Below are 288358 nucleotides of genomic sequence, written 5' to 3' on the forward strand. Positions count from 1 at the left end.
TGCTCAATACTTTGTTGATGCACCTTTGGCAGCAATTACAGCCTCAAGTCTTTTTGAATATGGTGTCACAAGCTTGGTGCACCTATCTTTGGGCAGTTTTGCCCATTACTCTTTGCAGCACCTCTCAAGCTCCATCAGGTTGGATAGGGAGCGTCGGTCCATACCCATTTTCAGATCTCTCCAGAGATGTTCAATCGGATTCAGGTCTGGGCTCTGGCTGGGACACTCAAGGACATTCACAGAGTTGTCCTGAAGCCACGCCTTTGATATTTTGGCTGTGTGCTTAGGGTCATTGTCCTGCTGAAAGATGAATCATCAATTCAGTCTGAAGTCAAGAGCGCTCTGGAGCAGGTTTTCATCCAGGATGTCTCTGTACATTGCTGCATTCATCTTTCCCTCAATCTTGACTAGTCTCCCAGTTCCTGCCGCTAAAAATCCCACAGCATGATGCTGCCACCACCATACTTTACTGTAGGGATGGTGTCTGGTTTTCCTCCAAACATGATGCCTGGTATTCACACCAAAGAGTTCAATCTTTGTCTCATCAGACCACAGAATTTTGTTTCTCATGGTCTGAGAGTCCTTCAGGTGCCTTTTGACAAGCTCCAGGCAGGCTGCCATGTGCCTTTGACTAAGGAGTGGCTTCCATCTGGCCACTCTACCATGTCATTGGCCTGATTGGTGGTTTGCTGCAGAGTTGGTTGTCCTTCTGGAAGGTACTGTCAACTGTGGGACCTTGTACACAGGTGTGCGCCTTTCCAAATCATGTTCAGTCAACTGAATTTACCCCAGGTGGACTTCAGTTAAGCTGTAGAAACATCTCAAGGATGGTCAGTGGAAACAGGATGCACCGGAGCTCAATCTTTTGATGTAATGTATGTAATGTAATGTCATTTACAAAATGTAAATGAGTCCACCCACCACTTTAATCATATCTTAGATCTTGTTCTGACTTATGGTATGGAAATTGAAGACTTAACAGTATTCCCTGAAAACTCCCTTCTGTCTGATCATTTCTTAATAACATTTACATTTACAACCCCTGGCAAAAATTATGGAATCACTGGCCTCAGAGGATGTTCATTCAGTTGTTTAATTTTGTAGAAAAAAAGCAGATCACAGACATGACACAAAACTAAAGTCATTTCAAATGGCAACTTTCTGGCTTTAAGAAACACTATAAGAAATCAAGAAAAAAAAGATTGTGGCAGTCAGTAACGGTTACTTTTTTAGACCAAGCAGAGGAAAAAATATGGAATCACTCAATTCTGAGGAAAAAATTATGGAATCACCCTGTAAATTTTCATCCCCCAAATTAACACCTGCATCATATCAGATCTGCTCATTGACATTGACCCTATGCCATGACATTGACCCTATGTGTCTTTTTGCAAGGAATGTTTTTGCAGTTTTTGCTCTATGGCAAGATGCATTATCATCTTGAAAAATGATTTCATCATCCCCAAACATCCTTTCAATTGTCCAAAATATCAACATAAACTTGTGCATTTATTGATGATGTAATGACAGCCATCTCCCCAGTGCCTTTACCTGACATGCAGCCCCATATCATCAATGACTGTGGAAATTTACATGTTCTCTTCAGGCAGTCATCTTTATAAATCTCATTGGAAAGGCACCAAACAAAAGTTCCAGCATCATCACCTTGCCCAATGCAGATTTGAGATTTATCACTGAATATGACTTTCATCCAGTCATCCGCAGTCCACAATTGCTTTTCCTTAGCCCATTGTAACCTTGTTTTTTTCTGTTTAGGTGTTAATGATGCCTTTCGTTTAGCTTTTCTGTATGTAAATCCCATTTCCTTTAGGCGGTTTCTTACAGTTCAGTCACAGACGTTGACTCCAGTTTCCTCCCATTCGTTCCTCATTTGTTTTGTTGTACATTTTTAGATTTTTGAGACATATTGCTTTAAGTTTTCTGTCTTGACGCTTTGATGTCTTCCTTGGTCTACCAGTATGTTTGCCTTTAACAACCTTCCCATGTTGTTTGTTTTTGGTCCAGAGTTTAGACACAGCTGACTGTGAACAACCATCATCTTTTGCAACATTGTGTGATGATTTACTCTCTTTTAAGAGTTTGATAATCCTCTCCTTTGTTTCAATTGACATCTCTCGTGTTGGAGCCATGATTCATGTCAGTCCACTTGGTGCAACAGCTCTCCAAGGTGTGTTCACTCCTTTTTAGATGCAGACTAACGAGCAGATCTGATATGATGCAGGTGTTAGTTTTGGGGATGAAAATTTACAGGGTGATTCCATAATTTTTTCCTCAGAATTGAGTGATTCCATATTTTTTTTTCCTCTGCTTGGTCTAAAAAAGTAACCGTTACTGACTGCCACAATCTTTTTTTCTTGATTTCTTATAGTGTTTCTTAAAGCCAGAAAGTTGCCATTTGAAATGACTTTAGTTTTGTGTCATGTCTGTGATCTGCTTTTTTTCTACAAAATTAAACAACTGAATGAACATCCTCCGAGGCCGGTGATTCCATAATTTTTGCCAGGGGTTGTACTCTGATGGACTACCCAGCAGTGGGGAATAAGTTTCATTACACTAGAAGTCTTTCAGAAAGCGCTGTAACTAGGTTTAAGGATATGATTCCTTCTTTATGTTCTCTAATGCCATATACCAACACAGTGCAGAGTAGCTACCTAAACTCTGTAAGTGAGATAGAGTATCTAGTCAATAGTTTTACATCCTCATTGAAGACAACTTTGGATGCTGTAGCTCCTCTGAAAAAGAGAGCTTTAAATCAGAAGTGCCTGACTCCATGGTATAACTCACAAACTCGCAGCTTAAAGCAGACAAAGAGTCATAGCTCTATTGAGCCGAGTATTCCTTTAACTTTAACTAGTAATGACTTCATGACTTTCTTTGCTAATAAAATTTTAAGTATTAGAGAAAAAATTACTCATAACCATCCCAAAGACGTATCGTTATCTTTGGCTGCTTTCAGTGATGCTGGTATTTGGTTAGACTCTTTCTCTCCGATTGTTCTGAGTTATTTTCATTAGTTACCTCCTCCAAACCATCAACATGTCTATTAGTCCCCATTCCTACCAGGCTGCTCAAGGAAGCCCTACCATTAATTAATGCTTCGATCTTAAATATGATCAATCTATCTTTATTAGTTGGCTGTGTACCACAGGTTTTTAAGGTGGCAGTAATTAAACCATTACTTAAAAAGCCATCACTTGACCCAGCTATCTTAGCTAATTATAGGCCAATCTCCAACCTTCCTTTTCTCTCAAAAATTCTTGAAAGGGTAGTTGTAAAACAGCTAACTGATCATCTGCAGAGGAATGGTCTATTTGAAGAGTTTCAGTCAGGGTTTAGAATTCATCATAGTACAGAAACAGCATTAATGAAGGTTACAAATGATCTTCTTATGGCCTCAGACAGTGGACTCATCTCTGTGCTTGTTCTGTTAGACCTCAGTGCTGCTTTTGATACTGTTGACCATAAAATTTTATTACAGAGATTAGAGCATGCCATAGGTATTAAAGGCACTGCGCTGCGGTGGTTTGAATCATATTTATCTAATAGATTACAGTTTGTTCATGTAAATGGGGAATCTTCTTCACAGACTAAAGTTAATTATGGAGTTCCACAAGGTTCTGTGCTAGGACCAATTTTATTCACTTTATACATGTTTCCCTTAGGCAGTATTGTTAGACGGCATTGCTTAAATTTTCATTGTTACGCAGATGATACCCAGCTTTATCTATCCATGAAGCCAGAGGACACACACCAAATAGTTAAACTGCAGGAATGTCTTACAGACATAAAGACATGGATGACCTCTAATTTCCTGCTTTTAAACTCAGTTAAAACTGAAGTTATTGTACTTGGCCCCACAAATCTTAGAAACATGGTGTCTAACCAGATCCTTACTCTGGATGGCATTACCCTGACCTCTAGTAATATTGTGAGAAATCTTGGAGCCATTTTTGATCAGGATATGTCATTCAATGCGCATATTAAACAAATATGTAGGACTGCTTTTTTGCATTTACGCAATATCTCTAAAATTAGAAAGGTCTTGTCTCAGAGTGATGCTGAAAAACTAATTCATGCATTTATATCCTCTAGGCTGGACTATTGTAATTCATTATTATCAGGTTGTCCTAAAAGTTCCCTGAAAAGCCTTCAGTTAATTCAAAATGCTGCAGCTAGAGTACTGACAGGGACTAGAAGGAGAGAGCATATCTCACCCATATTGGCCTCTCTTCATTGGCTTCCTGTTAATTCTAGAATAGAATTTAAAATTCTTCTTCTTACTTATAAGGTTTTGAATAATCAGGTCCCATCTTATCTTAGGGATCTCTTAGTACCATATCACCCCAATAGAGCACTTCGCTCTCAAACTGCAGGCTTACTTGTAGTTCCTAGGGTTTGTAAAAGTAGAATGGGAGGCAGAGCCTTCAGCTTTCAGGCTCCTCTCCTCTGGAACCAGCTCCCAGTTCAGATCAGGGAGACAGACAACCTCTCTACTTTTAAGATTAGGCTTAAAACTTTCCTTATTGCTGAATCTTATAGTTAGGGCTGGATCAGGTGACCCTGAACCATCCCTTAGTTATGCTGCTATAGACTTAGACTGCTGGGGGGTTCCCATGATACACTGAGTGTTTCTTTCTCTTTTTGCTCTGTATGCACCACTCTGCATTTAATCATTAGTGATTGATCTCTGCTGTCTTCCACAGCATGTCTTTTTCCTGATTCTCTCCCATCAGCCCCAACCAGTCCCAGCAGAAGACTGCCCCTCCCTGAGCCTGGTTCTGCTGGAGGTTTCTTCCTGTTAAAAGGGAGTTTTTCCTTCCCCCTGTTGCCAAGTGCTTGCTCACAGGGGGTCGTTTTGACCGTTGTGGTTTTTCCGTAATTATTGTATGGCCTTGCCTTACAATATAAAGCGCCTTGGGGCAACTGTTTGTTGTGATTTGGCGCTGTATAAATAAAATTGATTTGATTTGAATCTTGAGCTTCATGGCTAAGAGTGTGCTTATGTACACGTGATTTTTTTTTTTTTTTTTTATTAATACATTTGCAAATGTCAACAACAACAAAAACTTTTTTCACATTGTTATTTTGGGGTATTGTGTGTGGAATTTTGAGGAAAAAAGTTGTCATCCATTGTGGAGTAGGGCTATAGGCAACAAAAGGGCTATAACAACAAAATGTGGAAAAAGTGAAGTGTTGTGAATACTTTTCAGATGCACCGTTGGTGATTTTGCAAATCACAGAATTCTAACAAAACGTAGTACCTGAACACAGTGAATCTGGCTACCTCCTAACCATGTACAATCCACAAGTCACATACAGCTCGCATTTAAACGAACTGGGACAGATAATGTGGTGCTTTTGATTGCGTTCCCTCATCATATTTTTAAAGATGTACTTTAACTACCACACATTCAGGGGGCAGGCAAGCAAAGCTGGATCCCAAAGAGGAATTGTTTAATACCCATTCAGCTGTTGGTTAAAAAGAGCTCCTCTGGGTTCTAGGTAAACAGAATTGTAGGCAGAAAGTTGAGATGAAATATCTCTGAAGGGCACCTACTACCTGGATATTGTCATCTCATGACTTGTGTCCAATAATCGGTCCTAATGAGATTCAGCTGTCAAGTCAGTATGCTGGAAAGCAGTTCTTCTTTGTACTTGGAATTGTAGAAATTTAAGGTACTGTCTTGCATCAGCCAATAATACTGCTTTTAATCCTCACCGCCACTTTATTAGGTACACCTTGCCAGTACTGAGTTGGAGCCCCTTTTGCCTTCAGAATTACCTCAGTTTTTCATGGTGTAAATTCAACAAGGTGCTGTAAACGTTCCTCAGATGTTGGTCCATATTGACATGATAGCATCACACAGTCGCCCGTTCAGTCAGTCTGCCCATTTTCCTCTGACCTCAGAAAGGCATTTTTGTGCACACAACTGCTGCTTACTGGATATCTTCTCTTTTATTTTTGGACCATTCTCTGTAAATCCTAGAGACAGTTGTACGTGTAAACCCCAGTAAATCAGCAGTTTCTGAAATACTCAGACCATTCAGTCTGGCACCATCAACCATGCTACATTCAAAATCACTTAAATCCCATTTGTCCCCCATTCTGACTTGCTACCATGTGATTGGTTGATTAGCTATTTGTGTTAACAAGCATTTGAACAGGTGTACCTAATAAAGTGGCCGGTGTGTGTGTGTGTGTGTGTGTGTATGTACACATACACACACACACATATATATATATATATATATATATATATATATATATATATATATATATATATATATATATATATATATATATATATATATATATATATATATATATATACACACACACACACACAGTGGCTTGCAAAAGTATTCAGCCCCTTGATATTTCATGCATTTTAATTTGTTTATGACATTTCAAATACAAAACGTAGATCAGGCTTCTCAATATAAAAATTTATAAAATGGTCTTCCTTAGACTCAAACTGAAAGTAAATCTCTACAACTTGATGTAAATTAATTAAAACTATAAAAGCCAAGGTGATGGGTTGCATAAGTAATCAGCCCCTTTGGTATAATACCTGTAAATAATCAGTTTAATTGCCAGTTTTCTTCAGACAAGTCAGGGGATGGATACATGAACATTTCCAAGACACTGAATGTCTTGAACTTTATTTACATCAGTTATGAAGAAATACGAACAGTATGGCACTCTATGGTAAATCTGTGTGGAGTAGACCGTTGTCAAAAAGTGAGTGACTCTGCAAGAAGAAGAGTGAGGAAAGCCACCAAGACACCCAGACAACCCAGAAGAAGTTTCAGGCTCTGTGGCTGTGATTGGAGAAATTGTACATGGTGCATGTTTTGCATTTTGTATCACCGGTTTTACAGGTTCATGATGAAGTGGTACAGAGGAGGGATTTCTTTCACCAAAACATTAAATCTAGACTTGCATCTCAGATGTACCTTCTGGCAGATTGTAGCTGAACTTTCAGGTCTTCTTTTTAGTAAAACCCTCTATACCCCTTCATTATGAAGCTGTGAAACTGGGGATACAAAGTACAAAACTTGCACTATGTACAATTTCTCCAATCACAGCCACAGAAGCCTGTAACTTTTTCTGGGTTGTCTGGGTGTCTTGGTGGCTTTCCTCACTGTTCTCCTTCTTGCACAGTCACTCAGTTTTTGAGAACTGTCTGCTCCACACAGATTTACCATAGAGTGCCATACTGTTTGTATTTCTGCAAAACTGATGTAAATAAAGTTCAAGACATATTCAGTAACTTGGAAATGTTCATGTATCCATTCTCTGACTTGTCTGAGGAAAACTGGAAATTACACTGGTTATTTACAAGTATTATACCAAAGGGGCTATTACTTATGCAACCCATCATCTAGATTTTTATATTTGTAATTAATTTATGTACAGATTTACTTTCAGTTTGAGTCTAGGGAAGATAATTTTAGAAACATTTATATTGAGAAGCCTGATCTACCGACATCTTGGTGTTTAACTTTGAAGCTGACACTTTTCTTTGTTACGAAGTCAAAAATGGCTTTACTTCCTTCTCCAACAGTACTGCACATATTTATGACATCCACAGTACTTGAATACACTCAGGTTACGAATAGCTAGAAAATATTCACTAAAGTGACTGTGGTGTAACTAGAATAACAGCAGGATTCTGTGCATGTTTTTTTTTTATTATTATTATTTATTAATATGGTATTAATGTTCTTAGCCAATTAGCGTTTGGTCACTAGTTATTTCAAATATGATCAGAATGCAACAGCATTTATGTTACGAGACAAAAAAGTTGAACTTGACTAAAAAGATTTGTGAAAACTTAAGTTGTGTTGCTGCCTTCAACACGAACGCACAAGTGTAGTGTACGGACGCTCCCAACGACAGGCACGGACAACAGAAAACATAAACAGTAATTAAGTTGAGATTCTGCTTGTTCTAATTTTATTATAATTTGTTGAACTGCACAGTTATTTAGTCACTTTGTTGTTGTGTATGTTTGGTAACTGGAGTGAGTGTGTTAAGGTTGCCAACTGGTCATCATTGTGTCTTTGTTTTTTGAGCACCTAAGTTTCATAATGTCTAGTAGGTCATCATTCTTTAAAACTATGGTGTACTGTGATTTTTTTTTTTTGTGTGTTTTTTTTATTTAACCTGTGGTCAATTCTTTGTCCTTTATATACCTTCTGCTTTCTTTCTTTTTTGCTCTTATGTATCCCGGTTTAAAATCACTTTGTGGCATTTTAAAAAGAATTTAAAGCCACCTTACCAATTTGTCTCCTTAAAAATAAAGTGGTGACAGGTACAGTTTAGAAGTGTTTCATTTCACAGAAACATGATTATATTCCTGATGTGAAAAATGCTATTCCTTTAATGTTTTTTTTTTTTTTTTCCCCCTGAGCTGGCGTAAACCGCTGTTACGCTGCACATTTTTGTTGCCAAGTGCTTGCTCACAGGGGGTCGTTTTGACCGTTGGGGTTTTTCTTTAATTATTGTATGGCTTTTGCCTTACAATATGAAGCGCCTTGGGGCAACTGTTTGTTGTGATTTGCCGCTATATAAATAAAATTGATTTTGACTTGATTTATTTAACCAGGTTAGTCCCATTGAGATCGAGATCTCTTTTACAAGGGAGACCTGGACAATGATAAAGTTTCCAATTCACCTAACCTGCATGTCTTTAAATGTGGGAGGAAACCCACACAAACACGGAGAGAACATGCAAACTCCACACAGAAAGGTGGGAATCAAACCCATGACCTTCTTGCTGTGAGGCAACAGTGCTAACCACTAAGCCACCGTGCTGCCCATTTGCTCATTCCTGGTTTAGTGGGACAGCGGGTGGATGTTTGTGCTCATATTAATTACTTTGCCTTTATAAGCTCCCTGACATTTTCTCTGTGAATCATTAATTAAACAAATTGGAAAGTCTGCCGAAGAACATCTCAAAGCATTAAAATTAGCAATCTTTATTAGCCTCCATTAGAAAAACAAAGATCATGTTATATATGATTGTGTGTCTAACTATAAAGAAAGGAAATTACAGTTGTGGTCAGAATTCCTGGTACCCCTATATTTTATGTACACCTTTTAAAATATGGTCAGAAATAAATGCAAACAAAGCATTATCTATCTATCTATCTATCTATCTATCTATCTATCTATCTATCTATCTATCTATCTATCTATCTATCTATCTATCTATCTATCTATCTATCTATCTATCTATCTATCTATCTATCTATCTATCTATCTATCTTTTTTTTTTTAAATCAAGTTATTTGGCAACAAGATTAAAGCAAAATACTTTCATAAAGTGAAACAAAAAATCCTGACACAAAATGTATGCTGGACACAGTTATGAGCACCCTTTGGTGAATTTGCAGAAAATCACTTTTAAAGCCAGTTTTCTTTAGAAAAGTCAGGGGATGGATACATGAACATTTCCAAGTCACTGAGTATGTCTTAGATGTCATTTCCATCAATCCTTAAGAAACACAAACAGTATGGTGCTGTGTGGAAAATTTGTCTGAAGAAGGCAGTTCTTTAAAAAAATGAATGACCGTGCAAGAAGGATACTAGTGAGGGAAGCCACCAAGATGCCCAAGAGAACTGTGAAAAAATGATAGCCCTCTGTGGCTGTGATTGGAGAAACTATGAATAGTGCAACTTTTGTGAATGAATTGTGCAACTTTTTTGCACCACAACTCTGCCTCATGGTGAAGTGGAGCAGAGAAGGATTTTCATACAACAAAACATTAAATCTAGTCTTGCATCTCTCATGTACCGTCTGGCAAACTAGCTGAAATTTCACGTTTTTAAGAAATTCGTCTGTGCCAGTCCACCCTGAAGCTGTATAACTGGTGATGCAACAGTTAAAAATTACGCTGCGGAATTTCTGCAATCACAGCCACAGGCATCTGTAACTTCTTAAGAGTTTTCTGGGTCTTGGTGGTTTTCCTCAGTCATCTCCATCTTGTAGGACCTCCTCCAGACAGATTTACCACACAGCACCATACTGTTTGTATTTCTTAAAAATGTAAGAAAATTGTGTCTAAGACATATTCAGTGACTTAGAAATGTACATGTATCCATCCCCTGACTTGGCTAAAGAAAACGCTGTAAAAGTGATTTACTGTAAATTCATCAACAGTGCCAATAACTGTCCTGCATACATTTTATATCAGGATGTTTTGCTTCACATTACAAAAGCATTTTGTTTTGTTCTTATTGCCAAATGACTTTGGACATTTAAATAAATGTTTTGATTGAACAAAATTGCTTTATTTGCATTTATTTCTGACCATATTTAAAAGGTGTACATAAACTATATCTAAATTGACCTAACTTTGAATAAAGACACGCCCCTTTAGCCTTAAAATATTCATAGAAGAAGAGTTGAGAGAAATGTAAATACAATCAGGTCATTTGGCTGGAAAGTGTAAAGTTATCTCGTATAATGAACAGATTATGATTGTAAGATGAGCAGGTGGTAATGTGGCTTGGAGGTGAAGCCTTGATTTCTGGATGAGTTTCCAGCATTCTGAATAAGAAAAGAAAATGACAGTTGGTTAAACAGTTCAGACTTGGCAGCAGTTCACAAAAAAAAGGGTCAGTAAAAATATGTAACAAAATAATATATAAATGCAGCACTTTTGCACTAGTTTTATTGCATGTTACATCGAGCAATCCACAAAAAAGGTCGGATGAAGTGTGTTTTATTTATTAATAATCTCTTGCGCAAATAATCCATTTCAGGGGGATGTTTGAGGAGCACGATCACTACACAGGAGTTCCTTATTAACGGAGACAATGAATTGAGTGAAATTTACATATTTTTTTGAGAATCCAAAGTCACACTTTTTTTGTCAGTCCATTTGCTTCTTAATTACAGAGATGTTCTGCTCAAGCTACCACGCGATTCATGAATACCTCATGACTACAGGATCATCTGAGTACAGCCACGCAGACTCCAGCAAATTTCTTGAAATTTGTTCCGAATCGTTTTCCCAAACATGTCTTGGTCAACCAAGGAAAAGACATTTTGCCTGGAGGCCTATTTAGTCCACAACTCATACCATTTGGAGCATAATTTCTAAAGAACATGACTTTTATGTAAAGCGACCAAGATAACTGAAACTTTGGGGAATGATTGTACACAGACTGAAGTTTTTCAGCCAATTTCAAGAAATTTGTAGGATTTTGACCTTTGTAGGATTCATTATGAGTTTTATGGGTTCTGTTTTGTTTTGTTTTGTTTTTTTTTGTCTTGGGGGGGGGGGTCACTCTACTGTTGTTGCACAATCAAGAATTTATTGTTGGACACCGAAAGTGTCGGGTTTCTTTGCACGCTTCACATCCTCCTCGGGCAGATGGGCTGTTTGTGAGCTGAGCAGCCTGTCGTGGATTTGGTTTGGGCAGGCGTTACTACAGACAACAAACCGAAAATATGGGAAATAAGCCTTTTCAAAGCCTTCCTCGCTTCCGGGTCTGATGCGCGAGGTCAAAGAGCAAGAGATGTAAAAAGTAGTCCTGAGGCATCATGACTGACTGTGTGGGCAGCGAGAATGACAGAGACTTTAATTGTTTTTCCCGTTGGAATGTTGATTCCTTGAAAGATTTTTGTGAAAATGTGGTATGGGTGTCCAAGGAAGAAAAACTGAAGCTTATGCTGCACACAAACTGAAAATTCAGGTTTTGTCCGACTCAACCCACTGCCGACCCAGACAGTGCCTATTCGTAAACATAGAATCAGCTGATCACTGTTTCTCTTTGCGGACCTCTATAAATCTTGTGCGCTACGTTTGTATTTGAGAGTGTGAAATAAATTATTTGTGAAGAATAAAATAAAATTAATCATGCATCTGGTTGGTGAATGGCAGTTGAATGGTATCTCTAGTAAATAATCATGAAGTAACTGCCTGGCCTATTTGAGATGAGATGAGATATACTTTATTGATCTCACAGTGGAGAAATGATGTATTATGTAAATTATTTCCCTGTTCTGTGTCATTTATTGGGCTTATAGGCACATGCGCCTGTGATTTGGATCAATGAATAATGAACACAGGTGGGATAAAACACACTGATTTGTATCACAACAGAGTGGCGACAGATTACACTACCCATTTAAAAGATGACGACGGCAAATCATTCCCTGACCCGATATCCGAACTCAAGTCCGGCTGGCTGGATGATAAGAGATGGCATGACTCGATGGCACTGTGGCGCATTTAACTCGGGCACTGCTGCACAATTCTTCGGGCCAAGGCAACCCGCTGTGTGCCGCTGAACGCTGCATAATATAAAATAATTATTTTGTAGTGGATTAATTATTTGCTGTCAGAGATCGCTCAGGAAGCACAGAGGAATTTTCTCCAGCAGCTTGTCTTCTGCACTTCTTGGGGTGGAGAATGCATTTGGGATAATCTCAAAGGTAATTATTTAGAATATATTGTAATGGCTTGGTAAACAGTTGCATTTTCACTCCTTCTTATAAGCATCTGTAAAATTATGTCTTATGGATTTAGGCAGTTGTTTGACTGACATTGTTACTGAATGACCGAGCGGCTGTTTAAGCCACCATCACACAAGAATGTGCCGGAGCCATGCCAGACGCAGCAAATATTGCCATAATCTGACACAGTCGGGAGGAAAAGAGGCGTGGCCAGCTCTGTCAGAACGCAGACAGACTGCCTCATCCACACCTGTGAGATTGTATTCAAAAACTTATGTAGATGACACAGACTGCTGTCAGACGACCATAAAAGGCGCTGCAGAATGCCCGATCTCCAAATGTCTGGATGGCAAACACAGACCGGAGTGCTGTGTTCCTCCCTTTGCACAGGACCTGTACTGGACATCAAAGAACAAACAACGTATGGACCGGACTCACGCCATATGTGTTCATCCGTGCGGTCACTCACTCCCATTCAATTACGCCTTCGCTTGTCCTCTTTTCCCCAGGCTCACTGACCTCAAGTGCGTGCGTGTGTGTGTGTGTGTGTGTGTGTGTGCGTAAAAGTGCTGACATGAGGAAATGACCGCTCAGTGTGTGTGTGTGTGTGTTTTCATAATAAGCCACTACGTGTGCGTGGCGCAGTTGCGCGCATGTGCTCAGCTGTCAGTGGAGTTCAGAATCAGAATCGCCTTTATTGTCACTGTAATTTGCATTGCAACGAGATCTGAGTGCAACTCCAAAAAGGTGCTTTCCGTGGTGCGAGTAATTTTTAGCCAAATAAAAGATAATAAAATTTAATAATAAATTATTCAGAGTATATGTACAACTAAATAAACATAAGACAAAATAAAATAAAATGTGGACCAAGTAAACTGTAAAACGAGAATTATATACAACTGTGGAATCATATTGCATGGGAATATTGCACATGGTTTACGGATATTGCACAAGAAACTTGAAAAGTGCAGATTAGAGTGGTTTGTTATTGTTCAGTACAGTGATCGCTCTGGGGAGAAAGCTGTCCCTGAGTCTATTTGTCCTAGTTTTGACTGACCCATAACCGTCGGCCGGTGGGTAGTAGGTCAAACAGGTGGTTGCTGGGGTGGGATGCGTCTTTGCTGATGCTGGCAGCTCTGCTGAGATAGCGAGAACTGGCAATGTCAGCTAAACTTTGCTGCGTGTGCGCACACATGCATGTGCACACACATGCAGCAAACCTTTGCTGACAGTCAAAGGGCACCTTTGCTTAAAAAGTTTGCAGTGAGCTTTCCCACTATATTCGTAGCAGCAAACTTTTTCTCCCCCCCACAACGCAACTGTACATCGAGATTTCTGGTTGGATTAAAACAATGGGATTTATATTTGGCGTCGTTGTTTCCAGCATTCCACCACAGGCTGTGTGGTGGCTACTGACGCACTGCACTGTGAAATGCTCCTGAAGGTGACATTCATGTTTCCTATGTTGTCATGGCGAAACAGTTCCACATCATATGTCAGACAGAATTAAATTTGATCAAGCAATAAATTGTTTATTACAGCGGTGAGATCTGTTCAGCTCTGAGCCTCTGACCTGAGGTGTGACAGCGTGTGCACCTGCCCACCAGCCGCTGTGGTGTCACAGATCTGATGAGCACAATATTTCACATTATTATGTCGCCCATGGAGAGGAATATTATCTGTACTGCAAGGTCTATTATAGATATAACAGCCTGTCCAGATCTGCAGCACCGTGCGCTGTGCCACACATTAACCTGCAGTGGACACGGTGCTTTTGGTTTGTTCGCGCTGTGTTCACATAGCCTGCACATAGATGGCTGCGTGCCACAAACATATCAATGACCAACGGTTCCTTTGTGTCCCGGGGCGGGGAAGCAGTGGAGGTAGACATTTTAAGTGGATAAGTGGCACGTGCAGGTCATACTGCAGGCGTTGCCATGCCCGATCCATCTTGAGGTTCCCTCATACGTGCTCACATTGTTTTGGATACTGTTTATGCTGCCTTCGGAATATGTAAATTGCGGTCAGATGATGTTCAGACCGCCGTCGGATAGGTGTCCCATCTGGACCATGCCTGAAGAGTTTTGAAAGTGCGTCACACTTGGGGCCGCCGGCCGACTGGGACCATCTGTGTCGACATCCGCAGATGGCTGTGAGAACATTTTGGAACTAAAATCTGACACCTTTCGGATGTGCACCAATTCATAAGTCCGACGCCACTCTGCGTGATTACGGCTATGTGTGACGGGGGTATTACGTTTTTCTACCTCTCGACCTTTGAACCATTGTGGTCGCGCATGCGCATTCCCAGACTTTGAAAAGGCTTATTTGAACATACGGATAGGTTTTGATGAGGTTAAGTGGTGTAATGCACTTTATGTGGTCGATAAAAATTAGCAGGAGAGCTAGCACCACCCCTTTGCACCCCAGTACTAAAACAACTTTTTTTTTAGATTCCTTAAATGACCCCAAAAAACACAGGATTTTTCCAAAAATAAAAATGTCCTCAAAGCTATTTAAGATGATGTCCAAAACATCCACCAAAATAGGTTATTTTTATTCAAATGCATTCAAATGACATATACAAACTTAATTTTCAAAAATACTCCATAAGAAGGTTTTACTTAATAATAGTTTTGGGTGAACAAACGTACGTGTGTGTAGGTGCTCATCATCACACAATCAGGCACCGATATAATCAGTCAGAACCGCTGGAAAAACACCTGCAAACACAAAAGTTTAAGATGTGAACCAGTTTGGTCCAAATAATATATATATAGATAGATAGATAGAGGAGTCCCCCCCCCCCGATTTGTTGACACAATAATTCAAAAATAATGAATGTGTATACTGTGAGATGAACCAAATGTCCACAATATCTAAGTTTCAGCAAGGGGCGTGGTTGCCATTTTGAATCAGGGCAACTCTGTGGGCAAAGAATCTCCTCAAGAAACAGATGCAAAATGTTGGAAAGCTATGCATGTTGGCAATGCCACAAACAGAGGAAGAACGGAGACATAAGTCATTTGTCATAAGCAAGGCTTATGACAAATGTGGGTGTGGAATCCATTGGCTTAGCGGGGAATGTAGTGCAGAAAATCCACTATGGTGATAGTGCAGTTTATTTGCCAGGGAGGGAATTTCAGCAAGTTGAGACTGTGGTCTGCTTCCGTAGTTGTGTCCATAAAAATCATAGAGGGATATGCTTTCCAAACTTAATACCCATTACTATATTGGATGATGATGAAATTGAGGATGGCCCAGTGGTTGTTCCAGCAATAGCAAAGATTTCGTGTCTGCTACCTACAACGCGCGTGGAATGTCTTAAACCTAAACCTACTTCTAGGCATCTTATATATGCTACTCTGGAACCACCCCTAAACCCAAACAGTTCAACTGTCAACCCCACTGAGGTCCTTAGACTGGGTCTCATTAACATAAGATCACTGTCCTCAAAATCATTGTTGATCAATGATCTAATTATTGATCATCACTTAGATATGATTCGGCTATGTGAAACCTGGCTTAAACCTACAGCTGTCCTCCCCTTAAATGAGGCCTGCCCACCAGCATATACATTTAGTCACATCCCTCATGATGCGAAGCAAGGCGGGGGTGTTGCTCTTATTTATAAATCTAGGTTTAGCTTATTAGCTGTTGGGGGTTACAAATATCACTTGTTTGAGCATCTGATTCTCCACTCTGCTCAGGATATTACACATTGCCAAAGTCAGAAGAATAAAAATCAGTCGTATTACTTTGTCACTGTATATAGGCCTACTGGCCCATATTCTGAATTCTTAGATGAATTTGGTGTGTTCATCTCTAACTTGTCAACTAGTGTAGATAACATTTTGATCATTGGTGACTTTAACATTCATATAAATAAGCCTTCTGATCCTCTCTGCAAATCATTTATGGAAATTGTGGATGCATTAGGATTTCGGCAATGCATTCGGGATTCGACACACATTAGTAGAAATACCCTGGATCTGGTTCTCGCATGTGGTATTGCTGTCATGAATATTGACATCATGCCTCTTACATCAGTGGTGTCTGATCACTCACTTATTAAGTTTACAGTTTTGCTGCCGTGTTTAGTGGAACAGCAACCTTATATATCATTGCGGCGATGCATCAACTCCTCAACTAAGACTGAACTCGAAGCTAGACTACCTGATGTCTTAGCTTCACTTTTGACAAATACCCAGTCAGTAGACAGACTTGTGGATAGTTTAAACTCAGTGCTCAAAACTACACTCAACATGATTGCACTACCTGTGTTAAAACCGTGCTCTCCCAAATCACAGTCACCTTGGTTCAATGATTATCTGTGTGACCTCAAGCATAAAACAAGAGGTCTACAACGGAAATGGCGTCGTTCAAAATTATAAGTATTTCACCTTGCATGGCGTGATGCTATCTTAGACTATAAGCATGCATTATTGGCTACAAAGCGGACTTACTACTCTGATTTGATCAACAAAAACAAGCATAACTCAAAGTTCTTGTTCGACACGGTGGCAACACTTATGCATGGACAACCACCTGTAGTTCGCTCTCTTTTTACAGCGCAAGATTTCCTGGATTACTTTGGGAAGAAAATAGAAGACATCAGGTTAAACATATCCCGGCATGCCTTAACCCAGCCACTACACCCTGCTATTGAGGTTGGCGCCACTACTGAGGTATTACCTAGATTTACAGAATTTGATAGTGTCTCACTAGGCATGCTGACAAAACTCGTAATGTCAACAAAAAGCACAACCTGTTTATTTGATCCTATACCAACAAAACTGTTTAAGGACCTGTGGCCCACTCTTGGGCCGACTGTGCTGGAAATTATTAATCTTTCTTTAACTTCTGGATCTCTTCCTAAAGGTTTCAAATCTGCAGTGATTAAACCATTACTTAAGAAACCTAATCTTGACCCTAGTGTATTGACAAACTATCGGCCGATATCAAATCTATCATTTTTCTCTAAAATTCTGGAAAAAGTGGTGTCAAGGCAGCTCATAGACTATCTTACTGAGAATAATCTCTTTGAGCCACTGCAATCTGCTTTTAGAAAATATCATTCCACAGAGACGGCTCTCACTAAAGTAGTGAATGATCTTCTGCTTACAATGGATTCGGACACCACTACGGTTCTGTTGCTGTTAGATCTCAGTGCTGCATTTGATACAGTGGATCATCATATTCTACTTGATAGGCTGGAAAATCATTTTGGGATTACTGGGAGTGCCCTTGCATGGCTGACGTCATACTTGACCAGTCGTTCGCACTGTGTTTTGTACAGTAACACTACCTCTAACCTTAGTGACATGAAATTTGAGGTTCCTCAGGGGTCTGTCTTAGGCCCCCTGCTTTTCTCCCTTTATATAGCACCCCTTGGGCACATATTGTGGCGTTTTGGGATTACCTTTCACTGCTATGCAGATGATACTCAGTTATACATGCCGATAAGTGCTGGTAATCTCGTTCACATAAAATCCTTAGAAGATTGCCTTGTAGCAGTGAGAAGTTGGATGTCTAGAAACTTCCTACTTTTAAACTCTGATAAGACTGAAATGATGGTTCTTGGTCCAGTGAGACATCGGCATCAATTTGACCAGTTAACGTTCAGCCTTGGCTCGTGTGTCATACATCACACTGACAAAGTGAGGAACCTTGGGGTAATTTTTGATCCTTCGTTGTCCTTTGGCCTCCACATTAGAAATATTACTAGGACTGCTTTCTTCCACCTGCGAAATATACCGAAGATTCGTCCCATCCTGTCTATGGCTGATGCTGAGACCCTGATCCATGCATTTATCTTTTCTAGACTGGACTACTGCAATCTTCTATTTTCTGGTTTACCACAGTCTAGCATTAGGGCTCTCCAGTTGGTTCAAAATGCTGCAGCCAGACTTTTGACACCAAGCAGAAAGTTTGACCACATTACAACCATTTTGGCATCCCTTCACTGGCTTCCTGTCCCAGTGAGATCAGATTTTAAAGTTCTGCTACTAACCTATAAAATTATTCATGGACTGGCACCTCCCTACCTAGCTGACCTAATTAAACCTTACATACCAGCCCGGGCTTTACGTTCTCAGGGTGCAGGACTACTTTGTGTCCCTAAGGTGAATAAGAAGTCTTGCGGGTCACAGAACTTTCTCTTATCGTGCCCCTGTTCTGTGGAATGATCTCCCTGCGTCAATAAAACAGTCAGATTCTGTGGAGATTTTCAAGTCCAGACTTAAGACGCACTTATTTTCCCTTTCATATGGCTAGCATACTGGTACAGTTTTGTTTTACGCTTTTTACTCTTTTAATTCATTTGTTAGTAATTGGAGCGGGCTGCGGCCTCAACTTTACCTAAATTCTGGGTCTTTTAGTGAAGTTTAGGGCTCGTGGCCGGCGATCACCTTAGTATTTCTCTGTTTTTCTTGTTGTTTAATGCTGGCAAATTATACAGTATTTTTTTTTTTTTGTCTTTCTGATGCCTGATTCTGTTTTTTCTCTCTGTTTTAGGTGCAGCTCCATCCAGAGATGGGAGTTGTATTTGTGTTGGTGATCCTCCTGTCCTGTGCGCCAATAGCATTTCTTGTATATTCGTCCGTGAATTGTTCTGGGCAGCATTGGGAGTGCGGACTCTAGTTCTTAAATAGGGCTCTGTGGTTTCAACTGAACTTTACTGATGGCTTGAGCGTGGCATGTTACACACACCTGACTGCACCACCTGCCCAGCACAACGGGGGCAAGACCGCCATCTTCTTGTGTGCCCTTCTGACAGCACGGCATGATCACCACCTACTGGACCCGCGAGAGTAGCTCATCGCATAAATCTATATCACAGCTAACAACGGTAATTATCAGGTATTTATTGATAATTAGGAAATATGAATAAATGTTAGGATGTCACAGCATGCTTCCTCCAAAGGTGATGTACTGTACAGCACTGTGCTTCTTCCACATTTTTTAAAATGTTACAGCATTATTCCAAAATAGATGAAAGTCCTTAAAACTTTAAACACAATACCCCATAATGACGATGTGATAAAATGTTTTATGAGATTTTTGCTCATTTAAAAAATAAAAAACAACTAAGAAATTACATGTACATAAGTATTCACGGCCTTTGGCGTGAAGGTCAAAATTGAGCTCAGGTGCATCCTGTTCCCACTGATCATCCTTGAGATGTTTCTAAAGTTTAAGTTTTGTCCACCTGGGGTAAATTCAGTTGATTGGACATGATTTCAAAAAGCACACACCTGTCTACATATAAGGTCCCACAGTTGATAGTGCAACCAAGCATGAAGTCAAAAGAATTGTCTGTAGACCTCTGAGACAGGATTGTCTACAGGCACAAATCTGGGGAAGGGTACAGAAACATTTCTGCTGTTTTGAAGGTCCCAATGAGCACAGTGGCCTCCACTATTTGTAAATGGAAAAACTTCAGCTCCACCAGGACTCTTCCTAGAGCTGGCCGCCCGTCTAAACTAAGCGATCGAAGGAGAAGTGCCTTAGTCAGAGAGGTGACCAAGAACCTGATGGTCACTCTGTCAGAGCTCCAGGATTCCTCTGTGGAGAGAAGAGAACCTCCCAGGAGGGCAACCATCTCTGCAGCACACCACCAATCAGGCCAGCATGGAGGGTTGCCAACTGTCACGCATCTGGCGTGACACTCACGCTTTCAGCATTAGTTTCACGCTCTCACATACAAGCAAGAAATGCCACGCCAAAATAAAATATCTCCCGTTAATTTTCTGTTGATGACTACTAGATTAGAGTAGACCAAACCACAGCGCATAGTTTCTTAATGAAAGGAGAGGAGTTTAAAGCTCACACCTGAAACAGCTGTTAACATTTGCTTACAACGTTTTGACTGCAGTATTCTCTGATCATTGATTCCCTAAAAAACCTTGCACCTGATATGTCAGCTGCATGTGTTGAGTTCAGAGAGATTCCAGCATAGCTTCGGAGCTTGTTTCTGAGTCGGCCACTGATGTGTGATAGAAAGTCTTGGAAGACAAGGTAAGCTGATAAATAGCCTAACAAATCGAATAATCTATTGTCTAATAAAATTGTGCCCTTATCACTAGACGGAGCCTAATCAGTCTATTTGTGTGTTGAAACATTAGGCTACAGACGTCAACTAGTTGTAAACTAGGTAAATTAAAGGACATGTCCTCCATTATTTAATGTCCAGGGGCCTCATGTGGAAAGACGTGTTGACTTTCTACTAAAAGTTGGCATATGCCAAAACACTGAATTAAGTGTAAGCACAAGTATATTCAGATGTATCAAAGTGTGCGTAGGTGTACTGGCTGCACTCTGCGTTGTGTTGTTATGGCTCCGCCCATTCACTCCCCTCGGGACGCGGACTCACGATCCTCGGCATGGGAGTCGGACTCTCTAACCAGAAGGCTAAAACCCAGGGCCTTGTGACCAGAGAATCCTTTTGAGCTGTTGGGAGTGAGATTTACTAACCATCTACACAGCGACACCTGCTGGCCTCCGTTACATAGGCATGATTCTACACACTGAACTCCTCCCTGGTTATGCCACCATCTGAATATGCAAATGTATTCAAATAGTCTGGTTGTGTTGTGCTGACGGCACCATAAGTGTGAGGTGCTGTGTGTTTGATGACGCCCACCATCATCTTTGTGTTGTTGTGTGTAAAAATGAAAGAACTTTCAGAGACAATGTGCAAAAATAAGGAAAGCTGTGGTTAGATCGCCGTTGTCTCAGCTTGCTATAATGTAAAATGGAAATTAAATATGTACATTTGTGTGTGTAAATGCTGAACTGAGCTGTGCGCACACACTGAAGTAAAAAGATATTAGGTACATGGTGGCTGACAGTGTGACATTAACATTACACACTCTTTTATTGACAAATACTGAACACAGTCAGGGGCTTGTTAAAAAGCTCTGTAGTTCCACTATCAAGGAAAAGAAAACATATTAATAATAATAAAAAAACAAAAAACACTGGAATGCGCACATGCCCAAATGTGTCTGCGCTGGTTTTCGTTAGGAACAATTACACGGATAAATTATTTAACCACAAAGCACCCCCCCACCCCCACCATCGCGCACCGTGCAGCCTCCAGTCTGACATCCATTTACGCACCACACATGCTTTCAACATTGATGGAATGAAAATGGTTCCTCTTAACAAAAACAAACTCATCGTGTGAAGCCACCTTCATAGCAATATGTGTGCAGATAAGAGCTCCGATTACATCGCTCACTGCAAATTGCACTTTAATGTTGGAATGTGATGTATCTGGATGAGATTCGGATGACTGCGTCCTACACAGCTGGCATGGCTTGGCACAAGGTTGACTGGCACACACCTAACTGATCAGCCAGCTCACGCTGGAATGCCCCTGATGCCAGGATGCCCAGAGTGGTTAGCACCTGTGTGGGCACAGACAACCGCCTGGCTCATCGTCGTATTGTGCTCTGGGCCGACTGCAGTTCTGTGCACAACTGGCTGGAGGTCAAGAGGGCCCTGGTTGACGGGTCTGTGGGGCTTTCCCCCCCAGAAGCTGAAAGGTTTTAGCCATGCTAATGCTCCCCAGGACCATTTTCTGCAGATAATTTGCAAGGCGAGATAGGGAGCCAGCTGTTTATTCAACTCTTTACAAGCTGGACAAAATTTGTCTTCATATGCCAGCAGCTTCTGTTCCCATGTGAGTCTTCTCCAAAACTGGAGAGCAGGAACAGATTCGAGCCTAACACCATTGCAATGGTCTTGTTTTTACATAAAAACCTTTAAAGCCCACAAATCCTCTTCATTTTGTACAACTATGGTCATAACGGTTCCTAGTTACACAAACATTTCACAATTTATAGCTCTATTACATACAGTATTTTATGATGGCACAAACACATTAACACAACTAGATTATTAATGTCTTTAAAGACCTGACTGTTTCTTTGTTCCATGCAAGTGCTATGTTAAAGACTGGACAGCAGATGTCGCCATAGTTAATTGTATCAAATGCTTCAAACACTGAACAATTTCAACACAATTGCTTCATATCGAGTCAGTGGTTCAAAACGCTTCAGTTTTTCCATCACTAATTATCAATAAAATGCATCAGTGACCACACATTTTCAGCACATGTGCACAGATAAACAATCATGAATATTTGCTAACCAGGACATTAAATAACGTATGATATGTCCTTTAAATTTGCAACTAATTGAAGTCTGCAGCCTACTGTCTCAACACACAATTAGACTGATTAAGCTCCGTCTGTAGTGACAAGGGACCCGATTTTATTAGACAATAGATTATTCAATTTGTTAACCTATTTATCGGCTTACGTTGTCATCCAAAACTTTCTATCACGCATAAGTGGCCGACTGAGAAACAAGCTCCGAAGCTATGCTCAAACTCTCTGAACTCTTCATGTGCAGCTGACGTATCAAGTGCAATTTTTTTAGGGAATCATGATCACAGAATACTGCAGTCAAAAACCTTGTAAGCAGATGTTAACAGCTGTTTTGGGTGTCAGCCTTAAACTCCTTTCCTTTCATTAAGAAACTATGTGGAGTGGTCTGGTCTGGTCTAATCTTGTCATCAACCAAAAATTAACAGGAGATATTTTTATTTTGGCGTGATATTTCCTGCTTGTGCATAAGCGCGCGAGATTGATGCTGAAAGCGTGTCACGCCAGATGCGTGAGAGTTGGCAACCCTGCGTAAGACCAAGATATTCGAGTTCAAGACCAAGACCAAAGCATCCAAGACCAAGGGCAAAGTGGCAAAAACCAATGCTAAGGCATCCAAGACCAAGGAAACTAAGGTCAACACATCTCAGACCAAGGCAGAGACATTAAAGACAAAGGCCAAGACTAAGGCCTGGAGAAAATAGGCCTTAATGTGCCTTTAGTCCAAGGCCAAGCATCAAGGCACTACAACATTGTTGCAAAGAAAATAACGCTTTTAGCCAAGGTATTATAAAAGATAGAAAAGGTATGAAATATACAACTCCAATGAAGTTGGGATGTAAAATGCAATACGTTTCAAAAAAGTTTGGACGGGGCAACAAAAGACTGGGAAAGTTGATGAATGCTCAAAGAACACCTAATTGGAAACAGGTGAGTGTCATGACTGGGTATAAAAGGAGAATCCCCAAAAGACTCAGCCATTCACAAGCAAAGATGGGGCGAGGATCACCACTTTGTGAACAACTGCATGAAAAATAGTCCAACAGTTTAAGAACAGTTTCTCAACATTCAATTGCAAGGAATTGAGGGATTCCATCATCTACAGTCCATAATATAATCAGAAGATTCAGAGAATCTGGAGAACTTTCTACACATAAGCGGCAAGGCCGAAAACCAACATTGAATGCCCGCGACCTTTGATCCCTCAGGCAGCACTGCATTAAAAACTGACATTATTGTGTAAAGGATCTTACCGCGTGGGCTCAGGAACACTTCATAAAACCATTGTCAGTTAACACAGTTCGTCGCTACATCTACAAGTGCAAGTTAAAACTGTACCATGCAAAGCGAAAGCCATACATCAACAACATCCAGAAACACTGCCGCCTTTTCTGGGCCCAAGCTCATTTGAAATGGGCAGATGCAAAGTGGAAAAGTGTGCTGTGGTCTGCTGAGTCCACATTTCAAATTGTTTTTGGAAATGATGGATGTTGTGTCCTCCGGACAAAAGAGGAAAAAGGCCATCCAGATTATTACCAGCGCAAAGTTCAAAAGCCAGTATCTGTGATGGTATGGGGGTGTGTTAGTGCCCATGGCATGGGGAACTTACACATCTGTGATGGCACCAACAATTCTGAAAGGTACATCCAGGTTTTGGAGCAACACATGCTGCCATCCAAGCAATGTCTTTTTCAGGGACGTCCCTGCTTATTTCAGCAAGACAATGCCAAGCCACATTGTGCACATGTTACAACAGCGTGGCTTCATAGTAAAAGTGTGGGTACTAGACTGGCCTGCCTGCAGTCCAGACCTGTCGCCCATTGAAAATGTGTGGTGCATTATGAAGCACAAAATACAACAACAGAGACCCCGGACTGAACAGCTGAAGTCGTACATCAAGCAAGAATGGGAAAGAATTCCACCTACAAAGCTTCAACAATTACTGTCTTCGGTTCCCAAACGCTTACTGAGTGTTGTTAGAAGGAAAGGTGATGTAACACAATGGTAAACATACCACTGTCTCAGCTTTTTGAAATGTGTTGCAGGCATCCATTTCAAAATGAGCAAATATTTGCACAAAAACAATATAGTTTATCAGTTTGAACATTAAATATCTTGTCTTTGTGGTTCATTCAATTGAATATAGGTTGAAGAGGATTTGCAAATCATTGTATTCTGTTTTTATTTATATTTTACACAATGTCCCAACTTCATTGGAATTGGGGTTGTATAAAAGAAAAGATTCAATTGTTTGATATATTTATCAATAAATGTGACATATTTAGCAGATTTTCAGTTGATTTAAAGGTTTACTTTGCATGTACAGTCATGTTTCACCCTTAAAAAAATATAGTTTCTTTGAGATATTCACCAATAATTTATAATAAAATCATATTGTACTTAATCAGATTTTTGCACTCATTTTATTATTGAGTGATTATCACTGACTGTCGAGCAGTGCTTCAACAAAGGAATTAAATTTGGTTCTTAGTTAAAAATATAGTAACATTATAAATGTAATTTCTTTCATGAAATAGAACAAAACAAAACTTCACATTTATTTATTTATTTTAGAATGTGAATTTTAAAATATTTGAAAACGGATTTTGTGTGACAACTGTTGCTACATTTTTCCATCAAAATTCTAGTTTGCCTAAAACTTTTGCACACTACAGTATATATGCCAGATAGTTTGTACCTGCTCGTCTTTTTGCTGGTCCAGTGGTAGACTCCTGTAACACAACGAAACAAAATATATAAAAACAAAACAAAAAAATATGAACATCACATTTTGAACTTGTTTTACAAGATTATGTTGTTATTATTATTTGTGAATGATCAATAACAGAGGATAAAGACGTGTATGTGACTGCAGGCTGGAACTGAAAGTTAAAAAGGGAAAAACCCTGATTTTATAAAACTATAAATGTGGTTTATTTTAAAGTAAATATAAGGCTATTGTATTTCAATTCACATTTAGTTTCATACCTAATTTAATAATGAAAAATTAGGTTTTCAGCTAGTTAAATATGCTGTGGTATACTGTATATTTCATAGTAAATAGTGCAATAATACATTAGTAATTTTGCTAGTTGTGTTTTTTGTTCTTTTTCTTAAATTCTACCTGATCTGAAGTATCGTCTTTGAATGCAGATAAGGAGTTCATGGGGACCTGGATCTTCATGGGGGTGTCGACTTCAGACACAGACAGTATGTATGAAAGACACACACATACACACACACACACACACACGTAAAATAAATAAATCAGTCAAGTGAGACCAGAGAGAAATGGAGATAACACATTGGAATTGTGAAAGAATTCTGCCTCCTCACCATATGTACCCGTCTTCATTTTGACTTCCAGGTTCTTGTTCTGCTCCTCCAGGGATTTGATGTCATTCCTCTGGCTTAACAGGAAGTATGCGATCATTGCTTGGCCTACAATCAGCACACAGACCAGCAGGGTGATACCAGCCACCTTATAGGCCCGGGCCGAAGACCTGCTGGAGACCAAGGAGACAACAGAGCAAATCAGTTGTTTTTGTTTGTGGACTCAAAGTCAAATTTTCTAAGGGCTGCCAGCTAGGTTCCAAAATCTCTTTATTAGGGATAATCCAGGTATTTTACATTGGTGTAGTGACCTCATAAAGTCCAACACACTTCAAAGGTGGAACCTCCCTTTTCCACAGTTGCTTTGTTCTTACTTTTCAAACTCCATTTCTTTCCAGTCCCCTATTTATAATAAAAAGCTCTTTATGCTGTCTGCACCCCCTCCACCCCACCCCCACGAAAATATCTGACCCAAATTCAGCTATGGGGACAAATGTTTACAATAATATTTTGTATATAATCGCACACCATTTGTAGGTTTACATGCAGAACTAATATTATCACATGAACTATGATTAATCAGCCACAGTGCAGGCTGGAAACCATGAGATTTGGGGTCTTATCTGAACCCCTGGTTCATAAGTTTGACACCCTGTTTAAAAATAATGGTGCAAAGATGGCTTCAAATAAGTCATTGCCAGCTGTTTGTTGTGTGGTAAGATTTCAGTGGTTGAAGCTTGGCTGAAAGTCAAAAAGAAATTCTTTGAAACAGGATGTGAAACAGTGTACGTCACAGCTTTCTTTTATTTATTTATAGTTCTATTCAGAGTGAAGGAAAGCATTATTAGTCGAAAATCTAGCCAAGATATCAAAGACTAAAATGAGGTTTATAGGCCTAACATTAATGTTCATATTCAGATATTTTATAATTATTAAAATAATTTTTATTGATCAAAATAAATGAGATAAAAAGATCATTCAAATTATTTTCCACTTTTAAGCTTTATTTTCAATTTACAGTCAGCTTTGGCTTCCATTCTGTGAGACTCAAAAAAAAAAAAAAAGTTTATCCTATTTATATGACCTTTGGAAGTATTTATTGTTTTTTTGTTTACGTGTTTTCAGTCAAATGTCAGTTATTACATAATAGTAAAGTAAATGCAGATTTATTACAAAGTGCTACACTGTTTTTAGAATTGTAATGCAGCTATGACGAAATGTACGTATTGGGTCACGTAAACATCAATTGATTTACATTTTTTTTTAGCTCTTTATTGGACAAAAAATAAATCAATCAATCAATCAATTTTTTTTATATAGCGCCAAATCACAACAAACAGTTGCCCCAAGACGCTTTATATTGTAAGGCAAGGCCATACAATAATTATGTAAAACCCCAACGGTCAAAACGACCCCCTGTGAGCAAGCACTTGGCTACAGTGGGAAGGAAAAACTCCCTTTTAACAGGAAGAAACCTCCAGCAGAACCAGGCTCAGGGAGGGGCAGTCTTCTGCTGGGACTGGTTGGGGCTGAGGGAGAGAACCAGGAAAAAGACATGCTGTGGAGGGGAGCAGAGATCGATCACTAATGATTAAATGCAGAGTGGTGCATACAGAGCAAAAAGAGAAAGAAACAGTGCATCATGGGAACCCCCCAGCAGTCTACGTCTATAGCAGCATAACTAAGGGATGGTTCAGGGTCACCTGATCCAGCCCTAACTATAAGCTTTAGCAAAAGAAAGTTTTAAGCCTAATCTTAAAAGTAGAGAGGGTGTCTGTCTCCCTGATCTGAATTGGGAGCTGGTTCCACAGGAGAGGAGCCTGAAAGCTGAAGGCTCTGCCTCCCATTCTACTCTTACAAACCCTAGGAACTACAAGTAAGCCTGCAGTCTGAGAGCGAAGCGCTCTATTGGGGTGATATGGTACTACGAGGTCCCTAAGATAAGATGGGACCTGATTATTCAAAACCTTATAAGTAAGAAGAAGAATTTTAAATTCTATTCTAGAATTAACAGGAAGCCAATGAAGAGAGGCCAATATGGGTGAGATATGCTCTCTCCTTCTAGTCCCCGTCAGTACTCTAGCTGCAGCATTTTGAATTAACTGAAGGCTTTTTAGGGAACTTTTAGGACAACCTGATAATAATGAATTACAATAGTCCAGCCTAGAGGAAATAAATGCATGAATTAGTTTTTCAGCATCACTCTGAGACAAGACCTTTATGATTTTAGAGATATTGCGTAAATGCAAAAAAGCAGTCCTACATATTTGTTTAATATGCGCTTTGAATGACATATCCTGATCAAAAATGACTCCAAGATTTCTCACAGTATTACTAGAGGTCAGGGTAATGCCATCCAGAGTAAGGATCTGGTTAGACACCATGTTTCTAAGATTTGTGGGGCCAAGTACAGTAACTTCAATTTTATCTGAGTTTAAAAGCAGGAAATTAGAGGTCATCCATGTCTTTATGTCTGTAAGACAATCCTGCAGTTTAGCTAATTGGTGTGTGTCCTCTGGCTTCATGGATAGATAAAGCTGGGTATCATCTGCATAACAATGAAAATTTAAGCAATACCGTCTAATAATACTGCCTAAGGGAAGTATGTATAAAGTGAATAAAATTGGTCCTAGCACAGAACCTTGAGGAACTCCATAATTAACTTTAGTCTGTGAAGAAGATTCCCCATTTACATGAACAAATTGTAATCTATTAGACAAATATGATTCAAACCACCGCAGCGCAGTGCCTTTAATACCTATGGCATGCTCTAATCTCTGTAATAAAATTTTATGGTCAACAGTATCAAAAGCAGCACTGAGGTCTAACAGAACAAGCACAGAGATGAGTCCACTGTCCGAGGCCATAAGAAGATCATTTGTAACCTTCACTAATGCTGTTTCTGTACTATGATGAATTCTAAAACCTGACTGAAACATGAACATTTACAAAAAAAAAACATCTCAGAAGATGAAACAGCCATATAATCTGTATTATAACAGCCAAGGGATCTGTGTGCATGTATGTATGTGTGTGTGTGTGTATGGCTTCAGTCACGGGGGAGAGTTGACATTTGCCATTTGGTATGCTTATGTATTTTGAGTAAAAACAAAGTTGATAGGAGTAATATTTTGGAGAAATTAATATTAGCCAAGAACAGTGAACAATGGATGTTGTGCTGTGGTGCAGCATGGGAGTTCAGGGTTTTGTGGTCTTAAATGTTGCAATTGTGGTTCATGTTAGTTTAACAGTGCTGTTATTGACTTATTGTAAGTTTGTAGTTCAACTGGTTTAGTCAGTTAAGTCATGCTGTCATTACCATGACTGAGTTAAATGTCATGTTGCCGTTACCATGAGTGAGAAGTGTAGTGCATTTCATGTCTTCCTCCACCATCTTCATTTGTTAGTGTGTAAAATGCTTGCGGCAGAATGCAGAAAAGACAAAAAGCTCTGCCTGAGTGCGTGTGCGTGCGTGTGTGTAACTTCGATCATGGACAAACTAGGGATAGCTGACATTTGCTGTTTTTAGTATGCTTATGTATTTTGGGTCAATTGGCTGAACGCCACTAAAATGGAACATTGATGGAACTAATATTTTTGGAGAAACTATGGAAATTAGCTATCAACACTTTGTGGTCCATTTAAAATCAAATGACAAAACAGAAGCAATAATAAAATAAAAAAATAATAATAATACTGGTAATAATAATAGTGTGTATATGATAACAAGAACCTAAACAATTTATAATAAAATAAAATAATAATAATAGTGTGTATATGCTAACAAGAACCTAAACAATTTCTAAATACATTAAGACAGTAAATTAACATTAAAAAATTATGCAATTAACAGGAAATAAAAGAGTTGAGTTCTTCTAAAAATTGTTCTCACATTCCATTCCAACTCATTATGGAAACTTTCCATAATTTATTACCACCCTTGAAAAATGTAGTCTACCAATTTTATAAACACTACCCAGTCCCCACGGGCAATGCGCTAGTTTAACATTAACTGTGTACATGCAAATCAAAAATTAAATAAAATTCACTGTGAATTATATTCAAATAAACAGAAGAAACATAAAACCCTTCATGGTAATAAAACAATCGTCACAGCTTTTTGATTTTGGTATATATATATATATAAAAGGTATAAATCAGTCACATATAACGACTTTAAAAGCTTGTTTCTTGTTATGTTTGCATTTGTGGAGACTAAAAGATTTACAGGCTGAAATTAACTAGAAGCCAACAGACGTGAAGTACAGTACAAGTCATAACACTGGATTCCACAGTGTGTTGCAGAATAAATGGAATGTAATGTTCTACATCACAAGCACAAACACAGTTTAGATATTATAATTCAGAATCTTGTCCTCACCGCTGTGGCGGGCCCGTGGCCTGCTGGCTGGGAGCTGTGATTAGAGGCTGTGTTGGGGTCTCGGGGTCAGTCATCTTTTGCCTGAGGTACAAACACAGACACACATCCTTAGACATCTTAAAACTAATATATGTACATACATCCATCGAAAAGTCTGATACCTTCTTTCAGGGAAGCCTGTTTCTTTAATATTGAGACGGACGATCTGTGAAGTTTTTACCTTTATGGCGAAGAGAGAAGGAACTGAAACAAACACAAGTCTGTCTGGATTCTTTCCAAGATGAATTTCTGATTGGCTGCGCATACAAACGCATCATCTGTTACTAGGGGAAGAGTGTATCAGTGTGCAGCACTCAAATGGCTGTTTTTCATTTCCACCAAAAGTCAGCTGACCCCAGACCCTGCTTTATTTTCTACATGCTGGAAATTACAATATCTTTTTCATATCTTTATAAATAAATAGGAAACTTTATGTTAATTACTTTTGATCAGAAATATTTAATAGAAGGATTTAACACTTATCAATATCCTATTAACAGAGAGCTCCAGAGTGTGACCCAGAGTCAGGAGTAACGGATTACATTTAATTTGGGTTACATAATCAGATTACACTGGAGAAATGTAATTATCAAGGATTACTTGATTACATTTTAATTCTTAAAATATGGCAATTGTAAAAATGTCTATTATGAAATCTTTATGGATCAGTCAAGCTTTTGATTCCACACAGTGTTGCCATCATGTCAAGTTTAAAAATGTGCACCACAACATGAACACTAAGTGCAGCTTGAATAATTTATTGAGAGAATAAAGACATTATTTTCAGATAACTGATAGAGATGTTTTGAGATATTTTGTCGTAATTTAAAATTTAATATATAATTTGTTATGAGACAAAAAGAAACAAAAACAAATATATGTGGGTGTGCCCATTTTTTAATATGCTCTGCATCATTTTCAGTAAGTAATTATAAAGAAATCCAAAAGTATTTAGATTAGGTTACTCTTTTGTAATCCGATGGATTATGTTACTAAATACAAAAATGGGCGTGCATATTCAGCAAATGATCACATTTCAGAGCAATCTGCCCAAAGACTGGTGACTCATCAGTGATGACCACATCTTTGCTGTAGCTTCCCCAACCTGGTGGCATTTCCCTCATGATGTCAGACAAAAATATTCTGACATTTATGAAAATTTGACTAGACTACTCTGACATTTCACAGAGGGGTGATTCTCAGACTGTGAACAGAGACAATGCACATTGGTAACTACAGAAAGCAAATCATTTGGATTTGAGAAATTGTAAATTGAATGGTCCTCTGATGAAAAATGGGTGGATTGTCCACTCTTGGTCAGGGGCGAATGATTACTCCAAGTGGAGGACTTCAAGTATCTCAGGGTCTTGTTGGCGAGTAGGGGTAAGACGGAGCGTGAGCTCGATAGTTGGACTGGTGGACTATCATGGTGAAGAAAGAGCTAAGCAAGAAGGGGAGACTTTCAAATGACCAGTCGATTTATGCACCTATCCTCGTCTGTGGTCATGAACTTTGGGTAATGACTGAAAGAACAAGGCTGTGGATACAAGCAGGAAATGAGGTTCTTCCATTGGCTGAACTTACACTCAGGGACAGGGTGAGATGCTTGAATATCTGAGAGGAACTCAGAGTAGAGCTGATGCTTCTTTGCATTGAACGGAGCCAGCATTTTTGGGCATTTGTTAAAGATGGCTCCTGGTCACCTCCCAAGGGAGGTCTTCCAGGCATGTCCAACTGGGAAGAGGCTCCGGGAAGACCCAGGACACAGTGGAGGGATTATACACTGTTCTCCCATTAGAGAGCCCAGGGCTTTCCACATAAAATTCTGCCTGAAGAAGTCGGTGGGCTGATGCACAAGCATGGCTAATATGTACATCGGAATGTCAATTTCAATCAAATGTGTAATTTCGTCAAGAATAAAAAATATATCACAAATAACTCACCTGACTGTGTCCATTTTTTGTTCTTCTCTCATTAAATGTATTCCATGTAATTTAATTTAATTTCAGGTGGGTATTTAACCAACTTTCTTCAAAAAAGGGGGTGGGCAGATGCTTGGCCCTGGGCCCTCCCATGGGCAAATGGGGATTTCCCAACGGGTTTGGGGACGTTTCCTCTGGAAGTGTTAGAGGACAGGGAAGTGTGGGAGGAGATTCTTGGTCTGCTGCCAATATCATCTCCGCTTCCTTTTTCTTTTGTGGCTAATTCTTTCTACAACTGTGTTTGACAGTATGACCATGTTACTTGAGTTTTAGAACATCACAGAAAACAATAGTTTATTTCTCTGATTTAGGACATTTCTCGTCAGAAACAGTCTGTATATCTTTCTGACTGACAGCCACATCGTAGTTCACCATATCTGGAAGGGTTTGTCCTCCCTATATGCCCTTTACAGGGATGTAAAGATGCATCATAAATCATAATAATAGTGTGGTGAAGCCTGTATTCAATCACATTTTTATTTGTATCATGATACTGTGAAAAGTCAACTTAATGCACAGGAGAAATAATAGCCTAATAGGAAATAGGGGGCACTAAGGGTGACAATTTATACTTTACAATAATTTGTTATTTAATTTTAATTCTGTGAGAGATAGACTGAAAAAGCATAATTTATGTAATAATAATAATGTATATTCATGTACTGCGCTATGGGGAATTGACTGCATTTTGTTATATCATTATATCTACTTTGAAATTTTTCTGTCTATCTATCTATCTATCTATCTATCTATCTATCTATCTATCTATCTATCTATCTATCTATCTATCTATCTATCTATCTATCTATCTATCTATCTATCTATCCGAATCTAATATGCAGCTCTGATCGCCCTTCCAGTAAAAAGTAAGTCCCTTTGGCTGCTCCCTTGTTTGCACTCGGGGTCGCCACAGCAAATCCAAGTTGGATCTGCATGTTGAATTGCCACAGGTTTTACGCCGGATGCCCTTCCTGACGCAACAACACATTACATGGAGAAATGTGGCAGGGGTGGGATTTGAACCCGGAGCCTTCTGAACTGAAACCAAGCGCATTAACCACTTGGCCACCACCCCTGCTATCGCCCTTCCGGTAGATGGCGTGAATACACCTGAGCGATAAAAGAAGAAGACAGGCTTGTTGTCATTGGCTGAGACCACAGTGTTTCAGGAAGTAGCCTGTTCATGGACTTCTTGCCGGTTATTATTTTTCACAAATAAAGGCGATATTTTAAACAGGAGACGAAAGGTGTGGTACTGTTCTTTGATTTTGTTCGTGAAATGCTGTTACAAATAAATGTGGCACGACGTGGTCACAATTAGATTGCTCTTTTAGCGTTAACGTGAAGCGCCAAATTTGAAATACTAGCTAGCTCACGTTTAATGATAATAACGTACTATTTTCATCAGAATTAAACATTGCTGTGGTTAATAGTGCAGATAAAAACAACCTCATCTGCATCCTGTGGTTATTTTCTGTGTAGCTTTGTGCAGTTGTGTTAGACGTTCCGCTTAAACAACTAACGCTAAAGACGGTGACTTAGCTGGCTAACTGACAACTTCAACATTTTATTGTTGTGATGATCTGTGTTAACTAACGCTATCTACTGATAGATGATGCGAAGACCCCGAGCGACAACCTCTAAACCTGTGAATTACACAGATGAGGAATCAGACCTGTAAGTGAAATTCATTCATTCACTGCACTCCTTCAGTCATTCACGTATTAACGTTCTGCGTCTGATTTGTGTTCTTGTGAACTCCAGAGTTATTGTAGAGCTAAAACAAATTGGGTCTATAGTCAACTCGTCTCGTGCTACGAGTTGCTGGGTGATATGAGTTGATCTGATGCTAACAAATTATGTTCTATGTTGTTTGACATATATGTGTAAATACCATGGCAGTCTATACCAGGGGTCACTACCCCAATCCTGGATATCACCTGTCCTGCATGTTTTCCATGTCTGCCTGCTGTAACCACAGCTGATTAGTCAAGCCTGGGGTTTCTGGGAGTGTCCAACAAAGCCACCTTGACAATTTGTACAAATTTGAACTCCGCACTGGCACACAATTTTGCATGTCAATGGATAAACTCTGCGTGAACTGTGTGTGACTGCGTGCCAGTGCGCATAGAAAATTTTGGAATGTTTAAAATTTCTGGCACGCATAAATTCGGCCCACTTGCGTGAACTAGTCATGAACATTGCGCAACCTATTTGCAAACATTGCATGTCACTGCATGTCATTGCGCCCAGGGCATCTGAAAATGAAATTACATTATGAAGAGATGTTACATCTATAATAATCATAACTTTACAGATAGCTACCTACATTATCTAACTCATAAGAAGGAATGAAAATGCAATTGTTTTGCCAATCCATTACTATATATATATATATATATATATATATATATATATATACAGTAGTAGTAGAATAATAGTAGTAGAATAATAGTAGTAGAATAATAGTAGTGCTATGTGACTAAAAAGATTAATCCAGGTTTTGAGTATATTTCTTATTGTTACATGGGAAACAAGGTACCAGTAGATTCAGTAGAGTCTGACAAATCCAACAAGACCAAGCATTCACGACATGCACACTCTTAAGGCTATGAATTTGGGCTATTAGCAAAAAAAAGTAGAAAAGGGGGTGTTCACAATAATAGTAGCATCTGCTGTTGATGCTACAAACTCAAAACTATTATGTTCAAACTGCTTTTTTAGCAATCCTGTGAATCACTAAACTAGTATTTAGTCATATAACCACAGTTTTTCATGATTTCTTCACATCTGCGAGGCATTAATTTTGTTGGTTTGGAACCAAGATTTTGCTCGTTTACTAGTGTGCTTGGGGTCATTGTCTTGTTGAACCACCCATTTCAAGGGCATGTCCTCTTCAGCATAAGGCAACATGACCTCTTCAAGTATTTTGACATATCCAAACTGATCCATGATACCTGATATGCGATATATAGGCCCAACACCATAGTTGGAGAAACATGCCCATATCATGATGCTTGCACCACCATGCTTCACAGTCTTCACTGTGAACTGTGGCTTGAATTCAGAGTTTGGGGTTGTCTCACAAACTGTCTGCGGCTCTTGGACCCAAAAAGAACAATTTTACTCTCATCAGTCCACAAAATATTCCTCCATTTCTCTTTAGGCCAGTTGAAGTGTTCTTTGGCAAATTGTAACCTCTTCTGCACATGTCTTTTATTTAACAGAGGGACATTACGGGGGATCCTTGCAAATATATTAGCTTCACACAGGCGTCTTCTAACTGTCACAGCACTTACAGGTAACTCCAGACTGTCTTTGATTCCTGTAGCTGATCAATGGGTGAGCCTTTGCCATTCTGGTTATTCTTCTATCCATTTTGATGGTTGTTTTCCATTTTCTTCCACGCGTCTCTGTTTTTTTTTTTGTCCATTTTAAAGCATTGGAGATCATTGTAGATGAACAGCCTATAATTTTTTGCACCTGCGTGTAAGTTTTCCTCTCTCCAATCAACTTTTTAATCAAACTACGGTGTTCTTCTGAACAGTGTCTTGAATGTCCCATTTTCCTTAGGCTTCCAAAGAGAAAAGCATGTTCTACAGGTGCTGGCTTCATCCTTACATAGGGGACACCTGATTCACACCTGTTTGTTCTGTTGAACCTGTTGAACTCACTGACTGAATATCACACTACTATTATTGTGAACACTCCCTTTTCTACTTTTTTTTTTTACTAATAGCCCAGTTTCATAGCCTTAAGAGTGTGCATATCATGAATGCTTGGTGTTGTTGGATTTGTGAGAATCTACTGGTACCTTGTTCCCATGTAACAATAAGAAATATACTCAAAACCAGGATTAATCTTTTTAGTCACATAGCACTACTATTATTCTGAACACTACTGTGTGTGTGTGTATGTATGTATGTATGTATATATATATATATATATATATATATATATATATATATATATATAAAATTACCTTTGAGACAAGATTCTGAATGCATTCTCCACTGCACGACGAGCACAAGACAACCTGTAGGTGTAGATAATTTCTCTGTAATTCTCGAAGCGATGAGAGAATGGTGTCATCAGTCAGGTTCTGAGAGTTAATGCATCATCGGCTACAAAATGATATGACATGGGCTTTATTTTATATAGCATGGCGTCAAGCAGGACGCATTGACACGATGAATTGCGCAGCAGTGTGGGGATCAGATTTTTGTGTGAAGTCTCAAGGTGCCTTTAAATTAGCAGTAGATGAAGTTGGGATATTTGGGAAAAAGTGCTCCTGTTGATCTCCAGAAGCAGGGTTGGTGACCCCTGTTCTAAACTGTCTTCTAAGATTTAGCTTTTGGTCTTGAACCCCCAGTACATTTGGAGGAGACAGTATATGACCTTTTCACTTGTGCTATCTGTCTTTAAAGGTTTGAAGCTCTTTGTGTGCTTGCAGTGGCAGACGGATCAGTTCATAAATGTTACCACGTGTTTCGATTTGAATTAAAACATGATAACATGGGTATTAAGTTAAAGCCATCAACCTCAGGACCTTGATAGGCTGTGCTGTTGCAAAATTATATAATAAACCTTTTCCTCCTCTTTTGTTAGGTCATTTTCACAGACAGTGAGTGATCAAGAGGATGGTGACGAGTGGAGACCGCAAGAACCAAAGCCAAAGGTCCCCAGCAAGACTACCAGAACCTCTGCAGAAGGGGCAAAGAAGAGAGCTGCCACACAAACTGCTAATCCAAAGGAACCAAAACCACCTAAAGTGCCCAGAGTGCCAAAACAACCTAAAGCGCCCAGAGTGCCAAAACAACCTAAAGCGCCCAGAGTGCCAAAAGAACCTAAAGCACGGACATCACGGAAACCAGCAGGGAAGTTGGATTTCCCAAAGGTTTCCAATAATCCTGTAGCTTCTGTGTTGGCTGGAACAAAGATTACACAAATGGATGACTGTAAAGCAGGAGAACTCCCAGAGAGAGTAAAGATAGAAGAGGGTGAGCCAAGTTTCAGAATGAAGGAGGAGGTAAGACTGACTTATTTCTGTCTTAAATGCTTAGATGATGACCCCCAAATACCTCATTCAAGTATCACACCTTTACTCAGTTAGCTATATTGTCAGCAGATAAAGGGGAAAACATTTAAGGCAGCTCACAAATTAACAATGTAGAAAAAACACTGTAAATAATAAATGGGTTGAATATTAAATAACAGTATACTCATAGCAATAATAAGTGGCCAACAACATAAATAACGCAAAAGAAAAACAGGTAATCAGAATTTAGAGCAATAAAATACTGAAATAATATTTATTGTCATAAGGTTCATAAAACAATTGACAGTAAAATAAAAAAAAATCACCATAATGGAGACTGGGGGGGATCTCTGTGATTGTTTTTTTTTTTTAAATACTAATTACCAAACTCACATTGCTTAGTTATGTTTCTAAATGTCTGTTTTGTCCTTCCTTTCCTCCCCCCATTGTAGAGAATCTCATTCATTGTCCCAGAAGCCTATGACAGTGAAGAAAAGCCATCAGTAGCTGAGTTTACCTCAAAGAAGGAGGAAGTAAAGGAAGATTTCACATTTGATGAGCCCTGTCTAAAGAAGCAGAAGACCAGTGGATCCTGCCAGGGACAATCAACTGTCTTCCCATCATCATATCCACAAGCTCTAAGGAATGAACTTAATATGAACTGGGACCTGACAGAGGTATGGCAGTATGTAGGATTGTTATATGTTATATGTTAATCACAACAAACAGTTGCCCCAAGGCGCTTTATATTGTAAGGCAAGGCCATACAATAATTATGTAAAAACCCCAACGTTCAAAACGACCCCCTGTGAGCAAGCACTTGGCGACAGTGGGAAGGAAAAACTCCCTTTTAACAGGAAGAAACCTCCAGCAGAACCAGGCTCAGGGAGGGGCAGACCTCTGCTGGGACTGGTTGGGGCTGAGGGAGAGAACCAGGAAAAAGACATGCTGTGGAGGGGAGCAGAGATCAATCACTAATGATTAAATGCAGAGTGGTGCATACAGAGCAAAAAGAGAAAGAAACACTCAGTGCATCATGGGAACCCCCCAGCAGTCTAAGTCTATAGCAGCATAACTAAGGGATGGTTCAGGGTCACCTGATCCAGCCCTAACTATAAGCTTTAGCAAAAAGGAAAGTTTTAAGCCTAATCTTAAAAGTAGAGAGGGTGTCTGTCTCCCTGATCTGAATTGGGAGCTGGTTCCACAGGAGAGGAGCCTGAAAGCTGAAGGCTCTGCCTCCCATTCTACTCTTACAAACCCTAGGAACTACAAGTAAGCCTGCAGTCTGAGAGCGAAGCGCTCTATTGGGGTAATATGGTACTATGAGGTCCCTAAGATAAGATGGGACCTGATTATTCAAAACCTTATAAGTAAGAAGAAGAATTTTAAATTCATACATGTTTGTGTACATGTATGAATGTGTACATGTTTAAATAAAGCATACTTTATTTAAACATGTACACATGACATTTCAACATTTCCTACACGGCTGATCCGTGTACAGTGAAGCTCTGAATGGCTGATTAGGTGTGGGCTAACATTGGATGCAAAAACATGAGGCCTGTGATAACACTTGATCTGACAGGGTAATAGTACCCGTGGGGATGCAGACAGTAATGGCTGCTGAAATCTGACGTTTGACCCCGGTGACCTCCACCTAAATGATTGATATCTGACTGACCTTGCCAGGGCAGTTATAGAATCCATTCTATAATCCATTATGGAAGTGTGTGCTACATTTGATAGAAATTGAGTGAAAAACAAATTCCCTGACCTTGATCTTTGCTGCAATAATTTTTAACTACAGTAGTGTTCAGAATAATAGTAGTGCTATGTGACTAAAAAGATTAATCCAGGTTTTGAGTATATTTCTTATTGTTACATGGGAAACATGGTCCCAGTAGATTCAGTAGATTCTCACAAATCCAACAAGACCAAGCATTCATGATATGCACACTCTTAAGGCTATGAATTTGGGCTATTAGTAAAAAAAGTAGAAAAGGGGGTGTTCACAATAATAGTAGCATCTGCTGTTGACGCTACAAACTCAAAACTGTTATGTTCAAACTGCTTTTTTAGCAATCCTGTGAATCACTAAACTAGTATTTAGTTGTATAATCACAGTTTTTCATGATTTCTTCATATCTGCAAGGCATTAATTTTGTTGGTTTGGAACCAAGATTTTGCTCGTTTACTAGTGTGCTTGGGGTCATTGTCTTGTTGAAACACCCATTTCAAGGGCATGTCCTCTTCAGCATAAGGCAACATGACCTCTTCAAGTATTTTGACATATCCATTCTTGCAAATAAATTAGCTTCACACAGGCGTCTTCTAACTGTCACAGCACTTAGAGGTAACTCCAGACTGTCTTTGATCATCCTGGAGCTGATCAGTGGGCGAGCCTTTGCCATTCTGGTTATTCTTCTATCCATTTTGATGGTTGTTTTCTGTTTTCTTCCATGCGTCTCTGGTTTTTTGTCCATTTTAAAGCATTGGAGATCATTGTAGATGAACAGCCTATAATTTTTTGCACCTGCGTATAAGTTTTCCCCTCTCCAATCAACTTTTTAATCAAACTAAGCTGTTCTTCTGAACAGTGTCTTGAACGTCCCATTTTCCTCAGGCTTCCAAAGAGAAAAGCATGTTCAACAGGTGCTGGCTTCATCCTTACATAGGGGACGCCTGATTCACACCTGTTTGTTCCACAAAATTGACGAACTCACTGACTGAATGCCACACTACTATTATTATGAACACCCCCTTTTCTACTTTTTTTACTAATAGTCCAATTTCATAGCCTTAAGAGTGTGCATATCATGAATGCTTGGTCTTGTTGGATTTGTGAGAATCTACTGAATCTACTGGTACCTTGTTTCCCATGTAACAATAAGAAATATACTCAAAATCTGGATTAATCTTTTTAGTCACATAGCACTACTATTATTCTGAACACTACTGTATGACTTCAGAACCGCATTCATTGACATACCAAGTTTGGGAGGAATCTGCAAAAGAGCCTGCGAGGAGTAGGCCAACAAGCAGACAGGCAGACATGACCATGACCCCAAATTTGACCTTGCTGGGAAATTCTGGAACACATTTCTGTATGTATACCGATTTCACTCCATATTGCAGTGAAAAACTTAAATTTTACCCTTAGACCCCCAGTAACAACGTTAATACCAGTTCTGTGGTCCATCTCTGTGCACACAGCAAGTTTGGAGGATATTAAACCAAGCACCTTGGAGGAGTGGAACAAACAAACTTTCTCAAATTACAGCATGACCTGTCAGAACGTAATCATACCAGCATGGATTCTTGTTGTTTTAGTGTGACATTTCTGTTGCTACACGTATGTGAGTTTTTTTGGTAGTGAAGAGCAGTTTGTGAGACCAGTGAATAGTCAAAGGGTGTTTTCTGGTGCTCTGTTGTTTCAGTTCAGTCTGTCAAAGTCCCAAATCTGTTCATGTCACTCCTTTAAAATGTGCCAGAAGATGAACCAATACCCCAGAACGAATTAATCCGAAAGCTCCGCTTTGAAGATGGAGGATTCTGGTAGCATTGCACGATGTATACGGACCAATCTGATTTGTTAACAACAACAAAACAAACAAACAAAAAAGACAACAACAAAAAAACACTTGATACTGAATGGGGCAGCTCTCATTTGCTGAGGTGCACAGAATTAGCACAGAAGCATACAAGTATTTGACATAAATAACAAAATGTATGTGCTCTGAGTAAAAGCACCTTCAACTTAGTAAAAAAAAAAAGAAGTTTCTGGCGACTGCTATCCATGTTTATTTACCTCTCCCCTCAGGTGTTGTCCTCCCTGACATGTGTCGAGCGCTGGGTGTGTGGAAATATTGTTGGGCTGCTGCGTGAAGAGAACACAATCCCTTTTATCGTGCGCTACCGCAAAGAAATGATCAACCACATGGACGCAGATGCTGTTCGTGATGTCCAGTTGGTATATGAAGAATTATGGTAGGCCACATGACGTCTATGACCATTTTTAAGGTTTGCCAATGAATTGTCCAATTAATAACATTAATAATGATGATGATGATGATATTAAGACTCATACATTGTGTCACCTACTCACTGGCCATCATTCAGCTCAAGACAGTCAAGTTTTAATGATAGACTAGAGATCATAATGCTGAGCTGGACTTGTTCTGGTTCATCTGCAGATAGAATTAATATGGTTGGTCAGTAGATGGTGCTAGTAGTTCAGACACATAATGGCGAAATATGCATGTGCTGTTTGTTTACATGTCAGTTTATGTAGCGTGTATGTGCTGTAAATGGTAAACTTTATCTTATATATTTGTGTTTGCATGTATCTGCAGCTCTCTGGCAAAGAAGACAGAGTCTGCAATTAAGACCCTGACGAAGGATGGGGTTTTAACAACTGAACTGGAGCAAAATTTGAGGAGCTGCAGATCGGCTGATGAACTGGATCATGTGGTCAGTAACACTTGCTATTTAAATGGGATTTACAGCTTGAAGTCTGTTTGCACTTAGCTGGAAAATGACTGTAAGACAAAGACTGTACATTAGTTGTAAAAACAGCTAAATATTTCTCCTCCCCTCTTCTGCACCATGTTGTCACCCACTGTGGATTCACGAAAACCTAAGGTTTTGTTGTTTTAAGGCTTTTTAGTCTTAATAAATCCTAATTTTTCCCATACATATTTCAATGCTGTACTCATGTGGTACTTACATCAGTTAAATTTTAATGTTTTATGATATAGAGCCAGTGATGAGCCGTAGTGAGTCAGGATTATTGTGAAATTACCTTTATTTTCTATTTTCAACAAGTAACTCATCTTTTTGTTCTCTCTCTCTCTCTCTCTCTCTCTCTCTCTCTCTCTCTCTCTCTCTCTCTCTCTCTCTCTCTCTCTCTCTCTCTCTCTCTATCTCTCTCTCTCTCTATCTATATATATATATATATATATATATTTCCAAATGCATGTTTATAATATATACAGTATGTTATGATTAGACAATGCTGATTTTGTTTGCGATGCCCCTCTTAATTTCTTATGATTAATCTTTACCAGTCATCACAGTGCTGGTTCTGTCTGTTTTTTGATAGTATTCTCCCTATAAGAAAGGAAGTAAGCTGACAAAGGCACGTAAGGCCAAAGCACTTGGTCTAGAGACCGCCACGCTTGCATTGCTGGAGTCGCCACACACCCTGGATTTAAAGGAGTGGGTTAAACCTGGAACTGATGGTAAGATCTACATGTTAAAAGAACACAAAGGTTTGGACAGATGCTGGGGAAAATAAAACTTAGAAACATAGCCCCGTACCTTAATCTTTATGCCTGTGGATCACTTTATTATTATAATAGCAATCATAATAATGGTAAGACATTGCTGTGTTTGTGTTTGTCAGGTCTGTCCTTATTGAAGGACGTTGTGACGGGTGTGGAGAACATCTTGGCTGATATGATCGCCAAAGACCCCGACACACTAAACCACATAAAAACATTGTGAGCAAACATCCATATGCACAAAACCTGATTTTCCTTTATCTGTGAGAATTTTTAACTGATTATTTCAACAATGACATCACTTCTGTGTTTGCCTGCATCTTTGGCCTTTAAGTTGTACTCTGTCTCGCTTGAGTAGTTATGATGCACAGCCTTAAGTTTTCTTTACTTTTGTATTTGTTTTATTTTTAGGTGTGAAAAAAGCCACGTGACCATTCAGTCGTCTGTGTCGAAAACAGCGCTGAAAGAAAAGGAGCAAGAAAAGCCAGCACAAGCCCAGAAAAAGCCAGGGGACAAACAAAACAGAAACAAAGACATAGACAAGTTCAGCCTCTACTTTGACTTCACCAGCAATGTCCAACGGATCCAGTCACATCAGGTAGGAAGACCGCTGAGTTTGAGTTCGTTTTGCTGTACCTCCATGAACCAGTCACCTGACTCTATGACTTTACAAGGCAGAGAAAGATGAATGCTTCACATTTGAGCAGCAGATTGCAGGATAGGTTGGAGATTCATGGAGATACTAAGCCATTACCATGACTTTCCTACGATGAGAATGGAAAATGTAGTCCAGTGAAGGTGCCATCAGGTCAGTGCACCACATTGTTGTGTAAACTGAAATCGCGAATTGGCTAAATTTATGACACTAGCTGTGTATTTGAGACAGCACTGGGCTAAAAAAAAAAAACAACACACACCTATTTTGCATCATAAATGTATGGTTCCCACAGATCTGAGTTGATTAGGAAGTAGGATGCAGGGAGATATAAGCTGTTGCTCCATGTCAAATTCCATATTTCTGATTTAAACACATACACTACAAAAACAGTATATTGACAAAGCTACATTTCTAAAAGTTATTGTATAAATGGTCAAGACCATTTCCCAGGAACTGTGTGTGCCTAGTATTTTTTTTTTTTTTCGTGGTCCTCTACTGTAAACATTGTTCACCACTCAAACTTTCCCATATACTCCCAATATTCTACAACACTACTTTTACCATCAGTTACACAAGATTTCAGGTCCTGGTTGGGTATACAGGTTTTTTTTTTTTTTTTTTTTTGCTTTTATGCATTTCTAACAAACAAGCAAAAAACTCAAACAAACCTCTTGGGCTTTCTAATCTTCTTCATACGTAATGTTCTTCATGCCCTTTAGAGATACACACACATGCACACCATCTGTTTGTGTTTGTGTTGTTTCTGTCTGTATCACACGTGCTGCTTCTGAATGCTAGCCATGTCATTTGCAGTTAGTCTTGTTTTCACCTTTGTATTTACCCCTCCTGCGTCCCGCTCTGCATCCTCTGCTCCCCCTCTGTCCCTCTAGTGACTGGTGTGTTACTCAGAGTTGGTCCCGGGCCTCATGTGTCACCACGGCTTCCGTCACTGCCTCCCTGCCATGCCGCCACACTCTCTGGCAAAGAGTCTCTGCCCTACAGTCACACATGCACATGCACGCACACACCCTGCAAGAAGCCTCATACTCTCCTCTTAACATATGTGACATGTCCCCTGCTGACATGCCATTGGATTAGGAAGCTTTGATTGACAGGTGGTGTCCTGTAGTGGCAGCTAATGCTGCTGGGTGCACAGGCGGCTGGGAAGGATGGAGAGCGGGAGTGGGTGACAGAGGGATGGAGAGAATAAATGAGTGGCTTGAGGACAGAAAACACAGAGTTGCATACATCACTTATCTCCCTTTCTCCACACTGATCTTCCTCTCTCTCACTCTCTCCCTCTGCGAAGAAACCGCAGCGCTCCAAACCCGTCCACACCTCCCTGTCCCCCCCTCTCCTGTGTGTGTGAGGCCTTTAATTCGATGACTCAGAGGCTGCTCTGACCCTGTTAGCTGTCGGATTCCGGCTAAAGTGAACCTTTTCTAGCTGTCAAGTTGGAGGGAGGGGGGAGCAGGTGGGAAATGTGTTTTGACAGGTGGCATGTGTGGTAGCATACATTTGCCTTGTTGTTGTTTGCTTTGGCACATTTGATTGAAGACTCGCACTGGTGGTTTGTCAAAAGAAAAGGGTCTTTAAAGAAAAGTGGACAATAATGCATATATGCAGCTGGATTGGTAAAAATGTAAATAAAGGTGTTATCCTTCATGTACAAATGGGAAGAGCATGAACTAAAATATGACTTCAGGTGTTGCAAATGTAAAGCCAACAGTAAGATTATGTACTTAAGAGGGATGGTTAGCACGGTTGCCTCAGCGCAAGAAGGTTCCTGGGATAGTTGATTTCAGAATGCAGACACCAACTCATGAAACTGACAGTGTCTAAGTTTGTTCATCAAGGGCCATAACTCTGGTAAAATGAGCCCAACGTGAACCATATCGGTGCGTCCGGAAAGTATTCACAGCGCTTCACTTTTCCCCCATTTTGTTATGTTACAGCTTTATTCCAAAATTGAGTAAATAAAATTTTTCCTGAAAATTCTACTCACAACACCCCATAATGACATGAAAAAAGTTTTTTTTTTAATTTTTGCAAATTTATTAAAAATAAAAAAACTAATAAATCACATGTACGTAAGTATTCACACCCTTTGCTTAATACTTTGTTCATTATAAAATTGAATAGCAGCAGAAAATCCTTCATTCCTGCTGCTATTTGATTTTATAATGAACATTGTTGATTTAAATGTGTGGGGGGTTTAAGCCTTGGGCTTTTAGTTTTTTCATATATATTTATTGTCCCTTGTCTGTTAATCCGTGCTTGCTACTGAATGACAACTGAATTTCTCCATGAGGGGATGAATAAAGTATTTATCTGTCTGTCTGTCTGTTTGTTGTACCTTTGGCAGCAATTACAACCTCAGGTCTTCTTGGATATGATGCCACCAGCTTGGCACCCATATCTTTGGACAGTTTTGCCCATTCGTCTTTGCAGCACCTCTCGACTCCATCAAATTGGAAGGGGAGTGCTGGTGCACAACCATTTTCATATCTCGCTGAGGAAAAAAAAATTTAATCCATTTTGGGATAAGGATGTAACATAAAATGTGGAAAAAGTGAAGCTGTGAATACTTTCTGGAAGCACTGTAATATGCGTATTACCAACCTATAACAAGGACTTGTACAAAGTTTCACAAAATTCTTCCTAAAACTGTAAGAAGACTTGATTTCAGAATGGAGGCACCCACACATGAAACTGGTGGTGTCTATGCTTGTTAATCAAGAGCCAGAACTCTGGTAAAATGGGCCTAACTTGAACAGTATAATCATATCTGTATTTCCAATCTGTGTACTAAGTTTGACGAAAGTCCTCCTAATGTGAGAAGAGTTGATTTCAGAACACTAATACCCTTTTTGGGATGGATGGACGGACAGGCAGACAGACAGACAGAGACAGAAATCGCCATGACATACAGTGGGGCAAAAAAGTATTTAGTCAGCCCCTGATTGTGCAAGTTCTCTGACTTAGAAAGATGAGAGAGGTCTGTAATTTTCAACATAGGTACACTTCAACTGTGAGAGACAAAATGAAAAAGAAAAAAAAAAAATCCAGGAAATCACATTGTAGGATTTTTAAAGAATTTATTTGTAAATTATGGTGGAAAATAAGTATTTGGTCATCCACAAACAAGCAAGATTTCTGGTTCTCACAGACCTGTAACTTCTTCTTTAAGAAGCTCTTTTGTCCTCCACCTGTTACCTGTATTAATAGCATCTGTTGGAACTCATTATCTGTATAAAAGGCACCTATCCACAGCCTCAAACAGTCAGACTCCAAACTCAACTATGACCAAGACCAAAGAGCTGTCTAAGGACACGAGGAAGACAATTGTAGACCCGCACCAGGCTGGGAAGAGTGAATCTACAATGGCAAGCAGGTTGGTGTGAATAAATCAACTGTGGGAGCAATTGTAAGAAAATGGAAGACATGGAAGACCATTGATAATCTCCCTTGATCAGGGCCTCCACACAAGATCTCATCCCGTGGGGTCAAATGATCACGGTGAACAAAAATCCCAGAACTACATGGAGAGACCTGATGAATGACCTGCAGAGAGCTGGAACCAAAGTAACAAAGGCTACACACTACGCAGAGAGGGACTCATGTGCCAGGCGTATCCCCCTGCTTAAGCCAGTACTTGTCCAGGCCCGTCTGAAGTTTCCCAGAGAGCATATGGATGATCCAGAAGAGGATTGGGAGAATATCATGTGGTCAGATGAAACCAAAATAGAACATTTTGGTAAAAACTCAACTTGTTGTGTTTGGAGGAAGAAGACTGCTGAGTTGCATTCCAAGAACACCATACCTACTGTGAAGCATGGGGGTGGAAACATCATGCTTTGGGGCTGTTTTCTGCAAAGGGGACAGGACGACTGATCTGTGTTAAGGGAAGAATGAACATGGCCATGTATCATGAGATTTTAAGCCAAAACCTCCTTCCTTCAGTGAGAGCATTGAAGATGCAATGTGGCTGGGTCTTCCAGCATGACAATGATCCCAAACACACCCCTCAGGCAACAAAGGACTGGCTCCATAAAAAGAATTTCAAGGTCCTGGAGTGGCCTAGCCAGTCTCCAGACCTCAACCCCATAGACGATTTGTTGAGGGAGTTGAAAGTCCGTGTTGCCCAGCGACAGCCCCAAAACATCACTGCTCTAGAGGAGAGCTGCATGGAGGAATGGGCCAAAATACCAGCAACAGTATGTGCAAACCTGGTGAAGACTTACAGGAAACGTTTGACCTCTGTCATTACCGACAAAGATTATGTTACAAAGTGCTGAGCTGAACTTTTATTATTGACCAAATACTTATTTTCCACCATAATTTACAAATAAATTCTTTAAAAACCCTACAATGTTATTTCCTGGATTTTTTTTTCTCATTTTGTCTCTCACAGTTGAAGTGTACCTATGTTGAAAATTACAGACCTCTCTCATCTTTGTAAATAGGAGAACTTGCACAATCAGGGACTGACTAAATACTTTTTTTACTTCACTGTAATCCCCCTTCCAGCCTTCGGCCAGCGGGGGATAAACACGCACAAAAACAAAAAGGCTGAGGCATAAACATTTTGTCATAATAATAATTGAGTTTAGAGCTGTTAGTCAGTCATAAAAATAATTCTAAACTCACCAAAGAAAAATTTAGTATTTTTAAATATCAAAAGTTGACACATGATTTATAGATTTACAGTACTCTCGGCTCTGTACCAGCTTCCATTATTAAGTTTTAGGCTCACTGCTGTTTGTGTATCATTGATAGGAAAGATGGATGTTTGATGAGAGTATTCATTGAAGGAGGGGGTGAGAGAGTCAGAGATGGAAGGAGAGGATGGTTGCTGGCTGACTGCCCTTCCTCAAGGGCTGGTAAATATTCTCAGGCATCTGTTTAAAATCTGTTTCATTTCATCAGGTCTGGACAGTACTTAACTACTTGTCATCCTGACCTCTCACACATCCGCCTCCCTTTCTGGACCCTTGCTGTCTCCCACCCTTGAGCAAAGTCAAGTGAGAAATGCACAATTTTTTTTCTTAAAATAATTACTCCTTATTCAGAGTATATATTGCTCCAAAGTATAAGTCACAGCTCTTAAAAAAAATGCCCCTTGAAGAGGAAAACTCCATATACAAGTCGCACCTTTTTCTATGTTATGAGTTTTTGAATGTGGAAATTTTGTGCATTATTGCGTATTTTTACAACCTCAATTCCAATGAAGTTGGGATGTTGTGTGAAAGGTAAATAAAAACAGAATACAATGATTTGCAAATCCTCTTCAACCTATATTCAATTGAATACACCACAAAGACAAGATATTTAATGTTCAAACTGATAGACCTTTTTGTTTTTGTGCAAATATTTGCTCATTTTGAAATGGATGCCTGCAACACGTTTCAAAAAAGTTGGGACAGGGCAACAAAAGACTGGGAAAGTTGATGAATGCTCAAAGAACACCTAATTGGAAACAGGTGAGTGTCATGATTGGGTATAAAAGGAGCATCCCCAAAAGGCTCAGCCATTCACAAGCAAAGATGGGACGTGGATCATCACTTTGTGAACAGCTGCAAGAAAAAAATAGTCCAACGGTTTAAGAACAATGTTTCTCAATGTTCAGTTGCAAGGAATTTAGGGATTCCATCATCTACAGTCCATAATATAATCAGAAGACTCAGAGAATCTGGAGAACTTTGTACACATACAACCCCTGGCAAAAATTATGGAATCACCGGCCTCAGGGAATGTTCATTCTGTTGTTTAATTTTGTAGAAAAAAAAGCAGATCACAGACATGACACAAAACTAAAGTCATTTCAAATGGCAACTTTCTGGCTTTAAGAAAACTATAAGAAATCAAGAAAAAAAGATTGTGGCAGTCAGTAACGGTTACTTTTTTAGACCAGGCAGAGGAAAAAAATATGGACTCACTCAATTCTGAGGAATAAATTATGGAATCACCCTGTAAATTTTCATCCCCAAAACTAACACCTGCATCAAATCACATCTGCTGGTTGACATTGACCCTATGTCATGACTTTGACCCTATGTGTCTTTTTGCAAGGAATGTTTTCACAGTTTTTGCTCTATGGCAAGATGCATTATCATCTTGAAAAATGATTCCATCATCCCCAAACATCAGAAAAGTGTCCAAAATATCAACGTAGACTTGTGCATTTATTGATGATGTAATGACAGCCATCTCCCCAGTGCCTTTACCTGACATGCAGCCCCATATCATCAATGACTGTGGAAATTTACATGTTCTCTTCAGGTAGTCATCTTTATAAATCTCATTGGAACGGCACCAAACAAAAGTTCCAGCATCATCACCTTGCCCAATGCAGAGTCGAGATTCATCACTGAATATGACTTTCATCCAGTCATCCACAGTCCACGATTGCTTTTCCTTAGCCCATTGTAACCTTGTTTTTTTCTGTTTAGGTGTTAATGATGGCTTTCGTTTAGCTTTTCTGTATGTAAATCCCATTTCCTTTAGGCGGTTTCGTACAGTTCGGTCACAGACGTTGACTCCAGTTTCCTCTCATTCTTTCCTCATTTGTTTTGTTGTGCATTTTCATATTTTGAGACATATTGCTTTAAGTTTTCTGTCTTGACGCTTTGATGTCTTCCTTGGTCTACCAGTATGTTTGCCTTTAACAACCTTCCCATGTTGTTTGTATTTGGTCCAGAGTTTAGACACAGCTGACTGTGAACAACCAACATCTTTTGCAACATTGCGTGATGATTTACCCTCTTTTAAGAGTTTGATAATCCTCTCCTTTGTTTCAATTGACTTCTCTCGCGTTGGATCCATGATTCATGTCAGTCCACTTGGTGCAACAGCTCTCCAAGGTGTGATCACTCCTCTTTAGATGCAAACTAACAAGCAGATGTGATTTGATGCAGGTGTTAGTTTGGGGGATGAAGATGTACAGGGTGATTCCATAATTTATTCCTCAGAATTGAGTGAGTCCATATTTTTTCCCTCTGCTTGGTCTAAAAAAGTAACCGTTACTGACTGCCACAGTCTTTTTTTCTTGATTTCTTATAGTGTTTCTTAAAGCCAGAAAGTTGCCATTTGAAATGACTTTAGTTTTGTGTCATGTCTGTGATCTGCTTTTTTTTCAACAAAATTAAACAACTGAATGAACATCCTCCGAGGCCGGTGATTCCATAATTTTTGCCAGGGGTTGTAAGCAGCAGAGCCAAAAACTAACATTGGATGCCCGTGAACTTCGATCCCTCAGGCGGCGCTACATTAAAAACCGACATCATCGTGTAAAGGATCCTACTGCATGGGCTCAGGAACACTTCAGAAAACCATTGTAAGTTAACACAGTTTGTCGCTACATCTACAAGGGCAAGTTAAAATTCTACCATGCAAAGCGAAAGCCATACATCAACAAAATCCAGAAACACTGCCGCCTTCTCAGGGCCCGAGCTCATTTGAAATGGACAGATGCAAAGTGGAAAAGTGTGCTGTAGTCTGATGAGTCCACGTTTCAAATTGTTTTTGGAAATCATGGATGTCGTGTCCTCCACACAAAAGAGGAGAAAGACCATCCAGATTCTTATAGCGCAAAGATCAAAAACCAGCATCTGTGATGATATGGGGGTGTGTTAGTGCCCATGGCATGGGCAACTTACACATCTGTGATGGCACATCAATGCTGAAAGGTACATCCAGGTTTTGGACCATACATGTTGCAATCCAAGCAACGTCTTTTTCAGGGACGTCCCTGCTTACTTCAGCAAGACAATGCCAAGCCACATTCTGCACATGTTACAACAGCGTGGCTTTGTAGTAAAAGAGTGCGTGTACTTGACTGGCCTGCCTGCAGTCCAGACCTGTTGCCCATTGAAAATGTGTGGCGCATTATGAAATGCAAATACGACAACGGAGACCCCGGACTGTTGAACAACTGAAGTCGTACATCAAGCAAGAATGGGAAAGAATTCCACCTACAAAGCTTCAACAATTAGTGTCCTCAGTTCCCAAACACTTATTGAGTGTTGTTAGAAGGAAAGGTGATGTAACACAGTGGTAAACATACCATTGTCCCAACTTTTTTGAAACATGTTACAGGCATCCATTTTAAAATGAGCAAATATTTGCACAAAAACAATAGAGTTTATAAGTTTGAAGATTAAATATCTTGTCTTTGTGGTGTATTCAATTGAATACAGGTTGGAGAGGATTTGCAAAACGTATTCTGTTTATTATTTAGATTTTACATAACGACCCAACTTCACTGGAATTGGGGTTGTACATATTATTGGCAAATTTGGTATTTTTTCATTATTAGACTTTATTTTGTTTAGTGCTTTGATTCTGGTGAAAGGCCTATATAATTTTCATACTTATTATTATTAATAATAACTTATTATTATTATTATTATTATTAACTTTTTTCAGTATGAGTTGCACCTGTGTATAATTTGCAAGGCCTCCCAAACTAGTAAAAAAAAAAAAAAGTGACCTGTACTCCAGAAAATATGGTTCTTAATTTTATTTTGAGCTGTAGAGGAACACACAGCAAGGCCACAGATGATTCATCCATCCATCCATTTTCTTCCGCTTTATCCGGAGTCGGGTCGCAGGGGCAGCAGCTCAAGCAAAGCCGCCCAGACCTCCCGATCCACACACACCTCCCCCAGTTCCTCCGGGGGAACCCCAAGGCATTCCCAAGCTAGCCGAGAGATGTAGTCCCTCCAGCATGTCCTGGGTCTTCCCCGGGGCCTCCTCCCAATGGGACGTGCCCGGAACACCTCTCCAGCGAGGCGTCCAGGGGGCATCCGGAAAAGATGCCCGAGCCACCTCAACTGACTCCTTTCGATGTGGGGAAGCAGCGGGTCGACTCCGAGCTCCTCCCGAGTAACCGAGCTCCTCACCCTATCTCTAAGTGAGCGCCCAGCCACCCTGCGGAGGAAACTCATCTCGGCCGCTTGTACTCGCGATCTCATTCTTTCGGTCATGAGCCAAATCTCATGACCATAGGTGAGGATCGGAACATAGATCGATCGGTAAATCGAGAGCTTTGCCCCCCTACTCAGCTCTCTCTTCACCTTTTCGGTCCGATACAGCGACCGCATCACTGCAGATGCTGCACCGATCCATCTATCGATCTCACGCTCCATCCGTCCCTCACTCATGAATAAGACCCCAAGATACTTAAACTCCTCCACTTGAGGCAAGGACACTCCACCGACCTGAAGAGGGCAAAGCACCTTTTTCCGTTCGAGAACCATGGCCTCGGATTTGGAGGTGCTGATTTTCATCCCGGACGCTTCACACTCGGCTGCAAACCGCCCCAATGCACGCTGAAGGTCCTGATTTCACGAAGCCAACAGAACCACATCGTCCGCAAACAGCAAAGACGAGATTCTGTGGTTCCCACACCAGACCCCCTCTACACCCAGGCTGCGCCTAGAAATTCTGTCCATAAAAATAATGAACAGAACCAGTGACAAAGGGCAGCCCTGGCGGAGGCCAACATGCACTGGAAACAGGTTTGACTTACTACCGGCAATGCGAACCAAGCTCCTGCTGGGGTCGTACAGGGACCGAATAGCCCTTAGCAAAGGACCCTGGACCCCGTACTCCAGGACCCTGGACCCCGTACTCCAGGCGCACTCCCCACAGGGTGCCCCGAGGGACACGGTCGAATGCCTTCTCCAAATCCACAAAACACATGTGGACTGGTTGGATGAACTCCCATGAACCCTCGAGCACCCAATGGAGCGTGTAGAGCTGGTCCAGTGTGCCGCGACCATGACGAAAACCACACTGCTCCTCCTGAATCCGAGGTTCGACCATTGGTCTAATTCTCCTCTCCAGTACTCTGGAATAGACCTTACCGGGGAGGCTGAGGAGTGTGATCCCCCTATAGTTGGAACACACCCTCCGGTCCCCCTTCTTAAACAGAGGGACCACCACCCCGGTCTGCCAATCCAGAGGCACTGTCCCCGATCGCCACTCAATGTTGCAGAGGCGTGTCAGCCAAGACAGTCCTACAACATCCAGAGACTTAAGGTACTCATGACGGATTTCATCCACCCCAGGAGCCTTGCCACCGAGGAGCTTTCTAACCACCTCGGTGACTACGGCCTGGGTAATGGATGAGTCTGCCTCTGAGTCCCCAGTCTCTGCTTCCTCTTCGGAAGATATGACGATGGGATTGAGGAGATCCTCGAAGTACTCCTTCCACCGCCCAACAACATCCCCAGTCAGGGACAACAGCTCCCCACCCGCACCGTAAACAGTGCTGGTGGAGAGCTGCTTCCGCCTCCTGAGGCGTCGGACGGTTTGCCAGAATCTCTTCGAGGCCGACCGATAGTCCTCCTCCATGGCCTCCCCGAACTCCTCCCAGACCCGAGTTTTTGCCTCTGCGACCGCACAGGCTGCAGCACGCTTGGTCTGCCGGTCGGTACCTGTCAGTTGCCACAGATGATTATTATTTTTATTTATTTATTTATTTTTTGCACATATTTGCATTTCTGTGGTCCACACAGCATATTGTTTGAGAAGGAAACTGTGAGATTACCAGTTTTTGCAGCAGTATTCAGGTGACAAGAACAGGTGTATAAAACCAGTATTTCTTAAAAAGAAAGAAATGTAAAGAAGGGAAATACATGAGCATTTCCTGGTGGATGATTTCAGAATAGGCAGTTGAGCTTAAATCTTCTAAAGCATACAACTTTGGTTGATCATTTCTTATTTTTGCTTTCTGATTCAGATATAATGTCTTCGAAATGCATAATAATCTCACTCATAAACAGTGTGTTGGAGAATTGGAAATGAAGTAGCCCTTATTCAGTTTTCAGCATTGCCGATATATTTGCCAGTGGATAATCATAATTGTGATTTTTTTTAAATTTATTTTGTGAGTAAAATTGCTTTGATTGTAAATAGTTTTTCTTTCTTGAAAATCATTTCAGTTTGAGATCTAGAGCTCTGGTTTTGTAAAATTTGCCTTTTTGTATGGTGAAGCACAAAGAAGGAATTGTTTAACCATTTTTCTTCAGGAAAAAAAAAATGCCATAAGATTTAAAAAAATGTATACAGTACCAGTCCAAAGTCTGGACACACTTTCCCAGTGCGAAAGTGTGTCCAGACTTTGGACTGAACACATTTTAAATATGTGTTGATGAAAGTGTGAAGAAAGGTTTCGGTGGCCCCCAATGATTTTCAGGTTATTACATTTAGGATTGGCTGCCTTATGGAATCAGTATGTGTGGGTATGAAGCATATAGTCTATAATACATGCAACATTAAGTTCATGATGCATCTTCATCCTTTATAGGAGTTTATTGAGAGCTGGTTCTTAGCTCTAGTTTTCTTATATGGACTTTCTCCATTTTTTACAAAAGATGTCCTCCTCTATTCAACAGCATCTTAAACTTTGATGAAGATTTCATGAGAAATCTTCTCCCAGTCAGTTTGTCCGCCTGTAGCAAAAACATGCCAGAAGAACAGAAACCCACCTTTCATCATGATTCGAGCAGGTCGGCTGCATTAATTCTCGTCTCCGCCTTGCCATTAGCTGTGTTTTATGCTTGCGTTTTAGCGCATTGTGGCACATGTGAGGGTGCTGCTGAGTAGTAATAGTTGTGGCACCACGTGTGTGGGTGGGGGCGCGCCTCACGGTCTCAGTGCTGATGGTGGCCTGGTGGTGGCATTTGTCATCTTGCTTCTTCCGCATGGGCTCCAGATTGACGTTTTGTGTCTTGGCCCTGTTCTGTGGCGGGCTAACGGCTCCGCACTGAAAAGGTCAGACACTTACTACTGTTTGCTGAACAGCATGAAACAGTTTCTCTAAGGGGAAACCAGCACATTGCACAACAAGCCTGGCCACAGGATATTCTCTTGGGCTCATCACTTTAGTAAGTGTGTGCTCGTGTTTGGGTGCACAGGTCTGCAGATGCGTCTTACAATCCAAACTTTTTTCTTTATGCACAAGAGTGTAAATGATTTTTATTTTGTGAGTGAGATATTTGCTGCCAAAAAGCAATCTACAATCTTTGCTATGGTAACTTACTATGTGTTAAGTTGCTATATGAATGCATTTTACTGCCACAGATACAGCACAAAAGTGTGTGTGTTTCTTTTTTTTTGGATGAAATAAAATCTGCCCACAGTTTGCAAATGTAGAACCATAAATAATTGAGTATGAATATAGCATTTGCCTAGAAATGAAGAATACAATTTCATTCTTTGCACTATAGCTGCAGCATTAAGGTATGAAAACACTTTACAAACACATTATCATTTGTAATCGCACCAATTACCTGGATAGGCCCTAAACAATACAATTTTGCATCATTTGATCACATTATAAGTTAATTGATGCTTAGAAGAAAACTGTTTGCAATAAAGTAAATATAACGCAATGCTAAAATACCCTCGGCTGTATGAGCATGTAATCAATGAAAGAGTGTATAGAAAGAATGTGAGCTTTTGACCCCTTAGAATAGGTCAAGGTTACCCATCTTTGAACTTGTCCAAAATCTGTCTCAAGAATGTTCCCTGTGAATTTGAAGACCCTGGCTTTAATAGGACTGGACTTATGCTGAGCACAGACAGATGGACGGATGGGGGGGGGGGGGAATAGCATAAAGTTAAAAATGAATCTCTATCCTGTCTGCCCGAGTCGGTGTGTGTGTGTGTTTTTTTTTTCCTGACATTTCTACTTCTAGTACACAGGAAACTATGGAAACATTACCACATGGGTCTGGAGTTTTCCTCTTTTCTTTGCAAGATGTACTATTTTAATGCATGAGTTGATAATTGGATTGGCAGGGGTGGTGGCCAAGTGGTTAGTTCGCTTGGTTCAAGTGTGGAAGGTTCCTGATTCAATCCTCACTCCTGCCACATTTCTCCATGTAATGTGGAGTTGCATCAGGAAGGGCATCCAGCATAAAGCGTGCCAATTCAACATGCAGATCCACCTCGGATTTGCTGTGGTGACCCTGAGTGCAAACAAGGGAGCAGCCGAAGGAACTTGCTTACTTTTTAATTGATAGTTTGATTATGAGTATACTGGAGGGAAGAGTGTCTTTCTTCAGTTGTTTGTGCTGCTGTCGGAGTTGTAGGCTTTTACGATTGCTTTGGTTTCTATCTAAGTATGTTTGTATATGAATGTGAGCAGGAAATGTTGAGAAAGAATAATCAGATTTTTTTTCTCGTGTATTTTATTATTAAAGCCTATTTATTTTTTTGTAATTCAGGTGGGTTTCAGAGATCATACCAATGACCTTTTTTTAAAAAATTCAAGTCAGCATTACTTAAATGGTGTGATTTTGTTGAGCTGGGAATCTTGTTGATAATGTATAGAACAAGACAGGCAACACTGCCCAGAAGTGTACAGAAATGGTTTGATATAAGATTATAAAATGTGGAACATAGATGAAAAGGTGTCTATAAACCTCAATACACCTGAACAACAATGAAACAGATATTTATCAGTACATGGGATGAAAGTGTGGAATAATTTAGCTAAAGATTAAATGTGTTGTGTGAATATTTTTCAGTGCAAGAATTGTTTTTTGTCAGAGGATTGAAGAATGTAAAAAAACAGGAAAGGAGATTTTGTTTAACAGTTTGGGGAAATTGTGTATGGGTTTTCTTCTCTTTTTGTCACTGTCTGAGCACCTGTAAGAAAAATATGGTGCAACGGTGGGGATTTAAGTGTTGTTATTAATGATGTACATAGGACAGGTGGTAATGCGCCTTGGTTTCAGATTCTGAAAAATGTCCTGTTTAGTAATTCTTCAGAAAAACAAAGACAAACAAGACAAAGCAGAACCCATTATCCCATTATCTATGCAATTGCACTGAGTTAACAAGAAAAATTGTTTATCTGCTGTTTTTGCACAGACCCTGGCTATTAATCGAGGTGAAAGTTTGAAGATTTTGACAGTAAAGGTGAACATTCCTGATGGAGTGAAGCGTGACTTCACCTTGTGGTGCATCAATAGGAGGTCAGGAACACACACACACAAAAAACGCTATTATGCACAATGAGAAAGAAACAGGATCTGTATCTGTATCAAAAAATTACATTTTATTGTTGCAGAATTGAAATATACAAATAAATACACGTATGCCTCGTAATTCTTTCATTTAGACCTTTTCTGCAGAATTTGGAGTAAGTTGGCAACGCAAATATGTTTGCAAATAAAACTTAATATTTTGCATTGACAATATTCAGATTCTCTGTAAATTGGCATATAATTTGCAGAAAAAGACTTACATTTATATTGTTAGTGTAGGATCTCTACTTGAAAGGGCTTCACACTAAAATGAAACATTAGATTTGCTTATAGTTATGTCAACTGGACTGCAATTTTTTTTTTTTATTTGGAGAAGCACATTGCAGCAAATTGTTACACTTAATTACATATTATGTTTCCCTTTTAAACAACCAGATTTTGTGGGACTGGTTGACTTTTTTAATGAGTAGCTGAATGATACAGAAAGCAGAAACTGTCACCCCCCACCAACAATCTCGAGGATGTTATTTTAAAGAAAATAACATATTACCTTGTACTTTTACAAGTAATTTAGATAATAACTTTAAGCTTTACTTTGAATTCAAAATAAGAAAATATTAAATTAAATATTTTTGCTTTGTAATTTAACCTACGAAATTAATATTATAACAAACTGAAGCAGTGTCTTCCTGCTAAATGATATATTTGTTTAATCACTTATTCTGCATAAAATAGTGAAATGGATACTTTATTATACAAAGTTTAATGTTTAGATGGTGTGTTTTATTTCTTTTTAATGTGCATGTGTGCCACTGACAGTTTCATACTACAGTGAGGTAGTCAGCACGTAAATGAGGGGAAATTTAAAAATCTTGGCATGTATTATGTTTACATACTGTTCATCACACTGTGTGCCCTGCAGGTGGAGGACGAAGACATTTGCAAGGGAGGAGCTCCGTGCAATCATTAAAAATGCAGTCGAGGATTCTTATAAAAGGCTTATTCTGCCTTTCCTCACCAGGAGTTACAGGTATATGCTCTTTTAGGAGTTGTCTGCAAGCTTTTTAAAATTATTATTATTATTTTTAGTATTTTACACATACTGTATCAGCTGTGCTGTATCTGATGAATTCCTTATTTTGTGTGTGTTTCTCTTCAGGAGTAAGCTGACAGTTGCAGCAGAGAAGGACTCAATAGCCATGTTTGTGCGAAACCTCCGTCAACGCCTGTTGGTGTGTCCGGTCAGGGGCTGCGTCATCATGGGGGTGGACCCAGGCTACAGGCATGGCTGTAAACTGGCTATTCTTTCCCCCACTAGTAAGTGAAAACACTCTTTCTGTACCAGTGGTGTCCAACGTATTCCAGAAAGGGTCGAGAGGGTGCAGGTTTTCTTTGCAGCCACTGACTCCTGCAGGTGATTTCACTGAACTTTGAGCAGGTGGGATGAGTTCATTAGTGAAATCCCCTACTGGAGTCAGTGGCAGCAAAGAAAACCTGCACCTTCTTGGCCCTTTCTGGAATAGTTTGGACACCATACAATCTTACTGCTCTATAACTGGTGTGTACAGGTCAAAGTGTCAGCAAAATGACAGCCTGTATGACAAGGATGCATTATCCACCTGGGAAAGAAGATGAAAAGCCAAACTCCACAAAACTTTCATGTTAGGTCAGGCAGAATGCATTGGTACTGCATACTGCATGAGGCCACATCCACCAGACAATGGAACCCAAGTTTCTGGATGGCAACCACATAGGCAGACAACCTGGGTGGTTCCCCAAACATAGAACTGTGATGTATCACAGTTCTGTAATACACTGTGTTCACAAAGTGGTTTTTTCCCCCTTTCCAAAGAGCATCCATGAGCACAAACCAATTTTAGCAAGGAGACAGATGACAAATTACACATGGCACAAGGGGTCACTCAATGGTGTGATGAGTATGAAAATGATGTAAATCACATGATATAGCTTTCACAGTCACCTGACCCACCAAAATCATCAAAACTCCCAGTGAGGGAATATCTCTTGGAATAATGGCATTTCATCCAATCAGTAGAGTTCCAGAGAACTTGTGGAAAGTATAATGAAACTGTTCGGTTGGCAGGTGGTGACCCAACACCATTCTAAGATACTTTATTTTAGGGTTTCCTTTTAATGTCTGTATTTAACCAAAATGCTATTGTGGCTAACTCCCTCTCTTAAAAAAAAAAAAACAGGTGTTGACTTTAACCTGTTTTTACATTTAATATTTGCGTCTAATTTTGTGTAACTGGGCGACACCAAATGTGGTGCGTGTGTGTGTACGTGCATGCGTGTGTGTGACAGAGAGAGAGATGTCATTGATGAGATGCCACTTGGTGTAATCCTGGTGAGAGGATTGCGTGCCTGTTGTACTTGATGCATCAACATATCGCTCAGTGGGTGTGGCTTCACGCTGAGTAACATGGGTCCCCCCCTCTGTCTGGCTCCCACCCTCTGTGTGACAGAATATGTGCCCACAGTGCACAAATTAAGCAGATACATGCACACGCAGGCATCGGGTTTGGTTTTTCCACACTCATGTTTCCCTTTCAGAACCGCACTCTCTTTCCGAGGATGAGCAAAAATGCAGGAACTGGACTTTTAGTGTGAAGTTGCACAACACCATATATTGACATGAACTGATGTTATTTATATATATCTCATAATCAACATTCAACTGTATTCTTCAGCAGTGACACTTCTCTGGCTCTCCTTTTGTCTCATTGTTCAATCAGGTCAGATTCTCCACACCGATGTTGTCTACCTGCATAATTCAGGCCAACGGAAAGAAGCAGAGAAACTACGCCACCTAATGACCAAATATAGGTACTGTTGTATGGTTGTAAAAAGTGTGTTCAAATATAAAAATTCAGTTAGCTAAGAAAATTATAATATACAACAGAAAAAAGAGCATAGCAACACAGCCTGTTTGTGGTGTGACAATAAAGGTTTTTTATGCAACCTTTTTAATTTGTAGCAACAAATTGGGCACAGTGGTTAGGTTAGCACTGCTGCCTGACAGCAAGAAGGTCATGGGATCGATTCACACCTGTGGCCTTTCTGTGTGGAGTCTGCATGTTCTCCCCATGTTTGCGTGGGTTCCCTCCGTGTGCTCTGGCTTCCTCCCACATGCAAAGACATGCAGGTTAGGCGGATTGGAAACTTTAAATTGTCCGTAGGTGTGCGTGTGGGTGTGAATATGTTTATTTATCTATAGGTGACCTTGTGACAGACTGGTGTCCTGTCCAGAATGTACCCCGCCTCACCCCCCATGACTGCTGGGATCCTTAATTGGAGTAAGCAGGTATAGAAGATGGATGGATGAATGGAATATAAGTGGTTAGTTTGCTTGGTTTTAGTGCAGAAGGTTCCTGGTTCAAACCCCACCCCTGCCACTTTTCTCCATGTAATGTGGACTTGTGTCAGGAAGGGCAGCCGGCATAAAACTTGTGCCAATTCACCATGCAGATCCACCTCGCATCTGATTTGGCAACCCCGACTGAAAAATAAGGGAGCAGCCAAAGGGGCTTTATTAATATGAGTGTTTTAAAAATTGTGTGTGTCTGTTTGCGTGTCTGTCCTCCTGAGACCCAGAACAATCACATTTTTTTTGCATTAAATAATTGTCTTGGGTGAAAATGACAAACTATCAGAAACTTTTTTTTTTATATGTTTTGTTTTTTGTGACATTAAACTTCTTTGCAAAGAGGGAAACTAAAGTTTGTCTCTTCTTCCTCTTCTTCTGTCCACATTAGTTGCAACAAGGTTGTCATTGGGAACGGGACAGCATGTCGTGAGACGGAGTCTTTCTTTGCTGATCTAATATCCAAGCGCTATTTCCAACCTCTGGATGTGTCCTACTGGTAAGACTTTTCATCCAGTGGCCTGTTAAGACAATAGTAACTGTGTCTGAACACTAAAAATTGCATGTAGGAAACAAATGATTCAGTGGTATGTTCTGATATTTAGTATTCCAACTAATTCAAACATTATGTGGCGCAAGGCTCATTACTCAGTGTTTCTCTGCTGGCTGTTCTTTGCATTCCAAAAAAGCAAACACAGTTATGTCCATGTGTACTTGCATACTTGCACACTTCTATACTTACAGCATATTGGAGTTTGAATTTGAGGTCTTGGTGCAGACTGTCAGAGAGCAACTGCATCCAGATTGTGCAGGATTTACAACACGTTTTGTTTCTGGTAGCCCAATTTCAAGGGACCAAATGTAATTGGACAGGTAGCAGTTGACCTGCTTTCCAGCCTTGTGTGTACTATTCCCTAATTTTTCTTCCACTGACAAGTCAACAGTTAAAGGTGCTAGAAGTTGAAGTACCCTTTGGAGTTCAGTTGAATCACTCATTCATTGTCTATATCCGTTTACTCCAGTCAGGGGTGTGTGTGTGTGTGTGTTGGGGGTCGGGTGGCTGGAACCTATCCCAGCAGTCATAGGGTGTGAGGCACGGAACACCCTGGACAGGATGCTAGTCTATCGCAGGGCCACATATAGACAAACAAACATATTCACACCTACGGACAATTTAGAATCACCAGATCACCTAACCTGCTTGTCTTTGGAAGTGTGAGGAAGCCAGAGGACCCGGAGGGAACCCAACATGCAGACTCACACCAGAAAGGACCAGCTGGGAAGTGATCCCAGGACCTTCTTGTTGTAAGGCAACCGTACTAACCACCAAGCCACTGTGCAGCCCAGTTCAACATAGACATTTCTCCTTTGGATAAGCATTGAGCTAAAGGTTTAACCTTGGCTTTTTATTTAATTTTCTCAAGATTGCATCACTTTGTCCTTAGCTGATCCTTAAGCGCCCCTCACACATAGGAAGAATGTGGAAGAACCATATCCGATACGGCAAATATTGCCGTCTGGCCAGCCCTGTGGGAACGCATCCGGATTACCTCGTCCACACCTGCACGATGGCATCTAAAGCATATGTAGACAACAGCTAGATGACACAGACTGCCATCAGATGGCCATAAAAGGCACTGCAGACTGTCTGATGTCCAAACATCTGGATGGCAAACACGGGACCAGAGCGCTGTGTTCCTCACGTGTGCACGAGTGGGCCTGGTGCATGTGCGTTCTCTGCACACGCATGGGGCTGCAATTATCACTCAGCCGTGTGTGTGTGTGTGTGTGTGTGTGTGTATGCATGGATAATGCTGCATGGGCCACTAAGTGTGCGTACAGGGTGCACATGCGTGCTACTGGACAGCTTCCCTCAAAGTTTGCTGGCAGTTGGCCATGCAGTCCCATGCATTAGAGGAGCCTTTCCAGGGAACTTTCTTTTTTCTTGTTTGCTCACTTCAGGAGCACAGCGCAACTCTCGATACCGTGATGGTTGGTATTATCACATGGGATTAAATTTTTATTTTGGGTGAGAGGATTTTAACTGCAGGCTGTTGTCCCGGCTTCACGTCCGCACTGTGAAACACTCCTGGACCGCAGTTGGAGGTGAGATTCATGTTTATTAATGGTGTAACTGCCTGGCACAAGTTCCATGTCATATTGCCTACAGTGTTAGAAGGTGATCATTTATTACAGCGTGAAATCCATTTAGCTCCGAGCCTGATTGGTGCAATGACGTGTTACTGTGCACCATGGAGAGAGGCAGCTGCCCGTGTTATGATGGAGACAATAGTTCACATTTTTAGAGTCGCCCATGGGAAGGAATGGACAAATATCTGTACTGTATGGTCTGTTGTGGATATAACAGCCTGTTCAGCTTTGCAGCTGCATACGCGCAGTAGCGCATGGAGCTTTTGGTTTGATAGCCGCTGTTCACATTCACTACATGATAATAATTCATAATTATTATCATGATGAAGCGTGCCACATAGATTTTAACAGTGCCTTTGTGCTCCAGGTGGGTTGGGTTGGGGGGGCAGGCATTATTATGCATGGCACAGGTCATACCAGCAGACTTTGCGGTGCCAGATCCATCTCGAGGTTCCCTCGTATGTGCTCAAATCATTTCAAATCTTGTTTTGCTGCCATCTGAATATGTAAATTACGGTCAGATGGTCAGCAGATTACACATGGAATGCTGTTGGATAGGTGTCCTATCTCGATGGTGCCAGGAGGGTTTTGAACATGTGCATCACACTCGGGCACACTGTGACAGGGGTATTAGTCATTCTCAAAGTTCAGTCCAAATCAGATCTAAACTCTTAGAGCTGTTCCTACATGTATAGACACACAGGCTGTGTGCTGTTGAAAAAGAAAATATGTGAAGGCTAGTCTAGATTTCATATTTACTATGGTGTGATAGATGGCAATAAATAAAATATAACGCAATGCTAAAATGTGCTTGGCTGTATGAGCATAGAAATAGGAAACAATGTGACCTTTTGACATCTTAAAATAGGTCAAGGTTAGCCATCGTTGAACCTGTCCAAGGTCTGTGTCCCAAGAATGCTCCCTGTGAATTTGAAGATCCTGGCATTAATAGGACTGGACTTATGCTGAGCATAGACAGATGGGCGCAAAGCCTTTGCAATACCCAATGGCCATATTTTGGCCTTGAGTAATGAATAAATAAGATAAATTTATCAATGTCAAATGTATATGTACCGATCTTGAGCTTTATCTTTACGTATGTTTAGGTCTTCGTAATTTAAACATTTGACACTTTCCCAGGATGATTCAGATAATCGAAAACCTTTTCAAGCACAGTTTTACTTTAATGCCATTACTAATATTTGTCTAGTTGTATCGGATCATTAGAGATGTGTTCATGAGGCGGAGGGTAGTTTATCTGTGGAAATGTTAGATTGGGAATGATGCTTTAGTTTGGATGTCGCAACACTGAGTCCTTATGTGAAGATGAGCTGGTGGGTGAACAGAGGGATAATGACTTTAGAGGAGAAAAATGTGTGGTGCAGAGAAAGAGATACAGATGGAGAGGGAGACAAACGGCATTGAGTCCCTCAAGCACTTTTTTTATTATTAAAGCCATCTGGACTTTGTTTCACTTCACTCCCATTAATGAGACATTTTGTGGTCTACATTGTGTCTGCAACTAGTCCTAGTCTGCAGTTCAGAACCTCAGTCCAAACATAATAAGCAGCGGCCTCTTCTTGCTTCTTCTCTTTCTTTCTCAGCCGAGTTCCATGTGTGTTTGTTGGCTTGAGGTTAACATTGAGAGCACAGCTGAGAAGGATTCTGAACTGTGCTTGTGTGTATAAGAATGGATGTGAGGCTATTCTTTGTATCTTGTTTGATGATCTGGGCCCATTGATACCCACGCTCACATGCACACACTTCAAAGGTACAGATGAAGGTGGGGGAAAATAAGTATTTAATCCCCTGTCAATTTTGCAAGTTTTCCCACCTACAAAGAATGGAGAGGTCTGTAATTTTTATCATGGGTACACTTCAACTGTGAGACAGAATAAAAAAAAAAAATCCAGAAAATCACATTGTATGATTTTTAAATAATTTGCATTTTATTGCATGAAATAAGTATTTGACCCCCTAGAAAAACAGACCTTAACAATTGGTACTAGGGGTGGTCATAGATTATTTTTTTTAATCTAGATTAATCTCACTGAAATCTTGAAATTAATCTAGATTAAAATGGCTCATTCAGAATATGCGTGCTACCTAAGTAATGACTGTCACCCAGAAGAAAGAGTGGACTTCTTCCAGAAACTGTCTGGCCGGGACGAAGCTGGCAGTGCTGAGCCGCTCACACCGGGCAGAGAGAGGCAGCAGCCGGCCGCTGCGCGTTGTGTGTTCAGCGGACGAAATTGTGTTTAAAAAAAACAAAACACAAAACAAACACACTGCTTTCCTTTAAATGGACAGTAAGATATTTTGGATGATCAGCGTGGACCGCCTTTTTCCTAAAAGGCTTTATTTCCCTGTTTGTTGCGTTGGAAAGCTGTAGCTTTTATGCTAATTTGATTAGCGCTTGCGCTACTTCTTCTTCTGTTTGTTTTTCTGGGGACATTACAGCGCCACACACAGGCCTGGCATATGTACTACAACGTTAAACGAAGCTTCGAGGCACAGACCCAGCTCCCAGCCCACCTTTGAGAATAGATTAACGGCGATATTTTTTATACCGCCCGATAAGAGTCTCACATTATCGCAGCACGTTAACGCCGATAACGGCCCACCACCAATTGGTACAGAAACATTTGTCTGCCATTACAGAGGTTAGACGTTTTTTGTAGTTCTTGACCAAGTTTTAACACTGTAACAGGGATTTTGGTCCACTCCTCCATACAGATCTTCTCCAGATCTTTCAGGTTCGGAGTTTCAGCTCCCTCCAAAGATTTCCTATTGAGTTCAGGTCTGGAGACTGGCCAGGCCACTCCAGGACCTTGAAATGCTTCTTACGGAACCCCTCCTTAGTTGCCCTGGCTGTGTGTTTGGGGCCATTGTCATGCTGGAAGACCCAACCACTACCCATCTTTAGTGCTCTTACTGAGGGAAGGAGGTTTTTTTGCCAAAATTTCGCAATACATGACCCCATCCATTAGGGATGTGAGTGGTACAACAACTCACGATTCAATTCGATTCTGATTCTTGGGGTGACGATTCGATTCAGAATCGATTTTCGATTCAAAGAGCTCTGAGAAATAGTTATTACTTAAAAAATGTTTATGTTTAAGAAAATGCAGCTTTACAAGGTTAATAAAGTGATTCTAGATGTAAATTTACTTATCTGCTTTGCTCGTTCGGAGTTGGCTGGCAGTTTAGCGAAGTGCTGGTCAGTAGTCGGCAGAGACCGCTGCTCCCCTCTTTTAGCTCCGGGTGATAGCGTAGCATGTGGACTTGCGGATTTGAAATGTTTCCGAAGTACTTGACTTTCATTTTGCAGATTCTGCACACTGCATAAGTCATGTCAAGCTCCTTCTTACGCAGCAAATAATAAAATCCAAAATGCGCCCAAACATTTGCCTTCAGCAAAGACGGTGCTGGCTGAATTAGCTCTTCGTCCGCCATGCTAAGCTACAGCCACTGAACTCTGCAGGGCACGAGTGTTTGAAGCACGCCGGACCACCCCCCCCTCGCGGGGACGCTGTAGTATGGAAGCCATTGCCTGACAAACAGTACACGCAGCGAGTAAGCAAGATTATGTTTAAAAATGCTTTTAAAAAATAGATTCTTGGACATTTTGGATCGATTCAGAATCGTAATAAATAAGAATCGCGATTCAGACGTGAATCGATTTTTTTCCGACACCCCTACCATCCATCCTCCCTTCAATACAGTGCAGTTGTCCTGTCCCCTATGCAGAAGAGCACCCCCAGAGTATGATGTTTCCACCCCCATGCTTCACGGTTGGGACAGTGTTCTTGGGGTTGTTCTCATCCTCTAAACACAGCAAGTGCAGTTGATTCCAAAAAGCTCTATTCTGGTCTCATCTGACCACATGACCTTCTCCCTTGCCTCTTCTGGATCATCCAGATAGTCACTGGTGAACTTCAAACAGTTAAACACCCTCTTTTCTACTTTTTTTTTTTTTACTAATAGCCCAATTTCATAGCCTTAAGAGTGTGCATATCATGAATGCTTGGTCTTGTTGGATTTGTGAGAATCTACTGGTACCTTGTTTCCCATGTAACAATAAGAAATATACTCAAAACCTGGATTAATCTTTTTACTCACATAGCACTACTCTTATTCTGAACACTACTGTACCTGCAATAAAAAATACAGACCTCTCCATTCTTTGTAGGTGGGAAAACCTGCAAAATTGACAGGGGATCAAATACTTATTTCCCCCACTGTATACCTTTGTAGTAGCCCAACAGGACATTTTATGTCAGTTTATACTTAGCAGAAGAAATTCCACTTTATTATTTTTCTGAGTATAGCTGGTGAAGTAACCTGCGATAGACTGGTGTCCCCTACAGGGAGGGTGGTTGACTGTCATCCACGTCCACAAAAACGAGTTGAACACAGTTGGCCTGGAAATGATTTTCGTACGGTTTTCAACAAGACTCTAAATCTTGGTGGAAGTCACTTTGTCACTCCTCTGCTACTAAATAAATATGTTTTACTGTAATTCTCTTAGATGTGAGAAAGTCATTTGCAATGTGCACCAGAATGTTCTGACTGGCTTCAAGTAGTGACCGTCGCTGAGTTGCTAATTACGAAGGGTCTTGGTCCCCTGCAGCTTGTCCCACTGCAGAGCCTGACCTGCCATCAGGAAAATCACATTGCAGCAACAATGATGATGGCAGTGACAGAGAATGCCTTTGAATGCATTAGAAACAGCTTGGGGTCAAAGTGCTCGCTCTGATTGTCCAGTGTTTAATTCATTGACACAGTTTCTTGTATACTTTGTGGCTGTTACCAATCTGTATTTAAGAGCATCGGTTGGGTGAATTTGTACTCAGTTACAGTTTATCTTAAACTGTTTTGAGTGATTTGCAAAAAGTTAATCAGTTAATCATCATGTGCTGCTGGCACAATGATGAGTATGATTGAAGCTTTCTGATGACAGGAACTCGTGCACACATACAGCATTGAATTTGCATTGTACTAACACTGTTCCTGGGCTGATCCACTTTATGTTCTTTAATTAAATGTCTTGTTCTGTATTTATCATCTTTATTCAATGACACCCCCCACATCCAGTACACACGCGCACGCACACAGACACATAGGACCCCCCCCCCCCTTTTTTTTTTTTTGGTTATCTTCAACATTTGGAAGTAAGTATTTAATCCTCCATTTTAGCTCAAAATGAAATAATACTGTATGTCTTTAGAATTTTATACATGAAAATATTTAATAAAAAAAACTACATCACAAACGGGAAGAAGTCAAGGTTGCAGAACTTATTTTTATCTTTGTGTTTAACCAGAATCAAAGGTGTGTTTTAATTTTGAATTAACATCGTTTTCCGTTTCACTGGGCTCAGGTATGGTGTGAAATTATAAAAATTAAAGCTACAGTGTGTAGGATTCAGGGTCATGTAGTGGTCATGTTGCATATTGTATCATGCTGTCGCCAGTCATTTTACAAAAATGGGCGTTCTCAAACTTGTTAGCCTGCACTAGCAACCAGTAGATACTGTGTAGACAAGCAACCACTGGTTCTTCTTCTTCTTTTTTATTCAGTCTCTTTGCATTTGAGCCAAAGGTGGCGTAAGTATGTCCTTTTTGGGTTACTGTATTAACATGGTGGCCTCCACGAGGGGGTCTGCTTCCATGTAGAATCATTGTGTTTTCATGAGCTTAGAATGAACCAGTCAATTTGTTGTTGAAGGTAATTGTACATGAATGAACAGATGGTTATGAATGCTATATTCCCTTTCTTCTAATAATCACCCCTAAATGCTCCACACTGTAGCTTGAATGCTTCTTGCATTTTATCCCTGTAAGATGCTTGCGGTGTCTGTGTGCATGTACATGTGCACAAACACATTTAAGTCATAGTTCAAGTAACAGTAGGTCAGGCTTTGCCTCATTTATTTTGTTTGTCTTTCCTCATCTGGTGTAGTAGTTCATTAAAGACCACAGCCCCATTTGTGCCGTCTGCTTTCTGTCTCCCTGTGAGCCTTCACACCACCCCCACCTTCATTTTCTTTTGCTCTGTCCTTCCGCACCACTGCTCATCCAGAATGACAGAAATGGCAGCCGGCGGGGCATCTTTACTTGAATTGTGTGTGTGTGTGTGTGTGTGATTATAATTTTGCCTTAGCATTGTTGGAGTAGTCCCGTCTTTTGGACTAAGTCATTCTTCTGTCCTTTCTTGGGAGCAGAGGTTTTCCTGAAGACAGTCAATAAATGTATACATTAATCTTGTATAGTTATGTGGCCTATCCCAGCAGCCATTAGGTGAGAAGCGGGGGACACGCTGGACAGGCAGCCAGTCTATCTCAGGGCTGACACACAGACAGATGAACTCATTCACACTCTCACTCGTGCCTACACTCAATTCAGAGTCACCAGCTCAACTAACCTGTATGTTGTTGGACGTGTGAGGAGAAAGCTGGAGTACCTGGAGGGAACCCACGCAAACGGGGGGAGAACACGCACACTTCACACAGAAAGTACCAGGTCGGATTCAAACCTAGTACCTTCTCGCTGTGAGGGAATAGTGGTAACTGCTAATCCACTGTGCTGCCCTTAAGAAAATAGTATAAATGAAAACTTTCTGTATTCAGGTGAAATAATCACAACAAAAACTGTGCTTTCTGTTCCTGTAGTTTGCCTCTCATGTGCCCCTGATTGTTCAGTGTTGCCACAGCTGATCCAGTACAGATCCACTTTATGATTTGACACTGGTTGTCCTTCCTGACAAAGCTCCACTTCTGCATGGAAAAACACACACACACACAGTTTCTGATGTTCCCAAGCAGTCTCCAAGCCACAATCCAAGTTACAATTTTCCTGAGTATGTCTTTTTTTTTTTTTTTTTTGCTAGTTTGGGAGGTCCTGCAACTTATACTGTGGTGTACTTATATACTGAAAAATCGCATTTGTTACTCATAATAATAATGATGATAATAATTACAATTTATATAGGACTTTCCCAGGAATCAAAGCACTAAAAAACCCTCCAATAATAAAAGGATAAATGCCAAAAGTAAGAAGTATCCTTCAATAATGCAAAAAAAAAAAAAAAAAAAATCAGCTGATAATACAGAAAAGGTACAACTTGTACTCCAGTGTGACTTACTATGTGTGTGTATGTTTTTCCTCTTCTAGAGGCATTTTTAAAATGTGTGACTTATACTCTGGAAGATACTGTAACTACTCTGCTTCAGTTCTAACATATAAGAGGATCGAGTGCAGACAAAGCAGAATGGCTGCAAACTGTGCTTGCTGTTCAAATTAATTAATTACTGTCTATGTTATAATTGCTTAAGTATGTTATTCATTAGGTTATCCTTCCAGCGTGCACATGAGCTATAATTGGCTGTCTCAGCTGCAGCTTTTAATTTTTTGGTCAACTTTGTTTTGTGGTTTCTTTTCCATCTTGATAAAATGGCCATAGCAGATGGTCACCCCACTGGCACTGGTCTGCTTGGGGTTTCATCCAGTGAATTTAAAAAAAAGAAAAAGGATTTTCCTTGCTGAATGGACTGCATTTTTGTAGCACCTTTCCATCTGAAGTAGATGCTTAGAACGCTTTACAGTGATGCCTCATAAGGTAGTAGGCAGCCTTTGGGTATGTTGATTTGTTAATGTGAAAATATGTGGCTGTTGTCATTGTCGAGAACATCTGTTGGTAGTGAGTGTGCTGCTGACTGTTTTATGTGTGTATGTGATTTTTCTTTCTGCCTCCTTGACAGGTCAGCGCAGCATGACCTTGTCTGTCATTGTGCTTTTAATACCAACTGGTGGAGCGTGCAGGATTTGTCAAAGCTCATAAGACAGCTCTTGCAGTGTTTTGCACTCACCAGACAGATGTCGATGCGTGAGTGAGTGTGAGTGTGAGTGTGTGTGTGTGTGTGTGTGTGTGTGGGTGTGTGTGGGTGGGTGAGGTTGGGGGGGGTGTTTCAGTGGAATGTTTTACTTGGTTGTGCACAGCGGTGTCTGTCACCTGCATCCTGTGGTATTTCCACATTTTTGTAAGAAGAGCTGATACGGCCTCACATGTAGGAACACCACTGTGCGCAGTAAAGCACATAAAGCTCAAGTTATCAGCTACCTTTGTGTACTACTGTATTCATATTGACTTGGGACTAATAGCACATGAAAGTCATTTATTTCAAGATGTAAGTCTCAGAAATTTGACAGCACTCAATGATTTCCTGAAGCCAACATACTTTAATCTATATTTGTATCTTATACTTATACATATACTTATTGTATGTTTAATGCAAGCCCCATCATCCAGCTGTCAAAAATGAAACCAATCTGAAGAAGAAAAAGTTGCAGTCCCTTGAATGGCCACTTGAAACTGTCTCTAAAAGTGAGCAGGTTCCCATAGGAGCTCATGTTAAAATGTCCAAATTTAGATTTAATTGTACTAGTGATCATCTAAGAGTATTTCCATTGAGTGAAATCATAATTTTAAATTTTTGCATTGAATATTATATGGTACCTGCATGAGCACTTTTTGCAGCTATCGGTAAATTGTTGATTTTTTTATACAGTAATCCGCGATTACTGAGGAAATAAAGTGGTCATAATTCTTAAACCCACAGCCAAGCTACCAGTCATAAAAAGCATCACCAGTCCTCAAAACTATGTTTTAATAAAACACCCGAAACAAGGCTAGCCTGATAGGTGTTTATTCAGTAACTGAGATTAGGGTGTGTCTAGGCTTCATTCAACTCCCCTACCCCTAGGTGCCTCCCTTTGGATGTTTTCTGGGAATGCCTACTGGCAAAACATCTTGGGGTCAAATCAGAACACATTACAACCACTAATTCCTGTCTGCTCTGGTGATGTTGTGGCTTATTAAGGAGATACTGGAACTACCTTGGTAGAAGGATGACTGAGGTACCATACCACTATTTTTCATGATTTGCTTTTAAACTGGGAAAGTCATATCCTATCCGAATTAGCTGACTAGTCGTCAAAAAGAAGATTAGTCGACTAATTGGATATGAGCTAGTCATAGTCAACTGTTCTGATTTGTCCTCCCAGCCCTGTATTTTTTTCCTTCTCTTTGTCAATATTTTCCCATATTTAAAAGTTGTTCAGAGCAACTTATGCAGTAGCAGTAAGATGCACACTCGAGGAGTTTCACACTCATTTAGGCCTCCATCAGCACATACACATACTTATTATAAGTCCTTGAATGTCTTTCCCTCGAGCTTACTCCTGGTGGGATGAGATCATTTTTACTGGCTAGTTGATGGACCTGAGGGACAGTGGTGTAGACTGTATTTATGACTCTGGGTGTGTATATCCCCTGTCATGTCCTCTGTCCAGGCATGCTCCCAGGGCCAAGCTGAGTGAGTGATGAACACACAGTGGCAGGACCAGTGATGACTGAGTGAAATTCAGGCACTTGAACCTCATTGAAGGTTTCATATGTGGATAGGAAGAGGGACAGACAAATTAGGCTCATTCTCTAAGGAACGAGGTACAAAATAACTAACCTCTTACTGGAAGGTGGGGTCAACACTTAAAGTTGTATGCAAAAGTTTAGGCACCCCTGATAATTTTCATGATTTTCCTTTATAAATCATTGGTTGTCTGGATCAGAAATTTCAGTTAAATATATCATATAGAAGACGAACACACTGATATTTGAGAAGTGAAATGAAGTTTCTAGTATTTACAGAAAGTGTGCAATAATTATTTAAACAAAATTAGGCAGGTGCATAAATTTGGGCACCCTTGTCATTTTATTGATTTGAATACATTTAGCACTAATTATTGAAACACAAAATTGGTTTGGTAAGCTCATTGTCCCTTGACCTCCTTACCCAGGTGAATCCAAACATGAGAAAGGGTATTTAAGGTGGCCATTTGCAAATGTTTCCCCTCTTTGTATCTCTTCTAATGAGTGGCAACATGGGAGTCTTTAACAACTCTCAAATGACTTGAAAACAAAGATTGTTCAACATCATGGTTTAGGGAAAGGATGCAAAAAGCTATCTCAGATTTCATTTGTCAGTTTCCACTGTGAGGAACATAGTGAGCAGGCACAGTACTAGTTAAGGCCTGAAGTGGCAGGCCAAGAAAAATCTCAGATAAGCTGAAGCGAAGGATGGTGAGAACAGTCATAGTCAACCCACAGACCTGTGCCAAAGACCGACAACATGATCTTACTGCAGATAGTGTCTTTGTGCATTGTTCAACTATATAGCGCTCTTTGCACAAAGAGATGCTGTATGATGCTGTAATGCAGAGGAAGCCTTTTCTGTACACACACCACAAACAGAGTCACTTGAGGTATGCTAAAACACATTTGGACAAGCCAGCTTCATTTTGGAATAAGGTGCTGTGGACTGATGAAACTAAAATTGAGTTATTTGGACATAACAAGGGGCGGTGTGCATGGCTGAAAAAGAACACAGCATTCCAAGAAAAATGCTTGCTACCTACAGTAAAATCTGTTTTACAGTAATTACAGTAATCTGTTTTGTCCTTGTTGTAATGGCAAGGAGAAAGAATTTAATTTTTTTTTTTGCTTTGCACAGCCTACCACTCTCACTGCCAGGATGGTGGAATTTCACTTTGTCTCAGTGTATCAGAATTCATTTTTGTGGATACTCTGTGTCATATTTAGGGATAGTAGACAACATGAATCAGATACTGTGCCATAACAATGACTTTGAGCAGGATGAAAGTGCAGCCAGAAGATTATGTTGCTCAAGATGGATGACGTGTGCCATCTTTTTACACAAGGGGAGGGAGGTGGGGGACATCACTGGGAAGTGATGGTCTAGTGGTTAAATGTTGGGTTTCAGACCAGAGGATCCTCCGTTCAAAACCAAGCCACACCGGAAAATCACTTAGGGCCCTTGGGCAAGGTCCTTAATCCCTAAATTGCTCCTAATGTGTAGTGAGCACCTTGCATGGCAGCACCCTGACATTGGTGTGTCTCTGTGAGTGGGTGAATGTGAGGCATCATTGTAAAGCACTTTGAGCTTCTGATGCAGATGGAAAACCCCTATATAAATACAGTCCATTTACCATTTACAATTCTATTTAAACCCACTGGTGCAGTCTGAGAAGATCCTAACTGGGGGTCATATTCTTCAGCTTGAGTATGGGCTTTGTTTTAAAATTAGATATATAACATAAATCCACAGGTACATGGGAAAGTTGCGCTGGAAAAAAAATTGGCACCTTTCATCATGTTGTTATTTATGTTAAAATTGTTGGAAAAATTGGAGGAAGTTCTGTTCTTTAAAATAGTAAATAATACTTTGTAGGCTAATAAATGTAACCATGGGATTTATACTATGGTTACATGGTATACCATTAAAAGTGCTTAGCTGTACATCTGGAGCAAATTGGTGATTAAGGACCTTGGTAGAGGGTGCCTTACTGTGTGATGGGGAACTGAACTAAGGGTCCGCTGGTCAATGAGGAATTAAGTTTAACAACCTTTTAAAATTCCCAGATTACTCTTCCATCTCTTGCCTTTAGTCAGTAGGTGGTGAAATGTCTTCACAGCTGTGCTCTTCTAGTCCTGCATTATGTCTGTAGTTTTTTACACTGTTTGTTGAATGAATACCGAAACTTTCCATGGGAACAGAGTTGTCAGTGAAAACAACACCTACAAAGTTACAAGTGGATGACTGGAATCATTTGAGTATTTTTTAAAGTTATCTTACACACACACACACACACACCCAACTAATCAACCAACCAAAAAAAAAAAAAAAAAAATACCCTGCTATCACAGCTTTACCAATGCACAGGGTAATACGTACTTCAAAAGCAGATGGTAGGACCATGGCTAATTGAAGGCTTCTGAATCACCTTTATCATTTGTAAGATGCAGATGGTAAGCATGAAATTATGTGATTACTGTAGATTCCATTATTTATCATTTCAACCAACCCTGTTTTGCTGTGCCTCATTGGTGTTCAGCTGCTGTCCCTTCATCCCTCGCTTCTGTGTCGTCCTCCAAGCCAACCTCCCCGAGGGTGCCGCTGTTCCTTGTGATGGTCCTGCATGTGACAAATGTGTGTGATGAGTCTTTGTGGCATATCGTGCTTGTTTGCATGCTGGTGTTGTGAGACACAAGTGCAGCCCTTCCCTGCTACCAGATTGACATGAGTGTCTGTGAGGCTTTGCTCTTTTCAAACATGCCTTAGACTGGCAGTTGGAGTTTATGTGTGTGTGTGCCTGCGTGCCTTCTAGCGCCTTGCTGGAGACTGACGGTCCCTGACACCTGCCATTTGGACGCTTTTCTCTGTGAAAAATGTCGTCTTCAAATCCGACGTTTGTGTGTGCATGTGTGTCAGAGAGCGATGGATAGAGATGGTGCTTCCCTCAGTTTGTCTCCCTAAGGTCAAGATTTGCAGCTGACTGAACAATGGACCAAAGCTGTTTGAGTAGCCAGGACAGAACAACTTATTTGTGTTTGTTTGCATGAGTATATCACAATTCCTGTTACACCAGTAAACTGAGGCCAGGCAGGGTGTCTGATATGTATATTTACTTGTACATTTATATTGTAGTGTGTACAGTACATGGAGTATGCATCAGCCCTGTGGTGCTTTCCATTATTTATGTTACTGAGTGTACACTTTGTGGCGTGAAAGTGAGAATTATGTGGGTAGCTTATTCATTTATTAAACTGATGAATTTCTTTTGCACACTGTATCCTGAGATGTTTACCTCTACACGGTATTGTGCATCATGCATGTAACACCGGCATGTTTACAGAAGGACCACGCATTATTAAAGAACTCGTACCAAGCCTGCTAAATGTCCAAATACATATGTCAACATGCGCTCACAGATGAACACATCATGCACACATTTTTTTGAAGGCCACACAAGCATACCTTGCCCTAATTTGCATCAAGAATGTACTTGTTTGTCAATATTTTTTCTGTAAATATCCCTTGACTGTGGTGTTGCTGTGATCACTGTTGCTGTGATGGTATTAATGCCATAGGTATTAAAGGCACTGCGCTGCGGTGGTTTGAATCATATTTATCTAATAGATTACAATTTGTTCATGTAAATGGGGAGTCTTCTTCACAGACTAAGGTTAATTATGGAGTTCCACAAGGTTCTGTGCAAGGACCAATTTTATTCACTTTATTCATGCTTCCCTTAGGCAGTATTATTAGAAAGCATTGCTTAAATTTTCATTGTTACGCAGATGATACCCAGCTTTATCTATCCATGAAGCCAGAGGACACACACCAATTAGTTAAACTGCAGGAATGTCTTACAGACATAAAGACATGGATGACCTCTAATTTCCTGCTTTTAAATTCAGATAAAACTGAAGTTATTGTACTTGGCCCCACAAATCCCAGCAACATGGTGTCTAACCAGCTCCTTACTCTGGATGGCATTACCCTGACCTCTAGTAATACTGTGAGAAATCTTGGAGCCATTTTTGATCAGGATATGTCCTTCAATGCACATATTAAGTAAATATGTAGGACTGCTTTTTTACATTTGCGCAATATCTCTAAAATTAGAACGGTCTTGTCTCAGAGTCATGCTGAAAAACTAATTCATGCATTTATTTCCTCTAGGCTGGACTATTGTAATTCATTAATATCAGGTTGTCCTAAAAGTTCCCTGAAAAGCCTTCAGTTAATTCAAAATGCTGCAGCTAGAGTACTGACGGGGACTAGAAGGAGAGAGCTCTTAGTACCATATCACCCCAATAGAGCGCTTCGCTCTCAGACTGCAGACTTACTTGTAGTTCCTAGGGTTTTTAAGTGTAGAATGGGAGGCAGAGCCATCAGCTTTCAGGCTCCTCTCCTGTGGAACCAGCTCCCAATTCGGATCAGGGAGACAGACACCCTCTCTACTTTTAAGATTAGGCTTAAAACTTTCCTTTTTGCTAAAGCTTATAGTTAGGGCTGGATCAGGTAACCCTGAACCATCCCTTAGTTATGCTGCTATAGACTTAGACTGCTGGGGGGTTCCCATGATGCACTGAGTGTTTCTTTCTCTTTTTGCTCTGTATGCACCACTCTGCATTTAATCATTAGTGATTGATCTCTGCTGTCTTCCACAGCATGTCTTTTTCCTGATTCTCTCCCCTCAGCCCCAACCAGTCCCAGCAGAAGACTGCCCCTCCCTGAGCCTGGTTCTGCTGGAGGTTTCTTCCTGTTAAAAGGGAGTTTTTCCTTCCCACTGTCGCCAAGTGCTTGCTCATAGGGGGTTGTTTTGATCGTTGGGGTTTTTCTGTAATTATTGTATGGCTTTTGCCTTGCAATATAAAGTGCTTTGGGGCAACTGTTGAAGTGATTTGGCGCTATATAAATAAAATTGATTTGATTTGATTTGATCACTCTGACAAAGTTTCCAAGTACGTTTTGTTTTTTAATGTACTAGATGTTTTACACCATTTACAAACTACTTGAACAGTATTTATCATTTTCAGCTTCTGAATATTACTGATGATAAAATTAAAGAGCAAAGAGCTTTATTTTTCCAGCTGTATACAGGTAAAAAAAAAAAACCCTAAAACCTTTAATATGGTAAAATCTCTTAACTATAATAACGCTGAATTACAAATTAAGGTGTTATTTTTAAAAGCATAGGTCTCATCTTTACAAACCACTTAAGTTGAGTGCCACAACTGGTAGATTGGTCATTTTCAATTTCTGGGTCAGATATTTAAAAGTATGTTATAGGCAGATATGCACAAAATGTCATTAACTGAAATTTGTCAGTCAACGTAGTTAAACAATCACACTAAATGATAGATGAGAAACGTACATGCTATTGCACGTAGAGACTCTACGTTGACTGGAATTTCTGATTTGATATGAATGAACACTTGTAACCCGTCTAGCTGGTACCAGTGCTCTGTGCGGCTTTGTTTTGCTACAGCTGTAGGAGCAATGTTCTGACACAAGGGTGTTGCAAATGTTTGGAAATATTGCAAAACAGTGTTTTGAGTTTGCCATTATTTTGAATTTTTGAATTCTTTTTGAATTTTGAAGTTTTGAATTCATCCGGATCAGATGCCATATAACAGCTTTTCATTCACAGATGATTGTAAATGGTTTGCTAATTAAACCATAATACAAAGATTCCATGCTATCAAAAGTCACACATGCAGAAACTGAAACAAAGCTGTTAATATTAATCAAGAGAAAATGTTGGCATCTAATCATCACTTGATAATTGTAAGAAAAAGAAAGTTTTTTTCACACTTTTACACCGTATTTGTCTGCAGATACACTGCAAACATGGTTGGTGCCTTAGCTGATAATAGGTTTGTTACAATTTTAAAGTAATCATTTATCCTACAGTGTGGTGTGTTGTATCTTGTGCCCCCTTTTATGTTTTCTCCAGCTTATAAGTGTGAATCTTAAGGGGCATGGTGCCGAAGGGGATCCGTTGAGAAGTAAAGAGTTATGAATTCAGTTTATTTTCTAGTAGACAAACGTTCTGCAGCAGGTTGTGGAAGTTGGCAGCCAGGTGGCTCCCTCTCGTGGTACCTTTGAGAACTTTAGCAGGTGGCTTTCTATTAATTGGTCCCTGCTGAGGTCCCCATTTCTCCAGAAAAAGGAGGTAGAAATTGAGAATTCTTACCAAACCTTCGGTCTAACATATTAACAGTGCGCCACATCTCCTTCCCAGCATACAAGAAAGGAACGAACCTAATGAAGTTATACTTTTGCATGAATGGCTGTTTTCCAACTGAGGTTCTTGAGTCTGTATTGCAACCTGGCATCTAGCAATAATATGCTTGAGTAGTCCATAAAGCTGACTCTCATCATAATTACTTTTTTGGATTGTCTATGTCATATTTGTGGAGATGAGAACTACTTGAATCATCTATCTTGACCAGACACTGAAGCACAACAATGGTATTGAGCAGGGCAAAAGTGGAGCTTTTTGATAGTGGACATCATGCGCCACTTATTACAGGCTCTTTTTTTCTTTTAAATGTCTATTTGAACCCAACGAAGAGCCTTTTTGGATGAATGATGAACAGTTGCCCCAGTCTGAGATCAAGAGCACTCTGGAGCAGGTTTTCATCCAGGATGTCTCTGTACGTTGCTGCATTCATCTTTCCCTCAATCCTGACTAGTCTCCCAGTTCCTGATACTGAAAAACATCCCCACAGCATGACGCTGCCACCACCATGCTTCACTGTAGGGATGGTGCCTGGTTTTCACCAAGTATGACGTCTGGCATTCACGCTAAAGAGTTCAGTCTGTGTCTCAGCAGACCAAAAGATTTGTTTCTCATGGTCTGAGAGTCCTTCAGGTGCCTTTGGCAAACCCCAGGCAGGCTGCCATGTGCTTTTCACTATGGAGTGGCTTCCGTCTGGCCACTCTACCTTACAGGCCTAATTGGTGGATTACTGCAGAGATAATTATCCTTCTGGAAGGTTCTCCTCTCCCCACAGAGAAATCCTGGAGCTCTGACAGAGTGACCATTGGGTTCTTGGTCACCTCCATGATTAAGGCACTTCTCCCCCGATCACTCCGTTTAGACAGGCGGGCAGCTCTAGGAAGAGCCTTGCTGGATCTGAACTTCCTCCATTTACAGATGATGGAGGCCACTGTGCTCATTGGGACCTTCAAAGCAGCAAAAATGTTTCTGTATCCTTCGCCAGATTTGTGCATAGAGACAGTCCTGTCTTGGAGGTCTACACACGGTTTCTTTGACTTTATGCTTGGTTTGTGCTCTGACATGCACTGTCAACTGTGAGACCTTATATGTAGACAGGTGTGTGTTTTTCCAAATCATGTCTAATCAACTGAATTTACCCCAGGTGGACTCCAATTAAGATCTCAAGGATGAACAGTGGAAACAGGATGCACCTGAGCTCAATTTTGAGCTTCACAACAAAGGCTGTGAATACTTATGTATGTGTGATTTCTTAGTTTTTTTTATTTTTAATACATTTGTAAAAATCTAAAAAAAATAAAATAAACAAAACAAACCTTTTTCACATTGTCATTATGGGGTATTGTGTGTAGAGTTTTGAGGGAAAAAAAATATTTTTTCCATTTTGAAATAAGGCTGTAACAACAAAATGTGGAAAAAATGAAGTGCTGTGAATACTTTCTGGATGCACTGTACATGTTCAGGTTTTGGAATTTTTTCCCTTCCCTTTTTTGGGCCTTTTTAGCACATACAGTGTTCAGTTTGACCCTTTTGACTGTTAATAGTGGTGATAAGTCGGATTAAATTCAGGGTCTTTATAAACTTGGAGCATACACAAAGCAGTCGCCATTTCCTGCAGGTACACAACACTTCTGAATAACATAATAAATTAAAAGGAAATCCTGATAACATTGTCCATGTAAAAATGCTAACTGAAAATAAGGAAAATAATTGAACATATACAAGTCGTGTAGTCGTTTGTGTGGATTTGTCTCGCTCAGTCATTCCAGACATGTGGGCCGGTCTTTGTGTCATATGTTGTTCAACTGTAATTAAAGGTTTGGATGCACGATACAATATGATAGACTTTATTGTCCCTACAGGGAAATTCGTCTTGGACTCAATGACATGCACAGAAATAAGACAATTTTCAGATTTAACAAACTGAAGGACACTTCAGTTTGCTAAAGGCTGGTCAAAACACATTTGTTTAATTAGTTTAATGAAGGTCTTTGCATTTTGCTTTTCAAATTCTCTTTCATTAAACCAAGCTTTTTCCTTCCCCTGACTTTTTAGTTCTGTGTTGGTGATATTATTGCCATGTTCATTTATGATGGATCTGATGAGATGTTTTTAATTCAGATTAAAGCAAAGCATGTGCCAGAAGCCTATGCCGAGGTATCAAACGGTGTATCCATTTCAGTGCTTGTTTTATTGAAGGGGTTTTTTGTGTGTGTGTGTGTGTGTGTGTGTGTGTGTGCGTGCGTGCAGTAGATGGGAAAAGGGAATAAATTACAACCCCAAAACTCCACTGAGTGATCCCTTATATGAAAAGGCGACCACTGACTTTCAGGGAGCGTCTGTGTCTGAGCGTCAACAAACCACGATTTGATGGAGAGAGCTTGAGAGGAGACAGCCTTCTGCTGGCTGCCAGGCTGATGCTGTTGCTAGTGTGAAAGCTATGAATCCTTTGGCAAAGAGGGACTGTGACCTCTGTCTGGGACAGGACTGTTACCCAGCTACCCCAGCGGCGGGTTTAATTAAATTAGACATGATAGGGACTAGTGGTCTCGCTCTCTTTTTCTCCTGCACCTTCTTGCACACATTTCCTGATCCTATCTCGTTTTTAACTCTTCTGCTTCTCTCTTATTCTTCCTCTGTTTTGTCTTTTTTTTTTCTCTCTTTCTTGAGCAAAAGCAGCCAAAATACTTCCCCTGTTTCAATTGATCTCTGCAAGACAGTGTTGAAGAACAGACAGAAGTAAAGAATACTACAATCTCTGCATTAGGGAAACACTTATTATTGTCTATATCAGGGGTGGCCAAGTTCGGTCCTCGAGAGCCACATTCCTGACACTCTTAGTTGTCTCCCAGCTCCAGCACACCTGAATCCAATGAAAGACTCGTTAGCAGACTTTTAATGAGCCTTTCATTGGATTCAGGTGTGTTGGAGCAGGGAGACAACTAAGAGTGTCAGGAATGTGGCTCTCGAGGATCGAACTTGGCCACCCCTGGTCTATATGAATATATCTAATGCCATGCTTAAATATACTACTGTGCACAAGTCTTAGGTATGAGTCACACACACTTTTTAATTTATTATTTTATATATATATATATATATATATATATATATATATATATATATATATATATATATATATATAATATAATACAGTGAGGAAAATAAGTATTTGAACACCCTGTGGTTTTGCAAGTTCTCCCACTTAGAAATCATGGAGGGGTCTGAAATGTTCATTTTAGGTGCATGTCCACTGTGAGAGACATAATCTAAAAAAAAAAACATCCAGAAATCACAATGTATGATTTTTTTTTTAATAATTTATTTGTATGTTACTGCTGCAAGTAAGTATTTGAACACCTACCAACCAGCAAGAATTCTGGCTCACACAGACCTGTTAATTTTTCTTTAAGAAGCTCTCTTATTCTGCACTCTTTACCTGTATTAATTGCACCTGTTTGAACTTGTTACCTGTATAAAAGACACCTGATCACACACTCAATCAATCACACGCCAGCCTGTCCACCATAGCCAAGACCAAAGAGCTGTCTAAGGACACCAGGGACAAAGCTGTGGGTCATGTATTGCGAGATTTTGGCAAACAACCTCCTTCTCTCAGTAAGATCATTGAAGATGGGTCATGACTGGGTCTTCCAGCATGACAATGACCCCAAACACACAGCCAGGGCAACTAAGGGGGGGCTCCGTAAGAAGCATTTCAATGTCCTGGAGTGGCCTGGCCAGTCTCCAGACCTGGACTCAATAAAAAATCTTTGGAGGGAGCTGAAACTCCAAACCTGAAAGATTTGGAGAAGATCTGTGTGGAGGAGTGGGCCAAAATCCCTGCTGCAGTGTGTGCAAACTTTGTCAAGAACTACAGGAAACATTTGACCTCTGTAATTGCAAACAAAGGCTACTGTACCAGATATTAACATTTATTTTCACAGGTGTTCAAATACTTTTTTGCAGCAGTAACATAAAAATAAATTATTAAAAAATCATACATTGTGATTTCCGAAAAGAAAAAAAAAATAGATTGTCTCTCACAGTGGATGTGCACCTAAGATCAAAATTTCAGACCCCTCCAAGATTTATATAGTGGGATAGGAATTTGCTTACCAATATGTAGACCTGGGTTCAATTCCTGCTCATGCTGCCTGTCTATATATACTTAGACAACACACTTCATTTCCATTGTCCCAGTCCACTCAGCTATGAGTGGGTACTAGCCCTCATAGTCTTCTTCACAGACTAGGGTTAATTATGGAGTTCCACAAGGTTCTGTGCTAGGACCAATTTTATTCACTTTATACATGCTTCCCTTAGGTAGTATTATTAGACGGTATTGCTTAAATTTTCATTGTTACGCAGATGATACCCAGCTTTATCTATCCATGAAGCCAGAGGACACACACCAATTAGCTAAACTGCAGGATTGTCTTACAGACATAAAGACATGGATGACCTCTAATTTCCTGCTTTTAAACTCAGATAAAACTGAAGTTATTGTACTTGGCCCCACAAATCTTAGAAACATGGTGTCTAACCAGATCCTTACTCTGGATGGCATTGCCCTGGCCTCTAGTAATACTGTGAGAAATCTTGGAGTCATTTTTGATCAGGATATGTCATTCAAAGCGCATATTAAACAAATATGTAGGACTGCTTTTTTGCATTTACGCAATAACTCTAAAATCAGAAAGGTCTTGTCTCAGAGTGATGCTGAAAAACTAATTCATGCATTTATTTCCTCTAGGCTGGACTATTGTAATTCATTATTATCAGGTTGTCCTAAAAGTTCCCTAAAAAGCCTTCAGTTAATTCAAAATGCTGCAGCTAGAGTACTGACGGGGACTAGAAGGAGAGAGCATATCTCACCCATATTGGCCTCTCTTCATTGGCTTCCTGTTAATTCTAGAATATAATTTAAAATTCTTCTTCTTACTTATAAGGTTTTGAATAATCAGGTCCCATCTTATCTTAGGGACCTCGTAGTACCATATCACCCCAATAGAGCGCTTCGCTCTCAGACTGCAGGCTTACTTGTAGTTCCTAGGGTTTGTAAGAGTAGAATGGGAGGCAGAGCCTTCAGCTTTCAGGCTCCACGCCTGTAGAACCAGCTCCCAATTCAGATCAGGGAGACAGACACCCTCTCTACTTTTAAGATTAGGCTTAAAACTTTCCTTTTTGCTAAAGCTTATAGTTAGGGCTGGATCAGGTGACCCTGAACCATCCCTTAGTTATGCTGCTATAGACGTAGACTGCTGGGGGGTTCCCATGATGCACTGTTTCTTTCTCTTTTTGCTCTGTATGCACCACTCTGCAATCATTAGTGATCGATCTCTGCTCCCCTCCACAGCATGTCTTTTTCCTGGTTCTCTCCCTCAGCCCCAACCAGTCCCAGCAGAAGACTGCCCCTCCCTGAGCCTGGTTCTGCTGGAGGTTTCTTCCTGTTAAAAGGGAGTTTTTCCTTCCCACTTTAGCCAAGTGCTTGCTCACAGGGGGTCGTTTTGACCGTTGGGGTTTTACATAATTATTGTATGGCCTTGCCTTTCAATATAAAGCGCCTTGGGGCAACTGTTTGTTGTGATTTGGCGCTATATAAAAAAAAATTGATTGATTGATTGATTGATTGATTGACTTTTAGAGCTCTTTACAGTCAAATGCCTCCCTGCATCAGTGAACTCTAGCACCCTTATGTAACAAGCAGGTCTCTGAAATCCTCAGACCAGAACCTGTTGGTTGTCCCAAGGTCAAGACTGAAGACCAAAGGAAACTGAGCATTTGAGGTTTTGGCTCCCAAACTGTGGACTGCACTGCCACTGCATCTATGTTCTGTGGACTCTGTTGAAACTTTTAAAGAGAATATCAAGATCCACGTGTACAAGCCTGCTTTTAACTAGTTTTATGTTACTGCTGTTTTAATTTCTGTTTCTTTTTTATTTTGTTTTGCTGTAAAGCACTTTGTGATTTTATCTTGAAAGGTGCTATATAAATAAACTTTACTTATTTACTTAAGTTTCAGGTAATGGATTTCCATGTAGTTTTCTGGAAAAGTTAGCTAATTCAGGATAAGAGTGTGGAAGTCAATGTCCAGACAGATGCTGCTCCTCCTGTATAAGTTTTTCACTTTGGGCTCAGAGTCTCCACGCTGTAATGGTTATGGCAAGTGACGTTAGTTCTTCTGGTCACTGCTTGTTCTGTACTGTGTGTGTATGTGCTTGAGTGTCAGGTTAATGACCAGCTCCACTTTGACCTCTTTGAAGGTCATGTGCCAGTGCTCATTAGTAGCGTCACAGTGGCGATATGTCAGCTGTCAGTACGATAGACAGGGAGCGGACTAAAAGAACAGTGGGGTGGAGGAAGGGGTGAGTAGAAAGGATGCAAAAGAGGGAGGGAGGATGAGTTCATTTTAATTGTGTTTCTTGTCAGAAGGCCTCTGCCAGTCTTCATTAAGAAGATATTTATAATTGGCAAGGTTGGCGTGACACGGTCCAGGCCCCTGGGACAGCATGTCTCTGTGAGTGTGTGCGTGCACAGACATGCACGTACAGAAGCATTAACTGTGTGGCTGTGCTGACCCTTGTGCTATAATGATCAGCCCTGAGGATAAAGCACCCCTCCACCCGTATTTTTTTTTTCTCTTTTATTGCTCTTGATCCACCCACCCTCGAGAACAGGAGCACTAAACAGTATGCCAGCTTCACTTGCATGTCAGCTACATGGACACGGGGTATCAGTGGTTTGGTTGTACCGCCATCCTGATAGTGAGATAATCAAAAATAAACATCCTTCTTCAGAATGCACAAATAACATCATTAACTTTTGTCAGCTTTCAGTCTTATGTAGTCTTACCTTCCTCCCACCACCACCAACACCAATATGTTCTGAGGAATGCATTCTCGTTGTACTTATGACTTATATATTTGTTAGTTTGTCCATCCAGTTCACATAGTATAAACCAAAATTTTCCAGGTGTCCAGTATGAGTTCAGAGACATCTGTGCTCACATTTCTGAGAGTGTTGCAGTCAGCGTTTCCTCGCAGGGCAGCCAACAGCTCTGCCAGCTACTGCTGCTTACTCAAATTCTCCTCTGTGTGTCAAAATAAAAGCATTTTAATGTCACACAAACAGCAGCTGCACACAGATCTGTGAAGAGCTTTATTGTGAAAGGGTAGCACCAACTAATGTTGGAGAGCTAAAAGATTTAACAGGCATAAACCAGATAATGTCACATAACTAAAATTTGCCATGTAATGTGGAGTTGCGTCAGGAAGGGCATCTGGCATAAAACTAAAAGGGAGAAGCTGAAGGGACTTACTTACAATGGTTCATTTTCAATGTTTCCTAGCTTATAAGACCGCAGTCCTATGGTTCAAAGTATTCAGTACAATGTTTCTTTGTTATACCCTTGTCAATAAAAGTTAAGAGGAGTATATAGTGTCTGTCTGTTTGTCTGCCTGCTCATGAGTCTTGTGAGTGCAACTCCTCCTAAACTACTAACATTATTCCTGTCCAATGTCTTCAGATTGGACAGGAATTAGACGTTTGTGTTTAAGAGATGCATCATATGATATTGCCTTAGTAAGCACGAGTCATCCTAAAACTGTTGGACACAATATGATGACATGGATGAAGGAAAGTAATTCCTGTCTGAACTCTTTACTCTTGAAGGAGAGATAATTATACTTTTAGAAGAACTCTCCAGTTTCAGTGAAATCAGATTTTAAAAAACCTTAGCTTTGCTTATTCAATTATTTAATTATTTTGCTTATTTAATGAATTTGTGCCCTAAAATCAGATAAATAAACTTGTGGTCTGAGGGTCATAGGTTCAATTGCATTATAAATATCTGAACCATTTATTGAGAAATAATGTTTGTAGAATAAATGTAGTTGTTGAAGTATTATTATTATTAGTTTTCTTTTTACACAGTGTATCGAATAAAACTTTATATCAAAGAATTACTGAATCTGTCACAGCCTGCTTCCACCAATGGCCCCATGGAGACTTATACAGCAAGTACATCCAATGTACCACTAGGTGACAGTAGTGTTACACGAATTGGGATGTATGTTTGGTTACTAAGAGGTGACTTACACACACACACACACACACAGAGTGAGTGAGTGAGTGAGTGAGTGAGTGAGTGAGTGAGTGAGTGAGTGAGTGAGTGAGTGAGTGAGTGAGTGAGTGAGTGAGTGAGTGAGTGAGTGAGTGTGTGTGTGTGTGTGTGTGTGTGTGTGTGTGTGTGTGTGTGTGTGTGTGTATCACCACTGGTAAACCATAGGTGGTGACAACCAGAAACAACATAAGTGGGTGAAATTTTCAACCGCTGACTTTCCAAATCACTGTTTCTTAATTGTGAGTCTCACATTTTACATTTCATCCAATTTTAGCCAGAAGCCGGTGTGAAAAAAAAAATCACCTGTTCGTTCTTTTTCTTTCTTTCTTTCTTTCTTTCTTTCTTTCTTTCTTTCTTTCTTTCTTTCTTTCTTTCTTTCTTTCTGTCTTTCTTTCTGTCTTTCTTTCTCTCTCTCACCTTTTCACTGTCATTCCTTCCACTTATTTTTCTCACTTCTCTGTCACCCTACTGACATATTGTCTTTCTTTTCCCAGTATAACAAATGAGGCAGGAGCATCCATCTATAGTGTGAGTCCTGAGGCGGTCAAAGAGATGCCAGACCTGGACCCAAACATGAGGAGCGCAGGTATGCCAGCTAGCTGTGATCAACAACTGGTATCATATTTAATGGGTCCTTTTCTTTGGCCGTGGTATCAGTGTCATGGAAGACATGGTGCATGGCAAGTGGTGCCAACAAGAGTACACTTTTTTTTTTTTTGGAAGCTTTTAATCTTCCGAAACTGATTTTACAGTTGCATTGGTGTATCTGAGTTTGTGATTGTGTAGGATCAATACTAAGATCAAGACTTTCAATGACTTTGTGGTCCTGACCATCAGATGTCTGTCTGTATGCAGCGAACGTGTTAAACTTGTAGAGAGATTTACTCATCTCAGCAGTGATATTCATCTTTCCAAGTCCTTGGGCTTTGAGATTACGAGATGGTTAGGAAGCATTTTGGAGTCATAAGGTCGCTGGACAGAAGTGTTTGGAGATGCAGATACTTTTGCATGATAACAAAGATCCAAGTCTTTTGGGCTCTGGTACTTCCTGTCTTTTTATTTATCTTTTATACAGATAGTCTCATTCTCAAGAGAGAGCTGTCTTACTATATGGTTGTGAGACTTTGTTGGCAACCAGTAACCTAAGGCCAAATGTCTTTGGTACTAGGTGTCTTCAGGAGATCTTTGGGTACTGCCAGAATGACGTTTTGTCAAATGAAGGGTTACTAAGGTAGACTCAGATGAGGTACATCAGCTACGACATTTTGGCCACACTGCACATTTCTTTAAGCATGATCCAGTGTTGCAGATCCCAGAAACCCGAAAAGGGCAAGGGAATGCTTACATATCACCTGGCTGTAGCATATTGCTTTCAGAATGTGAGGATTGCCCGGGTGTCTACCTGGGTGGTTGCCATACAGAGCCCAAAGCGGTTCTGTGGTGTGGTGTATGTGGTGATGCCATACACCAGAATGCCAACAGCCAATGTCACAGGGACCAATAATACAGTGCCATCTTCCTCTGGAATGCAGAATGAAATAATAATAAAAAAAATGACAGTTTTGCTGGTAAGTTAATCCAAAATGTATCAAGTATAAAACCATCTGAGAAATTTAATAGCAAATGAATCAAACAGCCACATTTAATTTTAATGTCCCTGTGTTACATACATCATGAGTCAATATAACGGAAGCAGGCATTTATCTGACAGTATTCACAAGTATTTTAGTTTTACAGTGTACTCCCACTCTTTCCTGAAGCATGTGTTGTCACGTTACCTGATATCTAATTCGCTCTTCTTTCTTTCTCACTCTGTTCTTCGGTGTGTGACTTCTCCCTCACTCACACCCCACGCTGCAGCACCTCATTGGAAAAGTAGCAGAGTAAAAATGAATCACACCCCATTTTGTAGAACAAATGTTTTCACCAGACTTCCTCTATAAAATTCATAACTGAGGAGAGGCTGGATTATTCCCCACCAGTTTCCTGTGGTCAGCAGTGCGGAGAGCCACAGAGGGTCATGGTTCTATCCCGAATGTAAGCCATAAGAAATCTACATTTCCCTTTGCATGGGGGTATAAATGAGGCATTCCAGTATGACACAGCGGTTAACAAGTAACAGAGTGTCATTTGTCTGTAATTGTGTTTGTGTGTACGGTAAGTAAGCAATTGTATGTTACTTATGCCCACCATCTGTTCCATCTCTTGTAAAGTAGAGAGTTAGTGGTAATAGACAATATTTCATTGATTATAGTTGTATTCTGGCATGATGGATACAAAGGGAAAAAAAAACCCACGATATCGACAGTGTTAACATTTGTGTGTTCCTGGTCTCAGTCTCTCTCATTTTGTAAGTACAATAAATCAATGCCAGAAGACCATCAAATCTGGAGGAGCTTGAGAGATTCGCCAAAGAAGAATAGACTGGGATTCCTCAGGAGAAATGTCTGAGACTTGTTCAAACTATAGCAAACAACTGCAAGCTGTTATCCAGCAAAAAGGACACACAGTTGACTATTAGCATCCGGAAGTTAATAATTTTGTTCTCATCTGTATGTGTGTAGTGCTCATGGGTTTGACTGCGGTCTGTTTGACAACCGCAAAACTAACGAGTAAAGTAATGACTTACTTTCCACACACAATAAAGTAAGGCTTACTTTTTTTAAATAGTAAGTAATGTAATACATTACTTTTTTTGAGCAATGACCCAACACTAATTTTGAGTCAAATATACAGTAGTGTTAGAAGAATTCTGGTTATTCTTCTATCCATTTTGATGGTTGTTTTTCATTTTCTTCCACGCCTCACTGGTTTTTTTGTCCATTTTAAAGCATTGGAGATCATTGTAGATGAACAGCCTATAATTCTTTGCACCTGCATATAAGTTTTCCCCTCTCCAATCAACTTTTTAATCGAACTAAGCTGTTTTTCTGAACAATGTCTTGAATGTCCCATTTTCGTCAGGCTTTCAAAGAGAAAAGCATGTTCAACAGGTGCTGGCTTCATCCTTACATAGGGGACACCTGATTCACACCTGTTTGTTCCACAAAATTGACGAACTCACTGACTGAATGCCACACTACTATTATTGTGAACACCCCCTTTTCTACTTTTTTTTTTTTTTACTAATAGCCCAATTTCATAGCCTTAAGAGTGTGCATATCAAGAATGCTTGGTCTTGTTGGATTTTTGAGAATCTACTGAATCTACTGGTACCTTGTTTCCCATGTAACAATAAGAAATATACTCAAAACCTGGATTAATCTTTTTAGTCACATAGCACTACTATTATTCTGAACACTACTGTATGTTGGATCTTTTTTCAGTACGATCAGCTCTTTAATTTTGTATTTTTGTGCATTGTTATAGTGTACCGTATTTCTTTATTTTTGGGACTGGTTCTTTCATTATTGGAATTCATTTTGTTTAGTGCTTTGATTTCTGGGAAACCCTAGTTTAAGTACTACTACTACTGTTAATATTCTGGGGGTAGCCCTACAGTGAGTTCCCCCCAGGAGATCCCGGTGGGGGGGAGGATGAGATCTCCAATCAGACGGACCACACGGTGATGACCCAGGCAGACGGACAAACGACGAATGTAACATGCATTTGCGGAAAGCTGTGCAAGAACCATCGTGGCCTGAAAATCCATCAGGCTAGAATGAAATGCTTGGAGAAAGACAATGAGGTACAACGCTCAGGTCTTGTACCTGGTGAGACGCAGGAGGAGCCTGGCCAGGAGGCAACCCACAGAGCCCAGTCCCTCCACATACCTCAGACTCTAAATCCTAGCAGAGTAAGTCCACAGCAGTGGATTAAGTGGCCCCCAGCCAGCAAAAGGAGCGAGTGACAGCAGTTTGACAAGGATGTGTCAGACATTATCCAAGCCACAGCCAAAGGAGACGCGGACAGCCAACTCACATCGATGACCACCATCATCATCAGCTATGCCTCAGAAAGATTTGGGCAGGTGGACAAAGGAAAATCAAAACCCACTTCCTACACAATGAGCCGAAGGGCCATCCGGATACATCATCTGCGCCAGGAGCTTCGTACCCTCAAGAAGCAGTACAAGGCTGCAACTGAGGAGGAGAAGCAACCCTTAGCGGAACTGAAAAACATCCTGTGCAAGAAGCTGATGACTCTTCGCAGAGCAGAGTGGCACCGGAGATGGGGGAGGGAGAGGGCAAGGAAGCGAGCGGCTTTCATCGCCAACCCCTTTGGCCTTACCAAACAACTGCTAGGGGACAACCGCAGTGGCCAGCTTGAGTGCTCTATAGACCAAGTAAACCGCTTCCTCCAGGACACTGTGAGCGACCCTCTGACAGATCTGGAACTGGAGGCCAACAAAGCTCTCATCAGCCCAGATCCCCCAACAATGGAGTTCAACCTGAAGGAGCCAAGCCTGAAGGAGGTTGAGGGGGTCATCAAGGCGGCCTGCTCTGCGTCAGCACCAGGCCCCAGTGGAATTCCTTATCTGGTCTACAAGCGCTGCCCGGAGCTTCTACGGCACCTGTGGAGGATCCTGAAGGTAATTTGGAGAAGGGGAAAAGTGGCCGACTAGTGGAGGCATGCTGAGGGAGTTTGGATCCCCAAAGAGGAGAACTCACGAGACATCAGTCAGTTTCGAAACATCTCACTGCTGAGCGTGGAAGGGAAGGTGTTTTTTAGCATCGTCTCATGAAGACTGACCGAGTTCCTCCTCAAGAACAGCTATATTGACTCATCAGTACAGAAGGGAGGGATCTCTGCTCCTGGCTGCTTGGAACATACTGGGGTCATCACGCAACTCGTCAGAGAGGCCCATGAGAACAAAGGCGACCTAGCTGTGTTGTGGTTGGACCTGACCAATGCCTACAGGTCCATACCACACAAGCTGGTTGAGCTCGCTCTCCACCTCCACCATGTACCCAGTAAGATCAAGGACCTCATCCTGGATTATTACAATAACTTCAGGATGAGAGTTACTTCTGGGTCATAGACATCGGACTGGCATCGCATTGGGAAAGGGATAATTACAGGCTGCACCATCTCTCTTGTCCTCTTCTCCCTAGCCATGAACATGGTGGTCAAGTCAGCTGAGGTGGAATGCAGAGGGCCCCTGACCAAGTCAGGTGTACGACAGTCCCCCATCAGAGCCTATATGGATGACCTCACCGTAACAACCATGTCGGTCTCAGGGTGCAGGTGGATCCTGCAAGGGCTCGAAAAGCTCATCATCTGGGCAAGGATGAGCTTTAAGCCCTCCAAATCACGATCCATGGTGCTGAAGAAGGGGAAGGTGAGTGACAAGTTCTGCTTTTCCATCTCAGGAACTGTCATCCCAACCATCATGGAGCAACCCGTGAAGAGCTTGGGGAAACTCTTCGACTCCACCCTGAAGGACTCAGCAGCCATCCAGAAGGCCAGCTTAGAACTTAGAACTTGGCTCACCAAGGTAGACAAGTCTGGCCTGCCTGGTAGGTTTAAAGCCTGGATCTAACAGCATTCAATCCTGCCCCGCATCCTGTGGCCCCTGTTGATTTATGCAGTCCCAATAACAGCAGTTGAGTCCCTAGAGAGGAAGATCAGTGGCTTTCTTCGAAAGTGGCTGGGACTTCCTTGCAGCCTTACCAGCGCTGCCCTGTACGGAACGAGTAACATCCTGCAGCTTCCTCTCAGTGGTCTCACAGAAGAGTTCATGGTGGTACGCACCAGAGAAGTTCTACAGTACAGGGACTCAAAGGACTGCAAAGTGTCAGCAGCCGGCATCGAGGTGAGGACAGGAAGGAAGTGGAAGTCATGGGAAGCAGTGGAGCTGGCAGAGTCACGCCTAAGACAGAAGGCATTGGTGGGCACTGTGGCAACAGGCAGAGCAGGCTTGGGTTACTTTCCAAAGATCCTCATCAGCCAGGCCCCTGGGAAGAAAAGGCACCACCTGATCCAGGAGGAAGTCAGAGCGGGTGTGGAGGAAGAGCGGGTGAGCAGGGCAGTAGGACTACGGCAACAGGGAGCATGGACAAGGTGGGAGAGCGCACTATAGCGCAGGATCACCTGGACAAACATCTTGCAGCCAGATTTTCAGCGAGTCCGCTTCCTGGTGCAAGCTGTCTATGATGCTGCGCCAAGTCCAACGAACCTCCATGTGTGGGGGAAAAGTGAGAAACCTTCCTGCCCGCTGTGCTGTGGTAGAGGCTTTTTGGAACACCTCCTCAGCGGCTGCCCAAAGGCTCTGGCAGATGGTCGCTATCGCTGGCGCCATGACCAGGTGCTTAAGGCAGTCGCTGAGAGCGTAGCCTCAGCCATCAGCTCCAGCAAGAACCATCATGCTCCAAAGAAGGCAATCTCCTTTGTTAAAGCTGGAGAAAAACCCAGAGCAAACCAACATGCGACATCAGGACTACTCCACACAGCATCTGACTGGCAGCTGCAGGTCGACCTGGGTAGGCAGCTGAGGTTCCCCCAGCACATCGCAACAACATTCCTTCACCCAGATATGATCATGACCTCTCAGTCTTCGAAACAGCTGATCATACTGGAGTTGACAGTGCCCTGGGAAGAAAACATCGAGGAAGCCAATGAGAGGAAGAGGGCTAAGTACCAGGAACTGGTGGAGGAGTGCAGGGAGGGAGGCTGGAAGACAGTCTACAAGCCCATAGAGGTAGGCTGCAGGGGATTTGCAGGGCAGTCTCTGTGCAAGGTCCTCAGCCGCCTGGGCATCGTAGGAGCGGCAAAGAAGAGGGCCATCAAGTCCGCAAGCGAAGCCGCCGAAAAGGCCACCAGGTGGCTTTGGATGAAGAGGGCAGATCCGTGGGCTGCTACTGGGACGCAAGTCGGGGCTTGATCACCCCCGGCTGGGTCGCCTGGGAGAGGGTGTATGATGTTACAAGACTCGAAACACCCCATGACCCCAGGATATATCACTGATGATGCGTCCCAGTGCATCCATGAGGTGTATTTTGAATATGACTTATTATTATTATTAAAAATGAACATGAGTTTTGGTAATTAAGTTACACCAGTGTGGGTTATTTTTTTCTTGTTTTGGAGGTCCTGTGGTTTTTATGCCATAAACTATGATAAATACATTTAAAAGTCTACTTTTTTAAATTAGAAAATGCTTCCCATCCTTCCAGTACTGTTTTTGCTCACATCATTTCAATTATTATTTGAGTGTTATGCCGGATTCCATTTACAAATCAGTGAGAGTCTGACAATAAGGAATAGACTAGAAGAGTGTAGAAGAGGTTTGGAGGTGCTCTGAGCAAGGCCAGGGCTGAAACTCCATCCCTGTCTAAATATTATCTCAGGCAGCAGCCTTCCACCGCAGCCAGAGGAGAAGAAAGCCATTGATTCGAGACGTACTTCCACCGTTGCATCCCTTTTCTTCTCTCTTACGTTGTCCCTCTATTCTGCCTCAAAGATCAAAAGTTGAGGTATCTCATACAACATAACACCGGACACCTGCACCATCAGAAGGCCAGTCATGGAGCTGGTAAGACTCCCTAATACCTCAGGCTTCCAGTGCATCTAAACAACCTGAAAATATGGAATCCAAATTTTGATGTATTAAAAAAAAGTCACAGGTGCAAAGTTCAGTTGTGACAGAATTAAAAAGGAGCCATCACATTGTTTGTTTTTCCATAGAGACGCATTTCAAAGTGTGAATGTGATTCCTTGTTTAATTCTCTTCCTCCGTTTTGGGGCTATATCCTTTATTATGGTTTTAATATAAAGCTGTTCAGTTTTTTTTTCCTGTTCACTGTGTGCTGGTGGCATATTCATGCAAAAGAAATGAGACTTCACTTGTAGCAGGGTGAAATCTTAAAGCTATCACTTAAAAAGCCATCACTTGACCCAGCTATCTTAGCTAATTATAGGCCAATCTCCAACCTTCCTTTTCTCTCAAAAATTCTTGAAAGGGTAGTTGTAAAACAGCTAACTGATCATCTGCAGAGGAATGGTCTATTTGAAGAGTTTCAGTCAGGTTTTAGAATTCATCATAGTACAGAAACAGCATTAGTGAAGGTTACAAATGATCTTCTTATGGCCTCGGACAGTGGACTCATCTCTGTGCTTGTTCTGTTAGACCTCAGTGCTGCTTTTGATACTGTTGACCATAAAATTTTATTACAGAGATTAGAGCATGCCATAGGTATTAAAGGCACTGCGCTGCGGTGGTTTGAATCATATTTGTCTAATAGATTACAATTTGTTCATGTAAATGGGGAATCTTCTTCACAGACTAAAGTTAATTATGGAGTTCCACAAGGTTCTGTGCTAGGACCAATTTTATTCACTTTATATATGCTTCCCTTAGGCAGTATTATTAGACGGTATTGCTTAAATTTTCATTGTTACGCAGATGATACCCAGCTTTATCTATCCATGAAGCCAGAGGACACACACCAATTAGCTAAACTGCAGGATTGTCTTACAGACATAAAGACATGGATGACCTCTAATTTCCTGCTTTTAAACTCAGATAAAACTGAAGTTATTGTACTTGGCCCCACAAATCTTAGAAACATGGTGTCTAACCAGATCCTTACTCTGGATGGCATTACCCTGACCTCTAGTAATACTGTGAGAAATCTTGGAGTCATTTTTGATCAGGATATGTCATTCAAAGCGCATATTAAACAAATATGTAGGACTGCTTTTTTGCATTTACGCAATATCTCTAAAATCAGAAAGGTCTTGTCTCAGAGTGATGCTGAAAAACTAATTCATGCATTTATTTCCTCTAGGCTGGACTATTGTAATTCATTATTATCAGGTTGTCCTAAAAGTTCCCTAAAAAGCCTTCAGTTAATTCAAAATGCTGCAGCTAGAGTACTGACGGGGACTAGAAGGAGAGAGCATATCTCACCCATATTGGCCTCTCTTCATTGGCTTCCTGTTAATTCTAGAATAGAATTTAAAATTCTTCTTCTTACTTATAAGGTTTTGAATAATCAGGTCCCATCTTATCTTAGGGACCTCGTAGTACCATATCACCCCAATAGAGCGCTTCGCTCTCAGACTGCAGGCTTACTTGTAGTTCCTAGGGTTTGTAAGAGTAGAATGGGAGGCAGAGCCTTCAGCTTTCAGGCTCCTCTCCTGTGGAACCAGCTCCCAATTCAGATCAGGGAGACAGACACCCTCTCTACTTTTAAGATTAGGCTTAAAACTTTCCTTTTTGCTAAAGCTTATAGTTAGGGCTGGATCAGGTGACCCTGAACCATCCCTTAGTTATGCTGCTATAGACGTAGACTGCTGGGGGGTTCCCATGATGCACTGTTTCTTTCTCTTTTTGCTCTGTATGCACCACTCTGCATTTAATCATTAGTGATCGATCTCTGCTCCCCTCCACAGCATGTCTTTTTCCTGGTTCTCTCCCTCAGCCCCAACCAGTCCCAGCAGAAGACTGCCCCTCCCTGAGCCTGGTTCTGCTGGAGGTTTCTTCCTGTTAAAAGGGAGTTTTTCCTTCCCACTGTAGCCAAGTGCTTGCTCACAGGGGGTCGTTTTGACCGTTGGGGTTTTACATAATTATTGTATGGCCTTGCCTTACAATATAAAGCGCCTTGGGGCAACTGTTTGTTGTGATTTGGCGCTATATAAAAAAATTGATTGATTGATTGATTGATTGATTGAAGGAGTTACGCATGTTTCTGAGCAAGAATGGAATATGGCTTTCATAACCATCTGTTCATTAGTGTTAATTTATATTTACCTGCAACAACTACTCAATGTGTTTTCACAAGCTTATACTGAGCCCTTCACATCAACATGGGAGTGGGCCCCATTGTGGAGGTCACCATGTTGACACAGTAGCCCAAAAGGGACATATTTACATCATCTTTAGGATTTTGTAGCATGACTGGGAGACTAAAGAAAAAAAGAAGAGGACACAGTGGTTGCTGTACAATACATTGTTGACTAGTAACTAACACATTTGAGACCACTTGTTTTTGTGAAATGGACAGTCATGGATGTTGTTTATCATAAGGGAAGGCAAGGTGGCTTGAACCCCTGTCACCAAAAAAGCAAAAACCTAAAGGGAAACTATATCAAGACTGGCGATGACATACGGTGACACTGTAGTTTGTAGATGTATTATAAAAGAATGATGGATCAGGCTGGTGTACATGCATGTGCACTGTAGTTCTAGCAGGAGACGCACTCCGGGTGTAGGGTCAAGGTGACTGTGACTGTAAAACACAGAGCCCCTAATAGCAAAAATAGAGGAAAAACTCGTAGTTGGCAGAAAGAGAGAGGAGTGAATTGAATGTGAATTGATTGATGTGTGTATGTGTGTGTGTGTGTGTGTGTGTGTGTGTGTGTGTGTGTGTGTGTGTGTGTGTGAGAGAGAGAGAGAGTGACACCTTGAGTAATATAAATTAAATGATGTTCTAGTTAAAATACATTATTGTACAAAACGTCTTGAAACGTAGACCTTTACTCTAAGGTGTGTGTGTGTGGTGGTGGGGGGAGATTGGTTGTCCCCTTGCTCCTTTGGCTATGCACCTGTACTGTGTCCATTACTAGGAGGAAAGCAGACTGGACAAGAAAAAATTAACTTGTTTTTTTTATGTACAACTCTCTGCCTATGTAATTGGCTGGTAAGAAGGGTATATCACATGCTCCATGCATCAGAAACAGGCAGTGCATATTTGAAACGAAGGAGAGCAAAATGTTTTTAAAGCTTCCTCGGCTGCAGCCCTGACTGACATTGAGTGATAGCCGACGTTGGCTGTTTTCGCAGCGTTGGCACTGAGCTTATTAAACAAAGCAAAACTAATCTGCCATGCCACGGGCTGGTCAATGAGAGCGGGCTATTGAACACCGTCCTGGCAGAAAGTTGCCTGTCGACTTTGAGTTTTGTCAATCGTAAAGACTGAGCGTTGGTCCTCTAACCCGTAGTACCAGCAGAAGACCTGAATGAGCTCTGAGAAATGCCAAGTCATGCACACTGTCCTGTTGAAAATAAAACCATCCATGTGGCCAATTACGGCTGTGGGAGAGCTCAGTCAGAAGTAGAAAGGACAAACAGTTTATTTGAAGGCTGTTTACAAAGAACGTGATTCACTAGTATGATGCTTTGACAGATGTTTGTGTGTATCTGTCTTTTGTACTACAGCTTAGTAGTGTATGCACTGTTTGTGTGCATCACATTCAGAGGCATTCTAGGTTTATGTACACATCTGGTTAAATTAGTATATTTTTGGGCTGTTTGCTCCAACATTTATCAAGAAGCTATGTGAGAAATGCAGGGGCTGAAACTGAAAGCGGCTTTAATTATTATTAGTGGGGGTAGGGGAATGACAATTAGGTTTGGCCTGCCCTCAGGCCAGCACTGTAATATTCATCTAATTTACATATTGTGTAATTATAAATCATATGGATTTGCATATTCAATAACTGCGAGAAAGAATGGAATTTCAAAAGCGTATCCCGTGTGGACTCTAGAGGAAGTGTAATTCACATTGTTTACATCCATATCTGTGTGTGTTGTGCACAGTGTCCATTGGAAGGCGTGTCCAGGATCCTTTGGCCGAGCTAGTGAAAATTGATCCTAAACACATAGGCATTGGAACATACCAGGTAAGTGTGTGTTTATCTGGAATGGGATGGGGAGTGAGATGTTCCTTGTGAGTGAGAGCAAGAACTACAAGTATGAACTGAGACTCTGAACATGTCCACTGATAAAATACTGCTTGCTGTAGTTACCTACAGTTGCGTTAATAAATATTTGATCTCTGGCAAAGTTTTTTTGGGGGCGGTATGGCCTAAAATTACTATCACTTTTTACACAGCCTTGATATTACCTGACGATATTACTGGTTATGCTCAGTATAACCTTTTTATATAATTATCTTATTTGAGGAAGAGTTTAATTTTCCAATCTGCTCCTTCAAGGCTAAAACCTAAATGAAACGCTTCATGAGTCAGAGATCTTTTTGCAGTTTTACATTTAACAAACATGTGACTATGAATAATTAACGATAGTTAAGGCTTAAATAAGCCTGCAGTGCAAAAGTCCACTGGTTCACACAACGTGCTCACGGTTTAACAATATTTTTATTATGTTAAGTCTCCTTCTGAAAATGATTTTATGGCCAGTTACCTCTATAAGAAAAGGATGCGTTTTTGCGTTTTTTCACATATGGAGGTCAGCAGAACAGGAAAAAAGGGATTTTTTTTTTTTGGTTTGTCACAGTCTTACTGCTGCTGTGCTGAACCAAGCTGCGCATGCACCAAAATGATTATTGATTTCCAGATGAATAGATATTTAGCGTTATTTTTTGCTATTTTGTCATCATTTTTTGGGGGCCTGACAGGGTTCTTGTTGGCCTCTGTTCTCATAGTGTTGACTGTTTTGCACTATATTCATGTCATGGTGCTTTATTACACTAGTGATGAACACAAGTGTACTGTTTAACCTTAGCCATGGGTGTACTGTAGTCCAAACACAATGCCACCCAATCAGAGTGGCACCTGTAGTTCTCTTTAAACTGGACTATGGCCCTCATCAGATATCAACTTGTATGGAAGGCTAAGGCAAGTCTAGGTAAGGTAAGTGTGCTGCTTAGTGTATTTGGTCCCTCTTAAAATGGATTTGATTTAACACTACAAAATTTCCTGTGTACATGCCCAGATTATAACACTACCGTCAACATGTTTCACAGATGAAATGCGTGGTTCATATCAAGAACAATTCCTCTATTTCTTCACACTGTTCTCTTTCCATCACGCCACCCACAGGATTTAGTTTCAGAACTGTGCAGAGTTTTAAAGATATTTGGCAAACTGTAATCTGGAATTTCTGGTTTTTAGATTTACCAGTTATTTACATTTTGTGGTTAACCCTCTGAATTTACTCTGGTGGAGCATTTTCTTGATTGTTGACTTTGCCATAGATACACCTGCCTCCTAGAGTGTGTTCTTGATCTGGCCAGCTGTTGTGAATGCACAACATAAGGTCTTTGGGTTCAGAAAATTCATTCTTCAGTGGGTGTTAATCTTAAATGTGCTTTTTCATGTGTTTAGTTTCTTGTAGTATCAATGCTATGAGGATTTTCTGGTTATTATTCTTTTTTATCTGTATTGCTGAAGGTTGTGCAGGCATACAGTGGCTTGCAAAAGTATTCAGCCCCTTGGTATTTCACGCATTTAAATTTGTTTATGGCGTGTCAAATACAAAAAGTAAATCAGGCTTCTCAATATAAAATTTCTAAAATTATCTTCCTTAGACTCAAACTGAAAACAAATCTCTTCAACTTGATATAAATTATTTAAAAATGTAAAAGCCAAGATGATGGGTTGCATAAGTAATAAGCCCCTTTGGTATAATACCTGTAAATAATCAGTTTAATTGCCAGTTTTCTTCAGACAAGTTAGGGGATGGATACATGAACATTTCCAAGTTACTGAATATGTCTTGAACTTTATTTACATCAGTTATGAAGAAATATAAACAGTATGGCAAGCTATGGTAAATCTGTGTGGAATAGACAGTTCTCAAAAACTGAGTGACTGTACAAGAAGGAGAAGAGTGAGGAAAGCCACCAAGACACCCAGACAACCCAGGAAAGGTTTTAGGCTTCTGTGGCTGTGATTGAAGAAATTGTGCACAGTGCAAATTCTGCATTTTGTATTTCCAGTTATACAGCTTCATGATGAAGTGGTATAGAGGAGGGTCTTCTTTCACTAAAACATCATATCTAGGCTTGCATCTCAGATGCACATTCTGGCAAATTGTAGATGAACTTTCAGGTCTTCTTTTTAAGAAAATCCTCCTCTGCTCCACTTCATCATGAAGCTGTATACGTAACTGGTGATATATCATCCAGAACTTGCAGTGCACAACTTCTCCAATCACAGCCACAGAAGCCTATAATTTCTTCTGGGTTGTCTAGGTGTCTTGGTGGCTTTCCTCACTCTTCTCCTTCTTGCACAGTCACTCAGTTTTTGAGAACTGTCTCCACACAGATTTACCATAGCTTGCCATATTGTTTATATTTCTTCATAACTCATGTAAATAAAGTTCAAGACATATTCAGTGACTTGGAAATGTTCATGTATCCATCCCCTGACTTGTCTGAAGAAAACTGCAATAAAATTGATTATTTACAGGTATTATACCAAAGGGGCCCATTATTTACGCAACCCATCATCTTGGCTTTTATATTTTGAATTAATTTATGTCAGGTTGTAGAGATTTACTTTCAGTTTGAGTTTAAGAAAGATAATTTTAGAATTTTTTATATTGAGAAGTCTGGTTTACTTTTTGTATTTGAAATGTCATAAACAAATTAAAATGTGTGAAATACCAAGGGGCTGAATACTTTTGCAAGCCACTGCAGGAAAAGATTGACTTCTTGTGTCTGTCTGATTGTCCATCTGTCTGTCTTTGTGTCAGTGTGGTTGATGTGTATACGATATGTTAAACACTTTGGTGTATCCATAGGAAACTTAAGGCCACTTCACTATGACTTTAAAGAAGTTTGATGTTGGGCACATTATGAATTTAATTGTACCCACCAGGGGGCACAGTCTCAGAAACCTTGTGTATAAGATTACTTGACAAAGACTTTGTGGGTCAAACTGTATCTCGCGACACAAGGTCATCTCACTAGCACCTCAGAGTAGTTCAGTGTTGGGCACATTTTGCTTCCAATTGTGGCTACCAGTAGGCTGTGTCCTTAAAGCATTGTGTATGTAGTGTCTTGGCAGTAACTTTGTACACAAGGTCACCTCATTAAAACCTCATCAGACATGTTCATTATTAGGAGCATGGCAGTTTTCATTTTAGCCTCCAGGGGTAGAGACCTTGAGACTTACCCTATGGTCACATTTGCTGCATGTGACAGAGGCAAAGTGATGACTTGCCATTTGTTTTCAGTCAGAGTGAACATTTTGCAGCACCAAGAGACAGCGGTCACTCTGCTGCCTGCTAGGAGGGGTCAGAATAGACCAGAAGTCTATTTTATGCAAATGATGAGCGATGCAGCACGGCGACTGTCAATCTCAGTGAATAGGCAGCGTCACGTCATGTGGTTGTTCACTAGCTCAAACAAAAGATTCTAAGATGGCAGAAAACGTGCTGAAACATCATTTGTAGTTTATGCGACTGCAGGTTATTCATCCATCCATCCATCCATTTTCTTCTGCTTTATCCGGAGTAGGGTCGCGGGGGCAGCAGCTCAAGCAAAGCCGCCCAGACCTCCCGATCCACACACACCTCCCCCAGCTCCTCCGGGGGAACCCCAAGGCATTCCCAAGCCAGCCGAGAGATGTAGTCCCTCCAGCTTGTCCTGGGTCTTCCCCGGGGCCTCCTCCCAATGGGACGTGCCCTGAACACCTCTCCAGCGAGGTGTCCAGGGGGCATCCAGAAAAGATGCCCGAGCCACCTCAACTGACTCCTTTCGACGTGGAGGAGCAGCTCCTCCCGAGTGACCGAGCTCCTCACCCTATCTCTAAGGGAGCGCCCAGCCACCCTGTGGAGGAAACTCATCTCGGCCGCTTGTACTCGCGATCTCGTTCTTTCGGTCATGAGCCAAATCTCATGACCTAGGTGAGGATCAGAACATAGATCAATCGGTAAATCAAGAGATTTGCCCCCCTACTCAGCCTCTCTTCACCACGACGGTCCGATACAGCGACCGCATCACTGCAGATGCTGCACCGATCCGTCCATCCGTCCCTCACTCGTGAACAAGACCCCAAGATACTTAAACTCCTCCACTTGAGGCAAGGACACTCCACCGACCTGAAGAGGGCAAAGCACATTTTTCCGGTCGAGAACCATGGCCTTGGATTTGGAGGTGCTGATTTTCATCCCGGACACTTCACAGTCGGCTGCAAACCGCCCCAGTGCACACTGAAGGTCCTGATTTTGACAAAGCCAACAGAACCACATCGTCCGCAAACAGCAGAGACGAGATTCTGTGGTTTCCAAACCAGACCCCCTCTACACCCTGGCTGCACATAGAAATTCTGTCCATAAAAATAATGAACAGAACCGGTGACAAAGGGCAGCCCTGGCGGAGGCCAGCATGCACTGGAAACAGGTTTGACTTACTACCGGCAATGCGAACCAAGCTCCTGCTGCGGTTGTACAGGGACCGGATAGCCCTTAGCAATGGACTCCGGACCCCGTACTTCCGGAACACCCCCCACAGGGTGCTCTGAGGGACACGGTCGAACATCTTCTCCACATCCACAAAACACATGTGGACTGGTTGGGCAAACTCCCATGAACCCTCGAGCACCCAATGGAGCGTGTAGAGCTGGTCCAGGGTGCCGCGACCAGGACGAAAACCACACTGCTCCTCCTGAATCCGAGGTTTGACCATCGGTCGAATTCTCCTCTCCAGTACTCTGGAATAGACCTTGCCGGGGGGGAGGCTGAGGAGTGTGATCCCCCTATAGTTGGAACACACCCTCCGGTCCCCTTTCTTAAACAGAGGGACCACCACCCCGGTCTGCCAATCCAGAGGCACTGTCCCCGATCGCCACGCGTGTCAGCCAAGACAGTCCCACAACATCCAGAGACTTAAGGTACTCATGACGGATTTCATCCACTCCAGGAGCCTTGCCACCAAGGAGCTTTCTAACCACCTCAGTGACTTCGGCCTGGGTATTGTATGAGTCCGCCTCTGAGTCCCCAGTCTCTGCTTCCTCTTCGGAAGACGTGACGACGGGATTGAGGAGATCCTCAAAGTACTCCTTCCACCGCCCAACAACATCCCCAGTCAGGGTCAACAGCTCCCCACCCGCACCGTAAACAGTGGTGGTGGAGAGCTGCTTCCGCCTCCTGAGGCGTCGGACGGTTTGCTAGAATCTCTTCGAGGCCGACCAATAGTCCTCCTCCATGGCCTCCCCGAACTCCTCCCAGACCCGAGTTTTTGCCTCTGCGACCGCACAGGCTGCAGCATGCTTGGCCTGCCGGTACCTGTCAGCTGCCTTTGGGGTCCCACCTACCAACAAAGATAAGTAGGACTCCTTCTTCAGCTTGACGGCATCCCTTACTTCCGGTGTCCACCACCGGGTTCGGGGATTGCCGCCGCGACAGGCACCAGAGACCTTGCGACCACAGCTACGAGCGGCCGCATCGACAGTGGAGGTGGAGAACATAGTCCACTCGGACTCCATGTCTCCAACCTCCCCTGGGATCTGGGAGAAGCTCTCCCGGAGGTGGGAGTTGAAGACCTCGCTGCCCGTCTCTTCACTCGAGTGTCCGAGACATGTCGCCGAAGGTCAGATGATACGACTACAAAGTCGATCATCGACCTCCGGCTCAGGGTGTCCTGGTGCCACGTGCACTTATGGACACCCTTGTGCCCGAACATGGTGTTCGTGATGGACAAACTGTGACTAGCACAGAAGTCCAACAACTGAACACCACTCGGGTTCAGATCGGGGAGGCCGTGCTTCCCGATCACCCCCTCCAGGTCTCACTGTCGCCGCCCACGTGGGCGTTGAAATCTCCCAGGAGAACAATGGAGTCCCCAGTCGGAGCGCTATCTAGAACCCCTTCCAGGGACTCCAGGAAGGTCGGGTACTCTGCACTACTGCTCGGCCCGTAGGCCGAGACAACGGTGAGAGACCTGTCCCTGACCCGAAGGCATAGGGACGCGACCCTCTTGTTCACCGGAGTGAACTCCAACACATGGCGACTGAGCTGGGGAGCAATAAGCAATGCGACCCCAGCTCTCCGCCTCTCCCCGTGGGCAACGCCAGAAAAATGAAGCGCCCAGCCCCTCTCCAGGAGTTGGGTACCAGAGCCCAAGCTGTGCGTGGAGGTGAGCCCGACTATCTCTAGTCGGTATCTCTCAACCTCCCGCACAAGCTCAGGCTCCTTCCCCCCCAGCGAGGTGACATTCCACGTCCCAACAGCCAGGGGCTGTGAGCATGGACCGGGCCGCCGGGCCACCCGCCCTCGACCGCCACGCAATCCTCTCTGCACCCGACCCCCATGGCCCCCTCTGCAGGTGGTGAACCCACAGGATGACTGCAGGGTTAGTGTATGTGAAATTTCTACAAGGTCTTCATGGATTGGTATTGGATTTGCAGCTGTAGGTTATATCTTGCACAGGTTTGAGCTTAGTGCAGGTTAGAGTCAGTATTACCTTTGTTTTTAACAGTGGAATGCTTAAATGCATTATAAGATACCGGTGTTGTTGAATGAGCTTCTGTTATGGTACTGATTTAAAAGCAAAGAAAGAAAGGGGGGGAAAAATCCAAGAGTGTAGAGACCAGAAAGTGAACAACCTGTAAGGGTGAGAAATAGAGGAGAATAAAAAGACAGTAGAGACCAACATATGTCAGTGGAAAAGGAATCACTGGTCTGGATTTATCATGCATGTGTTTGTACATATATGTGTGGCATTGTGTGTGCGTCTTGAGTGTTAGGTCACACACCCATGTCTCTCATCACGTTCTGACGAGGCTCTCTGGGACGTCTGGGATTCTGCACCTCCCGCTTTCAGATCATGTGACTAGGTCAACAGATGATAATATAACCGGGTAAATAAACTCTGGGTGCTGATAGATATGAGATGGGGCATCACTTTGACCTCTGTTCATGCTTGTCTACACAAACAAACACAAAATCCACCCCATCCTGTTTCCAAGTCGGAGGATATCTATGCGCTTATACATGTGAATTCATACTATATAATGGAGGAGAGTGTGTGAGTTATGTGCATCCACACGAATGTGTTTCTGTGCAAGGACATCTGTGCGATTTGTGACCCCCTGAGCTTTCTGAAAGTTTATTACCATTAGACACAAAAAGCATAAGGGTAGATGTAACTCTAGACAGCTGGCACAGCATGTTTTCTCCGTCGCTCTCCCTCTGCTGACCCACTGAGTGACAGCTCTGAGAAAGAGGAGGAAATGAGCTGAACACTGAAAAAGTGAGGCCTATTAAAATCAGATTGGATCTAACTGTTGGTGTGGGAACACCGTTCTACTACTGGCAGACTGACCATTGGGTTTTTACTGTCATTTCATATTTTTATAACAAGAAATATATATATTTTTAATGGGTGTAAAGGAGATATTGGCGTTTGGAATATTTGTGCGTATAGTTTTTAATATGTGCGTCATTTCTTTTCCTGGGTGTGGCATTTTGACAACTCCTTCGTCTGTCAATCTCAGCTGCTATGGCGCCTGTTGTCAGTTGAATAATTCCCAAGGCCGTAAAACCGACTGCTGCTGGAAGAAAACACACACTGCTGTGTAAAAAAACAGCTCGCAGCAGCCGGATATTAAAGAAACTGTCACTCTTCTTCTCACCTATTTTAACCACTCTTCTTCCTCTCCTTTCTCCTCCTCCTTACTATGTCCACTTGTTCAGCTGGTCCTTTCCTTTGCCTTTTTTCCTGCGCTGGGTTTGTAGTTTTAAATATTGCAACTTGTGCACTGTAAAGAACCTTTCAGATGTGCAGCTAATGATTTATATTTTCACCAGTTTTAGTCAACCTTTGAGTAACTTTTCTGTAAAGTTTTTTTTCTCCCATTTCTGTGTAGTTTCTTTCACAGCTCAAGTCTGCATTAAATGCAGTGACACTGCTGTTAAAGATGTGTACAATATCTAATATCTAATAGAATATCTAATTTCCCATAATATAAGACAAAATCACTTAACAAGTAACATTTCAGTCAGATAAAACTGCTTTTGAATAAAACATTTCTTAGAATTCTGAAGTGAAAGATTTTGCCTTACATGAAGTGCAAATTGATGTTTTGACTTGAAATTAGACAAATAAACTTGGTAATATTTTGAGTTTTTGCAGTGTATGTGTCCTTTGAGTTTGCCTCTATAATAATAGTAGACAGAACAATAAAACAAAATTTTGCATCCATAACCTCACCTGAGCCAGGTGCAAATAATTAATGCAATCCAGCAGATATACATAGCTTCAGATGCAGCTGAAGGTCATCATGTTAGGGTGTTTGACTTGGAGAATCCCAAATCTTGTTTTGAAATCTGAGCTAGTTGTGGCCATCACAGTTTATTATTTTTTTATTTTTATGGTTGGTGTATCTGTCAGTCAAGTAGACCTGTCATTGAAAGATGTATATTTAAATACCGAGTCACTGTGGCAAAAACATACTATTGTATTTCTCAGTGTAATCTAATGGGGTTTGTTAAAGACTTGCAGGCCATTAAAAGAACATAATCTTTGGCATGTATACAGTACATATTACTCAAAGTAAATCAATAACAATCTTTTGTGACTTTGCTATAATGCTTTAATTAGGTGTTTTCACTGCAGGTCAGGTTCACTTTCACACCAAGGCCTCGGTGGCTGTGCATGAAAAAACACATTTTCTCTTTCTCCTTGCCAACACAGCTGACAGGAGCAAAATGAGCTAAGAGAAGGAATAAGTGATTGATTGCTGATAGTGATTGTTCCTGCAAATGCACAGAAAATGCAGACACTTCAAGACTTACTTAGTGGTAGATGCTGCCAAAAAAAAGTATCTACTGTTTATCAGTTAACTATTTCATTATTCCTTGAGGTATGTCACAGTTTGTAGATGAGTGATTGGTGGAGATTAAGCTTGTCGTTTATCTTGCATCTCCGATTTACACAGATTTATGCAAACTGCTTACTAGATTATTTGCATGCTTGCCGAGTTCTGTCGTTTTATTCCTTAATTTGGCATGATACAGTTTGTGTGGATATCCTGTCAGATCTCAGAAGTTATCTGGGCCCAGTTTTATAAAGAAGTCTAATAACAGAGACAGTTAAAGTTTGAAGCAATTATAACAATAAATATTCAGTTTTTTTATGCACAAGAACAATTACCTAAATCACTGGCCTAATTTCAAGTCATTTAAAGAGAAATAAATGGTAAATAGGCTGTATTTATGTAGCGCTTTTCCATCTGCATTAAATGCTTAAAACGCTTTACAATGACACCTCACATTAACCTATTCACACAAACACACTCCCACACCGATGTCAGGGTGCTGCCATGCAAGGTGCTCACGACACAATGGGAGGAACTAAGTCTAATCTTGTTTAGTCAACTAAACACACTTACTTGACTAATTTTTTGATGTTAGTCGTTGCACAAAGCGCTTAATCTGAGAAAGTTTTGCATTAGCCAACTGATGTTTTTAGCCTGGTACAGAGGAAGCTAATCTTATTTTAGTTGATAAAACTTCAGTGTCTTACCTGAAAAAAGGCTGCTATCATGTACCACAACTTGATGGAGGAGGAAGGAAGGAGAGACTTGCGGTGGGAGCAGGTGTTCTGGGACCGGAATAATCCATTGGAGATGTTTATGGACGCGGAGGCCGGAAGCGCTTCTCCTCTGGTGCGGTGGACGGCCATGTTTGTAGCAGATGGACCAACCCAGAAGTAAACAAAACTGCTGTGCATTGGAGACCTTTCTCAGCAATGGCACTTGCGAGGCCACTATGACCATGAAAATCGTTGACTAACAAAAGACGGCTAATGTACAAATTTAGCCGTCAATGTGAAAGGGAGATTAGACGGATAACGTTAGTCGACTACTAACCGTAGTCGACTAAATAAGCTTAGCCGAATAAAAGATGAGACTGTTTTATGAAACCGGGCCCACGAGTTGCATGCGTTTCCATGCTTAACTGAGTCGGGAATCGTGAAGTGCATGCAGCGTTAAACTTGTACTCAATGTGGCTGAAAGCATTTAAAAACAACAACAAGCAGTTAAATGTGATAATCTGGCTTTGTGTTGAAGGAAAAAATTTTTATTTTAAAATCCAATTGTAATATTATTATTACATGATTTCTAAGCAGTGATAATTCAAAATGTAAAAATCTGACATTGTTGAAAAGATCACACAGTGAATCAAAAGCACAAAAGTGAGAAGTGATGTGAAAAATAAGAATACGAACAAAATTCTTTCTGGAAAAAAACCTTCAGACCACAATAAGAAATATATATACTTTTTAAATTTAGTTTTATGTATTTATTATTTATGTTTCTTTTTTCTTTTTTTGGACAGCACAGCATGAGCTAAAGATGTAGTTTCTCGACAAATGTTGAAATTGTTTTGTTGTACAAGTCCAAACTGCTGGTCAGATCAATGTCGTTTCTGAGTCTTGTTACTGTGATTAATTTGTAAAGAAATCTTGTTGCTGTTTGTTGTTATGCTCTGTTTTTTGCAACCCCTCAGATATCGCTCTGTGTGAATGCTGACGTATGTGTACACACATTTATTGGTGGGTGATTACATCGCAGGAAGTTGAGAAATAGCCAGTAGCCATTCATGAAAGGTGTTGGGGAAGAAAACCATAAAACCATCTCCTTGCTGTCATACCACTTCACTGGTTAATGAGTGGTTATTAAATCCACACATACAAACATGTAAACGGCCCCAAGCCTACATGACTACAGTATATAATATGTTGAAGAGTGAGTTCTCAAAGGCCTTATAGAAGCTGCCAATCAAGGTGGCCTTCAGATAACCTCAGGTTCTCAGTTTGTCAACTCCCAGCAATTACCTGACAGTGAAAGATGCCCTGCTGCAGTTTCACTCTGCTGTCACACACGTGCACAAGGCAGAGCACTTAAACAAGAAACTACAGTCTTGTATTGTTTTGTTTAAAATTACAATTTTCAATTCACTGTAGACCTGCATCAATGTAATAGTACAGTACTGTCTAAGATCAGTCAGGCTATGTCCTGGGTTAATCATAAACATTGATTTTAAATGTAAATATGAAAATTAGATATATTTACTGAGAATATCAGATTTGCGTTGCTGGGAACGAAAGCCAGGTCTACATATAGGTTACCCAGCTTCTATTCATTGATCTACCAGTGTAGCTGTTAGTACGGCTAGTACTCTGTCTCTTGTCTGTGTTGTGTTTGACTCCTCCCATTTGCTTCCTTCGGGATGCGAACTTGTGATCTCCAGCACGGGAGGCGAATGCTGTAACAAGTCGGCTAAATCCCAGCCTCTGGCCTGAATGACCAGAGTATCCTTTTGGTGTCGGGGGAGCGAGGCCTATTAACTGCCATATGTACAGCGACCCCTGCTGGTCTCTGTCATATGAGCAGATCTGCTACAAATATGAACGTGCCAGCTCTTCACCCACCTATACCTCATTTTTAGACAAACATACTTGAGTGCAGTTGGTATCTTAATTAGATGACATGAGAACTGGGCATTAGACGTGACAACTGGGTCTGGTGGAAAATAGTAGTGGCACCTGTGCTGCCCTTTCTGCTGCTTTGTACTGGGTGTACATTAGATACCCAAGCCTGTATGTATTTTTCTTATTTTATCTTCGAAAACTAAGACTTTAAGAAGCATCTCTTCAGTGAAATGGTTCATAATGAAACCTGTCTTTGTTTTTCCACCTCATTTTGCAGCAATTTTTTTTTCTATCTCCCACTTTCACTCGGATTGACACATGGTAATTCAGCAGTGCTTAAGTGCTCTCTGTGCAACAGAAGCACTTTGTTTATGCGTATTGGTTGCATTGGTTGGCTGCCTTTAGCTGGTTTACAGCCAAACTAAACTTGACCTTCACACGTATGGATCCAGTCCATTGGCTCTGGAGGATTTTTGTTTGGGATTTTGGCTTTTTGGGCCAGGGAATTTGGGAGCAAGTGAAGGTGGTTTTGAAAATGACGTGTATCACTTATAGGAGAGTTGTAGAGTTAAGAGTTTGAAATGATCTGGCTGTTGTCTATACCAAAGTTTGTGTGTTTACATGGGGAGGTGATGGTCTAGTGGTTAAGCGTTGGGCTTGAGGCCAGAAGATCCTCAGTTCAACCCCAGCCTGACTGGAAAATCGCTAAGGGCCCTTGGGCAAGGTTTTTAATCCCCAAGTTGTTCCCGGTGTGTAGTGAGCGCCTTGCATGGCAGCACCCTGACATCGGTGTGTGAGTGTGTCTGTGTGAATGTGAAGCATAATTGTAAAGTGCTTTGAGCGTCTGATGCAGATGGAAAAGCGCTGTATAAATGAGTCCATTTACCATTTACATCAGGAATATTTCACATCATCTCAATAAGCTTTTACCCAGCAGCGCACAACATAGCGCAAGTGTCATTAATAGTTTCCAAATGACGCTGTTATTTTCACACCTAGCATGGTAAGGGTGAGGATGGAGTAGCACCAAAAGGTGCTCCCGGTGTATAGTTGAGTGCCTTGCATCGCAGCACACTGACATCGGTGTACAAAATTGGGTGAATGTGAGCTGTCATTGTAAAGTGCTTTGAGCAGCATGCAGATCCACCTCTGATCTGCATGATGAATTGGCACAAGTTTTATGCTGGATGCCCTTATATATGGAGAAATGTGGCAGGGGTGGAATTTTAACTAGGAACCTTCCTCAGTGAAACCAAACACACTAACCACTTGGCCACCACCCCTGCTCATGCTTTGACTTGTTAACTTACAAGAAAACCTCTAATTTGAGCCTGCTCGAATATCAAAAAGGAATTACATGATATTGACTGTTTTAATTCAGTCAATAAATACCTCCTCTGTGCACCCTCTGCTGTACTTTGGACACAGATGAGTGAGAATGCCTTCTTTGTAGTAAAGTCGAGCTGGACACGCCCCAGATGTGTTTTAGTCTGTGCACAATGGACCGCCAAGATGGGACCTTAAGTCGCTCAGTAAAGTCATTGTTATAATGTGAAATGCTGACCTGGTATACCCCAGTGACAAAATACTAAGACCTCGTTCAGGCTGGGTTTGTTTTTCTGATTCTGAACCGTGTTATTTGGATTTAAGATAGATGAGGTCTGAACACAAATGTGGCTTCTATCCTGCCAGCTCAGGGATCATGATTTCAAGCTTCCTTACTCAGTTTGTGGGCCCTCAGCATCCTCTCCACTGTACCAGCGTTCAGTGCAGCTGCAACAGCAACAACGGCTAACAAAATTCTTTCTTTGCAGCACCTACTTGCTAAGAGAATCTGCCAGGTGTGTTCCCTTCCATGTGTCATGCCCGTGCTCTCATATCCAGATACACACACACACACACACACACACACACTCTCTCACATCTAGATCCAGGTAATTATTAACAAATTCTTTGGTTAAATTGCAAAGAATTTGGCTTGACTCTGATTGAGTTTGGACGCTTGTGTGGGATGAGCCGGTCTGAACAGGTATGAACGCTGTCCGCCTAGAAAGCAATCCGGGTTGAATCCAGATTGAGCCGGCTTGCCAACCCCATTCTGAACGGGTGGTAAGTGTCAGGACAGAGTAGCGTTAAATGTTGGATGCCCATGATGAAATAATATTGTAAAAGTAAGTCCCTTCGGCTGCTCCCTTGTTTGCACTCGGGGTCGCCACAGCAAATCCAAGGTGGATCTGGATGTTGAATTGGCACAGGTTTTACGCCGGATGCCCTTCCTGACGCAACGCCACATTACATGGAGAAATGTGGCAGGGGTCGGATTTGAACCCGGAACCTTCTGAACTGAAACCAAGCGCATTAACCACTTGGCCACCACCCCTGCATTGATGAAATAATATTGTACAAGCATGTTTTGTGAGGTGCATTTTTGGCCTCTAAAATTGAACAAATGATAAGGGTGAAAATGAGGTTGAATAATGGATAGATGGGTAGAACACTCTCATAACGCTGATTCAAAAAATAATTCAGAATGACATTCTCCATGGGTGGACTTAATACAACTATGAGGTTAGCAGCATTCTCAGAGCTGTGTGCACTGTGCATGTGTGTTTAACAGAGCAGAACCTACAACCCCACTTCCAATGATGTTGGGACGTTGTGTAAAATGTAAATAAAAGCAGAATACAATGATTTGCAAATCCTCTTCAACCTATATTCAATTGAATACACCACAAAGACAATATATTTAATGTTCAAACTTATAAACTTTATTGTTTTGTGCAAATATTTGCTCATTTTGAAATGGATGCCTGTAACACATTTCAAAAAAGCTGGGACAGTGGTATGTTTACCACTGTGTTACATCACCTTTTCTTCTAACAACACTCAATAAGCGTTTGGGAACTGAGGACACTAATTGTTGACGCTTTGTAGGTGGAATTCTTTCCCATTCTTGCTTGATGTACGACTCCAGTTGTTCAACAGTCCGGGGTCTCCGTTGTCGTATTTTGCGCTTCATAATGCACCACACATTTTCAATGGGCGACAGGCCTGGACTGCAGGCACGTGCAGAATGTAGCTTGGCATTGTCTTGCTGAAATAAGCAGGGACGTCGGTGAAAAAGATGTTGCTTGGATGGCAGCATGTGTTTCTCCAAAACCTGGATGTACCTTTCAGCACTAACACACCCCCATACCATCACAGATGCTGGCTTTTGAACTTTGCGCTGGTAACAATCTGGATGGTCTTTTTCCTCTTTTGTCCAGAGGACACGATGTCCATGATTTCCAAAAACAATTTGAAATGTGGACTCATCAGACCACAGCACACTTTTCCACTTTGTGTCTGTCTATTTCAAATGAGCTCAGGCCCAGAGAAGGCGGCAGCGTTTCTAGATGTTGTTGATGTATGGCTTTCGCTTTGCATGGTAGAGTTTTAACTTGCACTTGTAGACGTAGCGACGAACTGTGTTAACTGACAATGATTTTCTGAAGTGTTCCTGAGTCCACGTGGTAAGATCCTTTACACAATGATGTTGGTTTTTAATGTAGTGCCGCCTGAGGGATCGAAGGTCACGGGCATTCAGTGTTGGTTTTCGGCCTTGCCGCTTACGTGTAGAAAGTAGTCCAGATTCTCTGAATCTTCTGATTATATTATGGACTATAGATGATGGAATCCCTAAATTCCTTGCAATTGAACATTGAGAAACATTGTTCTTAAACTGTTGGACTGTTTTTTTCACGCAGTTGTTCACAAAGTGGTGATCCTCGCCCCATCTTTGCTTGTGAACAGCTAAGCCTGTTGGTGATGCTCCTTTTATACCCAATCATGACACTCACCTGTTTCCAGTTAGGTCTTCTTTGAGCATTCATCAGCTTTCCCAGTCTTTTGTTGCCCCGTCCCAACTTTTTTGAAACGTGTTGCAGGCATCCATTTTAAAATGAGCAAATATTTGCACAAAAACAAAAAATCTATCAGTTTGAACATTAAATATCTTGTCTTTGTGATGTATTCAATTGAATAAAGGTTGAAGAGGATTTGCACATCATTGTATTCTGTTTTTATTTACATTTTACACAACGTCCCAACTTCATTGGAATTGGGGTTATAGGTTCTGCTCTGTTAAACACACATGCGCAGTGCACACAGCTCTGAGAATGCTGCTAACCTCACAGTCGTATTAAGTCCAACATCCCAAATTCATTGGAATTGGGGTTGTATATTTAATAGCTGCAACTCTACATTACTCCAACACTGACACAATTCACACCTCCTTTCTTTCTTGTCTCTGTATTTTAATCTCCCCCCCCATCCCCCACCCACTCACTTCTGTCCTCCTTAACATATTGACAACATAATGAATTTTTTTTTTTTTGTATTTGAGACAGTGAAAATTTGGGAGACTTTGTTTTGAGACTGATCAATATATCATGCATGCACAGTTAGACTGCTGCAGGTTAAAATAATCATTTCTTCTTAAGCAAGCTGCATTTTTTTTGTTGTTTTAAACAGATAAGTATTATAGTTGACAGTATCTTCCTCATTCTTTCTGGAGTTATATTTTTCACACATGTAATTATTATTACTCTCTGCAAACAAAGGTTTGGTTCTGTAAAAATCATCATGTCTGTCCGTCCATCTATCTGTGTAGTCAGCACAACCCCTCCTAAATGAGTTGGTGGATTTCAGTGAAACTTTATATTATATCAAGATTTGCGTGGTAGAAAATAATTTTGGTCTGATGTTTCCCAGGTGATCTAATTTGCCTTCATATAATGTGTTTCAATGACTTGTATAAATAGACCTGTTGGGCTCTTCAGTACAGAGGTTGATCAGTTACCCTTAGTAAATTCAGGTGTTTCTTCAAAAGAGATTTATTACCACCAATAACTATAATACATACAGGTAACTAGTACGGCACAGACACAGGGACTTGAGTTTTAGACTTGGACTCGAGTCACACTTAAGTCGCATAAACAGTGATTTCAGACATGACTTGCAACTCTACCTCAAAAACCTGAGACGTAAACATGTCAGATTGCACCACTTCACTTCAATTTTTACAAAATTTCATGGAGAGGCATTCCCCAGACCCCCCCCCCCCCCCCCCCCAGGTGAATGTGTGATCATACAACTTTGAATTCAGAATTTGACAAAAGTCTTGTGACAAAAGACTTGAGATTGACTTGAGCTTGCCCTTCAAAGACTTGCAAAAAATGACTTGTGAATGTCTCTGATAATGCAATGCGGATGACATTGTTTTGTGAGCTTGCCCACAGATCTCTAGTTCAAAGACAAGTAATACTAGTGAAAGTCATCCCTGTCCTTCCTTTGGGACTCTGTTATTTATGTCAGCTCATGTTTCTGGCACCAGGTACAGTATCTTAAATACTATTTTCCTGGTCTCACCTCTATAATGTTTCATTAAGAATGTGAGAAGTCATTTGCAGGGGGTCAACTGCAGGTTAAAACTTCCACCATTCTCATGTGAAAATATTCTCCGGTGTGGTGTGACTTTACAAGTGATTTTCTCTGTTTTTTTTCTTCCTCAGTCTTTCGCCATTTCATGTTTCATGCCATATCCGCTCGCCGGAAATCATATATGTTTCAGTCATTTATGGGAACTAAATGTTGATTCAAAAGTTATTTTCCTTGTTTTAGAAATGCAGCTGGCTGAGGCATGTCTTATTCTCAGTCACTCAGTCCGCGACGTGCGGAATTCCTCTGCACGTCTGTCTCAATGTGCCGAAAAAGTGCTGATGTCCACGTCTTTTCACAATTCCTGTGCTAGCCAGATGACATCCCGGATAAAACACAGTGTCCAGTTTGGAAATGAACGGCACATTCCACTGTTACAGGAGTTTTTGTCATGGAAAGAGGAGCGGAGGCTTCGCGCGTCGCGGCGATGCCACATGGCGCAAAGCAACGCCGTGATGAAGCCTCACAGGACATGTTCTGGCATGTCCAGGCACATCCACAATTTCTCGGATAATCACTGGATGGAAAAACCACCGACAGCTGTCTGAACGCCATCTCAAAGCCGTCCTGTGAGACCAAAACGGAGGTGGTTTTGTCTCGCTCCAGTAGCGAATCCATCGTGACGCGCGAAGCCTCCGCTCGGCTTTCCATGACAAAATCTCTTGTTAAAAGTGAAATCTGCTGGAAAATGGTTGATGTCCAGCTCTTGTGATAACCAGAGAAATTGCACACGATGGTCACGGATCCATACAGCCATCTGTTTAGAAATGAAATGGTCGCTCAGCCTGTTGATGGCAACTTCGGAGCACGGCGCACCACCAGTCGCTCTGGGCCATCCTTAAAGTGACAGTAACACTCCTTATTCTCTTTGAAGCCCATAAAATTTTCACCAAAAGCCATCTGAATTTCTTGAATGGTGTCCACTTTGATGTCCCTCACAGTTTCTGAAAAAAATTTTGATCAAGCAAAGTGGCAGTCTCTGAGCCATTCCTAAACAATGAAAAAAACGACGAGAGGGGTGGACCACTCCTCACTCAAAGCCTGCTCACAGGAGAATGACGCAACCAACAGGCGTGAAAAAACTCACGCATGCACACGAAGGTTCAAGCTTGGCTGATGCAGTCACACGTGATTCAAATCCATATGGTTTTTGAAAAAAAAAAAAAAAAAGGTCGGATACTTTTCTAATAGACCTCGTAAACAATTTAAAATGTTTCTAGTTTCACTTAAGTACATTTAAAAAGTAAACAAATATGTTCTTTCTTACATTTTGGTACAAAAGAAAACAAGTAATTCCCATCTTCCAGTGATAATTCAAGGAATAGAAGTAGTGGTGACAGATTAGTCAGATCATTTATCACTGAGTATCTAATCTGGGTTAGGATGCATCACTGACTGTTAATATGGGGATCATTTGCAATGTGTAGTGTAATCCTCACATACAGTCAAATCTGTAGGTAAGTTCTTCAACAATTACACAATTTTTTTTATTGTAATGTTGCCTCTGCATACCAACACAATGGAGACAACATGAAACAATCAGGATTGTGCATGTTCTCCCTGTGTTGGCATCGGTTTCTTCTTTGTTTTCCTGCTTTCCCTCCAGGTGCCCTGGGTTCCTCCACCTCCAAAGACATGCAGGGTAGATGAATTGGTGTGTCTAAATTAGGTGTAAGTGGGAGTGTGAAGGTGTGTCTGTCTGTATGTGTCGGCCCTGAGATAGACTGGTGGCCTGTCCTGGGTGTACCCCACCTTTGGCCTAAGGACAGCTGGGACAGGCTCCATAACTATACAAGAGAAAAGTATAGATTTATTGGTTGTTTTCAGTGAAACCTCTGCTAATAGGAAAGAATAGAAGAATGACTTTGTCCGTAATGCCCCTATTTCTGCACAGCACAGCTGTTTCTTGTTTTATCCCAAATAGCAAATCAGGGGCCGTTTTGAAGGATTACAGTAACTCCTTGATCAGTCTTTTGTCAATCTTGAAGGAGCTTGGCATACGCAGTAGTTACGGCTATCATTGGCACCAGTTTTAAAATCGGGTGAAATTTTTGAGTTTTTCAAAAAGCCAGGCACAGCTTTACTTTTGATTTTGAGTGAGTTGCTAGGTATGTACTTTACAAACCAGCTACTTGCCAGGCTGCACTTTATAAGCCAGACTGATAGGAGGCATGCTGGAGTAAGCCACTTCATCCTGTTTTTGCACTCTTTCTGGACCGTGGGGGATCATAATAGAGGAATGCCCTGTGGAATGAATGAATGAATGAATGAATTTGAATGAGTTAATTTTATTTATTTTGCACACACACACACACGTACTTAAAAAACATATAAAACATATATATATATATATATATATATATATATATATACACACACACACACACACAGTCATAAGAAGTACCAAAAGGAAAAAAAAAACACAAGACGCATGCACAAAGATTAATCAGTGAACCAAATGTCTCAACATAACCGAACAAACAGTCCTCTATCAAAGAAACCACTAACAAACTCAACCTAACTCCTCATACTTACATACTTCATAACAAGTAATTATATTATTTTTATAAAGTCTTTTCAAGCCAACTAAAGTACTAGATAATTTAATGCTATCAGAACAGTTATTCCAAATTTTTACACCTTTTATGGAAACACAATAACTTTTTACAGTAGTACAAGTCCTTAACCTGTCAAACACCAATGTTCCTCTCAAATTATAGCTGGACTCCCTCATTTTGAGCAGTTTCTGGACATGTTCAGGCAAAAGTTTATTTTTAACTTTATACATGATTTGTATGGTGATATAATCAACCAAGTCCCAGAATTTCAAAATATGTAAACAGACAAATAGTGGGTTTGTTGGCTCACGATACAGTTTACTGATAATTCTTATAGCTTTGAATTCAGTATTGGATTTGTATTTGTTCTATGTGTTTCCCCAAACCTCAATGCAATAGGTCATATATAAGACAAGTAATGAATAATATAATGTAACTAACGAATGTTGGGAGAGGACGTCTTGTGCTTTATACAGGATTGCAATGGTTTTTGAGATTTTAGATTTAATGTAATTAATATGAGCCTTCCAGCTTAATTTAGCATCAATTAAAAACTCCAAGAAATTTGGTTTGTTACAATTTCAATTTCAGCATCCTTTAATAATAAATTTCTACTTAAATTCCTGGGCTTATTTCCAAAAATATTACACTTTGTTTTACCAAGATGAAGCGACAGTTTGTTTAAATCAAACCATTGTTTAAAATTCAGTAGTTAAAACATATCAAAGTTGTAATTGTCAGATGATTTTTTTCCTTTTTTTATGAACTATGTCAATAATTTAATTTTCATCTGTTTCTTTAATGTACATTGAATCTAGAATTGTGTTAATTGTTTTCATGTTGTCCAAAGAACATGTTTTCAAGGATACAATTGAATTTGATAGGTTTTTTCCCCCACATTGACAAAATAGTCATTAAAATGATCTGCAATAACTTTTTCTTTTATGATTGTGACAGAATTTGTGTAAAAATAAGATGGATAATCTTTAACAACTTTTTCTTTTTAATGATTTCATTTAAAAGCTTCTAAGTGCCTTTAATATTGTTTTTTATTTTTTTCCACAATCACTATAGTACTGCTTCTTACAAGATCTCATAATGTTCGTTAATTTGTTTTTGTATGTCTTGTATTTTCTTTCAGCTTCATCTGTTCTGAGTTTTATAAACTGATTATACAAAACATTTTTCTTTTTATATGCATGCTGGAGTCCCTTTGTGACCCAAGATTTATCAGTTTTTTGCTTGTTACCAATTTTTGACACAAATGGGCAATGTTTATCATACAAACTGGAAATAATAGAGATATGTAATTTGTATGATTTGCCAATATCTTCAATATAAACATCACACCAATTTTGATTCATTAAGTCCATTCTGAGGTTTTAAATAGTAACATCAGTTATTTTCCTTATGACGTTTTTGTTCTTTTTTTCATCAACTAAAGATTGGAAAGCAACAAAAACTGGCAAGTGATCACTGACATCACTAATGAGTAATCCACCCATTAAATTTCCTACAGTAACATTTGTTAATTAATATGTTGTCGACAAGTGTTGATGTGTTCGTAGTTATCCTAGTTGGATGTGTAATCACTGGATACAACACCATACAAAACACAGCATTTATAAATTCTGTTATTTGTGGTTGACTATGAGGATTTAGGAAATCTATATTAAAGTCTCCACAAACAAATAAAAGCTTATTATTTATAACTGTGTTATACATTTCAATCAATTTGTCCATGAAAATATTAATATTTGATCCAGGAGCTCTATAAACACAGCTTATAATTTTATATATATATATATATATATATATATATATATATATATATATATATATTACATTTAATTTCCACTGTGACACATTTCATAACATTATCCAAAGAAAATGACATATTTTGTATAATTTCACTTTGATGATGTGAACTAACATAAAGCACCACACGACTGACCCATTTTTTAAAAAAAAAATCCTATTTCCTGTCCTATTACAAACAAAAAAAATTATCCTTCAAGCTGGACAGTGTCAACTTGTTCCTCTTTTAGGGGTGTAAGCCAGTTCTCCTTAGACAAATCAGTGGATGATACTTGAACATTTCCAAGTCATTAAATATGTGTTGGGCTTCATGTACATTAAGTCTCGTCAGGTCTGGGAGCATATTCTGGTGCCGGGCTTTGGTACATCCAAGGCACCTATGGAACCGCCTTGGGTCCTGGATGGCAACCATCCTGACAACAATCATTAAGAAATATAAGGGGTATGCTGCTCTGTGGTGAATATTACTGGAGTAGGCAGTTCTCAAAAATTGAGAGACTGTGCAGCAAGGACACTGGTGAGGGAAGCCACAAAGTCACCTATGACACCAGCAACTATAGGCTACTTTGGCTATGATTGCAGAAACTGTGCATTGTTGTGCCAGTGGTTATACAGCTTCATAGTGGAGTTTAACAGAGAAGGATTTTCTTCACAAGTGTTGATATTGTAGATAGATTTGACCTTATTGAGGTGTGTTCTTTTGAGGGGAAAACAAAGCCTTCTCATTCATTCCTTTTACAATAAAAATAGTAACTCTTTCATTTCCAGGCCAGTCTGAACCTTTTCTGTACTATATCATTCGTAAAATATGGTGGTAGTGAAGCTGTGCGAAAGGATATATATACTTTGGCCACGGATTTCCAAAACCTCCACGAGCCTGTATTTCTAAACTTTATTAGTCTGAGAACACCTAATCCCAGCCTTTTCACCACATTACTTTGTAATAAGTTTATATGTGTTTTATTCATTTATTGTAATTTTGTAATCCTGTTGACAAATCAACTGACAAAGCAGCGAGGGTGAATGCAGAATGTGCCATCCCATACTAGTCTGTAACCAGTGCAAGTGGATAGTTGGTTTAAGTCAGAGAATAGATGTCTAAATAAGCTAGGAGTGGATGGGTGTGGTTACTGTGACATGCTTCAGTACACACCTGTTGCCGTTTTCCCAGTTCTGACATCCTCCTGATGTGTCTATTGACTGTGTCCTCATCCATCCTGCTGTCATGTTATGGTTGATAGAGAAGGATGCTTCTGCTAGCTGACTGTGTTGTTATCAGTTTACAAGCCAGGGTTTGTTCACTGCTTGATCATGTTACAGAGCAAATCATGCTAGTCTCAGTCACATTTGCACAGAAGAGACACACACACACGCACACAGCTCCACAGTAGTCTAGTTTAGAGTGTCGGCTAATCCTCAAGCAGTTGCTGAGGTATCAATGTCCATCTGATCTTAGTTTTTGGCCCGGCATGCAGCCAGGCCTTGTTTCTGTTTTGAGGTTGCTGCTAGTGCTGAGAGAATTTCTCCTAACTTATACTTGATTTTATTTTATGGTCAATTTATAAAGTTTGCAGATGGCTGCAGATGAATTAAGTCTATTCAGCACAGTTACTATCTTATTTTCTTACCTTGCTATCGTAGGACTTGGACAGCAAAAATGTAGACGAGTGAGTTAGTCCATCCCACCCAGCTTAGTCCATCCCACCCAGCTTCTTTAAACAATAACCCCTCCCGCACCATATCATCGTGTACCTCGATAATTAAAAAAGCACATAGGATGAACTAATTACTTTGTGGTTTAAGCTACAGTGTGTAGGATTTAGGAATGTGTATTAGCAAGCATGGAATATAGTATTCATAACCATCTGTTCATTAGCATATCATACCTGTAATTAATCTGTGTTTTCATAACCTTAGAATGAGGCCTTCATATTGACACGGGACTGGGCCCCCTCATGGATTCTGCCATGCTGATAAAATAGCACAAAAGTGACATACTTACCCTGTTTTTAGCATTTTGTATTTTGGCCAGAAGACTTAATTAAAAATAAAGAGGAATCAATAGTTGTAGCTCTGTACACAGTCTGCTGCTCAGGGAGCATGAATCCCCATTGCCAAAAAAGCAAAAACATGAAGAGAAACAAAACTGTGACAAGCAACAGCATAATTAAATCTGCACCCACACCACTAGATGGCACTAAATCCTTCACATTGTAGCTTTAAGTTTGGTTCAAAAAGCAACTTTGTTTTGCCTGTGTAGTTTCTAATAGACATGTCTGCCACCGGCTGGTTGGTTCATGGATACTGGGTGGATTATAAAAAATTACGAACAGCTGTGGTATGGACATATTTTGTCTACCACCTGATGAAACACCTGAGTACTTCGTGTGCTTGTGCGCTCCATCTTCATGTCAGCTTTGGGACGAGTTAAGCTCGTAACTGTAGGGAGAAGCAGGATGCCTACTACATTGGCAAATATGGAACAAAATCCACAACAATGGGAAAGTGAAATCAGAATTTAAGAATTGAGAAATTGTAGCTTTGAAAGGACCTAAATCTTTTTGTTGGTAAGGTATTTTTGTGATGGAAAAGAAAAAACACTGCTCAGAAATATTTTGAAATGTTGAAAACCACCACATTTTGATAATTGTTCCAAGGAAAACATCACAGTACGGGGTTGAAATATGCAACAGAACAGAAAAGTAAAACAGGAATTGAATGAATCAGAAGAATGTGTGGCTGGGGATGGCACCAAAACCTTTTGTCAGTATTGCAAATGAGTAATTACTAACTCCAAAGACTGTTTCAAAACATTTTGAAACCTTTGAAAAATGCGCATTTCTAGCTTTGTTCCAAAGTCAGCAAAAAAAGGAAGATATCATATGCTGTGCTGCCACCTGGTGAACACTGGCACCTATTGGACAGTTCAGAAATGTGCATCCATATCAAATAGTGAATTTTAATATTTAAGTGGCTGCGGGGCACTAGTACATACGTTAGCTGTCAATTTTTTTGGGAAACAATATTCCAGTCATATTTACAAATGTATCCTGTTTAATGACTGAAGAGTTAATTTGCAGAATCTTTATCAGAATAGAGCTACTCTAATAACACTGTTTTAGAGGCAAAAATGATTTTGTCAGACAGAAAATTCATTTGTTACTCTGTCAGATCGTTTTCCATCTAGTTGTCCTCATCTCCTTTTTACTCTACTTTTTTCTCTTGTACATTGTCAGTCAGTTTCCCTTCGTGTGTGCATCTGTTTTAGGAGGATGACAAGAATCCATCAATATGAAAGTAAAAGAAAAGAAGCATTGTTGCCTTTAGAAGACCCAATAAAATATGAATTAATGTTTATTCAGTGATTCTGTTTCAAAAATAATTAGTTAATAACAATGTAAGGGACAGTTTAAAACTTTTTACTGAAAAGTTTACTGAAATTTGTCTTATCAGTGAAAAATCATTGTTTTGCTAAATTGATTGTAACTTAATATATGTAAATTTTATAGCTTTGATCACAAACATAATTGATGTAAAATAAGTTAATCAGCTTTTTAAAAATATTAATAATTTACTTATAACGGTTGTCTTTGTGGTACTGGTCTAACTTCCCAACAGAAGGTCTTATTTCAAGACCATTTTCCAAGTACATCTATAGTTGAGCCAAGAAGGGCATCTGTGCTAAAACCTGTGCTGAATCAACATGTAGATCTGTACAAGATCGGCTTCAGTGACCACGAGGAAACACAGTCTTGTGTCCACTCATTTATTGACAGTTCTTTCAGTCAATTTCTGGGTGTTAAAAGGCTTCAAGTTTCTACTGTTTTGTTATGTAGTACATCTTTCTCAAATAGAGCGCTGTCCTACACCTGGAGCAAAGCTCAGCTTAAGAGTCCTCTCCAGCTTACACCTAATGTACTTATCATTATTACTGCACCTGCATCCTCTAAATCACAGCAGCACTTGTACATGTGTGGGCATGTTGAGTAAATAAATATGAAATTGGTCACTGGATCCTTGATCTCTGAACATAAATAGAAATTTAAAAAAAAATCTGTAGTTTTTCCTCAAAAGCATTTCCTTTCAGACTCAAATGTAACTCCATAGACTCTGAGCTGAGCTCTTGCAAACGGCTGCGCTGCAAGTCAACATGTCATAAAGAACGCAGGATGTCTCATTTTGGGAGGAAAAAAGTTTTAGTCTGTTGTAGTTTGTTGTCTGTGTTACGTTTGGAAAGACTTATCATTTCATTTAAAATGGTGATTTGTTTTGAAGTTATTAATTCCGACCGGACTCTAACTTGGCAGACTTGGCAGAGAGTGGTGCAGCGTTTGGAGCTATGTAAACGGAACGGAGAATGATACTCATTTCTTGCTCACAACAAGACAGGAGTCCCAGTTAGTGACTTTAATCCGCACAAATGTGACTCATGATTGACATTTTTAAATGGCTTTGAGAGGGGCTAAGAAGCGGACTTGCTGCTTCTGAAAAGCTGCGAAGCAGAGAACCAACGAAGCAGCGGGTCAGAGCACTGCATCATTGCTTCAAGCTTCAAGCAGAGCCATGCTGCAGAAGCTGTTGATTTCAGACCCGCTGCAGGGTCTCAAATCAACATAAAGAAATAATCATTTCCCCTCAAAAACACCCTCAAAAACAACGGCCACTCTGAAGGACTGATAAGGGAATCGTTAAGCAAAAAAGCTATTGATGTTTGTGGATCGAATCATTTCTTTATGATTCCTTATCAGTCCTTCAGAGTGGCCGTTTCTTTACGTTAATTGATGTTGGTGGATCGAATCATTCCTTAACGATTCTCGAAAAGAACCAGTTCTCGATACCGATCCCTAATGAAGTGTGGTCGGTCCTATTGATATCCATCACCAGAAACCATTTGCACATTACACCATCCAAAAACCTGATATAAAATCCAGTACCCAAAATGGAATGCGCACTCTGCACAACTTGGGTTTTACATCTGGTGTCAAAACAGGTTCCCTATCTTCATTACTAACTTGACCTGATTCTAAAAAAAAAATCTCTGTGTCTTTTTTTGGGAATTGCTGATGGATGCTCACATCATGGAGAAAAAGCTAAACAGATTTCCATCACCCAGCTTGTTAGATGGTTTTGTTTTAATTGCTTTATGTAAACTCATGATTCCAAGTATTTGAACTGCTTGAAATGTCTACAATGGATTGTTTTTTATTTGTTTGTTGGTTTTTTAATTACTGAAATTTTAAATGTAGACGTGATGATGAATTTATTTCTAGCACGATATGTCAACTGGAGCTCTGAAGGCGGCGCTGGATGGGGTCGTGCAGGAGTGTGTGAGCTTTGTCGGTGTGGATATCAACATCTGTTCCGAGCATCTAATGAGGTATCAGGCACGCAGAACTACACATATTGTGCACATATTAGAACTGCATATGCACACTTACAGTATATATGGTGTCGTAGGGCTGCAGTATGACCCAGACCTTTGGCATATTTTCCCCTAATAGTCACAACATGGCAAAGATTGATTCACACTTGTGTACATGCGTGTGTACATCCACACCTTTACACACACAAACAGGCAGCCAACCTCCCAGCACTCTGTTTAGACTAATACTTCACTCTCTGATCTCGCTTTCTAGGCTGACGAGGACCACTGCTGTGGAGATTAAGCACACACGCTTTTATGTAGACATAAGTATGTAGAGAAGCATGCAACCAAATACATGCATGCTTGCTGTTGCACACATGCATTTTATAAATCCACAGTTGAAGTAGACACACAGTATGAAACAAGCTGGCGTTAGCTGCAGGGCAGGCATCAGGTCATCTGTTTACCTGTCTGCTCTGCAAGTGAGCTTTTTTCCGTTTCTGCCAGAAGTTACGCGTCACACACAGAAAAACACACAGACGTGTTGATGACTGAAGTATTATGTAGAGTGTTGACATAGCAGTGTGTTTGAGAGTGAATAAGTCACTGTGTGGACATTAACGGAGCAGAGCTAATTGAGTTTCAAATCACCTCTGGTCCTCAATTGGCCAAAACTGGACAAATATACATGCTCGCTAAATATTGGCTTATGTGGGTCTCTCGTGAGTGTTTTCCCTTCTCATGTATAGAAAAGGTCTGTCTGCACAATCTGCTCCAAATGTAGACATAGTAACATTCGAGCACTGTAGCTGTTTCATTTTCAAACAATATTTCTGTTTTCCGTGTGTCCTTGGCACAATGTTAAACTGGATCCAGGACCATAGGTCCTCAAGTATGCAGATAATTCCATTCTGGAGATGGTGGCTTGATTGCCACTCTAAAACAACTTGCAAATTCCACACTGGAAAAGAAGATCTCTTAGTCTAGGTGATACGTGCAAAAACAAAAAACAACAAAAAAAATTAAAAAGGACACATGATGATAAAAGCAATAAATTGCCGCATACATTCACCAGATCATTCTAAACTTTTTCAGAGGAGGAGCCCAAGTAATCTGTTAATGACCTAGCACTAATTGCTAAGCATCATATTTTCCAACTATATTTGCAGAGCAGTGTTACAAGGTGGACACTACTGGGGGTGGCCTACCATGCAATATTGTCAATTTTGCCAACTCCTGCTTGACTTGCCCAGAACAGTGGAGACAACTTTGGGGTGATTCCATAATTTATTCCTCAGAATTGAGTGATTCCATATTTTTTCCCTCTGCTTGGTCTAAAAAAGTAACCATTACTGACTGCCACAATTTTTTTTTCCTGATTTCTTATAGTGTTTCTTAAAGCCAGAAAGTTGCCATTTGAAATGACTTTAGTTTTGTGTCATGTCTGTGATCTGCTTTTTTTTCTACAAAATTGCTGAATGAACATCCTCTGAGACCAGTGATTCCATAATTTTTGCCAGGGGTTGTAGGAGCAGTTGTAGAGTCTGCAAGTGTGTACGAGTGAATTTAAAGTGCACTGTTTCCTGCACTTCTAGCGGTACATGTGACAATCCCTGAACTTTCTCTATGTATATATTATCTGTTGCCTCGCAACAAACAACTTTTTGTATTCTGATGGCAGCAGTTTGCCTTTAAAACACGTCTACAGAAGGTTTTGATGCTCTGTAACCTAGAACCACCCTTTTTTAATGGAGTAGCTAGGTTTTATTAGCTCGTTGTTAGAGTAGATATGTTTCCTAGCAACTGTTTATACGGAACCTTTCAACGATTCAAGATCTCCACCCCTGAAAATTATCAATATACTTTGGAGAATACTTATGTCAGGTTTTGTGTTTTTATCACTAACTGAGCAATTCTGGCTATATTTTGCACCCATCACTTAGACAGTATTGTTTACAGTTGTATGCAAAAGTTTAGGCACCCCTGATAATTTTCATGATTTTCCTTTATAAATCATTGGTTGTCTGGATCAAAAATTTCAGTTAAATATATCATATAGCAGACAAACAGTGATATTTGAGAAGTGAAATGAAGTTTCCTTAAACAAAATTAGGCAGGTGCATAAATTTGGGCACCCCAACAGAAAAAATACATCAATATGTAGTAGATCCTCCTTTTGCAGAAATAACAGCCTCTAAATGCTTCCTATAGCTTCCAGTGAGAGTCTGGATTCTGGTTGAAGGTATTTTGGGCCATTCTTCTTTACAAAACATCTTAGGTTTGTTGGTTTCCAAGAATGGACAGCCCACTTAAACTCACACCACAGATTTTCGATAATATTCAGGTCTGGGGACTGAGATGCTCATTCCAGGACGCTGTACCACTTGTTCCTCTGCATGAATGCCTTAGTAGATTATGAGCAGTGTATAGGGTTGTTGTCTTGTTGAAAGATTTTTTTCCTATATATAGCGCCAATTCACAACAGAGTTGCATCAAGGTGCTTCACACAGGTAAGGTCTAACCTTACCAACCCCCAGAGCAACAGTGGTAAGGAAAAACTCCCTCTGAGGAAGAAACCTCAAGCAGACCAGACTCAAAGGGGTGACCCTCTGCTTGGGCCATGCTACAAACATAAATGACAGAAATAATAGACAGAACAATTCACGGACGAATACACAAGAATTGCTGTTTGTGCACAGGAATTAAAAGAGTAAAGAGTAAAAAGCGTAAAACAAAACTGTACCAGTATGCTAGCCATATGAAAGGGAAAATAAGTGCGTCTTAAGTCTGGACTTGAAAGTCTCCACAGAAGCTGTTTTATTGATGCAGGGAGACCATTCCACAGAACAGAGGCATGATAAGAGAAAGCGCTGTGACCCGCAGACTTCTTATTCACCCTAGGGACACAAAGTAGTCCTGCACCCTGAGAACGTAAAGCCCGGGCCGGTACATAAGGTTTAATTAGGTCAGCTAGGTAGGGAGGTGCCAGTCCATGAATAATTTTATAGGTTAGTAGCAGAACCTTAAAATCTGATCTCACTGGGACAGGAAGCCAGTGAACTGACGCCAAAATGGGTGTAATGTGGTCAAACTTTCTGCTTCGAGTCAAAAGTCTGGCAGCAGCATTTTGAACCAATTGGAGAGCCCTAATGCTAGACTGTGGTAAACCAGAAAATAGAACATTGCAGTAGGCCAATCTAGAAGAGATGAACGCATGGATCAGGGTCTCAGCATCAGCCATAGACAGGATGGGACGAATCTTCGCTATATTTCGCAGGTGGAAGAAAGCAGTCCTAGTAATATTTTGAATATGGAGGCCAAAGGACAACGAAGGATCAAAAATTACCCCAAAGTTCCTCACTTTGTCAGTGTGATGTATGACACACGAGCCTAGGCTGAGTGTTAACTGGTCAAATTGATGCCGATGTCTCACTGGACCAAGAACCATAATTTCAGTCTTTTCAGAGTTTAAAAGTAGGAAGTTTCTAGAAATCCAACTTCTCACTGCTGCAAGGCAATCTTCTAAGGATTTTATGTGAACAAGATTACCAGCAGTTATCGGCATATATAACTGAGTATCATCTGCATAGTAGTGAAAGGTAATCCCAAAATGCCGCAATATGTACCCAAGGGGTGCTATATAAAGGGAGAAAAGCAGGGGACCTAAGACAGACCCCTGAGGAACCCCAAATTTCATGTCACTAAGGTTAGAGGTAGTGTTACTGTACAAAACACAGTGAGAATGACTGGTCAAGTATGACGTCAGCCATGCAAGGGCACTCCCAGTAATCCCAAAATGATTTTCCAGCCTAGCAAGTAGAATATGATGATCCACTGTATCAAATGCAGCACTGAGATCTAACAGCAGCAGAACCGTAGTGGTGTCTGAGTCCATTGTAAGCAGAAGATCATTCACCACTTTAGTGAGAGCCATCTCTGTGGAACGATATTTTCTAAAAGCAGACTGCAGTGGCTCAAAGAGATTATTCTCAGTAAGATAGTCTACGAGCTGTCGTGACACCACTTTTTCCAGAATTTTAGAGCAAAATGATAGATTTGATTTGATAGATTTGATTTGGCCAATAGTTTTTCAATACAATAGGGTCCAGATTAGGTTTCTTAAGTAATCGTTTAATCACTGCAGATTTGAAACGTTTAGGAACAGATCCAGAAGTTAAAGAAAGATTAATAATTTCCAGCACAATCGGCCCAAGAGTGGGCCACAGGTCCTTAAACAGTTTTGTTGGTATTGGATCAAATAAACAGGTTGTGCTTTTTGTTGACATTACGAGTTTCGTCAGCATGTCTAGAGAGATACTATCAAATTCTGTAAATCTAGGTAATACCTCAGTAGTGGTGCCCACCTCAATAGCAGGGTGTAGTGGCTGGGTTAAGGCATGCTGGGATATGTTCAACCTAATGTCATCTGTTTTCTTCTCAAAGTAATCTAGGAAATCTTGTGCTGCAAAAGGAGAGCGAGCTACAGGTGGTTGTCCATGAATAAGTGTTGCCACCGTGTTGAACAAGAACTTTGAGTTATGCTTGTTTTTGTTGATCAATAGGTCAGCTTTGTAGTCAATAATGCATGCTTATAGTCTAAGATAGCATCACGCCACGCAAGGTGGAATACTTCTAATTTTGAACGACGCCATTTCCGTTCTAGACCTCTTGCTTTATGCTTGAGGTCATGCAGGTAATCACTGAACCAAGGTGACTGCGATTTGGGGGAGTGCGGTTTCAACACAGGTGGTGCAATCATGTCGAGTGTCGTTTTGAGCACTGAGTTTAAACTGTCCACAAGTCTGTCTACTGACTGGGTATTTGTCAAAAGTGAGGCTAAGACATCAGGCAGTCTAGTTTCTAGCTCAGTCTTAGTTCAGGAGTTGATGCATCGCTGCAGTGATAAATAAGGTTGTTGTTCCACTAAACACGGCAGCAAAACTGTAAACTTAATAAATGAGTGATCAGAGACCACAGAGGCATGATGTCAATATTCGTGACAGCAATACCACGTGCGAGAACCAGATCCAGGGTATTTCCACTAATGTGCGTCGAATCCCGAATGCATTGCCGAAATCCTAATGCATCCACAATTTCCATAAATGATTTGCAGAGGGGATCAGAAGGCTTATTTATATGAACGTTAAAGTCACCAATGATCAGAATGTTATCTGCACTAGTTGACAAGTTAGAGATGAATGCACCAAATTCATCTAAGAATTCAGAATATGAATATACTGTATATAGGAGGCCTATATACAGTGACAAAGTAATACGGCTGATTTTTATTCTTCTGACCTTGGCAATGCGTAATATCCTGAGCGGAGCGGAGAATCAGATGCTCAAACGAGTTATATTTGTGACCCCCAACAGCTAATAAGCTAAACCTAGATTTATAAATAAGAGCAACACCCCGCCTTGCTTCGCATCACGAGGGACGTGACTAAATGTATATGCTGATGGGCAGGCTTCAAGGGGAGGACAGCTGTAGGTTTAAGCCAGGTTTCACATAACTCAATCATATCTAATTGATGATCAGTAATTAAATCATTAATCAACAATGATTTTGAGGACAGTGATCTTATGTTAATGTGACCCAGTCTAAGGACCTCAGTGGGGTTGACAGTTGAACTGTTTGGGTTTAAGGGTGGTTCCAGAGTAGCATATATAAGATGCCTAGAAGTAGGTTTAGGTTTGAGACATTCCATGCGCGTTGTAGATAGCAGACACGAAATCTTTGCTATTACTGGAACAACCACTGGGCCATCCTCAATTTCAACATGATTCAATATAGTCATGGGTATTAAGTTTGCAAAGCATATCCCTCTATGATTTTTATGGACACGTCTGCGGCAGCAGGCCACAGTCTCAACTTGTTGAATTTCCCTCCCTGGCAGATAAACTGCACTATCACCATAGTGGATTTTCTGCACTAATTTCCCCACTAAGCTAATGGATTCCACATCCACATTTGTCATAAGCCTTGCAGGGTCTCTAATCACCTTCTCCGTGGCCTGCTGTAGATTCCTAATGTTATCCTCCCTGTAGAGCTCTATCTATGTTCACAGACAAGATGGCGGCGCCTTTCCCAGTAGGGTGGAGGCCGTCCAGCCTCAGCAGGCCACAGCGGCTCCAGAACGAAGGCCAGTTATCAATAAAGCTAAAGCCTTGCCATTGACAAAACTGTGCCAGCCACCTATTTAATGATGTCAGCCTGCTAAACGCCTCATCAGTACCCCGGGAGGGGAGGGGACCAGAGACTATTAATCGATGCCAACTGGAATCCATGTGACCCTCAGCTTTAACATGATTCCCAGTACCTGCACTGGCCATACAGCCCCACAGCATGATGGAACCACCTCCAAATTTTAATGAAGGTGTTTTTCTTGGAATGCTGTGTTCTTTTTCAGCCATGCATACCACCCCTTTTTATGTCCAAATAACTCAATTCTAGTTTCATCAGTCCACAGCACCTTATTTCAAAATGAAGTTGGCTTGTCCAAATGTGCTTTACGATACCTCAGGTGACTCTGTTTGTGGCGTGTATGCAGAAAAGGCTTCCTCTGCATTACTCTCTCATCCACCATCTCTTTGTGCAAAGTGTGCTGTATAGTTGAACGATGCACAGAGACACTATCTGCAGCTGCATCTTGTTGTAGGTCTTTGGAGCAGGTCTGTGGGTTGGCTAGGATGGTTCTCACCATCCTTCATTTCAGCTTACTTGAGATTTTTCTTGGCCTGCCACTTCGGGCCTTAACTAGTACTGTGCCTGTGGTCTTCCATTTCCTCACTATGTTCGTCACAGTGGAAACTGACAGCTGAAATCTCTGAGATAGGTCTTTGTATCCTTCTCCTAAACCATGATGTTGAACAATCTTTGTTTTCAAGTCATTTGAGAGGTGTTTAGAGGGTCCTGTGTTGCCACTCATTAGAAGAGATGCAAAGAGGAGAAACATTTGCAAATGGCCACCTTAAATACCCTTTCTCATGATTGGATTCACCTGTGTAAGGAGATCAAGGGTCAGTGAGCTTACTAAACCAATTTTGTGTTCCAATAATTAGTGCTAAATGTATTCAAATCAATAAAATGACAAGGGTGCCCAAATTTATGCACCTGCCTAATGTTGTTTAAATAATGATTGCACACGTTCTGTGAATACTAGAAACTTAATTTCACTTCTCAAATATTAGTGTGTTCATCTGCTATATGATATATTTAAATTAAATTTCTGATCCAGACAACCAATGATTTATAAAGGAAAATCGTGAAAATTATCAAGGGTGCCCAAACCTTTGGATACATCTGTATGTACTCCGTGTGAGTAGCTTTGTTGCTGCCTTCCATTGGAAGGTGACACGCATTATGAAGACCATTGGGAATGGTGTTTGGATCCTTACCCATGAAAAAGAAGTACTGGAGAGCAGCAATGGTCCTGTTACACAGTGGCACCCAGGTCTGAACTTTGGGTGGCACATCCTTTTTCTGGATGATGGCCATCTTCTACTGCTGTTGAGTGAGCCTGTAAAAGTAACATAGACACTCCCTTGGTACGCCATACCAAGGGAGTGTCTATGGCTGTGTCGAACTGACTTCTTCTGATGGTATTAGTTATCACGCCTGTCAACAATGAATATCTTATGAGTCTTGTCTGTTGTCTCAGTGTATGCTCTGAATGCGATGAATGATATCTTGTTGAGGGTGACTATTTACTTGAAGCTTCACTGTTTGATGCTCCTCTGCTCACGGGTGATTTCAGTGTGACCACAGATACTGATGAGGCTAGTTTGTAGACCTAAATCACCTCTCATGGATCTAACAATTTATGATGAAATTAAATTCTTGTTGATAGTGACATAAATTCATTCCAAAGTTTTGTTGTGGATTTACTATGAGTCACTGAGTAGCACAGCTGGACATGGTACTCCGATACAGATTTTTCTCTTTAGAAGATGCTTGGAACTCCTCTTTCTCTGTTAGCAACTTATGTTGCTCCAAGTCCAACAGACTCCCAACAAACATCTCAAAATTAATTAATTAAATATATGTTTACTTAAGACATTCTCTCATTTTGTGTTCTCTTGTAGACATGTAGCTGGTCTGAATGCTGGCAGAGCAAAAACTATTGCTGAGTGGAGAGAGCAGAATGGGCCCTTCATCAACAGGGAACAACTCAAACTGGTTAAAGGCATGGGGCCCAAGACCTACCAGCAGTGTGCCGGCTTCATCAGAATCAACCCACAAACTCTACATAGGTAAACATCTATATGACCAAATCAATAGAACGTAAGAGTGTGTGATCAGTTTTAGTTAAATTTAACAGGTGTAAAACCTTTTCAAAAATAATGAAAATATGGTAAAACTCTAATATTTAGAAATGAGAGCAATGTGTGACTACTGTTCACATTTAAAATGACTAGACATTTCTTTCAAGTGATTAAAAATAAATTTTTTTAATTTCTGTTTGGGGATGCCTGTATTTTATGAGAAAATTAGGTTGTATTTAATCAGATTTTTAGAATCATTTGATAATTGAACAGTCATCGTTGTGTGTCTTATACCCAGCAGTGCAACAAGAAAGAGAACAGTTGTTTTGTTTGCAGTTACTGTTTGTGCATTGATAAGTGATTAGTTTCTTTAATGAAAAAGAAAAAAATGGACAAAAAATACACCAAATAGTGATTATGCAGCTTTTAAAGGCTACGTCCACACACATACACGAGTATTTTGGAAAAGTTGGATTTAACTGCCTTTGTTAAATAAATAAATAAATAAAAATAAAAGTTCTCATTCATACAACCACTCTTAAAAAAATCGCTTCTACACAAGAACACAAAAAACATTGTCAAGTACAGCATAATAAATCGACAGGCAGTGATATCACCATACCTGTATAACCATGTTGACCAAAAAAAAAGACAAAAACAATGCCAACACTGAGAGTTTCTGAAAATCTTCATTCTGGAAGTAGTTTTACAACAGCTCCATTTTCAATTACTTTAAACACAGTTTGCATGTAGACAAAAGGGCAAACATGTAGAAAAAGCTATGTTTTCCAAAATATCTGTGTAAGTGTGAACAGCGCCAAAGAATGACAATGAAAAATGGCCATCTACAATCCTAAGCACTCTGACATGAGTTTAAAGAAAGCTTTAAATAAAATATTTTTTATTATTATTATTGTTATTATTATTAATTTAATTTTTATATCAGTGTTTCTGAATTTTGCCTATTTATTATCTCGGGGTGTAACGATGCAGTAGCTCCACAATACGCTACGTATCATGATGCACCAATCATGATTCAGTACATATTACCCTACATTATTAAATCACTTTTCCCACTAATTTTCAGAAAGTAATCTGTGTTGTATCTTTAAACTTAAAAAAAAAAAACAAATTATTCAGAAGTATAAATTGTCATCCTTGATGTAATCTGTCTCCTATTTCCTTTTTTTTTTTTTTTTTTTTTTTTTTTTTTTTTTTTAAATAACTTGTGATTCTTCTGCAAAAGGTTATTTCCTCTGTGCAATATTTGACCTGTCATGGTGTCATGATACAATTTATATATATATATATATATATATATATATATATATATATATATATATATATATATATATATATATATAAAGCACTGTTTAAGCTTATGCTATTTAATACATGTGAATAGTTGTAATTTTATGTGAAGGCTTTCCAAGACCAGGAACTCTTCATTATCAGATGCCTGTCTTTTTTTTTTCTTAAACAGTGTCAGATTCTCACCTCATCCTCCACCTGCAGTACCAGAGAAAACAGTCGGCAAGAAGAGCAAGGGAAAAACATCTGTCAACATTCCAGCATCATTTAACCCACTCGACCAGACCTGCATACACCCTGAATCTTACCATGTCGCACAAAGGTACAGCACTGTCTTAGTTACACACCACCACAAACACTCGTTAGTTATTGCCCCTGGTCCAGTTCAAGTCCTTTAATAGTGAGTATCTGCTGATACAGACAGTTGTGAAATAGATTATAAAGCATGGTCATTTTTAGCTGATTTCAGCAAACACACTTCTAACATTTCATCTCTATATTAATTCCGGTGAACCAGTTCCCCCAGGTATTTCACATGCACACTGTGATGTGGTGTTGTCGTGACAACAGGTGTCTCATGTCATTTGCTGATCAATGAATTAGACTTCCTTACCTCAGTGACCTGTGTCTGTTCCTGTCATGGAGCCAGAACTGAATCAGTTCATTATAACTTCCGTAACAGCACGAGCCGATCTCGCGATTAACGTAGAATCATCTCGGTTTGTTACTTTTCAGATCATTCCTGTTGGATTTTTAAACTATTTGTCAGTGTATCAGGATACTTTGGGTTTGTTTATCCACCCTGAACACACACACACACACACGTACAGCAGCCTATCTATCCCACTGGCAAAAGCATGTTCAGGCTAAGATGGAGTTGATTTTGACACCGTCTCATATGGAGCTGGTTATCGTGTTGGGGGATTCTGATTTGATTTACACAGACATGGGATACAAGAGAGGAGGCATTGACTCTGTATGTGTCTAAGTGTGGGTGTCCTTGTGTGAGAAATGATTGTTAGCACTGCCGATGCTGATATCAAAAACACATTGAACATCTGCCCACAACTTGTGTAATATGTCCTGTGCTTGCACACGTTGTGTGTGTGTGTGTGTGTGTGTGTGTGTGTGTGTGTGTGTGTGTGTGTGTGTGTGTGTGTGTGTGTGTGTGTGTGTGTGTGTGTGTGTGTGTGTGTGTGTGTGTGTGTGTGTGTGTGTGTGTGTGTGTGTGTGTGTGTTATTGAGGGAGAGACGGTCCTTTCTGCTACAGCTGCAGTCACTCAACTGTGTTTAGTCTACATACATTCTGACACTATAGTGGTTTTAAGCATTGCTCCTCTTATGTTGTTGCTACTCTAATGGGCTCAGTGTGTGTGTGTGTGTGTGTGTGTCTGGGGGGGAGGTGGCATGTGTGAAAATAAATCAAAATTAATATTTTCAGATTTTATGAAATTATGTTTTCAGTTTGTGTAACAACTCTGCACCACATTGCCTTAAACTACATGACATTTCACATGCCCTGTATTGTTTGTTTTTTTGTCTGTATCCTCAAAAATGTACACATTGCTGCATTTAAGGATGGCCCAATCTAATCACAGTGATCAGAATCGGCCCCGATCAAGACGCTATTTTTTAATTTAATTTTGTTTTTTGACTGATCAGTGTCAGATATATTCAAGACGTGTCTCACAGATCAGTGCTCACTCCATTTCATAGACTCGTTGCAGACTGAGCTATCAGCCACTGCTCTGTCAGTGCATGTTGTAAGAGGATATTTATGTTCTGCTCTGTCACCAAGTCTCTTTTTGATGGATGGTGCATGTGGTCCACTTCTTACCATCAGTCAGTTGGCACCTTCCATGTGAATGTACTTTTTTTTTTCTCATGTTCTTGTCAGTGCTTTCCTCCTGCTGTCAGGTACTGTACGTGCCCGAAGTCAGAAAGATATACATATAGAAAATATAGTCTTTAATGTACTTGCATTGTTCTCTGTGCAAGTGTCATGTCTAAATACTAATAAAATCTGATTTGGAATTTGTATTAGTAGATAGTATTAAATTACTCTTGACAGGGATTAAAAAAAATAGCTTGATCAGGACATCCCTTTTCGTAATACTACATTCTTCTGTTTGCCCATTTGTTTTTCTTTCTTGTTAAATTAAGTAACTGATTTTCTTTCTCTGTTTGTAGTTACACCTCCATTCGCTCTTCTGAAGCTAATCTTTTTTTTTTTCTTTTTTGGTCATCCAATTTTGCCTTCCTCTGAAACACAGGTTCTCTCTCTCTCTCTCTCTCTCTCTCTCTCTCTCTCTCTCTCTCTCTCTCTCTCATATCCATCAGTCCGTCTCTCCTCTTTCACTTTCTGTTTTTCTCTCTCAGTGGTGTTTGTTTTTGCAACTCAGTGAGGTTCCCAAAAGCTGCTGTTCTAATGGGACCCTCTTACATGTCAGTCATTGTTATTCAGACATGTCTAAGTAAACAACTGTGTGCACACGTGCGTGCATATTGTAGCATGTTATGTTTTACTTATCTACTTTTGTACATGTTAAGTCTTGAGTTAAAATGATGGCTTTGTCAGAGTGATGCTTTTGTTCACCGATAAATGTGCCTGAAGATTTACTTTGTGCAATTTGCCGTTTCTGTGGGTCTTTAAAATCAAATGTCAGATTTAACAGGACACACAAAACTGTTTGGAATTGTAACGAGGAATATGATATTTGATTGAGGGCTAATCAGTTGGACTATATATATATATATATATATATATATATATATATATATATATATATATATATATATATATATATATATATATATATATATATATAAATGACACCCTTTCTATTTATTTCATTTTGGACTCCTATAATTGGACCGAAAATAGGTAGGATTAATTACTTTTTTTTTCCTGTTGTTGGACCACGTTCTTCCACATGAACAAAGACTGCAACCGTCGCACTTTACCTTCTTCTTCTTCTTCTTCTTTGTCTTTCGGCTGTTCCCGTTAGGGGTCGCCACAGCAGATCAATCGTTTCCATCTCACCCTGTCCTCTGTATCTTCCTCTGTCACACCAACCACCTGCATGTCCTCTCTCAGCACATCCATGAACCTCCTCTTTGGTCTCCCTCTTCTCCTCCTGCCTGGTGGCTCCATCCTCAGCATCCTTCTCCCTATATACCCTGGGTCCCTCCTCTGCACATGTCCAAACCATCTCAATCTCGCCTCTCTGACTTTGTCTCCAAACCGTCCCACCTGAGCTGTCCCTCTGATATGTTCATTCCTAATCTTGTCCATTCTTGTCACTCCCAAAGAGAATCTCAACATCTTCAGCTCTGCCACCTCCAGCTCTGCCTCCTGTCTTTTTGTTAGTGCCACTGTCTCTAAACCATACAACATAGCTGGTCTCACTACTGTTTTGTATACTTTCCCCTTCACTCTTGCTGATATTCTTCAGTCACAAATCACTCCTGCCACCTTTCTCCACCCACTCCACCCTGCCTGCACTCTCTTCTTCACCTCTCTACCACACTCTCCATTACTTTGAACAGTTGACCCCAAATATTTAAACTCATCTACTTTCACCACTTCTACTCCTTGTAACTGCACTATTCCACTGGGCTCCCTCTCATTCACACACATGTACTCAGTCTTGCTTCTACTGACTTTCATTCCCCTTCTCTCCAAAGCATATCTCCACTTCTCCAGACTAGACTCAACTTGCTCTCTACTCTCACTACAGATCACAATGTCATCTGTAAACATCATAGTCCATGGGGACTCCTGTCTGATCTCATCTGTCAACCTGTCCATCACCACTGCAAACAAGAAAGGACTCAGAGCTGATCCTTGGTGTAATCCCACCTCCACCTTGAATGCGTCTGTCATTCCGACTGCGCATCTCACCGCTGTCACACTATTCTTGTACATGTCCTGTACTACCCTAACATACTTCTCTGCCACTCCAGACGTCCTCATACAATGCCACAACTCTTCTCTTGGCACCCTATCATAAGCTTTTTCTAAGTCCACAAACACACAATGTAACTCTTTCTGTCCTTCTCTGTACTTTTCCAACAGTATTCTCAGAGCAAACATTGCATCTGTAGTGCTCTTTCTCGGCATGAAACCATATTGCTGCTCACAGATCTTCACCTGTTTTCTAAGCCTAGCTTCTACTACTCTTTCCCATAACTTCATGCTGTGGCTGATCAGCTTTATGCCTCTGTAGTTACTGCAGCTCTGCACATCACCCTTGTTCTTGAAAATAGGAACCAGCACACTTCGTCTCCACTCCTCAGGCATCCTCTCACTTTCCAAGATTTTATTAAACAATCTGGTTAGAAACTCTACTGCCATCTCTCCTAGACATTTCCATGCCTCCATTGGAATGTCATCTGGACCAACTGCCTTTCCACTCTTCATCCTCTTCATAGCAGCCCTCACTTCTTCCTTGCTAATCTCTTTTACTTCCTGATTTACTCTCACCACATCATCCAGCCTTTTCTCTCGCTCATTTTCTTTATTCATCAACTCTTTGAAATATTCCCTCCACCTTCTCAGCACACACTCCTCACTTGTCAGCACATTACCATGTGTACCACCCTAACCTGCTGCACATCCTTTCCAGCTCTGTCCCTTTGTCTGGCCTATCAGTACAAGTCCTTTTCTCCTTCCTTACTATTCAACTTCTTGTACAGCTCGCAATATGCCTTTTCCTTTGCTTTTGCCACTTCTCTTCTCGCCTTACGCCGCATCTCCTTGTACTCCTGTCTACTTTCTTCATCTCTCCGACTATCCCAAAGCTTTTTCGCCAACCTCTTTCTCCTTATGCTTTCCTGGACCTCTTCATTCCACCACCAAGTCTCCTTGTCTTCCTTCCACTGTCCAGATGTCATACCCAGTACTGCCCTAGCTGTCTCCCTCACCACATCTGCAGTACTCTTTCAATTGTCCAAAATTGCTTCCCCTCCAACTAGTGCTTCTCTCACCTGCTCGCTAAATTTCACACACCAGTCTTCCTCCTTCAGCTTCCACCATCTGATCCTTTGTTGAGCTCTCACTCTCTTCTTCTTTACCTCTAAAGTCATCCTACAAACAACCATCCTATGCTGTCTAGTGACACTCTCTCCTGCTACCACTTTACAGTCTGTGATTTCTTTTAGCTTGCATCTCCTATAAAGAATGTAGTCCACCTGTGTGCACCTTCCTCCACTTTTATATGTTACCCTGTGCTCCTCCCTTTTCTTAAAGTAGGTATTCACCACAGCCATTTCCATCCTTTTTGCAAAATCAACTACCATCTGTCCTTCCCCATTCCTATCCTTGATACCATATCTACCCATTACTTCCTCATCACCTCTGTTCCCTTCACCAACATGCCCATTGAAGTCTGCTCCTATCACCACTCTTTCATGCTTGGGCACACTCTCCACCACCTCATCTAACACACTCCAGAAATCTTCTTTCTCCTTCATCTCACAACCTACCTGTGGGGCATATGCACTGATGATATTCATCATCACCCCTTCAGTTTCCAACTTCACACTCATCACCCTGTCAGACACTCGCTTAACCTCCAACACACTTTTAACATACTCTTCCTTTAAAATGACCCCAACACCATTTCTCTTTCTGTCCTCACCATGGTACAACAACTTGTACCCACCGCCGATGCTCCTGCTCTTACTTCCCTTCCACTTGGTCTCTTGCACACACAATATGTCTACCTTTCTCCTCTCCATCATATCAGCCAGCTCTCTCCCTTTACCAGTCATACTACCAACATTCAAAGTCCCCACTCTCATTTCCACCCTTCTAGTTTTCTTCTTCTCCCGCTGTTCGTGGCAACGTTTTCCTCCTCTTCTTCGTCGTCGTCTTCGCCCAGCAGTAGCCCAATTTCCACCGGCACCCTGTTGGGCAATAGCACCGGTGGCGGACGTTGTTAACCCGGGCCGCAACCGATCCGGTATGGGAATTCGATTCTGAGTCTGCATAGTTGGGTTGGCTTGTTTTAGGCCGGATGCCCTTCCTGACGCAACCCTCCTCATTTATCCGGGCTTGGGATCAGCACTCAGAATGTACTGGCTGCACACCCCATGTGGCTGAGTTAACCAAATTTACATTTTGTGCATGTGATGAACTGTCAAAAAAAAGGTGGGGGGATTTTGAGATTGTCACAATGAAAAAAAAAATCTTTTAACATGATGGCAGCTTGACAAATTGATTGTTCTGTGACTTTCAGTGTTTAACAGTTAAAGGAGCTGTAGCGATTGTCTGCAGATATCGACGCTCCTGCAGCATTTTGTCTTGGTAAATGGATGCATTATTAACAAACCCTACACTGTTTGTGGCATCTGCTAGTGCCACAGATTTCTGTTGTTTCCAGTAAATATATGGTCATCCACAGCAGATGAGGATGAAGAGTTATAGAGGGAGGAGGGGAATGGAAAGAGGACAGTGAAAGAATGCTGCTTCATTGTGTTTAGGGTTTATATAGAATATCATGTTCATCGCATTAGAGAAACTGTATCCCACACTACAGCTCGCAGCCCACACACCATCCTCTTTTTATAACCATATCACAACTCACACACAGACACACACGCGCGTGTGTACACACAGCAAATAAAGAGACTTAATTGAATAAATGTGCAGGTGCATTTTATACTCATAAAAGAGATTGTCCTGAATGTACAATATATGTGATGAGCAACCTGTCCTTAAAGAACATCTGCATTCATTTGTATCAGCTCCACTTGATGAGGAATATTTCACTTTAAAATATTAATGAAGTGCAGTGAATTGTGGAGACAGAAAGGTCCATTGCGTCTGGTGGCTCCACTCACTGAATGTTTTCCTGGAGATTTTTGCTGTATGCTTGCTTTAAATCTAAAATCTCACCCATCTAAACATACACATACGGATTATTGGCAGCAATTATGGTAGTGTGACACCCCCCCCCCCCCCCCCCCCCCCCCCCCCGTCGTAGTTGACGCCTCTGTCCTGGTGGTCCCCTTAAATACTAACACCTCTTTGGGAAAAATGAGATGAAAAACACACACAACCACACACACACACACACACACACCTGAATGTAGAACCCACCACCCACCATCACCACCCTGCGATCCAGAGCCAGATTGTTGGCTGCTCATAAATTAACACAAGTGTTCTGTCTTTGCTACTTTAATCCATTTTCTAGACTTGCTTACTCTAACTGAGGGTCACGAGGGGGCTGGAGCCTATCCCAGCAGTCATAGGGCGCACACCTTAGACAGGACTCCAGTCTATCGCAGGGCTTTGCTACTTTAATCTCATTTTATATTCAGTCAGAGGTTGAACATGGTGTCTCTACAGTTGGGTCACAGCAGGTAGGTTTGCACTGTCTTGAACTCTGACCCTTCTGCTGTTTAGGTTGCATTTGTATGAGCTGAGAAATCATAGGTTTGGGTTCCATTTGATGATTTGTTCTTGATGAATATCTACAAGTAAAGAGACTGCAGTACTGATTGCTGTATATTGTATGGTGTCAGATCAGTGCCAAAACCACATTCATGTAAAAATGCATTCGTATATATTATATTATTTCACACACATAGATATTAACTGCGCACGTGCAAATTATCTCTGGGTGCACGAGTAAACTGCTCCTCAAGTGAGGGAAAAGGTAATTTATGGCACTATGGGGGTTGGTTTTTGGCACAATGGGGGAGCGAACCAGGTCGGCACTGGCTCTGCTATGATTGGTCGTCTCTGGAGAGCGTGGTTTGATTGACAGCCCTCCTCTCTGATGCAGAAGTCAGTCTAACACAACGGTGTTAACCGATTATCGCCCCTTTTCTGCTTAAAACTTTACTCCATTCATCATCTATCTCAGTGACAGATCTCTGAAGCTTCTGTACAACAATCATTTCCACATAAATTCAGCATTATTTAATAATAAATTACAGAAAGTCCAAAAAATCACCTGAGGTTAATGAAACCTGGCACGTTTCAATTTTACTCTACACCCAAACCGATCAAAGGGAATAATGTGAATATTAACCATCAGATGGCAAAATAAAACCTCTTAAATCATGAGCAAACCATTACGCCACCACCTCCCTGAAGAAGACAATGGCATCTCCTTTAAAAAAAATGTATTTATGATTCAAAGTGTTTATGAGTATTGCTTATTTCAAGTATTATCCCCGGCAGCCACAGTTGTTGTCAGCTGAGCTGCCTTTTTTTTCCCCATATCTCTACTCTAAGCAATCAACCCCCCACATACCCTCACACAACCATCAATAATTGGCTTATATTAATTGTAAACGTTCCATCACTAAATTTTGAAAGCAGAACTGCCAATATTGTATTTACCCAAATCCTAATGTGGTAACCTCGTTAAGTTGCCAACATAGTTGGTTGGCTTTTTTTTTTTAACTTCCTACTACAGTATGAGAACAACACAAACATTCCTCACATCTCCTCACTTACCTCACTTACCTAGTCAAGCCAACACTAAGCCCACTGAATGCCGAATAGCCATGCAAAAGCTTACTGCCCTTTTTTAAAAAACCTTTTTTAGGCTGTAGAAAGGCTGTGATGTACAGCAATAGCTGTGTGTATATATGTGCACACACACTATATATTGAGATATTTAAAAAAGACTGGACAGTCATTAGGCAAGAAGGATTTTGTATTCTGTGTCCTGTTAAGCAATTCCAGTTAGGAAAGCCAAGAGTGCTAGACACAGGAAAGAAAGTTGTAGTCTTACACTGGCATCCCTTGTGGTCCAGAGGTGCTGTTTCTTCACCACCGAGCCAATTTTGGCACATGCTCAACTACTATTTTGCAGAGGTCTGGCTTGCTGGTGTTGAGGGATTGATTCCGCTTGTCTCCCTCTTTTGGACGGCAGACAGTGACATTGCTGGCAGGGGGCCGCCCCACTTACAGCTGTCTCACACATAGTTTGTACACAAGCCGTGTTCAGTTACATCCGTACTGTTCCTGCTACTGCCAAATACGCATTTCTATACAACATTGTGTGTGAATCATCTTTATGTGTGTCCACCTGTTCTGTCCATCATGGAAGGGGAAGGTGGGTGGGTTGAAGGGGTGGGGTGGGGGGGCACAGCTGCGGAGTCTATTTGGCGTCAGGCTGCCATTGAGCGACATCCATCATGGACGGTACCCAGCTGGTTCACAAATGCATGGAGACGGCGCATTCGCATCTGTCGCCACTGTGGAAAGTGCCGCCTGTAAATAATATATACATAGTACAAACACGCGCGCGTACACTAAAATCATATTTTCCACAGCTCCCTTTTCTGCTTTGGCTTGTCGAGAATGTAGACTAGTTAATTAGTTTGGATTAAATTCTCAGGCTCGGTGAAATTTAAATGGTGTAACACGACTGAATGTCTAGACATTTTGGAGGTGGGACATCCTGCATGAATAAAATGATGGAAGGCGTCTTTTTCCAACCGGTTGACAGATGAGTACAGTTCAGCGCTGGTTAAATGGAGGCCGTTTCATGAGACTGGGTGTCAGGGCGTTAACAGCCCGCTGTGGATTTATCCGATTTAGCAGGACGTAAAAGAACTGTGTTTGCATTTGTGTGTATATTTTAAGAACAGAAAACTCCATGTCCATGCCTCAAGACTTGGTGTGTAATTAAACTCGCAGCTTTCCAATATTTCCACATTTCTTTCAGGTCTTACATTTTTTTTTTTTTTTTTTTTTTTACATTTTAGCCTGCGCTCTTTCTCTGCCACCCATCTGAATCTCTACTTTCATATAAGGGAGTATATAAGAATCAGCCTATCCGTCTGTCTGTCTCTTCAAGAGGCTGACAAGTTCAACTCCTTCTAAACCATTAGTGGATTTCAGTGAAACTTTACTCAATAGTAGCACACCATTTGCAGATGTGCATCGAGGAAAATAATTCTGGTTTGAGGTCTTCAAGGGGAGATAATTGGATTTTTGTATTTTGATTCATTTATGATTTTCACTTAAGTTTATTGATACAATGCTAAATCACCACATATAGGTTATCCCAAGGCACTTCTCACATGTAAGGTCTAATTAACATTGCCCTCCTGCAGGGCAAGCACATTGGCAGCAGTGGTAAAGAAAACCTCCCTGGAAGAAACTTCAAGCAAACCAGACATAGCAGTGGGCCATCTGCTAGCAACAGCAAAATATATAAAACAAAATTCAACAATGAATTATCATGCAGTCAACCTGCAGAGACAGAAATGTTGCAGTTAAGCAGCCATGCATTATTGCGACTCCGGTGGTCACAATAATGTATGGCTCAATGGACATTCAAACCGTGAAGAGCAGAGTCTCCATAAATAGACTCCCACTGGGAAATCGGTGATAGATGCCAGATAAGTCATTGAAGGGAGCGTTCTCCAGTTTTTGTCCACATCGTTCTTCCTTAAAGGTATAGTGCCACTGAGGTTTTTAAGGTTTAAGTTATAAAAAGAATTTTCTTTGGCACCATTACAATTTTATTCCTTAACATTTAGATATGGGATTCGTAATATGATATTGCAATATGATCAAAATTCATGCCGTCTGGAAACAATTTCGAATTTCAACCCCTGAAGGGTAGAAATTTGAGGGATCAGATGCTATGACCAACATTTGGTAGATTTGGAAGTGTTTTTCAAGAAATCTTATGGATGTTCATGTAAGATGGGTCGCAGGTAATCTCAAAATCTCATGCATGCCAACACGCACTTCCTCCTGTAGTTAGTCTGCACGACGACGATGAAGGAAAAGACAATTCCCCCCAGATAAATATGCCCTCTTTATTAAAATGAGCTGTAATTTTGCAACAAGCTACAAAATTAAACCTACGTTGTAATGTTTAAATTTTGGTAGAAACTAAATTTTCTCAGTTTTGTGAAATTTTAAATGCCCTATAGTTTTAATTCCTTTTCATGCTCCAGATTCCTACAGTTTCCATGGAGATCTCACATGCACCAGTCAGCAGAGAAATTCCAATCCAGGGAAGTTCCTCTTCGCCGAAGGTTTGCGTTGTCATCAGTAGCTTGTCCTCGGACAGAAAACAAAGCATAAATCATTCAGTGAGATTTTGACATCATAAATGCAACTCCTGCTTAAAAAAAAAAGTTGGTGTATTTCATTGAAACGTCACACCACGTGAAGATGTGCAGCAAGGAAGATAATTCCTGTCTGATGTTTTCATGAGGAATATTGGTTTTATTGGACAAAATAATTACATATATAATCAGACTTGTTGGCCTTTTAAGTGCATCGGTTTACTAGTTAATTTCATCACAAAGAGAGTATGGCAGAATGTGGTGTATTATTTGTTCACAAATCTCTAGTTTCTTGAGACCCCAGTAACTGACACAAACGTCATGTTAAACGTTGACCAGTAGTGCACTGGAGCCTTCATTCTTCCCACCCTACCATAAACCATAGGGTATGTCCAATAGCTCAACCATGACCATTTTGCAAAACATATACAATTCACGTTCACCTTGTTCACTATCTCATGCATATTTTAACATTCTTCCTCCTATACAGCTTTCTGTCTCTGATTGGCGGCCGGGCAGACCAGATTGGGAGCGCGGAACTGCGAAACTGCGTGGACAACAAGCTCAGGGTCAGCAGTGTTGAGGAACTGGCAAGGACCATGAACACCACCTCAGAGACGGTCAAGCTCGTCATAGACGGGCTCACACAGCCACCTGGCTTTGACATACGTCAAAGTAAGACTTCCTCCCAATCACAAGCACGCTGAAGGCTTAATGTCTAATCATTGTTTTCCACACAGATAAAGCCAAATACATAAAAATATAGACATCTTATTCATATTCTTTTTTTTTTTTTTTGTTAAAAACTGACTGTGACAAACACGATTCTTGTATTTCATCATAAAAAAACAGGACAATGAACTCTGTTATCATAGAAAAAATAATATAGCACCTTCAATTGCACCACAGACTAAAACAGTTAAATGTGGTCTATTAAACATTAGGTCTCTCTCTTCTAAGTCCCTGTTGGTAAATGATATAATAATTGATCAACGTATTGATTTATTCTGCCTAACAGAAACCTGGTTACAGCAGGATGAATATGTTAGTTTAAATGAGTCAACACCCCCGAGTCACACTAACTGTCAGAATGCTCGTAGCACGGGCCGTGGCGGAGGATTAGCAGCAATCTTCCATTCCAGCTTATTAATTAATCAAAAACCTAGACAGAGCTTTAATTCATTTGAAAGCTTGTCTCTTAGTCTTGTCCATCCAAATTGGAAGTCCCAAAAACCAGTTTTATTTGTTATTATCTATCGTCCACCTGGTCGTTACTGTGAGTTTCTCTGTGAATTTTCAGACCTTTTGTCTGACTTAGTGCTTAGCTCAGATAAGATAATTATAGTGGGCGATTTTAATATCCACACAGATGCTGAGAATGACAGCCTCAACACTGCATTTAATCTATTATTAGACTCTATCGGCTTTGCTCAAAAAGTAAATGAGTCCACCCACCACTTTAATCATATCTTAGATCTTGTTCTGACTTATGGTATGGAAATAGAAGACTTAACAGTATTCCCTGAAAACTCCCTTCTGTCTGATCATTTTTTAATAACATTTACATTTACCCTGATGGACTACCCTGCAGTGGGGAATAAGTTTCATTACACTAGAAGTCTTTCAGAAAGCGCTGTAACTAGGTTTAAGGATATGATTCCTTCGTTATGTTCTCTAATGTCATATACCAACACAGAGCAGAGTAGCTACCTAAACTCTGTAAGGGAGTTAGAGTATCTCGTCAATAGTTTTACATCCTCTTTGAAGACAACTTTGGATGCTGTAGCTCCTCTGAAAAAGAGAGCTTTAAATCAGAAGTGTCTGACTCCGTGGTATAACTCACAAACTCGTAGCTTAAAGCAGATAACCCGTAAGTTGGAGAGGAAATGGCGTCTCACTAATTTAGAAGATCTTCACTTAGCCTGGAAAAAGAGTTTGTTGCTCTATAAAAAAGCCCTCCATAAAGCTAGGACATCTTTCTACTCATCACTAATTGAAGAAAATAAGAATAACCTCAGGTTTCTTTTCAGCACTGTAGCTAGGCTGACAAAGAGTCAGAGCTCTATTGAGCTGAGTATTCCATTAACTTTAACTAGTAATGACTTCATGACTTTCTTTGCTAACAAAATTTTGACTATTAGAGAAAAAATTACTCATAACCATCCCAAAGATGTATCGTTATCTTTGGCTGCTTTCAGTGATGCCGGTATTTGGTTAGACTCTTTCTCTCCGGTTGTTCTGTCTGAGTTATTTTCATTGGTTGCTTCGTCCAAACCATCGGCATGTTTATTGGACCCCATTCCTGCCAGGCTGCTCAAGGAAGTCCTACCATTATTTAATGCTTCAATCTTAAATATGATCAATCTATCTTTGTTAGTTGGTTATGTACCACAGGCCTTTAAGGTGGCAGTAATTAAACCATTACTTAAAAAGCCATCACTTGACCCAGCTATCTTAGCTAATTATAGGCCAATTTCCAACCTTCCTTTTATCTCAAAGATTCTTGAGAGGGTAGTTGTAAAACAGCTAACTGATCACCTGCAGAGGAATGGTCTATTTGAAGAGTTTCAGTCAGGTTTTAGAATTCATCATAGTACAGAAACAGCATTAGTGAAGGTTACAAATGATCTTCTTATGGCTTCGGACAGTGGACTTATCTCTGTGCTTGTTCTGTTGGACCTCAGTGCTGCTTTTGATACTGTTGACCATAAAATTTTATTACAGAGATTAGAGCATGTCATAGGTATTAAAGGCACTGCGCTGTGGTGGTTTGAATCATATTTGTCTAATAGATTACCGTTTGTTCATGTAAATGGGGAATCTTCTTCACAGACTAAAGTTAATTATGGAGTTCCACAAGGTTCTGTGCTAGGACCAATTTTATTCACTTTATACATGCTTCCCTTAGGCAGTATTATTAGACGGTATTGCTTAAATTTTCATTGTTACGCAGATGATACCCAGCTTTATCTATCCATGAAGCCAGAGGATACACACCAATTAGCTAAACTGCAGGATTGTCTTACAGACATAAAGACATGGATGACCTCTAATTTCCTGCTTTTAAACTCAGATAAAACTGAAGTTATTGTACTTGGCCCCACAAATCTTAGAAGCATGGTGTCTAACCAGATCGTTACTCTGGATGGCATTTCCCTGATCTCTAGTAATACTGTGAGAAATCTTGGAGTCATTTTTGATCAGGATATGTCATTCAAAGCGCATATTAAACAAATATGTAGGACTGCCTTTTTGCATTTGCGCAATATCTCTAAAATTAGAAATGTCTTGTCTCAGAGTGATGCTGAAAAACTAATTCATGCATTTATTTCCTCTAGGCTGGACTATTGTAATTCATTATTATCAGGTTGTCCTAAAAGTTCCCTAAAAAGCCTTCAGTTGGTTCAGAATGCTGCAGCTAGAGTACTGACGGGGACTAGCAGGAGAGAGCATATCTCACCCGTGTTGGCCTCTCTTCATTGGCTTCCTGTTAATTCTAGAATAGAATTTAAAATTCTTCTTCTTACTTATAAGGTTTTGAATAATCAGGTCCCATCTTATCTTAGGGACCTCGTAGTACCATATTACCCCATTAGAGCGCTTCGTTCTCAGACTGCGGGCTTACTTGTAGTTCCTAGGGTTTGTAAGAGTAGAATGGGAGGCAGAGCCTTCAGCTTTCAGGCTCCTCTCCTGTGGAACCAGCTCCCAATTCAGATCAGGGAGACAGATACCCTCTCTACTTTTAAGATTAGGCTTAAAACTTTCCTTTTCGCTAAGGCTTATAGTTAGGGCTGGATCGGGTGACCCTGGACCATCCCTTGGTTATGCTGCTTTAGACGTAGATTGTGGGGGGGTTCCCATGATGCACTGTTTCTTTCTCTTTTTGCTCCGTATGCATCACTCTGCATTTAATCATTAGTGATCGATCTCTGCCCCCCTCCACAGCATGTCTTTTTCCTGGTTTTTTTCCCTCAGCCCCAACCAGTCTCAGCAGAAGACTGCCCCTCCCTGAGCCTGGTTCTGCTGGAGGTTTCTTCCTGTTAAAAGGGAGTTTTTCCTTCCCACTGTTGCCAAGTGCTTGCTCATAGGGGGTCGTTTTGACCGTTGGGGTTTTTCATAATTATTGTATGGCCTTGCCTTACAATATGGAGCGCCTTGGGGCAACTGTTTGTTGTGATTTGGCGCTATATAAGAAAAAAGTTGATTGATTGATTGATTTTGAATCAATACTCATTTTGATGTAGCATTACTGTGCGCATCACTAGGCACCGTTTGAAAGTTGCATTTATTTTTTTTACATACTTCTACAGCTTCTTTGCTTCCTACAATGCAAGCAGATAACTATTCTACCTTTTTAGGAAACATGAATGCAACACCAGAAGTGTGTTTGTAGAACGGCAGGAAGCATCAGGCTGATTCATTTTGTTGGACAGTGCATCTTTACAGACATGAACAGTACATTATGTTCTTTTATTCTTTAACTAAAGCGATTACAATCAAGGTCCTGTTTGACAGAGGACTTCAATATAACTAAAAATACTATCTTTAAAATTCGAAGGAAACAATAAATATAAGCCCCTACCTTAATTTAATAATGTAATACTCTTTGAGCTTGGATACACCTAAACACATGGATAAAGCCTTTGTTTCACTTGATATGTAATGCTCTTACTGGGGCTTTGTTTTCTTTCAATTAGCCTAGTCCAATATCTTGTTAAGGGCCCATTCACACAATCCGGTTGTTAAGTGTGATGTAACGCATCATGTGACTTTCAACTTCTGGGTCCAAACAAAAAAGGCGCGCTGTCATTAACATTGAGAACTGCACTGAGGTGCTCTGATCAGGCTGCACTTAAACCGTTGCACATGGACAACAGCATTAACATCGCAACATAAAACTCTTTGTATATTTGCCTAAAACTCTCCTGGATATATTAACTGGGTTTTTAGATGTTGTTATTGCATTTGTTTTATGTAAAAAAAAAAAAAAAAAAAAGCCAGAAGCGCTTGTCGTTTCTCCGTTATTTTCAATGGGAGCTGTGAGCTGCGATCGCTTCCTGTTCATGTCGTTCGGGGGGAAAGTGAAATTTGCACTTTAATATCCTGTTTATTGTAATAAATAATTTTTTTAAACAAACAGACATGTAAGTTTTACCTGTGCATAATAAAATATATAAAGTAAAAGAAAAAAGTTTTATTAAGTGTTCTTACCTTAGAAACAGACGAATGCGATTAACATACAATAATTATGTAAAACCCCAACGGTCAAAACGACCCCCTGTGAGCAAGCACTTGGCTACAGTGGGAAGGAAAAACTCCCTTTTAACAGGAAGAAACCTCCAGCAGAACCAGGCTCAGGGAGGGGCAGTCTTCTGCTGGGACTGGTTGGGGCTGAGGGAGAGAACCAGGAAAAAGACATGCTGTGGAGGGGAGCAGAGATCGATCACTAATGATTAAATGCAGAGTGGTGCATACAGAGCAAAAAGAGAAAGAAACAGTGCATCATGGGAACCCCCCAGCAGTCTACGTCTATAGCAGCATAACTAAGGGATGGTTCAGGGTCACCTGATCCAGCCCTAACTATAAGCTTTAGCAAAAAGGAAAGTTTTAAGCCTAATCTTAAAACTAGAGAGGGTGTCTGTCTCCCTGATCTGAATTGGGAGCTGGTTCCACAGGAGAGGAGCCTGAAAGCTGAAGGCTCTGCCTCCCATTCTACTCTTACAAACCCTAGGAACTACAAGTAAGCCTGCAGTCTGAGAGCGAAGCGCTCTATTGGGGTGATATGGTACTACGAGGTCCCTAAGATAAGATGGGACCTGATTATTCAAAACCTTATAAGTAAGAAGAAGAATTTTAAATTCTATTCTAGAATTAACAGGAAGCCAATGAAGAGAGGCCAATATGGGTGAGATATGCTCTCTCCTTCTAGTCCCGTCAGTACTCTAGCTGCAGCATTTTGAATTAACTGAAGGCTTTTTAGGGAACTTTTAGGACAACCTGATAATAATGAATTACAATAGTCCAGCCTAGAGGAAATAAATGCATGAATTAGTTTTTCAGCATCACTCTGAGACAAGACCTTTCTGATTTTAGAGATATTGCGTAAATGCAAAAAAGCAGTCCTACATATTTGTTTAATATGCGCTTTGAATGACATATCCTGATCAAAAATGACTCCAAGATTTCTCACAGTATTACTAGAGGTCAGGGTAATGCCATCCAGAGTAAGGATCTGGTTAGACACCATGTTTCTAAGATTTGTGGGGCCAAGTACAATAACTTCAGTTTTATCTGAGTTTAAAAGCAGGAAATTAGAGGTCATCCATGTCTTTATGTCTGTAAGACAATCCTGCAGTTTAGCTAATTGGTGTGTGTCCTCTGGCTTCATGGATAGATAAAGCTGGGTATCATCTGCGTAACAATGAAAATTTAAGCAATACCGTCTAATAATACTGCCTAAGGGAAGCATGTATAAAGTGAATAAAATTGGTCCTAGCACAGAACCTTGTGGAACTCCATAATTAACTTTAGTCTGTGAAGAAGATTCCCCATTTACATGAACAAATTGTAATCTATTAGACAAATATGATTCAAACCACCGCAGCGCAGTGCCTTTAATACCTATGGCATGCTCTAATCTCTGTAATAAAATTTTATGGTCAACAGTATCAAAAGCAGCACTGAGGTCTAACAGAACAAGCACAGAGATGAGTCCACTGTCCGAGGCCATAAGAAGATCATTTGTAACCTTCACTAATGCTGTTTCTGTACTATGATGAATTCTAAAACCTGACTGAAACTCTTCAAATAGACCATTCCTCTGCAGATGATCAGTTAGCTGTTTTACAACTACCCTTTCAAGAATTTTTGAGAGAAAAGGAAGGTTGGAGATTGGCCTATAATTAGCTAAGATAGCTGGGTCAAGTGATGGCTTTTTAAGTAATGGTTTAATTACTGCCACCTTAAACGTCTGTGGTACATAGCCAACTAACAAAGATAGATTGATCATATTTAAGATCGAAGCATTAAATAATGGTAGGGCTTCCTTGAGCAGCTTGGTAGGAATGGGGTCTAATAAACATGTTGATGGTTTGGATGAAGTAACTAATGAAAATAACTCAGACAGAACAATCGGAGAGAAAGAGTCTAACCAAATACCGGCATCACTGAAAGCAGCCAAAGATAACTATACGTCTTTAGGATGGTTATGAGTAATTTTTTCTCTAATAGTTAAAATTTTGTTAGCAAAGAAAGTCATGAAGTCATTACTAGTTAAAGTTAATGGAATACTCACCTCAATAGAGCTCTGACTCTTTGTCAGCCTGGCTACAGTGCTGAAAAGAAACCTGGGGTTGTTCTTATTTTCTTCAATTAGTGATGAGTAGAAAGATGTCCTAGCTTTACGGAGGGCTTTTTTATAGAGCAACAGACTCTTTTTCCAGGCTAAGTGAAGATCTTCTACATTAGTGAGACGGCATTTCCTCTCCAACTTACGGGTTATCTGCTTTAAGCTACGAGTTTGTGAGTTATACCACGGAGTCAGACACTTCTGATTTAAAGCTCTCTTTTTCAGAGGAGCTACAGCATCCAAAGTTGTCTTCAATGAGGATGTAAAACTACTGACGAGATACTCTATCTCACTTACAGAGTTTAGGTAGCTACTCTGCACTGTGTTGGTATATGGCATTAGAGAACATAAAGAAGGAATCATATCCTTAAACCTAGTTACAGCGCTTTCTGAAAGACTTCTAGTGTAATGAAACTTATTCCCCACTGCTGGGTAGTCCATCAGAGTAAATGTAAATGTTATTAAGAAATGATCAGACAGAAGGGAGTTTTCAGGGAATACTGTTAAGTCTTCTATTTCCATACCATAAGTCAGAACAAGATCTAAGATATGATTAAAGTGGTGGGTGGACTCATTTACTTTTTGAGCAAAGCCAATAGAGTCTAATAATAGATTAAATGCAGTGTTGAGGCTGTCATTCTCAGCATCTGTGTGGATGTTAAAATCGCCCACTATAATTATCTTATCTGAGCTAAGCACTAAGTCAGACAAAAGGTCTGAAAATTCACAGAGAAACTCACAGTAACGACCAGGTGGACGATAGATAATAACAAATAAAACTGGTTTTTGGGACTTCCAATTTGGATGGACAAGACTAAGAGACAAGCTTTCAAATGAATTAAAGCTCTGTCTGGGTTTTTGATTAATTAATAAGCTGGAATGGAAGATTGCTGCTAATCCTCCGCCCCGGCCCGTGCTACGAGCATTCTGACAGTTAGTGTGACTCGGGGGTGTTGACTCATTTAAACTAACATATTCATCCTGCTGTAACCAGGTTTCTGTTAGGCAGAATAAATCAATATGTTGATCAATTATTATATCATTTACCAACAGGGACTTAGAAGAGAGAGACCTAATGTTTAATAGACCACATTTAACTGTTTTAGTCTGTGGTGCAGTTGAAGGTGCTATATTATTTTTTCTTTTTGAATTTTTATGCTTAAATAGATTTTTGCTGGTTATTGGTGGTCTGGGAGCAGGCACCGTCTCTACGGGGATGGGGTAATGAGGGGATGGCAGGGGGAGAGAAGCTGCAGAGAGGTGTGTAAGACTACAACTCTGCTTCCTGGTCCCAACCCTGGATAGTCACGGTTTGGAGGATTTAAGAAAATTGGCCAGATTTCTAGAAATGAGAGCTGCTCCATCCAAAGTGGGATGGATGCCGTCTCTCCTAACAAGACCAGGTTTTCCCCAGAAGCTTTGCCAATTATCTATGAAGCCCACCTCATTTTTTGGACACCACTCAGACAGCCAGCAATTCAAGGAGAACATGCGGCTAAACATGTCACTCCCGGTCCGATTGGGGAGGGGCCCAGAGAAAACTACAGAGTCCGACATTGTTTTTGCAAAGTTGCACACCGATGGACGGAGGTTTGCGCATACTGTAAACACAAACTAAACTTAAACTGTAGATCTTTAAAAGCATCATACAGATGTAACTTTAATTGTAAACTTGCAGGTCTTTGATTTATCACGTGATGTGTTACGTCAGAGCTTAACAACAGGATGACGTGTAGTGGCTTATGCTGACGTGTAGTGGCTTATGCTGACCGACATAACAGATTCTCAAAAATCTCTGTGAAATGCCAGAGAGGTTTCAGTCCAGGGGTCCAAATTTCCTGTTTTCAACGCAGGTTGACACCTCATTGGAGGGCAGCATTGTACTGGCGGAGCTCAATTATTTGGTGGCGGACCATTTACTATAGGCAGTAGTTGAGCTTTTGCCATCGGAGGGCAGGAGCATGGATGGCGTTCTCTGTTTAAAAGTAGCTCAGCTTGGTGGAGCTGATTGTTGACTCAATAGTTGAGATGTCATGTAAACTCGAAAAAAGTGTAGTTGCGTTACATGTTACTGGTGCGTTGTCGAGACGGGTTTTACATATTTCTTTATATTTCTACATATTCCTTCATGCCCAAGAGATCCAGAGTAGGTGATGTGTCCAGTCAAGCCTCCAACATTGGCCAACATAGCCGAATGGAGCAGTAACTATGTACTAGCAGCGGTGACGTAGTAGTAGCGGATGTTAGTTCTTGTCGCCGTTTTAGCACAAATGCTTTTTACGGGACCATGACAAACATCAGTGTTGCCTAACTGATGTGGAATTAGCCCCCTTCGGAGTCTGGCGGACCTCGGTAGTGGTCGACATTAATCAACTTTTCACTCTCCATCGGCAAACGCCAGGCTAATCGTCAGAGTGTAAATGCACCGTAAGGTGTGTAAGCGCTCTCCTTTAACTATAGAATGATTTGAACATTTTGACTTGTGTCAGTATTTGTAGATGATGAAGTTATTCCATAATATTTTCCTCTACAAGAGCTTGGAAAAAAAACTGACAGTTCAACAAATTTTATTAAATTGTTATGAGGTATGTTTGACAAAGCCAGAATGTTCAACTATTGAACAAAAATTGCTTTGTATCACATCTGTCAGTTGTTTATTTTCTACGAAGTAAGAAAGCTAGGTGAAGATCCTCTAAATGTGGTAATTCCCTAACTTGTACTGGGCATGGTTAAAAAAAAACAAAAAACAGCCTGGATACTTGGTAAGGGCTGGCTGAATCTTCTAAAAAAAATTAAGCAACATAGCTTCAAGGTTCAATCCCGGGTTGGCCCTATTCGGTTGCAGCACAGTACACTTGGCCTCTGAGCCTGTGCTCAGCTGAGTAAACAGATGGGCCGAGCTACCGCATGAAATCAGTGCTGTGCAGAGGATAATTGGACTGGACTGTTTCCTGGGGCACGAGTCTTTCTTGTTTGTGTTAATGCTACAGAATGGAAAAAGATCTCCTATGAACAGGCAACATGGAAAATGGGATGGGACAGAATACTAAAAAATGTGGAAGTATGCAGACACAAGTATCTTATTACTGCTTGAAAAGTAATATCTGTTTGTCGTTTTTGACCTGCCCTGAATTCCCTGCATCCTGTGTTTCTCTCTCTCTCTCTCTCTCTCTCTCTCTCTCTCTCTCTCTCTCTCTCTCTCTCTCTCTCTCTCTCTCTCCCCAAAGCATTTGTGATATCTGGCACTTGTACTCGCCTTTCTCATAGATGATGCTGTTTCTTATATCTACCACTTTATGTTTCTTTGTCTTATATCCTTTTTTTTCTCTCACTCTGTCTTTTTCTCTCTATGCTGTCCCCAGATTTTGACCAGGCAGACTTTAAGCGGGGCATTGTCTCGATCAGTGATCTTCGGGTGGGTGCGGTGCTGACGGGCCGGGTGGAAAACACAGCTCTCTTTGGGGCTTTTGTAGATATCGGTGTGGGCCGCTCAGGCCTGATCCACAAAAGCAACATCACCATGGATAAGTTTACTGTGAGCCAGCGCCGCCGCAGCCTGGCACTGGGACCTGGAGAACGGGTTGAGGTCAGGGTCCTGAATGTGGACCCTGGGAAGGGACGAATTGCTCTGGACCTGATCAGGGTTTTGCAGTAGTACTAAGTCTCTACCAAACTAATGAGGGATTAAAATTAATATGATTATTCTAGATGTGCACCAGAAAAGAAATGTTAGTCACAAGTTTGTTTGTTTTTTAGTTTGTTTGTGAATGAACACATATTCATCCAATCTTTGCTATTTTCAGTATCATGCACTTTTTACTGGTAGTTCCTGCAAAAAAAGTCAGTTTATAATGACTGATGATTTTATTTTTATTTCTCCTAAAAGTTGGGCTAAAAAAAATTAAAGCAAAGCCATTTTATAAATTAAAATATTTGTTGTGACCCCAGCATAAATAAAAAGCAAAAGGCAAACAAAGCTTCTTATGAATATCTTATGGTTGTTTGACTTTTTTTCTGTTTCAGAAGCAGTTCTTCGGGATGGGGATTGATGGCATTTTATCGATGCCATTATGGATTCTGATTAGCGCTCCAATTCTTTGATTCCTGTTTTGATTCCTCATCAATTTTCTCTGTGGGGAAAATGTAGCTCGACACAGGTTTTCAGCTTCAGTGTAGCTATTTTCCTTGTTGCAAGATAGAAGTTGATGTTGTGAATCACGTCTAATAGCGTCATGTGTGAGTTTTTGCAACTCCACATTGGCAGTAAAATACAGCGCCATCGATGACATCTGAAGCATACGATTCGGTTGGCTTGAAAATTCTGGACCCACCTCTTGATTCCCAGCCTGTAGTGGTACTTATTCAGTATGGCCGTACTGTGCCTGAGAGGAAACAATCTGTTGGGGCAAATGTAGTAAAATCTGGTTGTTACATTTTGGAATTAATCAAATAGTTATTTATAAACAATCGGGAATGTTTAGTCATCTTCATGATTTATGAGAAAACATATAGACATTTTGACTAAAACAGCTCAAAATCCATGGACTTTCAGTTGGTTTTAAACTGTAGTCAGCAACAGTTTGTCTAAGCAACTCAGTATAAATCCATTTTATGCCAATTTGCCTTTGTTTTTGAGCTGTTTAACACACACTCAGATACAGTTCAGGCATGATTATGACCTGTTTAATGCATCTTAACAGTTCAATAACAAGTCTACTTGTAGAATTGTGTAAAAATCAGTTTGCAACAGAGTATGTTTAAGAGTATGGTAGTGGTAGTGGACTTCAGAAGGTCTGTCTGTCTGTCTATCTATCTATCTAATCTAATCTAATCGTATCTAATCTAATCTATCGTATCTAATCTATCTATCTATCAATCATAACCAGGTAAACTATTGTGGGGGAAAAAAGCTTTTAAACAACTTCAGCTGCATTTTAAACTATTCTGATGTCCTAGGGGTAAAACCATTTTAAAAGGGGTGAAAAGCAGTTTTTAACAAAATGGAAAAGAAGCAAATCCTCAAGTTCCTTAAGTCGGAGCCAGTTTGATTTTCTGATTTTCTTGCAGCAGCTGCATTCATGAATGTATTAAACTGAAATAATATTAACATTTTCCAAATTGAAACGGAATAATAAATCAGCTACTCTAAATACTGTTCGCGTGTGTGTATGTATGTATATATATATATATATATATATATATATATATATATATATATATATACAGTAGTGTTCAGAATAATAGTAGTGCTATGTGACTAAAAAGCAGTTTGAACATAATAGTTTTGGGTTTGTAGCGTCAACAGCATATGCTACTATTATTGTGAAAACCCCCTTTTCTACTTTGTTTTACTAATAGCCCAATTTCATAGCCTTAAGAGTGTGCATATCATGGATGCTTGGTCTTGTTGGATTTGTGAGAATCTCCTGAATCTATTGGCACCTTGTTTCCCATGTAACAATAAGAAATATACTCAAAACCTGGATTAATCTTTTTAGTCACATAGCACTACTATTCTGAACACTACTATATATATATATATATATATATATATATATATATATATATATATATATATATGCATATATATGCATATATATATGCATATATATATATATATATATATTTAAAACAATTATTCCTGCGGACTGGCTACCCCCCCCCCATCCCACACACATATGAATGGTATATTAATTGCAATGATTAAGCTAGTTTTAAAAATAATAATTGTGTGCATCTCCATTCAAAGTTGCAGTGAAATCATTCCATGATGATGATGATCCATAGACCATTAAAGCAGGGAGAAAGTTTCTCATTCATTGTCGGACGGCTTCCCTGATCACCGGTGTCCACAATGGTGTTTGAGCGTTGCTGTCCCTTGAGGCACCTAAGACCTTCAGGCCACAGCTCCCCACTGCAGCTTCAGCAATGAAAGCTTTGAACATTGCCCTTTCTAGTTCAATGCGCCCAACCTCCACACGGATGCTAGAAAAGCTCTGCCGTGTGAGTTGAAGATCTGTCAAACAGTGGGCTCTGCCAGATGTTCCCAGTTCACCTGCACTATCTGTTTGGGATTACCAAGTCTGTCCAAAGTCCTCCCCCACCCTCTGATCCAACTCACCACCAGATGGTTATCAGTTGACAGCTCTGCCCCTCTCTTCACCCGAGTGTCCAGAACATGCGGCCTCGGATCAGATGATACGATCACAAAATCAGTCACCGACCTTTGTCCTAGGGTGCTCTGGTACCATGTACACTTATGAGCATCCTTATGTTCGACCATGGTGTTCATTATCACCATTATCACCGGAGTCCCAAGCGATACAGCTTGGGACTCCGACGAGGGCGGTAGCATCTCCTCCACTCTCCCTTATCTCTCTGCCTTTAACCTTCAAGTCCCTACTTCACCAGACTGTGAATTCCTCAAAACTATATTGGATTCTGGATCTATTGGACTACTACTTGATTAACCATAGAATTGATCAGCTGGTCTCTGAACGCTATTGACACCATTTTTTCTACAAGAAGGTCAGGACTGGGGGATCCTACCCGCCCAGATGGAACGTATCCTGCGTGCTATGTCCTCAACTCCTAGGGGTCTTGGCGTGTTGCATGCTTGGTGCCTTTCTCTGTTGAGGACGTCGAGGATTTATTCATTTTTCATCTCATGGCAGCAGGGCTGGTACTTTTTGGCTTATGTGCTGCCCGGATCTACCGGAAAATTGGCAAGATGGCGGCATCAACAACCACGGGCCCTCGCTTGTCCGTCATGATTAACGAGGTTGGCAAGGCAGTGCATTCTCAGACTGCGATGACTCTTGAACTCAGACGCAAAGTGGATGACACCTTGGAGCTCATGCGTGCCTTGCAGTTGAAGCTGAAGGTTTCGGAGGCCGGTGAATATTCTTAATTCATAATTGGGAATATTCTAAATTCATAATTTGGATTTGGCTGTTCAAGTGGCACTGTTAAAAGTGTTTTTCACTGCTCAGTTACAACACTTCAGGCTTATCTAGCCTCAAGGACAAATTGCCCACTGTTTACCTCCAGAGGAATTTATTCAGGCCTTGATGAGATTATTCAGCTCCATTCTTATCTCAACCCACAAAGACAATAAACTGACAGACTTACACATGGACTGAAGCATGCTCCAATTTTTCCCTTTCACCTCCCTTCTTGCTCCCCCGCGGCAGGCCCCCGTTCTTCCCAAGCTGGCAGGCGGCGCGACTCCAGTTGCAGCGGCTACCACACACTCACATCGCCTCAATTTGGAAAACGGACTGTTTCAAGTTTAGTGCACATAAACAATGTCAAATGTATATGTGTTGTCTTAATTCTGATGTGTGCCATTATTATGGTAAACAAGTAATAATTGTTGATTAATTGCTGTTTGTCTGTGGAATGTGAGTGTGGCAGTCTCGTTGTTGTTGTAATGACAATGATAATAAAGCTATCCATCCATCCATCCATCCATTATGGATAGTCCGTAACTAGCACAGAAGTCCAACAACAAATGGCCGTTCGGGTTTAGATCGGGGAGGCTGTTCCTCCCAGTCACACGTCTCCAGGTGTCTCTGTCATTGTTCACGTGTCCGGTGAAGTCCCCCAGTAGAACAATGGAGCCCCCCACAGGAGCCCCATACAGGACTCCATTCAGGGACTCCAGGAATGCCGAATACTCCAAACTGTTGTTTGGTGCATGCTCAAGAAACCCCCCCCCCCCCCCCCCCCCCCCCCCGCCTCCAGAAGGTGCAAGGAGGCAATCCTCTCATCTACTGGGGTAAACTCCAACGTAGCAGCAGTCATATGGAGACTTTTGAGTATCCCCACACCCGCCTGGCGCCTCAAACCTGGGCAACTCCAGAGAAGAATAATGTCCAATGCCTATCAAAGAGAGTGGTTCCGGAGTCTAGGCTGTGTGTGGAGGCGAGGCCCACCAGATCTAACTGGTAATGCTGCATCTCCCACACAACCTCCGGCTCCTTCAACTACAATGAGGTGACGTTCCACACCACCAGAGCTAGCCCCTGCCACCAGGGTCTGGTCCACTGATGCCCTTGACTTTCACTACCACCCATGGACAGCGCACCCGACACCAGCGGTTCCCCCTGTGGGTGATGGGCCCACAGGGTGGAGATGAAGGTCCATGTTGCCTTTTCAGGCTGTGCCTGACTGGGCTCCATGGCAAGCTCAGCCACCAGGTGCTCACTGATGGGCCCTCCATACAGGCCTGGCTCCAGATGGGGGTCCCGGACTTCCTCTGGGCCGGGTCACATTTCCTCTGCCTCATGCCTCATTTTGTCATGGTGTCTTGTGGACAATTCTTAGTCTGGCCCCTTGCTTGAGACCAATTTGCTATGGGAGACCCTACCAGGAGAACAAAGGCTCCAGACAACACAGCTGTCAGGTTTATAGCGGCACACAAACCTCTCCACCACGATAAGGTGATGGTTCCCGGAAAGGAACACTGTTCAGAAATGTTTCAAACCTTTGAAACACCTGTGTGTCAAACCATTGTTGCAGGGTCTGCATAAAAAGGACAATATTACATTGCAGATCGAAATATGCAACAGAATGGGAAAGTAAAACCGGAATTAAGAATAGATAGAACGTGTGGCTGGGGATGGTACAAAACCTTTTGTTCAGACTGCAAATTAATTATGACTGTCTCCAAACACCGACTCAAAATATTTTCATGTATTTAAAATGTTCCGCCGATGTTCCAGAGTCCACGTGGAAGGGAAGACATCGCATGCTTGTGTTACCACCTGGGGAACCTTGGCACCTGCTGGGCAGTTCACATATGTGCCTCCATATCAAGTTATGGATTTCATACTTAAAGGTTACAGTCAGCACAAAGTCTGCACTTTTGGTTTAACAGGAGCCAGAAGGAATGAAAGATGGAAGACACACAGATGGGGACTGAAGAAGTAAAAAAAAGAAGACAAAAAGTTAAAAGTTTTCTTTTACAGGAAAACCTGGCAGGACAAAATGAACAGGATGAAGAGCTGGAGGGAAGAAACAAAGATGGGACCAGTGAAGGGGGAGGAGGGAGTGCAGCAAAGCCTGAAGGCTTTTCAGGCTTTGTCCCAGACAATTATCCCGGGACAAACACACACTAATCAGCTGCTTCAAAATTAATCCCAGGCTCCCCATCCACATTATCTAATTTGTTTGTTTTATGAAACTGGAATAAATATGTAAAAAAAAAACAACATGAAATCTGGTTCAAGGAAGCCTGAGGTCCCCTGTGCTAAAGCTTCTACAGAATGCAGAATACCTAATCACCGTCGGCGCTGCTTCCTCACCATCTCCCCTCAGGCGGAAGGAATCGAATATATTCTAGATACACATTTAATCAGAAGTGGCAGTTTGGTTAGTTGATGATCTCGGAGAACCACAGACAAATCCATCCCACGGTGGCATTTACTGTACGTGCCTTATTTTTATGTGACGTTCACATAACTACACGCTGCTTCCTCGCAGCACCGTTCTCCCGTTCTATCTTGTATCCTGCCTTTAATTTTCCATCCCTCCATCAAACGTGAGCAGGCAGATGGGACAAGCAATCTGGCAGCCGGCTACTGCTGCTTTTCTGGAGTTTTTCACAAAACGCGGCGCAGTGATGAGACAGCGATAAGACGCAGCGCGACTGCAGGAGCAGGCCTACAGTTCTCTGCTGTCCTGTGTTGCGCCGCTTTTCATATGTTGTGTCACGGAGTGAGCTCAGGTGTGCTTTGGGATTTTTGGCGAAATGTGGAGAAAATTGGTGGTCAGCGTGAATGGCACACTTTGTTTATGAGTGTGCTGTTTCATCGCCTGCATTGAAAGTCAAACCACCCAAAAGGAAATGCTACCACTGCTCATTCAGAGTTGTCTTTTCATCCCCCTTTTTTTAACCACCTGTAGGGTGAATCTGATTTACTGTACAGCAGCAACACATTTTTTTCCACACAGCAGCGGTAGGAAAGCAGAGTTTCTTACAGCAAATCGATATATCCTGCTAAGAAAACAATAAGAGAGTAATATAAAAAAAGTTGAAAGTTACAGTTAAATCGACCTGCGAACACTAAAGATGTTATGGTGAGAATTAAGTTAAGTGCTTGCTGTGCACATTTTCCTGTTGTGCTCTTTCATGATTGCTGTCGGTGTGCTTGCTGTGGTCTGTACTGCTCTCTTCAAACCCCAAGCAAAACAAGAACAACAGAAAATCCAGGCTAAAGATGTGATCGTAGATATGAATGCAGTTTTATACAAATGTGTGTTTTAAAGCTACAGTGCACAGGATTTCACATTAGCCTCAAGTGATGGAGCCAATGTGATGAGCTGCCATTCATTTTCAGTCATGACGGGCGTTTTGCAGTGACAAGAGACAACGGTCGCTAGTGCTACCAGCTAAGCAGGGCCAAAACAGACAAGAAGTCTATTTTATGCAAATGCTGAGTGAATTTGCTGAATTTCTGTATAAATCAAATATGTTTGGCATTTTTTGAAATAAACACTTGCCAATCCAGTTCATTTTATTTATATAGTGTAGCGCATGCACACTTATGCTCACGCAAGGTGTTGTTTTGGCATAATTCACCAAGTCAGTGGCCCACTCTAGATAAAACCTGTTCACATGTAAGTGTGAGCCACTTACAATTACATTGTTTCCTGCTTTACACATGTTGATCAACCAAACCTGCATATGTTAAACCTGTTTGCACATTAATGTTAATGGAATGTTAATGAGCCAAGGCACACTTCTGTTCTACTGATTGTCTTCCAATAATGTCTTGATAATGTGTATGTAGACTTTGATCACTCACTGCATTGTGCCAAGTGCTGACAACCGTCTGCACCTAGTGTTTATGTAATCAGCTGGCCAGCCCCTTTGTGTTTAACTGCCAAGCCTCCTGCAGGGTATGAAGGCAGGCCGAGCCCTATATAAATTTGAATGCCTTAAAAGTTTTCAGTTTTTACTTTTGTGTGAATAAAGGACACGCTTAGCGTGTTAGACTGTAGAAATCATCTCTCTTCTTTTCATCCGACTCAATTTCTACAATTCACCCTATTGAGGTTTCAAATGCTGCAAAATCTGAGTTCACCACACTGCAAGATGTCAGTAAGATTGTAGAAATGCATTGAGATGGCCAGCATTAACATTGCAACATAAAACTCTTTGTATATTGTGCCTAAAACTCTCGTGAATATATTATCTGGGTTTTTAGATGTTGGCATTTTTTGTTTTACGTAAACGTGATAAACACAGGGTGTTCCTCCATTATTTTCAGTAGGAATTGCTGTGAGCCGCGATTGCTTCCTGTTCATGTCATTCTGGGGGAAAATGAAGTTTGCTCTTTAACATCCTGCTTATTGTCCTTTACAGAACAGTTTGTACTGTTTGCTCCAGAGTAATATATTTATAAAATGTCAGAAATTTGGTTTGCGTTTATGAACTTCCACGCAAGTTAAATGTAGCAGACACAAAATATTTGTTTTATATATTATATTTAGTATTATATATAATATTTGTTTTAGCAAGTTTTGCTAACTAGCGATACACGGACGTCAATGTGAAAGATGTTGGACTGAAACAATTCAAGCCAACTTTGTTTCCGTTAAGCAATCAAGCAGAGAGGAAAATTCACAGGGAGTGTTAAGTTTTCCCATCCATTATTAGCTATCATTAAACTTTGTGAACATTAACGGGAAGGAACCACAAGATGGCCACACCCTGGGAACGCCCATCAAGTGCCAACTTGATGGGCGTTCAACTGCTTGTTGAACCTTTGCCTCTGTTACTTGTGGCTAATGTGACTAGGGTTAAGAGTATGTGTTAGCATAAATGGAATATAGAATTCATAATCATCAGTGAATTTTTGTATAATTAATTATCAGCAAAAATAATAATGATAATAGCAATGTGGTTTTATACCTTAAAATGAGCCCTTCAGATCTACATGGTAGCAGGCCTCCTCATGGAGACCACCAGATTGCACTGCCATGTTGATACAATAGCTCATAATTACTCTGCCTTTGACATTTTGCAGCATGGCTGGAAAAAAGTTTGAGAATGCTAATTCTTGTGAAATGGAGGACCATACAGATTGCTTATCACAAGTGAAGTCAGGGGAACTGAATCCCTGTCACCAAAGAAAGAATCATGAAGGGAAACCAAATCATCACTGGCAATGACATAATGCAACTTCACCATGAGATTAGGCTAAAACAACACACTGTAGCTTTAAGAGATGGGAAAAGTATTGATATTTTGTTGACTTTCTTACTAGCAGAAAAGTTTGACCAGATTACACCCCATTTTTACTTCTCTTCACTTGCTTCCTGTCCCTGTGAGATCAGATTTTATGGTTCTGCTATTAACCCATAAAATTATTCATGGACTAGCACCTCCCTACTTAGCTGACCTATGTAAACCTACATACCGGCCCCTGCTTTGTGTTCTCGGGGTGCAGGATTACTTTGTGTCCCTAGGGTGAATTAAAAAGTCTGCGGGTCATAGAGCTTTCTCTTACCGTGCCCCTGTTCTGTGGAATGATCTCCCTGCATCAATAAAACAGTCAGATTCTGTAGAGACTTTCAAGTCCTGACTTAAGATGCACTTATTTTCCCTTTCGTATGGCTTGCATACTGGAATAGTATGTTACTATGCTTTTTTACCCTTTTAAATTAATTTTATTAGTAAACGGAGCGGGCCGCGGCCTCAACTTTATCTAAGTCTGGGTCTTTTAGTGAAGCTTAGGGCTAGTGGCCGGCGATCACCTTAGTAGTTCTTCTGTTTTTCTTGTTGCTTAATGCTGACAAATTATACAGTATTTGTTGTCTTTCTGATGCTTCATTCTGCTTTTTTTTTTCTCTCTCTCTCTCTCTCTCTCTCTCTCTCTCTCTCTCTCTCTGAGTTGTGGCTCTGTCCAGAGTGGGAGTGGGTGTCTTTTTCTGCAGGCTTGCCGTCCTGTGCACCAGCATGGGCTCCCAAAATTTCCTGTATATTCGTTTTGTCAATTGTGTTGGTAGCATGGCCCAAGCAGAGGGTCACCCCTTTGAGGCTGGTCTGCTTGAGGTTTCTTCCTCAAATCATCAGAGGGAGTTTTTCCTTACCACTGTCACCTGTGTGCTTGCTGTAGGGGCTGGTAAGGTTAGACCTTACTTTGTGAAGCGCCTTGAGGCAGGTTTGTTGTGATTTGGCGCTATATAAATGAAATAAATTCAATTAAATTCCAGCAGGATCAAAGGTCATCAAAGTCAGAGGTCAGCAATCAAGGTCAAAGTTCAGGATCAAAGATGAGTGATTAGAAAAGCTTATTATCAGGATCACTGATCAACAATCATGAATGCAGGTGAGTGATTAGGATCGCAAATGTAGATGTAGATCCTAATGTTTGATGAGCATCAAACATTAGGATCAAGCTCATGTGTGGGCGTGGGGGAGGGGGTGACTTATCAGGATCAAGGTCATGATTGCTCACCATAGGTGTCCAGGTCTATTCAGTGATCAAGATCTGATGGACAAAAATGTGTTTTCAGTCAGAGGTGGTCTCGGATGGAGCAGGTAGCTCAGTGGGATAACACGTGCTAACAATATTAGACCAGGGTTCATTTCTCACTACCTCTCTGTGTCCTTGGACAAGACACTTCTCCTGCTGCTGTTAAATAGGTACCGTCTTGGCTGTGGAGGTAACCTGCACGGGACCAGCATCCTGTCCAGCGGAAGTTATGGACTCTTGTCCCCTTACTGCTACAGAATCCAAATAAACACTGGTACCGGTGAGCCTCAGGGCCTTTATAGGTGGTCTCCCAGTGCAGACTTGGAATTTGGTTTGTAGGTTCAATTAATGAAACTGTGAGGCTCGGTGGAGGACTCACAGTTCTAAGTCACTGTACTTGAGAATACCATTTGATGTTTTCATGGGGAAGATGGGAAACCGGATACTGAGATAATATAAGTATCTTTGTGTTTTATTCTGACTGTTTGAATTTGGAAAGTCACAATGTCAGTCACAGTCACTTGAATTTCCCTCTGGGATCAATAAAGTATCTATCTGTCTATCTATCCATCCTATCTATCTATTAATTAATTAATTTTGGGTCATTTGGGTCTCGCTTGATGTCATCAGCATTTAATTTTGACTAATATTGCCAAAAAACAGCTGCTCTCAAAGAGATCATAAAATTTCAAAATAAAATCTACATTAGAGAACACGTTTGTGGTAAAAATGCAGTGTTGACTGTTTCAACAAGTGAGTAGAGTTTAAAATAACAAAATCTTGTGTCTGTTTCAAAGCTTCAGTCGCTAATCAAAAAGTAAAACCTTTCATGTTCATTTTCAGCGTGCAGTGAATTATTCTGCATGCGATCAGAGATTCAGAGGCCAGAAAGATGTTGGCATTACTCACAAAAACATGAGTAAAGCGCAGACACGAGGGGTGAAGAGATGGATGAATGGAGGTCGAAGCGAGCGGGATGGAATGAGACAGGAAATGAAAGGCTTTCTCCAGTTTCACTCCCTGTGACCTCATCAGTGTGATCATGGGTTTTATGAGCTTTCCCTCTCGACGCCCACACACCACCATACACGTGCCAGGACACACACACGCACACACACACAGTTTAGCTCATTTATTACATTCGCTGGCTCAGAGGCGTGCGCACAGCGCATGTGTTTTTGTCTCTCTGTCTGTTCCTTTTCTCTCACTCAGTCCATCAACCTTTCACATACTCATCACACGCACAAAGAAACGCAGCGTGACCGACGCTCCCTTACAGCCCTTAGACACAAATACTGACACCAAGAGGGAAAACCATCTCCAGTGCTGATTGCGTTCGGAGTCACATGGAAGGTATGAGGCGGTCCGGAAGCAAAATATTTTAACTCAGGCAAAAGCTGATTAACTTTACATGTCTCGTTGTATAAAGGTGCGTTCCAGGTTCACAATTTCCCAGTTATGCCCCTGAAGTTGGAATTCCAACTCGCCAACTTGTCTGAAATGGCAAATTTGCAATCCAAGATGGCTGCTTTGAGCATCAGCAGGAGAGAAACCTGTAGTTTTTAAGGTGTTTTTTTTTCCCTCTTTCCCCCTCTTCTTTTTTTGCCCGACTTCTGTTGTAATAATTTCATACATTTTTCACACAGTTCTGTCTGACTTCTGTCTATGGATAAGTTGCTATGGTATTTTCAGCGGAAATACGGCATACTGTGTTATAATGGCTAAACAGTGGATGTTGCTAGCAACAACGACTGGCTAGACCATGCTACAAACTGAGCAGAAAATTAAAACACTAATGTAGCTTCTGTGCCAGCTGTCCCCTTCCATGAGTCTCTTTGGTGGGCCACATATTTTGTAGCACTCTCTACTCCAAAGTCTTGGAGGTATCCAGCTTATTTTCTGATTTATAGTGGAAACTGGAAAGCGTTTACCTTGGATGTGACGTCACTTCCAGTCACGACTTTTGAGGCAGCTGGAACATGGCAACAGTTGCCAACCTGGGGCCCGAACATCTTGTGTGAGGTTTTAACTAGTCTGATATGAGAATTGCACGTGTTAAATAACATATGATAACACACTTACTGGATAAATAAGCTAATTAAAAAGGCCGGGGCGGGTTGGGGGGGAGAGGTCCAGCCTTTATGAGATAGGTGTAGGTCAGGCATGTCACAACTTGGCAACACTACAGGTATTGTTAAGGGAAATTAAAAAAAGACTTCTACGAGTGGAAAGGTGAATACTACTATGTGACCGATCGTTTATTCAATTTCTGCTGCTTATTTGGGTCATTTTGGCATCACACTTCCCTGTCCTTGCCAGTTCTCTAACTTTTCCTGGTAGATTCAGAGGTCATCCCAAGCCTATTTATTTGGTGGCTATGTTCCCTCCAGTGTGTCCTGTGTATTCCCTGAGGCCTCCTCCCAGTTTGGATGTGCCTGGAAGACCTCCCTAGCAAGAAGGCCAAGAGGCATCCTCACCAAATGTCCAAACCAACTCACATGTTCCTTTTGATGTGAAGAAGCAACGGCTCTGCTCAGAGTACCTTTCACCCTGTCCCTGAGTGTAAGCCCAGATACCTAACAGAGGAACCTCCTTCCACCCACTTGTATCCGTGACCAGCTGTCTGATGCTAAATTTCCTTTGGGGAAAGACACAAACTCCTTCCGTCAGAAGCCACTTCCCCGTGGATGTGTGTGTTTCACTTCATCCAAACTGCCTTTGTTTCCTTCAGGCCACCTCATGTGATATTCATTCCCCAACTTTTTATCAACAGTTTTAAAACATGGCTTATCATTTATAATTCCCATTGCAGAAACATCACCACTTATCTCCAGTAAGTTTGTTTTGCCCTGAAGACTGGGTTTTTTATCAGGGTTGAGACATTTTTGGACAGAGAATTAAAAACCAGGGGAATGCAACCAATAGGGAGTAGATGTTCAGAAAAAAAAGTAATATTAGTGGTGATTTTGTCCAATTCATATTTCTTAACAAGCTAAAAAAAAAACCTTTGTATAGAGATGCAGGAGAGGTGGATAAAGGGACCGTGACAAGAACAAGGTTAATTTTATTTTTCATGTGTAATGTTGAAATTGATGTGGACAGAAATTGTAAAAACATTTTGTAACCTGTTAAACCTACAACCTTATATAGATAAAGAGATAGCTAGATCTGTTCAGAGACAGCAAGGCCTCTTCCTGTTCCCGGGTCACGACCGTGGTTGTTGGCTTGTAATGATTGAACAGCTGAATGTTTGGGTTAGGTGCTGCCTCTTGATAATAGTATAAGTAGGAGTTGTACCTGCATAAAGATGGCATGCTCATGTACACACACAACAGACAAGTGGCAAATTAAAGGAAAAAAAAAAAAGTGTATTAGAAAAGTGTTGGGCCACCACATGTTGCAACAACGTCACTGCATCTTTGTTTTGGGACTCTGGCGCACTACTGGAGGGATGGCACACCATTTTTAAATAAATATTGTCTCATTTATTTTGATGATCATCCAAAATAGTGCTGGGCAGTTAATCGAATTTTGATTTGATTGTGTAATAAATCCAAACAGCAACCTCCTGTGTGTGTGTGCGCGCACATGCGTGCCAGGTGCAGACGTTCGCTGGCAATTATAGCCTCTGCTAGGCTAGCAGTGGCCGGTAGCTGCTGTGGGCTCACCTGTGTTTGTCCTTTGTGACCATTTCATGAGAAATATCTGAGATAATTTGGCTTATGGTACAGTTTAATTGTATTAACGGACCACATTTGCCGAGACAAATACAGGTCATAGTTTTTAATACTGATGTGAAAAACACAGCTTCGCTGTCAATGTGGAATCATATTAAATAGACTTGATTTCAACTTTGGATAGACAAGTGCGATTATGATTTGTGCCATAAACGAACAGCCCTCATCCAAATCGCCCACAGGTGCCGGTTTACGTTGAGATCTGGCAAATGCAAAGTTGATGGGAGCGTGGTTATCCGGCAAATGACCACTCCCATGAGTATAGATGTTTCACCATTGGTTAAAGGTGTTCACTCAGAACAGTTGTACTGATTTTCAGTGATCCTTTCATGTAAAGGGACAACTGGACCCAAACCAAAGCATAGAGAGCCACGGATCCCTCACTGAGGGGGGTCATGCGTTCATGGCTGTACCGTGCTGTTGGTGGGCACCACACATGCGCTCACCTTCTTGATGAATTCATGGCAGCTCATCTGACTATATCACTTTTGCCACCTCTCTGTAGATGGGTGCTTATTGTTTTTGCGCCATGAACGCTAAAATTTCTTTTCATATTTGGAAAATCCGAGGCATGTACCCTGAATAGATAAATGATTGAATGAGTTCATCCCCTCAAATTTAACACAGTAACTGAACATGTTGTAAGTCATCAGATTAAAAACACATGTAATTAGGTCAAACACTACTGCAGCTGGTCAAGTTTGATGGACCACATTAGCTAACAAAGCAACTTTGTTTTGCCTCTATAATATCCCATTGATGGAAGCTGTCCTCGTTAGTCAGCAACAGACAGATTGTTTCTGCACAGAAATCGACCAAACCAGAGAATCTAGTGTAAATAATAACCCTTCAGAGGGTATAATTTGGGCACCTCTGCATATTTTTGAGCCACCGCTGAACATGAATTAGCATCTTGTTGTTCCTGCAACAGCAAAAAGTAGAAAATGTAAAAAGTTTAATAATGTAGAAGTTTCAACAGCATGTCAGAGAGCCAGGTCACGTCTGGGAGCATACTATGCGATCCTACTGTGCAGAAGCCTTGGATCTTGGATGGCAACCACCCAGGAGAACAACTGATCATCCGTCCTCTCCAAAGTAACCATATATCTGCTACAGTGAGGTGAAATTAGGGCTTGTCCTTAACCTTCCCCAGCCTTTGAGGGTCTTCAACACTGAGGCACATGTGTCCTGGTTCATGCACAGAGAAATGCACCACATGGCCAGAATAATGTAGCTGTAGTGATATACCTTATCTTAGCCTCCCTAAGTAACCGATCATTGATGCAAAGTCATTCCAGTGGTAGCCATGGATCCTCCAAAGAGATCTAGTACCAGAGACATTGAGTGTGCTGTGTGCTTAACTTTCCCTCATCACTCATTGAAGAAAAGCATCTGGTTTACCACCTGCAGGACACCGCTAACATAATTTGCCTAAATATTGCACCATCAGTCTGTTATTGCTGAACGTGTGGATTGAACTCATCGCTGACGTTTGGTGCAGAAACAAGCTCTATGCCTGATTTAGACACTCACTTGAGATAATGTTGTACATTTGAATGTATCGTTTTCCAATTTTCATCTCACATCTTAATAAAGGTAATTCACAGGTGCTGTGTGTTGGAGATAATGCGATCACAGCAATGCCATAACCATTATAGTACTTCAGGATCCGTCAAGCTGTGGCTGTTAACAAACACAGCTGCTGCTACTGAACAAATGTGCCAAGTTACATCTCTGCCCTCAGGGTAAAGGCGGGGTTAGCTAGCTGTGGCAATTGTTTGTTTAGTTGTGTGTTTCAGCGAGCCATTAATACTGAGGCCTAATCATGCTGTCAGTAGCATTAAACACACATGGGAGCAATTTCCATGACACAGATTACACATGGATTTATCCTCCTTAAAGTAGTGCTTCCTAGATCTGGATTTAAGCTGCAGTTAAAATCTTAAGAGTGTGATACACCTTTTAGTGTCCGCAGACAAAAACAAAAACGGCATGATGAATTATCTGTGGTATTTTAAGTGCTTCTTCACACCCTCTATATTAATATTACACTGCACATTTTTCTTAAATGTGTGTAATTCAATTTCAATTCAATTTATGTAGCACCAAATCACAACATAAGTCACCCTCAGGCACTACACACAGGTAAGGTTTAAAACTTGTCCACTACCCCGAGCAAGTGCATTGCCAACAGTGGTAACAAAAAACGCTATAACAGCAACAAATTTTAATTTAAACTTTTTCCCTCACCAAAGGCACACATGCCAACTTTAAAACAATAGAGACATCCAGGTAAATGGTGGCGCCACTGCAGATTAACATAGGTCAACCTGCAATAAAATAACTCATTAAAAGTCCTGCCCCCAACATCTAGATCAGGGTGGGCAACTTGTTCCAGAAAGGGCCAAGAGGGTGCAGGTTTTCTTTGCAGCCACTGATTCCACCAGGTGATTTCACTGATTAACTGATTCCTTCTGCTCAAAGTGATATTAATCAGTGAAATCACCTGGTGGAGACAGTGGCTGCAAAGAAAACCTGCACCTTCTTAGCCTTTCTGGAACAAGTTGCCCACCCCTGATCTAGATGGTTTGGCAAGGGAGAGTCCATGACGACTGGCCAAAAGTGGGTCAGTCATGCTTCAGACGCATGGTGTGAGTGAGTCAGATACTGTTCTGCTGTGACAAAGTGGAGAGAGATAGCAAAAGATTAAGGCTTCACTCAAGTTGTTTGTTTTGTTTTTGATCTGGATAAGATGGTAATGAGGATCAACCACACAGGCACACAGATCAGATCTGGTCACTTGCGATATGTAATGTGGGCGGTCAGTCATTGAAGTCAGCATTCTCTGAACATGTTTGCAAGTATTTTGTAGGCTCAGTGCTGTTTTAATGATTATCATCTATTATATAACGGCTGAGTGGATCCTTGTCATTTGAATTGCTGCTTTGTACAGTATGTCACATGACTGATTATTCGTCCATTTGTGTTGCATTGCATTTAAAAGTGCAATTTGGTTCCATTTAGAGGCAAATGTGGTTTCATATGTTTGGTACCATTGCACTCTGCGCACATACCACGCATGCATGCATGCACGCACGCACACACGCGCGCACACACACACACAAACAATCAAATCCACTGTGCTGTCTGGAAGCTGTTAGCAGAAGTTACAATGAAAAGGTGGACTAATTTCTGACGTGATTTTTTTTTTTTTTTTTCCGCTGCACTGAGGATGCGCACAGTCTTTTTTTGGTAGTACACATGCGCACAAGTGCCATCCCGGTTGTGTGAGGTCACAAGCGAGATGACGTTTGATTGAGCTAACTGACGGTGCTAATTCTTGTAGCACACACACACACACACACACACACAGTGGTGGGCAGAGTTCCGCTAATCCACTAACTGCTAATTATCAAAGCTAATGTTGTCATTATCGGATTAGCTTTTCAGATAACTTTGAAAACCATCAGCAGAGTAATTACGTATCTTCTGATAAATTTTGGTCCGATAACATATTTTTGCAGGCGTGGTGAACAAAGCTTAACAGTTACAAACATTTATGAAGTCTGAAATCAAAGATTTGAATACCTACCTGTTAAACGTTTGTAGTAGATGTACAGTTCCATCCTCTGCAAACAGAGGAGAGCTGGTTCCGGAAGAAAACCACTCTATGCTCTGCAAGCAAAAGAGAACTGGTGACAGAAAAGAAAAAAACGCCCCAAAAGAAAAAAGATAATTTCTTTTGACTCCATACTGATGCGCTGGCAATATCACCCAAGTCATCCAGAAGCATACAGTTTTAACTTATGGTTACATTTTTAACCAAACTCATTTCGGACAAGTTATTTAAATTAATGTCATGTCTGAAGTTTTATAAAGTGAAAATATCAGATATATGTTTTAGTTTTAAAGTAATGCACTAAGTTTGAAGGTTTTAGTGTGGACATGCTGTGTCCAGGTGCATTATTGGTAATCTCAGTACATTCACAACAGAAGAAATGCATTTGAGACGCTCTGATCAGGCTCCACACGGACAACAGCATTACACTCTTGTATATTGTGCCTTAAACTCTTGTAATCTATTCTCTGGGTTTTAGATGTTATTGTGTTTGTTTCATGCACAAATGCCAGACGAAGCCCAGGTTGCTTCTCCATTATTTTCAATTGGAATCATTGCGAGCTGCAATCACGTCCTGTTTGCTCTTAGAGTCCTGCTTACGTCAAACACTGTCTGTCATCTTTGTTCCAGGGTAATATATATAAGATGTCTGAAATTCAGTTTGCGTTTATTAAATTCCACACAGCTTAAACGTAGCAGACACGGATTACCTGGAATTTATTTTGGCAAGTTTCATGGTCTCTACTGCCATCTACTGGCCACTAATGTTCATGGCAGCATGAGCATCTGGATGCCAGTACATGGCAGTATTCTATTTATTTTGAACCCGGTTTATATCAGACGGTTGTCTAATTACAACTTGACTTTTGGCTTTGCAATGGCTTTTCTTTATATTTGCATATTTTACAAAAGCACATTTATATGTAAACACCAACACACACACACACACCTCACATTAACATGTTGGTTTTTACATAGAATGAATGAGTCAACCAGTCAGTGTTAGTGGAGGCTCATTATCCATAATCTCTTTGGCATCTGTCATGTGTGTTTGTTCAAAACTCTCAGAATTAGTGCATTATTAAATGAAAAAGATATGTGTTATATTTTAACTTGGTACAAATGACAGAATTTACATTAATGGAGTTTATTCTATCTGGATTAATTTTGATGATTTTTAAATCAAAACCATAAGTCAAACCTGCTTTATTTTCCAACATGTGTGTGTGTGTTTGTTTTACACTGTATATAACATCTTTGGTATAGTGGATTTTTCGCTCACATCAGATAAAATGGCCCGTCCAATCACAATGTATTTCCATTAAAAACTCAGAGCAGTCGGATGTGCAGAGGTACAATTAAAGTTCAGCTCTGACACTCGCCGATTTGTGGAAATGTGAGAGAGGAATCATTTCTGTGCTTAAAAGTCCGACCATTTGGTGTCCAGACTTGGACCCGCAGCCTGACGTGCACACTGTTAAATCAGGACACAAATGGCTGTGATTTGACACTTTTTCTGCTTTTATCCTTCGTCTGCCATCATATATAACAGTTTTTATAGCGCGCACGCTGATAAATGGATCAGAAAAGTCTGCATCACATTTATAGCACAAAGTTTGTAAAACCTCCAAATCAAAGTTTACCTTTGATTGGAGGTGATGATTGTAGAAAGAAAAGCTTGTTGAGGGTCAGATTAGTCCAGAATAAAGCATAATCCAGAGACGGAGAACTTTAAACTGTCACGCACGTCACTGCATGACGCGGAATTAAAGAGCAGCAGCTGCATAAATCAGACTTTAAATTAATTAAATAAATCATCATAAATTGTAAATTTATGTCAATTTGACAGCTTAACTATTTTTATATTTATTTCATAGCACCTGTACCTGGATGTGTTGCTGTATGTGGTTAAATGATTTTTAAAAATGTTGAAAACATAAAAGGTTCATTCACTAGTTCAGCACGTTGGAACCAAAATGGCGCCATGTTCTGAGTTGACGCCACTCTCCAATCAAAGCACTCTACTAGAGCCTATCCTCATCGGTTGTACATCCTGAACAAGCAGCCAGTCTATCGCAGGGAGGCTTCAGGTGTGTTTTTTACTGTAATATAGTTACAGTATAAATCATGGGAAATTGTGTCAATTTGCCTCTTTAATTGTACTCATGGAATGATTTTTTTTTTTTTAAATGGCTCAGAATCATAAAGGAAAAGAGGGCCCCCCCTTACCCCACATGTGGATTCATTCCAGTGGAACTTGAGAAGGTAATTAAACATAATGAAGATCTATGCCGAATGAAATCGCCTGTGAGGGCTGGAGAACCACCAGAAAGGGTCACTGTCCGAGGGAGAGGGAGGTGTCGAGTCAGGAGTTGTCTCGTTAGAATGTGTGGACCTCCACCTCACCTGCCTATGGAAAAACCCGGCAGTTTGCTGTACTATTCCTGGGAATATAATTCCTTTCTCTTCCATCTGTTTCCACCACACATCACCCAATCATTGCAAACCCGATACTTGTGCTGTGCTTCCAGCGAGCTCGTCGTGTGAGCCACGGGTGGTCATGTGATACTCCAGAGACAGTTGGCAGCCCATTCGTAACGTACGGTTCACTGTGTAATGGTATTTCTGTTCCGATGGAAACTGCTAGAGTTTCTGGGTATGCATGTGTGATGATCAGTTCACTCGTGCATTCCTTAAGCACCTTTATACCTCTGACAGGGTCACAGCATTGTGTGTTTATTGTGTTTTTTGTGCATCATTGATTTAATGCACATGTTGTATCTTATTGCGATCTAGTCTGCACCGATGTCACCTTCAGTTACGATACGCTTTGCATGAGGTCATTCGTCAGATCTGGCTTTGCTTCAAGATTCCTTCAGCTGACAGCCCAGTTGTGCTGGACTGCAGACTGAAAGAAAATTAATCAACAATTTGACAGCTAATTAAATATACACATGAATTATCAGGCAACAAGGTGAAGGTGTTCAGAGTTGATTGTTTGTTTTTTACCCTTATAAGTTAACTATTTTTTGGTTGAATGGGTTACCTGTGGTAATGAAACTTTGGGCAGTGACTGAAAGAACAAGGTCATGGATGCAAGCAGTGGAAACTAATTTTCATTCAATTTTTATTTTTATTCATTTCAATTATATAGTGCCAAATCACAATAAAGCTGTCTCAATGCGCTTCACACAAGTAAGGTCTAACCTTACCAACCCATCTCTCAAACTGTCCTCTTCACAGTGTTTAAGATGAACACAAACCAGTGTAAATCAAAGCTGTTCCAGCTCTCTTGATGACTGAATTTTGCTTCCTTTGCTGGCAAAATGAAAACTGTTGCTTTGAGACTTTGATCCTTTTCTGACTTTTATGGACACCTTTAAGGAGATCTTTTTGAACAACTGAGCACAGCTAAACACTTAAGCCCTGGTCCCACACCGAATAATGGATGAATAATGAGCCACATAGCATGTTTTTTTTTTTTGTTTTTTTTGGTACAAGTCCAGTTATTCACAATGTGGGAGAATATTGGCTCTGAGAGCCTCTTAGGCAGAATATTCTGTTAATGAGGCTCATCTCAGAGCGTGGTGTGAATTTCCGAATATACTAAAATGTGAAAATGAATGAAATGGAGCAAAATGGGGTGAAATGGAGCCTAATATCACGAAATGGGGTAAAAGTAAGAAAATGGAGCAGACTGACTCGAGTGACTCCAAATATGATTAAATATGATTCATGTAATTACTTTTATTTAATTATTTTAAGCAAAAGGGGACTGCTAATATGAAATTGGGTAAAACGTAACGCAAATGGAGTCAGACTGACCAAGACCGACTCCAATATGATTAAATATGAATTAAATTATGACTTTTATTTAATTATTTTAAGCAAATGGGGACTGATAATAATGAAATGGGGGTTAAAAACGTAGCCAAATGGAGAAGACTGACCCATTGACTGAAGTTTCATCTCTTGAACGCCCAGATGGCGCACCTGCCCCTAACAAAAGGACTGAGCGCATCTCACAAAAACAAAAGCTAAACAATTAAATAAAAGTAATTATTTGGAGTCAGTCTGGTTCATTCTGCTCCATTAGTTATATTTTACCCCATTTCGTGATTATCAGTACCCATTTCGCTCCATTTCATCATTTCGTATTTTAGTATGGCTCCTAATTTCAAGAAGTCAAAATTTAGCAACAACAGCGTGGGGCAGTTTGTGTACGGGTTACTACGAGGACAAACAAGGATTTTAGAGGTAGGTTTGTGGTGAGGACAATGCTGTTAAAAGCCCATTCAATATCCGAGCACGTGGCAGCAGGACCGGACAGGCTCAGCCCTCTTGGGCACGGCAATCCCACCTGCTTTGTGTGCCAAACACTATATATAAAATAGTTATTTGTAGCAGATTAATCATTTTCTGTCAGAGCTTGGATGCTGAAAACACCTCTAATTGCTTCTGGAATCACAAAGGACATTTGTAGCTTTTTTCCTATCTCGTCTCATGTGCTGAGTGGAGAATGTATTTGGAACAGCTTAAAAAGGTTTTATTGTATACCTTTGTAAAACAGTTTCATGTTCATTCCTTCATAAAAGCAGCTGTAAAGTATGTTTATGATGAGGCAACACTCTGAGCACGCTGATGCATGAATTGTACTCAAGAAGAGCATTACGCAGAACGCAAGCTCGCAAAACAGTGATTTTGCAGTCAGTAACGGACAAACAGTTAAAAGTTGGATCCCAGTGTCAAAATGACTGGTGTTTAAGCCGCAGAAGAAATAAAGCCAGCAAGAAGAAGTGCAGAGGCGACTGTCCAGGAACAAACAGCAATTTTGCAGACATTAACGGACAAACACAAAGTTAAAAGTTGGATCACGGTATCAAAATGACTGTAAGCCGCGGAAGAAATAAAAATTTACAAACAGAAGTTTCAGTTTTGCAAATGCGTTTTTATTACAAATGAAAAAAAAATGACATATTTACAATACACATTTATTTGTAAAAACCAACACACAAGTTACCGGTAACGTGTGTTTCGTAGTGATCTATGACATGGGGGTGGGGAGTTATTGAGAGGAGACTCATTTCCCATAATGCCTTTTGGCGTGCGTGTTGGTTAACGCTTCAGAATTAGCGCATTACTTTAAAAGATATGTGTTATATTTTCACTTTGTAAAAATGACAGAGTTGCCGTTGAATGTTGATAAACTGTCCAGAATTAGTTTTGTTTATGAATGAACCCATGCGTGAAAAGTACCTTTTGCCACACATCTGTGCTGTTGTGTGTGAAAAATAAGTGACACTTTCTTACAGCAGCGGGCAGGGCACATAAACACAAAACCTCTGGCTCATTGTTCGTTTTGGATTTGTGATCACCTTTGATTTTACTCAGAAGTCTCTGCGGTGCTTAAACTTGAAACTGGCTCAGTAGCCGACAGTGTACAGAGTCAATGCTAAAAGTTAGGGGTTAGCTGTAACTTCCGCTAAATTTTTTAGCAGTTTATCAGTTTAGCATTATAAAAGTCACTTTTCAGTTAGCGGATTAGCAGTTATCGAAGCTAACTTTTCGGTGAGCTGTGATCACCATTGGTCTTTTGGCATCAGTGATTGAAGTCTCCCTACATAGCACCACCTACAGGCCACTGTTACACCTAGAGCCCCAAAATCTCCAACCACGGAATTAGATCTTATTTTTATTTCTTTCACACTAAGTTGATGCTGATTCCTGAGCTCAGGGTGTTTAATTATAATTAATTATTATTAATTTATTAATTATTAATTAGTCTACATCACAAGGGATTAAATGGTTAAAGTGAATAAATCAGTTCAGGGATATAGTCCATATGACATTACGAATGGCAACATTAACTCAACAACAAAAATAAGGATTGCCCATTTGAATACCCCCAAGTACTGAAATGTATTATTACTGTTATTTTGAGGATTATTTTGTGAGATTTTTAAATGGAATTATCTGGGTATTAGACAGTACTTTGTCCTGTATCATGACCTGAATTCTAAAATTAAAACCAATTAGTGTACCTTAAAAAAAATCTCCTCCTATGATATAGAATCGTGTGTGTGTGTGTGTGTGTGTGTGTGTGTGTGTGTGTGTGCTGCGTGCTACACTTGCTGCCTTCTTGTTATACCTACAGGAACTACAACAGGATTCCAGGATCCTGGATGAGGCAATCTGTTTCTCCACCTTAGTACTTGCCAAGAGCAAACCAGCATCGTCATCAATACACACGCACAGACACACAATTGTATTCTATTTATATAACTGTATTTATCTGTTCTTTTCCAACTAATCATGACGACAGGTAGGTAAGACGTGAGCTGTGACTGTGCTTCTGTCAGTCATGATGGATAGTGTGCTCAGTATTATCGAGTAGAGTTCATAATATTTACCCAGATACCAAAGCAAATGAATGGCCTGAAGGGTATGGCCTTTTCCATTTTCACATTTTCAGACCTCATTTTTTTGGCACTTTCATTGACATAGCTAACTTGACTTGATTGTCCCATAACGCTTTATGTACTCACCTACAGCCTTCTCTCTTTTCCTTGAAGGATACCAGAGATGACTAACTGTTTTGATGAAGGCGACACCAACCTACTCACTCAATTATTCCACTTGTGTGTTCACAAACAACCCTCCGCAACATCAATAACAGCACTGTAAAGTCGGTGAGGCAAAACGTTTGAAAACGGCACCTAAATTATCGACCTGGGTCCGATTTCATGAAGCTGTCTAATCTTGTTTAGTCGACTAAACTCACTTAGTCAGCTTATCTTTTGACGTTAATCGTTGCACAAAGCCCTTCGTCGGTTAACATTTCGCATTACCTGACTGAAATTTTTAGCCTGGTACAGAGGAGGCTAATCTTATTTTAGTCGACAAAACTTTAGTGTCTTACCTCCAAAAAGGTGACTATCATGTATCACTACTTGATGGAGGAATAAGGAAGGACAGACTTGCGGCGGGAGGAGGTGTTCCTGGATCGGAATAATCCATTGGAGATGTTTACGGACACCGAGATCGGGAGCGTTTCTTCTCTGCTGCAGCGACTCAGCCATGTTTGCAGCAGATGGACCAACCCGGTGTCGCAGACCGAACGCCCCCCCCCTAAAATCGGTCCGCCCTGTCTTCACTGCACATGCGTCATCAGCCATGGCTCAGCAAATATCAAATTGTTTCTGCTTAAAACTGCACTCCCGCATGGGATTATTAACCATCAGATGACAAGGTAAAACCTCTTAAATCATTCTAAAGTCAGTTTTAAGCAGAAACGAGGTGATACTCCGTGACAATTTGAAATGGCCAACACACAGTGAACGCAGGAGCTAGCAGCTCATGTAGTCACGGCGCTCTGATCACTTCCTCCGTCTTTTAGGATGAAATAATGCTGAATTTAGTAGGAATGATTGTTGTACAAAAGCTTCAAATATCTGCCGCTGAGATAGATGATGACTGGAGTGCAGCTTTAAGCAGAAACGAGGTGATAATCTGTGAACCGCGGCTAATGACATATGCGCAGTGAAGGCAGGGGGGACTGATTTTTAGTGGGGACCATTCGGTCAGCGACACCGGGCCTTTATCAGCTTTAGCTGTCAGTACCTACTGTTATTGTGAGCTGTTTACATACACTTATCATGGACATTGATGTTATGGTAATATTCTGCATTTGATGATGCCTTAAACATCGTCCAAACTTCCACAGTCTCTTCGCTTTCTGTGAGTGATCATGATTGACAACAGCTGGTAGTTTCTTTGTGCCAGTATGAAAAAGTTTGTTTGAAAGCACTCATTGGATTAACCAACACAAAATACAATAAGCATGTCATGAATGTCTTTTGGAGCATTTCTTATCACTGCAGATTCTAAGATCATTAGTCCAAGCGATTGTACAATAGTACATTAGAGGGATTCCAAGGTCTGGAAGAAGACCCAAACTCAGTTGAGAGGGATCATATCACATGGTCACAAACCACCTAGAGACCATCATGGCACAGGTCTGCCATGAACTAGAAGTTATTGGAACACTAGTGTGAAATGTCCAGACTCAAACAAGTTTTATATCGCAAAGGATTAAGAGGCTTGGCATCCAAGAGCGAAGCTTGCTCTAAAATTGACACATTTAGTCTCAGCTAAGGTTGTACCTGCCCACATAGCAAATAAAAGTGTTATGGTCCATTGAAACAAAGCCACTATGGCCTTAGGTATATTTGGAGGAGTAAAGCTCTGCCATCACCCACAGAACACTGCACCAGGTGTTAAACATGGTGGTAGCATCATGCTCTGCAGCTGCTTTGCTGCCATGGAAGTGTTCCATTGCACAAAACAGATGTTATAATGAGGATTACTACCGACACTTCTGGGAACATGCGCTGGCATCATGCATCTCTGCATCACACACCATAGAATCGTCTTGGGTCCTGGATGGGAACCACCCAGGCAGCTGAATAATCAGTCCCCCACATCTCAAGTTAGCAGTCTATCGGCTGCAGCCAGGTGACTGCTAGATTATGCACAGAGAAACACGCCGCATGGCTAAAATATCATAGCTGACACTGCTTCACAATTCAATTTCTTATCTGAGGATTCCACCATATCATGTGCAAGTTCTGCCAAAAGTCAGTGTGTTGACACAAGTTCTGCAAAAAGATCAAGATTTTACATTGTACCAGATTTTTTTTTTTTTTTTTTAAAGAAAACCTCTCCTAAAGTAGTAGTACTGTAGTACACTGTACATTGTTGATCACTGCATGGCAGTACTGGGTTTTGTTGTAGCTGCTTAGAATGATGAGGCGTGATGGCGCTCTAACCCCTCCAGGCTGTGAGATTTTACACTCTCTGCTTTGCGTTTTTACCTGGGAAAGGAAGCGTCACTGAAACACAAACCCACCACCTCAGGCTCTGTGCGCTCTCTCACACACGCAGCCTTACATGGTATCAGTTGCGATTTTGAATTTCTTCTTCTGCTGTTGCTGTTCAGTTTGTGTGTGACTATTGTGCTGGAGCTGGATGTCTGGTGTTTGTATCATTGTATATTTCTGTATTTAAGTTTCTGTGCATCTTTGGTGGCGTGAGACTTAAGGTGGATGTGTGAATTTGACAGAAAAGATGAGGGGCGGAGATGAATGAGGGGTCTTGAGGTGGAAATTGGAGATGGACAGCCCTCACCTGGAGGCGGAGCCAGCTGCCTCAGGGCAGTGAGCTGTCATTCAAGAAGTAAGCGTGTTGTTCCCAGGACCTTTAGTTCAGGTGAGAGAGGCAAGACTAATTTGAGAGGGAAATAGAGTTACAGAGTTATGTTTTTTTGACGTCTTCCTGTGTGATACCTGATATAAAATCCGCCGTCCCATTTAACATTGTGTCATATTTAGTGTCCATTCTCAGCCGCCTTGTCTGCATCTTACTTTATATTTTAAATAATCCAGTGCAGTGTGTCCTAAAAGCGATAACTATTCAAAATGTTCTCAAATATGACTGTACACGCGTTATTTTCAACTAACTGCTAAGATCAGTGGTAATTTATGAATGCAGTATCTTTTGCAAGAGTTTGATGAACACATAGGTTTTCTGAACAGACTATCAAAGGCAGATTACTAAAGTTTTTCTGCATATTCAGAAGTATTTTAACAGATGTCATCTCTATTTGCACACTCTGTCACTGTATCATTGTTCCGTAGATCATAAGGCCAAAACATTTGCTTTGATGTTTTCTAAAGGCCAAAAAATGTGTAAATTTGTCTTTCTGTGAGAAGAATATCCCAAAAAGTTGAAACTGTTGGTGGAGATGCCAGCAGTTGCACCAGAATCTCTCTAAAATACAGCAACGTATATTTTCTTTATGTGTTATATGTAGAATTCTGACACACGTTTCTTCCGAATGCAACCATCAGAGGGCACTGCGGAAACAGTGACACATTAGTTGCCTGAGAAAAACATCGACAATAGCTGTAAACATTTGAGTTGTCACACCTAAAATAATTTTCTCCTCCATTGTTGTCATGTTTGTGTGACAACTGTAGTGGATCACAGAGCCAATCAGCTTAAGGAGTCGGTCGCTCCCTCACTACCTTGTGATTGATAAACCCGTTTCAGTTCAGGCCCATTCTTTAGAGGTTGGAGTAGAAAAGATCGGGTGCAGAACTGAGACTCAATTGTTTTTTTTTGACTGTCCTTGATTGTTAATACAATTTTTCTTTGGCGTTTGCACTATGGCTGTTTGCTTCATTTACACGTTAAGTGATGCAGCCAATGTGCTCTGTATACACCTGATCCTGTCATATCTCAGAAGCTAAGCAGAGTAGGTCCTGGTTAGTACTTGGCTAGGAGTCTGCTTAGGGATACCAGGGTCTGTGTGTTTCTCCATGTTAAATTGGAGTTGTGTCAGAAAGAGCATCCGACATACAACTTGTTCCAAATCCCAGTGCAGATCTGCACTGGCTCTGCTGTGGCAACCCTGAAAACACAGGGGCTGCTGAGAGAGGAACAACAACAACTCATATTAGGTGATGAATTGTTTTAGTCCTATTTATATTTTGTGACTTTTAAATGCCTGAGTCCTCGGTTCAGGAAGGGCACCTGGTGTAAAAAAATCTAGTGTGGTGGCCCTGAGCACAACCAGGAGCAACCAAAAGAAGTTAATCAACTCCTGTGAAGCCTGGGAATGTTTTAAGGAATCATGAGGTTCTCAGACAGAGGTGTTTGGTGATGCCATTATCTTTGCAGGAGACCGAAGGTCCAAGTGTTTTGGGCCCTGGTGCTTCCTGTCTTAATATAAAAAGACTTGATGTCTGGTACCACATCTCTTTGGAGGGTTCTTGCACAAGAATGATCTTGTGTCTATCAACGGTTCGGGCCCCTGAAATGAGCATGTCTTTGATTCACGCAATAGCACGCACATTGTTGTGATGATCCCACCTGCTGTGATCACAGCTGGATGCCATTCTTTGTTCCACCGCCTGCCACATGCTCTGCGCTGGACACTGTGTATATAAAATAATTATTTCGTGTCCGATTAGTCATTTTCTCTGCAAATTGGCTGTTGAAAAAGGCTGTAATCACTTCCTGAATCACACAGGACTGCTCCAGCTTCAGCCGTTTGCACATGCGCACATGTGCCTAACAAGCTGCAGAAAGCATTTTGAGCCGTCTAAAAAGGTAATTATTTGTCATGTTTACATTGTCATGCTTGATAAAACAGGTATGTGCTCTTTCCTTCCTGTGTGCAGCTGTTAAAGTATGTTTAACTTCTTGTTATAATTGTTCAGACGAGCTGCGTTCTGATGTGATCCGCTGGCATCACCACTCACTCTGTTCACTTCTTTACTCCACTTGACTAGCTGCACGTTGTGTTGGCAATTAGATCGTGCCACGTAGCATGACATTTATGCATGAAAGATTTTTTTGAACATTTCAAAATTCTCTGTGCACCCTTTTAAGCAGAGTTTATGCTCCAGCACGACACAGGTTGTGCTAGTGCGTGAGTCAAAGGCATGCTCGTGTCAGGGGGCCTTTACTTGGGAAGACTGGGATGAGGAGTAACATTTGCATTTAACATTTGTATTTAACATGCATTTAACATTTGCAACATTTGCATCCCTTTTGACATTTTATCCATGTGGCAGATTTTTATGTAGACAACACAGCATGCAGGAGGACCTCAGTGTTGAGAACCCCAGTGGCTGATGAAAGACCAAGGAGATGCCCATGTTTCATATGGCTGAGGCAGATACATGGATTGATGGACTTGGGGGGATTTTTGTTGTGATTTGGTGCTGTATAAATAAATTGAATTGATAGTAACTTTTGAGAGGTGGGGATGGACTGGTTGAATGCCTGGGTGGTTGCCATCCAGATGGTCGTGCTGTGACACACTGTACCAGTGCATGCTGCTCCCAGAACTGCCCTTTAAGCTATCATTAACAAAAATGTGGGCTGTTTAGAAGATACAAATATTTTTGTTGCCAGGATGTAAAATATGTTTAGCAGTTTGCATTTTTCTTTTGAGAATATCTGCACCTCATTCCCCAGATACTGTCCAGAGTTCATATGAGAAACCAACTCAAGTATGTTAGTTTGGGTGTAGGGCTTTCAGAGTTGTATTGACAGTGAATTTACTGCTTCCTATGGACAGTTATACCAAAAATCTCCAGGATGCGTTTACCCTTTATACCTTATATTATTAATGCTCATATGTTTGTGCATCTGGACATTTAAGTTGTCATATGATTTCTATTCCAGGACATCTCGCCACATGGATGGCAATAAAAAATAAAATACCTTTTGTGTTTTTTTCCAGGTGAATCATGCGCTTGTTTCACTCACCACGCCTTTGCCTTATTTTATTATCTGTTCTGCCTCACGCCTTCTGTCATCGCAGCAGTGAAACCTGACCTCCACGGGCCGGCTGTTTGTTTCACATGTTTATTTTCACAGGAGAGCTGCATCCTCCCCTCCATCCTTCTTTCTCCTTCCGTCTTTAATCATCTACACAGCGCTACTCTGCAGAAAGGAGTGCAGTCCGCTGGGGATCAAGATACAACCAGGGAACAAGTACCTCCTCCAGTCCTGGGCAATCTTGGAATGTTTAACATTAACAGTATTATTGCAGCATATGTTCCATAAAATAGCAAATTTTTTTAACGTCAAAATGCATTTTTCACAAACACATCTGAATCCAGATTTTACGTGTTGACTACGTGTAGACTATATACTAGACAAACCCTCACCCATCGGCTTTCGAAGCTCAAAACGAGCGGCTCTGGGCGTCGCCATGTTGGCAGTGTTGACTCCGCCTTACTCACAGCCAACCCATAAATGGGTAAAGAAGTGGAGCTTGGGCATGTCCTGGGCAGGACGAATGAAGCCTAAATAAGCCCCAAACTCAGTTACCAAACGCGCTAAAGCTAGATTAAGTTAGATTTGAATACATAGGAATTTATTGATCCCTTGGGAAGATTCCCTCAGAGAAATTCAGGTTCCAGCAGCATTGTATCGCAGCACACAGGGTAAGAAGCACACAGTATCAAAGGTGAAAGTAAAAAGAAAAAAACAGTTTGCATTATAAATTCACACTATAAATGTTAAACATACTGATCAATACTGGTTTACTGGCTACTACTGTTCCTCTCATTCCCATCCTCTGTCTTCCTGTTTCTTCTCATCCCCCTGAGTGAGGGGAGTACAGTCAGATGTCCTGAGGACAAAGACGTTTTTCAGTCTGTTGGTCTGCACTTGGAAAGGATCAGTCCTGTGGCTGAAGACGGCTCCTCTGGTTGCTGATGACGGTGTGCATGGACCCGGCACCACGAGGGGGCATTTGGGGGCGACGCCCCCTCACGTCATCAACCTCGCCCCCTTAGATGTTAGAGTTATCAAAAAATAAAAATAAAAAAGAAAGAAAAAGAATACTGGAAAATATAGCAAAATATTAGGTTATTCAATATATCACGTATTTAACAAATAAACCAAATTAATTAACTAAAGTAATTAATTTTAAACAAATGGATATAGCGTGGTGTTTGTGCTCAAGCGATTTGATAGGTTGAGGGTTGCGCTTGTCAGTGTGGCAGAGGGCAAGCTCGATTTATTCAAGCAGTGTCAAGGGCCTTTCACCTGCAAGCTTCAGCCACTGAACTATATACTGACGGTATATAGTCATTATATAGTTCAGTGGCTTCAGCGCAACGCTTTAACGCTTCGTAACGCCAGGCCGGTGCGTTTCCAACGCGTCGTGATGTCAGACGCGTCGCTTCGGAAGCGGCAAGCCACGTAACACTTTGGCTGTTTCCACAACCTGAAAAAAGTTGAGCGATCGCCATCTTGAATTTGCGTCGCCTGAACCACAAAAAAACCTTTAAAAAACAGCAGTAGAACAATTCTCCATCACCCTGCTGGGAGAAGCTTTTTTTTTCCAGCTACTTTTCGGAGTGACGCCAACCGAGGGAGGACTGACGACTTGGTGGGATATCGATCGAACGTGACAGCGGGCCGACCCACACGGAGAAGCCGGCCTTCAGGCATCATTCCTGGTCAGACCGAGGCAGGCAGCCGGGGGTGGAGCAGACCCACTCAGTCCAAAATCTCCCACTTTTTGGATATATGCGAAGTCCCAGTTTGCCCAACGGATGTTAGTTCTGCAGCTTTATCGAGGTGAGGATAAAATAAAAATTAAATGTGATGTTTCTGCACTGCTGTGAAGGTTTATTGATCGGCTAACGTTAGCTTTTTAGCACAGTTGATCTGAGTGAACGCTTTAATTTGTAGATGGTTCAGTCTTTCTTATTTTTACCAAATAAAGCTACAGCTTTTTTCAGACACCACAAAAGCTCAACTTTAAATAACTTATTTTTTCAGGCGTTTTTTTCCATCTTTTTTTTTTTTTTTTTGCCGTTTTTTTCCCTTTTTTATATATAAACTGTTTAGTGTTTCTTTATATTTAAATAAATATTTTTATTTGTCCCAATCAGGAACATTTGCTGTGCAGACAAACTCCCATTGATGAGCTGAACACCACAAAGTCCAGTCGAAAGAAAACATCTCTGCTCTTCAGAATAGAACAAAAGTGTCTTCAGCAACACCACCAGAGTTCAAAGATGCAGAAGAGACCTTCATCTGGTCCAGAGAAACCAGCATAACATCACCTGCTTCTAAATAAAAGGTTCTTTGAACAGCAACTATTTTATTATTTTTTTAAAAAGCTGTGTCATTTTATATTTTAACAATAAATGAACAGATCATTAAAAATGTCCACGAATCAAAGTCAAAAGACATTTGCACAAGTAGAAGCTCTCCACTTATTGCGCTCAAATTCATATTTTAGAAATGACTGTCCTGATAACATTAAAGGCAATTATATATTTTGACGAAATTACAAGTTTAAATGACTAATATATATATATATATATTATTATATATAAACCATCATGAGGTTTATGTCACAGAAATCCCACTTTACAATCACACTGTAGTCATTGTTAAATTATTTCCTGTTGCATTTATAATAACATTTGTATTTATTTAGTGTTTATTTTTCAGGTTGAAAAGAGATAAATAATCTACCAGACTTAAAAAATGTACAAGTTTCCATGTTATTTTATTTGTCTAAATGTCCAAGGTTCCTTATGTTAAACAAGAAATTATCAAATCTGCACTAACAGGTGGTTTTAATTTACAGATGAAAGATGAAGGTTTCTAAAGAACCGTTTATTGATTTATTTAGCTATTTTAATTACAAGTAATCAAAAATTTTGAGGTAACAAACAACAACAAAAAACATTTCCAATGATTTTTCTTCAGAAAACTGCTCTATAAATGAGCAGTCCTGTCACACGTTAATGTTTTGTACAGATCAGTGGTTTCTGCACGAGATCGGATTGGTGCAGAAACCACTGATCTGTACAAAATGGAATCCATTTTGTACAGATCAGTGGTTTCTGCCACAAGTCTTCCGTGTTTTGGCCCGACGCGTCATTCCTATTGGACAACGCGAAGGTACGTCACAGCTCAGAGTGTCGAAACTTGACGCACCTCATCTCAACAGAACACCGGCTCTGTGGTATGCAGGAGATCACTTGACTGAGGGTCTATACGTTCAAATAATAATTAAAAAAATACTGTCATCACTCTTTACTCTTAGTCAGTCTCTTACAATGGTGTAGCCTAAATATACGAGCTTTCCAGGAGCACACTAAATTCATTACGCACGCTCAGAGGCACGTCCCCTCCGGTGCGCACTTTTTTTGGGAGTGGGGGGGCAACCCTGCCCCCTGTGATAAACTCATCGCCCCCTTAATATTTTTTTTTCTGGCGCCGGGTCTGGGTGTGCAGAGGGTGACTGGCATCGTCCATAATGTACAGCAGTTTGTCCAGTGTTCTCTGCTCTCTCACTATCATCAGAGAGTCCAAGCTAACAGACTAACCTTGGGTCAGGAGTTTTTTTAACCCATATTTTTATGGCGTGGGCCATGGTTTTCATGACAGGAGGCCTGGGTGTGGGTATTAAAACTTAATGACTGGCTTATTGCCTCTGTAACTGTCGAGTAACAGTGGACCTAATGTCACCAGTGTCACTCATACCTGGGAACAGTGCTAATGATGCTAACATACAAATTAAATAACATGAAAGTTTCATGGAGCAAAGACTTCTTGGATGGTCCATTAGTACAATTAATTGCATAGCAAATGATATTCAATGAGATATTTGTAATAAAATGCTCAGACAGGACACACACTTTCAGTGCGCAACAGCTAGCAGCTACTGCTAGTGATGCAGGGGACTTGGCTCACTGACACAGAAACTGTCAAAGTAACTCCACCCCTAAGTATTACAATCTTTATGACTGAAAATGTCTTCAGTTGATGAGTTATAAAAAATTCTCCCATGTACAATTGTCACGAAGGGGGAAACTAGCTATAGAGACTGAAACATTTTTTTGTACCAGGCTGTAAATATGTATTTCGGGTCTAAAGTTGGGAATTTTAACATGAGGTTCTATGGTAAGCAACTCACTCTTGCAGCCAGCCTCAAGTGGCCATTCAAGGAACTGCAAGATTTAATCATTTCCACCTTTGCTTCATTTAAGAGGACCAGAGAAGAAACAAATAGGGGTGACTGCATAATTTTATCCCAGATGTCTCAAGAGCTCAAAGGCCGTGGATCCAGAGACATGAATGTACCTGGGTAAGATAAGCGAATGCTGAAAATGTTTTGGGTGTTTCCAGACATACTGCTGTACGAAGAGCATGCACATGGGTCACACTGCCAGGCACTGTGTGTATTTGTGCTTGTCTGTGTGTCTACATGCACAAATACCCAGCTGACAGGTGACTGCTGAGTATAATGAATGAAGTGAGGATGTATTTCTATCGTGGGTCTCCCTAATGGGGCAATGTAGAGAAATACAGACTCACACACACAGTACATACAACAGCGCTGATTCCCCAGCTCCACATTGCACATTCCTGTTTCTACAGCGAGCAGACCTTTGTGTTGGGCGGATCGCTGTTTTCGGCCCATGTTCACTTAACACCTTCCTGCTCCATGCTACCATAGAACCTGGTTCTGGGAGGCCCTGATATTGAACCTCTCAACAAAAAGCATTTGGTGGGATGAGGCTGGGAAATGAGATGATGACGACACACAGCTTTCACTGGGGACTACCACAAAGATGTTTAAATTATTTAAAAGTGTGCGCATGCCCCCCCCCCCATCTATTAATACTTGCTCCATTCTGTATTACTGTAGAGTAGGTACCTCTGAGGCATTGGGCTCCCAATATGTTGACCTGGGTTTGATTTCCTGTCATGCTTCCTATGTGCGTCTTTAGACAAGGCACTCTGTAATTGTGTAATTGGGTACGGGACCATCGCTGGTTTGTCTTAGTTATTCTATTTTCCCATACTGTACCTCTTTACTTATACTCAACAAAAATATAAACGCAACACTTTTGGTTTTGCTTCCCATTTGTATGAGATAACTCAAAGATCTAAAACTTTTTCCACATACCAATATCACCATTTCCCTCAAATATTGTTCACAAACCAGTCAAAATCTGTGATAGTGAGCACTTCTCCTTTGCTGAGATAATCCATCCCACCTCACAGGTGTGCCATATCAAGATGCTGATTAGACACCATGATTAGTGCACAGGTGTGCCTTAGACTGCCCACAATAAAAGGCCACTCTGAAAGGTGCAGTTTTTGTTTTATTGGGGGGGGGATACCAGTCAGTATCTGGTGTGACCACCATTTGCCTCATGCAGTGCAACACATCTCCTTCGCATCATCCGTGAAGAGAACAACTCTCCAACGTGCCAAACACCAGCAAATGTGAGCATTTGCCCACTCAAGTCGGTTACGACGACGAACTGGAGTCAGGTCGAGACACCGATGAGGACGACGAGCATGCAGATGAGCTTCCCTGAGACGGTTTCTGACAGTTTGTGCAGAAATTCTTTGGTTATGCAAACCGACTGTTCCAGCAGCTGTCCGAGTGGCTGGTCTCAGACGATCTTGGAGGTGAACATGCTGGATGTGGAGGTCCTGGGCTGGTGTGTTACACGTGGTCGGCGGTTGTGAGGCTGGTTGGATGTACTGCCAAATTCTCTGAACGCCTTGGAGACGGCTTATGGTAGAGAAATGAACATTAAATACACGAGCAACAGCTCTGGTTGACTTCCTGCTGTCAGCATGCCAATTGCACGCTCCCCTCAAATCTTGCGACATCTGTGGCATTGGGCTGTGTGATAAAACTGCCCCTTTCAGAGGGGCCTTTTATTGTGGCAGTCTAAGGCACACCTGTGCACTAATCATGGTGTCTAATCAGCATCTTGATATGGCACACCTGTGAGGTGGGATGGATTATCTCAGCAAAGGAAAAGTGCTCACTAATCACAGATTTAGACTGGTTTGTGAACAATATTGAGGGAAAGGTGATATTGGTATGTGGAAAAAGTTTTAGATCTTTGAGTTCATCTCATAACAAAATGGGAGCCAAACCAAAAGTGTTGCGTTTATATTTTTGTTGAGTGTATAAAGGATAATTTTGTCACAATATGATAATATGTTTTCTAGTCGTACACACAGAGAAATGCTTTTTTAATTATTTACTTGAATACCCTCCTTTGCAGGGATGGCAGCCAAGTGGTTAGTGCACTTGGTTTCAGTGTGGAAGGTTCCTGGTTTCAAACCCCACCACTGCCACATTTCTCCCATGTAATGTGGAGTTGCGTTCAAAAAGGGCATCCGGCATAAAACTTGCGCCAATTCAACATGCAGATCCAACTTGGATTTGCTGCGGTGACTCCAAGTGAAAAACAAGGGAGCAGCTGAAGGGGACTTGATTTACCTTCATTTCTCCTTTCACAACCCCAATTCCAATGAAGTTGGGACATTGTGTAAAAACGGAATACAATGATTTGCAAATCCTCTTCAACCTATATTCAATTGAATACACCACAAAGACAAGATATTTAATGTTCACACTGATAGACTGTTGTTTTTGTGCAAATATTTGCTCATTTTGAAATGGATGCCTGTAACACATTTCAAAAAAGTTGGGACGGGGTAACAAAAGACTGGGAAAAGTTGATCAAAGCTTTAAAGAACACCTAATTGGAAACAGGTGAGTGTCATGATTGGGTATAAAAGGAGCATCGCCAAAAGGCTCAGCCGTTCACAAGCAAAGAGGGGGCGAGGCTCAGCACTTTGTGAACAATTGCGTGAAAAAATAGTCCAACAGTTTAACAACAATGTTTCGCAACGTTCAGTTGCAAGGAATGTAGGGATTCCATCATCTACAGTCCATAATATAATCAGAAGAGTCAGAGAATCTGGAGAACTTTCTACACGTAAGCAGCAAGGCCGAAAACAAACATTGAATGCCCGTGACCTTCGATCCCTCAGGCAGCACTGCATTAAAAACTGACATCATTGTGTCAGGGATCTTACCACCTGGGCTCAGGAACACTTCAGAAAACCATTGTCAGTTAACACAGTTTGTCGCTACATCTACAAGTGCAAGTTAAAACTCTACCATGCAAAGCGAAAGCCATACATCAACATGGGCCCAAGCTCATTTGAAATGGACAGACGCAAAGTGGAAAAGTGTGCTGTGGTCTGATGAGTCCACATTTCAAATTGTTTTTGGAAATCATGGACATTGTGTCCTCTGGACAAAAGAGGAAAAAGATGATCCAGATTGTTACCTGCGCAAAGTTCAAAAGCCAGCATCTGTGAGGGTATGGGGGTGTGTTAGTGCCCATGGCATGGACAACTTACACATCTGTGATGGCACCAACAATTCTGAAAGGTACATACAGGTTTTGGAGCAACACATGCTGCCACCCAAGCAACATCTTTTTCAGGGACGTCCCTGCTTATTTCAGCAAGACAATGCCAAGCCATATTCTGCACGTGTTACAACAGTGTGGCTTCGTAGTAAAAGAGTGCAGGTACTAGACTGGCCTGCCTGCAGTCCAGACCTGTCGCACATTGAAAATGTGTAGCACATTATGAAGCGCAAAATACGACAACGGAGACCCCGGACTGTTAAACAACTGAAGTCATACATCAAGCAAGAATGAGAAAGAATTCCACCTACAAAGCTTCAATACAGAGGTCTCAAAGCAGTTCCAGAAAGGGTCGAGAGGGTGCAGGCATTCTGTGCAACCACCCACTCCAGCAGGTGATTTCACTGATTAACATCACTTTGAGCAGGTGGAATCAGTTAATCAGTGAAATCACCTGCTGGAGTGGGTGGTTGCACAGAAAGCCTGCACCCTCTTGGCCCCTTTCTGGAACCAGTTTGAGACTTCTGCCAACAGTTAGTGTCCTCAGTTCCCAAACGCTTACTGAGTGTTGTTAGAAGGAAAGGTGATGTAACACAGTGGTAAACATACTACTTTTTGAAACATGTTGCAGGCATCCATTTCAAAATGAGCAAATATTTGCACAAAAACGAAAAAGTTTATCAGTTTGAACATTAAATATCTTGTCTTTGTGGTGTATTCAATTGAATATAGGTTGAAGAGGATTTGCAAATCATTGTATTCTGTTTTATTTGCATTTTACATAATGTCCCAACTTCATTGGAATTGGGGTTGTATATTTAAAACAATCTCTCTCATATTTGCTGTGTAGAATAAAATACAAAGTGTATTTTTCCTTTGTCACTGCATATGTGTGAATACATTTGCGTGTGTGTCAGCCTTCCTGTAATGTTGCGACATGACCGTCTTGGCAGATCCTCCTTGTTCTGGCTGGATGAACTCTGTTTGACTCTGAGTGCATCACTGCTGATCTGGCAGACACACCTCTCTCACCGGGCTATAACAGGTAGAAACCAGGAAACTGGTTTCTGGAATCACAGAAAAACCACATAATTAAGGAATTGAGACAGTGTGTCTGCGTGGGTGTTTTCCATACATCTGTGATTCACCGTGCATTCATGCAGTGTCTTGGTAACAAGTTTATGTGAAAACGAAAAGATTAAAGAGTGCTGGACTTGACAGCTGCAGTCACACCAGTTTGTCTGGCTAATTAAGTAACATGAATTGCACTATTGTTAAAGTGGAAGAAGATGATGATTTGTAAAGGGCAAAGAGTGTGTGCATAAATTAATTTTTTGTCAAAAAACGAAGTTCAACCTGAAAATGCTCTTCAGTCATCTATATATTCAAAGTCAGGTGGCCTCTATGTACGTGTGTGTGTGTGTGTGTGTGTGTGTGTGTGTGTGTGGTGTGTGTGTGTGGTGTGTGTGTGGTGTGTGTGTGTGTGTGTGTGTGAGACTTCGATCACAGACAAACTGGGGAAAGTTGCTGTTTGGTATGTGTATGTATTTTGGGTCAAGGATGAACGTCGCCAAAACAGAAAGTTGATAGGACTAATATTTTTGGAGAAACTATTAGCTAACAACAGTGAACAATGGATGTTGAAAATTACGTTCTGGACTTGCAAGTTATTCCAGCAGGTGGCGGTAAAACATCTATCAATAGCAAAGTGCAGTCTGTGTACGTGTATGCATGCATGTGTGGCAAAGTGGACAAATTACCTTTAATCGTCAACACAATTGGAAATCATAAATAAACGTGATAGGTCGGAATTCTGACACCACCCTGGGAGTTTCACCCAGGGAATTCGGCAATTAAAATAACTTCAACTCAAGACAGAGAAGTGGTTCCAAAATACAAAATAATTTACTAACAATGAAACTATTTAAAATGACAATCCTAACTTTAAAACACTATTAAACATAGCCAGATGAGGGTGCCCTTGCTCCATGCAGCTCAGCAGCACACGCAGCTGTCAATCTGAGACTGAGAAAGCCTCCCAGTCATCCACAATAAATGTCAAGGCAGCGCAGTGGGCAGGGCACATCCAAACGGCCTATCAGGGCAAAACCTCCTGGCAGAATGTCAGGGCAAAGCCGCAGGGCTTCCTTCCGCGGCTCGATCCACAATCCTACATTTCAGACAAGCATAAATAACAAATATCTGAAGGAAGAGGAGGCTCACTTCCCGCAATTCATACCGAACCATCCGTCACAGCAATCAGCTGTGAATCAACCCTGCACCGTAGTGCCAAATGGTGACACAAGCACCCTGCAGCACACAGCCAACGACAGTTCCCACAGGGGTCTCTAAACAACGAAACCATTCAAGTAAACACTCAGCAACACACACATCAATGCGCCCACAATTGTGGCTGGTGCCTACATGTCCTCACTGGAACATGGAAGTGAACACACCCAACAAACACCTGCAGCTGTTCTTCAGCGAGCGAGAGAGAAAAGAGCACACTCTGCCTTCTTTTATACCAACATTCTCCTGCACTGATTGGCCCAACTCAACCCACCAGCTGAAAATCATTAAGATCATCCATCTTGCTACAATCCACCCCCACAAACTGAATCGTGGCCCTGACGATGGAACAGCCTAAACCATTCCAACCCCCGCCCCAATTAATATTCCCTACACTACACAGGGTTGGAAGGACCCACATGCACTGCAGACTGCGGAAGATGGTGAACATTAGAATGATGACGCGCAGTGGTCCTAGTTGTCCACCAAAGTGCAAACTCCTTCAATAGTGGGGAGGGAAAAAAGTACGAGAATCCACAGGAACAGAATACCCCTGGCAAAGATGGCACAATTGCCACTGGGTCTGCCGGTGGACTCAACTGCGGAGGAGCAGATAAACTCACAAACTCTGCAACCTCTACCTGCGGGGCAGGTTGGGTCACCATTTCCCCTGAAACCGGAGTAGACACGGGATCCTCAGACCCTGACACCAACCACCAGTCATTATGCCACCGCCTGTCCACTGACGACTCCGCTGAGGGCGGAGAAAGCTCCACTGAGGGCAGGAGAAAGAACTACAGCCTCGTCAAGGGAATCAACACATACCACTGCCTTCAACAAAGAACAATTAACCTGCTTGGCTCTGGTTTAAATCCTCTTTAGGGGCGATTGTATAAACCATTCCCTCCTCCTGTGGTGCCCTCAAGACACTGTACATCACCGAGGACCACTGATCCTGGATCTTATAAGGCCCCCCGTATCCCCAAAATCTCACAATCAGACCAACTGGCGTCCTTCAGGGGAACATCATGGACACGCTGGTCATGATGTTTCTTGCGGCGCTCTGCAGCAGCCTTCAGCCAATCTCGAGCTCCATCAGAAGCCATCTGCAAGCAGGTCTGGTGATCCTGGACCCACTCATGAACAAAGCCACCCACAAGCTCCTGAACTTGACCAAACAGAAAGTCAACTGGGAGTCTCAGCTCCTTACCAAACATCAGCAGAAAAGGAGACTCACCAGTTGCATGATGCGGAGTAGTGTTGTAAGCATACAGAACCTGGGGCAAACAGCACCCAATCATGCTTCCAAGACACCGGCAGCGTATGCAACAGATCATGGAGCGTTCTATTAAAACACTCACATTTCCCATTCACAGGTGGATGGTATGGCATGGTACAGGACTTCTCTGTGCCATAAAAGCCACACAACTGCTGAATCAATACACTCTCAAAACTCTGCCCCTGATCAGAATGTATCCGGGCTGGAATCCTAAACCTCGAGAATCACTCTGTAACCAAAACTCAAGCTACCGTAGCAGCCTGCTGGTCACGGATAGGGACTGCCACGTGTACTTACTGCTGATGTTAGTCATCAAAGAACGTCTTCTACTCCACCACGACTAGGCTCTAAAATGGTAAAATCACTGGCAAGAATCTCATTAGGCTGGGACGCCAACTGGTGTCCCATAGGGCCAAAAGCCACTGGTTGACTCTGAATCTGCCACCTCCACAGACATCCCTGGCCAATAGTACTGCTGACATAGAAGCTCTAGGGTCCTCTTGACCCCTTGATGACCATGCCCTTGATGAACCTCAGTCAACACATTGGCTTCTAAAGCTGCAGGCAACACCAACTGCAACACAGCCCCAGCTCCATTGGGCCTTAACACCTGACGTTACAAAACACTGTCCCTCTCCACCAACCGGTCCCACTGCCAAAGCAGCACCTGCGTTGACCGCGACACCCATTTCCACTCTTCCTTATTAGGATCCCTTTTACGCTCCCACAATGCCAAGGCCTCCTGAATAAGTGAGTCAACTGCTGCAGCACAGCCAGGTCAGATTGGAAGACGGTGGGGCAACACTGCAACAAACAGCTTACATCACATCCACCTTGTTCCCCTGGCAAACCTGCTGCAAAGGCTCTGGAAGCCGTGCACCACCAACCATTACCTGGAAATCCTGTGCCCCAGGAGGCTGCTGACAGGAGAGGGCATCAGCGTTCTTACTGCAATGACCTGAGCGATACTTAACCTCAAAATTAAATGAGGCAAGCTACGCTGCCCAATGTTGCTCAGTGGCCTCAAGCCTTGTGGATGACAAATGACTCAGTGGTTTGTTGTCAGTATAAACAATGCACTTATGGCCCAACAGGTACTCCCTGAACTTCTCAGTCATTTCCACTTGAGTACCAAAAACTCCAACTTTATGGAGCTGTAATTCACCATGTTACGCTCAGTGGGCCTTAAACCCACGGCTCACATAAGCGATCGGCTTAACTTTACAATCCTGTTCCTGGGACAGCACTGCTCTCAACTCCCCAATAGCTAGCATCCACCTCCAAAACAATGGAAATTAAAATCAGCATATGCCAGCACGGGTGTGGAGGTAAGTTTAGCTTTCAGTGCCTCAAACCTACGGCCACATTCCTCTGTCCAATGACCCCAAACTGGCTGATCTGCCCGACTTGGGCTTCACACCAGCAACTCAGCTACCACCTTATGCAGGGGTGCTGCCAACCTTGCAAAACCCTCTACAAACTGGCGGTAGTAGCTGGCAAAGAACAAGAAAGAGAGCAGTTACGAAAGTGTGGCCAGAGCCGGCCAATGGGCAACCACCTCCACTTTACCAGGGTCAGTGGTATCGGAGATGACATGCCCCAAGCAACACACTTCCTGCTGGAAAAAGACACACTTCTTGAGTTTCACCTTTAATCCCTCATGCTGCAACTGCTCCAGCACCACCCTCAACCTATCCAGATGTTGCTCAATAGTAGAGGAAAAAAATCACATCATCCAAATACAACAATAAAGACAGACACAGTTGGTCATCAGAAATCCTCTGCATCAGTCTCTGAAAGGTACCAGGAGCATTACAAAGCCCAAAGGGCGTATGGTTCCACTCAAACAGACCAAAAGGCATGCAAAAGGCTGTCTTGTGATGATCAGTCTTCGACACAGGAACCTGGTTATACCCAGTCACCAGATCCATAGTAGAAAACCAACGAGTCCCCATGAGGACATCCAAGGCAAAGGGAAGGTATCCTTCCTCGTTTTTCCATTCAGGAGCCTATAGTCAACACACATAAGCAAAGTACCATTCTTCTTCTTAACCAGCACAATAGGAGAGGCATAGGGACTGCTACTCCCCCTAATAACTTGTGCTCCAAGCAGCTGATTGATCTGATCTTTAACCACCTCATACTGAGATGGTGGAATCCTGCTGTACTGCTGTCGCACTGGAACATTATCCAGGAGCAGAATCTCATGTGATATTAGGTCAGTACCCAGATCTCCATATTGGGCTGAACAGACAGAACTAAACTGACTGAACAATGCTCTCACCTTACCTTGTACCACCAAAAGTAAGTGACCCAACTCCAAGGCTGCAATCTGATCCCGCACTGATGGAGAAATGGACTGTGAGGCCAACATCGCCTCCACTGGAAGCACCTCAGCAACCCCCACAGGCAAACTCACAACCTGCACTTCCTCTAGAGTGCCAACCATAGCCCAGGGACATAGTCACACATCCATGGACCCCACATTCACCACCAGAATCTAGACTGTACCCCGTTCCACCTGCACCAAAGCAGGAGATGCCAACAGTCTGGCAGGCAAGCCAGACTCCACAGGCTCAAACACGACCACCCCACCAGAATACCACTCTGAGCATGTGGCCTTAACAAACTTCATCACACCACTGGGATCTGACAAGCCTCTCCCCATGAACCATAACCTTCCCTGCTCCTCGGTCAGCAATACCACTGGCTTCATGACACTTCTGGAATGCCTGCGTGACACGCTCAGGGGCTTCAGCCACCACCGGCAGATCAAACAGGGAAACCCCTTACTGCCCAAAAAGTTCCCCATAGCACCTGCGGATGGCATTCATCCCCAGGACGCTAGGAACCTGCGGAGACACACCATGCAAATCTTTATCCACCAAGATGCCACACTCTGGCAACAGCTTACCACAAACCTCCACATCCAACTCCAAATAGCCCAGGTAAGGGATGGCTAAACCATTAGCCGCTTTAAGCTGTAGCTAATGACAGGATTTCAGCCACCCCAAACCCCATGGCTCAAACTACTGATGATAAAAAGACTCCAGAACAGTTGCCACCATAGACCCCATGTCTATCAGACAAGGGATCACAATTCCCCCTTATTCACCCCTAAATGAGGACACGCCGACACAAGCTTGGACACTACCTTGTCACCCATCCTAAACAATCCCGAGCCAGTAATTTCCCCCACGAACTGTGGCTCTGCAGCTCAGTGGGCACTTGTTTCCTGACCCCTCGGTGGAGTAAGATGGCCTATTTGACCAAGAGGCTGACAAAGAGGGTTGACTAAGGCCATCACCCGAACTTCATCACACTCCCTTGCAAAGTGACCTGGTTTCTGACAGAGCCTACAAATGATAGAACCCAGAGGGACTGGTGGATGAAACCACTCAGAATCCTGTAAGTGGGAAATACTCTGAGTCAGCAGATTCAACTGCTCCAGCTGCAACTGGAGCATCTCCCTTACTTCCTGCAGTTCTGAGGCCTGAGAAGAACTAGTCTCCACCTGGCCACTGCCCTGAACCACACACTGAGTACCTGCAACAGACTGGATGGAAGAAACACAACCCTTCTTACCTCCAGGTAAACCCTCTCGTTCCCACCTAACTGCCTCGCCCCTAACCTCCAGCAAGGTAGTGGTAGGCTGCCGGCGCACCAACTGCTTCCACTCGCAACGAAGTGACCCATCAAGCACACACTCCACAACCTGATCATGTAACAAAACCTCTGCATTTGGGACACCATTGAGTGCATGCTGCTTAACAGATGCCATCAGGCCCATCAATGCCAATGTTGTCTGTGGGAGAAAAAGGCCTGCATTGGCTCCAGCCCCCTGTGACCCTTAGTTGGAGTAAGCGGTTGAAGATGAGTGAGTGATATTGTGAAGATGAAAGAGTGCAATCTTTGTCACTGACATTCTGAATGTATTTTAAATCAGTGCATCTGAATATTGTAATAATTTATCCAAGCCAACCTAAGTAGAGAGAGAACAACAAAATATCAGTGTGATGCCCAAAACTAAAGACCTTGAAGACCTGAAGTGTTAATGGTGCACCACATGATCGGCGCTCATAGGAAGTCTTCTTGGATCAGTTTTAGATAGGTGTGTATGCAGACCATGGCACTCATTTATCAAACTGTGGCCAGAAAATGTTTTAAATGGTGTCGTACAAACAAAATCAGTATGTGTGAAAGTATAAAAAATGTATTTATCAAACAGGTGCATGCCGGTTGTCGCAGCCCGAACTCCATCCATCCATCCATCCATCCATTTTCTTCCACTTTATCCGGAGTCGGGTCACGGGGGCAGCAGCTCAAGCAAAGCTGCCCAGACCTCCCGATCCACACACACCTCCCCCAGCTCCTCCGGGAGAACCCCAAGGCATTCCCAAGCCAGCCGAGAGATGTAGTCCCTCCAGCGTGTCCTGGGTCTTCCCTGGGGCCTCCTCCCAATGGGACGTGTACGGAACACCTCTCCAGCGAGGCGTCCAGGGGGCATCCGGAAAAGATGCCCGAGCCACCTCAACTGACTCCTTTCGACGTGGAGGAGCAGCGGCTCGACTCTGAGCTCCTCCCGAGTGACCGAGCTCCTCACCCTATCGCTAAGGGAGCGCCCAGCCACCCTGCGGAGGAAAACTCATCTCGGCCGCATTGTACCCCCGCAATCCCTCGTTCTTTCGGTCATGAGCCAAATCTCATGACCATAGGTGAGGATCGGAACGTAGATCAATCGGTAAATCGAGAGCTTTGCCCCCCTACTCAGGCTCTCTCTTCACCACGACGGTCCGATACCGCATCACTGCAGACGCTAGCAACGATCATTTCCGTCATTCCAACCGTCACCAATTATCACATCGTTTCTGCTTAAAACAGCCTTGTTTCTGCTTACTGAATTAGAATGACTTAAGAGGTTTACCTTGTCATTTGATGGTTAATATCCCATTAATCCATTTGATCACTTTGGGTGAAGAGACTCTTTCTCAGTGAGCTGTTGACGCTATGAGATAACGCAGCGCAGTGGAGGCAGGACTGACCAATTTTTAGGGGGGATCGTTCGGTCTGCCCACCTGGTCGTATTAATCTATAATGAAATGAGTGTTAGTTTTCGGTGCTGGTATTTGGCGCACAGTTGTGTGTAAAGTGCACAGGCACAAAATAAAGTAGGCACCTTTTCCATTTTTGCTGCACTGTGCTGTAATGTTCACACGTTTGAGCTCCGCCGGTTTCAACCTTTTCACCATCACAGCCCCAAAACTGTTACGTGCACACATAAAGTTCACCCTGACAAGGGAGATTCAGTAATGGTGAGCTCAGATTTGAAGATCAGCACAGCCATTTCGAGGGAGTGAAAAAGATGATGACCTGCCCTGCAGTGTTGGAGAGAAAGAGCATTTTCTACATTCCAGATGTGTCACCTAAAACCTGCTGCGAACCCTTTAGCGCAGCGCGAGCTGTCCATCCAGCCGCTCACCATGTGTGCATTAACTGTGTAATCACTCGCAGGCCTTTGAGTGAACATGTCAAGACCTTACTTTGTTGTGTGTGCGTAAGTGTGTGTTTTTGAGTATATGTGTGTGTTAAGGATCTGAGTATGGAGTGACAGGTTGTCACGTTGTGATGTGCTTCTGCTCAGCTTCCTGTTGACAGAATCAGCAGGAGAGACATGGATGATATTCAGGAAAAGTGAAAAAAAAAAATCAAATTTGGTGTCTCCTAATTCTTATTGTCTTTATTATTTATTTAAATGACCCTTATAGAGAATGAACACAATATTCGCAAGACATCTCAAATGGACTTGACTGGATTCCAGTGTAGTTTGGTACAGTGGTAGACTTTGGGTCAAGGCAAAGTGTGGATTCAAGAAACTTTATTATTATTATTCCTTCATTGAGTAGGTTATTTTATATATATATATATATATATATAATATATATATATATATATATATATATATATATATATATATTTTTTTTTTTTTTTCTTTTTTACATTTGTTAGTTAGTTAGCAGGATTACACAAAAGTAATGAAGTGATTTTAGTGAACATGCTGGAAGTATTGAGCCATGGAGAGAACCCGTTGCATTTTATGCAGTTCTGGATCAAGGGGTGGTTCAAAGGTTGGTAATCCAGATCAAAGCTCAGTGATCAGGATCAAATGCCATTGATCTGGATCAAAGTTCAGGGTTTGGCATGGAAGGTCTGGTTCAGATGTCAGTTATCAGAATCAAATGTCACTGGTCGGGATCAAAGGTCAGCAATCATAAAAAAAAAAAAAAAATCAAGTTAAGGTTCAAAGGCCAGTGAATCTAATGTAATTAATTAGGATCAAAGTGTGATAGGTGGAAAAGTTCATAGGTTGGGATAAAAGATGAAGTTCACGTTCAAAAGTCAGCAGTCAGACTCAAATGTAGGAGATTATGATCAAAGTTTAGGGCCTGGGATTGAAGATCAGATTCAAAGGCCAGTAATCAAGATTAAAGTTCACGAAAGAAGCACTGAGACCTACACAGTAGGCATGTGGAGATTAATTGATCTGAATTGGTACAAACGTTACGTGATGCAAGTGCATCGATTCATTCAGTGTGCATCGATTCAATTGACGGATTGAATCACGATGGATCGGTCGCTGCCTGCTTGCATCCATTTTTTTCCCCGATGCACATTGAATGTACCACGGACGGAAGCCAGAATGCGCATTTCTACCACAACAAAATGACATCAATAGCCTTTTTGCTTAACAGTTTGCTTAACTGAAGGACCAATGTTTTTAAGGGTGTTTATTGGGAAATTATCATTTCTCTACGTTGATTGCAGACTGCGCGGGTTTGTTTGAAGCATTAAGCAATGAAGCAGTGCTTCGACCCTCTGTCTGCTGGTTCTCTGCTTCGCTTCCAGCAGCAATGTCTGCAATTTCTTAATCAACCTCTCTAAAAGCCCCTTTTGTTCTGGGCAAGTAACGAGAATCATCCTCCGTTCCCCACCAAAGATTTACACAATGGTTCTCTGGCGTGAGAATCGTTCACTGGCGTGAGCACCAACCAGTGCATAAACTGAAGTTGTCCATCAGGTAATGAAAATAATGATAATAATAATCACAGTAATACTTATGATTATTATAATCCTCTGTTTTGTGGGGTCTAAGTGTGCAGCTCCAATTACAGTCTGAATTAATAACTTCAGAGCGAATTGCCGTTTTAAATCAAAAGACACCTCTTTCCAAATGTTATAATAAACAATAAACTACAGCCAAACAAAACCTTTTTATTTTTCTCCCAAAATGAGACGTCCTCCATTTTTTTGATGAATTACATCCTGACGTGCAGCACAGCTGGCTGAGCTCAGCTCAGAGTCTATGGGGTTACATTTGTGTCATTAATATCTGAAAGGAAATGCTTTTGACAAAAATTACAAATTTTGTTTATTTCTACTATTTATGTCCAGAGATCAATGATCCATCATGTACATCAAGGATCCAGTGACCATTTACAGATTTTATTTTTATTTATGTCCAGAGATCAAGGATCCAGTGACCAATTTCATATTTATTTACTGTAAGACTCAATAAAATGTTGTTGACATAGAAAACCTATTAAGCCTACTTTTAGTACACAGAAAATTCACAAGAGGTGTTGATAAAGGATAAAGATAAAGAATTGGATTGATAAGCGGAATCGATAATGGCATTGATAACGATAAAACCTTATCAATACCCATCATTAATTGTATTGCACCAAATCACATTGTATCACACTGAATCGCCATCAAATACATATCAAATCACATCGAATCGGGAACAGGTGAATCATATCGCATCGTATCGTCAGTATCATCATGTATTGCTATATGTATCATATCGCTGGTAGTGTATCGAGGTGCATATCAAATTATTGTAATTATTGATGAGATTCAAATGCCTACTACACAGGCTTTGAGGCCCATCAGGTTGGCACTAATTCCAGAATACCATAGGGTGAAGCAGATGAGCATCTAGAACTTTCCCTGGACAGATGTCAGTTCATTGGAGGTTACTTTCCCAGCCAAGGCCAGAACCAATTTCCAGCTGGTGGACTGGGATGATGGAGTTTTAGCCTGGGCAGCACACCTGGCAGCAAATCCCACCCTACATATTGGTCTGTCATCTCCTATCCCACAGAGCCACCTGGGATCTGGATTAAAAATCAGGTGCAGGTTCAGAGGTCAGTGATGAGGATTTTATCCAAGGTGACAGAGGGCACATGGCCTCGTTTGAGAACACCCTGCAGCAGGTACGGACTCTGAATGCTCACTAGTTCTACATGCAGTCCACTCTAAAGCTCCTTTATCACATTTGTTGAATTCAAGAAATGTCCTCAGTCTTGACTGGAATGTACGAACACCTTTTCATGACGTGTGAGTCATGAAAAGGTGTCTTCCTGAGAGATGAGTGACACATGCAATTAGATAGGGCGTGCCAAGGCCCATGTCCAAAGTAATAACATGTAATTATGGAGTGCTGAAGCCGCCGTGTTAAACCAATCATGCTATTGTTTGTCTAAATGTTTATTTACTCTTCTGGTTTAAAAAAAAAATCCCTACAAAACTATTCCGAACTGACAAGTGCGGCACACAAGACTTACTGAGGCAGAACTGTTGTTGCAGTTGTTGTGTTGACCTCAAACAGGGTGTAAGATTTACGTGAGACAGAAAAGTTCTGTGGCTAAAGCAGCGGGGATCACACGGCCGGCCCAGTACATCAGGGATAATGAAAAACTCTAATATGTGCAGACACTCAAAAGGATGCATGAGTAAAACGCTGTGTCACAGGAGCAAGGAAATATTGGGTTTCAGTCAAGTCACATAAAGGTTGCTGCATTGTTCCATTTAGAGGGTAGTGACCTTGAACCTGGCTTGAGGAAGAGTGTCACACCTGTTCCCGAAGCAGAGTGGTGGGAGGGAAGGTGAGGAACCTTAAATCTGCTGGCAACTATGACCCAGCGTTCTTCTGACTGCAGATTAGGAACACGGCACAAATACAACAGCAACACTGTGCAGAAATCTTTAGGCTGGATTTATTTTTAGAACATCACGGAGATCCTGACAAAATAAAGAAAAGCTTCTTAACATCGCAGTTCATAATGTGAAAGTTATGTTAAAGTTTATGTTGTTAAGAAAGCTTGCCCCTAGTGGGCAGTTAAGCGTATTGCATGACAGCACCCTGACGTCACGATGTGAATGTGTCCATTATTAATAGACAATATTCATTGCCATATTATATGTTTTTAATTAATATTTGAACTTTCAAATTTTACTGATGTAATAGTCAAGAAAAATATCAAAAAACAAAATTTTAAGGCATTGAAGACTTTATTCATACACATTTAGGGCACAAACACTGCTTCACAAAGGGCCCTATCTTGACAATGTACAAGGCATAATGCAAGTGTCTAACTACACCTCACTATTTTCAGGCCACATAATCTGAGCATAAAATAGGTTGCAGGTGGCAAAGAGGTTTAATGTATCATCTTAGTAAGTCCTGGCATGTTTGGCATGATATCTTTAAGAACCAGAGTGCCAGCTGCACACCACTGTGCTATTTAGAAAGTGGGTTCAAGTGGGGATTTCTGATGAGTTAATGAATTTGTGCCAGCTTGTCAAAGTAGACAGTGGCCACCAAAGCTCCCTGAGGTGAAGCAGTAAGGTGTAGTTTTGTGTTATTTTCCTGAATTATTTTGTTTAATGGTTGTTTTCAGTTCAGTTTAATTATCTATGCAAGCAAGGTGTCCAAGCATTGTGAACCCACTAATTGTAATCACTTTCTACTTCCTTATGATACCAAAGCACCATCACTGAGCCGAATGAAACCTCATTTTTTAACCAGCATTCCCATGGACATGGGCATTGGCTCAGTTTGAGCTTAAAGGTGGCAGAGTAATTTGTCTGAATGATTGATATGATCCTTTCTCTGAGAACGGACTGTTTTGTCTCACCCCTGAGTTTTGACCGTCCAATGAGGTAAACATGTAACAGCTTCCTACCCTCACTGGTGTGCTGCTGCTTTAATAACACACAAAAACACACACACACACCTGGTACACAATGAAAAACATCCACCCGTAATTAAGCAGTTGCTAATCTGTTCTTGCCCTTCAGATATTTGCTGTTAATCTGTTCAAATAATTAATTTGATTTATTGAAGTCAAAAGTGCCTGTTGCCCTGAGGGAGGTATGATTGTGACAGGGACACTGAGGCCTTTGTTCTGTATTTTTGACAAACATGTAGTGCAGTTTTGTTTGATTTGTGTGAGTAGGTCAAAATGTCAGCAACGAGGTGAATGGCAGTGTGAGAAGCCAAGGCATGCGGTGGAAGCTGATGTTCCTCTGCCACAGGGCATTTAGTGTGTGCATGCGTGTGGGCGTGCACGCCCATGGCAGGGTATTAGTAACAGGATACTACTCTAGTAGAAAGCTGGAAACTTGTATCTCCTTATCTACAGGGCAAGTGAGTCTGTGTGTGTCGTTTTTCTCATACATACCTGATCACAACGATAAGATCCACCGTGTGTGTGTTTGTGTCTGTGCATGCAAGCGATAGAGGGAGGTCTCAATTTTCTGTAAAATCCCCTGATACACCTCACAGGCAGCGAGACACAGAGATCGAAGTCGTATTTTGCTACACCTCAAACACCAGGGGAAAAAAAAAACCTATGGGCCTGACAATAAAGCTTTTTAAAGCTACAATATGTAGGATTTAGTGGCGGTTTGTTAGCATGAATGACATATAGCATTCACAACCATTTGTTCATTACTCTGTAAATACCTGCAAACAATGAATTAATGTATTTTCATAAGCATAAATTGAGCCCTTTGTATCTACATGGGAGCGGCCCCCTCATGGAGGCCACCATGTTGAACCATCATGCTAATACAGTAGCGCAAAAGGAACATGCTTACTCAACCTTTCACATTTTGCAGAGCAGCCAGAAGACTGAAGAAAAAAAGAAGAGGAATCAGTGGTTGCTCCCCTTTACACAGTCTGCTGGTTGCTAGTGCAGGATAACAAGTTTGAGAACCCTCATTTATGTGACACTAAGGATCATATATATTGCTAATCATAAGAGAAGGCAACAGAGCATGAATCCCCATCACTAAAGAGGCAAAAACATGATGTGAAACAAACTCATGACCAATGATAGCATAATGCAGTCTCCAACCTCACCACTAAATGACACAATATCCTGCACACTGTAGCTTTAATTTTGACACAACACCTCAATTGAAAAAGCAACTTTGTTTGTCTCTGAAATATCCCATCAACATGTAATTATACACAAATTGACAGATAGTTATAATACTACATTCCCTTCTGCTAATAATACACCCTTAAATCTTAAACACTGTGGCTTTAACAAAGTGGAAACAAAAATTGCTCAATCTGATTTTTATTGTAATGTTTAAACTCTTCAGATTTGATTTTCAGTTGTTCCAACAATGAAGGAAAAACATGAAACACTGCGAACTATTAATTTGTTAAGTCTTTTTACTTTCATTTTGCTGTTTATTTTAAAGTTGTACCACCTCTGCGTTTTTTTTAAGATTTAAGTCATAAAAATAATTTTCTTTGGCACCAATATAATTTCATTCCTTATCATTTAAACAAGGGGTTTATAATATAATATTGCAAATATCATCAAAATTCACACTGCCTGGAATCAATTTAGAAATTCTCCCCCTGAAGGGGAGAATTCCAAGCAATTAGAAGCTATAACATACACCTGGTAGCGCCATCAGATCACATCTTGTGCGAAGGATGCTGGATAACACACAGTGGCAGCCAATAGGAGCAAAGAAAGGCAGTGTGATGTCAGCTTGCTGCTCCCTCAAACAAAATAAGCCAAGATGGCAGAAAATGCTCCAAAATGGCTTATTTATGTATAAATCTAATATGTTTCTCATATATTTTGTAAATGTTAGTAAGAAATAAGCACTTCTAAATCAAAAAGTGCTGTTTTTGAAGACCGATAACACCTCTGAAGTGACTTACAAGACATCTTACGGACATTAGCGTGCACACTTGAGCTGTAATTTTGCAACGATACAAAAATAAATCAACATTATAATGCTTGGGTTTTGTCAGTTTTGTGGAATTTGAAAGGCCGTACAGCTTTAAGTATTAGTCCATATAGAGTTTTCACTGAGCTTTCCATAGTTTTTATGTAAGTGTTTGTGAGGTTACATTTTTGGATGGAGTGTAATTTTAGAATCTTGTGCTTCTTTGCACTCGGGTGTGGAATGACGCATTCTGTCCTCACGGAAATCATAATAGCACGCGAGGTTGCTGATGGACATGTTTGGCATTTCTGTCATCATTATGATCCATTTGTCATTGTTCTTGCCTGCTCATCCCACTTGGTATGTGTTCAATTAACAGACAGAATTAGAAAGCCACCAGATTTGTCAGTCACCATCCTCGCCTTTTGTCAACAACATTACTACATTATTAACAGAAATTATTGCACAACTAGAACACTGCATTAGTAGAGTGCAAACCTCTGACAACATTTTTTTCCAATTCCACAAATTTGTACCTTAGAAAAAATTTTCAAAGCCCAACTCCTGTTAAAAGTGGCTTTTAATAAGCTAAAATAGATGTGATTAAATTAGATGTGATCAGTTTATTATGTATTTAGTTTCGTTATCAAAGTTTTTTGTGCTGTTGTCGGCGGGTGGCGGGGGGTTCAACTTATTCGGTTTCTGAATTCTTTTTCAGATCATTTTCACAGAACATTGATTATCTCTGCTATGCACAGCTTGTCATTGCTTTTTGGGACTTGGTTTCTGACTGCTAACTGGAAGATCGAAAAACAGGCATAAAATTGGAATCTTCATCCAATTTTGGTGGTGTAGGTAAATCCATAACAGAAAAATGAGAGTGACTGAGGCACTTTTGATTGAGTTATAATGCAAAATGTACAGCAAATGGGCTTTTCAATATTAAATTCAAATGTCCACAAAATCCACAATCCGGATGAGATCCAGATCAACCTTTGTCAGGTGATAGTAAGTGCCAGTCTGCACCTCACTTTCAAATATGAGAGTGAGTGGAGCACGTTTGATTAAGATATAATGTAAAATATACAGTACATGGGGTTTTAAATATTGAATGGCCAGAACATTTGTGATCTGGATCAGATTCAGATCAAACTTTGTCTGTCGATAAAAGATACCATCCTACATAACGCTGTTGAATATGAAAGAAATTTGAGGGATAAGGACTTTTCCAGTTTTCCAAGAATTTTCCTGACTTTGACCTTTGACCTATGACCTTGAAAATTTAAACAGTTCTTGCCTATCACTATATAAATCTTCAGTAAAAATGTCATAACATATGAAAACCTGTCAGCTTTAGGCTGTTCACAATCAAACAGACAAACAAACAAGGAGACAAACAAACAAATGGAGCAGAAGAACAAACATGATTTCCTCCAGCTTCGTTGGTGGAGGTAATTATTGACTTTCAGGTGCACACAGAGGTCAATGGATGAGTGACAGGCAGCCATGTGAGCAGTCATTAACAGTGTTTAGTATGAGCTGTAGTAATTAATGTCAACAATAACGCTGTTGTCATGCTCAGGCAGAACGCGTTCCAGAACCGACGCCAAGTGTTTGTGTGCCTGTGAATCGTGCAAATGTGCCGGTGGCGAGTGTGTTTTGTGTTTACAGTGAAAGTGTGATTCATGCAACATAATGGAACATTAAGCCCTTATTTTCCAACTCGACATATCTCGGTGTGTGTTGTAAAACAAAGTGATTCATGAACTACAACATTCAGCAGCACAAGTTTGATCAGTGTTAAAAATGTAGTTTATTTTCCTCCCCTTATCAAACCTTTTCACCTTCTCACCCATTTACTCCCCTCTTTCTGCTACCATCTTCCCCTTTTTAGTCCCCAGAGGTTTCAGGGACTTTTTGACTCTGTCTGATTCTTTTTTTTTTTGTCTTCCTGAAAAGGTAAGTTGATCCATCTTCTATTTTTTCCCCCCTGTCAGAACAATGCTAGAGGACAGTTGATGCTGGCAAAGAACTGGGAACTGAAATAGACAAAGAGAGGGAGAGACATACAGGCATAGAGAGGGCAGGAGGTGAAGACAGTGAAAATGTAAAAAAGAAGGCGCACTCATGGCGAACATCCCCTGTTGATAACTGGTACTGTGGTATTCACTTGGTTTAATGGTGGTTTGATCAATTTGGTAAATAAACTCAGAGATACGAGGTCTATTAGAAAAGTATCCGACCTTATTATTTTTTTCAAAAACCATATGGATTTGAATCACGTGTGATTACATCAGACATGCTTGAACCCTCGTGGGCATGCAAGAGTTTTTTTCACGCCTGTCGGTTACGTCATTCGCCTGTGGGCAGTCTTTGAGTGAGGAGTGGCCCACCTTCTCGTTGATTTTTTCATTGTTTAGGAATGGCTCAGAGACTGCTGCTTTGTTTGATCAAAATTTTTTCAAAACTGTAAGGCACAACTGAGTGGACCCATTCGATAAATTCAGCTGGTTTTCGGTAAAAATTTTAACGGCTGATGAGAGATTTTGGTCTGGTAGTGTCGCCGTAAGGACGGCCCATGGTGCCTGATGGCGATCTGCGCTTCGAGGCGGCAGCGTCTCGCCGTTTCAAGTTGAAAACTTCCACATTTCAGGCTCTGTTGACCCAGGAAGTCGTCAGAGAACAGAGAACTTTCAGAAGAAGTCGGCATGAGGAGTTTATTCGGACATTCCATTGTTAACGGACATTTTGTAATGAAAGAACGTACGGGCAGAGTCGCATGTCGGGCCAGACCTGACCACAGGGGGTTGCGACAGGAAAAACAACTCCGTTGGAAACCTTAATGGGCAAGTTGGAACATGCCCAAGCTGTTAAACAATTTCTCAGTTACTCACTTGTTGAAAGCCATCAAAAGCCGCCTGAATTTTACAAATGGTTTTCAACACGGAGGTGTTTTTCCTGTTGCGGCGCACACACATTCGCTGAGTCGTCACAGAAACGACTCGGCGAATTTGCGTGCACGTCTTTCATTACAAAATGTCCTTAAACAGTGGAATGTCCGCATAAAGTCCTCATGCCAGCCTCTTCTGAATCTTCTCTGTTCTCTCACGACATCCTGGGTGAATTAAGCCTTAAATTAGGATGTTTTCAGGTCAAAACAGGCCGACGACGGCGCCTGGAAGCGCTGTGCGACGTCCCGCTCCGTGGGAAGTCCTTACACTGACAGAAACACCCCATAATCTCTCATCAGCCGTTAAACTTTTCACCGAAAACCAGCTGAATTTCTCGAATAGTGTCCACTCGGATATTCCTCACAGGTCCAGAAAAAAGTTTGATAAAGCAACGCGCGCCGTCTCGAGCAGCGTGTGAAACAAAGGAATTCAGCCAAGAGGGCGGGACCACATCTCACTCAAGGCCTGCCCACAGGGAAATGACGTTACCGACACGCGTGAAAAAACTCATGCATGCGCACGAGGGTTCAAGCATGATTGGTGTAATCGCACGTCATTCAAATCCATATAGTTTTTTTAAAAAAATAAAAAGGTAGGATACTTTTCTGATAGACCTCGTATTTAATGAATCTTGGATTTTGTTTCCCAATTTTGTGTTCGTAAATTTAAAAACAAAACAAAACAGTGTTGGTGTCCTAACCATGCTACCACATTGGGATTTGTGTAAATAAACTTTTGGCAGTTCTGTTTTTAAATTTTAAGCCCCAGTCACACCATAACTGATCAACGAAATGTATGAAGACCGGATACGATCGGTTTGTGTTTGTTTTTTGCCCGACAAAAGTCCTTTTCCCACTGAGGAAATATGACGTCATGCTTTCAGACCACAGCAAACTCCATTCAAATCCAGCTTCCCACAGTGTGCAAATACATCTATAAACTGGGAAAATCCTTCTCCTAAATGCAGATCTCTGTGTTACCGGTGAAACTGTGATGTCATCTGTCCATCAGAGCCCCAAATCCACAGGAGGTCAATGAATCTGCCAATCTACAAAATATTTTAATATGTAGCTAATCCTTTTGCTCTGTCAGTCATGGTGTGACACAGCCTTTAAAGCAGAAAGGTTTATAACATTTGTAAACCAAATTTTGATTTTCTGTGGCTGAATAGTTAGGATAGTGATATGAAAAGAGCTTGCTGATAAAAAAAAAAGGAAGAAAAGGGGGTGCATGCTGGAGATAATTAATTACAATAATCAGCACCCTATTCAAGGGCAGCACGGTGGCTTAGTGGGTGGTTAGCACTGTTGCCTCACAGTAAGAAGGTCATAGGATTGATTCCCGCCTGTGGCCTTTCTGAGTGGAGTTTGCATGTTCTCCTCATGTTTGCGTGGGTTCTCTCCGGGTCCTCCAGCTTCCTCCCACATCCAAAGACATGCAAGTTAGGTGGATTAGAAACTTTAAATTAAACGTAGGTGTATGTGTGGGTGTGAATGTGTTTATCTATATGTGGCCCTGCGACAGACTGGTGTCCTGTCCAGGGTGTATGCCGCCTCACACCCTATGACTGTTGGGATAGGCTCCAGCCCCCCATGATCCTTGATTGGAGTAAGCGGTTGAAGTTCAGTGAGTGAGTGTGCACGCTAATCAGTAAAGGGGGGCAGCCTTTAGAGGCTCTTGGTGTAACCTGATCATGTGTAAATTTGGTCTTGCTCATGTTGAAATTTGGTCCACTCATTTAGGATGTCCCATTCAGTTTTGGCAAATATTACACATTTACTACACATGACTTATAGTTCAAGAGATACCAGGGAAAAACTTGCCAAAGAGGTGTTTGGTCAGACAACTATACGACATGATCAGAAGCACCATGACAATGAAGATTTGGACCTTTGTTCCCTTACAAATACGTCTGCCCAGCAACCTCATGACATCATAAGCTCTTCCCAGGTGTCTTTCTACCTCAAAGTTGGAGGAGCCATTGACATGAAGATCACTGATGAGACAAGTGGATCACTCTATACTGTAAATTTGCACTCTATACTGTAAATTTGATGCTTTCACCGCATCTGGAAAGTATTCACAGTACTTCACTTTTTCCACATTTTTTTATCTTACAGCCTTATTCCAAAATAGATGAAATTTATTTTTTTTCTTCAAAATTCTACACACAATATCCCATAATGGCAGTGTGAAAAACCTTTTTTATTTGTTTTTTTATTAGATTTTTTCTTTTTTTTTTCTTTTTTTTTTTGCAAATTTATTAAAAATAAAGAACCAAGAAATCACGTGTTCACAGTCAGAAGGGCCTTAGTCAAGGAGGTGACCAAGAGCCCCATGGTCACTCTGTCAGAGTTCCAGCATTCCTCTGTGGATACAGGAGAACCTTCCAGAAGGACAACCATCTCTGCAGCAATCTACCAATCAGGCTGTATGGTAGAGTGGCCAGATGGAAGCCACTCCTTGGTAAAAGGCACATGGCAGCCCACCTGGAGTTTGCCAAAAGGCACCTGAAGGTCTCTCAAACCATGAGAAAAAAATTTACTGGTCTGTTGAGACAATTTAACTCTTTGGCGTGCATGCCAGGCATCGTGTTTGGAGGAAACCAGGCACCATCCCTACAGTGAAACATGTGGTGGCAGCATCATGCTGTGGGGATGTTTTTCAGTGGTAGCAGAAATGTACAGAGACATCCTGCATGAAAACCTGATCCAGAGCGCTGTTCAGACTAGGGTGATGATTCATCTTTCAGCAGGACAATGACCCTAAGCACACAGGCAAGATATCAAAGGAGTGGCTTCAGGACAACTTTGTGAATGTCCTTGAGTGGCCCAGCCAGAGTCCAGACCTGAATCCGATTGAACATCTCTGGAGAGATCTGAAAATGACTGTGCACCGACGCTCCCCATCCAACCTGATGGAGCTTGAGAGGTGCTGCAAAGAGGAATGGACAAAACTGCCCAAAGATAGGTGCACCAAGGTTGTGGCGTCATATTCAAGAAGACTTGAGGCTGTAATTGCTGCCAAAGGTGCATCAAACAAGTATTGAGCAAAGGCTGTGAATAATTTGCAAAAAATTCAGAAAACCTTTTTCATGTTGTCATTATGGGTTGTTCTGAGTAGAATTTTGAGGGGGAAAAATGAAGTTACACCATTTTAGAATAAGGCTGCAACATAACAAAATGTGGAAAAAGTGAAGCACTGTGAATACTTTCTGGATGCACCGTACAGATACAGTTCTGATAATTGACTCCAGGAAGTCATTGAAACACTGGATCTTAGTCTTGATTCTGGACAGTCTCAAACCCAAACACTTTGACTGCTAAGGTTTTCAAGTGCTGCAATGAGGGCATCTGTTGATTAAAGAAAGATCACAGCATTGCCAATAAAATCAAGATCAGTAAACCTTTCAGCTTGAGACTCTGGCGAGGGTGGTCGCATCTCCTCCACTCTCCCTTATCTCTGTTCTCTGCTTTTAAACTTCAGGTCCCTACGTCACCAGACTGTGAATTCCTCAAATTATATTGGATTCTGGATCTATTGGACTACTATTGGATTAACCGTGGAATTGATCAGCTGGTCTCTGAACGCTATTGACACCATTTTTTCTACAAGAAGGTCAGGACCGGGGCATCCTACCTGCCCAGATGGAACACATCCTGCGGGCTATGTTCTCGACTCCTGGAGTTCCTGGCATGTGGCATGCTTGGCGCCTTTCTCCGTTGAGGACGTCAAGGAGTTATTCATTTTTGGTCTTATGGTAGCAGGGCTGGTACTTTTTGGCTTATGTGCTGCTCTGATCTACCAGAAAATTGGCAATTTATTTTTATTTTTTATTTTTTTGCCAGCTTGCACTCGGCCGAGACGGACGCATTTTTCTCTTCTCCCTCCCTCCTTATCTTTCCTGCTTCTGTGGCGTGTTGTCTGTGAGGCTGCAGCTTTGCTCTTCTGGAAAACGAGAAAAATGGATCTGTTAAAGTGGTCTCTGAATGCAATTGACACTGTTTTTTCTACAATAAGAAGGTGGAAGCAGCAATAATTGGCCCGTCCAGGCTGCCCCACATGATTGATTCGATTGGAAGGGCAGTGTCAGCTCAATCGGCAGGTGTTAACCGCACGTTGGATACCATCTCCGGGAGGATGGCGGCGCTGGAAAACCGCTTTGATCGTCAGTAAGACTGCATCTCCTTTCTGCATTCAGATGTATTGAGAGCCACTCTGTTCTCAGACTGTGGAATCTTTCAGGCATCTGCTAATCTGGATATTCATTTGGCTTCCCAAAAACACAGCTGCACTTCAAGGCCGCTGCGATAAAAACCTCCTGAAGGAAGGACAACACTTATGCCTCGCTCCCCGGTCTCTCCCTCCCTCAGCTTCTCCAGCTCTGACGTGACTGTGGACAGTGACTGTTCAGGGCTGAGCCCCTCCTCCTTCCAGATGGATGAATAAGGCCATTGACGGTGCCTAAAGGCTGCCTCCGAGTGTTCTGATAAACTGGACTTTCAAATCTCGGTTGTCGTCTTTCGTCTCCTGTCTGTGTGTGTGATCATTGTTTTTTGTGCTGATGGTATTTTTTTCCTGCATTGCTGCTGTGTAATGCAGCAGCTATGAAGGTTTTTTCTATCCCACGTTTTTACCTTGTGTGTGCTTTTATATGTGTTCATGTACCGGGCCGGCTCATGTGTGTTATGTGTGTGTTGTCTGTAAAGAGCCGGTCATGGTTTGCTCAGCCCTGCTGTTGACCTAGGCAGGGAAGTACATCTGGAGCTGGTCCCCGGGTGCCTAAAGGCGACTTCTGCTCCTAACTGGCAATTAGGATGGGTTAAATGCAGTAGACACATTTCATTGTGCAGGGAACATGTTCCTATGTGCATATGACAATAAAATTCTTTTGAATCCTTGAATCCTTTGAATCAAGAACCACGGCCCCTTGCTTGTCTGTCATGATTAATGAGGTTGGCAAGGCAGTGCATTTTCAGACTGCGATGACTCTTGAACTCAGACGCAAATTGGATGACATCTTGGAGCAGATGCATGCCTTGCAGTTGAAGTTGAAGATTTCAGAGGCCAGTGAATATTCTTAATTCATAATTGGGATTTGGTTGTGCAAGTGGCACTGTTAAAAAGTGTTTTTCACTGCTCAAACCATAACACTACAGGCTTATCAAGACTGAAGGCCAAATTGCCCGACTGTTTTCCTCCAGAGGAATTTTTTTGGCCTGGGGAACATTGGTTGTTTCTTATCTCAATTCACAAAGACAATAAACTGCTTTTCACAGGACTGAAGCATGATGTTCCATTCCCTCCCCCCTCCCACCTCCTACCCCCGAGCAACACTTCCCTTTCTGGCGCCTGCTTAATGTCACTCCTTTCCCCCTCGGTGGGGGCAGTGCAGTTTTAGCTGCAGCCCACGTTCCTCCCCCAAAGCTGACGGCGGCGCATCTCAGGGTTGCTGCATGGCCTTCACCCACTTGCCTCAATTCGGATAACGGACTTCTTCAAACTTAGTGCACATAAACAATGTCAAATGTGTATGTGCTGTCTTTAATTCTGATGTGTGCCATTATTACGGTAAACAAGTAATAATTGTGGACTAATTTCTGTCTGAGGTAACTGGAGTGTAAACATAATTTCTCCACTGTGATATCAATAAAGTATATCTCTCATCTCTTTCATCATAGTCAAAGTGTTGTGTGTCATCCTGGTTCCTGCCCCCCCTCTCCCTCTCTCTCTCTCTCTCTCACCTCTCTCTCTCTCTCTCTCTCTCTCTCTCTTCCCAGGTGGCATCCCTTGTGGAGCTGATGTGCACACCTGCTTGCAATCTACATGCCTCCATATAAGCCCTGGTTCTTCAGCTCATCGGCGCCAGAGACTCAGTGTTCACAACCTGGTACCTGGCCTCTCAATTTCCGTATTGAGCCTGTCTGTCTGCATTCCGCCGCAGTGTTCTTTGATTCGCTGTTTTCTGCATTCCACACATCTCTAGTCATCTGTAGTTCTGGTTTGAGTGATTGTAGCAGCCCTCTCATTGCCTTCTCTTCCTCCACAGTGACCTCATCCTCCATCAGCTCCCCAGGGGGCCACCTGGACCACAGACCACTCAGCTCCTCATCTTGGACTGCCACCTGTACTCCAGTGCTACATGAGCTGCAACCACCTGAGTCCACCACAACGCGGGCCAGGTTTCCACTCTGCCTCCCTCCAAGACTGTATTCACTATTTATGCAACATATGTGCTGTGACACCTTCCTAGTCCATTAAATCCTATTGTTTTTCACTCAGTCTCCCTGCTTTGGGGTCCAAGCCTGGTTTTCGGGTCAGAATCGTAACAGAAGTCTCTGGCCAACATCATGGACTCCGCAGGGTCAGAACAACTTCAACAAGCCCTGTCCGCCCAGGGAGCCTTCCTGGGTCAGCAACAGCAACAACTTTCCGCACTCTCCGATCTGGTCCAGGACCTCACCCGACAGGTTTCACACACACACACACACACACACACACACACACACACACACACACACACACACACACACACACACACACACACACACACACACACACACACACAGCACTGTCTTCTCTTACAGTTAAAGTAGATAAACTCACCTTAGTTTCACCCCCAGCCCAGGATTCCACTCCGGTTCAGCTTTTGCAGGCCTCCACGTCTCCCAATCCAGTCCCAGAACCATTTATCTGCCACCCAGAACCATATGCCGGTGATGTAAACACATGCTCCTCTTTTCTCATGCAGTGTTCCTTCGTTTTCTCCCAGCGTCCGTCACAATATTCCATCGATCACAGTAAGGTCTATTACGTCATAAACTTGCTCCGGGGGGAGGCTCTCAAGTGGGCTACCGCCGTCTGGAGTACAAGTTCACCTCTGGTTCACTCCTTTTCTCGCTTTTCCAAAGAGTTTCGGTTAGTTTTCGATCACCCTCAACGCAGCCATTCCTTATCCCAGCAGTTGTTGTCCCTGAGGCAGGAACAGCGGAGCACTGTGGAGTACGCACTCGACTTCCGTGTTCTCGCTGCGGAGGCCGGCTGGGACTCCACGGCGCTGCAAAGTGTTTTTGTTAATGGGTTGTTGGAGTCTTTAAAGGACGAATTGGCAGTTCGTGATGAACCGGAATCGCTGGATGACTTAATTACTTTAGCTATCCATATCGACAACCGGTTGAGGGAGCGTCGGTGAGAGAGAGGTCGGAAGGCTGACCGTAGTTCTGCTGCTCAGATCCCTCCGTGGTCTGGGCTGGGCCCTTCTTTCCTGAGCTCCACTGCTGTGTCCATCCCCAAACCTCCATCTCCCCCTGCCGGCGAGTCCATGCAATTAGGCAGGGCTTAATTATCACCACAGGAGCACCAGCGGAGACTGGATGCTGGGGAATGTTTATATTGTGCTGCAACAGGTCACATCCATAGTTCTTGTCCCGTGCGGCCAAAAGCCAATGCTCATCCTTAGACTCCGGGTTAAGGATGAGCCACATCATATTCACGGGGGTTCAATCCAGACGCACCCAAATCCTGGGCACTCTTTTGTTTAATGACCATTCATTATCTATTCCTGCACTAATTGACACAGGGACTGAAGGGAATTTTTTGGACCGCAAGGTTGTAGTCAATTCTTGCATCCCGGTGGAGGCACTTGACACACCCCTCTCAGTTTATGCTTTAGATGGCACTCCCCTTCCTGCCATAACACACAGGACAGTACCAATCACTCTCGTGGTATCTGGGAACCACCGGGAACCTATCTAATTTTTGGTGTTTTCTTCCACGTCCCCTTTAGTGCTGGGTCATCCTTGGGTGGTCAAACACAATCCCCGGATTGATTGGCCGACCGGAACTATTACACAGTGGAGCGAGGCCTGCCACCGTGTCTTCGATCCTCTATTCCGCCCAGTGCTGTAGACAAGGAGGAGGTCACTTCACCTCCTGACCTGTCTTTGATCCCCACAGAGTATCATGATCTGGCCGAGGTGTTCAGCAAGGATCGTGCTCTGTCACTTCCCCCGCACCGTCCTTATGATTGCGCTATAGTCTTGCTTCCGGGCGCAGTTAGTAGACTCTTCAGTCTGTCGTGCCCAGAACGTGAGGCTATGGAGACCTACATCCGGGACTCCTTGTCTGCTGGGCTGATACGTCACTCGTCGTCTCCACTGGGGGCAGGTTTCTTCTTTGTCGGAAAGAAGGATGGAACCCTGCGCCCCTGCATTGATTTCCGGGGGATGAATGCTATTACGGTCTGCAACCGGTACCCACTTCCTCTACTTGATTCTGCATTCAGCCCCCTGCAGGGGGCCTCGATTTTTTCCAAATTAGACCTCAGAAATGCGTATCACCTGGTTCGGATTAGAGAGGGTGATGTGTGGAAGACGGCTTTCAACACGCCTCTTGGTCATTTCGAATATCTGGTCATGCCTTTCGGTCTCACGAATGCTCCTGCCACTTTCCAAGGACTGATAAATGATGTCCTTCAGGATTTCCTCAATCAGTTTGTTTTCGTCTACCTAGACGATATCCTTATCTTCACCTCATCCCTCCATGAACATATCAGACACGTGTGTCTAGTACTTCAGTGGTTGTTGGAGAATCGGTTGTTTGTGAAGGCTCAAAAATGTGAGTTCCATCAGTCCACCATTTCCTTCCTTGGTTTCATCATCTGTCCTAACTCAGTCAAGCCCTGTAAAGTCTCCGCTGTAACTCAGTGGCCAGTCCAGACCTCCAGAAAACAGTTACAACAGTTTCTTGGGTTTGCCAATTTCTATTGTAGGTTCATTCGCAACTTCAGTCTTGTCGCCTGAACCCTCACAGCTCTCACTTCTCTTAAGGTTCTGTTTCAGTGCTCTGGCTCAGCGGACAAAGCCTTCAGTGACCTCAAACACCAGTTCTCCACGGCCCCTATCCTCCTCCAGCCCGATCCGGACCGCCAGTTTGTTGTTGAGGTTGATGCCTCCGATTCTGGTGTTGGTGCTGTCCTGTCTCAGCAGTCAGCCTCTGATGACAAGCTTCATCCGTGTGCCTTCTTCTCCCACCGGCTGACCCCTGCGGAGAGAAACTACGATGTTGGTAACCGGGAACTTCTCGCGGTCAAAGAGGCGCTGGCAGAGTGGAGACACTGGCTGGAGGGGGCCGCAGTTCCATTCACTGTCTGGACAGATCACAAATACATCAAAACTGCTAAATGCCTCAATTCACGTCAGTCCAGGTGGTCTCTGTTCTTTGGACGATTCAATTTCAACCTGACCTACCGACCCGGAACCAAGAACAGGAAACCGGATGCCTTATCCCGCCAGTTTGACATCTCGGATACCCCCTCCACATCGGACCCTATTCTGCCCCGTTCCATGGTCGTGGGGGCCCTTACCTGGGATGTGGAGAGAGTTGTCCGGGAGGCTTTGGACAGACACCCGGATCCTGGAGGAGGTCCTCCCAGGCAGCTTTTCGTTCCACCAGAAGCCCGTTCTGAAGTCCTCACCTTTTGTCATGCCTCCAAGTTCGCTTGCCATCCTGGGGTGACTCGGACTTTGGAGCTGGTACGTCGTCGCTTCTGGTGGCCCTCCGTCCGGGCGGACGTGCATGCTTATGTCCAAGCCTGTACCATCTGCGCCAGGGGCAAATCCCTTCATCAACCACCCGTGGGCTTCCTTCACCCACTTCCCACACCAAGGTGCCCCTGGTCCCACGTCTGCCTGGACTTTGTCACGGGACTGTCTCCATCCCAGGGTAACTCAGTGGTCCTCACGATCGTGGATCGGTTTTCCAAGGCGACTCACTTTGTGGCTCTGCCGGCGATTCCGTCGGCCCCAGGAGACCGCTGACCTCTTAGTCCACCATGTGGTGCGGTTGCATGGCATACCCTTGGATGTGGTATCGGACCGAGGTCTCCAATTCACCTCCCAGGTCTGGAAGAGCTTCTGTGCGGCGCTTGGGGCCTCGGTCAGTCTCTCTTCTGGCTATCATCCCCAGAGCAATGTCCAGGTGGAACGGGCCAACCAGCATCTGGAATCCACCCTGAAGTGTATCTCATCCTCCCACCCGACGGAGTGGGGCACCCACCTTCCTTGGGTTGAGTATGCACATAATTCACAGATCTCCACCACTACAGGATTGACTCTATTTGAAGTTTCTCTGGGTCTTCAACCTCCTCTGTTCCTCGCACAAGAAGCAGACAATGCTGTGCCGTTGGTTCAGGCCCATCTCGGACGTTGCCGTCAGATATGGAGGACGGCCCGTTACGCCCTTCTGCGGTCTAAAGAACGCATGGAACGTCATGCCAACCATAAACGCACCCCGGAGCCTGTCTACCAGCCCAGGCAGGAGGTGTGGCTTTCCTCACGGGACATTCCTCTGCAGACGGAGTCTCCCAGACTCGCACCTCAATTCATTGGACCGTTTGTGGTTGATCGGGTGGTCAACCCCACCTCTGTGCGACTCCGTCTGCCCCGTTCCCTGCACATCCACCCAGTGTTCCACATGTCCTGGCTCAAGCCCATTTGTTCCAGCCTGCTGTGTCCTCCTGCTCCGCCGCCTCCTACTGCCCGGATCATCGACGGTCACCCGGCCTGGACAGTCAACAGGATCTTGGACGTTCGACAGCGCGGTCGGGGGTTCCAATATCTGGTGGACTGGGAGGGTTATGGGCCCGAAGAGCGCTCCTGGGTCAAGCGGAGCCTCATCCTGGACCCTTCCCTCCTCCAGGACTTCTACAGGGAGCATCCTGATCGGCCCGGTAGGTCGCCTGGGGGCTCCCATTGAGGGGGGGTACTGCTGTGTGTCATCCTGGTTCCTTCCCTCTCTCTCTCTCTTTTCCCAGGTGGCATCCCTTGTGGAGCTGAAGAGCACACCTGCTTGCAATCTACATGCCTCCATATAAGCCCTGGTTCTTCAGCTCATCGGCGCCAGAGACTCAGTGTTCACAACCTGGTACCTGGCCTCTCAATTTCCGTATTGAGCCTGTCTGTCTGCGTTCCGCCGCAGTGTTCTTTGATTTGCTGTTTTCTGCATTCCACACATCTCTAGTCATCTGTAGTTCTGGTTTGAGTGATTATAGCAGTCCTCTCATTGCCTTCTCTTCCTCCACAGTGACGTCATCCTCCATCAGCTCCCTAGGGGGCCACCTGGACCATGGACCACTCAGCTCCCCATCTTGGACTGCCACCTGTACTCCAGTGCTACGTGGGCTGTGACCACCTGAGTCCACCACAACGCGGGCCAGGTTTCCACTCTGCCTCCCTCCAAGACTGTATTCACTATTTATGCAACATTTGTGCTGTGACACCTTCCTGGTCCATTAAATCCTATTGTTTTCTCCCAGTCTCCCTGCTTTGGGGTCCAAGCCTGGTTTTCAGGTCAGAATCGTAACACAAAGGCACCCAAAGGTATTTGACGGCTGTACCCAACACCCAGTCCATGCAAGTACCAAACAAAATAGGATCTAGAATGCATCTCTGAGAAATGTCAGTATTCAATGTGAAGAAGCCAGAAACTTAGCCTTCACTGGACACAGCACTGGCAGTGCTCAGATATATTCTGGATAAAGTCCACCAACTTAATGGAGATCCCACACATTCACAGGATGTCTCATAAAACTCGATTACTCTGAATGCTGAGCACCAAGTGTCTGGGACTAAAATATATTGAGAGTGACCCTTGCCTTCCACAGAGAGCAGTGTAATGCCTCTGGAGTTTTTGAAATGCTTGGTGAAATGGCTGTCTCAGAAGAGTTATACATGTTAGTACTTGTCGACGTAGCATTGCGCAACATGTGTGTATAGCACTGTGTGATTAGAAAACAATGCAGTCAAGCAATTCACGCATACACCATCATACGCGTAAAGTTACAGTGATGGGCACTTTTTTGTTTGTTGGGAAATAGAGTGTAAAAAATAGGTAAACATGAGCGGCCTCGCCCCACCTTGTCTTACTATTCTTGTTGAGGCTGTATGATGCCAATGCCAAGTCTGAATTAGTATATAGCGATTGGCCTTCAGACCTCCAACACTGGCACTAGATGACTAGATACTATTGTCTCTGCAATGTGTTCAAATGCAAATTTTCTGGCAATTCCAACTGGATGGCAGCCAACTCAGTTTGTTGGCTTCTCTACTAGTCTCCAATAGTCTCTACTAGTCTAGTCTCATTGTTGTGATTAGACCTTTACACTACTGCTCAAAGAAGGCAGCCGAAAGGGTCAGAACAGCCGTGTCATTTATGAGGACCGTGCCATCATTCACCATGTCTGTGGTGGGATGTGGTGTATGTTTGTAGAAATACTATGCTTCAGTTCCTCTGTAAGCATGCTGAGGATTATTAGACCACAGCTTTTGTGTCACCCGCTCACCTGTTTACTCTCAGTGCCATAACAGACCACATTCTCAGCTCCCTGTAAAGCCTGGAAAAACCATCAAACTGTGCACTACAATACCCTTGGATGCTATTCTAAGTGCCTCCTCTTTTGCCATTAATGACTCAAAAACTAATGCCTGGAAACATACAGCCAGGACAACACCGCGTATGATAGGATCCTACTTTATTTGTGAACTTTTAATCCCTGAGGAATCTCTTTCGTAATATTCATACAACTGGAAAAATGTTCATGAATGCATGGATATCCAGCTGGCTGCTTGTGTAGATATCCAGATGCTGTTCAACCACTGTGACGTCAACATCCACTGTCTCCTGTGACACAAGATCTCAGTCAGCATCAGACATACAACATTTTATAGTGGGCTCAAGTCAAATCCCTTTCATAAGTTACAACTAGAATGCCGTCTCCTTTCATGTGGTAAGTGGTAGAAAATGAGGAGGAGAATGACCCAAGGTGGACCGGAAGATGTGAGTCATTTCATACAGAGCGACGAGACATCATCCCTCTGTGAAAACCATCTGGTTACTCTAATGGTCAGTCAACTACCTGAACTGGTTGAGTATCGCTTGTCTGCCTATTTGGTGATCATACAGTACGTAGTCATCCTATAAGCTGATAGTTCACCTTAATTGGATTTGTTATGTGTGTTTGAGTGTTTGTATTTCAAGGTCAGTTGTAGCCAGATGTGGCGGATCACTGCCCTCCCTCCAGTGAAATGTAATCTGATTTGTAAAAACCATACGGATAGATGTTTTTTTTTTCTTATTCTCTTACTTCTCAGCCTTTTCTTTCTCTCACTCTCTTGCATTCAGACTTTTCTTTTTCCTGTCTCCGGGTTAAACTTTCTCCCTGTTTTGATGGTCTATCGATCATCACAATCCCTCCTTCTCTTTCTTCGTCTGTCTCTCTCTATCTCACCGTGCGTTAAACGATACGGGTGTCAGGTCATCGACGGTCGTGTTGGGCAGAGTCATGAGTCATGCTTCTATTCGGAAAGCTTGCTTTATAAACCGACTGTCATATTGGGTTACAGAACAAACAAACATTAGGCCAGCAGAAAATCCATTAGGTATATCGACAAATTCAGTCACTTGTAAATGCATGCCCCCCCCCACACACACACACACAATAAAATGAAATGCAAACTGAGACAACCATGTTCTTACACATATTATGAGCAAAAAGTTGGAGAGAAATTTAAATAGACTCGTGTTGACGAGGACACAATAATACAAGGAAACGTTCTTTTGGCTGAAACGTTCTTTTCACCCTGCCTGCACTTCTTCTTCACCTCTCTACCACACTCTCTATTACTTTGAACAGTTGACCTTAAGCATTTGAACTCATCTACCTTCACCACCGCTACTCCTTGTAACCGCCCTATTCTACTATGCTTCTTCTCATTCACACTTATGTACTCTGTATTAATCCTACTGACTTTCATTTCCTGTGTCTCCAGAGCGTACCTCCACCTTTTCAGGGTCATCTGAAACTGCTCACTCATCTCATGACGGATAATGCTATTTGTAAACATTAAAGTCCATGGAGACTCCTGTCTGATTTCTTCTGCCAACCAGCCCATCACTACTGGAAGGAAGAAAGGGCTCACAGCCGATCCTTGATGTAATCCCACCTCCAAGTTTAATGTCATCTTTCCTCCTGTATGTCTCATTACTGTCACTCTCTCCTGATATATATACTCTACACTGCCCTTACATTTTTTTTTTCTGCCACACAACACTTCCTCATACAATATCACAATTTTTTTCTTGGCACCCAACAACAGGCTACCTCAAATCCACAAACACACAATGCAACTCCTTCTGTCCTTCTCTGATTGCGAACGCTGCATCTAAAACATACAGATTCCATTAGCTGGATCAATAAATATACAACCCCAATTCCAATGAAGTTGGGGTGTTGTGTAAAATGTAAATTAAAACAGAATATAATGATTTGATGGGGAGAGGATCACCACTTTGTGAACAACTGCATGAAAAAATAGTCCAGTAGTTTAAGAACAATGTTTCTCAACGTTCAGTTGAAATGATTTAGGGATTCCATCATCTACAGTCCATAATATAAGCAGAAGATTCAGAGAATCTGGAGAACTTTCTACACATAAGTGGCAAGGCCGAAAACCAACATTAAATGCCCGTGACCTTCGATCCCTCAGGCGACACCGCATTAAAAACTGACAACATTGTGTAAAGGATCTTACCGCGTAGGCTCAGGAACACTTCAGACAACCATTGTCAGTTAACACAGTTCGTCGCTACAGCTACAAGTGCAGCTACAAACTCTGCTATGCAAAGCGAAAGCCGTACAACAACATTCAGAAATGCCACCACCTTCTCTGGGCCCAAGCTCATTTGAAATGGACAGACGCAGAAGTGTGCTGTGGTCCGATGAGTCCACATTTCAAATTGTTTTTAGAAGTCATGAACGTCATGTCCTCTGGACAAAAGAGGAAAACGACCATCTACAAAGCTTCAACAAATAGTGTCCTCAGTTCCCCAACGCTTATTGAGTGTTGTTAGAAGGAAAGGTGATGTAACACAGTGGTAAACATAACACTGCCCCAGCTTTTTTGAAACATGTTGCAGGCATCCATTTCAAAATGAGCATATATTTGTTATGTGTCGACGCGGGTTGAGGAGCGGACCTGCGTCTGACGGAACCCAGCGCTAAAATAACCAGAAAGCGGTTCCAATAACAAAACAATTTATTTTTTCCACCCTCTGGTGCATAACAAAGTGTATGAACAAAAGATGCATCAGTCTGGTGGAGTGAAGGCTGGCACGCTCTCCAGCGCCTAAAAGGATCGAAGCCCAGCGCTTCTGGACTCACTTTACTGCCAAACACCCCCCAGGTGGACACGACAAACCGACTCTCTGCGAAGGATAGAAAAGGTGAGGTAAGTCAGCAGCTACAACCAATATCCTTCAAAAGGCACACACTATCAGCAACACATTCAGGTCTGTATTTAAGCTTTATGTAAATGAGCAGCTTCTCACAACAGGTGGAGGATTACCACTCCGCACGCCACGGCAGTGAGAAGAGAGCTGCACAATTCTCATCACAATTCAAATCTACTGCGTAACAAAATACCAAGTTACTATCAACAATTAGTCAAACAATTAATCACCTCAGATGTGTGCTGACAGCATGTGTCCCTCACCCTTCTTCCTTCACAGGCACGATGTGTCAAACCCAGGCGCGGTCCTCAGCGTCTCACAAACGAACATCACAAGGTCGAGTTCCCGGCAATTCTGCTTGAATCACACATGGCTTAAATGCAGAACGCCATCTCATTATCTGCTTCAGCTGAAAGTCTTTAAGGTTGCACTTGAGCACCATCCACAGGTGCTGCACATAACGCTGATGAGGGTGAAGGACTCTTCAGCCAGCACCTTCTCCACAGACAAATCAGTTTTCATACCACCTGGAGAGCAAAGAAAAGAAAAGAACACCAAAATGTCCAGCCACACCCCCCCAACACACAACAGTACCCCCCCTTTAACGGGAAGCCTCCCGGCGACCGAACAGACCAGGTCCGAGAACAGCACCTCCCTCCGGGGTCCTCGTCAGGAAGCAAACAGCATAACGCTCCCAAGGTCAGACAGCAGGACAGGGCACCGCAGCTGGAAGGCCGGCTGGCATCAACAAAAACCCCAAAACAGTCCCTAGTACAATCCAACATACAAGAAAAAACATAAAACCCACCCAAAACCTCCCCAGGGGACTGTCCCATCCAACCCCGGGAAGAAAAGAAAAACTCCCAAATGCAAAACCCAACACAGCCCCACAAACACAATACAAACATAAATGCATAAAAGAAAAATAACAAACAACCCCCCCAGAACGACTTGCAGAGCCCAACACCCCCCAGAAGGCCTTTACCGCCGGTTCCAGGAGGAATAGCCAGGACCGGAATCCCACAAAGGTCCCCAGGTACACGTGGAGCAAACGGTGCCCCCCAGAGGACCGTACCATCAAACCCCAGGAGGCACCCTCCCCACAACCCCGGAACCCCAGACCCGGCCACACTTGGCTAGTCGGCCCCACAAACCAATTCCCCCCCAGAGGACCGTCCCATCAACCCTGGAGGTGGAACCCGGAAGGAAACAAAACAAAATCAAAGTCCAACCCCCGGAGGACTACCCTAAACAACCCCGGGGGCAAATAAAACAACTGTTAAACCCTGTTACCTTCCCCAGCACCCCGAAAGACCCCAGGTCCTTCCCAGAGCCCCTCGGCGGCTCAATTTTGGCGAACGGCACAAACATCAAGCCGGGGAAGGGAACAGGAAAAACTAACCCAGCCCCAACCCCTAGGCGCAGCGGAAAACCGGAAATACGTCCGGTGCCCCAACTCGACCATACCCCAGCCTCTCGGGAGGGGTGGAACTACCGAAATGGCGAACGGCAACAGATCGGCCCACCCCTCCGACTGAGGTATGTTCCCGCTGCACCACACCCCCGGCAACACCAATGACGAACGGTACAAAGGCCCACCGAGGCTGGAGTGGAACTGGGCCCTAACCAAACCAAGAAAAACGCCCCTAACAACACCCCCCCCCCTAGGTGCAGAGGTCTTCTGAGAACGCTCAGCGTGACCAACCTGCACCACCCCACAACCCACAAGACGAACGGTCTTGGGGCAAGTGAGGTTGGGGTTAGGGAAGTAGGGAAATAAAAAACAACAAAACAAAACGACCCCAGACCCAAACAGAAAATACCTAAATACACATAAAAAAACAACGATCAAGTGAGTCCAGACGGGCCTCTAACTGCCTATCATTCACTCCACCAGACACGCCTCTGACTCCCCAAACAAATTATAACCCCTATTCAAAGAAACAAAACATTAGCCCATACAAGTTTTTTTTTTGTGTGTGTGTGTGTATTATTTCGCCTGTCCCAGAACACCTGGAGATACGTCACCATTATTTTTCTTGATGCTTATATGTCGGGGCAATACAGCGGTCTCAGCTCGTCCGAGCTGCATGGGCTCGTCTGCAAGAAGAGCCAGAGGTCCCATCGGAGGAGCCTCAGTGGGGCAAAGAAGAGGTGGCCTAGATCTGTGTCGGGGAAAGCCCCGAGACAAAAAAAACCCGTTCTGATGGCCGCCCTCTTTCACGTCCACGCTCCTTCATCCGATCATCTAGACAAATCACCAATGATATTAGCTCATCTAAATCGTTTGGCTCGTCACGGACTGCCAGCTCGTCTTTTAATGACTCATTTAACCCATCTACAAACACTCCTTGTAAAGCTGCTGCGTTCCAACCTGACTGAGCAGAAAAAATCCGGAAGTCCACGGAATACTCCGCCGCACTCCGCCTCCCCTGCCTGAGATTCAGCAACCATTGGGCAACGGTATTCGTTTTCACCGGATGGTCAAAAACCAGTCGGAACTCCCGGGAGAAATCCTTAAAGGATCCTAACAAAGGATCCTAACAATGGCGAATTGTTACTCCACAACGCTGTGACCCAAGCTAAGGCGTCACCTCGGAGCAAATTTGTCACATATGAAACACGGCTCCCATCAGAAGAGAAGGAAGCCGGACGCTGAGCAAAAACCAGAGAACATTGCATCAAAAACGAAGCACAAGCTTCAACGTCTCCCGCATAAGGCTCCGGATGACAAATAATCGGTTTGGACGCCGAATCTCTGGGTGACGGAGTTATCTGCACCGGGATTGATGGTGCCGCAGCTGGAGCAGCAGGAAGCGGAACGGCTTGCGCTGCAAGCTCCGTAACACGGGCGTCTGTTTGTTTAATTTGGTTTGCGAGATGCTGTAATTGCTCCCATATTTTCTCCAAGTGTTCTTGTACTCTTTTGGCGAAAGGAACCGCCTCTGCCGCTGGGTCCATTATGGAATGGCCGGGAACTACTGTTATGTGTCGACACGGGTTGAGGAGCGGACCGGCATCTGACGGAACCCAGCACTAAAATAACCAGAAAGCAGTTCCAATAACAAAACAATTTATTTTTTCCACCCTCTGGTGCATAACAAAGTGTATGAACAAAAGATGCGTCAGTCTGGTGGAGTGAAGGCTGGCACGCTCTCCAGCGCCTAAAAGGATCGAAGCCCGGCGCTTCACTTTACCGCCAAACACCCCCCAGGTGGACATGACAAACCGACTCTCTGCGAAGGATAGAAAAGGTGAGGTAAGTCAGCAGCTACAACCAATATCCTTCAAAAGGCACACACTATCAGCAACAAATTCAGGTCTGTATTTAAGCTTTATGTAAATGAGCAGCTTCTCACAACAGGTGGAGGATTACCATTCCGCACGCCACGGCAGTGAGAAGCGAGCTGCACAATTCTCATCACAATTCAAATCTACTGCGTAACAAAATACCAAGTTACTATCAACAATTAGTCAAACAATTAATCACCTCAGATGTGTGCTGACAGCATGTGTCCCTCACCCTTCTTCCTTCACAGGCACGATGTGTCAAACCCAGGCGCGGTCCTCAGCATCTCACAAACGAACATCACAAGGTCGAGTTCCCGGCAATTCTGCTTGAATCACACATGGCTTAAATGCAGAACGCCATCTCATTATCTGCTTCAGATGAAAGTCTTTAAGGTTGCACTTGAGCACCATCCACAGGTGCTGCACATAACGCTGATGAGGGTGAAGGACTCTTCAGCCAGCACCTTCTCCACAGACAAATCAGTTTTCATACCACCTGGAGAGCAAAGAAAAGAAAAGAACACCAAAATGTCCAGCCACACCCCCCAACACACAACAATATTTGCACAAAAACAATAAAATGTATCAGTTTGAACATTCAATATCTTGTCTTTGTGGTGTATTCAATTGAATATAGGTTGAAGAGGATTTGCAAATCGTAGTGTTTCATTGGAATTGGGGTTGTATAATACAATCCAAATAAACAATCCTTTCTTCTTGAATACTTTGCACAGAAGCTTAATATGCATGAGTCAACTCAATCAATCAATCAACTTTTTTCTTGTATAGCGCCAAATCACAACAAACAGTTGCCCCAAGGCGCTCCACATTGCAAGGCAAGGCCATACAATAATTATGAAACACAGTCTACGTCTAAAGCAACATAACCAAGGGATGGTCCAGGGTCACCCGATCCAGCCCTAACTATAAGCCTTAGCGAAAAGGAAAGTTTTAAGCCTAATCTTAAAAGTAGAGAGGGTATCTGTCTCCCTGATCTGAATTGGGAGCTGGTTCCACAGGAGAGGAGCCTGAAAGCTGAAGGCTCTGCCTCCCATTCTACTCTTACAAACCCTAGGAACTACAAGTAAGCCCGCAGTCTGAGAGCGAAGCGCTCTAATGGGGTAATATGGTACTATGAGGTCCCTAAGATAAGATGGGACCTGATTATTCAAAACCTTATAAGTAAGAAGAAGAATTTTAAATTCTATTCTAGCATTAACAGGAAGCCAATGAAGGGAGGCCAACACGGGTGAGATATGCTCTCTCCTGCTAGTCCCCGTCAGTACTCTAGCTGCAGCATTCTGAACCAACTGAAGGCTTTTTAGGGAACTTTTAGGACAACCTGATAATAATGAATTACAATAGTCCAGCCTAGAGGAAACAAATGCATGAATTAGTTTTTCAGCATCACTCTGAGACAAGACCTTTCTGATTTTAGAGATATTGTGTAAATGCAAAAAGGCAGTCCTACATATTTGTTTAATATGCGCTTTGAATGACATATCCTGATCAAAAATAACTCCAAGATTTCTCACAGTATTACCAGAGATCAGGGAAATGCCATCCAGAGTAACGATCTGGTTAGACACCATGCTTCTAAGATTTGTGGGGCCAAGTACAATAACTTCAGTTTTATCTGAGTTTAAAAGCAGGAAATTAGAGGTCATCCATGTCTTTATGTCTGTAAGACAATCCTGCAGTTTAGCTAATTGGTGCGTATCCTCTGGCTTCATGGATAGATAAAGCTGGGTATCATCTGCGTAACAATGAAAATTTAAGCAATACCGTCTAATAATACTGCCCAAGGGAAGCATGTATAAAGTGAATAAAATTGGTCCTAGCACAGAACCTTGTGGAACTCCATAATTAACTTTAGTCTGTGAAGAAGATTCCCCATTTACATGAACAAACTGTAATCTATTAGACAAATATGATTCAAACCACCGCAGCGCAATGCCTTTAATACCTATGACATGCTCTAATCTCTGTAATAAAATTTTATGGTCAACAGTATCAAAGGCAGCACTGAGGTCCAACAGAACAAGCACAGAGATAAGTCCACTGTCCGAAGCCATAAGAAGATCATTTGTAACCTTCACTAATGCTGTTTCTGTACTATGATGAATTCTAAAACCTGACTGAAACTCTTCAAATAGACCATTCCTCTGCAGGTGATCAGTTAGCTGTTTTACAACTACCCTCTCAAGAATCTTTGAGAGAAAAGGAAGGTTGGAGATTGGCCTATAATTAGCTAAGATAGCTGGGTCAAGTGATGGCTTTTTAAGTAATGGTTTAATTACTGCCACCTTAAAGGCCTGTGGTACATAACCAACTAACAAAGATAGATTGATCATATTTAAGATTGAAGCATTAAATAATGGTAGAACTTCCTTGAGCAGCCTGGCAGGAATGGGGTCTAATAAGCATGTTGATGGTTTGGATGAAGTAACTAATGAAAATAACTCAGACAGAACAATCGGAGAGAAAGAGTCTAACCAAATACCGGCATCACTGAAAGCAGCCAAAGATAACGATACATCTTTGGGATGGTTATGAGTAATTTTTTCTCTAATAGTCAAAATTTTGTTAGCAAAGAAAGTCATGAAGTCATTACTAGTTAAAGTTAATGGAATACTCAGCTCAATAGAGCTCTGACTCTTTGTCAGCCTGGCTACAGTGCTGAAAAGAAACCTGGGGTTGTTCTTATTTTCTTCAATTAGTGATGAGTAGAAAGATGTCCTAGCTTCACGAAGGGCTTTCTTATAGAGCAACAAACTCTTTTTCCAGGCTAAGTGAAGATCTTCTAAATTAGTGAGACGCCATTTCCTCTCCAACTTACGGGTTATCTGCTTTAAGCTACGAGTTTGTGAGTTATACCACGGAGTCAGACACTTCTGATTTAAAGCTCTCTTTTCAGAGGAGCTACAGCATCCAAAGTTGTCTTCAATGAGGATGTAAAACTATTGACAAGATACTCTAACTCCCTTACAGAGTTTAGGTAGCTACTCTGCTCTGTGTTGGTATATGACATTAGAGAACATAAAGAAGGAATCATATCCTTAAACCTAGTTACAGCGCTTTCTGAAAGACTTCTAGTGTAATGAAACTTATTCCCCACTGCAGGGTAGTCCATCAGGGTAAATGTAAATGTTATTAAAAAATGATCAGACAAAAGGGAGTTTTCAGGGAATACTGTTAAGTCTTCTATTTCCATACCATAAGTCAGAACAAGATCTAAAATATGATTAAAGTGGTGGGTGGACTCATTTACTTTTTGAGCAAAGCCGATAGAGTCTAATAATAGATTAAATGCAGTGTTGAGGCTGTCATTCTCAGCATCTGTGTGGATGTTAAAGTCGCCCACTATAATTATCTTATCTGAGCTAAGCACTAAGTCAGACAAAAGGTCTGAAAATTCACAGAGAAACTCACAGTAACGACCAGGTGGACGATAGATAATAACAAATAAAACTGGTTTTTGGGACTTCCAATTTGGATGGATGAGTGTGTACAATCATTGGCTGTTGGTGTTACTAAGTAAACTAACACCGAAAAGACCCAAACATAAATTTTCCTAATGAGCAAATAGTCATTGACAATTAGGACAAAAATATTATCAAAGAAGTGGTGAGGACTGAACATGTGGACAAAGGATGTGACTACGGCTAAAGTTTAGAAAGTTTACCTTTGCAGCACATGAAGAAATTACCATATTTTTGTTTTTCTTTTTCCTCCACTTAATTCACCCCTTCCTTTCTCCAGAGTTCATAAATTCCTGCCTGGAAACACTGAGCTTGTACATCAAAAGGAAATGACAGCCGAATATGAGAAGTTTTACGTAAATTCCACTCTTAATACACGGCTCGGTCTGCATTGCTGGCTCACTCTGAACAGCCACACACACAAATGCACAGAGTGTATATATACACACACGCACACAGACACGTTTTCCATGTGGTTAACTCAGTGGTGGCACTTTGCTATGAAGGTTTTTCCTCAATTAGCAGCACTGTGAGGAGCCTTTCAGAGTGCGTTAACCCCTCAGTGAGGTTAAAAAGAGCGGATACAGTTCCAGAGCACACAGTCGATGAGCGGGGAAGTTTTTAAAACACTTTTACAGTTGTAAGCCGCACAATCATTACATCACACATCAAATAGATGTTAGAGTTTTCTGTATAGATTCATTTATTTTCCTGCTGCATATGTAAGAAAAAGTGCTTTTCACTTTGAAGTTTTATACAGAGTCACAGGTCTTTGTCCGTGTTTTAAACTGCAGACTTTTCAGAAATAAGTCAGTAAAAGCAAAAAACATCTGCATCAGTTCAACGACAGGGTGTTGCATCAAATGTCATTCATTCATTTTCTGCTGATTATCATGGTGCAGGTCATGGTGGCAGTAGACCAAGCAGCTCATCCCACACTTCCCTATCCTCGGCCAAGTCCTGTAACTCTTCCTGCTGGATCCCGAGGTGTTTCCAAGCCATCTGGGTAATATAATCCCTCCAAGCATGTTCTGGGTCTTCCCAGGGAGTTCCTCCCAGTTGGATGTGCCTGGAAGACCTCTTTAGGAATACAACCAGGGGGCCTCTTCACCAGATGTTAGCACCACCTCAGCTGGCTCCTTTCAATGCAAAGAAGTAGCAGCTCTACTCAGAGTCCCTCCCGGATAGTCGAGCTTCTCACCCAACAGAGGAATCTCATTTCTGCCACTGTATCCACGATCGTATTCTTTCAGTCATTTCCCAAAGTTCATGACCATAAGTGAGAGCCTTACCTTCGGCCTCATTTATTTATTTAATTATTTCCTCTTTATTATTTACTACTTTGGTTTATTTCTGCTTTCATTGTGTGATGGAGCTTTGCAAAGCGTCATGAAATTAGGCTCTTACATGTGCTGGAGGTTATGTTTGTATTCTGTGTGTCTGTGTTTCTCAAATTGCAAGACGGTTTTTGATGCAACAACCTGCTTTAGAATTTTTGTTTTGTTTTTTTGTATTTTTGTATTGTCTTAATATCTACCAGGCACTGTAGCTTTACCTGCAAGGAATGATATAATCATTTGGGAGCAGATCTGCATAAACCAAGTTGAGCAAAGACATGTTTTTCATGAATTCATTTAAGGCTGTTATGAAGTAGGATTCCTGATATTAGATTTCCATTAAGCAACACATCAGGGTAACTGGAGCTGTTCCACATGATCATGCAGACGCTGGGCTCCCAACATTTTGTCAACATGAAGCATGATTGGACCTATTTGGAGCAACAAAAAACAACCCTACAGCTTTCTGTCTCTCTCGCCGTCTGCCACCAGCAGTTGCAATCACTGCGAGTTATCACCTCATCATAAGCATTCTTTGGGACATATTAGCACAGGCTTCACTGGCCTATCCCACACACACACACTGCAATCCAATATCATCCCACTCCCACCCTAACACAATTTTACAGAAGGCCTCTTGACAACAAGTGCTTGGTATAAAAATATCCTTTGTGTCATTGCAGACGTGGATTCTACTTGGTTGTGGGCGAGTGCACATGACACCTTTCAGCCAGTGGAGGGAATGGAGGACAATAAGGATTGAGTTACCTGCATATTTGCTGCTGTGTGTGAGTGCAATATTTATATCTGCAGTGAAAGTGTCGGTGCAAGAAAGCCGGGGCTTTAGGTAAACACTGATCACCGGACCGCCTTGTCAAATGTCTGCTCAGTAGTGCACAGTAACCACTATTCAAGTGTTATATTTTCAGTCAATAGAAACCGCTGAAGTTACTTGACCCTGCACCCTGCACTGCATTTCGCTGCTCCAAGTCAGCTGTTGCTCTGCCCAGAGCAGAAATCCCTTCCTACCATTTTGCACAATTTATGTTTAGGTTTAAATGGAGCAGAAAGGGGAATCAAAGACTTGAGTAGGCGATAAAGTGCATATTTGCCTGGTGCTGTAAGATGCTCTGTTTTACTGTGAAACCTTTGCAGAGTGATGTGAAGTCAAGCAGGTTGTCTAGTGGGATTTAGTTCTTTTACACTTCCAGCTTTCAAAAAGCTCAGCCAAATGTCATTTATTGGCATCAACACACATTTCAGATTCTTGGATTACTATCACCTTTCTGCTGTTTCTCTTCAGATAACCATACTGGCACATTTGAGTACGTGTAAACCATAAAATGTGGCTATTTTCACACCCACTTTTATTCCTTGGCTTTGGAAAAGCCGAGACACTTAACCTGTAAAGTGCAATGAATAGATATAGGTAGGTGAGTCCATCCCTTTCAGTTTAACACAATAACTCAAAAACAGTAAATGCTATCATATTGTAAGGCTCCAAACTGATGAGGGAAAATGATTAAAATCTGGTTAACTCTGATACATCATATCAGTCAGAGAAAAAGCAACTTTGCCAGCAACCTGCTGCCTGGCTACTGGATGCTGGATGGATGATGCAAAATTAGGAGCAGTGTGGTTCTCATGGAGACAATTTTGGACAGAAGCATAGTAAATCAGACATATAACCCGCCATTTACTGATCTTTTCACAGTGCTGACATTCTAAAACTCAAATAACCTGGTCATACTGCTGCACAAATCCATGGAAAGGATTTTACATGAATATGACGCAAAAGAAATACACACCAAGGGAGGTGGTTGAATGAGGTACACAGTGAAGTGGGCAAGTGAAAGAGAGAGCTTTTCTGCATAGACATTTACAGAATGAGAGAAATCACCTGTTGTTTTCTGATTGTTTAGCAGTGGTTATGTTGTAAATCTCATGACATGGTCACAAATCTACACAACTCTGCTGATTTTGCATGAATGTCAACAAAGCCACTTCTTCCTTCTCTCTCTGTCTCTACCAACATACACGTGGATTTGGTTTGCAAAAACAGGAGAAGCTGAAAGAAATCATGTCATTTATGATACAGTTGTATGCAAAGGTTTGGAAACCTCTGATGATTTCCATGATTTTCTTTATAAATCATTGGTTGTTTGCATCAGCAATTTCAGTTAAATATATATATAGCAGACAAACACAGTGATATTTGAGAAGTGAAATGAAGTTTATAAGATTTACAGAATGTGTGCAATAATTCTTTAAACAAAATTAGGCAGGTGCATAACTTTGGGCACCCCAACAGAAAAAATACATCAGTATTTAGTAGATCCTCCTTTTGTAGAAATAACAGCCTCCAAATGCTTCCTATAGCGTCCAGTGGGGGTCTGGATTCTGGTTGAAGGTATTTTGGACCATTCTTCTTTACAAAACATCTCAGGTTTGTTGGTTTCCGAGCATGGACAGCCCGCTTAAAATCACACCACAGATTTTCAATAATATTCAGGTCTGGAAACTGAGATGGCCATTCCAGAATGTTGTACTTGTTCCTCTGCATGAATGCCTTAGATTTTGAGCAGTGTTTAGGGTCGTTGTCTTGTTGAAAGATCCAGCCCCGGCGCAACTTCAACTTTGTCACTGATTCTTGAACATTGTTCCCAAGAATCTGCTGATATTGACTGGAATCCATGTGACCCTCAACTTTAACTAGATTCTCAGTACCTGCACTGGCCACACAGCCCCACAGCATGATTGAACCACCTCCAAATTTTACTGTAGGTAGCAAGTGTTTTTCTTGGAATGCTGTGTTCTTTTTCAGCCATGCATACTGCCCCTTGTTATGTCCAAATAACTCAATTTTACTTTCATCAGTCCACAGCACCTTATTCCAAAATGAAATTGGCTTGTCCAAATGTGCTTTAGCATACCTCAAGCAACTCTGTTTGTGGTGTGTATGCAGAAAAGGCTTCCTCTGTATTACAGCATCATACAGCATGTCTTTGTGCAAAGTGTGCTGTATAGCTGAACGATGCACAGAGACACTATCTGCAGCAATATCATGTTATAGGACTTTGGAGCAGGTCTGTGTGTTGACTATGACTGTTCTCACCATCCTTTGCTTCAGCTTATCTGAGATTTTTCTTGGCCTGCCACTTCTGGCCTTAACTAGTAGTGTGCCTGTGGTCTTCCATTTCCTCACTATGTTCCTCACAGTGGAAACTGACAGCTGAAATCTCTGAGATAGATTGTTCAACCGTGATGTTGAACAATCTTTGTTTTCAGGTCATTTGAGAGTTGTTTAGAGGCTCCCATGTTGCCACTCATTACAACAGATGCAAAGTGGGGAAACATTTGTAAATGGCTAACTTCAGTACCCTTTCTCATGATTGGTCAAGGGTCAGTGAGCTTACCAAATCAATCTTGTGTTCCAATAACTAGTGCTAAATGTATTCAAATCAATAAAATGACAAGGGTGCCCAAATTTATGCACCTGCTTAATTTTGTTTAAATAATTATTGCACAGTTTCTGTAAATACTAGAAACTTCATTTCACTTCTCAAATATCAGTGTGTTCATCTGCTCTATGATATATTTAACTGAAATTTCTGATCCAGACAACCAATGATTTATAAAGGAAAATCATGAAAATTATCAGGGGTGCCCAAACATTTGGATTCAACTGTATACAGTTGAGCTCAAAAGTTAACATACCCTGGGTGATTTTTTTTTTGTTTTGTTTTTTTTTTTTGGCCATTTTTCAGAGAATATGAATGACAACACAAAAACTTTTTTTTTCACTCACGGTTAGTGGTTGGGTGAAGCCATTTACTGTCTAACAAACATGTTTGCTCTTTTTAAATCATAATGACAACACAAACTACCCAAATGACCCTGATCAAAAGTTTACATACCTCTGTTCTTATTAACATGTATTGCCCCCTTTAACATCAGTGACAGCTTGGAGTCTTTTGTGGTGGTTGTGGACGAGGCTCTCTGATGGTAAAGCTGCCACTGAATATGTTTTGGACTTTATTTACATCAGTTACAAAGAAATACAAACAATATGGCACTCTATGGTAAATCTGCATGGAGTAGACAGTTCTCAAATACTGAGTGACTGTGCAAGAAGTAGATGAGTGAAGAAAGCCACCAAGACACTCAGACATCCCAGAAGAAGTTATAGGCTTATATGGCTGTGATTGGAGAAATTATGCACAGTGCAAGCTTTGTATTTTGTATCACCAGTTATCCATCTTCATGATGAAGTGGTATAGAGGAGGATTTTCTTAAAAAGAAGACCTGGAAGTTTACCTACAAATTGCCGGAAGGTACATCTGAGATGCAAGCCTGGATTTGATCTGTTTTGGTGAAAGAAAATCCTTCTCTGCTCTACTCCACTATGAAGCTAAGAGTAGTGATACAAAATGCAAAGCTTGCACTGTGCACAGTTTCTCCAATCACAGCCACATAAGCCCATAACGTTTCCTGGGTTGTCTGGGTGTCTTGGTGGCTTTCCTCACTCTTCTCCTTCTTGCACAGTCACTCAGTTTTTGAGAACTGTCTACTACATGCAGATTTACCATAAGGTGCCATACTGTTTGTATTTCTTTGTAATTAATGTACATAAAGTCCAAGACAGCTTTACCATCAGAGAGCCTTGTCCACAACCACCACAAAAGACTCCAAGCTGTCATTGATATGTAAACTTTTGATCAGGGTCATTTGGGTAGTTTGTGTTGTCATTATGATTTAAAAAGAGTAAACCTGGTTGTTTGACAATAAATGGCTTCACCCAACCACTAAGCATGAGTGAAAAAAATGTTTTTGTGTTATCATTCATATTATCTGAAAAATATAAATTCCGCCAGGGTATGTAAACTTTTGACCTCAACTGTATATCTGAAATTTTATACTGAATTGATACTAGAATTCTTTGCTACAATAGGTAACGTCGTCGTTACTTAGTTGGGGACGTGGTGTCCTAAAAAGTAGATCAGAGAGTTGTGGGTTCTATACCCTGATCAGACAGGTGCCTCTCAGCAAGATCCTTAATTTCCAAGTTGTATGTAGTTGAACACCTGTATGACAGCAATTTGACATCAGGGTGAGTGAATGTGAAACACCTTGTGCATTTATCTGAGATGGAAAAGCATTATATACTGTAAGTACAGTTTGTGCAAGAGAGATTAAAATAGATAAAATTGCAAATAAACATGATGCATACTTAAAATACACTCATAATGAACAGCAGAACCATTAGGATTTAGAAACCAATGTGTGTTTGTTGTGTCACTGAAATATGGTTTAAAATATTAGAGATCATGCTACAATGAAAATGAGGCCAAAGTTACTCAGAGGATGAAGGAGAAAAAGTGAAAACAGGCAGACTTGGTGGGAGGATTTAAGACGGGGAGACGGAAACAGACAAGCAGACAGAGACAAAGAGTGGGTGGCTGATAGACTCCCTTAAGAGCCTCTGTACAGAACTCAGACACGGCTCTTTAATTCACCACAACCATATACAAACTTTTAGACCATCCCTTAAGAAACAATCGGCCTGGAAACATTGACCCCGTGGACACAGGTTCAGGGTTTTGTTTTATGCTTTTCCCCTCTGTGTCCTTTAAAATCTGCACATGACAATTACAGCGAATTTGATTAACAGAGCAAGCAGAACGGCTTTCCTTTTTTTTTGTTTTGTTTTTTAATGGTAGGCCTCTGTATCGTGTTTCACTAGTTGTCATTTATGCTGCCATGGGAAGGATGGGAGAGTCCCTTTATTGGCCTAAAGCAGACTTCAAACAAAGCATTATGGAGCAAGAGAGTAAAGAGTGAATGAAGAAAACATAGAAAGCGAGGAAAGAAAGCCAAAGCGAGAAAGGGGAAAAAAAGCTTGACCAAATGAATGAGCAGACGGGGACTATTTAACAAGAATTGAGTCCCAGTCATCAAGAGTTGGGTTTCATTTTGGCAGCTCAACGTGAATAGCCATTACTTTTCCAAGGCCATCACATTGTACAATTGCTACTATGTCAGGAAGATAAAACCCCAATACGCCCGCAACTCACTATGAATACTGTCATGAAATCACTGTGACTGTGAAATAACCAGACAAATAGTCTGGAAATAAGCCTCAAGTTTGAACAGGGGCTGGAACAATGTGCAGTTCTGGAGAAACAATCCAAAGGATATCTGCTTCCAGTAGAGGAGACTCACATGCACCAGCACAAATAAGCATGAATCCACACGTTTAGATTCCATAGGACACTTGTGAGACAAGATCTGCCTGTACTGATGACTGGGGTCATAAATCTGCTTATTTCATGCCATGCTTTCATTTTGAAGATACACAAGGCTGACTAACTGTTAGTCCTGCACTGTCTGCAGTAGACTGCATGATGGGTAATTAAACAACACAAAGACTTTTTGACACTCTGACATCTCTTGGCATTTCTTCCAGTCTGTTTGGATGATACCTGGTTCCTAAATGGAAGTAAAGACTTCTTGTAACACCATGAGAACAGCATCTTCACCTGCCCGAAGAACTCCATCTCTGATACTACAGATCTACGAAGGCTTCACCATGTCTACAAGCTCACTGAAAATTGGTAGTTTCCAGCTGTTGGTAGCTGATCAACAACCCGTACCATGCAAAACAGTCTGAGCTTGAAGTATACCAAGATAAAGTCTGATGCCCCCATTACATCACCCTACTAGACTGCAGGTGCTGTACATCATTACTTTTTAAAAGTGTAATAAGCTACTTGGATGAGTGCAAACACCTTGAAGACCAACAAGAACTTTTGTTGCTGTAGTGTGAGCTTTTAGATATCTCCTACCTGGATGACTGAGACCTGTCATCAACACTGGTATTGGGGTGCCATGTCCAGTGGTGGATGATGGAACTCTGGATGATGGAACCAGGATTCAGTAACTCATAATTTCAGACTTTCTGCAAAGTCAAGGGAGGTTGATCCATTTTCACTGTGTTTACCATTTCTCTTAGGGCAGATACAGTCCTCAGAAGTGTCCATGTTTGAACTGAAATCACCCCATGATCAGAATCTGAGGAATTCATCAATCACAAAGTGAAGCTGTGAATCAATCAATCAATCAATTTTATTTATATAGCGCCAAATCACAACAAACAGTTGCCCCAAGGCGCTTTATATTGTAAGGCAAGGCCATACAATAATTACGTAAAAACCTCAACGGTCAAAACGACCCCCTGTGAGCAAGCACTTGGCGACAGTGGGAAGGAAAAACTCCCTTTTAACAGGAAGAAACCTCCAGCAGAACCAGGCTCAGGGAGGGGCAGTCTTCTGCTGGGACTGGTTGGGGCTGAGGGAGAGAACCAGGAAAAAGACATGCTGTGGAGGGGAGCAGAGATCGATCACTAATGATTAAATGCAGAGTGGTGCATACAGAGCAAAAAGAGAAAGAAACACTAAGTGCATCATGGGAACCCCCCAGCAGTCTAAGTCTATAGCAGCATAACTAAGGGATGGTTCAGGGTCACCTGATCCAGCCCTAACTATAAGCTTTAGCAAAAAGGAAAGTTTTAAGTTTTAAGTTATGCTGCTTGTGCTTGCTCACAGGGGGTCGTTTTGACCGTTGGGGTTTTTCTGTAATTATTGTTTGGCTTTGCCTTACAATATAAAGCACCTTGGGGCAACTGTTGTTGTGATTTGGCGCTATATAAATAAAATTGATTTGATTTGATTTATATGAGGGGTGAATTATTTTTTAACACTCTAAAATATTTTAAGCAATAAATCTGTAGTCACTTTGAGTGACAGGTACTGCGTGCCACTGAGCTGAGTCAGAGCTCTGCTAGAGGCTGCTCGTTGTGGCTGCTAGCTGTTGTGGATAACCATGTATGTCCTGAGTAATTTATTACAAATATCTGTAATAATATTGCTTACTGTGTGGTTAATTGTCCTAATGTACCATCTACAAGGGTGCAAGGATGGGCGTGTGCCATGAAGGGCCAAGTCTGTGTTGTGTTTCCTTGCTGATCACCTTAGCAGGTGGTTTCACAGATGTTCAGGAGAGGAGCTCATCAGTAAAGCCACCTGCTGAAGTGATTGGTTCAAAAAACAAACAAACAACAACAACAAAAAAACAAACAAACTAGAAGCACTCGGAGAGCACAAAACTTTCAGCTTGGGACTCCGACGAGGGTGGTCGCATCTCCTCCACTCTCGCTTATCTCTCTGCTTTTAACCTTCAAGTCCCTACTTCACCAGACTGTGAATTCCTCAAAACTATATTGGATTCTGGATCTATTGGACTACTATTGGATTAACCATGGAATTGATCAGCTGGTCTCTGAACGCTATTGACACCATTTTTTCTAAAAGAAGGTCAGGACCGGGGGATCCTGCCTGCCCAGATGGAACGTATCCTGCGTGCTATGTTCTCGACTGCTGGAGTTCCTGGCGTGTGGCATGCTTGGCGCCTTTCTCCGTTGAGGATGTCGAGGATTTATTCATTTTTGGTCTCATGTTAGCCGGGCTGGTACTTTTTGGCTTATGTGCTGCCCTGATCTACCGGAAAATTGGCAAGACGTCGGCATCAAGAACCACGGCCCCTCACTTGTCCGTCATGATTAACGAGGTTGGCAAGGCAGTGCATTCTCAGAGTGCGCTGACTCTTGAACTCAGACGCAAATTGGATGAGCTGATGCGTGCCTTGCAGTTGAAGCTGAAGGTTTCGGAGGCCGGTGAATATTCTTAATTCAATATTGGGAATATTCTCAATTCATAATTGGGATTTGGCTGTGCGAGTGGAACTGTTAATAGTGTTTTTCACTGCTCAGCTGCAACACTACAGGCTATCTAGCATCAAGGTCAATTGCCCACTGTTTACCTCCAGAGGAATTTATCCAGGCTCTGGTGAGATTATTCGGCTCCATTCTTATCTCGACTTACACATGGACTGAAGCATGCTCCAGTTTTCTCCTCTCATCTCTTTCCTGCCCCTCCCTTCCTGTGGCAGGCCTCTGTTCTTTCCCAAGCTGGCAGGCAGCGTGACTTGACAGTTGCAGTGGCTACCAACACACTCACATCGCCTCAATTGGAAAATGGACTGTTTCAAGTTTAGTGCACATAAACAATGTCAAATGTATATGTGTTGTCCTAATTCTGTTGTGTGCAATTATTACGATAAACAAGTAATAATTGTAGATCAGTTGCTGTTTGTATGTGGAATGTGAGTGTGGAAATCTGAAATTTCCCCATTGAGGGATGAATAAAGGCTTATCTAATCTAATTTAATCTAATCTAAACCTCCACCAAGGCCATAGGGTCACTGACATCACATGGAATACCCTTTGGCAAAGAGACTTATTCCACGTTGTTTCACGCATCTACCGTCATGTTTCATGGTTAAACTATTAGATCTTCAGCCAATGTATTTATAAAGAGAAACTGCATGAACTACACAAGTTTTTTTTTTATTTTCTAATAAGTTTATTCAATAAGGAGAAACAAATGCTAAAAAATTATTGTTGTGTCATAACTTTTGTTTAGCCTTTGTGACCCGTCTTTATGAAGTTAAATGCAAAAATGTTGAAACTGGCCCTATCCTGCAATGATAAAGAATCCTTAAAAAAATTACTGGATCCGGATCATATTACGGATCATTACCAAAATTTAATGACTTCTAAGTTAGGCCAAGATACACCCCTGGTAAAATTTCATTGAAATCCGCTGAGGATTTTTGAATAATCCTGCTAACAAACCAAACAAACAACGCGACCAAAAACATAACCTCCTTGGTGGAGGTAAAAAAAAACAAAAAACATAAACAAAAACCCTGCACTGTCTTGGCCCTTGCTGCCCACCCCTAATCTAAGGTCACGATGCCCATTGAACTTTATTACAGAGACTGTACTACTGAAATCCGTATTTCTATTTTGAATGTTTGACAATTACCTTTGTATTTCATTCACTTGATCTTTGTTATTGTGGGTGTGGCCTAAGCAATTGGTCACCCCTTTGAGTCTGGTCTGCTTGAGGCTTCTTCCTCAAAAATATCTGAGGACGTTTTTTCTTTCTTGTCAATGTGCTTGCTCAAGGAAGTTGTTAAAGTTAGACTTTACCCTTGTGAAGTGCTTTTGGGTGACTTCATATGTTATGATTTAGCGCTAAATAGGTGATGGTTACGGGGAGGATATGGTCAAGGGGTTAAAGCAGTGGGGTCTGTGACAAGAGGATCCTTGGTTTAAATCCCTGTTAGACCAGATAATTACTCAGGGTCCTTGGGCAAGGTCCTTAATCGCCAAGTTGCTCCTGGTGTGTAGTGAACACCTTGCATGGTGTATGAATGTGAGGCATCATTGTAAATTGCTTTGACCATAAAAGTGCTATATAAATGCAGTACATTTAACATAATCGAAAAAAATTGAATTTAATTGAATAAGTCTGTCCGCCAGTATTTCCGTCTAGTGAAATCTTTGTGTTATTTAATTTTGTACGTTAGTGGCATTAGTACTTTTAGAAGCTATTGGTAGCTTGATAACATTAGATCCATTTAATACACAGTTACTGAGGAAATAAATATGGCATATTTTTTAATAACCATACTCAAGCCATCCATTATGAAAATCATCATCCAGTCCAAAGACAAAAACAAAGCAAAACAAAAAAATGCTTTAATAAAATACCCAAACCACAGTTAACCTATTAGCTTGAGTTTATTTGGAAACTCTGAGATGGGGGAGTGTTTGGGCTTCATTTGTCCCGCCCAGGTCAGAGAGGGAATCATCCACGCTCCACCTCTATGCCCATTTATGGCTTGGCCAGGATGTAGGCGGAGTAGGCACTGCCAACATGGCAACATCTAGGGATGCACTTTTTTGAGCTTTCAAACAGCTTTTCCGTGGAAAACCAGTGGGTGACATCACACCGTGCTTGTCCACCATATATCATCTGTGGTTTTACTTCGGTTGTCTTGCCTTTTGTCTCTCTTTCTTTCTCACCTCACCACATCAGCCCACCGTGCGTAAGCAGCCTTCTTCATTAGATGTCACGTTCCTCCAATGGATGTCAAATAAAGTCTGGCCTCACATTACAGGCAGTTGGTCAACCTGCAGACAAGGACCCTTGTATGGTTCTTAGAGAAGAGAGAGAGAAAAAGTTCTTTTCAAGTCACATCAGCATTTGAGTGTCCGGTGCGCTGTGAGTGTTACCAACCCAAACAAATCACCGACCTGCAGCGCTAATGCAGTCAGAGCAAACCCTGGATTTATTTTTCTTTCAGGGTTACAAATGGTTTTGTAATAAAATTTCAACTCCGGATTTTGAGCTTAATGGCTGCCTTTTGACAAGTGTAAATGAACGGGCGGCGAGGGAATGTGAAAGTGGGATTTGGGGACAAGGAAGTAGGGAGGGGGCGATCGCGGACACAGAGTGTGAGAGAGGTAGCGGCGAGAAACAAGGTTTGAGATGAAACACGCTGTTCTCGCCTCAGACACAGACGCACACAAAAGTCTGCAAGCAATTTCACAGTCTGAGGCATTCTCTTCCTCATTCGTGGAGACGTTTTCATTAATCTGCACGGCTAATGCACTCAGCTGTCTGCGTGCGTGTTGAAATAGGCCGTTGTTGGAGTGCGTTGTGGTCTGGCAGTGGCGGCTGATGGAAATGTGCTGAGTTGCAGCCATGAGGAAGTGCAGCTGTTGAACAAAACCAGTTCAGCGCCGACTATAAGGGCATGTGTATTATGTCTATTCTGTTTTTTTTTTTTTTTTTTCTAGCAGCTTTACCCTCCCCGACTCTCTGGGTGGAAATAAGTAATCACTATACTTTAATGCTCAGCCTGTCTGCTTGTCTCTGCGCTCCTTTGTAGGTTGGTTTAAGTGTGTCAGTCCCTGGTGAATTTGATGGAAATCAAATCCATCCTATCACAGCATTTATGTGACCTCGACTCAGATTAACTACTTCATATCCAACCAATTCATTCTCGGTGACTGACTAATCCTGTTTGGCGTAACCACACTGAGCGCGATGTCTCGAAAACATACCCACCCCCCCAATCTGCTTCCCCTCCCATCTCCTACCTCTTTTCATCCATGAAGATAAAATCTGACATAAAGTTAACAAATAGAATAAACAAGTGTCCATAGGTGTGCGTGCGGGTGTGAATGTGTTTGTCTGTCTATATGTGGCTCTGTGATAAACTGGCGTTCTGTTCAGGTTGAACCCCGCCTCACGCCCCATGACTGCTGGGATAGGCTCTGGCCCCCTTGTAACCCTTAATTGGAGTAAGCGGGTACAGAAAATGGATGGGTGTAAATAAGCATGTGCAGTGGCGGTGCCAGGAAATTTTTGTTGGGGGGGCTGAGGGGGGGTTGGGGTAAAAGTTGATGGGGCTCCACAAAATGTCATTGAAATGAACAATATATAGTAAATTGCTTTATAAATACCAAGGTATATATTTTAGTCACCCGTGCGCCTCTAAAATGTGACATCAATGCACACACACATCACTTAAAATGATTGCAAGTTCAGTAAACTTGCACATAGGTATAAATAAAGATAAGTGAAGTTTTAAGAGTGGCCGTAATAAATATTTAGGAAACCTAAATTCTTGGAGTATGGAGTTGGGCTGGGGGGGGGCTTGGCTCATTATTGGGTGGTCTTAAGCCCCCCCCCAAGCTCCCCCATGGCGCCGCCACTGAGCATTTGGATATAATGCGAGTTTAGCCTGCAGCTCTTTTGTCACCATCAACACTTTGCACATTATTTGTTGTAGCACAAAATGAGTTGCTTCATGGCTGAAACAGAACTCAAAAAGTGGTTACAATGAAATTTTGTGGAGAGATGGATCAAGGAAGAATTTAATCAATAAAGTGTTTTTGCATTGCCCTTTCAGTCAGAAAATTTCAGTGTTTTCCCTAATCAAATATCAAACACCTCAATAGAAAGGAAATAAAAACAAGTTGAAATTCAAATATAAAATATATAAATACAAGATATACTGTAAGTAGCATGTGTTAAAAGATGCGGAAAATCAATAGGTTCTAAGATTAATTCTTAGTAGTGGATCTGCTATCTCCAAAGTTGGCGCACGATGTGCACAGGCCCTGAAGCCCTCTGACTTCTTTGCATTGTGCACACAAAGCAAGCTCACATTCTGAGACCACAGGGCACGAGAAGGCACGTAAGGCTCAACATAGTCAAGCGCAGGAACATTTACGGCCATATTAGTCAGCAACAGGACCAGGAAGTCGTAAATATTTTTAACTTTGCTAGATCTGTTTCAATTTTATCTCGACTGCAGCATTTTTGGTTTATGAACTCACAAAGATCTGATGGGAAAATAAACCTGATTTTTAATGGTCTCATGTGGTGAATCGTGGAGGTATTGTGGGGGTGTTTAATATTACTGTTCCAAATCCAAAGATATTCCAGTGAGAAGCGTGAGAAGAAACACATCATCATATTTGCACATCTGTGACCAATTCATATTTGGCATTTTAACTTAATAAGTGACTTCATAGATCATCAATCAGTTATCAAAATGCTTGCAGATTTTTTTCTCTCTCACTCAACAAAAATCAACTAATTGCTTTAATATTCATGTTAGTATGTTAAAATACAGGTGATCTATAGATTTTTCTTTTAATGTAACATGCACAATTTATGTGTGTTTAAAGTGTTTGTATGTTTTAGTGATCTTCAATGCAAAGTACAGAATTACATTTTTTTTACATTAGGATTTAATCTTAAAATGCTGGGGCCACCCTGTACAGCATACACTTGCTTTTGTTCTACCAAAGAGGTGAAGTAATCCCCTACACACTATTGTGGTCTCCAGCATGTACTTCACATGCATTTATGTGCACGCGCAAACGTGCATTTAAACCCCAACACGTTTAATGACACGCTGATTATCAACAAGTCGGTTGTTTAGCACGTTCTCAACATCTGCTCTCGGCCCGTCCCAACATTGTCCAATTCCTCAGGCCTCACACATGCACCTCAATCACACACTCAGATGTCCCAACGTGTATATGCACGTGCATGCTCATGCAGATGTTTGAGGTTTTTATTATGATATATGGGGTGGACCTTGTCTTTGAAATAATCCTGCTTCAGTTGAAGTGACATGAAAACTGATTGCAGATGCTGCAAATGTGCCATTCCTATTTTGTGCGTGTGTCTATCTTTAAAAATCTTCACGATGTCACTTCTGAGACTGAATAATCCACTTAAATCAGTAGTAAAATGTCTTGAAGACTTAAAAACTTCAGTTGCTTTTCTGCTTTTCACTAAATATTTGGATATAAAGGTAGGAAAGTGGGGGGAACCTGGTGGATTAGTGGTTAGCACTGTTGTCTCACAGCAAGAAGGTCATGGGATCAGTTCCCACCTGAGGGCTTCCTGTGTGGAGTTTGCATGTTTTCCCCGTGTTGGCGTGGGTTCTTTGCAGGTGCTCCGGCTTTGTCTCACATCCAAAGACATGCAGGTTAAGTCGATTGAAAACTTTAAATTGTTCACAGCTGCCAACAGCTGCTGAATGTAACTAAAGTAACTGTGCCAACGCTGCCCACAACCAACCAATGTGCCCAGATGCAACCGTGTGTGCCGCTCCCAGGCTGGACCGACTGTGCACATGGGAAAATGCAACTCATAACACTCCAGCATCTTCCCAAATTGATGGATAGCTGGAGTGATGTCTTTTGTACAAGGTCTTTTCAGGGATCCTTGGACACCACTGGAATGACATTGAGTTAAACAAATGATTACATAGGGAGAAGATGAGGAGTATCACTGCATTGTGATGGAGCGTCAGCTACAGTATTTTGGATGTGTAATACATTTCTCTGTGCATGATCGAGCATGCAGGTGCCTCAGTGTTGAGGACATTAGTAGTTGGGGAAGGCCAAGGCGACCCCCACTTTTCACCTGGCTGCAGGAGACAGATGTTATTTTAGAGATGTGGGGATGAAACGGTTATGTGTCTGGGTGGTTGCCATCCACCAGCAGCCAAGTTGCTTCTGCAGTGTGGTGGATCTGGTCATGCATGACACCAGCACATTCTCCCAGCTTTGATCTAATGTGACCGTTTAAAAAAAACACACAAAAAAAATAATTAATAAAACAATGTGAGTAACACATAAAACCACAAAACCAATCTGAACAAACTTGGTACCAAATTACTGCTGCAGACTCTAAAATCCACCATCATGTCTTTGCTTGTTTACAGTGTGAAGCTAAACATTCTTGCATTGTGTGAGCAAACGCATCTTAGAAAAGTGAAGAAAATATCTTCTCATGCTTTGTGAACCTTGTTTGAAAAGTCTCAAATTTTGTGTGTGATGAAAGTACAAATTTTCCACCTGTGCAACAGTAAATGTTTGTTGTGGATGTATGACATAAAATCGGTGGAATTCACCATCACTGTTCATGTCATTTTGTCCAAAATGATTCCAAATAATCCTCATCAACATCTGTCTGTCTCATCAAATTAATAATTTATTATTTATGATATTTTATGCAGTATGCACCACATTCTGACAGTAAGCAGTAAGTATGTATGAAAATTTAAAATTCAGATATTGTTGGATAGTGTGATGATTATTGTGCTTTGCTGAACTGTTTTCTCTAGCATCTCTCTCTCTCTCTCTCTCTCTCTCTCTCTCTCTCTCTCTCTCTCTCTCTCTCTCTCTCTCTATATATATATATATATATATATATATATACAGTGAGGAAAATAAGTATTTGAACACCCTGCGGTTTTGCAAGTTCTCCCACTTAGAAATCATCGAGGGGTCTGAAATTTTCATCTTAGGTGCATGTCCACTGTGAGAGACATAATCTTAAAATAAAAAATAAAAAAAAATCTGGAATATATAATATATATTGTATATATATTGTATATATATTATATAGTGAGGGGGAAAAAAATCCGGAAATCACAATGTATGATTTTTTTAATAATTTATTTGTATGTTACTGCTGCAAATAAGTATTTGATCCCCTACCAACCAGCAAGAATTCTGTCTCTCACAGACCTGTTAATTTTTCTTTAAGAAGCCCTCTTATTCTGCACTCTTTACCTGTATTAATTGCACCTGTTTGAACTTGTTATGTGTATAAAAGACACCTGTTCACACACTCAATCAATCACACTCCAACCTGTCCACCATAGCCAAGACCAAAGAGCTGTTTAAGGACACCAGGGACAAAACTGTAGACCTGCACAAGGCTGGGATGGACTACAGGACAACAGGCAAGCAGCTTGGTAGAAGACAACAACTGTTATGATTATTTATTAGAAAGTGGAAGAAACACAAGATGACTGTCAATCTCCCTCGGTCTGGGATTCCATGCAAGATCTCACTTTGTGGGGTAAGGATGATTCTGAGAAAGCTCAGAACTACACAGGACGACCTGGTCAATGACCTGAAGAGAGCTGGGACCACAGTCACAAAGATTACATTAGTAACACATGATGCTGTCATGGTTTAAAATCCTGCAGGGCAGCAAGGTCCCCCTGCTCAAGCCAGCACATGTCCAGGCCCGTTTGAAGTTCACCAGTGACCATCTGGATGATCCAGAGGAGACATGGGAGAAGGTCATGTGGTCAGATGAGACCAGAACAGAGCTTTTTGGAATCAACTCCACTTACCATGTTTAGAGGATGAGAACAACCCCAAGAAAACCATCCCAACCGTGAAGCATGGGGGTGGAAACATCATACTCTTGGGGTGCTCTTCTGCAAAGGGGACAGGACGACTGCACCGTAGTGAAGGGAGGATGGATGGGGTCGTGTATTGCGAGATTTTGGCAAACAACCTCCTTCCCTCAGTAAGAGCAATGAAGATGGATCATGACTGGGTCTTCCAGCATGACAATGACCCCAAACACACAGCCAGGGCAACTAAGGAGGGGCTCTGTAAGAAGCGTTTCAAGGTCCTGGAGTGGCCTGGTCAGTCACCAGACCTGAACTCAGATAGAAAATCTTTGGAGGGAGCTGAAACTCCAAACCTGAACGATTTGGAGAAGATCTGTATGGAGGAGTGGACCAAAATCCCTTCTGCAGTGTGTGCAAACCTGGTGAAAAACTACAGGAAATGTTTGACCTCTGTAATTGCAAACAAAGGCTACTGTACCAAATATTAACATTGATTTTCACAGGTGTTCAAATACTTATTTGCAGCAGTAACATACAAATAAATTATTAAAAAATTATACATTGTGATTTCCGGATTTTTTTCCCCTCACTATATATATATATATATATATATATATATATATATATATGAAAATACATTTTACTGACTTATTTGACAAGTTAACATCTCTAATGAGTGCACACATTGTGACTGAAAAGACCTTTTTGCTTTTTTAAAAATGAATATTAACATCATCTATGGAGCAATAGGCCGCTTTAAAATATACACGTTAGCTGGAAAACTAAATCGAGTGTGACGAAGTAAAACCAGCGCCCGCCTTCAATAATTTCTCATTAGAAGGGTTTGTAAATGTGGAGGCTAAAACACGCATGCAAATAAATAAATGCACACATCAGCTGCAGCAAAGTGAGCGTGGCCTGTGATTTTTTTGGGAGGGAGGGGAGAAACACAAATACACACCGATCTAAATGGCTAATGTCAGTGTCAGGCTGAAGTGCAAAGAGAAGTCTGTCAGTTACGTGCACATGCATTCAGGAAAAATAGACTCACTGCTCTCACACGTCTTCATGTCCAGCCAAAAGACACACGGCCGCAGTCTGAGGCTGACATTTGTAGTATGTTATGAAGAGCGAGAGCAAAATAAACAGCATAAATAGTGGAATTGACATCATGTGTCTGCGCTGAAATGCTTGAAGACTTTGCGCTCATTCAGGAAGCGCTGAGAGAAACAGAATGGCGGCAGAGGACAGAGTTTATTTTTACTTGAAGATGACGAAAAGGTTGAGATTGTTAATGGCAACTAACAATGTCTGATAAGTTTGTTTTTGTTGTACTTATTCTGTGCCACAAAAGTCTAATGGGTGCTTAGTTTGGTTTCTTGCTCGGTGTCAATCATCCAGGGCTGCAGGAGGTCGGGTTATCTAGTGTTTGTGCTGGATTAACATAGCGCACCTGTGTCGTCTATATTTCCACTGTGCTCTTCATAGTGATCCATCAAACTGTGGGCCACATTTTACAAGTCATAGGCACTGGGTGCAAAACTATTTGGCGCATGTCCAAGTGCACTTCACTATTCAAACAGCAGGAAATACAGGAGTAAAGCGAGGTGCTCAGTGAAAAGCTTGACCATGTTTCATGGGTGTATTGTTGTCCAAACCTGGTATTAACCTAATCAGTGTGGAACCTTGTCCTTTCCTTCAAGCTGAACTGCACCAGACATTCGCTCTATTGAGATATCCCATAATCCATTGCACACCAGAGGGTCACTGCAGTCAAAACAACAGAGAATCCACATGATGACAATTGCAAATGAACATTATAGTACCAAAATGTAATTTTTATGCTTTTAATCACATTAATAAGAGACTGCATGCATGAGACCGTGAAAACTGGCTAAAACAAATATTCCAAATAATCCATGTCTGCTACATTTAATCTGCGTGGATCTTCATGAACGCAAACCGAACATTTTTTATTTATTACTCTGGAAAAAACTGGACAAACAGTGTTGTAAAGGACAATAACCAGGGCATTAAATTAAATACCGACATCATTGTGTAAAGGATCTTACCGCGTGGGCTCAGTAACACTTCAGAAAACCATTGTCAGTTAACACAGTTCATCGCTACATCTACAAGTGCAAGTTAAAACTCTACCATGCAAAGCGAAAGCCATACATCACCAACATCCAGAAATGCCGCCAAAATCATGGATGTTGTGTTCTCCAGACAAAAGAGGGAAAACAACCATCCAGATTATTACCAGGGCAAAGTTCAAAAGCCAGCATCTGTGATGGTATGGTGGTGTGTTAGTCCCCATGGCATGGGCAACTTACACATCTGTGATGGCACCATCAATGCTGAAAGGTACATCCAGGTTTTGGAGCAACACATGCTGCCATCCAAGCAACATCTTTTTTAGGGACGTCCCTGCTTATTTCAGCAACACAATGCTAAGGCACATTCTGCACGTGTTACAACAGCGTGGCTTTGTAGTAAAAGAGTACGGGTACTAGACTGGCCTGCCTGCAGTCCAGACCTGTCGCCCATTGAAAATGTGTGGCGCATTATGAAGCACAAAATACGACAACGGATACCCCGGACTGTTGAGCAACTGAAGTTGTACATCAAGCAAGAATGGGAAAGAATTCCACCTACAAAGCTCCGATAATTAGCGTCCTCAGTTCCCAAATGCTTATTGAGTGTTGTTAGAAGGAAAGGTGATGTAACACAGTGGTAAACATACCACTGTCCCAGCTTTTTTGAAACGTGTTGCAGGCATCCATTTTAAAATGAGCAAATATTTGCATAAAAAACAATAAAGTTTATCAGTTTGAACATTAAATATCTTGTCTTTGTGGTGTATTCAATTAAATATAGGTTGAAGAGGATTTGCAAATCGTTGTACTCTGTTTATATTTACATTTTATACATCCCACCTTCATTGGAATTGGGGTTGTAACACCTCTGAACTTATTTTGTGGACGTTAGCATGGTGATGTCACAGGCTGATAGCTAGCCGCAAAACTCTGTTTCATTTGTGTGTAAATATATCCTCTTTGTCATATATTATGTAAAAGATAGCGAGAATTAAACACTTCCCAAACTGAAAAGGCACGCATACGCAAAGCCTCCTGCAGATGCTGTTGTTTTTGATTGACTAAGTAATAGGGGGGCTTCACTGAACATGTACAATTTGTAAGACAGCAGGATCTTAATAATTAATTAATAAACTGCAAATTATAAAGGACACAAGGCTCATACAGTATTTTAGCATTGCGTTATATTTTTCTTTACCTACAATCAATAATACACAGTATACGTGTATTGTGAAACTGCTTATGTAAGGCGCATCTGAGTGTTGCAGTCTGTATAATACAGTACTACACACAGTACTGGACTTTACATCTGATTTTGGTGATTTGCACCAGTGTTAATTTCGTTGACGAAATATTTTCGTTTTTTTTTTGTCATAAATATATTTTTGCGGACGAAAACTGAACGAAAACGAAAATAAACCTCTTTTTTTGAGATGATAACTATAACTAAATTAATTTATATTCACGTCAACGAAAAAAAGACGAGACGGAAATCCAATCAGTAGACAGTTAAGATCATGGTAAGATGCGGGAAACGGCAAAACAACCACTCAACAGATAGAAGAGATGGGAGCAGACGAAAGGAGAACCAATCAGAGCTTAGCTTATTAACCAGTAACAGGAAGTAAGCCACTGTTTCGACACATGGGAAGACAACGGAGGTAGTTGAAGAGTTGAAGAGACTGTCTCTATGACTATGACTAGTCAAGAGACTATGAGAAAACAACGAGACACGAAAGAAAAAGCGACAAAATGTCCAAGGCCGACAGAAAACAAGGGAAGATTTATGGGCCCATTTCATATTCGACGACAAAGAGAACAAGACAAAGTGTAAAGCATGCGACGCAGTAATCCGCGGCAAGAACACGACAAATCTAAAGAGACATCTACAGAACAACCACCTCGAGATATTCTCAAGGGAAAATCGCTAAGGCATTATATATATAATTGTATATTGACTACAGTGTGCTCACATATTAGTAATAAATGTGATGAACTGAAATGTACTGTCTGGTGGGCTGGTAAATATCCGCATCACCATGGTCACGTTGGGTTGGTTATGCTAACATGTGAACATATTAATTTGTGTAAAATACAAGTGAAAAACACTGATTAACTGTATATATTTTTACACTGATAATGCATGAACACACTATCATTATTTACACACTGACCCAGCATAAAATTGTCATCTAACTTGCTTTGAAGAAAATACATTTTTTAACTGTAATGTTAAAATGAAAGCACAAGTCTTAACTTTTTTCTTTTTTATTACCCCACAGTGGTGATTGATTTAGTCAACAAAAATTGTCGAAGCAATTTTAGTCTACTAAAATTAGACTAAAATTAATCCAAATTGAATGACTCAAACTAGACTAAAATTTAAAAGAATTTTAGTCAAAAGACTAAAACTAAATTAAAATTTCTTGTCAAAATTAACACTGATTTGCACCTGATCACAACTCATTGACAGACCAATGCACCCATATGAGCACAAGTTTTTTGGTTTTGTTACTTATAGGACGCAGGTGCCAGATGTAAAAATGACAACTGTGTTGGATGGACACTAGCAACCACCAACTATCCATCCATCCATCCATCCATTTTCTTCCGCTTTATCCGGAGTCGGGTCGCAGGGGCACCTCCCCCAGCTCCTCCGGGGGAACCCCAGGGCGTTCCCAAGCCAGCCGAGAGATGTAATCCTTCCAGCATGTCCTGGGTCTTCCCCGGGGCCTCCTCCCAATGGGACGTGCCCGGAACACCTCTCCAGCGAGGCGTCCAGGGAACATCCGGAAAAGATGTCCAAGCCACCTCAATTCCCAAACCAGACCCCCTCTACACCCTGGCTGCGCCTATAAATTCTGTCCATAAAAATAATGAACAGAACCGGTGACAAAGGGCAGCCCTGGCGGAGGCCAACGTGCACTGGAAACAGGTTTGACTTACTACCGGCAATGTGAACCAAGCTCCTGTTGCGGTCGTACAGGGACCGGATAGCCCTTAGCAAAGGACCCTGGACCCCATACTCCCAGAGTACTCCCCACAGGGTGCCCCGAGGGACACGGTCGAATGCCTTCTCCAGATCCACAAAACACATGTGGACTGGTTGGGTGAACTCCCATGAACCCTCGAGCACCCGATGGAGCGTGTAGAGCTGGTCCAGTGTGCTGCGACCAGGACAAAAACCACACTGGTCCTCCTGAAACCGAGGTTCGACCATCGGTCGAATTTTCCTCTCCAGTACTCTGGAATAGACCTTACCGGGGAGGCTGAGGAGTGTGATCCCCCTATAGTTGGAACACACCCTCCGGTCCCCCTTCTTAAACAGAGGGACCACCACCCCGGTCTGCCAATCCAGAGGCACTGTCCCCGATCGCCACGCGATGTTGCAGAGGCATGTCAGCCAAGACAGTCCCACAACATCCTGAGACTTAAGGTACTCAGGACGGATTTCATCCACCCCAGGAGCCTTGCCACCGAGAAGCTTTCTAACCACCTCGGTGACTTCTGCCTGGGTAATGGATGAGTCCGCCTCTGGGTCCCCAGTCTCTGCTTCCTCTTCGGAAGACGTGACGATGGGATTGAGGAGATCCTCGAAGTACTCCTTCCACCGTCCAACAACATCCCCAGTCAGGGTCAACAGCTCCCCACCCGCACCGTAAACAGTTCCGGTGGAGAGCTTCTTCCGCCTCCTGAGGCTTCGGACAGTTTGCCAGAATCTCTTCGAGGCTGACCGATAGTCCTCCTCCATAGCCTCCCCGAACTCCTCCCAGACCCGATTTTTTGCCTCTGCGACCGCACGGGCTGCGGCACGCTTGGCCTGCCGGTACCTGTCAGCTGCCTCTGGGGTCCCACCTACCAACAAAGATAAGTAGTACTCCTTCTTCATCTTGACGGCATCCCTTACTTCCGGTGTCCACCACCGGGTTCGGGGATTGCCGCCGTGACAGGCACCAGAGACCTTGCGACCACAGCTACGAGTGGCCGCATCAACAATGGAGGTGGAGAACATGGTCCACTCGGACTCCATGTCTCCAACCTCCCCTGGGATCTGGGAGAAGCTCTCCTGGAGGTGGGAGTTGAAGACCTCCCTGACAGAGGGTTCTGCCAGTCATTCCCAGCAGAACCTCACGATATGTTTGGGCCTGCCAGGTCTGACCGGCTTCCTCCCCTCCCAGCTGATCCAACTCACCACCAGGTGGTGATCGGTCGACAGCTCTGCCCCTCTCTTTGCTCGAGTGTCCGAGACACATGGCCGAAGGTCAGATGATACGACTACAAAGTCGATCATCGACCTCCGGCTCAGGGTGTCCTGGTGCCACGTGCACTTATGGACACCCTTGTGCTCGAATATGGTGTTCGTGATGGACAAACTGTGACTAGCACAGAAGTCCAACAACTGAACACCACTCTGGTTCAGATCGGGGAGGCCGTGCTTCCCGATCACCCCCCTCCAGGTCTCACTGTCGCCGCCCACGTGGGTGTTGAAATCCCCCAGGAGAACAATGGAGTCCCCAGTCGGAGCGCTATCTAGTACCCCTCCCAGGGACTCCAGGAAGGTTGGGTACTCTGCACTGCCGCTCGGCCCGTAGGCCGAGACAACGGTCCTGTCCCCGACCCGAAGGCGTAGGGACGCGACCCTCTCATTCACCGGAGTGAACTCCAACACATGGCGACTGAGCTGGGGAGCAATAAGCAATGCAACCCCAGCTCTCCGCCTCTCCCCGTGGGCAACGCCAGAAAAATGAAGCGTCCAGCCCCTCTCCAGGAGTTGGGTACCAGAGCCCATGCTGTGCGTGGAGGTGAGCCCGACTATCTCTAGTCGGTATCTCTCAACCTCCCGCACAAGCTCAGGCTCCTTGCCCCCCAGCGCCACCAACTACTGCTGAAAAATGAAGCCAAAGCAGAAGTGCCAAATCTTGTAGTTCCTTGGCTGGCTGTTTGAGGCTGGCTCCAAAAGTGAGTCACTCTCCATACATTCCATTTTAAAATATCCAAGTTTTTAGCAGAAAAAAAAAAACATGGTTACAGCCTGATACACAAAATGGTTTTGGTCTCTATAGCTACAGTAGCTCCCTCGCTCATGACAAGTGTACGGCAGGTGAATTTTTAATAAATTCATAAGTTCAAGCTATCTGAAATCCTAAAGTTAAGAATAATTACGGGTGTGATTGCTTTGAGTGACAGGTGTGTCCTGCAAGACAAGTCCAAGGCCCAGTTAGCAGTGGCTGCCAGCACCCATAGATTTGACTGTGGTTGACCTTTATGAGTATCTTATTATGAATATATGCAATAATATAGCTTACTGTTGAGCAGCATTTCAGTATTTAATTCATATGTTAGCACAGCTAGCACTGTTAGCAGGTATTGATAGCTTGGTGAAATTAGCTCCACTGTTACTCCAGTGTTACTGAGGCCATACGTCAGTCATAAATTTTAATACTTACTTCTAACCCCATTGTTATGAAAAACACCATCCAGTCTGCAAAATCAGCTGGTCTCTAAACGCTATTGACACCATTTTTTTCAACATGAAAATCAGGGCAGGGGGACCCTGCATGCCCAGATGGAACCTACCCTACTGGCTATGTTCTCGACGCCTGGGAGAAATGGTGCGTCATGTGCTTGGCACCACTCTCTGTGGAGAACATCGAAGATTTATTTATATTTGGTTTTATTGTAGGAGGGCTGGTACTTATTGGTTTATGTGCTGCCCTGACCTACCGGAGAATTGGCAAGACGGCTGCCACCGGAACCACGACCCCTCACCTGTCTGTCATAATGAGTTGGGCAAGGCGATACATTCTCAGACTGTGTTAACCCTTGAACTCAGACACAAGTTGGATAACATCTCAGAGCAAATACATACCTTGCAAAGGAAGATGTTGGAGACCAGGGAATACTCATAAATTGGATCTGGTTGTTCACGAAAGCTGCAAATGTATTTTCACTGCTCAACCATAAACATGGCAGGCTTATCAGCCTCTAAAGGACAAAACGCCCTGTTGTTTTCCTCCAGAAGAATTTCTATGGCCTTGGTGAACCATTTGGCTGCCTTCTTATCTTTCTGCAACTCCAGCACACACGGACAGAAACTGACATAAACTTAACTCATTTGCCACTCACACATGGACAGAGACTGATATGCATGCTCCCACCCCCCTACCCCCTCCTTTGTGTTCCTGTCCCCATCCCCCACCCCTTTCCAGCCCCTGCTCATGCCACTCCCTCTCCCCTCCGGGGTAGCAGCGCAGCTTTAGCTGCTGCAGCTCCCCATTACTCCCAAGATGGCTATGCGACCACATGTTGCTGCGGCCCCCCCACACTCACAGTTCCTCAATTCAGATAATGGACTTTGTCGAAGTTTCGCGTACATAAACAATCAAGTGTATATGTGCGGTTGTTTTAATTCTGATGTGTGCCATTATTACGTTCAACGAGTAATAATTGTGGATTAATTGCTGTATATTTGTCTGAGGAAACTGGGGGTGAAATGAATTGTCCCTTTAGGGATCAATAAAGTTGTCTGAAGAGATGGGGGCATGTTCAGGCTTCATTCATCACACCAGTCCATTCTCCATCTCTTTACCCATTTATAAATTAGCCTGGAATTAGGCAGAGTTACACACTGCCAACATTTGGAGGTGCCCTTTTTGAGATTCAAGCCCACACTTCAGAGATACAGTGAGTGACATCCTTTAGGGTTTGTGCAGTTTATATCCACTCATCTATCCTCATAACCACACATGCACACTAAAATTTGAGTCTTAGCTGTTAATCAAGAGGGCTGTCCTTGTTTCTGTTGTAGTTATTTAGAATTTACTGGTTTTTTTTTTTGTTTGTTTTTGTTTTTTTTGTCTATGCACATTTTGGGTGGTACTGATGATATCCTGAAAGGGGAACAGAAATGCTTTTTGAGAATTTGTTTGTGCATTCCTTGGTAAAAATGAAGTGTTATTCATACTCTTTCAGAATGTTTGAGTGCAGTGTCGGTAATATTATTTGACTCAAATTTGCTGCTAAATTGACATGTAAATCACCATTGGCTGGAGTCAGTGGAGGGCACTTCCGGTTGATGTCACTGGTTGGGGTCATCCTCTGCTGGGGAGCAGTGCAGTTTACTGAGCTCGCTCATTGAAGTTCTGTTAGTCTCGTCAAGAAACAGGTGGAATATGCGAGAAAGCTGTACATGTTGGCAAAGCCACAAACGGAGGAACAAGGGAGACAATATTTCCTTCCATAAGTAAGTGGTTTTGGTTAATCTTGTCAATTTGTGCATGACATTTGGCTGATAAACAGGTGTATGTTTCGAGGACACGGACGACACTTACACACACCACTCACACACAGAGATGTGCACACACACCAGTGACCTTGGATAATCGTGTAAACATATAATTTATATACTGTATATAAATTTCATAATGGTTTTAGGAGCTGCACTATGCTGAAAATAATACTTTCCTGACATGATTTAATGTTAATTAATTTTACTGGCTCCATATCCAGGTCAGAACGACATTTTAACACGTGTTTTGCGAGTGTTTTTCTGAGTCTGTTCAGTCACGAATCCCCATTGAAATTGCATTAACTTCGTCAATATTTTGCCGAGTTAGGAGGTGTCATGTCACTGTCCATGAAGGGCCGTTCGTGTTTAGTGGGCAGCATCGGAAGTGCGGACTCTAGTAGTCATATATAACCTCTTTGTTGGTGCCTCTGGCAGGGAATCTCAGAGCGAGGCTCATCTCCCCCCCAACCTGTGACGTCACCCACCTGACCTGCATAAATGGCAGCAGCCGTTCGATGTCAAAGCCTCTCAGACCACAACTAAAACAAGTTTTTCAGTAGATGTTTTAGGATCTTTAGTGTTTCTTGAACTATCAAAAGAACACTTTTTTTTGTGTTTATTCATGCTATAAATAATCCATGGGCATCTCTGTTCCCCTTTAAAGGGATGTCTGGTGGTTGGGATCACAGGAGGTTAGACAGTACGATATGTATGACTAGTTTAGTAGATGTAGTGGTCAATGTTTGGTTAAATGGATTTAATCTTAGTTGGAATGGATCAACAAGTGTCCTCATACAGATAGAAATACCAGTGTGTGTGTGTGTGTAGTGCTGTAAAAAACTTTTTATTCTCTCTGGCTCCAACATTTTAATTGATCCTCCATGAGATGTTTATGGACGCTGCTCTCTGTCTTCACCGTCTTTTATAGATGGCCTTTTAAAAATCAAAGCGTGCATGTGCACAGCATGTACATTTTATTGTAGATGCGACAGAAACCATTAAGTCGTCACATCTCACTGTTTCTCCTTTTTTTTTACCACCAGAAAATCATGAGAAAAGAAAAGAAAAATGGTGCCTGTTTGCATTTTTTTTTTTTGTCTTCGTGTGATCAAGACAAAACAAGAGATGAGAGAAGAGAAGAGGGAGTGGAGGAAGAGGAGAGAACAAAGGAAGTGTTGAAAGATTCATCGCAGCCAACTGAAGCCATGAATGTTTATTTTGTCTGATTATGCATATGAGCTGTAACATGATCGGCTGCGCTGAGGGAACGCTGCAAAACTAATTATGGCGTAACTCTGATCCTAATTAGCCAATAAATGTGTGCACATACACATGCAGTAAAAGCTGTGTCTCTATTACAGAGTGCTAAAAAGCTATTAGCACACTACTTTCTGTTCCACACTGAGCTTCCTCATTTCCAGTTTGAAGTTAAAACGCTGTCGGTGGTATTTGGTGCATCCGTTAATGACCAACTTTAAAGCTCACAGCTGCTCTTAAAACTTCTCAGCTCCCATCAGATGTTTCTTTTTTTTTTTTTTTGTGGACACCTGATATCTACAGCCAGGTCCCTAAGTATTTGGACAGTGACACAATTTCTCTGTGCATCTACACAGCAGAGTTGAAATGAAACCATCAAGATGTTCTTGAAATGTTGACATTCAGCTTTAATTAAAGGGCCTGAACAAAAACATCTCATTAACCAGCTGGCTATTTTTATTGACAGTGCCTCTATTGTCACAGCCCGTAAGTAATTGTACAACTTAAATGTTAGGATAATTTCAATACAAATCATCACTGTTGCAGCCACTTTTCTTAAGACAAGTCGGGATGGATACATGAACATTTTCAAGTCATTAAATATGTTTTGCACTTCATTTAGAACAATCATTAAGAAATACAAACAGTATGGTACTGTACTGTAAACATGTCTGGCCTCAGCAGTTCTGAAAAATTATGTGCAAAAAGATTAGTGAGGGATGCCACCGAGACACATGTGACAACTTTGAAGGAGTTATAGGCTTCTGTGGCTGTAATGGGAGAAACTGTGCACAATGTTCCTTTTGACTATTGCACTACTCATCACTGACTTGAGTCTCTCATGCATTCTGTCAAACTATAGCTGAAATTTTGTGTTTTATTTTCAAGAAAACCCTTCAATGTGCCACTGTTATTTTCAGCTATTTTCGTGTTAAAAAATGTCTGATTTCTTAAAATAAGATCTTGAAACTAGCTGTGAAACCCCATTATGAGCTGTGTGCTATGTCTTTTAATAATAACAATAATAATATTAATTATTAATAAATATTAATTAATTAATAATAAATCATCTCAGATATGGCTAAAAACAAAATGTTTTCAATACTCAAGATATTTAACAAGCATTATCTAAAAAAAGTCATTACATCTCCCTGAAATGTTACAATGCACATAAGCATTTATGTGGAAAATTGGCAGGCATATGAGTTATAATCTATCAAAGGCACATGCACTTTGCTGGACATGGCTACCGTTTTGCTCTGGACAGCTGTAGGTCGACCAGTAACAATATATATTGACTAGCTATGCTCAGACACTGGCTGCCTCCCTGTAGAGTGGTAGTCAAATAAAATGTATTTTAATAGTTCAATAAGTCTGGGTATTTTATTCAGCATACAGGAACTGAAAAAAATATCTTTTGATACATTTAAATGTGTACATGTGTCTCACATAATAAGAATGCACCCAACTGTCATCATATTTATATTTATTTAATCGGAGTACAGATGAAAATGATGTCACTTGGACACATTCTGATCATGTTGGACTAATGTCCCACAAGAGAACCACCCCTCTAACTATCTTACACGACTGCGTGATGGACAGACTCAGTGAGTGTCCTAAACAGAGCAAAAATCAAAAAATTGGTGAGGAGTTATGATGTAAACTTTGAGCTCACGGTGATCAATGCATGAGAGTCATCAAACAATTCTCAAGCAGCCAAGAAATAAAGAAATAGTATGAGGGTGTAATGTTTAAAGTTGTAAACCACAGTCAGATCTTTAAAGTAGCAGTTTGTCATGTTGAAGTTCTCAAGAGATTGATTTCAAGTAAGCCCAAACACCATTTTTGCCTGCATAAATGGTGGCAGCCATTCGATGTCAAAGCCTCTCAGACCATGACTAAAACAAGTTTTTCAGTAGATGTTTTAGGGTCTTTAGTGTTTCTTGAACTATCAAAAGAACACATTTTTTGTGTTTATTCATGCTATAAATAATCCATGGGCGTTTCTGTTCCCCTTTAAAGGGATGTCTGGTGGTTGGGATCACAGGAGGTTAGACATTACGATATGTATGACTCAGTCACTCAGTGAGTGTCCTAAACAGGGCAAAACTCAAAAAATTGGTGAGGAGTTGTTATGATGTAAACTTTGACCTCACAGTGATCAATGCATGAGAGTCATCAAACAGTTCTCAAGCAGCCAAGAAATAAAGAAATAGTATGAGGGTGTAATGTTTAAAGTTGTAAACCACAGTCAGATCTTAAAAGTAGTAGTTTGTCACGCTGAAGTTCTCATAATTATTACAATGCACCTGTGCATTCTAGAGATTGATTTCAAGTAAGCTCAAACACCATTTTTGCCTGCATAAATGGTGGCAGCCATTCGATGTCAAAGCCTCTCAGACCATGACTAAAACAAGTTTTTCAGTAGATGTTTTAGGGTCTTTAGTGTTTCTTGAACTATCAAAAGAACACATTTTTTGTGTTTATTCATGCTATAAATAATCCATGGGCGTTTCTGTTCCCCTTTAAAGGGATGTCTGGTGGTTGGGATCACAGGAGGTTAGACATTACGATATGTATGACTCACTCACTCAGTGAGTGTCCTAAACAGGGCAAAACTCAAAAAATTGGTGAGGCGTTGTTATGATGTAAACTTTGACCTCACGGTGATCAATGCATGAGAGTCATCAAACAGTTCTCAAGCAGCCAAGAAATAAAGAAATAATATGAGGGTGTAATGTTTAAAGTTGTAAACCACAGTCAGATCTTAAAAGTAGTAGTTTGTCACGCTGAAGTTCTCATAATTATTACAATGCACCTGTGCATTCTAGAAATTGATTTCAAGTAAGCTCAAACACCATTTTTGCCTGCATAAATGCACATATACAGAATAACTAATATAATAATATCCAGACATAGTGAATATAGTCTTACATAAATCAAATAGTTTAATTTAATGGAAAATACATTTTAATTTGACCACCAAGATTTTTATATGGCTTTATTTTACCCAAAAATCATATTTGGACTCATTCTGATCATGTGGGGCCAAGGTACACATTTAAATCAAGTAAATCAAACAACCATTTTTTTCAGTATAGATTTTCAGCCTCAGCTTCAAAAACACCATCTCATAGCTTAAAACAGTAAATTTTTCGCTCCCTGAATTTCTACAAACGTGTTATTTTTGTACAATTTATATTTCCTTCATTGTGTGAGACATGTACCACTTGAGAGTTTGAGCCAGTGTGTTACAGAATCCTCAGGTCTCCGGTTGCAGACACGGTCCCGGTGTAAATCAGGCGTGACGGACACTCTATATGCTAGTGTCGGGTTGCTGACTTGGCCTGAGCCGCGATCTAATGTTCAAATCACTGGTGAACCATAAGCAGGTTCAGGCCTTGATTTTAAGACATAGTTGTACGCCTCATGCGTTCCAACTTTGTGATCAGCTGACACACTTCTTGTTTTGGAGACTCTGAAGGAGTCTGAGCGTTGCAAATTACCTGAAAGAACTTTTTATGGCTGATCAGCACCTTTAAGTAATTCGATTTAAAGCTACATTGTGTGGGATTTGGAGGTGTTTATTAGCAGAAATGGAATATAACATTCATAACAATAGCGTAACATTAAATTACCTGCAGCAGCGAATTAAAGTATTTTCATAAGCTTAGAATGAGCTCTTTATCTCTACATGGGAGTGGGCCCCCTCATGGGGGCTGCCATGTTCATAGTCCAAACAGGACAAATTTATTTAGCAAAAATGGAGGATCATACATATTGCTTATAACAAGAAAGGGCAAAGACGTTATTTAGTCACCATAGCCAAAGAAATGAAAACATGAAAGGAAACAACATAATGCAATCTGCAACCTTACCACTAGATTACAAAAAATCCTCCACACTATAACTTTAAATTGCTTTGAAATATGTGAAAACCCAAAAGACGATCTGTTCCATTCTTTCTGTTTTGTCTTTGGAAAACAGCATAATGTGATGTAATTGCCTTGTGACAGATAGTTATCCTAGCAAATTTCCTGTGCTATGCGTATTTGTTTGTACGTTTTAAATCAATACACTCAAATTTCCACGCACAATTCACTGTGAGATGCTAGTGAATTGTTTACAAAAGGCAGCGGATTCACATCACCTAAAAGCATTTTTAGAACAAATCTAATTCAACTGAGTGAATTATCTTCATCGGTTGTTATCCCATCTTAAGACCCAATGCGTGTAAAGAAATATAGCACCATAAGGTTTGGACAAAGCCAGATTGGGTTAGATTAGAGGCAAGTCATTCAGAAAGGGGCACAAGGTGTGTAATTCTATCCAAGCGGCGGCTCTCGGCTTCAATTTGAAGTGCAAACGCTGTAAGCAAAGAGACCCTCTGTGCACAACCCAAAGACTGTAAGAGAATAACTCACGCCAAACACCTTAAGCCTATTTCAAACAAATTTGGCCAAATCAAAGTGGCACTTATGAATAATTACACCGGGTGTTTTTAGGGTGGAATAAGAACGAAAACAACAATTAACTGTGAAAGTTTTTTGTTTTTCCTCCACCCGCTGCCCTCCTCCTTCCAGGCAGTTTTGTCGGCGTGTGTGCCCTGATAGCTTGGGGAAGTATCTATTTACTTAGTGATTAGGACAATTTGACTGTCGCGGGCTAGTAAATTCAAACCATTCACTCCGGCAGATTGGCCCAGACAACATCATCAAGCCACAATGTGAAATACACACGCGCGCACGCGCACACACACACACACACACACACACACACACACACACACACACACACACACACACACACACACACACACACACACACACACACACACACACACACACACAGGCTTAACCCACTTTACTCAACATACATAAAACCCCTCGTCTGAGTTTCTGTCTGTCTGTCTTTTTTCTTCACGCTACCCTCAAACTTAAATAAACCTTCATGTGTAATTAGGACCAATTCTGTGTATTTTCACGTCCATTTCCTCGAAACGCTCAGACTGATCGGCCTCTCAGAGAAAGTGTCTTGATGAGCGAGCTGCACACGCGGCAGGAAAAGTCAAAGAGCGTCTTTTATCGATTCAGAGGTAAAAAGGTGAGACAGCAACATTAGCTACTTTGTCCTTCGCCGCGACTTGGCTCCACACAGAACGCACTTCACCTGATCTTGTGTCGAAGACATTATCAGAGTCAATATTATGAGTGAGAAAAAGCTCCTCTTATGCAGAATGTGGGATTGTGGTTGCGTCTCAACAGCTCAATCGTAGCGGAAAGTCGAGCTAAACACTCAAACAGGAATTGAGTTTGGCGCCACCTGTGACCTTAGTACCCAAAATGCACACTGACAAGTACACTAATTTAAACCTTTTTTGTTGTTGTTTCAGCCTGAGATTATGTAGTTGATTTCAATCAACTTTTTCCATCCTAAATAAAGAAGCAAATAAGTCTGAATAATTTTACAGATGATGTTGCCCTTGTTTGTGAATAGGCATTAGGATATTTGTGTTTATATATATATATATATATATGTATGTATAGATAGATAGATAGATAGTCCTCAAATAACAAATGCTTTAAAAATAATATATAGCATTGTGCAAAAGATTTAGGCATCTTTTAATTTTAACTTTTATCTTTTAATGTAGCATTTGATTTTTTTTTTTTTTTTTTTTTTTTTTTTTTTTTTTAACTAAAGAAGCTAATCAATTACCAGTTTGGTCATTTATAAAATTTAAAAACTTGATATAATACAACAGTTTTCTCCTAAACTCAAGAAAAACACCTAAAGTAAATTTTAATGACAAAAAAATTGTATAACACTAACAACACTGCGTTCTTACAGTGTTCATCCTTGGCCCAAAATACATAAGCATACCAAACGGCATCATGACAATGAACTAAACTGACTAAACCAATTGAGCTACAAAAACACAATAAATCAATAACACTAACAACACTGTGTTTTTACAGCATTCATCCTTGACCCAAAATACATAAGCATACCAAACGGCAAATGTCAGGTCTCTTTTTAAAGTTGAAAAGTGGTCACATGTACTAAATTAAAATTGAGATATGTAGCAGCTTTTTTATTTATTTGTTTTATTAGTTTGTATTATGCTTGCCATCAACTCTTAAGTCCACTTAAAATATAAAGAGTATCATCAACATAGAAAAGCACAAATGAGCAACACAAATACATCTCAAACATCCATATACTGAAATAAATGCAATCAAATAACACAATATTCTGTTGTGTCTTTCATTAGTAAATCAAGCATCATATAATTAATTTTTTAGTAACACATTGAAAAATAAGCACATCCCATCAACAAATTTAATACTATTATTTTTAATTGTTTCAGGCACATTAATGGTAGCTACAGCTTTTGCATAGAACTGTAGTGCATCAAAAAATAATTTATTGCATAATTTGTTTTATTCATCATGTTTAGTTAATTTGAGTAGATATTTTTTTGTTTTGTAAAATATATACAATATTGAAATTCTTTGGGTGAAATGTTACACATTGTTCCAAACAGGGGAACAATATATATATATATATATATATATATATATATATATATATATATATATATATATATATATATATATATATATATATATATATATATATATATATATATATATATATATATATATATATGGTTTATATACTTTCTCTTAAATACATCATCTTATATTTGGAGTCTTGACTTTACATCCACAACCACATACCCATGAAACAAGTGTGCTTCCCAGGACTGAGGAGACTTGCCCTTGTAAATGTCTTCCAGTACTGCATGATGGAGAGACACAGTGAATGTCCTGAACAGAGCACACCTCAAACATTGGATGAGTTAACCAGCAACTGAGGTGATGATGTGGTGTAAATTTTAAGGTCATAGTGATCAATGCATGAGAGTCATCAAACAATTCTCAAGCAGCCAAAAAATAAAGAAATATTGTGTTAGTGTATTGTTAGAAGATGTAAAAGACAATATTTAAAATGCTACCAATCAGAGAAAAGACTTACTGTGACTCTAAAAGTCACAGTGTGTTGGTACATAATTAAATAATGAAATGAGGGTCTACCCATAAAATGTGCTTTTCAAGACATTATTTTCAAATTAAAATATTTTCTTAAAATAAAAAGATTGGGTCTTCATAAATTTTTTTTTTTTTACCAAAAATGGCTTGGAAATGATGCTGTATACAATTTCTGTAGTATAACATGAATTGGATACGTGTACTAGAATGGGTTTTATATATGTTATATAATGGATAATAGCTGTTTCAAGCTGTGTGTTAAAGCTCTCAAAATGATTACAATGAAGCTGAATGTTCTTCCCACACAAACCAGTATCATTTTCAGATGGGATAAAGCCACAGTTTAAATTGCATGACTTAAAAAAATAAAAATAAAGGAAAAACAAATTTGAAACTCAATCTGAAAATCATTCTGACAATTTCATCTTAATAGTGTACTGGAATTAATCTGGAGTGTACTGGAGGGAATCAAATAGTTTTAAATATAATGCAATGCTAAAATACCCACGGCCATATGAGCATTGTTTTCTTTATAATTGGCAGTTGTTTAATTGGTATCCCAATGCAGTGGAGCGTGTGCATTTGCGCATACATGAGCTTTTGACAAGAGAGGAAGTTGGCTTTGAGTCTTTTAAATCACTCCTGAGGTGTTATTGGGTTACAAAAACAGGTTTTCAGTTTTAGAAGTGTTTGTTTCTCGCTAGCTTTTGCATAATATATGACAAAGAGGTTATATTTACACACAAACGAAACAGAGTTGCAGCTAGGTAGACCAGCCTGTGATGTCACCACGCTAACGTCCGCAAAATGTCTTGTAAATCACTCCTGAGGTGTTATCGGGTAACAAAAACAGGTTTTCAGTTTAAGAAGTGTTTATTTCTCACTAGCTTTTACATAATATATTACAAAGAGGTTATATTTACACACAAATGAAACAGATTTTGCAGCTAGCTAGACCAGCCACTGATGTCACAGTGCCGCTTTACTCTGATTGGCAGTCACTCCCGCACCTCAAAAAACAACAAAAAACAAAAACAAAAACAAAAAATGGACCAGGAATACTTTAAACTTGTCTGAGGTTTGTGTCTCAAGAATGGAATGTTCCCTGTGAATTTGAAGACTATGGTGGTCAGAGGACTGGACTTATGCTGACCACAGACAGATGGACAGACAGACGGACGGATGTAAAGTCTTTTCAGTACCCGATGGCCATATTTGATGGCCTCACGTAAAAAGTGTTTTTGACTCACTCTGTATGTTTTCAAAGCTGCGGGGTGGCCAAGTGGGTCATGCACGTCTTTCCAAAACAGAAGGTTCCCGTGCCCCTTCTCCATGTAATATGGACTTGTGTCCTGAATGGCATCCGGTGTAAAACTTGTGCCAAATCAACATGCAGATCAATATCAAATCTGCTGCGGCGACCCTGAACAAATAAAGGGAGAAGCTGAAAAGACTTACTTTCTGTGTATATTTTGAAAATAGTTGCCTGTAACGTAATGTGTGCGCTAATTGGGCTAAAATACCAAAACCTTCGCTATGGTCCTTTATATTCATGCCAGCTACCGTTTTAGCAGTTGGCTTGATGATTGTTGGTTGGCACAACGCCTCACTGGCTCTGACTGTTTGTGTATTTGTGTGCTTGATAGTCATGCATGTATGTTTTATATATGTGTGTGTGTGTGTGTGTGTGTGTGTGTGTGTGTGTGTGTGTGTGTGTGTGTGTGTGTGTGTGTGTGTGTGTGTGTGTGTGTGTAGTGCAGAGGCTGCGATCTGGACAGTGTCCTCACTGCCACAGAGGGATGTAAGTAATTACCAATTCTCCAAACACTACTTTGCCCTCGTTAAACATATTACATGCCTCTCACAGCCGCTCCCTCTGCACTCAGACCTGAGAGCAGCACACACGCACAATAAGAACTACACAGCACATGAAAGCTGCCTGCAATTAACCAATCATCATCACCATCATCGCAGTCATCATCTTACAACCGAGCGCGCCGATGCTCACCCACCCACACACACACACACACACACACCTACACACACACACATATATATATATATATATGTACACAGTGCACAGGGTGCGTGCTGCAGGAACAGATCCACATTGAGGGCTCATTTACACAAGTGTTGCTTTTGTTTATCTTTCACTTCATCCTCTGGAGGGTAATCTGATTTGTAATCTTGGTAAGCTGCTGGTCCAATCCACACAGCCCTGACCTGTCTTCAACAATTTGGAATTGAAGTTTCTGAAACTAGAAGTTCACTTTTTATTTTTTTAGTCACATTCAAGCATTGTTGAGTGGTGTACTCAACTTTGATTATTCAGAGAAATTATTGGGTTTATATATATATATACAACCCCTAGCAAAAATTATGGAATCACCGGCCTCGGAGGATGTTCATTCAGTTGTTTAATTTTGTAGAAAAAAAGCAGATCACAGACATGACACAAAACTAAAGTCATTTCAAATGGCAACTTTCTGGCTTTAAGAAACACTATAAGAAATCAAGAAAAAATATTGTGGCAGTCAGTAACGGTTACTTTTTTAGACCAAGCAGAGGAAAAAAATATGGACTCACTCAATTCTGACGAATAAATTATGGAATCACCCTGCAAATTTTCATCCCCAAAACTAACACCTGCATCAAATTAGATCTGATCGTTAGTCTGCATCTAAAAAGGAGTGATCACACCTTGGAGAGCTGTTGCACCAAGTGGACTGACATGAATCATGGCTCCAACACGAGAGATGTCAATTGAAACAAAGGAGAGGATTATCAAACTCTTAAAAGAGGGTAAATCATCACGCAATGTTGCAAAAGATGTTGGTTGTTCACAGTCAGCTGTGTCTAAACTCTGGACCAAATACAAACAACATGGGAAGGTTGTTAAAGGCAAACATACTGGTAGACCAAGGAAGACATCAAAGCGTCAAGACAGAAAACTTAAAGCAATATGTCTCAAAAATTGAAAATGCACAACAAAACAAATGAGGAACAAATGGGAGGAAACTGGAGTCAACGTCTGTGACCGAACTGTAAGAAACCCCCTAAAGGAAATGGGATTTACATACAGAAAAGCTAAACGAAAGCCATTATTAACACCTAAACAGAAAAAAACAAGGTTACAATGGGCTAAGGAAAAGCAATTGTGGACTGTGGATGACTGGATGAAAGTCATATTCAGTGATGAATCTCGAATCTGCATTGGGCAAGGTGATGATGCTGGAACTTTTGTTTGGTGCCGTTCCAATGAGATTTATAAAGATGACTGCCTGAAGAGAACATGTAAATTTCCACAGTCATTGATGATATGGGACTGCATGTCAGGTAAAGACACTGGGGAGATGGCTGTCATTACATCATCAATAAATGCACAAGTTTATGTTGATATTTTGGACACTTTTCTTATCCCATCAATTGAAAGGATGTTTGGGGATGATGAAATCATTTTCAAGATGATAATGCATCTTGTCATAGAGTAAAAACTGTGAAAACATTCCTTGCAAAAAAACACATAGGGTCAATGTCATGGCCTGCAAATAGTCCGGATCTTAATCCAATTGAAAATCTTTGTCGGAAGTTGAAGAAAATGGTCCATGACAAGGCTCCAACCTGCAACGCTGATCTGGCAACAGCAATCAGAGAAAGTTGGAGCCAGATTGATGAAGAGTACTGTTTGTCACTCATTAAGTCCATGCCTCAGAGACTGCAAGCTGTTATAAAAGCCAGAGGTGGTGCAACAAAATACTAGTGATGTGTTGGAGCGTTCTTTTGTTTTTCATGATTCCATAATTTTTTCCTCAGAATTGAGTGATTCCATATTTTTTTCCCTCTGCTTGGTCTAAAAAAGTAACCGTTACTGACTGCCACAATTTTTTTTCCTGATTTCTTATAGTGTTTCTTAAAGCCAGAAAGTTGCCATTTGAAATGACTTTAGTTTTGTGTCATGTCTGTGATCTGCTTTTTTTCTACAAAATTAAACAACTGAATGAACATCCTCCGAGGCCGGTGATTCCATAATTTTTGCCAGGGGTATACAGTCTCATACTTTTTTTTGTGCTTCCGGCACAAAATGAGTCAAATTTCGTGACGGGGCTTTTTTTAAACTCAATATTACTAACCCTACTCCAACCCCAACCCTAACCTTAACCATAACCTAATCTTACTCTTTCTGCCCACCCTAACCATAACCATTTTTTGGGGGGGGCTTGTTTTTTATTTGTACTTTGTGGTTTGTTGCGTTTTATGTCCCCTTGTGTACAGCACTTTGTTTCAGCTGCAGCTGTTTTTTTTTTAAAGTGCTTTATAAATAAAGTTGATTTGATTTGATTTGATTTAACCACCCCAACCCCCCCACTTCACTTTTAATTTCGTGCAGCCATCACGGAATGAATGAGAATGAATTTGTGCTGCTGTGACGAAAATGAGGCGCTTTTCGTCACAATATCATGAACCAATAGATTCATGTATATTATATTTATATTATTATATATTAATATATATTATATTTTGTGCTCCTGAATCACGACTTGCTGTGTATATATATATATATATATATATATATATATATATATATATATATATATATATAAGTTTCGAAAGGGATGGGTAAGTGTGAATGAAGCAGCTGTCACAGGAGTTACAAAAAGTACACTGTGTGATCAAAATGGCAACAAAATATGTCTGGCAACCTACAACGTAAGCAACCTACAACGTAAGTGTAAAAAACATGGCCAGTTAGGTTGTTATATTATATGTCTGGCAACCTACAACGTAAGCAACCTACAACGTAAGTGTAAAAAACATGGCCAGTTAGGTTGTTATATTCTAAATCATCAGTAGGTTGGGACTGCGCCGCGTGTGTTGGAACTCCACCTTAGAATGGTGGTGCTGACCCTCCTCCTTGGTTTCATATTGTGTGTATGTTCACCTATCAGGGGACATGTAGTTGGACCTGAAATTATTGCAATTGAGCCCCTACACAAGAAGTGTGGTTTGAGCTCAGCGGGCGAAGGAGTTGGTGATGCCAATATGTTGACCTGTGTTTGATTCATGGTAACGCTAACTGTTGGTGTCCTTAGATAATATACTTCACCTGCATCGTCCGAGTCCACCCAAATGTAATTGGGTACCGGCTTTGGCTGCAAAAGTACCCTACATAGGACTGGGGTCCCACCCACGGGTAGTGGTAGCCTCATCTCCTTGACCCAAATGAATCCAGGGATAAGCTTTGGCACCAACACACTTATATGGGATTTACTTATTCTTCTACTTTCTCAACCACAGGCAGTTGTTGAAAGGATGTGTTATGATTTTTAACATCATGAACACAGGTGGAGTTCACTCAAAACAGACCAGTCACGTCTTATGATAACCTTGAGCAAAACTCAGTAAGAGCCATAAGTGCTACCTCTTGATTACACTCCTTACAGATTCTCTATGAGCCATTATTTGTCTTTGTTGTGATTTTCCTGAAACTTGTTGTCATTCTTTGAAAGCCTGCTTGTCTGCATGATTTTTTTTAACAAAATTTTGTTAGGTTACTTTTGTTTGGAAACATTTATAATCTGTGATATTCTTTATTCCTATGGTAAAGATATTTTTAGCAATTTTTTATTTGGTTACCATGGTTACATGTATAACCTATGATATGAGTTAGGACAATTATGTTTTATAATGAAGTGACTTTATTCGCATTGTAATGATACACAGCACAACATCATTCATGTATTATGCATTATTCATTTATTTGAAAAGTGTTACTAAGAAATACTTGAACGTTTGCATATATTCGTTTCTAAATTTTGACCTATGTATTATTTGGGTAAAGCAAGATTGAGCAACATTGACTCTTCAGTGGAGATGTTGACTGTAGAGCCGGTATGGCTCCGAATGTTAATTTAGTATAAATTGTGCATTGGATGTGTCTTCTGCATGCAACTCCAGAAGTACAAGGATGACAATGGGGGCACAGTGGGAGCTTTAACTGTGCAACATAATTTCAAGGTTGTTTGAGTTCTTGTAGACCTCCACTACAGGCACCCTCTTGATGGCCATGGATGTACTCGTTACCTCTCTCATACATCCCTAAATGAAAAACAGCTGGGACAGTATGGAAAATGCAAATAACAAGAAAAAATCTGCAGTTATCTTTACTTTGACATTTATTTCATTCCAGACAACCCTCTCCCAAATGTTTTTTGATTTTACATCGTCAACTTCATTTCATTTGCCAATATATATCCATTCCCACATTTCAGGCCTGGAACAAATTCCAAAAAAGTTGGAATGGTGACAATTTCGGGCTAGTAATGAAGTTAAAATAAATAAATTTAAAAAATAATAACGATGTTATGTCAAACAGGTGATGTCAACAGGTGATTGTAATCATGATTTGGTAGAAAAGCAGCATCCACATAAGGTTGAGTCTTTTGAGGAGCAAAGATGCCACAGGAAATGCATGAGTAAATAATAGAAATGTTGATAAACAATGCTCCTCAATGGATGGAATGACTAGAAGGTTTTTGCATACTTCACCCTCAACAGCACATAATATTATTAAATGATTCAAAGGATTTGGAGGTAGTTCGGGCAAGGGTACAAGCCTAGGCTGAAAGGGCTGTTATCTCCAATCCCTCAGATGTCACTGCATTGAGAACAGTCATTCATCAATAGCTGATATAACTACATGGCACTACATATAACTACTTTGAAGAAATAAGAAATCTTTGTCAAACACTACAATATGGAGTTAAATTCACAAATACTACTTAAAATGTTATGAACTCGTGTGTGTGAGAACTAAAAACAGCTGGATGGTTTTCACCAAATCTGGTGGGAATATTGTTTTGGTTCATGTCTCCATGTAATTAACCTTTGGAACAGTTTGGACAAAGGTCAAGGTCAAGCAAAACACATTCCAAAAACATGTTTACCAGTGTGCCTTGAGTTTTGATCAAAAGCTTTATATTGGTCAGTGAAATATTTGTGATTGACTGGTATAAGTGACTTCATGATGAAGTCACAAATAAGTCATAATATGAAGTCATACAATATATAGTAAGAAGAAAAAAAGAAAAAAAAAAAACACCTTACTTGGCTATTTGTGGTCCCTCAAAGTTCACTGCATGTGTTGCTGACACGTATTCATTATAGTGTTCAGAGCATGCAGGGTGTATGTCATTCCTCTAATGCCTTTCATTTAAAACATATTTTACTTGTGCATGTTTGTCCTTGTGTTTGTTTGTCTACAGCTTTGTGTTTGTGTTTACACGTCACTTTTTATTTGTTGAGATCGCGACCCATGGCAGATGTGAGAAATTGAACGTGTCGACCACACAGCGTCTGTGTGCACAAACATGCATAAATTGAAAACCATTTACAGTAATTAACTTAATTGCAGCAGCAAGGACAGAAAGTCGTGTCTAAAAGCTAACAGCAGTTTTGTGCATGAACAGTGTGCACTGTGTGTGTGTGTGTGTGTGCATGTGTATCATCGATCACTTCTGCTTGCAACATCAGATGGGTTTAATCAGTTTGTTGCCATTAGACTGATGTAAGTCTTTCACACAACTCTATATTTGATTATACTGATTCACACGTCGACACAATGTGGTTTTTGTAACGAATATATTTTATAACTGCATGTGCTTACAGGACTTCACCGATTGATACTTCATCAAATCGGCCTTCAGCTGTAGTTTATGTCCGCCTGGGAAACTGAATCATTCCTTTTTACTCATCAGTCCCAGGCGGCAGGGAATTGGTTGTCACGTGCGCCGTTTGTAAGTTTACAGATCAACTCCAAATATTCACAGTCTGTTTGAGGCAAGTTAACGGTTAAACCTGTTGCTTTTAGGGTAAGAAGGTCAAAGGTCAGTGTCTTGAGAAGCATTTTAAAAAAATGATGTTCTTTTAAATGTTTTTGTTTTTAAATTCTCATTGAAATCCACTTTGAGTTTGCTGTTTTTTTTTTCTTTTTTTTAAAGTGTTGCATAAATAAACTTTGTTTGCTTACTTCGGTTTAGTCTCCAGTACGTCTGATGAAGTTTTACCTAAGTCTGAAATCTATCCAGCAATAATACCGGCTGCTCAAAATACTTAAAGTACTCAGACACTGCCTTTAAAAATATGAAGGTGTAGTTTGGCTAATTTAAGTCATTTTTTTTCGTGGTGGTGGTGGTGGGGGGGGGGTACCTGCATAAATATTTATATAAATTCTTGAAATATTTATTTAGAATTTCTGCATGTAGCAGTTGAGTTTAACACAATTTTCCCCCTGCGATTAGCAGCTCATGTGTCGGATTAATGGAGTCAGTCAGTGAGTGGTTCCGCAAACATTCCGTAAATAACTCCAGAAAAAACTGCTACATATTTAGCTTTGAAATTTTGCATTCTGAGGACCAGCATTCTGAGGACTTTGGGCATCTTTTAACCTAATAATTTACAATTTTGTATTCATATATTAGCTCAAATAGGAATGTTGGCACTGCAGGACATGTCTAGATTTGTTGGGGTAGGACTTTTTGTTTGCATGTGATTTTGAAGCCTTGTTGCCAAATGCAGGGTCTGGATGGCCATTAAGGGCCACTGTTCTCTGCAGTTTGGTAACACATACATCTTAATTATTGCACTGTTCTCTGACTATTTAGGACCCCCACCCCACCCCTAAATTTATTGTTGCAGTGTGTTGTCACTATTGTTATAATTATTACAACACCAGGCAACATTGCACAGGAAACATATCATGAATGTCAAAATGTGCTACAGTGTGTTGCAATTAAATAATGAGTAATCCAATAATTGTACAATTGTATAATTATTGTACTAATTGCAATTACAATAGTGGTTAAGTTTCCCATGCAATTCCACAAGGTATAGTAATAATTATAAGGGAAATGATTATCTGGATAAGAATCTGGAGACAGAGCCTTACATTAATGGAAAGAAACATTCGTTACATTATTCACACTTATTATTATCATGGTATCATGATTGAGTTCACTGTGCATTAGCTATTGTAATAATTGTTAACAAGAGTGAGAAGTATTGCAATAGCAGTTGCGACAGCACAGTACAGAGGAAGGAGTGGTAAGAATCTGTTGATGTAATCACTCATGAATATTGGCAACATGGTTAAAATGATTATAGGAAAAAAGAGAACATCAAGAAGGAATAATAAGTTTCATTGCAATGAAGATTTTCACACCAGCAGCTATGTAACTGTGTAGCAGGTTGTAGGAGATATTTTAACCACATTAATGTTGCCAGATTGATTTGAGTTCTTTTGTGAGTCGGCAGCAAAGTGGGTTGCCTTTAATTGTTGCCAGTGTATGATCAGGTCTGCAGCGATGAGATAAAACTCTGGGGTTTGGCTGATTGGTAGGTGGGCTTCGTGCTGACTAGTTCGGCAGGAAGGACAGGGAATGTGTGTGACGTGAGGCAAAGGCCAAAAGGCAGGCGCCGCCATACAGCACTGTCCTGTCCGGCCTGACAGCTGATCCGTGTGGAGAGACGGCGAGTTGAAGAGTCCGGCTGATTGGTTTAAGTGGGCCTGAGGGCTTCATTACAATATCACAACAAACAATTATGGTGTCTCTGGAGGGGCAGGAAGCACGTGTGCACGCTCACACGCACTCACAGTTTTATTGGCAATATGGTAGCACACTCATGAGTACAACATGACATTTAAAAACCAAAAAACAAAGCTCTTTCTTCTCACTGCATCTCACTTATGATTTCAAATCTATTCTTACAACAGGTGCTCTGCAGTCGCAACAAAATAAAAGCTGTGAAAAATAGTTGATGTTATAAAACAGGAGAAATGCTCCATTTTATTTCTTCAGCTTTGGAGAAAATCTTTCAACTCTGATGGATCATTAAACTTGTGAATTGTACTGTGAGTGATTCATATCAAATTAGCACTACGGGATCTGCTTATATGGAATTGAAATGTTTTAAAAAAAGATATGATTTAACAGAGAAATGGTGTAATAATTCGCAAGACAATTGTTTTTTAAGATATAAACAAATACAGCATACGTTATAGCACCACAGAGAAGCTGATGATACCCATGATTTAAAAATTAATTATGACAGAAAGTAGAGTGCATTAGGAATCATTTGAAATAATAATAATAATAATAATAATAATTAAGACAAAGAAGAAAAAATATGTGAGAGCTAGACTGAAAAGATTAATTCATGTAGTAGTAGTAGTAATAATAATAATAATAATAAGTATGCATAATAATTATTCTGTGAGAGACAGACTGAAAAAGCATAATTTATGTAATAATAATAATGTATATTAACATGTACTGCGCTATGGGGAATTGACTGCATTTTGTTATATCATTATATCTACTTTGAAATTTTTCTATCTATCTATCTATCTATCTATCTATCTATCTATCTATCTATCTATCTATCTATCTATCTATCTATCTATCTATCTATCTATCTATCTATCTATCTATCTATCTATCTATCTATCTATCTATCTATATGAATTTTCTTCATTTTGTGAGTGATTCAGAGTTATATTTCACTGCATGTTGTACGTTAATAACTGTGTATCTGACAATTAAAAAAAATAAAATCTTGATCTTAATCAAACATACCTGAATTGTAACAGTTTTGTTCGAGCACACTCTGAATCCCTGTTCTGAACAGGCCATAACCGAAAAAAAAATTAAAACTGTAAAAATGAAACAGAACTCCAGCCTCTTATAATGTGTCCAGATCGAGTAATGACACATAATCACTGGCGGTGATGATACACAGAATAGTTTTGTGCGATCATCAGTATACTAATTATCCACCTGACTAGCAGCAGCCCAAATGTATTACAGGTTAGTAACACACTCATTACTCATCAACGATAACCAGAGCGCTTGTCAAGCTGATGATTAATGAGCCTCTCACTTCGACAATATTGTTTTAACATGATTTCTAATAGAGGGAATTGAACTGCCAACAACTCGGAGAACAAAACGGAGCCTAATCTTTGGATAAAACGCAGAGCGTTGACACCCGCGCAGCAGAGCTGAACTTGTCACAGGCGCAGAAAAAGCACCTACACGTGTGTTGAATCATTGGCGAATATCTCAGCTCCTTTGATCGCCGCACAACTTATATTCCTGTGCTTTTTGTTGGCCGCATGTTTGTGAAGATTAGTGACTCTTAATTGTTTATTTCTTGTGCACAGCTTCAGTCAAAACTACAGAAATGAAAGCTCATTCTTTCCCAAGTGCAAAGGTCAGAAGGTCATGCGTAAATTGTTTATTTTAGCATCAACCGATTCACCTCTGCACACCGACGGCTTGTTCCGCATGGCCCCGTGAATCTGCTGGATGATTTGCCAACACACACTTTTCACTTGGTTCTGACGCCTCAAATGAAAAACTGCAAACAGAGAAATGAAAATCCTTTGACTGTAGCTGATGAAAACTTTTCCCAGTATTATGGACGCTGAAAAGGCATCTTTGTCTCAGTTTCAGCTGCAGTAAATTATCAGCAGCAGTGATCCAAGTCTGAGTCGGCCTCGTACGCTTAAAATATTCTGCAGTGCCTTCGCTATGTGAGCGTTTCTGTTCACTTAGCTGAATCTCAAATTCTTGCTTAGTTTAATTAGTTGTCAGGTTTGGCGTAAATTTAAGGATCGCTGTTCGTGTCGCTCGCTGCGTGCTTCCCCGCATGTGTACTCAAAGGTAAACGATCTGTAAATGCATTGTGTGTGTGTGTTCCAGCGCAGTGTAGGGTGTTAAAGGCGCTGGTCGGGGGGCTCAGCGGGGACTGCAGTACAGAGTCTTAATTCAATTTAAAGCTCAGTGTTTTGACAGGAGTTAAGCGTTAGCTCGGATAGCAAGAAATGTCAGCAGTCTGCGCGAGTAGAGATCAGAAACACACCTTTGTGAACGTACCCGTGCACACACCCAAGCACACGTACAGTACGCATGGGAAAGATGCATCACAAGCAAATCTGCAAATGCACGAGCATCGAAGCATATCTGTTAAAAACGGCTGCAGGTGAAGATGTCGGGTCGCATTTGGTACCTTCTTTCAACATAATGAATCCTCCGCTGGGACTTCAATGAACCTTTATCACAATCTGAACATCTAATCCTGCACAACTCAGTTTTAATGAATGGCACATACTTCTGCTTGTAATCATGAAATATGGCTGATGCTAAAATACAAAAAAAAAAAGAATTTAAAAAAATAAGTAGCACACATTTCCTCTCCCTCTGTTCTAATCAGCACACAGCATGTATGTGAGTTTCACATACTGTAAATATTTTAAATATGTAGCACCTAATTTCAAAATATTGTTTAAATGATCTCATATTTTCAGTTCTTTTAATTACAGTTTTTCTCAGTCACTTTAGTGCATTTCTCACATCGCTATTAACATTTGCACAAAAGTTAGTTCAGCCTCCACAACATTTGTGCACGTCATTTGTGCACGTCATAGTAACAGTTTCTCATTCCATCCAACAAATTGCAAATGCTTTTGGCCATGCATCACCTACTTTCATACAACTCTCTGCTTTTTTCTAACATTAGCATTTGCTTATATCAAACAAACTGAACTACACCTGTGAATGCTGAATAGTCATTCCCTATAAAAGTAATAGTTCTCATTTCATTGCTTGAGTCATTACATACAAAAATGTTGAGCTAGTTGTCAAAATCGTGTGCAGCCGCCTCAGAAAATGACGTTCTCACCCATATCTCCCGCCCGTCCTGGTCCATACAACACACATCTGCTGACTTTTTTCGACACTCTTCACAGGGACATAATCCCTGAGAATGAGAGGGTCTAACTGGAGACCATCCGAACACGTATGTTGTTATTTGGGATAATGTGTGTTTTCAGCACTCAGATGTGGTCAGATGGCTTGCAACACATGATAGGATGCTGGTGGAATATCTCCCTCCCTGCTCACCATTCCTAAATCCAGTAGAGGAGCTTTTCTCTTCCTGGAGGTGGAAGGTATATGACCGGCATCCACAAACCCAAATGACCCTGCTAGCGGCCGTGGATGCAGCATGTGATGACATCACCGCTGAGTCCTGCAGCGGGTGGATTCGCCACTCGAGGACATACTTTCCTTGCTGCATTGCAAGAGATGATATTCATTGTGATGTAGATGAAAATGTCAAATGTGTAGCCAGACAGGGACGTCTGGATGTGCATGAATGATTTACAGTACTGTGTATGTTGTACAAGTATGTTCAGTTCCAATATGTACTGTGACGTTGTGCACGGCTCGACCCAAAGGGGCGTTATGTCTGTTTTAAATAAGGGTGTATTTTCTTTTACACAATGCTGTGAACAAATTAGAACTGCAAAGAACATATGCAGTAAAAATGTGAGACATACATATTCAGTGTCTTGTACTTGATGTGATGTGAGGAATGCACCAAAGCGACTGAGAAAAACTGTAATTAAACTTAAAAAAAATTTAAGTGGAAAAAGCAGTCTTCTACAAATAAATAAATAAAAATCGAGGCACAATGAAATCAATGTCTGTGGCTCAGTTGGGAGAACAGATTGCTAGAAGATCCCACCTCAATAACTGACCACTGCCTCTTGTCATAGTGCAACATTTTTAACATGTTACACTTTTATGTTCATTTAAGTTGACTTAACGCAAATTCGCCAAGTTCATTTTACTCAAATGAAATATGTTTTGAGTCCCCAGGGAAGACAAGCTGGAGGGATTATATTTTCCAGCTGGTTTGGGAACGCCTCTGGATTTATTGTAGATTTTACATCTTAATCAAATGTGTCCAATCACTCTCATATTTGAAAGTGAAGTGCAGACCGGCACTCACTGTCAGCACAAATTTTGATCTGGATCTGATCCGGATTGTGTATTTTGTGGACATTTGAATTTAATATTTAAAAGCCCATATCGTGTACATTTTGTATTATATCGCAATCAAAAGTGCCTCAATCCCTCTCATTTGTGACAGTGAGGTGCAAACTGTCACTCTCAATGCATATTGCAGATTTAGCAGGTATTTGATTTTCACATTGAAAAGCCCTTTTGATCTATATTTTGTTTGTATTATATTTTAGCTTATGAAAAGCCACTTCTAACAGGACTTTGACCTTGAAAATTTTCTCCAAGGTAAAAATTTATGGAACTGGAAACTAGCGTTGGCGGAGGTCTGCACTGGAGGGACATGGGCACCTGCTCCTTGCAGCCTGCAGTGTTAAATGTGTGTCCGTGTGTACGTGTGATGAGGTTTTTATTGGCAGCTTGTTTTGCGGTGAGATGCGCGTTTGTATGTTTGGTGTCTGGACTGGACGAGTACGTGCGTGTGCAGTATAGGAAGAAACACCAGAGCGTTGGAGGAGTGGAAGGAGAGAGGAGTGTTTGCGGCGTCCTCATAGTGCATTATGGGGCCTATCTGTTTCACGCCTTACCATCCCATCGTCTGGTTTCCTGCTATTGATCAGAACAACCCGCTTCCCTCCCTCTATACCTCTACTCCCCTTCCTCCAACCCCCTGATGGACAGAGAGAAACTTGATAGTTGAGCAAGGAGTGGAGGGGAGGGTGAGAGAGGAAGGAGAAGACAAGGGTAAAGGCATCAGTGCCGTCTGCAGCCTCCTCTGTTAGAACCCTGCAAAGAACCACAACATAAATGGAGTATCTTATTCAGCCCTAATCTAATTTCACCATTCCTCTCGGCTTTACTGTAAAATGAAAAGATCATCTCGCTGTGTGGGAGACAACAGAAAGATGGTTAACGGAGCGAGGGAACACTTTCCGCGCAGCAGATGTTGGACTGTCAGTCACTGGTGTCATGGGGAACCTGTTTACCGTTGCGCCCTAAGAGCCAAATCACAACCCCCTGTTGTCCTCTGACACACAAATCTGCCGTCTACACGCAGAGGCTTTGAGTGGCAGTTACTCCACGGCGCCCCCCTGGTGGAGGGGTCATCACCCCGTCCATCTGTTCCTGATCGCCAGTCCTCTCTCAGAGTCTTGTTCCTTAAACACACACACAAAAATAAAGTGGAAATCAGTGTTTGATTCTCTCGCTCACTCTCTCTCTGCATTTAAACGTGTCAGAATTTTGTGTAACTTCAAAATATTTGAGTAGAGAAACTACGTTTCGGTGTCACTGCGTGGCTCAGCGCGCTCGTCAGGTCATCGAGTCAAAACAATAACATCTTGAGCAACACTTGTGTTCACTCCGCCCACCACGTCCAAGACAGACACGCCTCATACTCACGCAATCTTCCACAAGTGTTGTTTCCCGCATTCTTACTGGATGACAAAACGACTGATGCACCACATTAAAGAAAACAGCAACCACCGTTGCCACACAGTAGCGGTTAGCATTATTTTGTATTTAATCCCAGATACAATCAAGCTAACTGCGGTTGGCACTAGCTGTTAGCAAGATTAGCAAGCTTCATACTAGTTGTGTAGTTTATGCTGACTGTTAGCATTTAACACTAACCGCAGTTGATGCTAGCCACAGTTGGCACTAATTGTTGCTGATTGAAGCCAAACTTTATGCTAATGATGAGCAGTCAATGCTAACCTAAGTTGGTTCCACTCCTCCAGTCAATGCAAAGGAGTTGGTATCGGGTTATTTGGTCAGGTGACTTTTAGTCAGGATTCTGACATTTTGCTGAATGGCTGAGACACGCCGCTCTCTGATTGGCTGTAGCCTTTGTTTACAATGTAGCACTGGTACCACAGTCTCTGGATATGTGGAACCAACTTACATTTTCGCTGGTTATGCCACAGCCAATCACAGAGCGTGGCGTGATAGCCAATAGTGGCTGACATATCAGATGGACCAATTACAGCCATGTTTTCAAAAACACGCTACCAGTCTCTTTGTATCCGGTTGTTAAGTGTGACGTAACGCATCATGTGATTTTCAACTTCCGGCTCCAAACAAAAACGGCGCGCTGTCATTAACATTGAGAACTGCACTGAGACGATCTGATCAGGCTGCACTTACACCATTGCACACGGACAACAGCATTAACATCGCAACATAAAAGTCTTTGTATATTGTGCCTAAAACTCTCCTGGATATATTAACTGGGTTTTTAGATGTTGTTACTGCGTTTGTTTTATGTAAAAATGTCAGACGCTCAGGTTGTTTCTCCGTTATTTTCAATGGGAGTTGCTGCGAGCTGCTATCGCTTCCTGTTCATGTCGTTCGGGGAGAAAGTGAAGTTTGCACTTTAGCGTCCTGTTTATTTTAATAAATTTTTTTATTAACAAACAGACATATATATTTTACTTGTGCATAATAAAATATTTAAAGTAAAAGAAAAAAGTTTTATTAAGTGTTCTGACCATAGAATGCGGTTAATGGAGGTGGAGGCGGAGAAGGGAGGGACGGAGGTTTGGCAACACTGTAAACACAAACTAAACTTAAACTGTAAATCCTTAAATGGATCAAACAGACGTAACTTTAATTGTAAACTTGGAGGTCTTTGGACCCGGAAACAGATTTATCACGTGATGCGTTACGCCAGCGCTTAACAACCGGATAAGAGACTGTGGTACGAGTGCTAGCACTAACCAGGGTAATTGCTAATGTGTGATCACATATGCTAATGCTAACTGCAGTTAGTGTTTTCTTTAAAGACATTTTAACAGTAGTCAAACATGCTGTGCTAGTAACTAGCGGTCATCATTTCTCTATGCTACTGTTGGGTTGGTGTAAGTTCTTCGCAAGTTTGGCTCCCAAACAGAAAGTCCCTGATTTTAGGTCACACTCGGCTCATTCTCTACATACATCTGGAGCTGTGTCAAGAAGGACATCCAGTGTAAAACTTGCGCCAAATCAAAATGTGGATCTATAGCGGATCGACTGTGATGACTCAAAACAAAAAATAGGAGCAGCTTGTTCTGGTGTAACATTCCTTTGTTACAACCTGAAACTTTGATTCTTCAGCCAACATAAAGTGTTTCTGTATTTATTACCTCCGCCAAGGAGGTTATGTTTTCGGTCACGTTTGTTTGTCTGTTTGTCAGCAGGATAACTCAAAAGGTTTTGAATGGATTTTGATGAAATTCTGTGGAGTGGTTGGAAATGACAAGAGGGACAAGTGATTAAATTTTAGTGGTGATCCGGATCACGATCCGGATCCAGGAATTTTTTAAAGGATTCTTCACCATTGCGGGATAGGGGGAATTTTGACATTCAAGTTTCTAACTCCACAAAAACAAGGCAGAAAGGCTTGAAAAAAATTAGGGTGTAACAGTCAAATGTTCTATCAAACAACAAAGTTTGGTGACGATCGGATCCGGATTCCGGATCTGGTGATCCAGAATATGCAAAAGTACAGGGAAAATGTGTCAGTGTGACGTGACAAATGAAGCTAGAGATGCACAACTAACACCAAATTGTAGGTGAATCTGTACTGATTCAGAAAGGTGTCATCAGATTTGATGTAGCTTCAAATGTTAGGGAGCTAGATCCAGAAGAAAACCACCATTACCGAAAAATCGTTTTTATACAATAACTTTTGAACTAATAAAGACATAAAAGTGATTCCAAGTTCTAGTGGTATGTTTTCATGGTCATGGTTGTCAAATATAAAGGAAAGAAAAGTGTATGTATCATAGTTTTGGTTGTAACACTGAATTGTTGAACAGATCACTGTGCCAAGGAGGGAATCTCTTTAGGGTCAGTGACCCTATGGCCTTGTTTAGAGAAGTGTTTCATAAATGTTAAAAAATTCATATATTTGCAGTTTAGTTGAATAATAAATTGAATTTTGTCTCTTATTTGTTTTTGCATGTGCTTGTATAAGCACATACAATATCAATATCAGTGCTCAGATGACAGTAGCTTCTGGGAAAGGTGCAAGTTGCAATAAACTGTGATGCCAAGCGCTAAGGATACTTACTATCCAGTCACAGCAGATGAAACTTTTTTTTACTACTGAGCAAACATCATTGTTAGACTTTTTTAGGTTCAATGATTTCACGGCGTGTAGATGTTATGGCGTCAGTGACCCCATGGCCTTGGCGGAGGGTTGCACTCTCTGAGTGCTTCTAGTTTTCATTAGTTTAATCATTGTTTCGCCGCCTCACAGACAAATCTAATATGATCTTCTGTTGTTGTTGTCAGTTTGTTTCAGGAACAGAACTGAGATTAATTGAAATGTTTTGATGCACTCAGTCTTCATAGAAGATCTCAAGCTGCATGCTGTGAAGCCTGCAGTCTGTTTCAGGCACAAAACACATGCTAAAGATGGCAAAATATTATTGAAAATTCTATTTAAATGCTGCTTTGTTATAAGTTATATTTATTTGTGTTCAGTTTCACAAATTTCACACTTTTTGTCATTTGTCATACAGAAGGTCGTTTCCACAAAAGTAAAAGGGAAATGGAAAATCTTTCAGGATTAGT

The 288358-nt window shown here is 41.3% G+C and overlaps 1 protein-coding gene and 3 long non-coding RNA genes across 4 annotated transcripts; 1 reads left to right on the forward strand and 3 right to left on the reverse strand.

The window, feature by feature from the left end:
* Positions 1-262: 262 nt before the first annotated feature.
* On the reverse strand, positions 263-8538 carry LOC117523647. Its single transcript, XR_004564566.1, has 3 exons — positions 7027-8538; positions 6499-6511; positions 263-275 (listed from the first exon to the last, which is right to left on the reverse strand). It is a non-coding gene; the product is annotated as an uncharacterized LOC117523647 (long non-coding RNA).
* A 24998-nt stretch (positions 8539-33536) lies between these two features.
* srbd1 (S1 RNA binding domain 1) lies at positions 33537-156640 on the forward strand. Its single transcript, XM_034184608.1, has 21 exons — positions 33537-33650; positions 34016-34080; positions 37012-37432; positions 37894-38118; positions 41262-41428; positions 41794-41911; positions 42543-42681; positions 42846-42942; positions 43135-43321; positions 57269-57372; positions 58307-58414; positions 58544-58701; positions 60141-60231; positions 61161-61268; positions 87211-87302; positions 98199-98281; positions 124910-125016; positions 133090-133257; positions 134753-134902; positions 146126-146310; positions 156346-156640. Exons 2-21 carry the CDS (start codon positions 34016-34018, stop codon positions 156636-156638), a joined length of 3066 nt encoding a protein of 1021 aa, XP_034040499.1. The 5' UTR covers positions 33537-33650; the 3' UTR covers positions 156639-156640.
* On the reverse strand, positions 73728-91673 carry LOC117523170. Its single transcript, XR_004564438.1, has 3 exons — positions 91662-91673; positions 80512-80514; positions 73728-73826 (listed from the first exon to the last, which is right to left on the reverse strand). It is a non-coding gene; the product is annotated as an uncharacterized LOC117523170 (long non-coding RNA).
* A 40305-nt stretch (positions 156641-196945) lies between the features above and the next one.
* Positions 196946-198924, reverse strand: LOC117523034. Its single transcript, XR_004564392.1, has 3 exons — positions 198884-198924; positions 198087-198092; positions 196946-197125 (listed from the first exon to the last, which is right to left on the reverse strand). It is a non-coding gene; the product is annotated as an uncharacterized LOC117523034 (long non-coding RNA).
* Between the last annotated feature and the right edge of the window lie 89434 nt (positions 198925-288358).

This window comes from Thalassophryne amazonica, chromosome 13 (genome assembly GCF_902500255.1).
Source record: "Thalassophryne amazonica chromosome 13, fThaAma1.1, whole genome shotgun sequence".
In the NCBI taxonomy this organism is placed as follows: domain Eukaryota; kingdom Metazoa; phylum Chordata; class Actinopteri; order Batrachoidiformes; family Batrachoididae; genus Thalassophryne; species Thalassophryne amazonica.

Bases quoted from the DNA above. Each gene is read 5' to 3' on its own strand.
- srbd1 (XM_034184608.1), top strand. From the start codon at position 34,016: ATGATGCGAAGACCCCGAGCGACAACCTCTAAACCTGTGAATTACACA. The intron at 41,429-41,793 runs GTAGGCCACATG...ATGTATCTGCAG, and splicing joins TTGGTATATGAAGAATTATG to CTCTCTGGCAAAGAAGACAG. The intron at 57,373-58,306 runs GTCAGGAACACA...TGTGCCCTGCAG, and splicing joins TTGTGGTGCATCAATAGGAG to GTGGAGGACGAAGACATTTG.